This window comes from Phyllostomus hastatus, unplaced genomic scaffold (genome assembly GCF_019186645.2).
Source record: "Phyllostomus hastatus isolate PE091 unplaced genomic scaffold, TTU_PhHast_1.1 phas_contig_65, whole genome shotgun sequence".
Lineage (NCBI taxonomy): Eukaryota > Metazoa > Chordata > Mammalia > Chiroptera > Phyllostomidae > Phyllostomus > Phyllostomus hastatus.
In genome coordinates, this window is record NW_025333932.1 from 9,670,089 (window position 1) to 9,958,446 (window position 288,358).

At 39.4% G+C, this 288,358-nt stretch overlaps 2 protein-coding genes, 2 non-coding genes and 1 pseudogene across 7 annotated transcripts; 3 read left to right on the forward strand and 2 right to left on the reverse strand.

Moving 5' to 3' along the window:
* Window positions 1–790: 790 nt before the first annotated feature.
* PAG1 (phosphoprotein membrane anchor with glycosphingolipid microdomains 1) lies at window positions 791–139,273 on the reverse strand. Of its 4 annotated transcripts, none has more exons than XM_045849419.1 (9): window positions 138,845–139,273; window positions 102,562–102,610; window positions 60,666–60,760; window positions 30,892–31,104; window positions 29,274–29,325; window positions 26,854–26,950; window positions 23,746–24,341; window positions 14,601–14,660; window positions 791–9,231 (listed from the first exon to the last, which is right to left on the reverse strand). In XM_045849419.1, exons 4-9 carry the CDS (start codon window positions 31,014–31,016, stop codon window positions 8,875–8,877), a joined length of 1,287 nt encoding a protein of 428 aa, XP_045705375.1. In that variant the 5' UTR covers window positions 31,017–31,104; window positions 60,666–60,760; window positions 102,562–102,610; window positions 138,845–139,273; the 3' UTR covers window positions 791–8,874. The 4 variants fall into 4 exon arrangements, with proteins under 4 accessions (XP_045705375.1, XP_045705374.1, XP_045705373.1 ...); XM_045849418.1 differs by having other exon boundaries at window positions 102,474–102,610; XM_045849417.1 differs by lacking the exon at window positions 102,562–102,610.
* Window positions 69,093–69,199, forward strand: LOC123825871. Its single transcript, XR_006786968.1, has one exon. It is a non-coding gene; the product is annotated as a U6 spliceosomal RNA (small nuclear RNA).
* A 114,490-nt stretch (window positions 139,274–253,763) lies between the features above and the next one.
* On the forward strand, window positions 253,764–253,968 carry LOC123825867 (annotated as a pseudogene).
* Window positions 253,969–259,586: 5,618 nt separating this feature from the next.
* LOC123825870 lies at window positions 259,587–259,691 on the reverse strand. Its single transcript, XR_006786967.1, has one exon. It is a non-coding gene; the product is annotated as a U6 spliceosomal RNA (small nuclear RNA).
* Window positions 259,692–270,554: 10,863 nt separating this feature from the next.
* FABP5 (fatty acid binding protein 5) lies at window positions 270,555–274,746 on the forward strand. The gene is made up of 4 exons (XM_045849465.1): window positions 270,555–270,692; window positions 273,110–273,282; window positions 273,652–273,753; window positions 274,497–274,746. The coding sequence occupies exons 1-4, from the start codon at window positions 270,614–270,616 to the stop codon at window positions 274,548–274,550; spliced, it is 408 nt and encodes a 135-aa protein (XP_045705421.1). The 5' UTR covers window positions 270,555–270,613; the 3' UTR covers window positions 274,551–274,746.
* The last annotated feature ends 13,612 nt before the right edge of the window (window positions 274,747–288,358 follow it).

Here is a 288,358-nt window from a genome sequence, read left to right on the forward strand (position 1 = left end):
CATGTGTTCAATACCGCCTTGTCATAGCATTGTGAAGACTGCGCCAGCCCATGGGCTACACAACTTCAATTTCCCAGGTAGCACAGTGGAGAAAGCTGGTTCACCACCCAGGATTCAGAACAGACTCTACACAGCTTGAAGATGGGAACAGCTTTGGGAAAGGATGGGAAATTCTCCCCACATGGTGAGAAATAATGCAGGGGCTTGAAAGCAAGACAGCCTTTGCCTGGATGTCCCAAAACAACTCGTGTCCCTCACTTCCTGTGTGGACACAGGGGCACAGAGAAGCCCAGCAGCTTCCTCAAAGTCTTCATGGAGCTGGGACTCCAACTCAGCACCTTTTCTGCAGAGTTTGGGAGCCCAGCTACCACATCCTCTAGTGTGGTCATTGGGCACATCCTCCTTCTTTTCATGGTGGTGAGTCAGTGGTTAAAATCCCCAAACTGTGGTTATGCACTAAGGGCATATAAATTAGTCACTCTTTTTCAATACAATTTTTAAAAAAATTTTTATCCTCATCTGAGCACATGGTTAATGATTTTTAGAGAGAGGGAAGGGGAGGGAGAGAAAGGGAGAGAAACATCGTTGTGAGAGAGAACCATCAATTGGTTGCTCTTGTATGTACCCTGACTGGGGAGTGAAACTGCAACCTAAGCATGTACCCTGACTGGGAATCAAACCTGCAACATTTATGAGACGATGCTCCAACCAACTGAGCCAAGCTAGCCAGGGCTAAATGAGTCACTCTTGATCTTCCCAAATACCAAATGAATTTTAATAAGATTTTATATAAAACTGACCTTTATTGCAATTAAAAAAGAGCAAAGACAATTTGATAAGTGCCATTAATTACAATGTACCTGCTATTTACATGTAATTATACATAGCTTGAATAAGGTTCATTACATGTAAACGATAAGATATTAGAAGTTCGATTCCAGCCTTTGGGGAACATTCAGAATAAAAATACTACAGGCAGAAACACAGAAAAAAAAAAAACCATTTCAGTCTGTAGGTACCATACATGGATGAATGATCAAGACCTGGCCCCAGAAGAGAGTTGTAAATATAAATCAAATTGAAACTTACTCTTAACATGACTAACAGTATTGCTATTGTTTAAGCCCTAAACATAATAATTGGATCATTAAAAACAATACATCAATTTATATAGCACCTTCCCTCCAGAGTTCAAAGGATTGGTATTTCCCTATGTTATCTCATTTGTTTCCATAACATCCCTATGAGGTAGGCAATGGTTGGTATTATTATTTCCATTTTGTATATGGAGAAACTGAGGCACAGAGAAGTTAACTCATTTGTTCAATGTCACATAGTAAAGTTAATGCTGGAACAGTGACCATAGAGCTGTGAGCTCATCTCCAAAACCAATGCTTCTTTTTAAATTATCCCCTCTGAGAATTTAATTCAACACCTTAATCCACATTTCCAAGAAATAAAAAGTTTGCATTTTTTTCTCCCATAAAAGTTGTTGAACTACTACTATACACAAGAAACACATATTCTGGGGTAGATATTACACTGATGCTACACTGTTCTAGAGTTTGTGGAAGTTTTTTGTTGGGTTTGTTTTTCCATTATGAGGAATTTCTTTTCTTAGTTAAAATAAAGTCGGAAGTCTTTAGATGAATATCTGAAAGTATGCATTTAGTGACCTACAAATTATAGTTTTAGTAACCATATTATGCTAGCTATAAACCAGGTTGATTTCCTGAATTTATAAAGAAGAAAATATCTAAACAATAATTTAAATCTTTGAGATAGCCTTGCTCATTTATACCTACTTACACTTGCTCCTTAAGAGATTCAGAGTGGTGGACAAAGATTTCGGATAATATATTTTCCAGACACATAATCAGACAGGGGCAGGAAGCCTTGCCCACATCCCTTAGTTCAAATTTTACCTCTGGTCCAGCCCTGCCCCCCCGCCCCCCAGCCCCAGAATGAAGTATGTAGTTGGTACTCAGAAAAAAAAATTTTTTTTAAAGTGTCAAAATCTGAGGCATATGGGACCCTCTCAAATGCCTGTGAATGTGAACATAAAATTCAACTTTCCTGATATTTTCCCCTGGCTTCTACCTTTGCAACCATCACTGTGCAGCTGCTTCCTAGGACACCAGGAGGCAGTGTGGAGTAGCCCCCAGGAGTCAGCTTTCTAGTTACCCCTCCAGGAAATACAAGAGAAGCCTGTGTTCACATACAAATTGTTAAAAAGTATGAAAGCTTGTGGAATGGGTCACGAACACCACGCCAGATTCATTTATGGGTTTTACACTAAAAATACATCAAAACTTGTCAAGGGTATGTTTGAGTCCCTTACAGGCAGATCAGACCTTGGGGTCAGTCTCCCGGCTTAGGAGAGGTGGCTGCTGTCTATCACCAGAGCCTCTCCTACCTCAGTGGGGACCTAACCAAACATGTGAATCATATTAATACATATAATAAGGTTAAAAAATTTTCTAAGCTTAAGAAAGGAAAAGGAAAGAATTTGTTTTAAACTCATGGTTTCCAACTTGTAGAGTTAAAAAAACAAACAAACAAAAGGAAACAAAACCAGATGTTATGACCAGACAGTTCTGGAGTGCAGACCCCAGGGGCAAAGGCTCGTCTCTCTTTTCACCCTAATTGTCCTATTAAGGGTGACAAACTACTATACTGGGTGGACTTTTAAAAATTAAATGCATAAAAAGAATGAGCAGCTATCTGTTCTGTTAATTTGGAAAAAAATTACAGTCCAGAGTATCCATTCAAATAATAACTATGATGTTCAATTTACTTAGAGTGAACTTAAAAAAATCAAAACTAAACAAAACTATCAAGACTAATGCTGATGGATCCTTAGGTGTCCAGAGAGGGAGACCTGCAGCCTTTGTGCACCATTCACCTGGGCTCATCCATAAAGGGAGCTTGGTTTCTCACTCCAAACATCAGTTTGCTTAGAAACGTCCAGGTTTTTCAGTGTCTGGTAACTGCAGTTAGATGCTTGAACACTCTCATTTCCTCAGGACATGGGAAAGTAGCTCAAACTAGTAACAACTAACATAACTCACAAGAAGTATTTCATAGGACCGGGGGGGGGGGGTGCAATAGCTACCTGGCTAAAACAGATTGTTTTCTAAATGATTACTTCTGACAAAAAAGGGTTTTTTTCCCCTTTAAAATAAACAGTGTTCCACTTTACAGGAAACTATTGGTCCACTGCACAAAGATTGATCTTCAACTGGAGCTTTAGGAGACATAGGACTGTCTCAGTGCATTGTGGGGGAACAGCGAGCTTACCAGTTACACCATGGTCATGTGAGAATTTTTCTGCATTTGTGAGTTTGAGTACTCAACACAATTTTTAAACGCTGTTTTCCATGGCCCCTTAGTGAGAACCATTCTCATGAGAGATGTGGGCAAGACTGTACCTGGCTGAGCAAAGCTCATGACAAAGCACAACTAGCATCTGCTTTCCCGGGTTGGTCTGTGGTTTCACCTGGGTAGCCCACCACACAGGAGAAAGAGGTGGGTGGAGCTGTCTGCTCACCACCTGGAGCTGAGATGGCTCTATGCCAAGAGGCAGGGCTGTCAATGGTACTGGGGAAGATAGACAAGAGAAGGCATCCTGGAAACAGCAGACTAGGAAGGACTGGGGTAGGGAAGAGGACCAGAGGTTGTGCTGGGCAAAGTGACAAAAGGTATTCTGTGCAGGAGGAGCCCAGGCAAGACTGGAAGAAATAGTGCCTCCCTGCCCACAATCTTTTAACTGCTCCTTCAAAGGACTAGAGTCAGGGAGGAAAAAATTATAAGCTGTGGAAGGCAATATGTGAGATATTCTTGGACTAAAACTAAGGTTTAAAAATTCCCAGCACAACTTCTCACTTTTGTGAGTTAAAAATTTGACCATGGCAGAGACATTTTGACACATTGAGTCAAAATTCCCTCAGTGTCATGAATCGTTTTTGAGTAAGAGTATTTTGAAACTGTGGGACCGCCTGGCAGATAATAAGTTAGTTTTTTGGGGAACTATTTTTATGAGGAAAAAAATGCATGGACAATGAAATATAAATTCCTATATGTTTAGCTATATTTCAAACTTCCCCTGAACATGTGAGTCATATTATTACAGCACAAATATTTAAGAGGTAACAACATTAAAATATTTAAAACAATATTAAAAATATTTAACAAACAGAAGTCTGAGGAATAACAACTACCAGCCTTTATAATCCATTACACAAGGTGATTTGAGACACCCAGACTTCAGTACATTTTTAAAAATACTCATATGTGTGTGGTAAGCAATGAAAAATCTACTCTAATTGCATTAAAATAAATGGTTACCAAATTGAATGCTTAAAAAATTGCCTTTTTAACAAAACTTGCATTTCCCATTTCATCTGTCATGAAGATGAATCTGAACTACCATTTCTTAGTTAAATAAAAGAAAAACCTGGAAAAATAATAAAATACTTTATATAGAGACTGGACATAAACATGGACTTGAACAGTAGAAAAAAGCACTTATGAATGTTTGCTCTCTTCTGGATCACAGTTTCATTGAATTTACTTTGGTAATTCTGGATGCAGACTCTAATTTATCACGGTATCTGGACTGATCTCTCTAAGTCAAACACTTTCTAAGTGCGTACAACCTGGCTAATGCCACTGTCAAAAACAATGTATCAAAGAAAAGGTACAATACAGAGCAAGAAAATACTGCCACAGGACCAGGAATCTCCATTTCATTGCAAATGAAGCCATGTTTGCTATTACAGACACATGCTTCTATTTTCACTCAGTCACTTATTAACAGCAAATATTACACTTTAACTTCGCCCAATTACACAGCACAATGAGCCTGTCAAGATTTCCTTGAAATATCCGTCAGTACCTATGCGGCTTCCAGCAGCCAAAGTGAAGCTGGCTAGGCACCAGACATCAACACTTTCAGGGGAATGGCATCACCGGATCCCATGAAGTCACATTTACAAGGAACACTGAAAACTGTCATTGACTCATTCACAAAGTCCTCATGCAGTCTCGCACTGAAGCTCTGTGACTACAGCTTGGTTATCAGCTCAGAGCAGTTACTTTCTACATCAGACTCCAGCACTACTTATGGATTCTCTGGTTTCTGAAGAGGATGAAAGAAAATGGCCCCACATGAGAATAGGCTCTGCTTCTGCTACCTGGTGGGGTCATCCTGCTGTGGCCCCATCCAGCTCACGTGGCTCTTGTAGCTTCTGGCCAGGTCGCCTCTCCAACACCTGAGACACCTGTTCACATCTCCTCTTATGAGGCTGAATATACAGTGAGTCACACAGATAATAAAACTATTTAAAATACCACGGCTCTTCAGCTAGAATTATGGAAACAATTTAAAATTTGAATTAATCCATTAGGAACTAATGAGAGCAACTTAAGAAGGTTTTCTTATAAATACCAAATGAAAAGTATTGAAAAATTGTTGTTTCTTTTCTGCTTTTATTACAATAGTCTTCATACTAGTAAAATAAACATTCAAAATACTTAATAGAATAATAGGACATGTCCTAATTAATTAAGCACCAGAAGATATATGTGTATATATGTGTATACCTGTGTGTGTGTATATATATATATATAATTTGTTACTGGTTAAAGTGAGTAAATGCTCTAACTAGAAAAATGAAAATACATATAAGGAACAAAGCCAGTGACATGCTGAGGTTAAGTTTTATTTCTTGATGTTGCCTTCCTACTGTTAGTTAGCTCTCAATTTGAATTAACTCTTAGATTCTGAGGGCAAATAAATCAGTAATTGCCTTTTCCCCAAAAAGGAGAGCTTCAAAAGCTTTCCTAGAACTAATGATGTAATTGAGTGCAGGGTAGGAACAAAAATTACTCTACAAAAATTACTTATTTTCAAATTTAAAATTTCCACAAACATTTCACATAAAACAGGCTACACTTCCCTGTTGACTGAATTTGGGAAATAGTAAAAGCAGTAGAAAAAACTCTACTAAACTTTAAAAATTTTTGAACAAGGACAAAAATCCTACTTTTAGGCAAAAGAGTTTATAATTCTGATTTATATGAGGAAAAAAAAACTTGCCTAAAACTTATTTTTATCTTTTTGTATGATTTCACTAACCTAGGTTATTATAATGGAATGTATAATATGGATGTTAGATGTCAAAATTGACTTTTAAAGGTACAGATAGTTCTTTTTTTTTTTGGTAACTACCTTTCATACATTTAAACTATAGCATTTAACTCAAAATGAAACCCCTTTTGAAAGAAGTTGTAGGCTTTTGTCCAATTCAAACAATGCAGCACAAATTTTTGACAAATACAGCAAAAGTGATGGCATTTATGAAACACTGCATATAAGGTCAAAACAGTGATGACACATCAATAAACATCCTTCACTCAGGTGCCAGTGGTCTACAGAACAGAGCCATGTCCGGAAGCCACGTCTCCAATGCTCCGAGGCTCTGCTATCCCTCATTTTTCAGAATCTGTACTGGAGGACCTTATAGTTCCCTTTAAAGTAAACCTATAACACTTTGTATTCCAGCTTATTTTTAGCGCCAGATCTCGAATGAAGAGAGATACTTCAGTGCACATTTTCTGGCTGTACTGCACAGCCTGCATTTCAATGCTTCTGGGGGAAACTGATGATAATGGAATTTCAAGAGGATATGACTATTTATAAAGAGCTTCTCTCTTTAGATGGTTTTTATACTTTACAGATGATACTCACTTCCCTGGCAATAAATAAAACATAAAATACAGTAAACTTTCAAACGGTCAGGCACTCCCGAAGGACATGATGCTGCAGGCACAGTGCAAGGGGGGCCATAGGGCATGGCTCTCGCCATACACTAAAGGAACCCCATGACACAGGGATGGCTGGGTCAAACTCATTAATATTAGCAGTGAAAAGTACCAGGCAAAAACAGTGCTTATTTAGGAAGTAAATTCAGAGGCCAAGGGTCTCGTACCATCTGGGTAACTCCCTAATCAGGGAATTCTGCCATTATCTTCTAATCAGTGATGATGGTGCTTGTGCACACGGACTCTTGAAGCAAGTGACCAGGCTGAGTGAAAAATGACAACCAGTGTGCTTGAAGAGAGCTCGCTTCACAATTTCAGGAACATATTGCAGAGCAGTCACAAACCAAGCCGAGAGTGTGAGGGATGGAAAACACCTTACTAAGTGTCAGTGAGCAGCCGGTCCCTAGAGTTTTCAAATGCTTCCCCCTCCCAATCACATTCTTTGTCCTAACAAGTGATGACAGCAAGGTGGTACAATCTGAAAAGTCACAGATACCCCAGCAGTGTGGAATAATTGCTTGTCTCTCTGTTTACCCTTTAACAGTGTAGACAGCTCCCTCTCTGTAGCCCACATTGTGTAATGACCGGGTTCCTTTTAAAGTGAAAAGTGAGTAACTTTCCCAAAGTTGGCCTTATAAAATCTAAAGAGATGATTAAATCCAGACCAGGCTTATTTTCAATCTGAGTTACTACAAACACTGATTTTTGTAAAATGGAGGGAAAAATTATGTAGTCCAGTACTCGCAAATACTGGATTTGCAATTCATCATTTTCTTCAAAATGTAACCAAATCTTAAGAGTTATTTATACCTTCATGAGTAATGCACAGTCACCCTTAGTTAGATTTTGTTCTTCTTTCCATTTTACCACTTCAAATTTTTCAATATTTCCCATCACAAACCACTGAAAATGATCATTTATGATCATTCCACTGATTTCTCTGAGAGCTAGATGATTTTGATCAAGAGCTCCAAGAACGATTTGACATGTTTGAGTCTTTAAAAACCTTCAGTGTTTTAAACACTTGGTTAGAAAAATGATAATAATGATTTGTAACTTCCTAGCTTATGTGCTTTAAGGTATCTTTTCAAAATGAAAGTATAAATCATTGTACATAAAATCAAAATAGTTAATATACATTTTTCTGGCACTTTCTAGAAATTAGGCATTAAACATAAAACATCTTATAAATTTATATAACAAAAATAAATGTTTATATTTTAATCTCAGCTAGATTACCTTAGGGCAGCAGTTAATTTATGGAACTCATGCTGCTGGTGTGGCCTCACAGATCATGGGAAACACACATTCAAGTCCACAGCCAGTCAGAGGCGGCCATCATGGGCTGTCCAGGCGTGAGGTCTGTCCCAACATAGACATTAAGGCTCTCTGTCTTGGAGGAATGGGCCCTGGGCTAAAACAAGTACAGTAGTACCACAGTGTTCACTGCAAATACTTCAAAGATTCTGAAGTTTCAAATACTGGGAGGAAAATTGTTTTGACTAGAAAAATAAAATAAAGCATCTAAAAATGACTTCATATCCTTTGGGAGAAGCTGCTGATGTGGAGTGTCTGTATCAGAAGGCATGAAGACTCAAGACCCTTGAGGGGGCATCTGACAGTACCAGCAACCACAGTTTCTTACCATCTGAAAACACCTATACTGAAGGCAGAGGCCAAGCCCTGTGGGTGAATTTCCTTGGAATGAACCAGTAGAAATGGGGAGATTTCAAGGGGGGAAATAGCAGATAGCAACCAAAGAAGGAAGGAAGGAAACCTGGCTCTTCTGAACGGCAGTATTTAGGCAGGTGGAGTTGTGGTTCCTCTGCTGACAGCTGGAACCTGTCCCGAGGATGTGGGGACATGAGGACTGTGCTTGGGTGTGGCAGTGCCTGGCAGCCAGGTGTGCACCTTCCTATTCCCAAACTCTAGGCAGCTTCACTGTCCTTAGTCATCAAAGCAGCATGTAAAGTGGAAAGGACTGCTCTGTGTCTTCTTCTTGTCCCCTACCAGATGGTCCTAGGCTCTCAGGGGCTGTCTTCTGAGTTTCTAGAGCCTGGTGACATCTCTGCATTGCTGCAAGTCCCCAATGCTCTCGTAGTCATTCTCCTTTGGACAGGGGCCGTGGTGGCCACTTGTCTCCAGGATGGCTTTTTCATCCTCTCTGCTCAGAGTCTGGATTGCCTCGTAGTCGGGCTCAGGCTCCTCCCGGGGTCTCCCTGCCTGTGAAATCATGCTGATGCTGTTGGGAGTTTTCTCAAAGTCTTTAACAGTTGCATAGAGGTCATTACAGGAAGACAGGGGCCTCTGAACAGCTCCTGAGCTGGACTCTGGTGCTTTAAGGGACTGTCCTGATTTATTCCCAGGTTGCCCAGGTTTATTTACAGATGAATACATGGCTGAGATCTAGAAAACAAAGGCAAAATCAAATAAAAAAGCTTCAAGCTTGATCTCACCTTTCAGTGACAAGCTAGATAGCACTCCCAAGTGTGTGTCCCTTTAAGAATTTTGTCCAGATTGCCCTCCCTCCTCAGCTTTATTGAGATATGATTGACATACAACATAGGTAAATTTAAGGTGTACAACATGATGATTTGATATGCATCCATACTGTCAAATAATTACCATGTTACCATTTTTAGGGTGTTGGTGATACAGTTAAGCTATAGTCTCAATAATTTTGAGTATATACTATGCTACAGAATCATTAACTCTAGCCCCATGCTGGACATTAGATCCAAGAACTTGTCCATCTTATAGTAGGAAGTTTGTACCCTTTGACCAATGTCTCCCCGTTTTTCCCCTACCCCCAGCCCCTGGCCACCACCAGCTACGATATCAGCCTTTTATTAGATTCCATATATATTTGAGTACATAAATATCCATCTTTCCCTGTCTGCCTAATTTCACTTGGCAGAGCGCCCTCAAGGGCACAACTGGCTGGAATTTCTTCTTTTTAATGGTTAAATAATATTCCATTGTGTATGTATGAGATCTGTTTGGAAAAGGCCCAGCCATTGTTAATATAACAAGAATGGTTTGCACGACATCAATGTAACCTGACAGCCAAAGAGAGTGGACTGGAGTCCACATGCATGAACAATGACGACTTCATTGTACTAGTCAGTGGGGGAGGTAGATGACTTTGAGTGAGAATGTGTACTGTGTGGCTGTCACATTCAAAATGACTGAGCAAGCAGAGCAATGAATCTGCATCAAATTTTGTGATAAGCTTGAACATTCCTCTGCAGAAACTATTCAGATGATTCAGAAGGCTTTCAGGGACAATGCAATAAGTGCAGTGCAAATAAAAGTGTGGCACAAATCCTTCAAAGACAGTCTCTGTTGAAAGTGATCTACATTCTGAAAGGCCTGGAAAAAGCAGAATACCTGAGACGGCTGAACGTGTACAGGCTGCAATCAACAAAGATTGGGGACTGACAGTGTGAGAACTAGAAGCTGATCTGGGGATTCTAAAAACTACAAATCCTGTGTCCAAGATTTTGATGCAGGATCTTGGCCTGAAACGTGTTGTGGCAAAATTTGTTTTCTGGCTTCTGTTACCAGAGCAGAAGGAACATCGTGCTGAAGTTTCTATTGACTTGATTCAAACCACCACCAATGTACCAGATTTCTTCAAGGTCATAACTGGAGATGAATCATGGGTCTATGACTATGCTTATGATCAGGAAACTAAGGCCCAGTTGTCCCAATGGATGTCACCTGGTTCTCTACACCCAATGAAGGTGCAGCAAAGTTGCAGCAAGATCAAGACCATGATAACTGTGTTCTTTGATTGGGAAGGTGTTGTCTATCACAAGTACGCCCCTCCAGGCCAAACGAGGTGTACCACCTTAATGTTCTTTGTCAGCTGAGAGATATAATATTACAAAAACGGCTGTAGCAATGGGCAACTGGGGATTGGCAGCTTCATCACAACTCTCCTGTTCATGCATCATGTCTCATGCAGAATTTTCTGGTGAAACATCAGATCACTCAGGTGACTCAGCTCCCCTACAGCCCATTTGGTGCCCTGCAATATCTGGCTTTTTGCAAAACTAAAATCACCTTTGAAAGGGAAGAGATTTCAGCGTTGGTGAAATTCAGAAAATATGATGGGGTAGCTGATGGTGATTCCAACAAAGGATTTTGTTGAGTGTTTTGAACCGTGGAAGAAATACTGGGAGAACTGTGTGAGGTCCCAAGGTGCTTACTTTGAGGGGACTGAGGCATCACTGTCTTAAGTACAATGTTTCTTGTATCTTGTATCTTCTTTAATAAATATCTCTACTTGTCACCTTATATATATATCTTTTACACATACATAAAATAAAATTTTCTTTATCCACTCATCTGTTGACAGACACTGAGGTTGTTTCCACATCTTGGCTGTTGTGAATAATGCTGCAATGCATGTGGGGGTGCAGGTATCTCTTTGAGATAGTGATTTCATTCCCCTCAGACAAATTCCCAGAATTGGGTTCTTTATTGTTCGTACTAATCCTGGAGTACATTACTAGGGAGCAGTTATGCAGATTACCTTCAATTTTGTAAGTAGATTAGTCCTGTTAGCACAGTTCCATGAAAACTTGGTTCTTTCTGGGCTACTGAGGGTATGAGAGAGGGTAGGTGAGCAGCTCAAGGCCCCCGGGACCTGACCACACATTGCGTCTCATTTTATTTCTGTATCAGAAGGATATTTCACCCGAAAAGGGGCTCTACTGCTTTATAAAAAAGGCAGAAAACAGGTACTAGATGAGTGGTTTTCAAACTGTGGGCTTTGAACCAGGTGCAGCAGGACGTAGAACTTTAAGAGAAAGGCAAATTCTGATCCTGGAACCACTGAGTCAGAAACTCCAGGCCTAGGCAGAGCCCAGATTCTATTGCTCAGGTGACAACCACTGAATTGGACTTTGATCCACTTTCCTGCATTAAAGTAGTCAGAAGTGGAGTCCTGGATTCTGCTCAGCAGTACACACATTTTTGTAAGAGTTGGTCTATTATATTTGATTTCATTGCATACAGTCGGTTAAGTGAATACTTACTTACAACAAGGTGAAGTTTCTTTAGTGGGCAAATTCATTCTTATTTGCAACCAACCAACTCAGAAATGAAATTAGAGAAAATTATGGTAACGCTCTTACTTATGTGAGGAGCAGGCTCTTTTCCAAGCACAACTACTTGGTGTCACTAATAATACATCCCATATATTCTTTAAAATTGAGAGTGATTTAATTTTCATTGGTAATGCTAGAGTAGATATACTGATTAAGAGATTATCTGGGGAATTATTTTATTGTTAAAAATCATGGTTGTAAATAAGTAAACACAGCCTTCATTACCCGTACGTATCTTGGCCACAGTGAGTGATTTATCCAAACAACTGGGAAATAAATGAACATGCTTCCTGACAGATGCTCGGTTTTGCAAGTGTGGAGCAGGCTTTTCCTTCTTCCACACTGCCACATGCTGTGGATGGAGGTCCAGCTGGCCTCACCAGTTCCAGCTTCTCAAGGTCTGCCTGACATGTGCGAGTTGGTCGTTTGCATCAGGACGGCTTGCCACATGCTGTTGGCTCACTGTTGCCAGGCCATGATGATCCAAAGATTTAGTGACAGAAATAATCTTTGGGCAACTCTGGTCATGGTGATCTGCCCATTCTGATGACTACTCAATGAACATTTCACCTTGGAGGTTTTAATGGGAAAATGAGTCTCAGAATGAGGCCATAATTTCTTTGAATTTAGGAAGAATAAAAAAAAATTGTCTGCTTTTCATAATGAAGTGCAAACATATGGAACTTTTTCATCCGAAAAGTAGTCCAAGCCAAAATGCGGACAGATTACAAAGGTGTGAACTGTGGGTGACAGTGGTGAGGGGCTGGCACAGCTGATGTCCACTCTCACTCTCAGGGGCACGGAGGAGGGACCCGCCTTCCCCTGGACTGTAAAGGTGTAAGCTAGCTCCTCAACACTGGTTCTGTTGTTCTTTTCAAGTTCCTTCCCCATGGAAGAAATACTCTTCCTAAAAAAATTACAGGTTCTCCCATTAACTGGCAACTTAATATTACCTCTGGGCATGTACCTAATGTGCAGAGGGTGTCATTGTAAATTCTCTTATAAAAATTCCTCAAGTCTCCTAATATCCATTTTCAATATGTCTTCTATGACTAATGTTTCTATTTTGTATAAAGGTTTCTCTTCAAGCCCTTAGCTTTGAAATTTTTCTCTTTAAAATGTATTTAGCTTTGAAATTTTTCTATTCAAACTCTTTCATTTTTATTACTCAGTCTGTAAATTGTTATGTTCTCATGAATCACTCTTTTCCTAGTTCCCATTTCTCTGCTTTTGATAACCAACCCTTTCTTGTCATTCCCTTACAGTGGGGTGGCTTCTGACTCAGGTCTCAGTTTCAGTCTGACCTGTCTGACATCACACACAAAAAGAGATAAATGACTTTCACGTTTATTTTTCTTAAATCTTCTTCCTCAAATGAATACACATGAGTCATAGTTCTTTATTTCATGATAAAAATTCAACAGTAAAACTAGGTCCTATTTTCAAAAGCCATGAACAAATGTAAGATAAGAAGGAAGGTAATTTAAAATTTTACATGGTCTTGGTTTATTTTACATAGGATTTGTCTCCAGATCTCTTATATATTCTATTTTATTTTCTCCAAAAGAGTGGCTGTGGCACAGTGTGAAAAATGCTGGAGGGAGGCCAGGGAGCCACCCTGGGCCCCGGCAGGAGGGCGCTGTTGGATGGAGATGGGGCACACATAAAAACCACTGTTTGGAGGTGGAACTGAAGGGACGTGGCTGCTGGCTGCATCTGAGGATGGTGAGGAAGATGGGGTGTCAAGGATGACCACTATGGATGTGGCTTCTGAAACCAGGAGGCTAGATGGCAGGTCCTTGCCCTGGGGAGGAGTCCTGGAGAATGGGCAGCACCACCCATGACAAATGCTTCTGCTCCTTGAACTTTGCATGTGGAGATGCAGTGTCTGCATATTTCAGGCCTCCACTCAGTGCCCAATACAGGAGGTGATGCATCTGCATATGTACATCACTCTTGTACATGGACAAAATTTACTGTGCAAAGGAGTCCATATAGAAGCCACTTGCCACCAGATCAATGATAGCACCCAGCTCTATGTCGAAGCCTAGCTTGACATAGTAACATACACAATGGCTTTTACAATGTTCACACTCCATTGAAGTTTACCCAGTGATTTTTCAGCCCCGGTGGTTAGGAGAACCTGCAATCCTTCCTTGTTGGCTATACATCTGGCCTGGCCCAGCCTGGAACTGCATGTCCTGAAGTTCCCAGCTCTCTGCCTCCAACATTCTCTAATGACAAGGGCTGCCTTAGTCTCCGGGCCTGCATCAACGCCTCCCCTTCCTTATACCAATTTCCTATATTTTCCAACCCATGATGAATTTCCTTCTCACATGGACTTCCAGACTGCTGACTGAACTCCCATACCTAAATCCCTCTCTTCTCATTCCTCTTTCCTCCCCTTCCCTCTTGATTTTTCCTGCTTCCTTTTTCCCACTCAGTGTCCTTTACATAGCTGACCTGTCCATCCCATCTGCCAGTGACTCGATCTGAGCCATTACAAAGCCAATGTCTGAACCCTGAGTGACAGACATATGCTTCAGAGAGCATTTTAGATTTTTTTGGACAAAGGGTCATGTGACAGTGTGTTTATTCAAGGAGGGATGCTCTGTTCTTTAGTATAGGGGTTTTCCTGTGATTAAAGACAAGACTTACCTCTTCTTCTGTAAGAGTTGGGTCTTCTTCGCGGGACTTATATGACAGGGAACTAAATCTCTGTTAGAAGCACAGAAACCAAGGGAAGGTGGGGTACAGTCAATATCCAAATTTTCTTTCATGTATGTTTTGATATATCTATGTATTAAAATGTTTTGAAATGACTTTTAGGAAATAAATTATTTTCTACAATAAAATTATGTAAAGCACCAGAGGAATAAACACATAAAACTGTATTGTGTGTTGTTTTGGAATACCCAGTAGTAGTGAAGAAATATCTTCTGATTTTGTATTTGAATCTGTAGGTACAAATAAGTCCAATAGACTACTGTTTAAATTCTAATTGTCACTGATTGATCATCAATGAACAACTGATGATAAAGTAAATTGTGTTTTTTATGGAGTGCCTGAATTTTGTATTTCTACAGTTTGCATGAGTCACCAGGAAGATTCTTAAGTTACGTAGAAACTTCTCACAGCTAATGGAGAAATCCACTCATGTTTTGTGATCTGCTCCTAGCCCCAATGCTCAGTGATTCTGGCTCCTGGTTCACTGATTCTTTCTCTAACACACCTCCTGCCTACATTAAAGTCTTCCTGATTTCAACAAATATGAATCCTTTCAAACCTTGATCTTTAGTTCCTTGACCTCCCCACGCTGCCTTCCTCCACCTGTCCTCACTGCTCATCTCTGGGCCACAGCCCGGACCTTCTCATGCCCTAAACAACAGCCCATAGCCACTGCACCATCGCAACTCCTCGGCAGCCCCTTCAGACCAGCTCTCAGCCTTCAAGTGCACCCTTTCCAGAACCCAGTTCCAACAATCCTTCCCCGCTGTTGGCTCCGACCCCCTTTTTTTAATGTCTGCTTTTCCTTGTGTCTTTCCTTTCTGCTCTATGGAGTGTAGACCCCAGAGCCAGCATCATAACGCTACTATAAATACTCAGTTCCCTTCCTGGTCACTGGAGAACTCGACCCTTGTGGAAAAAAGTTTTAATGGCTTTAGGCAGCATAAACTTCCCATTTGTTTTATTATCTTTGGTAATATGAAGGACAGAAAATTAAACTGTTTTTGTATTTTACGATTATGTTCACTTTCATTGGTGCTCTCAACAACTGATTTCATAGATAAGACAAAAAGAGGAAATACTACAATGACTTACTTGCTGTAGCCCATATAATCTTAGCTAGGGTCCACCTTTTGACCATGAACTCCGGACAGTTTGAAAGGCTACCATGGATGGACTAACCCTTCCTTGGCCTTCCTACTAAAACCTGAGAAGCAACCTTGCTTTTTCCTTTGTAGAAAATAGAAATTAGAGAGACGGAAGATGGCGGCTTTACTCTAGGCAGAGTTTTTCTCGGCTTCTGTGAAGAGGGGGGAAACTCTCGGATCGGTGGAGAAACAGAGCAAGTGGGCTAGGTTACCGAATCACTTTTGAAAGCAGGACATCAAAAATTATTGCACTCACTGGAAAACCAGATGGTAAGGAGTCTGCTACAGGACAAAAGGGGCCCAGGGATCAGCATGGGGTCTAGGGGTGTGCAGACCCCAGGCCCGCCCGGTGCTCCGGGGTCTGCCCCAGGGCTCCTGGTAGAGGGAAGTCGCTGCTCCCTCCCCCGAATACAGGGGGTGAGCAACTCTAGGGGAGAACGTGTTGCCAGAAGGAACAGATTGGCCAGTTAGACTGGGAAAAAAATAGCCCAGGGAATATGAACACCTGCCCAGAGACCGGGGAGAAGTGAGGGCCTCTAGCCGACAGGACCGGGGGCAGCCTGGAAGAGCGCCCACACCCCTAGCCCGGTGGAAGTGCAGATCGGTGGAGAATATGAGCTGGACCACGCTCGGCTCGAGCCCCATAGGGAGGCTGGAATCTCGCGCTGCCATCCCGGGAGGGACGTGGCGCTTGGTGCGTTCCTACAGTAGTGGCTAAGAAATTTCCAGCCAGCCCGACCTGGGGAGCCAGGAAAGGCGCCAACACCCGGTCAGAGTGCAGTGGTCAGAGTGCAGTCCGGTGGGGAACACGGAGCTGGAAACGGCTTGCCTCGCGCACCGTTGGGAAGACTGACTCTCGTGCGCCAGTGTGTTTGGGAGCGCCCAGGGTACCTGACAGACTTGCTGAGATCTGTCTGGGAGAGAGAGAAGCATTTCAAAGGTCCCTCAGCCAGCTGAAGCCAGCAAGAGCAGAAAAACTGGTCTGGCCAGTTAGAAACCAACAAGAGGTGTTTTTTGGTTTTTTGTTTTTTGGTTTTGTTTGGTTTTGTTTGGTTTCTCTGGCTGTTGTTGGTTGATTGATTTTATCTTGTGTTTTATGTGACATTTTATTTTTCAATTCTTATTATTTTTATCTCGCAATCCCTTATGTTTCTCTTCCATTCATCCAAATATTATTCTTTCCACTCCAAATTTATCTCTCCTGCACTACATCTTCTGCTTTTCTTTCCTTTTTTTTAATCTTGCAAGTTACTGAAAATTTGTATTATCTTTTTCTCACTTTTCCGACATTTTTTATTTTAATAATATTTTGGTATTCTTTTTTCTTTCTGTATAATCTTCCTTGCTTGGCTGGTTATACTGTCATTTGATAGGTTCCCCCTGGTATCTCAGTCACAAGGTGTTGATAAGTTACTATCCTTCATCTGTGTTCCATTAATACACCTCTCAAGGTTCTATACTCTTTATTCTTGTTATCTAGACCTCATTGATTCTGCCACAAGACTGTCACTTTACTATTACTGCTAGTAAGACCTAGTCTATACAATTGTAAATGCTTCTCAATACCCCTACCTGATCTCAGTCCACTTTGCAATTTTCTGAACTATACTATTGTGGGGGTTGTCTCTGTTCTTTTACTCACTACTCCTATATACTAATCTTTAGTCCAACCCTACCTTAGAATCTGACCTCCCACAGCCTCACAGCTTTCTAGATCCAACTAACAATCCTCTCATCCCAAATAAGAGTCTTACCTTCTTTCCATCCTTTCTAAAACGTGGATAGTGGGGTGGAGGATCATGGTTAACACTATAAGGAGCCGAGGATAACCCATCTCTTCTCTACTGGCTGCTAAAGTAAATATCATAGTATACTGTCTTGCTCTTTTAAACCATTTTGCCTTACTCCTCCAACTGATCCCAAAAAAGAGTAGGGGGAAGCTGTGAACACCAGGGTACACGAAGGAGATTGCACCACTGAATCTCACAGGTATTCTACCACAGAAGTTCACATCATAATTACAGGGAATCAGAACAGATCAAATTAACAAACAATAAGAAAAAAGATGAAACCCACGAACAATGAGAAAACAAAGAAAAAACCCCCAATTGAAGGGAAAGGAGGAAGCCTCAGGAAAAATGCTAAATGAAATAGAGGCAACTAAACTATCAGATAGTGAGTTCCAAACAATGATTACCAGGAAGTCCAATGAACTCACAATGAGCTTTCAGAAATTAGAGGGAAACTACATCAATCTCACTGCAAACTATATAAACATGAAAAAGGAAATAGAAACTCTCAACAAAGGTCAAGAGGAAATGAAGAATACAATTTCTGAACTGAAGAAAACAGTAGAAGGAATGAAAAGCAGGATTGATGAAGCAGAAGATCAGATTAGTGAGCTGGAGGACAAAGTAGAAAACAGCATCCAGAAAGAGCAAGAAAAGGAAAAGAGGCTCAGAAAGAATGAAGAGGGATTAAGAGAAATGCAAGACCATATGAAACGTAATAATATCCGTATAATAGGGATACCAGAAGGAGAAGAAGAAGAGCAAGGGATCAAAAACCTAGTTGAACAAGTAATGAGGGACAACTTCCCTAATTTGATGAGAGAAAAAGTCACACAAATCCAGGAAACACAGAGAGTCCCAATCAAGAGGAACCCAAAGAGACCCACCCCAAGGCACATCATAATTAAAATGACAAAATTTCAAGACAAAGAGAGAATCTTAAAGGCAGCAAGGGAGAAAAAGGAAGTAACATACAAGGGAGCCCCAAGAAGGCTAACAGCTGACTTCTCAATGGAAACACTTCAAACCAGAAGAGAATGGCAAGATATACTCCAGGTAATGAGAACCAGAGGTCTGCAACCAAGGCTACTATATCCAGCAAGGCTCTCGATCAAGATAGAAGGCCAAATAAGGAGTTTCCCAGACAAAAAAAGTCTAAAAGAATACACCTTGACCAAACCAGCTCTGCAAGAGATTCTAAAAGGACTGCTTTAAGGAAGGGAGGGAAAAGAGAGAGAGAGAGAGAGAGGAACACACGTACATAAAAGACAATGAATAAGTACCTATCAATAATAACCTTAAACGTAAATGGATTAAATGCTCCAATCAAAAGACATAGAATAGCTGATTGGATAAGAAAAAACGACCCACATATCTGCTGTCTACAAGAGACGCACCTCAGGATAAAAGACCTACATAGGCTGAAAGTGAAGGGCTGGAAACAAATCTTCCAAGCAAATGAACAGGAAAAAAAAGCCAGGGTAGCAATACTCATATCAGACAAAATAGACTTCCAAAAAAGGGCCATAAAGAGAGACCCAGAAGGTCACTTCATAATACTCAAGGGAAGAATCCATCAAGAAGACATAAATATTGTAAATATATATGCACCCAACATAGGAGCACCGAAATACAGAAAGAAAATCTTAGAGGACTTCAAGAAAGATATGGACAGCAACATAATTATAGTGGGAGATTTTAACACCCCACTATCAAAAATGGACAGATCTTCCAAACAAAATATCAACAAAGATATTGTGGCATTGAACAATACCATTGATGAAATGGACTTTACTGATATATACCTAGCCCTCCATCCAAAGAGAAGCTAAATATACATTCTTTTCAAATGTACACGGAGCATTCTCAAAGATAGACCACATGATAGGACACAAAACAAGCCTCAAAAATTACAAGAAAATTGAAATCATAGCAAGCATTTTCTCAGAATCACAAGGGACTGAAGCTAGAAACCAACCCGAAGGAAAAAAACCAAAAACACTCAAAATCATGGAGTTTAAATAGCATGCTATTAAACAATGAATGGGTCAAGAATGATATTAGGGAAGAAATCAAAAGGTTTCTGGAAACAAATGAAAACGAACTCACAACAACCCAAAACTTATGGGACACAGCCAAGGCAGTCCTGAGAGGGAAGTTCATAGCGATACAGGCCCACCTAAAAAGGTTAGAAACATTCCAAACAAACAACCTAACCCTACATCTACAAGAACTCGAGGAACATCAACAAAAGCAGCCTAGAGCAAGCAGAAGGAAGGAAATAACCAAGATCAGAGCAGAATTAAATGACATAGAGACTAAAAGCACAATTCTAAGGATCAATGAATCCAAGAGCTGGTTCTTTGAAAAGATAAACAAAATCGACAAGCCTTTAAGCAGACTCATCAAGAAAAAAAGAGAGAAGACCCAAATAAACACAATCAGAAATGAAAGAGGAGAGAGTACAACAGATACCACAGAAATACAAAGGATTGTAAGAAATTACTACAAAGAGCTGTATGCCAAGAAATTTGAAAACCTAGGTGAAATGGACAACTTTCTAGAAAAATATAATCTTCCAAAATTCAATGAAAAAGAAGCAGAAAGCCTGAAGAGACCAATAACACAAAAGAAATTGAAGCAGTTATCAAAAAACTCCCAACACACAAAAGCCCTGGACCAGATGGTTTCACAGAATTCTACAAAGCATTTAAGGAAGAGCTAACCCCTAACCTTCACAGACTATTCCAAAAAATCCAAAAAGATGGGAGTCTCCCAAACTCTTTTTATGAGGACAACATCATCCTAATTCCAAAACCAAATAAAGACACAACAAAGAAAGAAAACTTCAGGCCAATATCACTGATGAACATTGACACTAAAATCCTCAACAAAATACTGGCAAACCGCATCCAACAATACATTAAAAAGATTATACACCATGACCAAGTGGGATTCATTCCAGGGATGCAAGGATGGTTCAATATTCGCAAGTCAGAAAATGTAATACATCACATAAACAAAAGCAAAGACAAAAACCACATGATCACATCAATTGATGCAGAAGAAGCATTTGATAAGGTACAGCACCCATTCATGATAAAAACACTCGACAAAGTGGGAATAGAGGGAGCATTCCTCAACATAATAAAGGCCATGTATGAGAGACCTTCAGCCAACATCATACTCAATGGACAAAAATTAAAATCTTTTCCACTAAGATCAGGAACAAGAGAAAGCTGTCCACTTTCACCACTTTTATTCAATATAGTACTGGAAGTTTTAGCCACAGCAATCAGACAAGAAAAAAGGAAATAAAAGGCATCCAAATCGGAAAGGAGGAAACAAAACTGTCACTGTTTGCAGATGACATGATAGTATACATAGAAAATCCTATAGACTCTACCCAAAAAACTGCATGACCTAATAAATGAATTTGGCAAAACAGTGGGATACAAAGTCAATATCCAGAAATCAAAGGCATTTCTGTACACCAACAATGAAACAGCAGAAGCAGAGATCAAGGAAAAAAAATCCCATTTGAAATAGCAAAAAGAAAAAATAAAATATCTAGGAATAAACCTAACCAAAGAGGTAAAAGACCTGTATTCAGAAAACTACACAACACTGAAGAAAGAAATCAAGGAAGACACAAACAAATGGAAACATATACCGTGTTCATGGATTGGAAGAATTAATATCATCAAAATGTCCATACTACCCAAAGCAATTTACCCATTCAATGCAATTCCTATTAAAGTACCAATGGCATATTTCACAGACATAGAACAAACACTTCAAAAATTTATATGGAATTATAAATGACCCCAAATAGCTGCTGCAATTTTTGAGAAAAGAAGAACAAAGTAGGAGGGATCACAATACCCGACACTAAACTATACTACAAGGCCACTGTAATCAAAACAGCCTGGTACTGGCATAAAAACAGGCACATAGACCAATGGAACAGAACAGAGAGCCCAGAAATAAGCCCAAGTCTCTATGGTCAATTAATACTTTGACAAAGGAGGCAGCAACATTAAATGGAATAAAAATAGCCTCTTCAACAAATGGTGTTGGGAGAACTGGACAGCCACGTGCAAAAAAAATGAAACTTGAGCACCAACTTACACCATATACAAAAAATAAATTCAAGGTGGATAAAAGACTTAAATATAAAAGGTGACACCATTAAAGCCCTAGAGGAGAACGTAGGTAGGAAAATCTCAGATATTTCACGAAGAAACTTTTTTACTGACTTGTCCCCTACAGCAAGGGACATAAAGGAAAGAATACACAAATGGGACCTCATCAAAATTAAAAGCTTCTGCACAGCCAAAGAAAACAGTATCAAAATTAAAAGAGAACCAACTGTATGGGAAAACATATTTGCCAATGATACCTCAGACAAGGGTTTAATCTCCAAAATATATAAAGAACTTACAAGACTGCACTCTAAGAAGACAAGGAATCCAATTAAAAAAGTGGGCAAAGGACTTGAACAGACACTTCTCCAAGGAGGACATACAGAAAATCCAAAGACACATGAAACGATGTTCAATATCGCTAGCTATCAGAGAGATGCAAATTAAAACCACAATGAGATACCACTTCACACCAGACAGAATGGCCATCATAAACAAACCAACAAAGAACAAGTGTTGGAGAGGTTGTGGAGAAAAGGGGTCCCTAGTGCAGTGTTGGTGGGACTGCAGACTGGTACAACCACTATGGAAAACAGTATGGAACTTCATCAGAAAACTAAAAATGGATCTGCCTTTTGACCCTGCAATTCCACTGCTGGGACTATATCCTAAGAACCCTGAAACACCAATACAAAAGAACCTATGCACCCCAATGTTCATAGCAGCACAATTTACAGCTAAGTGCTGGAAGCAATCTGGGTGCCATCAGTAAATGAATGGATCAAAAAACTGTGGTACATTTACACAATGGAATTCTATGCAGCAGAAAGAAGGAAGGAGCTCCTACCCTTTGCAACAGCTTGGATGGAGCTGGAAAGCATTATGCTAAGCGAAACAAGCCAGGTAGTGAAAGACAAATACCATATGATCTCACCTTTAACAGGAACCTAAATAACAAAACAAAGAAACAAGCAAAATATAACCAAAGACACTGAAATAGAGGACAGGCTGACGGTGACCGGAGGGGAGAGAAGAGGGAATTTAAGGGGACAGTGGGAACGGTTCACAGGAACAAACTTAAAGGACACATGGTCATAAACTACGGGGAGGGTGGTAATGGGAGGGAAGTGGGGAGGTTGGGAGGGTGGACTGGATTGGGAGTAAAAAGGAGAAAACTGTATTTGAACAATGATTAAAAAAAAGAAAGAAAGAAAATAGAAATTAGATATAATGGCCCCCAAAGGGCCCACGTCTCAATCCCTTGAGCTTGTATGTGATGTTAGGGGGCATGGGCGGAACTAAGGACACAGAACTCAGCCTAGAGAAGACTGAACCTAGTTAAACCCCAAGGAAAGAAGGACAGCTGGAGATGAGAATTTCAAACTATTGTGGCTCATACATCACATCATGGACACACAGAGAAGGCTTAAGGATCATTAACATATTTTAGAGCTTTGTTGACTATCTAAACTTGAGGTACAGGTTATTGTTTAGAAATCATTGCAAAATAAAATCTCTTACTTGATTTCTATAAAATATTATGCTTAATCAGACACAACCAGTGGCACCTATGAGTTCCTTTTCTTGTGTATGTTCCTTGCTTTGATATCTAGGATCTGGAATGGATAGGAGTCACCTCACCACTGGAGGTGACAGCAAACTGAAGAGACTAAATGAGTGGCTGAGTCTAGTCTCCTTAACTATTGGTTTTCAAAAGAAAGAAAACAACATGTGGCCCCAATTAGACATGATGTAGAAATTGGAAAATATTCAGGCAAGCTGCCCAGGGAGAAATATTTTATAAACACAAGAGTTTGGTCTTTTACTACCTGAAGGGGAAAAAGTCAAACACAGCTTACGCCAAAATAGCTTTTACCATTCATCAAATCTGAACCTGTTTGTATGTATTTCCCCAAACAATACACCTGAAAAAAACCCAGGTTTGCTAGATTTCTACCATGATAAAAGCACATGAAACAATGTCAGAACTCACCTTGTTGCTGTCACGAGTCCCTTCTGGGGCACTTTCCTCTCCTGCCTTTCTGTTGTCCTTCTCTTGAAGGTTCTCATTCTCATCCAGAAGTTTAACAGGGACTGGTGGTGGGGCCTCCTCTTCTGCATCATGGGAAGCTTCCAGAACATTGTCTGCATTCATGCTTTGCCGGCACTTTTTGTTCCTGTCCACAGAGGCATATTCAGCAAAGTCTGCTCTGCCTTCGGCTGGGAGCTCCTTCAAAGCACAGGTCACCTTGAACTGGCCACTGGGGCCTTTGCCTAGGGGTGCGGTTGCAACCACCTCCTTGATCTCCTTGACGGTTTCATACAGGCAGTCCTCTACCATGTTCTCCTGGGACGAGCTGTCCTTGAGCACTTCATACGGCCCTTCCGTCCCCACCCCTGGGTCTCCATCCATGCTCCTTGCACTAACCATTGTGCCCACTGCACTGTCTGGAGGAATTCTGGGCAGTTCCCGGCTCTGGTGACACTTGGGTTTCCCTGTGCTGTCCTGAGAATCCAACAGGTCAGAGGCCGAGGTCTGGACCTCCTCATAATGTTGCATGCAGGTCATGGTGCTGTCTTCTGAGACAACTAGAGCAGAAGTAAGGGGAGAAAGACAATTCCTGGAATAACTGTTTCAGGGACTCAGATCATGTATAATGTCAACGGGCTTATCTGTGTTTGACTCTTGGCTGCAAATTACGGATGTTCTGATTGTTAGCTGACATTCTTACTTCAATCACATCTTTCCAACACAGTATTTAATAAGTTGTCTTGGCTGCACATTTGGTTCCCAGTGACTTTCACTTTCTCTTGTTACTTCTGATGGGACCCTTGAAGCAGAGACCTTGTATGACCAGAGCTTGAGAGTGACATTCATGGGGCCACACAGTGAAAGGCTCGGCAGCCCGAAGACGGGAGTGTCTGGTGGCCACTCTCCCTGGCCCTATTGGCCTCCCTGTTTGGAGGGGATAATTGCTGGCCATCCCCTCTCAAAGGACATTGTGTTGGCAGACGTCATGAGAATGATGGGTCAAAAATATGCCCTCAATCAGTGTCACAAAGAGACCTTTAAAGGTCTCCCTACTCCTCATTTACACTCAAATTAGAAAACTCCAATGTGAAATCCTTTGCTGGCCACAAGAATGTTGCTTGTAGAGCCACTGTCACCCCTTTACAGAGGGTGCTCAGAGCTCACTGTGGCCTGGATTCCCAGAGGTCCACCGGTCAGCAGGGGCTGGCCCTCCTGGCACTAAGCTGGCAGATGATGTCACTCAGTGCTGTGTCTCCATTGCACAGTCTTGATACATAGGTATGAAATATGTGAGGGTATGTAGGTAGAGATGCATGTTTTAATATGTATTCATGCCTCTATACTCATGCATGTGTTCATCTTGCATGCTCTTTATCTAATATATTCCTTGCATGTGATATATACTCTTTATGTGTGTGTGCACTTATAACTTAACATTTTTAGCCCATTGTTTTTACTGGCTAGACTGGGACTCTCTAAGACCGCTAGGGCCCAGGGTGTATTTGGCACATGGTAGGCACTGTGACATTTTTGCCTGAAAAACTAAATGAGAGAATGAATGAATACAGTGCTAAAACAAAATTGCATCTGTCTTTGCTGTGGTTAGAGACAGTGCCTCACAGGGATATCTGGGAAAAAAACAATGATGGGCTCCAACCTTCTGAACGCACCACGCCCAGTGTTCTGAATACTAAGTGACCACAGCGGGAGGGGCACATTTGCCTTCTGGGTCTAGACATCTGTGTCACAGTGTCAACAGGCAACGGGCACCAGAGCAAAGACTCGGGTCAACACTGAGTGCCCAGTGTCTTTGTCAGTGAGTGGGCTGACAGTCTCCTAGCCCGGGTGAGTGCCTCTGTCAACCAGAATGTGCCGTACAAATACAGGAGTTCCTTCTGTCTGGGGAGCTGCCTGAGGGTGAGACAGCCAGCCGATAGGGTGGCTCTAAAGGCGTGCTCACGATGCAGACTGTTGGGTTCAAACACAGACCCTCAGTGCACTGACTGTGTGATCTCAGGCAGATGGCCAGCCTCTGTGTTGCAGGCAAAATAATGGCCCCCAAAGGGTCACATCCCAAACTCTGGAACCTGTATGTGACATTAGGGGGCATGGGAGGAACTATGGATGCAGAACTCTCAGCTGAGCTGACATGGCCAGAGCAGCCTGGTACCCAGGTGGGCTGGTGTCATTTCCAAGGGGGGCCAGTGACATTTCCAGGTGGGCTGGTATCATTATGAGGGTCCCTAAGTGAGACAGGGAGGCAGGACAGTGGGAGAGAATGTGGAGCACAGCACAGGCAAAGGCAGGGAAGAGGAATGCTGGGGCCTTGGAAGCTGGATCAGGCAAGGAGACAGACTTCCCCAGAGCCTGCAGGAGGAACACAGCCCTGCCAAAACTGATTAATAGTAAGTTCCTTTATTTATGTCATTCTAAGGGGCTAAGTTTGTGGTCATCTCTTGCAGTAGTCATGAGCCATTCACTGCAAACTGTGGACAGTAATTCTATTTATGCTTCGTACTCATCTTACAGGGAGTGGTAACAGCAACCTGACAGTATGGTTGTGAGGATAAATGAGTGAGCACATGTCTTGGAGCAGTGCCACACAGAAGCCAATCAATACACTGTAGCTTTTCAACCAAATGAAATGACTTTTGCTAGGAGTAGCACAAAAATTGAATTTGAAAACACTTCTTAGTCTTCGAACTACACTTTCTTCTTCTTCCTTTTAAATCCTTTCCCAAGGACATTTTTTCATTGCTTTAGAGAGAAACGAAGGAAGGGAGAGAGGAAAGGAGAAAAACATTGATGTGAGACAAACATTGATTGGTTGCCTCCTTTACATGCTCTGACTGGGGATCACGTGCCCTCGGATCAGGGATTGTATGCACCTAGACTGTGCAGACCAGGGATCAAACCTGCAAGCCAGCTATGTGCCCTAACTAGGAATGGAACTCACAACTCTTCGATTATGGGACGATGCTTCAACCAACGGAGCCATGCTGGTGGGGCTGAGCTACACTTTCTTAGGTGATGAGTTCTATGTGGAAAGTCAGTTTTTGCAGGACTTACTGTCCCCATTGGTGAGTGCCCCATTCTGCTCACTGCTGGCGGGAACATCTGTGGCCAGGCTGGTCACTGAACGGCTGGTCACCTCCTTGTCTGAAGGCTGCAAGACAGACAGACTGCAGGAGTCAGACAGCTCAGGAGAGGGGAGCACCTGCGCCTTCTTCTAAAAATTAAAACTGCAACAAAACTCTACATCTACTACATCAATTTTAATGAAATTAAATAAACTTCAGTTGCCCAGTTGTGCTTTGAACATTCTAAGTGCTCTGTAGCCACGTGTAGCTGGTTGCTCCCATGTCACACAGATCAGACACAGGACACATTCCATACTGGTGGGAAGTCCTGCTGGACGAGGCTGTCCTGGCATTGTCAGGGTACTGCGGGTCCTCCCACCTGAGTCATCAGGGAATCCATCCCTTCACTCCAGGCAAGGAGGGGACCAGAAGCTCTGTGCTGCTCACCACAATCGACACAAGCACAGCCTCATCCTTGTTTCCCAGGTGCCATGATATACTATGTCTAAAAGGTGAGCTACACCATGCAAAATGTGGAAAAGCATCCCCTGTTGTCACCTGATGGGAAGAGAATTAAATCTATCTGTTAATGATAGATAATGTCATTAACTGCTGAGACTATTTCACAACCAGCCAAGTCTCTGCTTCAAGGTTCACAAAACAAGCAGAGGCAAAAAAGCAGGTCTGCAAACCTTTCTTATTTTCATAAATTCAGAGAACTTGGAGGAAAGAACAGTCGTGGAGGTTGAAGGTTTTCTGCTGGGCTTGAAAGTGTAGGTACTACATGGACTAATATGCCAGGCCAAGCTATGGCTATGGATTCCTGGATCCCGCCTAGACACTGCTGATGGAAAGCACACCGGAAGCTTGGCTTGTCAGTCTCATATGTCTTGACTCTGGATTGAAAACCACACGACAGCGGAGAGCACATGGCTTATGCTGTCATGCTCCAAAAGCTCATGGGAGTCAGCTGTTCCATTCAGTGAAGGGTGCCTGTGAAACAGGTCACTGTGTTAGGTGGCCAGAAACTTGAGAAGCAGATGCTAATATCATAGAAGGGAGGTTATATCTGAGCAGGTGTCAGGTGAGAGGGAGGAAGCCTCCCAGGTAGGCCTCTAAGAGCCTAACAACCTATCTCAGCTGAATTATCATAACCTGGGCTCTATCCACCATCCCTAAGATTCTAGAAGAAGACACCCATGGGAACCAGACAACCAGGGACTGTGACAGGGGTGAGGGGTGGTGCTGAGAGCCTAGGATAGCAGCAGGTACACCAGAGAAGAAGGGGAGGGAACCTCAGGTACTCCCAGGAGGAGAGGGTCCTGGCAGCTTCCTTTCTGCTTGGGCACATACACCAGGCATAGTGAGTGAGCCTGGAGATGCCTCCCAGGTGAGCTTCGAGCCTGCCTGCTGCCTGCATGCTTCATCCCCCTGCCCAAACAGGCTGACTCTGCATGTATTGCCTGATCATGGAAAATCATGTTAGGGACAGGAAGCATAGCCTCTACTTCAGCACCATGTGGAGTTTAGGCGGGACCCTGATGAAGCCGATTGCCCTGTGAACACGAGGGCGGGCCCATTCCCAGCTTCTGGAATGATTCATCAGGTCAAGAGCATGCACCTGAGTGGAGAGCACAAGGCAGAACCAGTACACAAGGGACCCAGCCACTCAGGCTGCTTCTCATCCGGTAGACCTGACACCCTCAGGGCTGGTCGGGACCCATAAGACTGAGGGCTGCAAGCCACATCTAGAGTGTAGGGGCCCCCATGCTCTGGTTAGCTTGATGGCCAGCTGTTATAAGGTGAATTTTGTGCTTCCCAAATTCCTATGGTAAAGTCTGAAGCCCTGATATCTTAGGATGTGACCTTATTTGGAAACAAGATCATTGTCGATGAATCTTGTTAAGATGAGGTCATACTGTAATCCTTATAAAAAGGGGCAGCTTGGAGAGAGACAGCACATAGGGCAGGGAGGACACTATGTGAACATGGAGGCACCGAGGACAGCAAAGATGGCTGGCAAGCCAGCGGGACCTGGGAGAGAGGCTGGAAAAGATCTGCCCTTGAAACCAACCCCGCTGACTCCTTGATCTCAGATTTCTAGCCTCCAGACCTGTGAGACAATAAATTTGATATTTAAGCCACTTAGTTTGTGGTCCCTTATGACAACAGCCCTAGTGAATGAACACATGAGCTGGAGCTGGGAGGATGCAGAAAAGAGACATCCCTGCTGTAGGCTGGAGCTCTCACAGAATCTTCCTGGATGAGCGCAACTGCACCTGTGTCCGACACCCTCCCAGCAACCTGGATGCCTGCACCAGCCTCCAGCCTCTGTGAGAAGGCACCTGCAGGGAGGACCCAGCCCAGGCAGCCTGCGGACTCAGGTGCACACACGGCACACAGGCTCACCACGTTCATCAGGTTCTCGTGGTCTCCGTTGTACTGTCTCGGCTTCTTTTCTCTGAAATGGAAAATAAGACATCACTGTGATATCAAACACACCATCTAAAATCAAACACACATGCCTCTTCCTATCCTAATGTTTATCAATGTTGACATCTCTTTTAAGAACCAAGTTTAGCTGCCAAGGAAGCCAAAGCTGCTCAGGCACTCATCACTTGGCATCCTTGGCTGCCAGAAGGTCTGAAGGGTCGAGTCACAGCAGGGACCTGTCACTCCCTGCTCTCCCCTTCCTCCAGGGGTAGAAATTACAGGTTCTCAATAAGGGACAGAGGCAAAATCTGAAGTAAAAACTGATCAAATCTAGAATACTGGGAGAGTGATGCTTTTAAAAAAAATTCCAGACATCTCTTCACTTTTCTTAACTTGTAATTTTTGCAAAGTCACATACTGCAGTGGGACTCAGAAAATAATCAAACAAAATACAGATTTTGGCACATTGGGAAGGGTGCATAGTCTTGGGATGAGTCATATGCACTTCCAGTCTATGGAAAAGTCCATAGCATAAAAATAGAATTTATTTTTACTCAGGACACTCTAAGAGAGCCAACAGTTCTAGAGTTCGTTTCCCATAGAGATATAAGGCAACAGCGCCACCTAGTGGGAGACTCAATGACTACAGAGGCAGGTCTGGTGTCATTACCCCCGCCCCGCAGCAACCAGGCCCAGGGAGCCTTGGCTCTATTTCTTCCCGGGCACTCTGCCCAGCCCTGAGGTCTGGGTCCAACCTTGGCAGGCAGGAGGAGGCTCTTGGGTTCAGAGAGTCCAGCGTTAGCCCTCTTGACAGAAGCATTAGGGTAGGTAGCCACATCCAGACCATTAAATAACACTTGAGTCTCTTCTGAGGTTACTGGAAAGGGACTGGGGGTCTGCAGAGGCTCCCGGCTGCAGCCAACACGCCAGAAGCTGCACATACTGTGACAGTGTCTGAACACCTTGACAATCACTCCTCTTAGAAAGAACCCTTCTCTCTGAGCAACGATCTCTTTTCTGAGGGTACAGACATTTTATATGAGTGAGACATAAAGGAAAGTGTATGTGTGGGGGGAGAATTCTAAGAAAGGACAATATGATCATTTCATAAACAGCATATCTCTCTTATAGGAAAACTAATTTCTAATCTGTTTCTTTAGAAACTACAGCAGCCCTAGATTATTACAAATCTATAATAAATTAGTCCTTCCAAAGCCAGGTAACAGCAGACATGCAGGAATTCTTAAGTAGTAGTAAAAAGCATATCTTCAATCCACATCATACTTGGATTTCCAAAAGTCCACAGAAAAAGACAATGGAAACTTTGACCAGTGCTCAAGAGAGCAGCAGGGATGTCACTCTGGGAAGTTTCATCCATAGGGCTCTTCCTGTTGCTCTCTGGCAAAGTCAGATATAGGTTTTACCCAACAGAACAAGGCCAGGACCCTTGGCAACAGAGATGTCAGTTAATCTGAACACAGAAGTTTCTGTGACCATCTGTGCAGCAGGCTCCCCCCACAACAGGCCTTCCTATAGTGTGCTAGGGGCAGGACCATGTCACTTTGAAATTCCAGCAGACACACATGGCTCTCACCTGTTACAGCTGGAGCACAGGAAAATGAGGAAGGTGATGAGGAAGAAAGTGGTGGCAGCTGCCAAACTTCCCAAAAGGACAAGCTGCAAGTGTTCACTGCCTAGCAGGCTGCCAGAGGGTCCCATGGTAGAAGCAGGAGGTGCTGCTGGGCTGGTGAGTACGTCAGTCCCTCAGAGCTGGAGACACTGGGTTAGGGGTGCATCCGTGCTCTGCCTGCAGAGAGACCAGTCTGTTTGAAAGGATGTCACAGGTAACAATAAGCCAGCATCCCATTGGAAGGAAGGCTTTGCAGAGTCAGGGAGGTGAGTGCTCTGGATTCAACTGGACCTTTGATCCCTCACTGTCAAAGACTTTGTCTCCTCACCTACAAATATAAACCAGGAATGTTCAAGTGCTGCACAGTGTGTGAGGTGATGGGTGTCTGATCATTCTGGAATGTTTGGGGACAGATTCCTTATAGGACTCCAGGCACTCCACAGCAAACACATAAATGGGTACCTGGATTCCCTTTTTTCCCAGGCAGTATACAGCATATATTAAGTTTGCATCTTCCCCACCTGTCTCCCTAGCTCCCCAAACTCACTTTTCTTCCAGAAGGTTTCAGGTCAGTGCAATTAAAGAAAGAGAATGTCTTTACATTCACCTTGTTAACAGTAGTCTATGCTGAGTATTTAACTACTTTCAGGGCCAGCTTTCACAACACTTCTATGAACATTCAGTAAGTACATTTTCAGGTGAATGGATGAATGTCATTGCTAAGAAACATCACCATCAGTAAACAAGAAATTATGAACAACAAATGAAGTATAAGAGCTGTACCAAGTACATTTCAGCACCTGGCATGTGCCTGGGCCTCTGCTAAATACTTCCTTCATTTAATCACTGCCCTAGCCTGTGAAGAAGGCACTAACTGATAATCTGTTTTTTTTTTCTTTCAGACAAAAAAGTTGAATGGTAGAGACATTGAGTAAGTTCCCTTCTAGGTGTCTCAAGTGAAGATGTGTTTGGTCTCTGACTCCAAAGCCTCTAGTCTACACCCCTAGAGGGCACTCTGCTCCCTTCTTAGTACTTTGTCTCTTAACTGCACATGGACAGATTAGTTTTCCGAGCAATTTCAAGTAATAAATTTTGAGAAATGGAGTAGTATAGTCAAATTAATGATCTCTTGTCAGAGAGGTCTTATTTAAAGAACATTTGCTTTGATCAATTCTAACTTACAAGGAATAGCCTCTAACTTAATCTCAGGTTTCATGATTAAGGTAAGCAGATAAAAATTTTTGTCTTATAATAACAAGCCAAAATTAAAAAAACTTATCTTCTTGAAAAATACTGTCCATGTTTCTATTCTTGTTTGTTCACTAAAAGAGGTGTCACTATTTTGCCTTCATGGTGAGCCCAGCCAGCCAGCACTTGGTGGCTTCATGGTAAACAGGAGAGCACAGAGAAACAGAGGTATGAAGGCCATTTCTGCAAAGGTGTTTCAACTGGACCAATTTTCTCCAGGTGAAATATTTTCCATATATATTAATATTTAAGGAGGAGGAATAATGAATGGCAAAAAGCTGGAGACAAAGAAAAAAAAACGCTACATACACCTGCAATGTACACAGAGAATTCTAGAAGACAAGGTGGTCATTTTCCTTGGCCCTTGAATCAACAGGGACACTTCCCAATGCTCTCTAAATACTTCCCGTGTAGAAGCGAGCTTCCTTCATCCCTGGGCAGTTTGTCAACTCTCCTTGCACAGTCACGGGCGATCAGTGCCCGGCTAGGCTACTCCGGGTGGCTCCCACAGAATGAATGTCACCACCACTGCTCTCAGGACTTGTTGGAACAATGATTTATTCACTTTAAATGTAGATGACAAATTGGCACCACAGAAGTTATTAAAAAACATTCAAGCAAGCACATATCTTGGTGACCCATGAATACACATGGAATAAAGTTTTATGTATAGGTCCAAAGCACAACATATGTAATCTGTCGTGCAGGCATCTGCTTGCCTCCTCCTCCATCCCCTTGTTCACTCACACAGCAGAGCTAGTCAGTGTCTGTTAATGAAGTGCCAGCTTCTGAGAAAACAGCTTGCTTGTGAATTATTCCAAAGCCAGACTTGCATCCAGCAGCTACTGTGGGGTATGTAGCACCCTCTCCATTTTGGTACATTTCTCTTCTCTTCTCTTCTCTTCTCTCTCTCTCTCTCTCTCTCTCTCTCTCTCTCCACTTGGGAGGCTGACAGGATATAATAAAATATATGAGGTGCCTCCTGATAAAACCAATGTAAGGAAAGAGATGATGAAAGCTGATTAGTGTAAGCTTCTGAATATAGGATATAATTCAGAAAAAAATGTGTTCAAACTCCTCTCTCACTCCTCTTCAACTAGAATTAGCTGAAAAGCTACTAAAAGAAATACTTTTTTTCCAAAAGTTCCCATTGTGAACAAAAATCTCACAGTGAAAAGATTATCTGGCACATGTTTCTGAGTCAGATATATTGTAATCTCCAAGGCCGGGGGTGCTTCCACCTCCCAGAAGCCTCTGCTGGGGTTGGACAGTCCAGCAGGGGTGGGGATGGGGATGGGGCAAGGGCAACTGCCCTAGGAGGGGCCACACACACATGACTTTGAGCTCACAGCACACCTCCAGGGGGGTCAGTCCTATTTCAGAGGAAGTCTGTGCCCTGTTACTCTTCTCTCCTGCTCTTTGTTTCAGGACTTCTGTTTCCATACTTCTCCAGTTCGTTCCTTCTCTGGTCATAGCCTACTTAAATTTTGGTGGCTTACCTGCAATTGAGACAGATCTGCCCTCCCCCATGTGTGTGGCTGGACTTCCCTTCCCCCATATGAGTAGACAGACTGACCCCAAGGCGTGTGGCTAGATTGTCCCTCCTCAGCGTGTACAGATGTACAGACCCCATTTGCAGATGAACATATGTCACTTCCATGTTCTTTCCTGTTGGCGAGGATGAGCCTGGAGGCCTCCTGTGAACAGTCCAGGGCTTTCCTGGAAGTACAACGGCCGTTTCCTCAAGGCTGGGCCCTCGTACAGTGGGCTCACTGAGATTGGACAGTGCTCTGGGTCCTACTTTTGGTCTATTTTGAGCAGTGTGGAGATCCATGTCTTTCCCCATGGCTGGAAGGCTTCTCTCAGGATTAGCAGGAGAGGGGGAAAATAAGACAGGAGGCACAGTGTCTGTGAAGTAAATAACCCTGAAAAGAAGGGCCTACCACAACCAGGAGTGTTCACTGTGCTCTTTATCAACCAGGTGCTATAAGGAAAAGATGACCCAAGGCTGCTAAGTCCATGACACTCTTACTGCCCTGAGGACCACCATGTCTTCTGCTGATTCCTGTATCAGGTAAAGTATTTTCTGAGTCTCCAGAATGAATCCATACCAGCAGAGGCACATGAGCAGTTTGGGGACATCTTTCCTGATGTGCTCATGCTTATTTTTCTCAATCCTGTTCTTACCCGCCTCAATCAAATTGCATTCAATTCTGGAATATTATTTCTTCAAAGTATAACAAATATTTCAGTGTCAGACCACATGTGTAACTATGCAGTGGGTTATTCATCACAGGACAAAGAGGAGGCAGCACTGAACTTGCACTCACATTTCTACGGCACCGAAAGCCCACTAAGATGAACGAGCTGCAGAAGGTGGGAATTCTTTTTGTTTTAGAACAGACTCCATCATTGGCTGCATTGCTATACAACCATGACCAAGACTATAATTTAATATTAATGTGTGATATTGCTGTAAAGGAAGTAATACACCCCCTGCTCTGATTTTATATAATTTCAGACTACGGTGGGAACTTGTATTCTGCCCTGAGCAAGGTCAGTGCATAAGGTGGTAGGACTTTTGTTGGGGATCGTTTGAGGAACTGGTCTGGACAATTATTTTGGACTGAAATATCTGGGGTAAAATTATTTTGCTCCATAACCTCTTATTCTTTCATACCCATTCATTTCATGACTTTAATCAGTATGTGATTCAATGAGTAGAAAAACTGATGGCCTTTTACTTTAAAAGCGGGTGCAATTTAACCACAAGGTGGCAGTATAACACCATCCTCAGCCCTAATCCTCAGGCTCTTCAAGCAGACTTGTTTCTGCTGTGTGTTCTGCTTGTCATTTTAATGGCCTCCATCAACCGAAACTATCAGCCTCCAAAATCCATAGCGATGGGAGAGAAAACAGACACAGACAGAATTAACAAAAGGTTCAGACCATTTGTGTTTTAGTCAAATCCTCTTTAACAAGTAGGTGCTCTGACCATGGGAAATTCTGTAAATAACAGTTAGGTGGAGTGGGATGGTCAGGGAGATGAGCCCCAGAGCAGACACTTAGTTCCTTTGAGGCAGGTTGAGATCAGGGATGACTCATTCCCATTGCACAGCTGTCCTGGCAGACCTATAATTACACATGATAGAAACCACCTCTGCTATGACCTCACTGATGGGCCCAACTCCTCCTTCCTGGTCATTACAAGGTGTAGGAACCACACGATAAAATGACAGTCTGAGCCACAGAGTCACCAAGCACAGTTAACACAGTGAGGAGCTCAGTGCTCTTCAGGGCTCCCGTCCAGGGCTCTCATCCTGTGAGGCATGCTGGCATGGCACAGGCCAAGGCTACACTGGCCTCTCAACAGAACCCGCAAATCTCCCAAAGGGGTTGTAAGCTCAAGTATTTAAATTCAGGTAGATCTCTCTTCAGATCAAAGGCAAGCCTACTGAACTTGGTGACCAGGGCTGCTGTCAACACAGGAATCACTCAAGCAGATGTCTACTGTCTATCCTGCTAAGGCACAAAGATTTTCTGCCAAATAAGCTCCTTACAAGGATCTCCCCAATACCCTCCTTCGCTGAGTCAGGGGAAAGACATCCAAGAGCAGAGGGCAGAAAGGACTCCAGGGTAAGAGTTTCTTATTCACAATTTCTTCCACCATTTTGTGACATCAGTAGGGCGTTGTGTCTTGACAATTCTTTCTGCAGCAACTTCAGAGAAACACAGACCAAAGGCACCTGGAAAACTTTAATGTCACCAAGCTGACTGTTTTGGAGGTGGCTCCAGGAGGCAGAGGGAATGGGTTTCCACCAGAGAGCAAGACATAAATCCTTGAGGTCACTGTTCGTATAACCTAATTAACTCTCCATACAGACTGAACCTATTGATCTGCACAGGAAATGGGATGCTGGCCCTTTGGGGGGTGTGGAGGGCTCTGTATGGCTGCCACGTGTCTTCAAAACCACGTTGAACTTTCGCTACAGAAGCCACACAGTTTACTGCTGGTAAAGCCTGGCCACCATGTTGTTCCCACCTGAGAGAAGCCAACAGGGGAGCAGCTTTGATGGGTAAGGAATGACCTCCAATGTGGCTTCTGCTCCTATCCCGACCTGAAAACAATTCCCAAGTTTCATATTTTTAATGGTAAATCTCCAGAGAGAGGCGGGGAGAGAAGTGGGAGATACTGGCTGATTCTGAGGAACAAAGGTAGGGGCTTCCTTTTGCCTCAGCAGGTCTAACCAGGTGTTTCAGAGAGTGTGCGGTCTGGCTTCCGAGTCCCTTTCTACCTGCCCTGTGTGTCTGCCCATCTGATGTAAACACAAAGCTCTGCCAGGGCAGGAATGTGTCCACCCCACTTTCCACCAGAGCCTCAGCATCTACGTGAGGTGGGAGATTGGAGCCAGTCGGGAAAATTTGGTTGAATACTTGTTTCTGTGGAAAGAATGATGAGAAGATTCTGAAGCTGACCAATTTATAAGGTAAGGGAGAGGAAGAGAACACAAGATGATGAGCACGTCAAGCTAATGATTCAAAAATAAACCAAGCATGTCTAAAGGCTGAACCTTAACTCTGTGGCATGAACACAGTATCTGGTCTCTGTGTCCTGTCACCAAGCCGATGACCATCTCCTGGGAAGAGGCAACACTGGAAATGTTGGTTTTTCTGTACAGAATCCTCGCCAACTGCAGGCCTCCAGCACTGGTGATCTGTGTCCCCAAGCTTAGTGTTGCTCTGACCCCTTTCTGGCATGATATCTCATGATTTCACCATCCCCTAGGAGCTCTGACACATGCCCTTCCCCTCTCCCTCCCAGGGGGCTAGGCCTACATTTTTCAGATGAAAGAGGAACAATAATTATTCTTGGACTCCTCCCCACATTCTTGTCTGATGAAGTCCCCCTCTGCCCAGTATTCCTCTTCCCTCCAGCAATCACCTCCCTTAGTTCTTGTCCATGGGTCAGGACTATGGACATGGGTCAGAACCATGTTCTGACCCATGGACAGGAACTAAGGGAGGTGATTGCTTAGTTCTTTGGCTTCTCCATTTCCTATACTGTTCCTAACATCCCCATTTATTTTGTACTTACCAATTTGTACTTCTTAATCCCTGTACCTTTTCTCCCATTCTCCTTCCCCCTCGCCACTGATAACCCTCCAAATGATCTCCATATCTATGATTCTGTTCCTGTTCTGCTTGTTTGCTTAGGTTGTTTTTTTAGATTCAGTTGTTGATAGCTGTGAATTTGTTGCCATTTAATGCTTATAGTTATGATCTTTTTCTTAAGTAAGTTCCTTTAACATTTCATATAATAAGGGCTTGGTGATGATGAACTCTTTTAGTTTTACATTGTCTGGGAAGCACTTCATCTGACCTTCCATTCTAAATGATAGCTTTGCTGGATAGAGTAATCTAGATTGTAGGTCCTTGCTTTTCATTGCTTTGAAAACTTCTTGCCAGTCTCTTCTAGCCTGCAAAGTATTGTTTGAAAAATCGGCTGACAGTCTTATGGGAATTCCTTTGTAGGTAACACTCTGTTTTTCTCTTGCTGCTTTTAAGATTTGTTCTGTATCTTTAACCTTGGCATTTTAATTGTGATGTGTCTTGGTGTGGTCCTCTTTGGGTCCAAATTGTTTGGGACTCTATGCTTCCTGGACTTATTGTATGTCTATTTCCTTTGCCATGCTTAGGGAAGTTTTCTTTCATTATTTTTTCAAATAATTTTCCAATTTCTCACTCTTCCTCTTCTCCTTCTGGCACCCCTGTGATTTGGATGTTGGTACGTTTGGAGATTTCCAAGAGGCTCCTTATTCTATCCTCATTTTTTTCTAATTCTTTTTTTCTTCTTGCTGTTCTGGTTGAATGCTTTTTTCTTTCTTATGTTCCAAGTGGTTGATTTGATTCTCAGCTGCCTCCCTTCCACTGTTGGTTCCCTGTAGATTTTTCTTTATTTCACTTAATGTAACCTGCAGTTCTGCTTGGGTATTTCTTATGCTGTTGCAGTACAGCATAGTGAGTGCCTGGAGCATCCTAATAACCAGTGTTTTGAACTCTGCATCTGATAGGTTGCTTATCTCCACTTAGTTTAGTTCTTATCCTGGAATTTTTTTCTGTTCTTTCAATTGGGCCATAGTTTTTTGTCTCCTCAATTTGGCAGCCTCCCTGTGTTTGTTTCCATGTATTAGGTGGAGCTGCTTTGACTCCCTGTCTTAGTAGTGTGGACTGTTGTAGAAAAGGCACATGTAAATTGTGTGGAGTAGAGCCTTAGGTAATTGCCAAGGCTGGGCAACCTGTTTCACTGCTTTGTGCCTCTGTGTAGGGGAGGGCTCAGAGAAGGGACAATTCCACTGCCTGGCCTTTGGAGACTGCCTGGGAGGAAGCTGTCTCCTAGCATTCACCCTGTTGTCAGTCACTTACCTTTCTCCCTTTCTCCCTGTATGCCACTTGTGCCCTGCCAGCTATTGCCCTGGTGCTAAATTCCAGAGGGGGTGGGTATGTGTGAGTCCTAAGTCTGTTGTGGGCCCTTTAAGTGGAGTCTCTTGAGAATCCTATAGATATTTTCAATGTCCTAACCCCCACTGATTTTTACATCCAGAAGTTATGGGGACTTATCTTCCTGGTGCTGGAACCTTGGGCAGGGAGGTCTGGTCTGGGGCTGGGATTGCTCAGTCCCATGATATCCCTCCCGGTTTTTATCTACCGTATGTGAATGTGGGACCACCTGTTCTGCCGCTTCTCCGCACCATGTCACCTCTCTGCCCTTCCAACCCACCTGGATGAACACAGCTTTTTAAAATCTTTGGTTGTTGGACTTCTATATAGCTTGGTTTTCTGAAAAATCTGCATGATATTTGTTTTGGAATCTTGTAATTTTTGCTGTAGTTGTGTGAGGAGATGAAGTGTGTTTACTTACACCTTCATCTTGGCCAGAAGTCCTGTTTCATCGTATAATCACATCTTGAATGTGAGATTACCAAAGTTTGTTGCAACTCAGTTGCAAAATTCAGTTTGCTGGAGGTTAAAAATATTTAGAATTAAGTTCCTAATGAGGATATATACTTTGATAAAAGATGGAAAACCCTCTATTGTTGAATTCCAAGTGTGTGGATTCAGAACAAAACCCAAAAGCCGCAAGCATTTCACTTCCACCATTTGTTATTAGAACCCACATTTGGTCACAACTGTAGCCTGACTCTGTTCACCAGATGCAGCCATGATGCAGCTGCAGGTCCCTTGAACTGATATTCTCTCAAGCTGAGAACTGGCCTCAATGTGTCCAGTGGATTCCAAAGACAGCGTGTGTGCATTTGCAGGGTGGAAAGGACCACCTGTCATGCAGACACTGCTCAATAGTGAGGGTCAGCCAACCACTGAGAGAGGACTCATTGGATGCCAAGGACCTGGGAAGGCACCTGAGAGAGTCCCCTGAATGGGAGGAACTGCATTCACTTTACAGTTAGAGCAAAGCTTGAAAAAGCAGATATTTGGGGGTAAGGCAGAATGGGTAAAGGCAGTCACATGCATAGTGGTAGAAGAAAATAAGATGGCCAATTATAATGTTGTGCATGTGAAATTTATATAATGTTATTAACTAATGTCACCCCAATAAATTTAATAAAAAAACAAAGATTCATGGAAGAACTGGCATGTGCTTTAAAATCTTACTAAGGCAAACATGACTGGAACAGACAAATCATCTGGTGAGGAAATGGGGGAGATGGAGAGGACAAGAGGGCTGGGGTCAGTGTGCAGGGTGCGTGTGTCTGAGGCAGGAAGGGGACCAGACATGGGGGAGTTCACTGACAATGTTTTTCTGCATTTCCACTTTGCCTGTAGCTGTCCTTAATCCATGGGTAACTTATGAATTTAAGAATGATGCATAAATGTATATCTCTACTTTAATAAATTTATTTTCCTCTCCTCCTTTGCCGGACCTAGGGAAGATAAAACTCCATTGATGGAGGAGGTGGACAAGATGGGTGAATCAATGTAGCAATACTTGTGAGGAGTCTGTTTGCACAAGGTCTGCCATGACTAAATGTGGAACTCAAATTTCAGAACCAGTCACATTCTTTGGAAGAGGTCCATGCTCATTACAAAGGCTATGAATATTCTAGAAAGCCAAAGACTTTGGACTGGATGTAAAAGGCAACATGGAGTTAACTGTAGGATCTTGAGTAGAGACATGACAATAGGGTAAAGTAGTATTTCACTTCTAAGCAAGAGAATATTTTCTCAACTTCAATGCTGAGTTTTTTGACTGTGCCCCTACCAAACAACTAGTCTTGATTTCCATCAAAGTGTGTGGTATCCAAACCCCTCTATCCATCAGCCCATAGGTTTCCTTTCTTTTTTTCCAGGTCATGTGAGCGCATCTGCCACAGCACAGACACCTTCCAGCGTCCCTTCAAGTCCTGCTCACAACACCTGGGTGCACCTGGTACAATGCTGATACCCATGCCTTACCCTCAGAAGTTCTGGTATAATAGAGTTGGAACAGGCCCAAGAAATGTACCCTAAGTTGTTCTGAAGTAAATAGTTTACTGATAGCCTTGTGCTCAAAAGTTGTTGGGAGTCCAAGGGAAACCCTGGTGACGTATAACTTTCTCATTTTACCAAGCCCTGAGAAGTGCAGAATTAGTTAGAGTTGAAATAGCAATTTGGCCAGCAGATTCATTGGAGAAGGAACCAGGAAAGGGGGAGAGGAAACATTTGCATGTACTTGGTCTCTACACACCATCTGCATTCATTGGTTCATGCCATGAAATGAAAAATTGAATCCCTTATGGAGTCCTAGTGGGCAGAGGAGTGAGACTGCAGGAAGCCTCCCAGAGGTCTCCAGGAGGTCTCCATAGGGCACCTGTTCTCCTCACAATGCCACATGCTAATGTGATGATAAGACCTAATGCACTGAAACTAATGCCATTTTGAAAGTCTTCGAAGCTAATGAAAATCACATCTTCTCCCCCAAGACTTCCCATTTCCTCTGTTTGTAAATAAAGAACAAAATAGAAGTTATGTAACAGTTAAGGCTGTGTGTATGAAAGTCCTGGTATAATTCAGAGAATTTTAGTGTGTTTCGAATGTCACAGTGGCTTCCAAGTTGAAGGATCACATGTGGGATTCATATTATTTGCCATAGTATTAAGAGCATTTTTGGAGACACCTAGACTATGGTTCATAACACTGATATTTTAAAGACAGCCCTTCCCCCTGAGCTCAAAGAACTTTGTATGTTAGGTAGCAGTGTAGTTACTCTGCCCTGTTTCCATGCTCTTTGGAAAGCAGAGAACAAGAAAGTCTTCAGATTGCTCAGTGAAAGCTAATGTCAGGATATGGCTTTGATACCCCCGCCCCTCTCTTCTCCATGCTATTTTTCACCTCTTTTGGAAAATGCACATTGGGATGACGTATGGTGGAGTGGCAAGTTTCACAGATCAGGAGAGGTACCTCTTAGAGATGTGTTGTGCTAAGCTCAGGAAAAACATGACAACCTCACCTTCCTGCACATCCAAGTTACTCAACGTTCATTTTCGCTTATTAATAAAATAAACAGATATTTATGCAGTAACAGGTAAGACTATTAAGAATTTTAAAAACAGGATGAGGGAACTCAAAGAAATTTTACACCCAGAGTCAGGAATGGGTGCTCACTCTTCTCTGCCAATGAGGCTTCGAGGAGGTATGGCTCCAAGAGCAGTCTACGAAGTGACGTGGGTGTGCACTGCAGAGCTGCAATAGAGGTGCACTGTGGGAAATGTTACAGTGGGATTTGATCTTGAAAGGGACACTTTAATAGTTTCTAATCCTGCCAATACAAAAAAACTTCAAAAAATACACTTACAAAATGGAACAACAAGGTGTGTTTTCAGGACAAAAAAATTAATTTTATTGAAACACTTGTTTTAATGCACTGGGTTACCCTCTTTTGCTGTGCACAATGTGCTCCCATGTATAATGCACACCCACAACTTTGTGTGCATTATACATGGGATTATTATGCCCATGTATAATATGCATCCTTATTGTTCCCTCAAAAATTTGGGCAAAAAAGTGTGCATTATACACAGAAAAATGCAGTAAATCATCTAAGCCAAGTGGCTTCATTCCAGTTTTTTTTGGAAGCCATTATTTGTTGGGAACTGCCCTGCCTGGTTTCAGAAGCTGTAACCCCACCGAGGCTAAGGCTGAGGGAGTGACCTTGGACCGTAAGCCACCAAGGAGACAAAAGCTTATCTCCCTGGCAGGAGCACTGCTTCTGCCCCTTTTACTTCATCCATAACTGGCCCCCAATGCTTGGTTGGTTAGCTAATGACAGGTAAGATTCCCCAAGGGGGGACAACCTAAGACAGGCATGATCACGTGGGAGGCCACCAGGGAAGGACCTTAAGGGGCTACGGCACAAGGAGGTGATGGACCCTCACCCCTCAGCTTTGACAAAGCCTGAGTCCTCATTCTGTCTGTGAGAAATCTCCTAATTTCCTGGCTGCCTTACTTCCCTTGCTCCACCTAAGCCTGAAACAATGACAGAGGGTGGTGCAGCCCTGTGCTGGAAAGGGCGGGTTCCCCAGGTGCTCAGGCCTAAGAAAGAATATGTGAAATCCTGTGAAACCTGCTTTGTTTAGAATGCTCTCAATTAAATGAGAAGGGTCCAAGCAAGAAGTAAGTTTGTTCCTGAAACTTTTACAGCTCTTTAGCTATCTGACCCTGACTCAAAATAGTCCCTCAGAGTTCTTTACTTCCTAGCAATGATTAATGAGCTTTACCTGAATTCTTGTGTAAAGGAATGCAATAAAAGCCCATTGAGGAACAGGCTCCTGGCCCTTCTCCTTTGAGAGATTGGCCACCTTTCCTCCCCAAGCAGATCATGTCTTCGTAAACTTATTCTCATCCATTGTAGCTGGGGTGGGGGTGGGGGGCTGTGGGTGGAGCCCCCCCACAATTATTTATAATGGCTGTGATTTCTCAACATTAATTGTAAAAAATATATAATTATACCTTAAATTTAAAAAAATGACTCAGTCTTTCTTATGTTAATTTTCCTAGACCTTTCTCCAAACTCTTTGAAATCCTACTTCAGTATATCAGGAATAAGCAAATGTGAAGAACAACTGGATCATTAACAGTCACTGATGTACTGTTTTATCTGAGAACATGATTAAAAGAACATTCACTAAACTGACTTTTATTCCGTAGCCAGGACCCATTTAGGCACCAGGGTGGATTATTTCAGTATGGTCCCCAAATTGTTAATATTTCCCCGAAGACTGTGCCATAATAATACTATCACTTGATAACTTAAAAGGGTAGGTATAGGATGAAAAATCAAATTCCAATCTTTGTCGTTTTTTAGCAGAGCCGTGATCTGACACATTTCTTCCTAATTTATTACTGGGTGTGGCTTGTAGATGAACTGAGGGACACCCTCCCCCCACTGCCACCTGGAATGCTATTACCTTTGCATGTGGCTGACACTGTCCTGTCACCATGAGCAAGAGGCTATATTAAATGGCAGCTGAGCCCACTGACTAATCACTGCCGTACAAAGGTGACTTTTATGAAATATTAATGTAAGAAACTGTCATGATTTGTTTACCTTCATTTTTTGGTAAAACTATGAGTTACAGTGTTCTGCTGTGTAGTACATAAAGCTTTGTGTATCTGAGTGATAAATTCAGAGATTTTAGTGCTTGGAAGGAGGTTTTTTAATCCTGACAAGTTAGTTTGCTTTTTTAAAAAATAACAACTAAACTGTACATACAAATATCATATTTTCTTTTTTCTTCCCTGTTCACAGGCCAGCTGGAAGCTCAAAGCTGTAATTATCCTTCAATTAAGTGATCACTGTAGCCCACATCTTTCTTCCCTTTCTCTGCACCAACCCCAATTACAATTGTTTGATTTCACATGTTTTGAATAATCTTATATGTGTATTTACCATAACAATCTTAATGTTAGAATTAGATTTTAATTTCTAAATATGGCATATGTGGTACTCTACATTTAATTACATGGACTATTCCTTCATAGATTTAAAAGTTCTCAGTGTTAAGATTAGGCTTTAGAGCAAGATATATTTTTTAAAAAGCAAAGGATGAGAAAAAGAAAAAGGAAGGAAGATAAAAAAAGACTTCCCCTCTGAATTAATCTTTGAGACCTTATGTTCTTATCTCTAATGAAATCTTATCCAGATGATGTGAGATGTAAAGACTATAAAATGATTAAAGCCAAACCAACTTTATTCTAAAGGCTATTGAGAATTATTAAACTTCTTTGAATCAGACTATGGTTTTCGTCCCTGGCTGTATCTTACAATCACTTGGAAAACTTTTTACAATATATCAATGCCCAGGCCTAATCCCAGAAACTGGCTTGACTGGGCTGGGATAAAGGTCTGGACATTGATACTTGTAAATGCATTCCCATAGCATTTGAGAATCACTCAGCTAGATGAATCGTTCATATTTCTAAACTCTTAATTGGCCACTGCTACTTCTTATAGAACTGGAACATGGCATAGTCAGGATGTGACAACATAAAACAGACAGAGCTTCCCACAGGTTGATGCTGAGAACCACAGAAACCAAGCTTTCTGCACACACATATCCTTAGAACTCTGGTCAAAACAGGGCAGGTATGGCATCTACTTCAGAAGGTGGTGTTGGGGCTTGCAACAGAAAGACTCAAACTCAGAATCCAGGAACACTGAGTCATGTTCTTTGTCCACTATGTTATGTCCACATATTTTTTTTTCTGTATCTCTCAAAATGTTAAACTGAAAGTTGTATGGCTAACTATAATTGATTAGATAAGCTAAAATAGCATTACTTTAAAATATTTTCAAATATAAAGATTTCAACAAGAAATACAAAAAAAAAACCCAACAAAAAAAAAAAACCAACAACTCTCGGGCCCTGGCTGGTGTGGCTCAGTGGATTAAGTGCTGGCCTGTGAACCAAAGGGTTGCCAGTTAGATTCCCAGTCAGGGTACATGCCTGTGTTGCAGGCCAGGTCCCCAGTAAAGGGTACATTAGAGGCAACCACACACTGATATTTCTCTCCCTCTGTTTCTCCCTCCCTCCCCCTCTCTCTAAAAATAAATAAATACAATCTTAAAAAAAAGTCTCCTGTCTGTTATTGGTTCTCACATACTACTATTTTTAGGTTGCATGTCAAAGCTGATCTAAAATACATTCACTGTGATCTATAATACATACATTGCAAAATGATCCATAATTTTTAAGGTACAGAGTGCTATAAAAATCAATACATTATTATGACCATACTTTTCTCTATGCTTTAGGATACTTAAGCTTTTCTCTTGATCTCTGTTGCTTAAATGGACACAAAACAACAACAAACATTTATTGAAGGACTACAATGGGCCAGGTGGGCCCAACCCCTCCAGCCTCAGCTGATTCCTTTGTCTTGGCAATGACCTTTCAAACCCATGGGCATTTTCTAATTCTTGAACACACTGAGTTTGTCCTCACTCTGGATCTTTCACACAAGCTATTTATCTTTAGCTCATCACACAGCTGGTTCCACTTTCATCTTTTTCTGTCCTGTTCAAACATCATGTTCTCAGAGAAGCTTTTGCTGACCAACCATTCTAAAGTCCTCCTGTCCACCCCCAAGTCAGCCTCAATCACAGTACCCCCTCTTCCTTTCCTGTTATCCCTACACAAAAACATCTTATTTATTGGTCTTTGTGCTTGTGGTTGCACGGTGCTCTTCATATTATAGCCTCTGTGAGCACAGGCAGTCAGTCTCTGTCTATAGCACCTACAACAGTAGCAGGCACTCAGTCAATTTTAACAGAGTGAATGAGTTCATATCTTTGCAGTGTTCCTGAGAATAGTTCTGAATATAGTCTTGTATTCTTTAAGGTTGAAACTACAATGTTAATAAGTAATAAATGAGTGTGCATGTTGTGATTTTCACCTATAGTTCTCCATGCAAATGCATGCATTGGTATTTTAATTAAATTCACAGAGCCAGCTACTTTGCAAGAAAGCAATTTGCACCCCATACCTAGCTGACCTCTGGCTGGCTCTCTGCTTGTGCCAGAGAAAGCTTCTCCATTTGCAACTCTTGCAATCTTGGCTGTTCCTTTCAATTCCCAGCAGGAAGCAGCTACACATTACTGTTTGACATTGCACATCTAACCTTCTGTTGAGGTTTCTATAGATTACCTTATGAGGGGGTAACACCATGTTTATTTGGCATAGGGTCCTCACTCTACTATAGAAAAGGTTGGGGGTCTCTTGCACTTTTCATTCCCGTGCCTGTTTGGCTTGAAAGGGGAGTTACATAAAAAAAAACATCTACTTAATGTTGGTGGATGTATTAAAGCCTGGGAGCTTTGGTCAGTAATCTTACCCTAGCATTATTATCACATGATACTAACAGTACTGGCCAGCTGAACTGGCTTCCGGGCAAATCCTCCTGACAGCCGGAATTGACAGCTAGACACTACCTCTATTTTGAGGCACTTTCGTTTGGTCTAGACTAGCATTTCCAGGCATATTGATACCATACTCTGCCAGCTTCCCAGTGTGTGCCTATGTTTGCAGTGTCTTCAGAATTTCAGTGACTCATCCAGCGTAGAGAAGGGTATCTAATATCACCACCAAAATCCGCTACACTTGTGAAAAATGCGGAGTTCAGTGCCCTTGCCCAGAAGAGGCACCCTACAAATATCAGTTCTTTCTCTGCTTTTCTTGCTATTTTAACAAAAACTTATTTTATTAATAAATGCACTTAAAGAAGAGTCTTCCCCTTTTAAAAACTCAGTGTAGCTAGAGCATTCAGATGTACTGCTAATACCTGATTATTTCTCTTTGTTAGTGTATTAAAGCTATGTTAAATTCAAATGATAGATGGCCATGAATGTAAACATCAGAATCAGCTGCTTTAAATGCGGGTAGTCAGTGACAGTGTGAAGTTCTGATATATGGTGGATCTTGCTTTAACCAAATCCAATATAAATTGTTATTCATAAAAGAGTGATATTATGGAATAATATAGGTGTTTTATAAAATTATTTTAAAAGATGATCCATTCAAATTTCTTTATAATATATTCAATTTCAAATAGACTTACAGAAATCTACAGGAATCTATGTAGTGCATATAGTGGGCTATAAAAAGTCACAAAGCCAACTCAGAACCAACAATTATTTCTCAGCCATGACCATCCAAAGCTGTGCAAACTGCCAGGTTGGGCTGAAGGGAAAGTGTGCAGTGGTTGAGTCAGGAAGAGGGCCCCTGGGCCATTGGAGAATCTCAGTGCTGTGAAAAGAGGCACAGACACTGGGTTGTGTGACACAGGAGGATGCACTGATGGTGCAACCTTCTTGCCAAAAACTGTGAACCTGAACTGATTAAGCCTCTAGATGGAACCACCAGGCTTTATTTGTTTAAACCTCGATTTCTGACATGATCAAATAGCAATCGAGTATTTTGTTGGCCCATGTCAGTTAACTCATGTTCACAAGACTGGGAGGTCTGTAAGTGTCTATCTGTGCAAAAAAGAAAAAGCAGAACACATTTCCCATGTGAAACTTGTATAATTATCCATCCACATGTCAATGAAAATGTCACCACATCCTATAAAAGGAAGTGAAAATGACAAACCATTGTGGTAATTACACATTTGAGAGGACCCACCCAGAGAGAGCTCTGCCCTTTTCCTGGTTGTGAGATACTGTGAGTTTTGTTCTTTGAGGTTCAGTCTAAAGCCCTTTTCTTACTTTGCATCACATTTTGTGCTGTGTCTTACCTACATCGTGGGTTCAGTTTCCTCAGGGTTGCCTTGATTCCCATTTGTGTCTGCTGCCCAAGCCTCTGCTCTGAGGTCTCTGTCTGAAGTGTGGCTGCCACCTGACCCTCCTCCAGGATGGCCCCAGGCCCTCTCAACCTTCTGTGTGCACCAGACCAGAAAATCTATTTTCCCCTGCACAGAGTCCTCCTCCAGGGCCCTCCTCTCTGCAAATGGTGCCTCCCTCACTAACTGCACAAAGTCATATCCCAGCCCTCCCAGCTCTACCTAATCCGATGCATTGAGCCCTCTTGACCTCTTCAACTACTTTCAAATCCATCTCTTCATTTAGTCCTTATCTCTGCATCACAGAGCCAGACCCCTTATCCATATCACCAGCATCTCCTTTCCTGACAACCATGTTCACATGGCTGACTTTGCCCTTCTGTAAACCCCAGCCAGAGGGGGGTCTTCTCAAAAGGAAAATCTGATCACACTAAGCCCTCTGCTTAAAACCCTTACATGGTTTCCCACTGCTCAAAGTGTTAAGAAAGTGAAACCATATAAAGTAGCCCTCTACTTCCTGCTAGGTCTGCCTTTGGCTTCCCTCCCTTTCATCTCTCTGCTCTCACTGCTCCACCCACTCACCTCCTCCTTACCTGGAACCTCATCACCTAGCTCAGTTCCTTTCCACACTCAACGTCACTGCTCCTGACTATGTGTGTTTCTGTCTTCCACAAGACCTGATTTTTCTATGTCCATTTATTTGTGTGACAGATTTGTTAATGTCTGCCATACCTACGTGACTGTGTAGAAACCCTGTTATAAAATCACACCTGAGCTAATAGTCAGTGGACATTCTATTCTGCTATCAGAGGTACATAGCTCCTCCAGTCATGTTTGGATGACCTTGAGGATCTGGACACCCTGGCCTGGATTGTTTGTGCTTGTTTTTGTTTCCATAGTAAATTATGAAGCATGAGGTCTTGATTTAAAGGAGGGCATTCGTTGTTTCTACAAAAGTCCATTACTATAAATCATCATATAATTGTTTCGATTGTCTAGTGTAATGTCATTTATTTACGAATTTTCAAGTTCAAAGTTACACAAAACTAAAATAGCACAAAATATTAACTAATATGGCCATGGAAAAGCATATTATATCAGTCTGACTTAGCCCTTTTATGTCAGACAAAAGAAAAGGCAATTACCACAACATTATAACAACAGTGGATGTGCCGGGCTCAGAGTTTGATAGGTGTGGGGTAGATTCTGCTCCATGGTATATCACCCAGATCTGGGCTGACCTTCCAATACAAGTCCTCAGCCCATCTGCAAACCTCTGAGAGGTTTCTCCATCCTCCCTAACCCCACAGATTCAGACCAGGTACTATTGTTACCTTATTTTTGTGTAATATTTCTGAGCTTATCAAACATTTTCACAGATTTTACTTTTTGAGTAGCTCAAAAATCTTGTGAGAACTTTAAGGCAGGGTTATTTTTTATTTTTTTAAATATCATTACTGGTGCTTTACAAATGAGAAAAGAATAGTCCAGAGAGGTGAAGTGGCTGCCTGAGACTCAGCCTCACCTAGGAAACAGCAGAGCCCAGTCTTCTACTCTAAATCTTATATTCTTTCTTCATTAAATATCATATATGAAAAAAATGTGGCTCCATACAAAATGAAGGTCTCACCAACAAGCCAGGGCGGCAAAGACCACACAGCAGCCACCACAGGGGCCTGGCGAGGACAGTGAACACAGAGGCAGCCAGCTGGGCATTAACCACAGAACAGTAGTTTCTCTTTCTCAAAGAAACCCCATGCTTTTCAGTTTTCTTAAAAGATATGACCTGCTCATTCTTTTTTTTTTTTTAAACTCCACCTAAATTAAACCATGGCACAAAAACAATGAGAAATGGTGATCTACACACAATTTGATGGTTGGGGCAACAGAGCAGGTGGGGCCTTAGGCGGGTTACTATTCCACACCCGCCCAGCTGGGAATTGGTTGAAATTCTTTTTACAAAATATGGCATATTCAACAAGAAACAAAGTTCTAAAGTCTTAAAAGGTGCAAGAATAGGATTCATTAATCAGAGTCAGTTTGTGAGAACTTGTTTAAATATACTACAGTCATATGAGAAAGAAACTAGAATTTATGTTAACTAATCATCTAAAGTTTGGGGGTGAAAAAGGTTATGGTTACTAAATTTGTAGATGGCTTTCATTTGAATAGGTTTCTAACAGCATTCAAGTCCTGTGCTTAATATAAAATGTTTAACATACCATACATTCTTTACAAAACAATATTAAAAATTTTAGAATGTCCAGGGATCTTTGAGATCTGGCCCAACATAACTTGTGTTTAATTTTTATTTATTAGAAAAATCACTGCAGTAACATAAGATCTCTTGCATGGGTAAAATTCTTTTATCTTGGGTCCAGAAAGCTGTATAACTCTTCTAGTTTGGCAAACAAATGTCAAAAAATATGGAATTCCCCGCTAAAGACATTATGTATAAATAGAGTCATCCAATTTAGAAAAGCAAGCCCCAGATGGTCTATTAGTATCAACAAAACCCACTTTCCTTGCCAACATGAATTTCATAAAGCAGAAATCATTCTTGGGCATGCAGAGACAGACATATCAAGTCTGTGAATACTTATTACCACCATATGCTCAGTACTGGGTTAGGTATTTTATTATATGGCCTATAAAACATTACTTTACAAACAAACAGAGTGTTCAAAATGAACCATTTACTCTTTGTGGTAAAGGCACTGAAAGGCACTCTTTATGGTAAGAGTGATCTGTACATGTGTTTTAGAGTGAAATAGGGTAGTGATTATAGATGTGACCCATGGGCTTTGAAAACAGAAGCAAGGCTATCAGCTTATCTGTTTGTGTTGGGCTACCTTGAATATTTTAACTTCTGGTACCTTTTTCTTTCTGATAATCTAAATTTCTGGAATTAAATAGTTGTGTGGCTGTTAATAACAAAATGACTACAAATGTGATGGAACTGCTATGTAAACAAACATGTGTCTTTGTGTCATTATTGACCAAATAAGGAACTAAGGCTTGCAGAGTTGGTACCTGCCAACCCCACCCTTATCACTCAGAGAGGAAGAAAGCAACAAAAATGAGGAGGGGACCCACAGGTCTTAATCACTCCACCACCAGGACTTTCTGTGAACAGAACAGGGATTGCAGTACAAGGTAAAGTCAGTGCTTGAAAACTCTGTGAAAGGAGATGGCCCCAGTCTTTTGGAGACCTTGGTGCTTCCATTCAGGAGGCAGAGCCCAGTAATCATCTGAGGTCCCTTTTAGGAGCTTAAAAGTTCCACAGTCATAGAAAGCAGATACTTAATACACATTTGCCACATTTCTGTACTACACATTCTTAAATACCTTTGATGTTCTGTTCATTCCAAAGAAAAACACTGACCTGCAGCTCTACCCATCCATGCACTTACTGGCTGACTCCCGCATATATCCCCACCGGGGATCCAACCTGCAACCCAGATGCACTGAGATGATGCTCCAACAAACTGAGCTAGGGCTGGCCAGGGCATTGGTGCTTTTCTTGAGTTGACCCTTCATGTTAATTAAATGGGTCTTTCTCCTGCACAGCTGTGAAGATGGATGGCTGCTACTGCCAGGCTTCATCAGCCCCATCAGGTTATGGCACCTGGATTCCATGCCAAGCTCCATGTGAACTTGCAGGCAGTGAGCTCTCCTTGCTTGCATGGTTTTTCACAACAGGAAAAGAATGTACAGCATTTAACCCTTTGTAAACTCCATTTGGAGGATCGTCTGCTACTCTTTAAAAGTAGTAATTATAGAGTATGGCTGAAAATCTGATTTCTAACATATGTAGGAAAATTGTAAGCAATATGGTCAATAGCTTCCATTTATGGAACACCTACTACTTGTCAGGTATTTTCTAACTTGGACTCTCACCTAGAAAAATCAAGTTACATTTCACATATTCTTCATAAAATTGTTGTGAGTGATAGTATAGTAGGTATAAATGGTCACAATTCTTCCTCTCCCTGTACCTTCACTCCTTGAAACATGATTTTGTAGGTCCTTCCAGCAAAAAATACCTATTTCTCTACCTTTAATTCTTGGTTAGCCTTGTGACTCACTTTGTTCTGTGGACTACAGTGGAAGCAATAGTGTATCTACCCTGAACCTGGACCATAAACTTTGTATGCTTCTGCTCTCACTCTTGGGACCCAGACTAGCCTGCTGATTGAGAGACATGGGGCCCTGGTGTCCTCACTGACCCCCAATAGCCAGAGCCCCCTTGCTGATGGCTAGCTGACCACAGACATATACACGAAGCCACCTGAAACCAGAAAGTGCCAGGCTGAACCAGCCCACCTATAAACCCACGGAAGTTAAGTCGATGGCTGTTGTAAGGTGTTGAGTGGTGGGGTAGTTTGTTAGGTAGCGAAATCTAACTGACACAAAAGGCATTATTCCCATCGCTGACAGGAAAGAGAGGTGCAGAAAGATTAGTAGCCTGTCTAAGGTCATTCAGCTGTTAAGTGGTAACGTTGTCAGGTTACTACAGCTGCCTGTGAGCCCACGTTCCTCGTTCTGCACTGTAATGACTCTTGGATACAAATGAAAAGGCACATGTTGAGTGCTTCCACATGCTCTTTGTTGGGCTTGATATACTTCCTCCATTTAGGAAACTTACAATCTCCATTTTGTTTTTCACTAGGGCAACTGCACTTTAATAGCTTTGCTCATGCAACTGCTTTCTGTTAAAAATGTTAAAAATGCATTTTGTATTTATTTTTCACCTTTCAAAGCTTCCTTAGTGTCCCAAGACAGAATTAGAGTGATTTCTCACGTGTGGTTGATGGCAAAAATAACCACGATTACTCACTCCTTCCTTTACCCTTGCCCTTTGTAATGTGACTTTTCTGTATCATTTATCAAGAGGTAAAATCCATTTTCCTACCCTTTGAATCTAGACTGGATTTGTGACTTGCTGTGGCCAAGAAATGAGGCTGAAGAGATGGTGTAGCCATTCTGAGTGTTCTCAGGTGCCTTGTGTACTCCCATTCCTTCTCTAGGTCATCATAACTCCATCAGCTGAACCAGACAAGGCTAGCCCTGTGAAGGATCACATGGAGCACAGCTCCAGGTTGTCCCAGCTGAAGCCCTAGCTACGTCAGGGCCCAGCCAAGATCAGCAAAGCCAAACCACAGTTGAGCTTTGTTGTATGTGGAAGCCTAGTTGACATAAGAGGAAATGCTCAGCTGAGTCCAGCCTAACTTGCCATTTACAAAATCACAAGCCAGTAAGCTTGTTTATGAAGCAAAAGAAAATGAATACAGATCCTTTGTACTGTTTTGGCATTTTAGAACTATCTTTCGAATAGAGCATATATTTGCTAAATTTTATTGAATAAATGGTTAAATATTCAATTATAATGAGATAGAATTCCTTAACAAACAGAGTTCTGACTCTTTATTTTAAAGTGAATAAATTCTATCTTTCCTGGCTGTGAGACAGAGTGATGTGTAGCACAGGGCCTGAGACCTGCCAGGTGTGCTCCATAAATGTTAGCTCTCATTGATCCTGTACATGAAATAGAATGCCTCCCAAACCCCATAAACAAAAGCCAAAGCAAACACTGGAGTACTGAGGCCTGTGTGAGATCTTTCCTAATTTTTTTTCAAAATCAGAACAAATATCTCCTGGTATTTTTGAGATGGAGATTTAGGGCAAGGGACATGCTTTTTCTTTCTTCATATCAGTGAACTTTTTCTTTGAAAGTATATCCTATTTAATTGGCTCATAGATACCCATGTCACCCAATGTCAAAGAGTGGGAGAATTCTGCTATAGAAAGACCATCACAGATGCATTCCCTACTTGTCTTCAAATTTTGCTGCATATCAGAAGCACTGGGAAGTTTTAAAAAGTGCCTCCAGAGATGGGCTTAATTAGTTTTGGGTCCAACCTGCACATGGGGACTTTTAAAACCCCTTGGAGTAATTTTATTGAATAGTCAAACTTGAGAACCATCATTCAACCCTCTCCAGAGTGTTTTCACCAGTCAAGTGGTTATTATTGGGATTAATTGATCTTCTTTCCTTTTTTTTAAAGATTTTATTTATTTATTTTTAGAGAGAAGGGAAGGGAAGGAGAAAGAAAGGGAGAGAAAAATCAATGTGTGATTGCTTTTCACACACCTCCTACTGGGAACCTGGCCTGCAACTCAGGCATGTGCCCTGATTGGGAATTGAACCAGTGACCCTTTTGTTAGCAGGCCTGTGTTCAATCCACTGAGCCACACCACCCAGGGCTGTTGGGATTAACTTTCTAGGCAGACTTTCTTTTTAAAATATATACCTTTAATCAAAACAGCACTGAGATACTATAGCTAGGAAATATAAAAAATATAAACATAATATAGAAAATAATTTCTTATAATGGACAATGACTGGCTCAAACAGAATTAAAAAGTACACCTGAAACTAATAAAATATTGTATATTAATGGTAATTAAAAATAAAATAAATTTTTATTTTATCTTATTTTTACTTTAAAACTTAATCTTTATTGTATTTTTTTCCATTACCATTTAGTTACCTTATAACCCCCTCCCCCATGCAATCATCACATTGTTGTCCATGTCCACGAGTCCTTTTTCCTTCTTGCTCAATCCCTCCACCCCCTAACCTCTCCCTGCTAGCTGTCATCTGCTCTCCATCTATGAGTCTGTCACTGTTTTGCTTGTAAATAAAATTTTTTTAAAGAAATTAATAATTAACAGATGAATAACTTTCTGATGATCAACTCAGCAAGCATAATACAAACACCTAGTAGGTCTTAAGTGTCTTAAAGACCTTAGGCATAATTAGGTATTCAAAATTTTATTGCCTTAAATTAAATACCACATAACACTGTAAATTACATTAAATAATAAATTCAAATTAAATTGCATTTAAATGTATAATCTAAAAGCACACTAACCTAAAATCTTTGTTTGAAAATATACCTTATATAAATAATAACACTTTATCAGAAATTAAAGTATAACTTAATATTTTATTATGATTTTGAGTTCCATTTCAGTGTGGGTAATTAAAAAATTGTGGTCTTATCTTAATTTCATCCTCATTAAATTCCATAGCTGCAACCACAGATGGAAAACACATATTCAACGAGTCAGAATTTTCCAAACCACAGATTCCCCAAGAGAAAAATGTGGTTTGACCCTCTGCTTTCACAGAAATGGAAAGTGAAGCTCAGGCTGCTTTAACAAGTCAAGCAAAGTTCCCAACATCCAATGGCTGGGAACTGAGCCCAGGACTGCTGATCCCCAGCCTCCCTGCTCTGGAGATGGGCACAGGGTGAGGACAGCAATATGTGCTCCAGCTCCACACAAACACTGGCTGCTGCACCTGCCCCATAGTTTGCCAACCTCTGCTATGGATGGCTGTGTTCATAGAGCACACTGGCAACAGGAGAAATGATCACTTTCTACTTCAATTCTTATCACTAAACAGGCTGGAATCCATTCTAGCCATTTAATACATTAGTTATAAATAAAGTTTCTGTATTTTTTCTAGTCTGTTATTAACTTCTTACATTAAAACATGGTGCACTTGTTACAATAATAAACCAATATTGGTACATTATTATTAATTAAAGTCCATATTTAATTCAGATTTCCTTAATTTTTACCTAATGTCATTTTCTGTTTGATTCAGGATGCCATCTAGGATACCATATTGCATTTAGTTCTCTTTTCACTAGTTCAACACTGTGTGTGTGTGAGAGAGAGACAGAGAGAGAGAGAGAAAGAGAGAGAGAGAGAGAGAGAGAGAATATAAACACCTCTCTTCTTTTCAGTCAATTAAGGGCAAACTCCTACAAATTACTGTTCTCATATTCTCTAATGTAAAAGAAAAGGGTATATGTTAATGAAGCAATCTGGAGTTTTAATTATGAGAAAAACACTGTGGAGAAGAGGAAAGTTAGGTTTACAAAATATTGACATTTGGAGGAACCTAGCATCGTGGTCTCTGATTTGTGGGTTAATAAAATCTGACAAGCAAAGAGTGGGGCAGAGGCGTGCAAGAATTTAGGGTAGTCAAAGGTAGTACACATAGAAATACAGCAATGCAGAAGAAAAAAGTAATATTGTGCAATTTGTCATCATTTAAATTAGGGGATTCAGCATTTCAAAAATCTATACAAATGCAGTTAGAATGTCCTTGCCAATATTTTTACAAAACATTTTCCAAACAAGACTGATTCATCTTATTCTGAAATGAATTGTTATATCACAACAGAGAATGTTAAAGAGATTGTATCCCTTATAGATATGCCAAACGCTAGACTCTGCCTGCCACAGTACTATAAATAGGGAAATTAAAATGCTAAAAATGTCCTCCAAGTTGCCAAACATAGTTCTTCAGCATCTACTTCCTAGTCCAAATGATTCAGTCTTCCCAAGTCTGAGAATGAAAGCTACAATTCACAAAGCAATGCTGCTGTGCTCATCAACTGACTAAATGGAAAAGATATTCCATTTATGTATATTTCTTTGTTCTCAGATCATATCCATTGAAATGCTTCCTGATACTTTTATTAAAGTTTTATGAAATGTGGGCTGGATGGAATTGAAGGCTACCAAAGGTAGCCTATTGATTTTTCCTTGATATGTGATTGCCTGCTATGGCATTAGGTTCTCTTGGCTCTCCATTTCTTAAGATAGCACTACTCAAGGGACATTTTTGGTAGACATTTTTCCCTACCTGCTGAGGAAATTACATTCTATATGTAGCTTTGGAGAGTCACAAGAAAATTCTGAGAAACTTGCAATAAGCAAATGAATTTAATTTTGTTTAACCCATGTCTCCCAAACATATCTGACCATAAGTAAAACCTTTTTCCTCTTTTAGGGGCATGGTGGGGAGCTGCACCCATGAACACCCCTGAGCACACTGTGGGAAGTGCTGGGTTAAGACAAGTCCTCCAGAAGGCAGCTGTCTCCATCCCATGGCATGTGGGAGGGAAAAATGCTCAAACGTCCATCTCACTGATACCTCAGCCCCAAGAGTGGCCTCTGCCAATGTTGGCAAGTTGGGCAATACCATTGTCCTCAGGACATCATAGGTCAAAAGGTACAGGACCCACCCAGTGAAAAGGTGTTGAGGCCAGCAATCACCCTTGGCCTTCTTACAGTGCTACTGGGGTGACCCGATGCAGGCATGCTGCCCAGCACAGCTCACCCTACAGCCATGGAGTGCAGTGCCTGGGATCCTGTGTTCTCCACACAGCAATAATCTGTACCCACTCTGAGTTTTAGAAGGGCAGAAATGACAAAGTCTGCTTCTGTTGAGAAACTGACAATGTAACACAGCATGTGCGCCTGTGTGGGGATGGCAGGGTGTTTCTAGACCCCAGGGGACATGGCAGTCAGGCAAACTCTGGCATGATGCAAGAGATCCCTGTGGCTGGGCACACAAAGCCCTCACCCTAGACTTGGGCACAGAAGTTCCAGTGCCAATGCTGTCTGCCCTAACCACCTGGGGGACTTTGCACAACTTACCCTCTCAGAGCTTGTTTCCTCTTCAGAATAATAATAATAATAATAATAATAACAACAACAACAATAACAATAATAATGTAAACGATTTAATATTTGCAAAGTACTTAGGCCAGTGTTTGCCTCAAAGTAAGTACAATATAAGCTTCTGTTAAATGAAATTGTGTTATTAGTGTTTACTCCAGTTTCCCTCTATTGCTATATGTTTCCTTTCCTAATACACAGAAAAGATGATGTGACACCAGGGAGACAGACCCTCTCACTCCTTGCTTTCAGATGCCAGGCCTGATGGAGTTACAAGGATAGAAAGGCACTCTGCTTTAAGAGGCCCAGGGTGACTCAGCTGCCTGGAGCTCCCACTGCTTCCTGATGGGCTATGGTCACACACTTATGGGGATCCAGCTTGTCACTCACACATGCTAATGATTAGGTCTTGTGGACTGTGGTTACTATGGATTCCAGCAAAACAGGAACGAGAAGGTACGACAGGGGCAGGGCTGCCAGAGTCACAGATGGGCAGGCTGTCCCTCTGCAAACTGTCACCAGGGCCTCCAAAAAGTCCCTGGAGGGAGAGGCAAACACTGACCCCACCTCCAGTTACCCCTCTCCTAGCCCTTAACTTGGTTGTTAAAAATAATCAAATAAAAATTACTTTAAAGCCAGACAAAATAAATGTATTGAATAGATTGATCAATAAAGGGAAAGAGTTCTGTAATACCTTGGTAATTTTTCTTTTTTGGGGGGTTTGTGTTTACTTGAAAATATCATCATATACATATATTTTACACATTTTTAAAGGTTACACAAATGCATCTTTAAAAAGGTTGTCAAGTTCATTAAAAAAGACCTCAGAATGGAAAAATAATGCAGCAGATATATACATGGACATCACCGAGATGCACTAAAAGATCTGCTTTAGGCAGGTAAGACTAATCCTTCCACAGGTTACACAAAAAGCTGAGAGGGGTGTGCAATAATCTCTGACCTGCTGTACATTAACATCATCACAACTGTAATTTTATAAACATCATAATTTATGTGAGTAATTCTCATAAAAATATGTAGGGAGTTCTTATTAATATAGGCCAAGATTGAGAAAAATGATAAATCTCTGAGTATAAGGATGAGAGGCCCTTGAACTTGGCTGGGCATGGCCACAGCACACCTGCTCTGGGGCAGTCCTGGCCTCCAGCTCACATGCTCTGTCTGTGAAAACAGCAAGCTGCAGCCTGGCGACAGCTGCTTCTGCTCCACTAAGGAACATACATGCATGCACACATGCATAGGGAGTCCCCAGCCACTTGCGGCCATCAGGGACCATGGCACCTTGCAGTTCTTGTGCTGGGGAAGGCAGGCAGCAGGGTAAAGGCAGAACCCTAAGCAACAGAAACATGGGCTTCAGCCTTGGTTTCTACTTCTGCTGGTGCAGTTTCCAAAGCTGGTTTGCACAGGACTTTGAACCTTTGCTTGCACACTTGCTGCCTTTCAAGTGCTAAGCACCTTGGGCATGGCACCTCCCACACTGTCCCTAGCAGTGCAGGGCTCACCTGAAAGTACCTCTTGTCATGTGTCATTTTCTTCTGTTGCAGGCAGCCCACACTTGCCTCTGTGAATCACCAAATGACAGGTGTTGGGTATTTTTCATTTATACCAAAGAGAACATGATGTACAGGTAGTGATGGCAAAGCCCATCTGGTGAGTTTATAAAGTATTCCTACAAGTCATGATTCTAATTGTGTAACTGCAGGATTAAGATAGGCACACTGCTACCTTAAAGACTTTTTTCATGTTAAACATGCATAATACAATGTGAAGAAAATGATCATTTAAAGGAATACTATTTCCCCAAATTAGAACTTACATCTACAGTAATGAGAATCTGTTAAAATACGTCTTTGAAAAACCCTCTCAGCTGATGCAGAGCTGAGCATTTTGAGGCTCGTCACTGCTCTGCCCTTTCTTGTTGTGTGTGCATAGCACAGATCTGCCAGCCATTACAGCGAACAGTGATGTCTGCTCTGTCAGAGCAGAGTATGACCGTATCACAAACCCCTTCAAGTGTCCAGCCTCCACCCTCACCACCTTCTCAGAAAAGGAAGACCAAGCTGAGGAGGAAACCATCCCCCTCCCCCCAATCTGGAATCACATCACAGCAAGCTAGGGACCCAGTCATGGCGACCTGTGTTAACTGCTAAACAGAGAAAGTTGATCAATTTACTTTCTTTTAAATTGGAGCATATATTTTTGCATTTCTTTGTGTGTATATGTGCATGGATAGCTTTATCAGGGAGGAATGAGGCCTTTCATCAGATATAATTCAGGGCTGAGCAAAAACAGCTTTTAGCTACAGATTGAGCAGCCCCAGGGGAACTTCACAGAAATGACACAGCAATTTGTGTTAGAATATTGGCAGCTAATTCATGAATGCTGGAGCCAACTCTGAATTCATCTGCTTCTGTTCATCTTTTATTCCCGCTGAGCTCATGATTCATAAAGAAAGGGCTTGGAGCTACTCTTTTGAAATGTACAGTATGATGCTAACAGACTTCTCTTTGGTGTGTCTGCCTGTCTGTCTGACACACACACACACCCCTCCTTCTTCCCCTAAAAGAGGCATTAAAACATGATCATCCAAAACATAAACTTCAAGGAACAATTGTGACTAACAAATGAAAGGTATTTTCATTTAAGAACATTGATTTTTAAACAATCTTTCATATTTACAAGTCTTATTTGGTGTAAAACATTATAATTTGAGTTTTCCCCCTTGTGACATGACTACAGCATATATTTTACCCTAATCTCTAAAGGAACTCACCCAACTCTTTTCTCATAAAAGATGAAATACTATTTTTATGATCAAATTGCATGGGCTTTTGTTTCCATAAATATCTGGGACAGTTTCCCTTTTCCTTAGTTTCCCACACATTTGCAGTGCTGCTCAGCAAACACCCAATGGCATTCTCCTGGGAACAGTGCAGGATGCCCGACAAGCCTTGCTTTCTTCCCTCTCTCCATCTCTCTCCCACCACTCTGCTTGCTGTTGGACTGAACAACGGAGCCTTTGTGCATTTCCACTGCAACTGGCCAGCTCTAACGAAGTGTCCCCTTATTGGTACAAGGGTAATATTTACCTTGGAGAAAAGTTTGTCCAAGTAACTATTCACAATTCAGGCAATGTCGTCCCTCTGAAATGTGGTGTGGCAAGAGTTCTCTCTTCCTTCTTGGCCTACAACCAAAGAAAAAGAGAGTTAGAAAAAGAGGCAGATGGATAAAAACTATGCAAGATACTTTTCCAGTTTCCTGTAAAAACACTAGCAAACTTAGGCCAAAATGCTGAACTGTATTCCATCCTACAAAGTAAGAGAAAACTGAGAGTTGTGAATAAATCAAAAGTTTTTTCTAAAATAACAGCCAAATTACTTTCATCACATACATACTAATTACCTGTTTGTTCTATAGGTCTCCTACCTAGTTTTATGACAAAGAAATCTATGCTATTATAGTAATGCCAAAATTCAAACACCTGTTATCTGAATTTGAGGTAAAACTAGTGAGTTATTTGAAGAGAGTATGCTTTATGTGTTTGAGTAAGGTGAGCTGTGATTTCATTGTGAAATGCCTTATTAAAAGAAGAGTCTTGGGTGCAGCATGAGCTGTGTGACCTGAAGGACATGCAGATCTCTTAGTCCTGAGTTGCTACTTCATCCATTCCACTGAGGAAATGTGAAAGATGTGAGGAATGGGGGAGACTCAGGATGTCTTCCCTTCATCTCCCTCCTGACTTGTTGGTGACCCTTGGGCCCGTCCTGTCATCTCTGGCCCTGCTCTGCTTTTGGTGCCCAGCCTATCCTCCATCCTCTTTCCTCTTCAGTTCTTGTCCTGTCTTCTAATAAATATGTCTTGCATTGAACCTCTCTTTTAGGTAAACACCATGACAGGTACCATGTGAAAGGGGGAGGAAAAGGGGGGTGGAATGAATGAATGTGTTTGTATTCTAAGGAGAACATCCTGGCTGTTTACTGAGATTCAGAACTTTTTAATTATTTTAAGAGACTGAGGTACAACTCCTGATTTGCAATATAAAACACTGAGCAGAACACAAGCCTTCTAGTTGTGCATCTCTGATGCTCTTTTACTAAGACCACATATGGTCATCTTAGATTGAGTGCTGCATTCTTCCAGAGTCAGAAGGTTATTTGCATTATCTTGAGATACATCTGCTGTTTCTGTGACAGTTACCAAGTGAGAAATGCCTGCCTTTTCTTGGCCAATGCATTCACCTACATTATTTTCTTTTTGTTTTTAATAAATCTAAAAATAGCAGAACGAGACACAACTCTGGCTCTTTTCACTGTCAGTCATGCAAACTAAGAGTGCAGGGTCCTTACTGGGCAAAGAGCTTGACAGACACAAGCCCTCTTTCACTCTCATTAGATTTCAAATCAACCCTCTCCTGAACCCCTGCCATACAGAGATATTCAGAGGTGGATTCCAACTGCAAATCCCTTTACTTCCCCATGTCATCACAGTCAGTCCCAGAGATGCTCCTGAATTCCTTAGAAAAATAAGCAAGGTTTCATTATCTAAATCAAATTGCTGCAGTAGAAAAATAAAATAAACTTCCAAAAATGCTAAATCTTATTAGCATGCATTAGAAATAAGGTTTGCTATTACTAGATAGGAGTAAAGAGTCTGACTTAAGAATTGAACACATGACATGACAGTTAATAAACCTACAAGTGGTATATAATTTTGCATTTTTGAAATTACATATCATGAATTAAAAACATTCCAAAGGAACAAGATAATGAAGACACTGTGATTCTGGCATATGATAGACATATAAATCAATGGAATGGAATTTAGCCTCCAGATTAAGCCTATATACTTATGGCCAAATGATTTTTAACAAAGATGTCAAGACTATACAATGTGGGAAAATAGTTTTTTCAACAGAAGGGTTCTGGGACAAGGTTCTTCTGCTACATGCAGAAGAATGAATTTGGGTCCTTAACTTTATTTTAAAAAATATGTAAAAACTAAATAAATTGGACAACATTTATTCGTAAAGGTATATGCACCCCCATGTGCACTGCAGCATTATTCACAGTGTCCAAGACATGAAAACAAATGAAGTGTCCCTCAAAAAGTGATTGAATAAAGAAGATGTGGTACACATATATAATGGAATACTACTCAGCCATAAGAAAAAACGAAATACTGCCATATGTGACAACATGGTTAGATCTTGAGAAAATCATGCTAAGAAAAATAAGTCAATGGAAAAGTCAAGAATATATGATTTCACTCATATGTGGGATGTAAAACTGAAAGCAGCAAATGAACAAATAAGAAAAACAATCAAACAAAAACTCACAGACACAGACAACAGCATGGTGGTTACCAGAGGAAGGGGGTGGGAGGGTAGAGAAAGGTAAAGGGGGAGGGAAGAAGATTTGACTTTGGGTGGTGGGGACACAATGCAATAATACAGATAATGTATCATAGAAATGAACACTCAAAACCTATATAATTTTATTAACTAATGCCATCCCAATAAATTTAATTTTAAAAAGTTAGTACAAAGACCATATAAAATAGAGAACACATGCTACAGAGACCATATTAAATGTTACTGAAAATGGATCAAATAAATTTAAGAGTTGAAACTAAAAAACTCTTAGAAGAAAACATATGGGTAAATTTCATGAGTTCAGATTTGGAATTTCAAATATGACACCAAAAGCACAAGCAACAAAAGAAAAAATAGATGTTGGACTTCATCAAAATTGAAAAGATGTGTGTACTTTAAAGGACACTGTTAAGAAAGTGAAAAAGACAACCTAAATAATTGGGAAAAAATGTGAGCAAATCATGCCTGATAAAGGACTGTTATCTATAATATATAAAGAACCCTTAATAATGAGACAATCCAACCAAAAATAGGCAAAGGAACTGAATATACATTTCTCCAAATATACAATGGCTAATAAGCACATGAAAAGATGCTCAGCATCATTAGTTATCAAGGAAATGCAGATCAAAATCTCAATGAAATCTACTTCACACCCCCCTAGGAGGGCTATAATCAAAAAGTCTAAGACAGTACAAGTGTTGACAAGGAAGTGAAGAAATCAGAACATTCATACCCTGCTGATGTGAATGTGAAATAATATAGCCACTTTGAAAACAGCCTGGTTGTTCCTCAAACAGTTCAATATAGGAGTCACCATTGACCCAGTATTTCCAACTCTAGGTATATTCCAAGAGAAATAAAAACATATCCACACAAAAACTTGTACATGGATTTCATAGCAGCATTATTCCTAACAGCTCCAAAGTGGAAATAATACAAATGTCCATCAGCTGGTGAATGGATAAAAAAATGTGGTATATCTATGTAAAAGAATATCATTTGTCCACAAAACATAATGAGGCATTCACATACATCATAATAGGAACAAATCTTGAAAACACGCCAAGTGAAAGAAGGTAGTCACAACCCACCACACATACATATTATATGATTAAATTTACTTAAAATGTCCAAAATGGGCAAATATATACACAGAAAGTAGATTAGTGGTTGCCTAGGGCTGGGAAGATGAAAATGATAGCAAAGGGGTATGGGGTTTCTTTTTAAGGTAATGAACATGTTCTAAAATTGACTGTGGTGATGGTTGCATTACCTCTGTGAATATACTAAAAAACATTAAACTGTGCAATGTAAATGGGTGCATTGTGTGGTATGTGAATTATATCTCAATAAAACTGTTACCAGAAAAATATTCCATGGCATGTGAACATTTTAGTGTCAGTGATTTTGCAGATCACTCGTAAAGACAGATGGCAAATGCAAGTGTAATTTTAGCTGGAGTCACTGGGGTCGCTGCACAGACTCACGATCGCCTAGCTCCACTGCAAACTGTTATGTTTTGACAGAGACTACCTGGATATAATTCTGAAAGGACCAAGTGCTCCTTCAGGTCCCCTTTCATCCACAACTATCCATCTTTAAGTGTAAACAGAAGCTAATCACTACAAACCAGTATTGATCCAATTAAATAGAAATCCTATGCTTTCAATGTTGGTATCTTTCTCTACTGAACAGAATGTTTGGACTTTTGACACCAGCTATCCACTCAATGTGACTTCCCCCCACTGTATATAGTAAGCCAGTGGGATGCCAAGCTCAACACTGTTTTTTTTTTTTACATCTATTTTTCTGACTGTCAGTTTTCATGAGGACTGTTAGCAGGTTCTTAACATGGAAGATGACATTCATAAAGAGGTTCAGACAAGTGACCTTTGATAATTCCTGATGCATTTTGCCAGCTAGACTGACGGCTTGTTCTAGCTAAAGCCACTCAGAACTGAAATAGAGTTCAATTTCTCAGTCACTGGGGCTCCAAGGGATGGGATTTGCACCTAACAGATGGCTTGACCCAAGCTCCAGCTGGTGTTGTTGTGGAGAGGCCTCAGGAGAGAAGCACTGTTTCAAAGTTATGTTACAGTCCTTCCTGGGGAAGCAGGCATGATGTCCCTGCTCTCTGGGGAGATAAATACAAGGGCCTGGTAGCAAAGACTCCAAATTCATGTTTGACTTTTAAAAATCATATGTGGAGGCAAGATATCCACTCAATATAAGACTAGAATCATGAAGTTCAATGAACAATTCCCAAATTTCAAAGAAACTTAAAGGTGGACTATAAACCAACCCCACTTGATACTTGAACCCTCTCTACAATGTCTGTGACATCCAGTTTACAAGGGCAATGTCAAAAGGACTTGGTTCAAAATAAATTAACAGTACTGAGCACTGAATGAATCCCAGTGCCTAACACATGATAATCACTCAATATTTATTCACTGATGGAGTGAATGAATTAAAAAAAATCAGAGTAGACTCAAGGATATTGTTGTAATGAAGCTGTTCTCACTTGTAGTCCCTGAAGACAGAGAGAAATAGAATTATAGGTTGCTTATGATCAGTATATTACCACAACAATATATCACATATGCAAATACTGACCAAGTAAACATTTTCTTTTCTCCATGTTACAACAGAAACAAACCAGTAAACAAAACTGAGACCCTGAAGGGTTCCCAGAAGGAAATTCTGTTAAATTTGGGCTCGGGTAAGGAAGGTTCTTCTGCACCCTGGGGGATTGGTGGCTTCAACCTAGTTTGAGTCCTGGTTCTAACAACTTCTATAGCCACGTAGAACAAGTCTGAGAGTTTCCTTACATGGCAACCTTTCAAATACTTGAAGACATTTATCTTAAAAAGTCACCCTTCTCCTCTTCTTGAGCTTCTCTTTCTCCATTTCAAAGAATAAAGTCTTGACTTATCAGCTACCACAACTCAAATGAGTACAAATGATGTAAGGAGAACAGAGCTGAGCCATGGCCAGGCCCACTCACAGGAGCAGAGCAGGTGGAGAGTCCGCTCCAGCTACAAAGCCCAACTCAGGGACCAAGCAAACACCCACTAGACAAGGTAACCTCAGCCTGATGTAGGAAGTAGTTTTTATTTGAGTTCCGGTGATAGTGGTGGGGAATTTTCGAGGCCCATGTATCGAAGGGAGGCAAAGCTATCAGCCAGAAGCAATGGACTGGTGAGGTCAGAACAGTGGTCCATTACTAACTTGGAGGTTTGGTCAGAGCAACAGAATCTGGCCACTGGGCCAGACTCACTCCTGGCAAGACTAAGACAGATCAGGGGAGTAAAGTAGATACCCAGCTCCAGACACTTAGACACACAGGAAGAGAAAGAGCTGAAACATGGAAGGTCAAGGAGTATTGTGGGAACCTGGAAGTTATTCCTGGGATATTAGATTCTGTAACTCTATGGCAATAAAGGCCACCATTGGAATGCAATGATGGCCAACCCAGTGGTCAGTAAGATGTTACTATAAGGCACAGAGAGAATATTAGTGATCTGTCCCAATGGACTGGGGGAAGGTTTCAACAATTCAAGTACTTCCTGCTTTAGTTGAGAATGAATTCAGACTTGGAGAGGGAAGATGACGAGTGTGAGAGGAACACATGGGGAGGGGGCGGGGGGGGCAAGAAAGGTAGGAAGAGACATGCTTAGGGCAGCCACATCCACTTGGTGATTATTCTCTTTCAATGATTAAGTTCAAAGGCATTTCTCTGGATGAAGCAGCTCTTTTCTCAGTGGACAGCTGATAGGATGCTTTCTTTAGTCCACATACTGTGTTTATTTAGAAAGCCTGAGATCACAGATTTTTCCACCAACTACATTACACTGTTGTCATACATGAATCTTATACTTGACTAATGCAAATCTAAATTTCTTTCATATATGATGAAACTCAGCCACTTCTCCCCAGTTTTTTTTTTTGGGTTTTTTTTTTTTGTGATTTCATTGGTGGTCATGGTGCTTACATCATCCTTGTGCCATTTGTGTCTCTTGGAGTTGGGTCATTGTGTTAAATGTCAAGATGTTTTCAAACTCTGTTTTTCTCACGTTATTACACCAGCCACCTCTTCCAGTTTTGGGCAGTGGTGTATTTTCCCTAAGTGAGGTCTAATGTTGAATAGGGCAGGGTTAGGTTCAACTGTGAAAGTCTTCCTCCAGGAAGAGAGCAATTTATTAATCAGTTCCTTCTGGATATACTTACCAACCAGTTATTAATCCAGCTCATTATACAAATCCCCTCTTTGTCCAAATAATAAATGTTAGCAACTTAATACTAAAAATCTAACATATATAAACTAATACATGTGATTTCTTATTAATCTATATGAATTCTATGATTGGTTTACTAAATTGTCAGTACAATAGAGATCAACCTCAGAGACATTTCCTTCCATTAAAATTTCAATATTCAGTTCTTCAGAGTAATTATGCAAGAAAATGATATTAAATATACTCAGTAGTGCTGCAATTAAAGGGGCAGTAAGGCAATGTGTATGGGCTATGGCATACCTTGCAATATGGGGAAACATTACTCGACACCTCCTCACCCCTCCTCCTGGTGTTCTTATGTCACTCAGGCTGCAGTTCTCTCCCTATTAAACTCCCTCATAGGTAGTTTCTGGTGTTTTTTCTGGTTGGTTCTCCCAGCTGCTGTCCTTCACACATCCATCTTTCCCAGTATTCCCTCTGTTAACAGTTCTTCCTGTCACTGTGACTCCTGCTTCATTTCTCACACTCTGATAGCTGCAACTTCCAATGGGAAAAAAACAGTCCATTAAGAAAAGAGTGTCTCCTAGGTTTTTAAAATTTCCTTATTTTGAACAGAAAAATGGAAGGGGCAAGAAAGGATAGTCTTGAAGTGTCAAAGAGAGGCCACTATGAAGATAAAATGAAGGTGAAAAATTTAAACATCAAAAAAATTATGACACTGGGGAAATAATTCCCATGAAATTATTTTCAGTGGTACAGTTGAATGAACAGCATCCCCTTTCCAAGAAGAACATATTTCCTCAAGAGTGAAGAGTAAGCCCTGGCTGGCATAGCTCAGTGGATTGAGTGCAGGCTGCAAACCAAAGTATCGCAGGTTCAATTCCCAGCCAGGGCACATGCCTGGGTTGCAGGCCATGGTCCCCAGCAACTGCACATTGATGTTTCTCTCTCTCTCTTTCTCCCTCCCTTCCCTCTCTAAAAATAAATAAAGTCTTAAAAGAAAAAGAAGTAATTGTTTAAAAAAAAGAGTGAAGAGCAAGAAACACAGGAGCACCTTCCTCGCTGCGGAACTACATTTTTTTTGTCTGCCCTCAACAGGTGTTGCCATGGTAACCATCCTGTGGTTGAGAAGCAGTAGAAGTAAGAAAAGCTATACAAAAGACCACAGTGGGGAAAATAAGAAAGATGTGCAAAACTAACCCCAGACCTATGAGAATGAACAACCTCAGATCAGCTGGCTACTCATCAGGTGTTGATGTTTGAATAATATGCTGCAGGGGACAGGAATATGGTCCTTGAGGAGCCAGGCAACTCTCAGTGGGGTCTCAATTTATCTTAGGTGATAACTTATATCCCTACTCCCTTGTGTATAGTTTAGCTTTTTGATAATTTTGGGGAGAGAGTGGCCATTGTGTATTCTTATGTCTGGAAACTTCTAGAAAGTGAAGGTATATTACCGAATGACTTCATTACTTTACTTCTACCTCTGGCAGGTAGTAAATTTAGTCACAATTTCTCTGCTTTCTTCCTTCAGATACAGAAGCTAGGCTTTGCATCTTTGCATGCTATGAATTAGTGAAACAGTTCATTAATAGCTCTTTCTTCCTGTGAAAAAATACAGCCAAAATTTATAGCCCCAGTACTAGAAAGAACTTTGGAGCCTGGCTAGGATCAGAACCCCATGCTACGGTTCTCCCTCCATTGCTCATAGCTTACCATAGTATCCCATGTGTTTAGCATCCAAATATATTAGTATCATGAATGACAACATAATAATGATCATTTCTGAAATTAAATTCTGCACTCTTAAATTGTAAGCTACTTGTTGGTGCCCCCCTCACTAAAGAGCACACTCTATCCCCTTATTTATGCCACATTTCATTGTTGTTCAAAGGACCACTACAGTGCTTGCTTTAACAGCACATATACTAAAACTGTAATGATACAGAAAAGATTAGCATGGCCCCTGTGCAAGGATGATGCCCAAAATTGTGAAGTGTTCCATATTTTTAACTTCATCAGCATGAAAAAGGACATAGAAACTATGAATAAGAACCAGGTGGAAATGAAGAATGCAATATCTGAAATAAAGAACACACTAGAAGGAATTAAAAGCAGGCTAGATGAAGCAGATGATTGAGTCAGTGAGTTGGAGAACAAGTAGAAAAAAACACCCAGCCAGAACAACAAAATGAAAAAAGACTCAAAAAGAACAAAGATAGTTTAAGAGAGCTACAGGACAAATGAAATGTAACAATATTCACATCACAGGGATACCAGAAGTAAAAGAAAAAGAGCAAGGGACAGAAAACCTGTTTGAAAAAATAATGATAGAAAACTTTCCTAACTTGGTGAGGGGAAAAATCATGCAAGTTCAGGAAGCACAGAGAGTCCCAATTAAGATAAACACAAAGAGGCCCACTCCAAGACACATCACAATTAAAATGACAAAACTTAAAGACAAAAAGAGAATTATGAAGGCAGCAAAGGGAGAAACAGCTAGTAACATACAAGGGAGCTCTGATAAAGCTATCAGAGGATTTCTCAACAGAAACATTACAAGCCAGAAAGGACTGGCATGAAATATTCCAAGTAGTGAAAAACAAAGACCTGCAACCAAGACTACTCTATCCATCAAGACACTCTTTTAAAATGGAAGGCAAAATAAGGAGCTTTCTAGACACACACACACAAAAAAAGCTAAAAGAATACAGCTCCACCAAACCAGCAATAAAAGAGATGCTAAAGGGACTGCTTTAAGAATATAAATTTATGTATATAAATTTATGTATATATATATTTAAATATAGGCATATACAGGCATATATGTCAATATATACACAGAAATACACACATGCAAATACACATGCATATATGGAGAGAGAGAGGGGAACACAGGTAAAAAGGAAAAAATGGCAGTGAATAAGTATATATCAATAATAACCTTAAATGTAAATGGATTAAATGCTTCAATCAAAAGACATAAGGTAGCTGAATAGATTAGAAAACATGATCCACATATATGCTGTCTATAAGACACCCACCCGCCTCAGAATAAAGGATCTATACAGGCTAAAAGTGAAGGGATGGATAAAATACTCCAAGCAAATGGACATAAAAAATATCTAGGGTAGCAATACTTATATCAGACAAAATAGACTTCAAAACAATGGCCATAACAAGAGACAAAGAAAGTCACTACATAATACTTAAGAAAGAAGTCCAACAAGAGAATATAACCCAGGTAAACATATATGTGCCCAATACAGGGGCACCTAAATATATATGGAAAATCTTAGAGGACTTTAAGAAAGAGATCAATAGCAATACAGTCATCTTAGGGAATTTTAACACTCCACTAGCAACAATGGATAGATCTTCCAAACAAAGAATCAATAAGAATATTGTGGCACTGAATGATACTCTACATCAAATGGACTTAATTGTTATTTACAGAACACTTCACCACAAAGAAGCAAAACGTACATTGTTTTAAAATACACATGGATTATTTTCAATGATAGACCACATGGGAGGACCCAAAACAAGCCTTAACAAATTTAAGAAAATTGAAATCATATCAAGCATCTTGGACCACAATGGCTTGAAACTAAAAACCAACCCCAAGGAAAAAACTCAAAAGCATTCAAATAATTGGAGACTGAATAATGAATGGGTTAACAATGAGATTAAGAAAGAAATAAAAAAGTATCTGGAAACAAATGATAATGAGCCCACAATAACCCAAAACCTATGGGGCTCAGAGAAGGCTGTCCTGAGAGGGAAGTTAATAGCAATATAGGCCTACCTAAAGATAGACAAATCTCAAAACACAAACAAACAAACAAACAAAAAACAAATACCCTAACCTTCCATGTAAAAGAACTAGAGGAACAATAATAAACAAAGCCCAAAGTGAGCAGAAGGAAGGAAGTAATATCAGACCAGAATTAAATGACAATAGACATCCAAATTGAAAAGAGAAAAATAAAACTGATTATTTTCAGACAACATAGTGTATGTAGAAAACCCAATAGTCTCCACCAAAAAAATTACTTGACCTATTAACTGAATTCACTAAAGTACTGGGATACAAAGTCAATTCAGAAATTAATGGCATTTTTGTACACTAACAATGAGCTATCAGAAAGAGAAACTAAGAAAAAATACCATTTACTGTAGCAAAAAGAAAAATAAAGTACATAGGAATAAATTTAAACAAGGAAGTAAAAGACCTGCACTCAAAACTACAAAACACTTAAGAAAGAAATTTAGGAAGGTACAAATAAATGGAAGCATATACCATATTCATAGATTAGAAGAATTAACATCATTAAAATGTTCATACTACCCAAAGCAGTCTATAGATTCAGCACAATTTTTATCAAAATACCAATGACATATTTTACAGATATAGAACAAATATTTCAAAAATTTATATGGAACCAAAAGTATCTCTAAAAGCCTCAGCAATCCTGAGAAAGAAGAAGAAAGTTGGAGGGATCACAATAACTGATATCAAACTAAACTACAAGGACACTGTAATCAAAACAGTCTTGTACTGGCACAAGAACAGACACATAGATCAATGGAGCAGAATAGAGAGCCCAGAAATAAATCCATGTCTCTTTGGTCAAGTAATACTTGACAAACAGGGCATGAGTATTCACTGGAGTAAAAATAACCTCTTCAATTATAAATGGTGTTGGGAGAACTGGACAAATACATGCAAAAAAAGTGAAACTAGATAACCAACTCACATCATACACCAGAATAATAGATAAAAGACTTAAATATAAGTTGTGATACCATAAAAGTCCTAGTTGAAAACATAGGCAGTAAAATTTCAATATGTCATGTGGCAATATTTTTGCCAATATATCTCCTAGGACAAGGGACATAAAGAAAAAAACAAAAGGGACTACATCAAATTAAAAAGCTTCTGCATAAGTAAAGAAATCATCAGCAAAATGAAAAGGGAATCGACTTATGGGAGAACATATTTGCCACAGATACATTGGACAAAGGTTTAATTTTCAAAATATATAAAGATCTCAAATGACTCAACACCAGGAAAGCAAAAAATCCAATTTAAAAATGGGCAGAGGATCTGAACAGACACTTCTCCAAGGAGGACATACAGATAGATGCCCCATGGACATGAAAAGACACTCACTATCACTAGCCATCAGAGAGATGGAAATTACAGCCATGATGAGATATCACGTCATACCTGTCAGAATGGCTGTCATTAATAAATCAACAAACAAGTGCTGGTGAGGATATGAAGAAAAGGGAACCTTAGTGCACTGTTGTTGGGAATGCAGACTGATGTAGGCACTGTAGAAAGCAGTATGGAATTTCCTCAAAAAATTAAAAATGAACCTGCCATATGACCCAGCAATTCCACTGCTGGGAATATTCCCTAAAAATCCTAAAACACCAATTCCAAAGAACTTATGCACCCCTATGTTCAATGCAGCATTATTTACAATAGCCAAGTGTTGAAAACAGACTAAGTGCCCTTCAGTAGATTAGTGGATCAAAAAACTGGTACATTTATATAATGGAACACTAAGCTGCAGGGGGAAAAAAAAAAAAGGAGCTCCTACCTTTTGCTACAGCATGGACAGACCTGGGGACTACTATGCTAAGTGAAATAAGCCAGTCAGTGAAAGATAAACAACATATGATCTCACTTGTAACTGGAATCTAATGAACAAAATAAACTAATGAGCAAAACAGAACCAGAAACATGGAGACATGGAATAGACTGACAACTGTAAGAGGGGGCTTGTTTGGGGGTGTGCGGACAGTAGAAGGAAAGGGAAAGGATTAGTCAAAGAATATGTATGAATGACCAGTGGATATGGACAATGGAGTGGGGATTGACTGAGGGAGTTAAGGGTGGGCTGAGTGCAGGGGGTAAAAGGGGAGAAAATTGGGGCAACTGCAAAAGAATAAACAATAAAAGCAATAAAAAATACCATTCTACTCAATAAATAGTATAAATTGACATATTTTGCTAACTTCTGTGACGCTTCAAAGTTAGGATATCTGACAAAACGTTTTGAAGAATAAAGTCTGCAAGGTTTAGCCTGAGAGACAAGTCCATGATGTAACAGGGATATCCTGCTAGGGCCAAGCAGTCATCAGTGTTGTACAAATGACACCGGAGGAGTCAGCAGACATGGCTTTGAGACCTTAGTCCCCGTCCCTTGCCATTTCTGGGCCTCAGTGTCCCATTCTGTAAAGATCAGGAGTCACTGGCTCCTTCAAAGGGCTGATGTGAGGCTGAAATGAGATAATGTGTGACTGCATTTTGTTTACAAATAGTAAAATACTAGACAAATAAAAGCTGCTGTTGAAAATATTACTGTCATTTGTTTTACAAGCTTTCTTCTATGTTAATGTTACTGGATTCACATTTTTGATGATAAGTAGGCCACCAAACTTTCAAATAATGTCATTGGTAGAAAAGATTGTCCTTGTCAGCATTTGAAGTTGCTTATCTGATTTGGATATCATTGTCTTCTCTTAGTTCCTTTTCTTGACAGTTTGTTTTCAGATTGGCGGATTTGTATCACGGAAATGAGTGTGTATGTGCATGTGCACATGCGCAGAAGAGAAAGAGGGCTAAGGGAGGGAAGAGAGAAAGAAGGTCATAGAGAAAGAAAAAGGAGAGGAACAAAAGAGTTAACAAGTGGAAAAGCTTTTCTTTCCCATTCCACAGATATGTCCCTATTCTTGAGAGTGTTTCTTATTTTGTGTGCCATATGTAGATTATAGCAGTGTTATTGGTGGCTTTGTATACTCTTCAGCTGAAGCAGTTCTGGGCAGTTACTAATTCTGTAACCGACTCTCTCCTCATGGTGATCTGTTTCTCCATTTTCATGCCAAAGGGTTTGCCAATTGGAGTTGAAGATGCATAAATTCTTCTGTTTCTCAAACTAAAATCCACAGATTTCTTTACCAGTAAATATAAACTTTGTCTTTTTGTTGGCTTGTTTTATTAAAACATAGCTCCTTCTTTAAAATGCTGTCCTTTGGCTTGTGAGTGTTCTAAATTTATGCCTCCCCATTTCATCTCTGTCATTCTGACCCCCATTTCCCTTCCCTTCTACCCTACTGCTCATTACATTCACATGGTAGCCAGGCCTCATGGGTTCTACCTCCTTAAATGTTTGTTACAGTAAATTTCCAGTTTTGTTACAATGCATGCTTACTGAAAAAATTCACAAAATATAGAAAGATATGTTATAAAAAATAAGGGTTCTTTTTCCCCTTACTGCTCCAATTCCTTTCCTCCCCTGCAGGAATCACAGCTGGAGGTGAGTACAATGCTTTTCAGAGGTCTGGAAAGATACAGACACTGAGAGGTAATTTTTTTTTCTTTCTCCATTACATATATGGTGCCCTATAGTAGGCGATCTTCAATATTTTCATTGAATTCATTTATTGTATTTAGAGAACTTTCCATGTTAGTATACATAGAGACAGTTGGCTTATACATAAGCTGTTGGCTTATGAACATATCTGAACATCACTCAGTGAACAGGATTCCACTGAGTTCACCCAGATTGACACATGTGATTCACTTTTGAAAACTATCTCAGAACTAAATGTTTTTTTTAGAGGTAGTTTTCAATGTAACCACAAATAAGCTTTTATCATGAAAAGGGAGGAATAATTTCTCTCTGCAACCTATTCTCCCATTGGTCACACACTCCAAAAATTACAGATTCTTTGCTATTGTAATCTCATTAGTCACTGAGTTCAATGTATAGTTGGAAAGACTATAATTAAATGTAATTAGCCAAGATAAATGACAGAAGAAACCATGCAAATATATATATATGTATATATATGTGTGTGTGTGTGTGTGTGTGTATATATATATATATGTATATGTATACATCTCCAAGAGGTATATATATACACATACCTCTTGGAGCTCAATGTGCAAGGATGCAATAAAAAAATCATAAAAAAGAAAGAAAATCACCTATCTGATTCACATTCACAAAATAATACTCAAGGATGCCACTTCTGAAAGCACCTTGCAAGGACAGGGCTCCCTGGTTCCCAGGGCAGGGACTTCCCAGCCTCTGTAACCTGGTCTGCCAGCCCCAGCCCCTTTCCAACTCACACTCACCTTCTCTGCCTGTGGAATGTTCATCCCCTTCTCTCCTGATCACTTAGCAAGTCCCAGTGGTCCTTCTTTGTGAGACTCACTCTTTGCATTCTGTTCTTAGATTCTGCCCAGTTTATCTGACATCAAATATTACCTAACTTGCCTATACTGGGGTGAATCTTTTTTTTTCTGACACAGTTCAAACAGATAACAATTCTGGCTCCTCTAACCGCTTCATTTATTCCATTCAAGAAAGGTGCAGTGACTCCCTACATGGGCAATGTGGGGGTACATGAACTAGCATGCCTGGCGCACATCCTCCCCTTCTCCTTCCAGGATGTGATCTCTGCTCTGACCCTGCATTATTTGTGTTGACCCTTTGAGGCCATATAGACACCTGTCCCAGTCAGTGTCTCAAGTACTTAATTTCACCATTCCATATCAGAACAACAAATCATACCTGTCCTCCAACCTGACCCTTACTAGGAATAAGTGACATTTGAGCATTATCTGCCAATTCTTTTGTCTCTTAATTGTTTTCAGAACTTGGAAAGGTCAGGGGGTGTCATTATTGTGGTTTTCATCAAAGACTCCAGGATCATTCATATATGTAAGAGTCCATATACTGATTACATGGTCTTCCAAAGTGATATGAGACTGTGTCTCATCTCTCTGTTGGCCAAAATTTTGGGTCATGTCTCATAAGTCTTTGTTACCCAGGTTATGACCACAATGTCCAATGTAAAATAAAAATAAACTCAATAGTTTTAATCATGAATAAATCATCTAATTATATATAAAATTAAAACCAAAACAAAACTAACGACTATAACACTTGTGATTCCAGGCAACGGTTATGACTTTATCAATGAATTTTTGGTGTCACCTAGCAGCAGTGTTAGCATAAAGTTAACATAGGTAGGGTGAGTATAAAATTAATATATGCTATATATGTTGATCCTGCAGAGTAAATTTAGCTGCATACTGAGCAAAAAGAAGAAGAAAAGATAAGGCATATGCTGATTGATTTTCTTCATCAATGAGACCCACAGGATCTCATTTCAACAAAATCCTGTCATTACATTTGCAGCATATAAAAGGGTGAATGTTATGTGATATATACACAAATTTAACTTCCAATGCAGTGATGGCAATCCATCATAAGCCAAGTTTTTATCTACCTACATCATTTAAAAAATCCTTGCCCAAGGACATGTTTATTGATTTTTTAGAGAGAGGTAGAGACAAACAGACAGACGGTCACTAATCTGAGAAACATGGATCAGCTGCCTTCTGTAGGTGCTCCAATTGGAGATCAAACTCACAGTGTAGGTATGTGTGCTGACCATGAATTGAACCTCAAACCTTTTTTTAAGTATTTTTTATTGATTATACTATTAACACTTTTCCCAATTTTCCCCCCTTCATCTCCCCTTTACCCTGCTCCCCCAACCCTCCAGCATCCCCCGCTTTAGTTCATGTCCATGGGTTGTACATATAAGTTCTCTGAGTCCTCCGTTTCCTATACCATTTTTCATCTCTCTCTGTCTATTTTATGCCTACTAATTATGCTTCTTCTTCCCTGTGCCTTTCCCCCCTATTTCTTCATTCACTCTCCCCACTGACATCCCTCCATGTGATCTCCATTTCTCTGATCCTGTTCCTGTTCTAGTTGTTTGCTTAGGTTTTGTTTTTGTTGTTTCTCTCTCTCTTTTTTTTGATTTTAGGTTCATTTGTTGATAGTTGTGAGTTTGTTGTCATTTTACTGTTCATATTTTTATCTTCTTTTTCTTAGATAAGTCCCTTTAACGTTTCATATAATAAGGGCTTGGTGATCATGAATTCCTTTAATTTGACCTTATCTGGGAAGCACTTTATATGCCCTTCCATTATAAATGAAAGCTTTGCTGGATAGAGTAATCTTGGAGGTAGGTCCTTGCTTGTCATGACTTTAAATACTTCTTTCCAGCCCCTCCTTGCCTGTAAGATTTCTTTTGAGAAATCAGCTGCTGGTCTAATGGGAACTCCTTTGTAAGTAAGTGTCTCCTTTCCTCTTGCTGCTTTTAAGATTCTCTCTTTATCTTTAATCTTGGGTAACTTAATGATGATGTGCCGTGGTATGTTTCTCTTTGGGTCCAACTTCTTTGGGACTCTCTGGACTTCCTAGACTTCCTGGAAGTCTATTTCCTTCACCAGGTTGGGGAAGTTTTCCTTTATTATTTGTTCAAATAAATTTTCAATTTCTTGCTACTGTTCTTCTCCTGCTGGCACCCCTATAATTCGGATATTGGAATGTTTCAGGCAGTCCCAGAGGTTCATAAGTCTCTCTTCACTTTTTGAATTCTTGTTTCTTCATTATGTTCCAGTTGGATGTTTATTTCTTTCTTCTGTTCCAAATCATTGCTGTGAGTCCTGATTTCTTTCCTGTCACTGTTGGTTCCCTGAATATTTTCCTTTATTTCACTTTGGGTATCTCTCATTTGTTCTTCAATTTTTCGGCCAAACTCAATCAGTTCTACTACCATTTCGATTACCAGGGCTTTAAATTCTCTATCAGACAGTTTGGCTATCTCCTCATCACTCAGCTCTCTTTGTGAAGTTTTGATCTGTTCTTCCATTTGGGCCATATTTCTTTATCTCAACACACCTGTTAAGTAATAAGGGGGCAAGGCCTTAGGTATTCACCAGGGCAGAGTAACCCTCCTTGCTGCACTGTGGCACTGCCTGTAGGGGAGGGGCCAGAGAGGGAACAATGCAGCTCGTCTGCTCAGCTCTAGCTCACTTTTCAATGAACTCTCGGACAAGACTTGGGGTTTTTCCCACCACAGCAATCGCAGTAGTCCACAATCAACTCTGAGTCTCAGTTTCGCCTTCAGCCAGCCCTGCCCACACAGTCTACCACCTCGCCATGGGTTATTACCAGTCTGGTTGTTCTGGTTTGCTTTTTCTTTAATTCTTTGGTTGTTGGAGTTCCATGCAGTTTGATTTTCTGGCACTTCTGGTTGTTTATTGACTTTAGACTGGTTGTTATCTTCCTTTTGGTTGTGGGAGGAAGTGAAGGGTTTCTACTTATGCCTCCATCTTGGCTGCAACTCCTGGGCCCCAAATCTTTTGGTATATAGGACAATGCTCCAATCAACTGAGCCTCTGGCCAGGGATTATTTACCTATGTCTTAAACCTTCGAATTATATGCCACATTATCCTTTGCTCACATTTACATAAAAAAAGCTTTACATGTACATGAAAAGCTATCCCTGTGAAATGTGGCCAAAAAATAATTGATTTGGTTGTCTAAGTATGTATTTTTGAGTATCCCCCACCCTAGAAGAAAACAAAAATAAATTAAATACTCAAAGGATTACAATTATGTCAAAATAAACACTGTAATTCAAAAAAACTTTAGAGGTCAATTAATATGATAAATTATTAATTTTTCTTCCATTTTATTTTCAGCTATCTTTTTTTACTTAAATATGCACTTATCAACTGTTAACTGAATAATAATAATGACATATATACAGAGAGCAGTATGTATCTGCACAACAGCAATGTTACAATAGTAATGATTGCTTATAAGAGCTCTTTCCAGTTTTCAATGCATGTCACACATTTTTTCTTTGACACTCACAGTCTCCCACTAAAACGACAGAGCAAATAATGCCATACTTGCTTTAGACATGGAGAAACAGGGGCCCAGAGAGGTTTGGTGATATTCCTGAGGACTGGCTGGGATGGTACTCCAGTCCAGACTACGGATTACAAGCAGTGAATCATTCATTTGGTATTCAGTGAACAGTTATTGAGCACATGTAATGTAATATGTTTGCCTGGAGATAGAGGTATGCCCACCTTCCCAATCTCTCCCTCTCATTGTCCTATTTGACATATCGACAGTCATCAACATGTATGTGCCATATTCAAGGTACTGTTTTCATTTTATATATGGATCCAATAAAAAACAGGTTTACAAGTATTTTTTCTATAAAAGCAAAACTAAGGAAGACTGCCTTAAATTAGGACAGTTTAATCATTTACTTTAGACATTAAAACATGTTTCATGCTTCCTCTTCAATGCTCATATCAGAATGACAGTGTTTCGAGGTTGAGCAGATGGCGGCTTTACGGGAGGGAGCATAATCCCCTTCCTCTATGCAGCGGAGAGAAACTTGCGGATCTGCGGAGGAACAGAGCAAGGGACCTAGCAAGGGGATATCGCAACATTTATGAAAACAGGACATCAAAAATTATAGTGGACATTGAAAAACCAGATGGTAAGGAAACTGCTTCAGGATAATAAGGACCCAGGGATTAACCCTGGGACCAGGGAGGTTGCAGCACCCAGGCCCGGTGCTCCCAGGTCTGCCTCAGGGCACCCAGGAGAGTAGAGTCACTGCTCCCTCCCCAGACAACAAGGATTGAGCAGCACCAGGGGAGGCCTTGTTGCTTGAAGGCACAGAGAGGGGAGTAAGACTGGGAGACAGTCACACAGGGGCTGAGAACATCCACGCATAGCCCTGGGAAACGTGAGTGCCCTAGCCTGCGCGACCAAGGGCGGCCTGGCCGTGCACCCTCACCCCCAACCCAGTGAGAGTATGGTTCTGTGGAAGACCCAGACCCCACAACCCTGAACAAGGAAAGGGCACGGGTGTTTGAGGGTTTCTGGAGCCTGCAGTGGTGAACTCGGGGGACCCCGCACCCCTGTGCCCCCTTGGGATTTCTGACTCTCACACTGTGAACCTGGAAAAGACGCGGCGCCTTGCAGGTTCCTGGAGCCCGCAGTGGGGAAACTGGGGGAAGGGTGCAACCCCTCGTGATCCTCGGAGCTTACACTGTGAATCCAGAAAAGATGTGGGTGCTTCCCAAGAACACAGAGCCTGCCTTGGTGAAATTTGGGGGAACGGTGTGACCCCTTCCAATCCTCGGAGCTTACACCGTGAACCCGGAAAACACGCGGGTACTTGGCGGGGCTCCACAGCCCGGGAGACCGCAGCAGTGAGCTCCGGAGAGCATGCTTGGGAGCACTCATACCCACACCCAGGGTCCTGCGGGAAGGCATCATATCAGCTCTTGGGGAGAGCACACTGCAAGCCCTGGGGACAGTAGGTGAGAGAGTGACTGAGTTCTGACTGGGAAGAGTGAAAAGCATTCCAATCTCCCCTTGGCCTGCTGAAGCCAGCAAGACCAGAAAAACTGGTTAGGCCAGTTAGAAACCGACAAGAGGTTTTTTTGTTTGTTTGTTTTGTTTTGTTTTGGGGAGTTTTTTTGGTGGTTGTTGTTTGATTGTTTGATTTTATCTTGTTTTTTAAGTGACTTTTTATTTTTTAAGTCTCATTATTTTTAAATCAATTCCTTATGTTTCTCTTCTTTTCATCCTAGCATTGTTCCTTCCACTCCAAATTTATCTCTCCTGCATTCCATCTTCTGCTTTTTTTCCCTTTTTTTTCTGAGCCTGCAAGTTACTGCAAATTTGTATTATCTTTTTCTCACTTTTCTGACATTTTTTATTTTAATAGTATTTTGGTATTCTTTTTCTTCCTTTGTAATCTTCTTTGCTTGGCTGGTTATACTGTTGTTTGATAGGTCCCCCCAGTTATCTCATTCACAGTGTGTTGATAATTTACTGTCCTTCATTTGTGTTCCATTAATATACAACTCAAGGTTCTATACTCCTTATTCTTGTTCTGCAGAATTCATAGATTCTGCCACATGATTGTTGCTTTAATATTACTGTAAATAAGACCTAGTTCATACAATTGTAAATACTACTCAACACCCTTCCCAGATCTAAGCCCACTTCACAATTTCCTGAACTACATTATTGTGGGCGTTGTCTCTATTCTTTTACTCACTACTCCTATTTATGATTCTTTATTCACACCCTACCTCAGAATCTGACCTCCCACAACCTTTCTAGATGCAACCCACAGCTTTCTAGATCCAACTAACAATCCTTTCCTCCTCAATAAGAGTCTTATCCTCTTTCCATCCTTTCTAAAACATGGCTAGTGGGGTGGAAAATCATGGTTAACACTATATGTAGCCAAAGGATATCCCATCTCTTCCCTACTGGCTGCTACTATGAATATCATAGAATACTGTCTTGCTGTCTTAAACCATTTTGCCTTACTCCTCCAACTAATCACAAAAAAGAGTAGGGAAAAGCTGTGAACACCAGGGTACATGAAAAAGACTGCATCACTGAATCTCACAGGTATTCTACCACAGAAGTTCACACCATAATCACAGGGAAACAGAACAGATCAATTTAAGAAACAGAGGCTAACAAGAAGAGTCTCACAAACAATGAGAAGACAAAGAAACAATCCCCAAATGAAGGGAAAGGAGGAAGCCTCAGAAAGAATGCTAAGTGAAATACAGGCAATTCAACTATCAGATATTGAGTTCAAAACAATGATTATCAGGAAGCTCAATGAACTCACAATGACCTACCAGAAACTACATGCAAGCTACAATGATCTCACTGCAAACTATATCAACATGAAAAAGGAAATAGAAACTATCAACAAGGCCCAAGAGGAATAGAAGAATACAATTTATGAACTGAAGAACACAGTAGAAGGAATGAAAAGCAGGATCGATGAAGCAGAAGATTGGATCAGCGAGCTAGAGGACAAAGTAGAAGAAAACACCCAGAAAGAGCAAGAAAAGGAAAAGAGGCTCAGAAAGAATGAAGAGGGATTAAGAGAAATGCAAGACAATATGAAACATAATAATATCCATATAATAGGGATACCAGAAGGAGAAGAAGAACAAGGGATCAAAAACCTAGTTGAACAAGTAATGAAGGAGAACTTCCCTAATTTGATGAGAGAAAAACTCACACAAATCCAGGAAACACAGAGAGTCCCAATCAAGAGGAACCCAAAGAGGGTCACTTCAAGACACATCATAATTAAAATGGCAAAATTTCAAGACAAAGAGAGAATCTTAAAGGCAGCAAGGGAAAAACAGCAAGTAACATACAAGGGAGCCCCAATAAGGCTAACAGCTGACTTCTCAATGGAAACACTCCAAGCCAGAAGAGAATGGCAAGAAATATTCCAAGTAATGAGAACCAGAGGTCTGCAAGCAAGGTTACTTTACACAGCAAGGTTCTCAACCAAGATAGAAGGCCAAATAAGAAGCTTCCCAGAAAAAAAAAAAAGAAGTCTAAAAGAATATACCTCCATGAAACCAGCTCTGCAAGAGATGCTAAAAGGACTGCTTTAAGGAAAGGAAGGAAAAGAGAGAGAGAGAGGAACACACATACATAAATGGCAATGAATAAGTACCTATCTATAATAACCTTAAATGTAAATGGATTAAATGCTCCAATCAAAAGACAGAATAGCTGATTGGATAAGAAAACATGACCCACACATATGCTGCCTACAAGAGACCCACCTCAGGATAAAAGACCTGCACAGGCTGAAAGTGAAGGGCTGGAAACAAATTTTCCAAGTAAATGGACAGGGGAAAAAAAAGCCAGGGCAGCAATACTCATATCAGACAAAATAGACTTCCAAAAAAGGTCCATAAAGAGAGACCCAGAAGGTCACTTCATAATACTCAAGGGAAGAATCCACCAAGAAGACATAAACATTGTAAATATATATGCACCCAATATAGGGGGCACCCAAATACATAAAGAAAATCTTAGAGGACTTCAAGAAAGATATTGACAGCAACACAATTATAATAGGGAATTTTAACACCCCACTGTCTAAAATAGACAGATCTTCCAAACAAAATATCAACAAAGATATTGTGGCATTGAACAATACCCTAGATGAAATGGACTTTACTGATATATATAGAGCCCTCCATCCCAAAGAAGCTAAATACACATTCTTTTCAAATGCACATGGAACATTTTCAAAGACAGACCACATGACAGGACACAAAACAAGCCTCAAGAATTTCAAGAAAATTGAAATCATACCAAGCATTTTCTCGAATCACAAGGGACTGAAGCTAGTAACCAACCCCAAGGGAAAAAACCCAAAACACTCAAAATCATGGAGATTAAATAGCATGCTATTAAACAACGAATGGGTCAAGAATGAAATCAGGGAAGAAATCAAAAGGTTTCTGGAAACAAATGAAAATGAATTCACAACAACCCAAAACTTATGGGACACAGCCAAGGCAGTCTTGAGAGGGAAGTTCGTAGTGATACAGGCCAACCTAAAAAAGATAGAAATATTTCAAACAAACAACCTAACCCTACGTCTACAAGAACTTGAGGAACAACAACAAAGACAGCCCAGAGCAAGTAGAAGGAAGGAAATAACCAAGATCAGAGCAGAATTAAATGACATAGAGACTAAAACCACAATTTGAAGGATCAATGAATCCAAGAGCTGGTTCTTTGAAAAGATAAACAAAATCGACAAGCCTTTAAGCAGACTCATCAAGAAAAAAAAGAGAAAGACCCAAATAAACACAATCAGAAATGAAAGAGGAGAGATTACAACAGATACCACAGAAGTACAAAGGATTGTAAGAAATTACTATGAAGAACTGTATGCCAAGAAATTTGAAAACCTAGATGAAATGGACAAATTTCTAGAAAAATATAATCTTCCAAAACTCAATGAAGAAGCAGCAGAAAGCCAGAACAGGCCAATAACAGCAAATGAAATTGGAGCAATAATCAAAACACTCCTGACACACAAAAGCCCTGGACCAGATGGTTTCACAGGACAATTCTATAAAGCATTTAAGGAAGATCTAGTCCCTATCCTTTACAGACTATTCCAAAAAATGGAAAATGATGGAAGTCTCTCAAACTCCTTTTATGAAGCCAGCATCATCCTAACCCCAAAACCAGATAAAGACACAACAAAGAAAGAAAACATCAGGCTAATATCACTGATGAACATAGCTGTTAAAGTCCTCAACAAAATATTGGCAAACTGCATCCAACAATACATTAAAAAGATCATACACCCAGACCAAGTGGGATTCATCCTAAGGATTAAGGATGGTACAATATTCACAAATCAATAAACATAATACACCACATAAACAAAAGCAAAGACAAAAAACACACAACCATATCAACAGATGTGGAAAAAGCATTTGATAAGGTACCGTACCCATTTATGATAAAAACACTCAGCAAAGTGGGAATAGAGGGAGCATTTATCAGCTAATAAAGGCCATATAGGACAGACTCACAGCCAACATCATACTCAATGGGCAAAAACTACAATCTTTTCCACTAAGATCAGGAACAAGACAAGGTTGCCCACTTTCACCACTTCTACTCAATATAGTATTAGAAGTTTTAGCCACAGTGATCAGACAAGAAAAGGAAATAAAAGGCATCCAAAGAGGAAAGGAGGAAACAAAACTGTCATTGTTTGCAGATGACATGATAGTGTATATAGAAAATCCTATAGACTCAGTGAAAAAACTGCTTGACCTAGTAAATGAATTTGGCAAAACAGTGGGATACAAAGTCTGTATTCAGAAATCAAAGGCATTTTTGTACACCAACAATGAAACAGCAGAAGCAGAATTCAAGAAAAAAATCTCATTCGATATAGCAAAAAGAAAAATAAAATACCTAGGAATAAACCTAACCAAAGAGGTAAAAGACCTGTATTCAGAAAACTACATAACACTCAGGAAAGAAATCAAGGAAGACACAAACAAGTGGAAACATTTGTGCTCATGGATTGGAAGAATTAATATCATCAAAGTGTCCATACTACCCAAAGCAATTTACACATTCAATGCAATTCCCATTAAAGTACCAATGACATATTTCACATAGAACAAACACTTCGAAAATTTATATGGAACCATAAATGACCCCGAATAGCTGCTGCAATTTTGAGAAAGAAGAACAAAGCAGGAGGGATCACAATACCTGACACTAAACTATACTACAAGGCCACTGTAATCAAAACAGCCTGGTACTGGCATAAAAACAGGCACATAGACCAATGGAACAGAACAGAGAGCCCAGAAATAAGCCCAAGTCTCTATGGTCAATTAATATTTGACAAAGGAGGAAGCAACATAAAGTAGGGTAAAAATAGCCTCTTCAACAAATGGTGTTGAGAGAACTGGACAGCTACATGCAAAAAAATGAAACTCGAGCACCAACTTACACCTTATACAAAAATAAATTCAAGGAGGATAAAAGACTTAAATATAAAAGGTGACACCATTAAAGTCCTAGAGGAGAACGTAGGTAGGAAAATCTCAGATATTTCATGCAGAAACTTTTTTACTGACATGTCCCCTAGAGCAAGGGACATAAAGCAAAGAATAAACAAATGGGACTTCATCAAAATTAAAGGGTTCTGCACAGCTAAAGAAAACAGTATCAAAATAAAAAGAGAACCAACTGTGCAGGAAAACATATTTGCCAATGATACCTCAGGAAAGGGTTTAATCTCTAAAATATATAAAGAACTTACATGACTCCAGTCCAAGAAGACAAGCAACCCAATGAAAAAATGGGCAAAGGACTTGAGCAGACTCTTCTCCAAGGAGGACATACAGAGGATCCAAAGACACATGGAGCGATGCTGAATATCGCTAGCTATCAGAGAGATGCAAATTAAAGCCACAATGAGATACCACTTCACATCAGTGAGAATGGCCATCATAAACAAAGCAACAAACAACAAGTGTTGGAGAGGTTGTGCAGAAAAGGGGACCCTAGTGCACTGTTGGTGGGACTGCAGAGTGGTACAACCACCATGATAAACAGTATGGAACTTCCTCAGAAAACTAAAAATGGGTCTGCCTTTTGACCCAGCAATTCCACTGCTAGGACTATATCATAAGAACCCTAAAATACCAATACAAAAGAACCTTTGCACCCCGATGTTCATAGCAGCACAATTTACAATAGCTAAGTGCTGGAAGCAACCTAGATGCCCATCAGTAAATGAATGGATCAAAAAACTATGGTACATTTACACAATGGAATTCTATGCAGCAGAAAGAAAGAAGGAGCTCCTATCCTTTGCAACAGCGTGGATGGAGCTGGAAAACATTATGCTAAGCAAAATAAGCCAGGCAGTGAAAGACAAATACCATATGATCTCACCTTTAACAGGAACCTAAACAACAAAACAAAGAAACAAACAAAATATAGTCAAAGACACTGAAATAGAGGACAGGCTGACAGTGACCAGAGGGGAGAGAAGAGGGAATTCCAGGGGAGAATGGGAAGGGTTTACAGTAACAAACTTAAAGGACACATGGACAAAAACTAAGGGGAGGGTGGTAATAGGAGGGAAGTGGGGAGGGATGGGTGGGTGGGCTGGAATGGGAGTAAAAGGGAGAAAAATGTACTTGAACATTGATTAAAATAAAATTAAAAAATAAAAGAATGACAGTGTTTGGATTAAAATTGAAACTCCAAATTAAAAATAACCTTTGGCATTTTTCAATGAAGGCTTTAATCTTCTATCAAATAAATGAGAATTTAATCACCTAAATTAGTCTATCTCATTCATGCACAGAAATGTCAGAATTATCTAATAAAATAAGTTTAGATAAACATTTATAGCAACAGTGATGAGAACGTTGTTGGAGAAGAACATTTTGCCATTGAGTTTTGAGTTTCATGTATTTATAATCATAGGAATCTGAGGTCCCAGCACCACTCTGCAGTTCTCAGGTCACAATGTTAATATGAAATTTCTCCTTGGTAAGTGCAGTTGTCATAAAGCATCATAAAACCTGAAAGACAATCAGCTTATTTCTTAAAAGAAACATTGCAGGCAGGGAGGGGTTGGCAGGAAATATTCAAAGTAATGAAAATGAAGGACCTACAACCTGGATTATCCAGCAAAGCTTTCATTTAGAATGGAAGGGCAGACAAAATGCTTCCCAGACAAGGTAAAGTTAAAGGAGTTTGTCCTCACCAAGCCCTTATTATATGAAATGTTAAAGGGACTTATTTAAGAAATAGAAGATCACAACTATGAACATTAAAATGACAACAAGCAACTATTAACAAGTGAAACTAAGAAACAAAAACAAAAACAAACTAAGCAAACAACTAGAACAGGATCAGAATCATAGATATGGAGATCATTTGGAGGGTTATGAGCTGGGAGGTGGAAGGGGGAGCATGAGAGAAAAGGTACAGGGATTTAGAAGCATAATTGGGTACATACAGAATAGATGGGGAATGTTAAAAACAGTAAGGCAATGGAGAAGCGAAAGACCTTACATGCATAACCCATGAACATGAACTAATGGTGGTGGGGATCACAGGAGGGAAGGCAGGGACCAGGCAGAGTAGGACAAGTGGCAGGGGGGGGGGCGGGAATTGGGACAACTGTAATAGCACAATCAATAAAATATACCTTACAAAAACCTAGAAGAGAAAAAACCTAGGCCTGGTCCTGAAATGAAAAGGAATGGCACACACGTTATTACTTTTATCTAGCTTTGCCTACAGGTTGGTTCATGAATAGTTAATTCATTTGGATTTAAAGCAGATTACCTTCCAGGTAAAAAAAAAACCCAGAAAGATAGACTACCAAATGTGATGTAGAGAAACCCAATGAGAAGAGTAGTTGCTGGAGTCAATCACTGGTGAGTTGACACCCGAGTCCCAGCTTTATACTCTGGAACACAATGGAACATGTGCTCACTACCAATGAAAGCTTCCTCATTGTTCAGGCAAGTTGTTTCCAAATTTTCATTTTTTAAAGTATATTTTATTGACTATGCTATTACAGTTGTCCCATTTTTTTCCTCCCCTTTATCTCCCCCGTGCCCTGCACCTGCTACCATTCAGCATTCCTTCATCTCTTAGCACATGTCCATGGGTTGTACATACAAGTTCTTTGGCTTCTCTATTTCCTATACTATTCTTAACCTTGCCATGTCTGTTTTATACCTACCATTTATACTTCTTATTCCCTCTACCTTTCTCCCCATAAGCTCCCCACCCCCCCATGCTGAAAACCCTCCATGTGATCTCCATTTCTGTGATTCTGTTCCTGTTCTAGTTGTTTGCTTAGTTTTTGTTTCTGTTTTTTTAGGTTCAGTTGTTGAGAGTTGTGAGTTTGTTGTCATCTGAGTGTTCATATTTTTGATCCTCTATTTATTAGATAAGTCCCCTTAACATTTCATAAAATAAGGTCTTGGTAATGATGAACTCCTTTAACTTGACTTCGTCTGGAAAGCACTTTATCTGCCCTCCCATTCTAAATGATAGCTTTCCTGTATAGAGTAATCTTGGATGTAGGTCCTTGCCTTTCATGACTTCAAATTCTTCTTTCTAGCCCCTTCTTGCCTGTAAAGTTGCTTTTGAGAAATCAGCTGATAGTCTTATGTCTCCTTTCCTCTTGCTGCTTTGAAGATTCTCTCCTTACTTTAATTTTGGGTAACTTAATGATGATGTACTTTGGTGTGTTCCCTCATGGGTCAAATTTCTTGGGGCTCTCTGGGCTTCCTAGACTTCCTGGAAGTCTATTTCCTTCACCAGATTGGGGAAGTTTTCCTTTATTATTTGTCCAAATAAGTTTTCAATTTCTTGCTATTCCTCTTCTCCTTCTAGCAGCCCTATGATTCAGATGTTGGAAGACTTAAAGTTGTCTCAGAGATTCCAAAGCCTCTCCTCATTTTTTGAATTCTTGTTTCTTCATTCTGTTGTGGTTGAATGGTTATTTCTTGATTTTGTTCCAAATCATTGATTTGAGCCCCAGTTTCTTTCCCTTCACTGTTGGTTCCCCATATATTTTGCTTTATTTCATTTTGTTTAGCTTTCATTTCTTCCTTCATTTTGTGACCAAGCTCAATCAATTCTATGAGCATCCTGATTACCAGTGTTTTGAGCTCTGCATCTGATAGGTTGGCTATCTCCTTGTCACTTAGCTCTTTTTCTGGGGTTTTGATCTGTTGTTTCATTTGGGTCATATTTCTTTGTCCTGGTGCACTGTCTGGATGAATGTTTCTTTAACTCCTTGGCTGTCAAGAGTTCCACATAGATTGTTATTCTGGCAGTTCTGGTTGTTTATTGTTTTTAAATTGGTTGTTACCCTTCTTTTGGTTGTGTGATGAACTGAAGAGTTTCTACCTCTGCCTCCACAAATTTTCATTTTTTAAAAAACATGATGTTGCGATGACTATTGTCCATTTTTTCTAATGTCACCAAGTCATGATCTCATATGACAGAAACATGCATTTTGAAGAAGAGCTCTTTATTGATCAAAACTGAGATAACTTTTCCTATACGTGGCTGACAGAGTATCTCTGAGGGATAAGGACAACTTCAGAAAACTGAACAGAAATGTTGAATACCTAATAAGCATAATGCTTCAAATATGATGATGATGATGATGATGATATCAATGACTACTACCTCCACAATTTCATAAGCACCTACTACCTGCCAGGTCCTTCACAAATATTATTTTTCTTTACAACTTTTATAAATTAAGGATTATTGTTTCCATTCCACACATAAAGAGGGGTTGGGGACTCATCTGGGACTACATGGTTTCCATCAGAGCCATCTTTGTACCTCTTTGTTCTGCCTTCAAATGCCGAGTTCTTAGAATAAAGATCACTGACTGGGGCAATCGACCTGCAGAAATCTATTCACTGAAACTTGAAAGTAATTTTTATGTGAGACCTTGTAATGGGACTTCACATGCCATGCCCCCCAGCTTAGGTGGGAGGTCTGCTGGGGCGCTGCCACCAGCAGCAGATGGAACAATGAAATCAATGCTCAGAGCAGTAGCTAGCTCTGCTGCAAGACACTAGCTGACCAACAGGACACTGAGATGATATTTTAGCTCAATGTCCTTAATCACTTTCCCCCCTATAACTATTTCAGCTATTTTGAAATCTGATAGCAGGTAACATTTTTCTCTAAATCAGAAAGTAAAATCTCCCTTAATTTGACATTAACTGATGAGCTACGTCACTTCTTTACATGTCTGGTCAAAATCTAGCTTTGAAAGTCTACAGATAATTAAAATCTCAAAATATTTGGAGAAGCTTATTAATGTATTATATAATCATCAACCAAAGGAAAATATTAATCTTTAAGATCACCATTGAGTACTGAGAACTATTATTCTTGGGATTACTTTGTATGAACAAACCCAAATCCTTATGTTACACAAGGCTAATGTCTTTAACTCAGGAGATTAGAATTAATTTATGACCTCTGCTTTTGACTTTTTTTTTTACTTAAACACTATAAACATCTTTGTTGCTCTTGAAAACAAAGGCTGCTCCTGCATAACTTTTCAGATAGAGAAACTGAAATTAAAGTGCTAGGCAAATATTTACTGGATGAAACAAATGCCAAGAAAAAAAGTGCTCTAAGACACTGTCTTATTATCCTCACCAATCCTTTTGTATTTCGAAGTTTATTTACTTTTATCTTGTATGATCATCAAGATAAAATTATGATGTTATTATGACATAATTTTAAGTTCATAAGAGTGAATTCAGAGCTAGTAACATCATGAGCTTTAAAATAATATTCAAGTAATATTGATGAGGATAAACATATATTTGTTACCTGAATGTTTTTTGGATGAATCAGGTAATCCAAAGTTATTTTAACTACCCATTCCCCTGCCAATGAGACCCTGCAGAATAACAGAGATTTAATTTTAAAACATTAATAGTTTTACAGTGGCAACTCAATAAATCAAACAGTCATGTTGTCTTCAGTGTATTCAAAAGATGAAAGTACAAATCTGACAATAATCTGACTTCTTAGCATGCCTAAATTCCTACTTGTGAGGCAGAATCTAAAGATAAAAAATGGATCCATCTCTCCATGGCTTGATAGAGACCTACCAATACTTATTTCTCATTAAATATACTTCATGGGAACTTCCAAGAGACTATAAAAGTAACTTCTGGCCTAGTTGCAGGTGGAGCCTGAGAAAAGGAGAATGGTAAGCATTGGTTATTTAAAAGCCTAGACCGCTGTCTTCAAGGTGTTCATGTACTTTGGGTGGTCAATAGACCACCCTGATGACAGGTCAAGGCATGAGGAATATAAATAAGAATGGCACCTTTGGCACATGGTGGTGCCATTAACTAGAATGGAAACTCAGAAGAAGGAACTGAGTAGGGTTGGAAATGAACATAGGAAGAACTTAGTTTGGTAAATGTTGATTTTAAGGTAGATATGGGGCATGGAGGTAAAGACATCTGGTGGGTGGTTAAATTTAGGAATCAAGATGTGAGGAGAAAGGTTGAAAATAATGAGCAAGACTAGGGCATGCAAACATTTTCTGTAAGAACCCAGAGAGTAAATACTTTAGGCTCTGAAGGCCACATAATCCCTCACAACTATTCAGTTCCAGCATTGTAGCAAATGGCAGCCACACACAACAGCTTAAGAATGAGTGTGCCTGTATTCCAATAAAACTTTATTTATAAAAACAGGTGTCAGAACCCATTTACTTATAGGTTACAATTTGCCCACCCCTGAAGATGACAAACGAAGCCCTGGGAAAGCATAAGATCACTGGGAAGGGCATATGGAAGGCAAATCAGTAAGATAAGAAGTTTGAAAACATGGAATTCTGAATTTCTGTTCCATTCACTCAAGGACATATACTATATACAAGGCTTGCAGTCAGGAAGATGGCTAAGAACACTGGCTCTGGTTCTGTGTGTGAAACTGGGTAAGTAGGTTAACCTCTGAGCCTCAGTCACCTTGATTACAAAATTACAATGATAATCACAGCTAACACTAGGCACGGTGCTAAAGAACATATTCATATATGTACCTAGCCTCAGAATTGGTACTATTCTAGCCTCCTTTTATAACTGAGGGCAGTCAGACCTCAACCCCTTGCTCTTAATCACACCTGCACCCCAAAAGGTCATGATGAGGATTAGAGGAGGCAGTGAAGACTTTTATCACTGCACTTGGTATGCAGAAAGGAGCCCATCAATGGTGGGCATTATTATTATTACTACTCCGAATGAGGTTAGTAGACCAAGGACACAAAGATGACCAGGCTAAGGCCGGTCTTGTCCAAGATACTTACCTTCACTGAATATCTAACACCAGCTTTAAAAAGGCTGTCAAATTCAGCAAAAGATTCAAATATGCCGAGGGACTATGTTAATGCTGGAGATTAAAGACCAGTATTTACAGCAGAGTTAAGCATACCCCTACTTGGAAGGTATGAGTCAGGGTTTCTTTCCCTGGAGTGCTATAGATACATACCAAAGGTTCCTTGGTCAACTTTGGGAGGGTTTGTAAACTACTAGCAATTATATGCTGAGCTTTCTAGGCATGTGTCCTTCTGAGCAGTCCAGAACTCTTAAATTTCTGCAGGAGTCTGTTACCTACCAAAGCTATCGAATGACAAACAGGCCTCACTACAGTGCATTTATCTTCCTTTAAAAGCCTAAGTATATTTTTAACCTCCTATTTTTAAAAAGAATAAAGGCCTAGATCATTGGTCTAAATTAAGTGAGTAAATATTTGTGTTTCTGCCCAGAGTGTTGGCATTAGATCCAAACTCAAAATTTTGTCCTTTAGTAAGCAGCCACGTTCCTCTCCCACCATTTCCCTAGGGAAACTTATCCTTAACTTAGATGTTCTAAACAGATCAGTGTTTTCAGGGATCTAAAAGCTCAGCACTTCTGAAATGCTTAACTATTAATTAGTATATCTTATCTTTACTAGGTAAAGTTAACTCTATTTAACAGGTCAAAAAAACAGAGCAGTACAAGAATAGTTTTCTCATGGGTTGATTATTTTTTGTTTGTACCTACTACATACAAACAAACACAGGGAGGCTGCCTAAACTGGGAGACAAAGAAACATGGCCCAAATGAGAGAACAGATCAAAACCCCAGAAAAAGAACTAAACAAAAGGGAGATAAGCAATATATCAAATGCAGAGGTCAAAACACTGGTTATAAGGATGCTCAAGGAAATTAGTGAGGACCTCAACAGCCTAAAAAAGACCCAGTCAGACATGAAGGATTCACTCATTGAAATAAAGAAAAACTTACAAGGAAACAATAGCATGGATGAAGCCAAGAATCAAATCCATGATTTGGAACATAAGGAACCAAAAAACAACCAATCAGAACAACAAGAAGAAAAGAGAATCCAAAGAAACAAGGATAGTGTAAGCAGCCTCTGGGACAACTTCAAACATTCCAACATTCTCATCATAGGGGTGCCACAAAGAGAAGAGAAATAGCAAGAAACTGGAAATTTATTTGACAAAATAATGAAAGGAAACTTCCCTAAGTATGGCAAAGGGAACAGACATGCAAGCCCAAGAAGCACAGAGAGTCCCAAACACCAAACAAGATGGATACACAGAGGCCCACCCCAAGACACATCATAATTAAAATGCCAAAGGTTAAAGATAAATCTTAACAGCAGTAAGAGAAAAGCAGAAAGTTACCTATAAAGGAGCTCCCATTAACTGTCAGCTGATTTCTCAAAAAAAAAAAAAAAAACAACTTTGCAGGCTAGAAGGATTGGAAAGAAGTATTCAAAGTGATGAAAAGCAAGGACCTACAACCTAGATTACTTTATCCAGAAAAACTATCATTTCGAATGGGAGGGCAGATAAAGTGCTTCCTAGACAAAGTAAAACTAAAGGAGTTCATCATCACCAAACCATTATCATATGAAATGTTGAAGGGCTTATCTAAGAAGTAGAAGATCAAAACTATGAACATTAAAATGGCAATAAATACATAACTATCAACAATTGAATCTACAAAACAAACTAAGCAAACAAGTAGAACAGAAATAGAATCACAGATATGGAGAATATTGGGATGGTGGTCAGTGGGAAAGGGGGTCTGGGGGAATGGAGGAAAAGGTGAAAGGATTGAGAAGTACAAATTTGTAGTTACAGAACAGCAGGGGGATGTTAAGAACAAGTATAGGAAATGGAGTAGCCAAAGAATTTATACACATGACCCATGGACACAAACAAAGAACGGGGTATTGCCCAAGGGAGTGGGGGTTGCTGGGTAGAGGGAGGCAGAGAGGGAAAAATTGGGACAACTGTAATAACAATCAATAAAAAGTAAAAGGTAATTTATTTTAAAAGAAAATAAAAAATGCACATATACCAACAAATAATGAACACTTTTAGAATTATACATGACTTACACAGCCTAGCCACCCAGAGAGCTGCTATATATACTTAAACACACCACTCCAAAGTGAAGGAAGTACCCCAAAATGAGCACACTCATGTTAACTACCCCTTGGATAAAAAAGTCCCCACTCTGGGCTCTGTGCATGATGAGGCAAAGCCATAGAGTTCAGATCCAAGAGGCAGCACATCTTTCGAGAGCAAGCTGGTAGACCTGGTGTCACCACTGAAGCTTTGATTCTACCCAGCCTGATGTTCCAACTTTAACTACACTTCAGTAAAGGCCATCTGAAAAGTGGCATAGAAAACAGAGGGATCAAACTTGACCATATACTGAAATTTTCCTTTTTCTCTTGGAAGGACAGGGAATGCACTTTTTTCATGCTCATGAAGTTCCCCTGTGACCTCAGGACATTGATTTCTGGGTCTCACAAAAGCTTTTCCCATTGTGCCTGCACCTCAGACTTATGCTGCTTCAACTCCTGTCAAACATGATCTTAGCCTTATGAATAAATAAAAATATGCTCTAGGGAAGCATAGATTTAAGAGGAAAAATCAATACCCATTTAGCATGTGATAGACTTGGGCTTTAAGGCAATTTATCCCCAAAGTACAATGTAATACTAGGTGTAAACCCATACTTTTTCTTCCTAATAAAAACTAAGTGAACATCTGTGAAATTGGCAGGCAAATGCCTGTCCTTAGTTTATCAGCATTTCTTTCCTCCTTTAAAGTAGTTAGTTCATACTTTAAAAAAAGGGAAGAAAAAGGAAAAGAGAAAAAGAGGATGATTGACCATTGGTAACAAAATATTGATAACTTGTGAATACAGGTTGTGAGTATATGATAACTCACTGCATAATTTATTCTGCCATGTGTGAGAAATTTTTCATCACAAAAGTTTATAAGTATGTATGTTTTAGAAAACTCTATAAGGCTAATACCAATCAAAATATTGACAATGGTTTTATCTTGGTAATGATCTCATAAGGAAACATTCTGTTATGCTTGGGAGTTTAGTATTTTCCAACTTTCTGTATATTGCTCTTATAATCCAGAAATCACATATAATAAATGAGGAAAATGAGGGAAAGATAGCAAAAAAAAAAAAAAGATTAAGATTCATTAGACTGATTGCAATCTATTTGCTGACTACTGGCCTAAAGATGGCTAGGTAAGTCTTAACACTCATTTATTTTCAACTCTTGTTTGCTACTCTTGAACATTTTTTCAGGGCACAAGCAGGTTGCTATTAAAATTTACTGAAAAAAAGTAGCTAACAGCTTATGCTGAAATTAATAAAAGCTGACTAAAATCACTATAGCTCTGCATCACCTTACACCCTGAACCTATTGACACGTTAGGAGTCGGACAGGCTTGGGGTAACCTCTGATGATGAAGCCACTCCAGAAACCTATGGCTCTTGCTTTCTTGCTCAGAATTGGTTGGAATTAAAAGCAAATCCCATTATCTTCTTCTAGCTCCTCAAAGATGTGGTCCATCACTAACTGTGTCAATTGTGGCCTCTGAGGAAAAATAACCCATTTGTTGACTTGTATGGGGGCTAATGTATCACCAGCTCATTCCTGATGCTGTGTGTTCTTACTCATTCCTCATGTCTGTTCTTACTCATTGCTTGTCTTTCTTCAAAGTACAAAGAATAACCCTGGAAATTGGAAGCACACTTCCAAGATAGGCATACTGGGAGCCTTAAAATGGGTGGGGGTACTTTAAATTGTGAAGCCTCAAATGAAAACATCATAAAAATAACTACTATCATCACCAAAGTTGGTAAGGAACTGGCCAAACTTATTTCCAAGGTGGAATGATTTGCAATTACAAGTTCCCAAAGCCTGTGGCCACCATGCTAGTATTGACATTAGAAGAAAAGGGGAAGAGCCATCACTGGTTTTGGTGGCTGTGCTTTAGTGTATGGATTCTAAAACCAAAATAAAAAGCAAAACATTATTGTTGAGAAAAATGCTTATATATATCAGAAAAAAGCATAGCTTGAGATTACTTTTCACAAATACTATCCTGTTCCTCATTACAGTTTCAGAGATACAATCATTTAAGGCAATTAGAGCACCCACTGTGTGTTACTGGTATATAAGGCATGTATTCAATATTGTAGACACAAAAATAGTGAGATCCAAATCTTATCCTCCAGACTGGCATGTAGAGGAGGGTCAGACATCTAAGAAGACACTTAAATGCAGTGTGATGAGAGACACAACTAAAGAACTGTGGGAGCCCAGCCAGATGAAGGCGAGTCAGGGAGGGCTGCTCAGAGCAGATGGGAATAGGTAGGCCTTGAAGGATACACTGGAATTTATAAGAAAAAAGGGGTCAGTGCATTCTTGGAAGTGAAAACAGCACATGCAAAGGACGAGATACGTTAGAAAACCCCACAAAGTTTGGTGCTAGTGAAACACAGACTGCAAAGGTGGGATAGTAGGAAGGGCATGGGGGGGGGCAGGTCTTGAGCCCCACACCCAGGTGTGTGGACATGCTCTCAAGGTAACAGCGCCCACAGAATTCACTGAGTGGGAAATCCTGTTATAAGTTTGTACCTAGAGGGGGAGTGTTTATGGGAAAGAGCTAACTATATTTATAGTTTACTCCAGCACTGGGTTGGTATAGAGCAGACAAAGGCCAGAACAAAAGGAACATTGATGAGAGGCAAGAGAGGAAGATCACAAAGATAGTTAGAATCAACAATGTCGGTGATTGACCTCATCAAGCACCAGTCACTGCTCTTGCAACGCTCATATATTATCTTAAATCCAGTGTCTGCTGTGCACTGAATGTGAAGATGAAGTAATGTCAGGGTGGAGATTTCTGGCTTGAGTTATGAGGAAGGCATGATGCCTTTAATTGAAATATTGATTCCAGGAGAAGGAATCTGTTATAAGTAGAGGATGAGTGAAGGGTTGGGGAAGACACTTTCATTGTATACACATTAATTTTGAGAGCTGCTTGGGATACACAAATAAAGATAACCAAAGCATTGGGCTCAGGAGTTTGGCAGAGAGCAAACTGAAAATTCTGGGTTAAATTTCTTTAAAAAGGCAGAAAAATATCCTCAGTAAAATTTAAGCAATCAGCCAAATACAAAAGAGTAGTACAGATCACAGTGCTTTCCAGAATGTTTAGAGAACAGTGATTCCATTACAAACACACCTGAGACCTATTCTAAAATACATGGACTCTTCAGCCAACTTTTAATAACCCCAGTGGCAAAGTGCTCCACATTTCAGCACACACACAAAATGTGGAAGGCAAGCAGCTCTAATGGAAATGGAAGTGCATTGGAAACAAAACAAAACAAAACAATATTTAGTCCTTGAATCGAGATTTTTGTCAAATGTCAGGAGGTCAGAGGAAGGTGTTTCTGGAGTGTGGATAAGCAGAACTCTTTATGCACTGATTACTTAGCACAAGTTAACCAACAAAGGGCAGACTGTTTTTTAGGGTCTGCAGTTACATTTAGAAAGGCCTTAGAGGGAATAAAAAATGATCCTGCAATAGCTGCTGAGAGCAAGAACTTCTCAAGCTGAAGGAAAGATTTAATTAAAAGACAGTGGCCTATTTTACAAGATTCCTTCTGGGGAGAGATGGGGACTATTGAGGCTAGATGTACCCCTTCCTGTCCACTTGGGAGAAGAAGTGGGTAATGATGGATAAGGAACAGGGGCAATCAGGTCACAGTGCTTGAGGTCTATAAATCTTTTAGGGCATGTACAGCATTTCAAAGTCTAAGCTTCACTATAAAAATTGATAACTCTGAGGTAAACTAATTGCTAAAATCAAATGTAGAATATATTTGTATTAACTTGTTCATTTAAGTTGAATGATATTTTTCTGGATTTGATTCTGTTCAAAGATGGCCCCAGGTGATTAAGGAATTTTTATATAATTTATTGTTAGCACTAAATGAGATCACTAGCAACACTGACAACACTAGAAAGACACAACCTCGTATATTTGTAGTGGTGGAAGTGTGGTGAGCACTGTTTGAAACTGGAAATCCATAAGGCTATCTAGTTACCATCTCCATCTCAAAGACAAGGAAGGAGACAGAGAGGGTAGGCATTGTGCCAATTCCACGCAGGTATTACAAGGCAGGGAGAGTGCCCAACTCTGATCAAGGAAACACCGTGGTACGGGAGTCAGGCCTGTTGGTGTCCCGGCTTCTGTGAAAAATTCACACTGTGCTGTAGTCAACACTGGACTAACAGATAATGCCCTTGAGATTTTCACTTTCAAAGCTGTGTGTCTGCAGTCCTACAACTCAGAGTTCCTAAATAAATTACTGATGCTGGACAAAAGTAAGGCAGAAGTAAGCATTGGTAAGTAAGAATGTAGAATAAAACAGATAAATAAGCAGCTGGAAATTGCTGTTTCCCAGCTCTGAAGTGCACTCAATTGTTGAAAAAAGAGAATGGGCCTTGTGTTTTCTGGAAGGGAGACAGCAGGAAATAATTTCAAACCCGCAGTGGATTAAAACTGCCATTAGTAGGGGTGAAATGATTATCTCTTCATTTACTTATTAAAGTTCTGAGCAATGAAGAAAGCAACTAACAATTACTTAGTTAACTTTTAGTACTTTAATACTATAAAAGATATTTAAAAACCAAAGTTAGAACTTGCTCTTAAAATAGTCACAGACTATGTATTAGCCCCAATTTCATACACATAGGAAAGTGAAATGCTGGCATGAACCACATGTGCTCTCAATGGTTAATAATTACGCCTATGCTTTATTTTTAGTCATTGCATCTCCAAGACCCTGATGATAATTAAAGATTAGCATACCTAAACTCAGACCCTTTGAGTTGTGCAAGGTACATGGATTAAAACAAAATAAAAAAGGTTGCATGCCTTAAGAAGACAAGGGACTTGTCAGAACAAAGATGACACAAATCAAACTGCAGAGAACTGTGTGATAATTGTTATAATAGATCGGGTCACATGTCTTTATCTGGAAACATGCTATATTTTTGTTAGCATGATTTCCTATGATTAAGATAAAACTATATCATTTAGAGAGATCACTTCCTCAAAGAGGATGTGAGATTCAAGTTTGAGAAGCTTAATCTCAGATCTAAAAGTCTGTTCTTGTAGTCTGTGAAATCTAAAGAGGCATCTTTAAATATGCTAAGTGGAAGTAAAAAAAATTGGGGATGAATGTTTTCAGGAAAAAAATATACACTGGGGTAAACCATGCATTTTGTTTCCTTTTTTGGGTGAAGTTTAAAAGGGTAGGGAGGGGAGACCTACTTCTTAGGAAGAAAGAAAAAGTAAGGTAACGCTACATAGAAAGACCAAAGGGAAATAGTAAAGGTCAAGCAAGGCGGTGATCTCTTCTCCATATGCTACCACACTCTCCAGTGGCCAGCAAGCGCTCCCAGGCCTGCTCCACCTGTTTTGGCCCTTCCCTGAGTGATCAGAGTCTCCCGGCTGTGAGCTCCAAGAGAGACATGGAGCAGAAAGTAAGAGTTACAGGTTGGGGAGGAGGAATGGGGTAAATGTTGTGTTCACCAAGAGTCCACCTCCTATAAAGAAAGGCAATGGAAATCTTCTCTTTTCCTTTCGCTGGGATTCTCCCCCATGCTGTCCCCTCACCACCATCACTCTGGACTATGAAGCATCACAGCTTAACAATACTAAGGGCTATGAAAGGCCTCCACCATGCCCTGAAAACCCACCATTTACAAAGCGAGGACAATGCATTTCAAGCTCATCAGAAACAAGTGTTTGGAAACAGCACCTGTCCAAAAGTGAAGAAACAACTATTTTGAGATGCTGTTAAATCTGTCTCACAAACACTGATAACCCTCTGTACTACACATATGCTACACAAATTTAAAGATGATAAGGATCAGTTCAGGAGACCAAGTTACCAATATACACAGGACAGAGACATGAGCAATAATAAACATACATATGATAGGTAGTGAATACAGTACAGAAAAGAGCCTAGAGGACTCCATTCACACAGACTCTGGGGCTCTGGGTCCCAAGCCCCCAGCCGTGGTGCCCGAAAGCCTGCCTGCACTATCTGTTCTCACCTCTCTCATACTCACCATCCAGAGTTCTCTATGTCTCTGCTATATTGTTTGTTCCCTTTTTAAAAATGGGCTAAACAACTAATATAGAAATGAATATCTAATAAAGCATTTAATTTTGAACTGTGCTCGTTAAGAGGAAGTGGATCCTGATAGCTAATAGACGAGTCCTCCAACTTGCCCCAGTCTGGGTGGTCAGCCTATCACATCCTTCTCAATCTTCTCCTTTAACTTAAGAGTTGAATAAGGAATAAACTGTAAATACCAGTATAAAGTACAGAGCACTGCCATTTGGGGGCTGGATGATTCTTTATTTGAGGGGTTAGCATTCCTTAACCCTATAGCTGTGAAAACCAAAAATGTCTCCAGACTCTGACAAATGTTCCCTAATGGGTAAAACTGCTCCTCAATTGAGAATCACTGGTCTAAAACGAATGATGATTTGTTAAAACAATATTTACCTATATCTTAACTTTCATATTATGGACAAAGACAGCAATTTGGATGGGGGCTGTCAGGAAGGCAACGGGAGAAGGGAGGGAGAAAGGAACATGTATTGAGCACCTGTTGCATGCATGGCACTGGGTGATGTCAATCATCCTATTTAGCACTCAGACCCCCCCTCGGACCTGTTGAATCACAATCTACACTTTACCAGGAGATTCGCATGTACACTGTATTTGAGGAAGAACTGGCTTATGTTTGATCCAAGTTGGCTCAACCTCCATGTGACCAGAAGCCACAGCACCCTGTGAAAACATGCTGTTGAATAGCTTTGAGAGGGACTTCCCTGGGGCTCTGCCTCCCACCCTCCACTCAGAACAGATCATTTTGGCTTCTTGGTTTCCATCCAGTGGGCTCACACCCTGGTTCTGTCCCACCTGCAACCTCAAAATACAACTGCAGGCTGCAGACTCCACTTACCCAAGAACTCTGCCTTGCTCCTTCCCCCACACCTTGTTCACATTCTCACCCTGTCTGCAGGCAAATGGCAGCCCTGCTTCCTGAGACCCCTCTGCATAGACCACCCTCCACATATCCCAAGTGCCCCTGATCCAGCCTGCATAATCCCATGTGCTACACACATCTGTGACTAGGCACTAGTGCACAATAAAGAGTATTGACATTGCAGCTTTTTAAAAAGGTTTAGCTTCCTGCTATAATTACTTAGGGTTTTATATCTTCTTTAATAGGAGGAGACTGCCTTTATTTTTTATAGTTAATTTTATAAAACAAGGAAAACAACTGTTGTATATCACACTACAGAATGAAGGATGGGGTTGAGCCTAATTAATGCAGGTTTTGCTTCAATAGCCACCTTATTCCAAATAAACAGAGCATGGCATTTTCATTAACCCAGATGTAAACTCCTGTACAAATAGTGATACATGATATAATATAAAAATACCAAATTTAGAATCTCTTGCTCTCTTTCCAGACCCAAATGATTTCAGATGCTGTCACCTGTAATAGTTTTATTGTGATTACTAAAACTCACCAGTTATGAGTCCCAGTATTTGCAGACATTACAGATTCCATACAGATACACATGTCATGGAATGCTCATGAGAATTCTGTGGCATCTGGACTACTGGTTGCTGCTTCTACAGATAAGGAAACTGAAGCTTGGAAAGGTTAAGGTAACATAGCCAATGAGTGGTGAACACACACATTCCAGGGTGTGGCTGTGTGGCATCCCCTCTGCCTCTCTGCACCCCTAAGTACACACACAGTCATTACTGAATATCACATGTGCCTACTTAAATCAAGAGTGTACAAACCAATGGTCTATAATCCCATTATTGGCAAATATTTGATACAGATACCCTTGGTTGGATATGGTTGTTTTCTCAACCTGTGATAATTCTTTTAGCTGTTTCTCAGCTAGAAGAAATCAATGAACTGAGCCAATCTGGCATCACTCTGCTAAACGGTAATATGGTTTTAACAAACCCGCTCATCACCACAGGTACCTGAATGCATTCACTGGTGGGTAGGAAACCCAGACTCCAGGAACAGAATCTGTTCTGCTGTGAGAAGATGCTGGTGGTGACCGCTCACCTGGTCTCTCCCTCCACCAAGGCCGCAAACCCTCAGGTCAGTTTAGCAACTATACAGGAGAAAGAGAACCAAATTCAAAACTTCCTGTGTGAGTAAACACAAGATTTGAACACACCAGCTTCTTTCTCTGCATCACTTAACCACTCACAATTCAGAGATAACAATGGCCCATCCTCCTCTGCCTCCCAAGGACTTGATGGGCCCAGGGCCCTGGGTAGGAAGAGCTGAAGTTAATGAACCTGTGTCTTCACACTCAGCATCAAGCAACACAAAACCAAGGCAGGACACCAGCACATGCTAATCAGGATTAGGCATGTGGGGCTGATAATATTTCTTTTGAAGTTAGTGAAACCAAAATAAATAAAACAACAATAACAACAAAAGAAGCCTCAGAAACTGACCTTCTCATTCCCCAACTCCCATCTGTAAAATAGGAACAGAAACCTCTTGTTTTTCAGTAAAAATGACAGGGCAACCTTTGCAGTTTCTCAGATTTTAAAAGGAACAAAAGCCGTAAGAAAATAAATAGCCTAAGGCCCATGCTTACATAACCTTTCTATTTTAATATCTGAATGAATACTTATCACCCCATATTTATTACTGCTGCAAAATGTATTATTGTCTCTGCATGTTTCTATCTCTTAGATTAAGTATGATAAGGCAGACTCAAATCTAGTTCACTCTTTTTTTGTAAAACATGTGTAACTGTTATTCATAATTGGGCACTTACAGGGTTTTGATGATGATGACTGTGAAGAATGAGAAGAGTTAATACCATGGTGGGCACATTTCCTGAAACCTCCCCATCTTTCTGAAATGCCAGGCAATCATCATCTCACAGGTTGTAGAGCTAATGTGGGCCTGGGCTCAGAGGTTATGCAGAGCAAGCTAAAGACATGCTCTAGGCCCAGCAGCATCAGCATCTCCTAGAAGCTGCTGGAAGGCAAACCTTGAGCCCCACCCAAGACCCACTAAACCAGAATCTGCATTTAACAGGATGTCCGGGCAATTTGTAGGCACATCAGAGGCTGAGCAGCACAGACTAGAAAGCCATCTAGGTCAACGACTTCATTTGCAGGTGAAATCCAGAAAGGTTGAGTGACCCATGAACAGTTACAGATCCTGAACTGGGCCTCCTAGTTTCCCACCTACGTTCTACCTCCTTGTGCTCCTGCAGGAGTGTTCCTCCTTAGAGCACTCTTCTGTGGGTCTACAAATAAATAATCTACAGCTTGCCAAGAACACTGGTTGTTTTATCTGCCATAGAGGCATTATTCTTTCAGCACTCTGAATACACATATAAGATGCAGGAAACATCTAGAAAACCATCTCACAGCAGCGGTCCTGTGCACTGCCCTCTGCCAGAAGTGAGAGACTACACGTGGCATTGTGTGCACTGGACTCTACACTTCTTGGTGGAAACGTGTATCCCACATGTTTGCACATCTCAGGTCCAGTGATGCAGCTATGACTGCCATTCACCTGCCATCCCTACTGCTTCCTTTGCTGAATGCTCCTACATCCTGGCTCACACATGATTAAACTCTGAAGGCTATGTACTCCAAGAGGAAAAAACAGCACTATCTGAAAACCCTTAAACACTCTTCGAGCTGGCTCATCCTTGCATCTTTGAAGCCAGCTCCCTCCATACCATCCCTGTCCAGTCATATTATATACACTTCCTATAATAGGTTTGGTGCTTTAACTTTCTACATAGGGGAATTTTATTGTGGGTTTTCTCCTTAGAAAACCACAAAAAGTGGTTAGTAAAGAATATTTGAAAATATTCAAATTCCATCACTGTGCACCACTAGTATTTTCCAAATGGCTGGGAAGCACTGGAGTACACTTTGGTCAGAACTGTACAGGGCCCACACTTGTTCTGACTTATAGTTGAATGCCAACTGGAATCTTGCCAACATATGGTATCTTTTTTACAAAAATATTAGTATCTTCAGGTATGAAAATATGGGCTATATATTTTTCCACAACTATTTAGTTTTTTTCTGCATATTTAGAAATCAGAAAGGAATGTGTTGGCCATTTTTTTTAAAGAATAATGATAAAGAAGGCATGTTTTAAAGACACAAAAAATTAATTGAATCACAGATTCAAGGTTTGGAGTAAAAGTTTGACAGAATGTAAAAACTTTGCTGAAAGCAAATATTTAGACTGGTTGGAGACAAAACTGACCAATGTTGTGGGTGCACTTCTAAATAAACCTTGAGAGACACCACCAAATCAGACAAAGGTGCAGGCTTGATTTAGAAGCAGTCTCCCCTCCCTCAAGGCAATGCCCTTCAGAAGGGAGCATCATCCTATCCTCTGGGGTACAAAGCACCCCAGAAAAAATCAGAAAAGATGAAGGGAAAAAGTACAAGAGAAGATACTGCTGACCTGCATATGCCAAGAGACCTATTATGAATTGGCTGAAGTGCTGAGTTTGAGGAAATCCTTACTGAACCTTTCAGGTTGTGTTAAAATCAGCATATTAAGCCCTGAGAACATGGCCGAGTGCATAGTAAGTGGAATGTAAACTCTATCAGCACCTCCTTCACAATTCTAAATTCTCAAAAAATAGCAACTGAATGAACCCATTTAGTGGTTGTCCTATAGATAGGCCAAAAGCTTCCTGTCTGCCACAGCCCCAGGTGCTGCAGCCAGATACTTTTGTTCATTGTGGAGCACTGTTGTTCTTAAAGTAGACTTACAGCACAGGGGTGTAGTTTTCCTGTAGTTTACCTCCTACCAAATTGTTGACCCCTGAGAAGGCTTTGGGATCCTCAGCTCACTTTGCAATTTAAGGTGCCCACTTGAGCTTGTGACTCTTGCCCTGGATAATGCTACCCTAGTTGTTATCTCTGCTGGAACTACATCCCCTCCTTTCCCACCTGCCCAATTAGAATTCATTTCAAGGCTTGTGCAGTCTTTCTGACCTCATCAGTGAGAATCTACCATGTACTAAAATTTTAGAACAAGTTAGTTCTCTGGACTTCAGATTATTGTAGGGCAATGGCAGAATCTTCTAATCTTCCTCTTCATAATTTCAAGGATTTCCATCATATAGATATTGCTTCCGAACCTTTCTATTGGAGCCCTACTTACCACCATCTACACACATGCCTGCGCACACGCACACTCCCCAGCAGTGACCTGCAGTGTGTGTGGGGTCCTGCTGGGAGGCAGGAGGAGAAGAAGGGGGAAGGTACAAAAGACCAAGAGGGTGTTTGTAGGCCTGCTCATTTGGATATCCCTCCCACCCCCATACAACCTCTGAAGAAGCAGAGTAAGGGGTAAGGAGACCAGAAAAACTCCAGCATTTCTGAAATCCTCTTGCTCAGCTTCCACTCTGCAACCCAGTGGGCAAGTCAGATATATGTGACAAGGATCAAGAATGAGGAGGAGGAAAGAGATAGAAGAGAACTCCCCTCATATGCTTCTTGTGACTTCCTAACCCACTGTCTACAACATCCCCACATCAGAGATGACATCTCTAGTTCCTACAGGAATAGGAAAGAAAGAAGATATTGGAGAATAAGGGGCAGTCAGATCTCCTCCCACAGCTCTCCTGCCATCTCAAAAGTCTTTAGATGTCCTTCACTCCTGTGCTCACTTTTCATCCGAAACTTCTCCTTGGCAAGATGAAGGCCATTTCCCACAATGCACTCTGTGCCCGTCCCTTCCTGAATCCATGCAAAGGAGCCACTGCAGGGGCTGGAAGGGCAGCTCCTGTCCAACCACTGTGTAACCGTGCATGCCCACCACTACCTGGCCACACAGATTAGGTCCACATGAACGGAACTGGATCAGTGACAACCTTACAACTCAAAAATACTTCGTATAGGATCATTGTTATAAATGTACTCAGGAAACCTCTTCACATGTAGAAATAGGAAAAATATTGAATGCACCTCCTAGTTTCCTTCTTTCAATGCCAAAGTTTCTGAGTTCAAATAACTGTCGCCTGGTATTTCTTTCATTTTTTAATCTACATTTTCTTAAAGATTTTATTTATTTATTTTTTAAGGAGAGGGGAAGGGAGGGAGAAACAAAGGGAAACATCAATGTGTGGTTGCCTTTCACATGCCCCATACTGGGGACCTGGCCTGAAACCCAGGCATGTGCCCTGACTGGGAATCAAACCGATGACCCTTTGGTTCACAGGCTGGCACTCAATCCACTGACACACACCAGCTAGGGATGCCTGGTATTTCTGATATTCTTGTTACTTGAATTAAGGTGGCTTATACTTTCCATCTGTTTAATAAAATCAACTGCAAAAATTATTTGAATCCATTACTAAGGATACTTAAAAAACAAATGCCTTCAAAAATTTGAAGTCAACCCGCTTCATTGTAACATGAAGGTTTTTCTGCTGCAGTGGTTAGGAAAGTGGGGATGAGAATAAAGGTAAGATTATCTTAACACTTTATAAGTCATAAATAAATGTAGTTTGGAAATGAGCAGATATGTGGGTTTAGTGCAAAGACTAAACATCTGAGATGAAACATCTTAGATGGAAAAAAAATCTAAGGTTAGAGACAGGTTCCTCAAAGCAATGTCTGGAAATGCTCACATGTGGAGAAGGATCCCCAAGGCATCTGTGGCCTTGCCTGCCCTTCCTTATCCTTCCTCATTTTATTGAAGTTATTTACAGGGCTCCTAACTCATGACACTAAAAGACACTATTTCAGATGACCTTGTAGGTAAAGGATAAAAAGAGCAATTGACAAAGAAGGAAAATTGTACAGTGCAGAGATGTTGCTATTTAGGAAAGGAAACATTGAGTGTTTGGTGCAGGAGAGAACAAGCTTGTCTTCTGTCCTTGCCCCAAGCCTTCCTTCCCAGAACAGCAAACACCGACAGGGCTGGCAACAGTCTGGGCTCTCTCCTATGCATTTGTCATATGACAACAACCCAATGAGGGCAATACAATTTATTGCCTGCATTTTACAGATGAGGAAACTGAAGTACAAAGTTAGTTATTTGCTCAAAGTCACACAGCTGGTAGGGGCTAGGAGGCAGACACAGAGCAACAAACAGTATGGCCCAGAGCACAAACTCTTATCTTTTCGGCCTTTATTCTATTTTGCATCCTTCTGCTCACCTCTCTATTATCTTCCCTTTGTCCTGCAAACACTCGAGTTTCACCCAGAGCAGCATTATAAGGTGAAAAGAAGCTGATCTGGTCTGATGAAACCCTATCCAGGTCTCAGCCTTCTCGGACCTTCCCTTCAAATAAAGATAACATGGATTTGCAGCAAGATGTGTAGGGAGAGTCCACAAGTGGATCCCAAACAGGCTTTCCATTCCTGGAATCCAACTCTGCACCCCCTAACCCTCATCTTCTAATAGCGCTACTCACATGCCCAGCCTGGAAGGTTTATCATCTTCATGCAACACAATTTGAGCAAATAAGCAGGCTCCTGTTGTCTACTCCATGATCAAGAAAAAAGTAAACAAACTTGGGAGTTCAGTATCAGATATAATCAGTTACTTCTGAATGTCTACTCTGTAACGAAAATGAGCTAAGTACTACAAAGTCTATCAATATGAATAAGTTATTAATCCTTTCCTCATGGCAAATTCCCTTCTGTGAGATTCCTTTACTTCCATACTAGGTCAACTATTTCAGACTGAGTATCTGAGAATCAGGAGAGACACTCAGACACAGGCAAAATATTATCTCTTACAATGTATGTGATGCACCATGGATTTTCATGTGCCCATTGCTCACTTTCCCTCAATGGTAACTTCTTGAAACACACTAGTACAATATTATAACCAGGAAACCAAGAGTGATACAATGAAGACACAGAGCATTTCAGTCGCCACAAGGATTACTTATGTTGCTCTTCTGTAGTTAAACCCACTTCCCTCCTGCCCCTACCACATCCTTAACCCTTGTCAACTGCTAATCTGGTCTCTATTTCTACAATTTGTTATTTTTAATAACATTATATAGTATGTTATCATTTAGGATTGGTTTTATTCACTTAGTACAAACAATTCCCTGGAGATTCATGCAAATTGTTGCATGTACCAATAGCTGGTTTGTTTTACTGCTAAAAGCAATGGTGTAGACATCCCACAGTCTGTTTAGCCATTCATCCACTGAAGGACATCTGACTTGTTTCCATTTTTTTAAAGATTTTATTTATTTATTTTTAGACAGACGTGAAGGGAGGGAGAAAGAAAGGAAGAGAAACATCAATGTGTGGTTGCCTCTCATGCTCCCCCCACCGGACACCTGGCCTACAACCCAGGTATGTGCCCTGACTGGGAATCAAGCCAGCAACCCTTTGGTTCATAGGCTGGCACTCAATCCACTGAGCCACACCAGCCAGGGCTCCAGTTCTGACTGTTACAAATAAAGATTGAGTTACTATAAATATCCATGCACAGCTTTTTGTGAGAACATAAGCATTAATTTGTCTGGGATCAGTGCCCAGGAGTGCAATTACTGGGTCATATAGTTGTTGTATGTTCAATTTTTTAAGAAATTGCCAACTGTTCTCCAGAGTGGCTGTACCATTTTGCATTTCCTCCAGCAATATATTAGTAATCCAATTTTTCCACATCTTCACCAGCATTTGTTGTCATTATTTTTAAATTTTAGCCACTCTGATAAATGTGTATTGATATTTTAATTTCATTTTAACATGCATTTTCCAAATTGCTAGTGATGTTGTCATGTGTTTATTTGGCAACTGTATACCCTCTTTAGGGAAATGTCTATTTTTTTGGTACACTTCCTGACAGCATGCTTTGTTTCCTTTTATTGTTGAGTTTCACTAGTCCTTTGTGAGACACAAATGGTTTGCAAATATCTTTTCCCCACTTATTAGCTTGCCTGCCATTTCATCCTCCTAGCAGAGTCTTATACACAGCAAAAGTTTTAAATTTTGGTTATGTCCAATTTATCAGTTTTTTCTTTTATACATTGTACTTTTGGTGTCAAGTCTAAGAACTTTTTACCTACCTTCAGATCTCAAAGATTTGCTTCTATATTTTTCCCAAGAGTTTTATAGTTTTATGTTTTACATTGAAGTCTATGATCCATTTTGAGTTAATTTTTGTAAAAGATGTGAGACAGGTCAAAGTTCTTTTTTGTTGTTGTTTGTTTGTTTTTTACTTACGGATGTATAATGGTTCCAGCACTACTTACTGAAAAACCTAACCTTCTTGTACTGAACTGCCATCTGTATCTGTCAAAAGTCAGAACCCCTTTCTGTGGTTTACAAGGCACACAATCTATGGTATTCTGTTACAGCAGCCTAAAAGGATTAAGACTGTAACTTAAAATATGTCACATTCATTTCTTGTAGATCTAGAAGTCAGAAGACCCATGCCTATGTGGAGGCTCCTGGGGATAATTCATTTCCTTGCCTTTTCCAGCCTCCTGAGGCCCCTGCAAACCTTGGCCTGTGACTCTGCATCACAGACCTTCCCTCTCTGCTTCCATGTCATACCTCATTGTCTGGCCTTCCTGCCTCCCTCATAAGAACTCCTGTGATTACACTGAGCCCACCTAGATCACCCAGGGTATTCTATCTATCTCAAAATCTTTAAATGAATCACCTCTGCAAAGTTCCTTTTCCTATGTAAAACTGCATTTATAGGTTCTTGGAAATACACTGTGGATGTCTGTAGGGGCTACTATTCAGCCTGACATACTTATCATGTTGTATCTGTGCACTTACATCTTCTGCCAAATTTGGCAAGTTTGCAGCCATTAAGTTCTGCAAGTACTTTCTCAGCCCTGCCCTCTTCTTCCTCCTTTCCTGGGCCTCCTAAGACACAAGTGTTAGATCTTTAGGTATAGCCCACAGTTCCCTGAGGCTGTGTTTATGGTTTATTCTGTCTAGTTCAGATTAGCTCAGATTGAGGAATTTCTAATTTCTATTGTTCTTTCTCCCAGGACACTGATTCTTCCTCTGCCTCTTCCATCCTGGTTGCTCAGCCCATCCACTGAGATTTTTATCTTGGTTGTTGTCTTTTCCAGCCTAAGATACCCTCCAGGTTCTTCATTATACTCCTTATTTATTTGCTGAGACTTCCAATTTTTCAGTGCTTTCCAGTATGTTCAGAATTGCTCTGTGAAGCAGTTTATGATGGCTGCTTTTTACGTGCAATCTTCCTGGTTCTTGGTATGACTAGTGATTTTTTTTTTTGAAACCTGGATATTTAGGATACTATAAGACTCTAGGTCTTATTTATTTATTTATTTTTTTTTTTAAAGCATTGTTACAGGAAATGTTTATTTTTTATTTTTTTTATTTATTTTTAGGGAGGGAAGGGAAAGAGAAAGAGAGAGAAACATCAAAGGGAAAGAGAGAGAGAGAGAGAGAGAGAGAGAGAGAAACATCAATGTGCGGTTGCTGGGAGTTATGGCCTGCAACCCAGGAATGTACCCTGGCTGGGATTTGAACCTGGGACACTTTGGTTCCCAGCCCGCACTCAATCCACTGAGCTACGCCAGCCAGGGCCAACTCTAGGTCTTATTTAAACCTCCTATTTAAGCTGCCTTCCTCTGATACCACTGTGGCAAGGGGAGACGGAGGCTGTGCCATTATTCCCAGGTTCCCTACCACATCTCCACTGACACCTGAGAGAGGGCTTCCTCCTTCCGGCTGGGCAGGCAAGTGCTAGTTCTCCACTGACACCTCCCTCACTGGGAGGTGTGTGTTACTGCCTCCTAGGAGTCTACTGTGCCAAGGTCAGGAGCAGAAATGTAGACTTTTCATGTGGTTTCCTTACACAGAGGTGGTGAGGCAGGTTTTGTTACTACCCAGCAGAAGTCAGAGTCCTGGTTCTCCACTACTCAGCCTCCTGTGCTGGAGCGGGGTGCCTTGTCATGGCCTGGCAGCGGGCATGTCTTGGCTTCCCATTAGCCTTTGCTGGCCAGTGGGACCACAGTTTTTTCTATGATGTTTCGCTAGAGTACAGCAGTTATTGTTTACCTTTTCTGTCTTGCTAAGTGCTCCTTTCTGGGTCCTTTGTTGTTGTCTAGTTGTGTGTTTCTGTTGGTGTTTCTTGACAGCTGACCTCTTGCATTCCAAATTTGGAATATGTGAGGCAAAAGAACACCCAGGTCACTAATAGCATTGTACCACTCCTTGAGGTCTACACATGCTCTGCCTTTTCTGCACCATTTAGTCTTCTTATGTTTGGTTCATAGAATGGGTCCAGGTTTTTTGGCTGTACTTTGTGGAAAAAACAGGGTGTAGATGGAGATGTACTACATCTGCCCAGAGGCAGAAGTGGTCTTTCCTTTCATTTGGAGGTTAAAACTGGAAACCATATCAAGCAAAAAAAAAATACATTTACTATGTTGAAAAAGCTCCATAAAGTACTGGCAAAACTTTACATGAAACAAATTTCAAATACTTATCAAGTAACCTTAAGGAAAGTTTTAAAAATGTGCCATGGCATTTAACCCCAAAGAAAACCAATTTACAAAGAATGGGTTTTTAAAATTTTTTAAAATATTTTTTCTTTTTTTTTCTGTACAAAGAATGTTTTAAAATTCTCAAGAAATATGCAAATGATTTTATGTCAAGATAAAAGAAAGAAAAAAACAGACTTTTTCTGTATGGGTGATGTTTTGCAATAATTTATCTAAAATACTGAGGTTTTTAGTTTTTTTCCTACTTCTGTAATTATTTGAAGACATCTGAAACAAGTAGCTTCACGGGTTTCATGCATGATTATATTGATATAATCTGAAAGCTTTTCTCCCACATGTCCCCTTTCTAGGACTTAAGAGAACTGAATGAATGTGAAGGGGTAGCAGTTGTCCTTAGAGAGAAGACAAGGTCCCAGTACAACATCAGCTTTCCTTTGATCAACCCTTAATTCAGAGGAAATGAGCAGGGTGGCAAAAGCACAGCTAAAATACATTGAGATGAAGTCTATTTTCAACAGAAATCCTTTTTTTGCAGGGTTCAATATAAAAGGTTACTCTTAAAAAGTTTAGTTAAGAAAGTGCCAAAATCTAATAAGATACAGCAAGTAATAAGAAATATGTAAATGAGAATAACCTTCAAATTGATAAAGGCACTTTAAAATAATCTAAGGTAGCTCTGAGTTGGGACAGTTGGGCATTTACAGGGTTGATTCTGGGAAAGTCAGGATTCTGTATATACTCCATTTGCCAGTTGGAAGCTCATGGCAATTCCTCAGAGTAGACTCTAAATTCACCCTACTATTGCTTCCCAGGCATTTTCTGCTCATTGGGTGAACAGAAGGAAACTGCATGGTATAGTACTTTGTGAAATGTAAAATAAGGATCAACAAGCCATTCTGCAGATTTAGCAAAATTAAGCTCCATTAGCCAGCTTGACTCAAAGCCAAACCAGCAGAAAGCATCTTAACAGGAAGACTAACAGTGAAATGACAAGTAGTATAAAAAACTAACTCACAGAAGATTTTAATTAAAATCATTAAATCGCCTCATGTTCTGCGAGCAACCAAGTACATTGCTAGGACAATAACAGTGCATTCTGCATGCGGTATGCAAGGCCAAAACAGCCCGATGGTCTCTGTAAAGTCTGCTCAGGAAACAGCACATGACCCTACCTGTACCCACAGAAGAGAATTTACTAATGGACAGAAATGCAATGGTGTTGAGATTTATTTTTCCTTTATGAGTATACTTACAGAGCTGAGGTGGCAAAGCCATCTCCAGCTGCCTGAAACCTAGAACACCGAATAAATCTGGGGTCTGTTTAGTATAAGTCTTTCATATGCAAAACTGAATTGTTAATACAGCAGGTAAACTTAAGTACACGGTTAAATTTTGAAATTTTTGAGTGCTTAAAACTAAAGCATGAATTTTGTCCAATTATTTTTTTTTGTTTCATGATTTTTTTAATATAAAATTCTAATTTCTCTAGCAGGGAATTAGAATTTAATCTGGCTGGTTTCTCTGGGTTATCAAGTAACAGGATTTTGTCCTATTTAATAACAGTTGCATACTCTAAATCAGAATTTAGAGTTGAGAGTACTGTGAAAAGTCATCTAGTTCATTTTCCAACTTCAGGCAGGACTACGTACATTAAAGTAGTTCAGGCCCAGATGAATGGTTCCTATTCTCAATGAGAAGGAAGAAAAAAAATGTGTATGTTTGCATATGTGAGTATGTGTGTTTACTTATGCCTATTTCCAAGTGTCTATATTTTCTAGTATAAGAATAAATCATCAGCATCCTCCTTTAAAATGCTTGAATATTATTATTAACAATACTAGAGCAAGTGGCTAGTTATGTAATTATTAGATCCTACCTCACACCATACACAAACATCAATTTCAGGTATATCAAACATTTAAATATAAAAGGCAAAATCATAAAACTTTAGGACAAAACTAAGAATTCTGACAACCTTTGGGTCAGAAGGATTTTCTCAGGGTACAAAAAAATATAATGTCTATTCTTTTACATATATAAGGTACAAAATATATATTCTTTAAATTATATATTACTCTTTTATATTAAAAGACTCTAAATTGAACTACATTAAAGTTAAGATGTTCTTTGGGAATATAATAGAAATCATTGAATTGTATACTTTCAGTGGGAAAATGTTATGATATGTGATTATATCTCAAAAAAGCTATGTTTTTTTAAAGAGACATCCCATAAAAGTATGCAAAAACAGGTCACAAAACTAACAGTAAATATTTGAACCACATAATAACAATGGTATAGTATCTATAATATCAACAAGAAAATAGCAATGGTATAGTATTTAGTGCATATCAACTAGAAAAATGCAAACAGTCCAAACAACTTAACAGGCAAACGGTACACAGAGGCATTTCATGAGACAGGCAGCACCAATGGCTTACGAATGTAGGAAGAGGTGTTCCACTTCCGCATGATCAGGGACATGCAAATTAAGACCCATAAGAAGATACTGCTTTTTATCCACCAGACTAGCAAATTAACCAATATAATAATGTTAGGTTACAGTGTAGATGAGCCTCACTGGACACTCTAATGTACTGCTTGTTAAAGGAGAAACTGATAGAACCATGTTTAAAAAAAGTCTCATCTCCCATTGAAATGAGTGTGGCCATACCTGATGGTAAGCAATTCAACTCCTAGATACATATCTCACAGCAAGGGTCCACAGACTATGACCCACAAGCTAAGAACAGCAACTTGTAAATAGCAACTCAACACTTGTAAAGAATTATAAATAAAATAAAATAATAAAAGGAAGGAAGGAAGGAAGGAAGGAAGGAAGGAAGGAAGGAAGGAAGGAAAGAAGGAAGAGAGAGGGGGAGGGAAGAAGGGAAGGAAGAAAAGAAACAACATGCAATAAAGACCATAGGTGCCCTGCAAAGCATAAGATATTTACTGCCTGGTTGTTCACAAAGAAAGTTTGCTGACCTCTGTGTTAAGGAAACTCTTACATATTCTTAACACAGTGTTCCTAAAAGAATAGAATGGAAGACCCAAATATTCATCAGTAGGAGACTAGCTAAGTTAATTGTTGAATATCCATACAACAGAATTCTTTTCAGCAATGAAAATAAAGTACAGCCAGGTGCAACAGACTTTAATTTCAAAAAGAACTGAGTAAAAAAAAACAAGTCATAGGATAAACAGATGCATTTCAGTGCCCCTGTGCTCCTGACAAAATATATCGACAATTGGTGAAGAAACACTGATTTAAAGTCTAAAGTTTCTCAGTGACAAACATTTATTCTAATTTTAAGATACTATTATATTGCCTAAAAACCTCATTTTTAAAAAAATCAAAAATAACTCCTTAATATCTATTATGATAAGTGGGCTTCAGATTTGGGTGTGCTTCTTTGATTATGTACTAGTTACATACCAACTCCCTCCTAAAAGGATCTAAAGAAGCCTGAGTAATTTATAAGTTTTTTTAAAAAAGAAAAATGTAGCAAACAAAAGTGGAACACTGTTGTTATAGTAGTTCATTAGAATTGTAACTAGATACCAATGTCCCAAAGTCCACTCCTGTCCCAAAGAATAGATACTAGTGCTAAGAAAAACATCATAATCATTATTTATTACAGATTTGTGTCACTTCTCTTTTTGTTCTGTGAATGAGCCAGGAACCAAGGAAGTAGATAAGGCTTGGGGAGATAACCTAATACAATTACTTAAAGGCCTTTAAAGGCCTGAGGGTGGTCACGAAGTCTAGAAATCAGTGCCTATACATAATAAATAACATATTATTATTAATTTCCAATACACAATATGTTCTAGAACATGTATGTCTATGTTCTAGACTTACCAATCTACCAAATCATCACATGAATGCTTTCACTACAATCACAGATGCACTGTTCTTTAAACTAGTTAAACTTTTAGTTTTCTTTTCCTTTCAAGATTGTCACTGAAGTTCCTCTTTTGCTTACATACAGATTCAAGTACAGACGGGGGACATTTTGCTTTCACAATACATAGCCTTTGTCTTGTACATCATACCCCTAGAGGTGGCCCTGAGCATTCATGGTAGAAATGAAAGTGACCACCAACTGCAACCAATGAAACATCTACTTGGGAGAACCTATACATGGAAGTTAGCCTTTCTGGACAGTAGCAGTGGAAGCTGATGACTGCTGATGAAAATAACCTCAGGAAGGGGTGTTCTTCTAATGTTTTGAAATCACCAAGGCAACGATCTATGCTGTGGCAGTCATGGTGGGGTCTGCATACAAAAAGGCCACCCCATTCCGCATGACATTATAGCGGCAGGAGACAGAGCCCCTTCACCTATCCAGGAAGCTCATTCAAACTGCATTCAAGTCTGAGTCAGGCAATTCACACTGAGTGAGGGCACACGTCATAGGTGATGCCAGCCAATGGTTCCTACCTGTCCTCCCCTCAGCATGCTACAGGGACCAACAGAGGAGGCATGCCAGTGCAGAACAAAGGATACCCTACTCAGGGAGAATTTTTTCTTGCCCTTTTTTCATGCTCTTCCCACCTCCATATTCCCTTAGAGGGTGGTAGGGGGTGTTATAAACTGAATCCTGTTTGCCAAAATTCATATGTAGACATCCTAACCCCCAGTATTTCAGAATGGGACTGCATTTGGAGACAGGGCCTTTACATAGGTAATAAAGTTAAAATGTGGTCCTTACAGTAGGCTCTAATTCACTGTGACAGACGTCCTTATATGAGGAAAAGATTAGGACACACAGAGAGACACCAGGGGCATCTGATGTGGAAAGTAGCAGGAGAGCCACCTGTGCACCGAGGAGAGAGGCCTTAGAGGAAACCAGCCCTGCTGACACACTGGCCAGGGCCAAGGCCTTCCAGCCTTCAGAACGGTGGGAAAATCAGTATCTATTGTTAAAGCCACCCAGTCTGTGGTATTTTGTTATGGGAGCCTGGACAAACTAATACAGGGAGGCTCCCTACAAGTTAGGCCAATGTAAACTTTATTATGAAATTAATTCCCCAGATAAACCCATTCAATATCCTATAAAGCTGGAAGCTTCTTCACACTTTCAGATGAGGGCAGGCAGATGGTCGATTTAAGCAAATGTGTTTTCAAGCCAGCTTTTAAATAGGATTTCTAATTATCAGCATGCTTTTCACTCCTCAATCTTCTGTGACTTCATCAACATCATTTTCCCAACTCTTGGTTCAAGAGGCACTTAAAAAATAAATAATTCATGGTAACTAAAAGCATCCTAATTTTCTGTGAAGCCTAATGCCTGTGTTTCTAGGTCTATGGGTGATTGAAAAAAATGTCATTCTTTAACCTTCTTAAAGTCTTTATGGAAAAAAGTTAAACAAAGACCCAGGAAGACCTATAAAGATCAAATCTCCCTTTGTATATACGTTTTCCTTCTAGGAGTTAAATTCTACCTTCAAGGAACAAAATTAAACTTTCATTCAGGACAAGAAGTTATTGGGTTGGCCAAATAGTTCATTTAGTTTTTTTCCATACAATAGCTCTAGTAGTGCTTAGTTGTCTTCAACTTCATTCAAAAAAAAATTTGTTAGATTTTATTGTGACAGCTGTCACATCAGTGTGCATTAAAAAATTAGCAAAATTGGTGAATTTTTGTGCAGCCATTTTAATATTGAAGATGGAAGAAAATACAAGACATTTTTGGCATATTATGCTTTATCATTTCAAGAAAGGTAAAAATGTAACTGAGACACACACAAAAAGACTTGTGCAGTATATGGAGAAGGTGAGGTGACTGATCGAATGCGTCAAAGTGCTTTGCAAAGTTTCTTGGTACTACTGACATTTTGGCCAAGTAATTCTTTGCTGTGGGGCTGTCTTATGCATTGGAAGATGTTTAGCAGCACCCCTGTCCTCTACCCACTAGAAACCAATAGCAGAAGAGAGCCGACATACTCAAAATATCCACATCAATAAAGAAATAGCCTTAGCAATCTTGAGAAAGAAGAATAAAGTTAGAGGGATCACAATACCTGACAGCAAACTAAACTACAAGGCCACTATCATCAAAATAGTCTGGTGCTGGCATAAGAACAGACACATAGATCAATGGAACAGAACAGAGAGCCCAGAAATAAACCCATGTCTCTACAGTCAATTAAAATTTGACAAAGGAGTAAAAAAATAGCCTCTTCAACAAATGGTGTTGGGAGAACCAGACAAACAGATGCAAAAAATGAAACTAGACCACCGACTCACGCCATACACCAGAATAAACTCAAAATGGAAAGAAGACTTAAATATAAGCCGTGACACCATAAAAGTCCTAATGGAAGACATAGGCAATAAAGTTTCAGATAATCCACATAGCAATATTTTTGCCAATAAATCTCCAAGGGCAAGGGACATAAAGAAAAAAAAATAAACAAATGGGACTAAATCAAATTAAAAAGCTTATGGACTGCTGGCCAAGTTAGAGGCATAGGTAGATATACTGTGCCTCCTCATACAACCAAAAGAAGGACAACAACAAATTTTAAAACAAAAAACAACCAGAACTGACAGAAAATCAAACTGTATGGAAGTCCGACAACCAAAGAGTTAAAAAAGAAACATCCATCCAGACCATAGGAGGGACAGAGACAGGCAGCTGGGCAAAGAGGACTTGTGGCAAGGTGGTGGCTGGCAGACCAGGCAAGGTGGTCCCACATTTGTGTGCAGATAAACCGGGAGGAACAACTGGAAAGTGAGACAGACTGCACAACCCAGGGTTCCAGTGCAGGAAAATAAAGCCTCAAAACCTCTGACTTAAAAAACCTATATGGGTTGAGGCAGTAGGAGAAACTCCCAGCATCACAGGAGAATTCATTGGAGAGGCTTGTAGGGTCCTAGAATGTAACAAATGAACCCACCCAGGAATCAGCACCAGAAGGGCCCAATTTGCTTGTGGGTAGTGGGGGAAGTAACTGGAGGCCAGATGAGAGCCCAGTGCCACTGTTCTCTCTCAGAACCCTCCCCCATATACAGCACCAAATCAAAGTGACGTGGGTTGCCCTGCCCTGGTATACCTAAGGCTCCACCCTTTACTATGTAACAGGCGCAGAGGCAAAACAAAATGGCCCAAATGAAAGAACAGATCAAAGCTCCAGAAAAAAATACAACTAAGTGACAAAGAGATAGCCAACCTATCAGATGCACAGTTCAAAACACTAGTCATCAGGATGCTCACAGAATTGCTTGAGTATAGTCCCAAAATAGAGGAAAAAGTGAAGACTATGCAAAGGGAAATAAAGGAAAATGTACAGGGAACCAACAGTGATAGGAAGGAAATGAGGACCCAAATCAATGGTTTGGAGCAGAAGGAAGAAATAAATAGTCAACTAGAACAGAATGAAGAAACAAGAATTCAGAAAATTGAGGAGAGGCTTAGGAACCTCTGGGACAACTTTAAACATTCCAACATCGGAATCATAGGGCTGCCAGAAAGAGAAAAGGAAGAGCAAGAAATTGAAAACTTGTTTGAACAAATAATGAAGGAGAAATTCCCCAATCTGGCAAAGGAAATAGACTTCCAGGAAGTCCAGGAAGCTTGAAGAGTCCCAAACAATTTAGACCCAAGGAGGAACACACCAAGGCACATCATCATTACATTAGCCAAGATTAAAGAGAAGGAGTGAATCTTAAAAGCAGCAAGAGAAAAGGAGACAGTTACCTACAAAGGAGTACCCATAAGGCTATCAGCTGATTTCTCAAAAGAAATCCTGCAGGCAAGAAGGGGCTGGAAAGAAGAATTCAAAGTCATGAAAGGCAAGGACCTACATCCAAGGTTACTCTATCCAGCAAAGCTATCATTTAGAACGGAAGGACAGATAAAGTGCTTCCCAGATAAGGTCAAGTTCAAGGAGTTCATCATCACCAAGCCCTCATTATATGAAATGTTAAAGGGACTTATCCAAGAAAAAGAAGATAAAAAATATGAGCAGTAAAATGATAACAAACTCACAACTATCAACAACTGAACCTAAAAACAAAAACCAGCTAAGCAAACAACTAGAACAGGAACAGAATCACAGAAATGGAGATCACATGGAGGGTTAGCAGTGGGAAGGGGGAGGGGAGGGAATGAGGGAAAAGGTACAGGGAATAAGAAGCATAAGTGGTAGATAGAAAACAGACAGGGGGAGGTTAAGAATAGTACAGGAAATGTAGAAGCCAAAGAACTTATATACGACCCATGAACATGAACTAAAGGGGGGAAATATGGGTGGGAGGTGGTGTGTAGGGTGGAGGGGAATAAAGGCGGGGAAATGGGGCAAGTGTAATAGCATAATCAACAAAATATATTAAAAATAAAAAAATAAAAAGCTTCTGTAGGGCTAAAGAAACTCTCTTCAAAATGAAAAGGGAACTGACTTACAAGAGAATATATTTACCAATGATACATCAGACAAGGGTTTATCTCCAAAATGTATAATTCATATGACTCAAAACCAGGAAGACAAACATTCAATTAAAAAATAAGCAAAGGACCAGAACAGACATTTCTCCAGGGAGAACATTTGAGGGCCCAGAGACATATGGAAAGATGCTCAGCATCACTAGTCATCAGAAAGATGCAAATTAAAACCACAATGAGATATCACCTCACACCAGTCAGAATGGCCATCATTAAATCAACAAACAATAAGTGCTGGTGAGGATGTGGAGAAAGGGGAACCCTAATACACTGTTGGTGGGAATGGAGACCAGTGTATCCACTGTGGAAAGCAGTGTGGAATTTCCTCAAAAAATTAAAAATGGCACTGCCTTTTGACACAGCAATTCCACTACTGGGATTATACCCTAAGAATCCAGAAACACCATTTCAAAAGAACTTACATACCTCTATGTACATAGCAACACAATTTACAATAGTGAAGTACTGGAAGCAGCTTAAATGCCCATCAGTAAATGAGTGGATCAAAACACTATGATACATTTACACAATGGAATACTATGCAGCAGAAAGAAAAAAGGAAGTTTTACCTTTTGCTATAGCATGGATGGAACTGGAGACTATTATGCTAAGTGAAATAAGCCAGTTGGTGAAAGACAAATACCATATGGTCTCACTTATAAGAGGAATCTAATGAACAAAATAAACTAACAAGCAAAATAGGAGCAGAATCATGGAAACATGGAATAGACTCACAGCAGCCAGAGGGAAGGGGGAGTGGGGAGAACAGGGGAAAGAAGGAGAGGAGACTAGTAAAAGAACATGTATGAATGACCCATGGACATAGACAATGGTGTGGGGATTGGTTGTGTGAGCAGGGGGTGGGCTGGGAGGAAGAAGGCAAAGGGAGAAAAACTGGGACAATTGTAATAGAATAACAATTTAAAAAAAAACAAAAAAATAAAGTTATTGGTGAAAATGAAAAATGTCTTTTATTTTACGGAAAAAATCATAAGGACTTCATTTGTGCCTGGATTCAAGAGAAGGGTCATATTCACTCATGAGCCATGTGAACCTGCAGAGGTTTTCTGAATTTGTAGATATCTTCCCATCACATAGGCTAGCTATGTACAAAAAGGACAGACACTTGGCCAGTCATAACACGCACCAGCGGTGTGACCCTGGGCCAGATGCCAATCACACTGGCCTGTTTCCCATATGGAATCTGCAGAGAACACACTTGTCTCCCTGGGAGGCTGAGAATGAAATAGGATACTGAAGTAATAGCCCAGTCCTTTGACACTGTATTTCTCCAAAACTTGTCCATGGACTGGGCCTCAGACACCTGGACACTTAATGAAGCCTTGGGTCCCTCTCTGTATCACTAAACCAGGTTGGGGTCTGGAAATCAGCATTTTAATAAGCATCTTAACAAGTAAATAAAGGTGGGTGTCCTTGATAGGCTGCAAGGGACAGTCTGGGTCAGGGCAGAAGACAGAGCGAAGCTTGAGGTCAGCATGTTCATATGCAGTTGGTACACTGTCTCTCTGGTCTCAGAAGGCTCCCTAGTGCCAGGACCTGGGTCCAGCCCAAGGCCCCAGCATCCTTGTCCCTGGTTCCAGTTCACCTTTTGTTCTGGTCCAAAGCAATCATCTTAAAATACCAACCTGGCCATGCCACTCCCTATTCCCGAGTCCCATCCACAACTCTGTCCTCCTGGTGTCCTGGATGGCCTGAGTCTGCTCTGTCCGGCTGAACTCTCAGTTCTGGTGGCTCTGAGTGTTTCATTCATATGTCACCTTAAATGCCACCTCCTCAGAGGGACTCTCCTAACTGCCTCTCCAATGACGTAAATAGAACTTACTCCTTTGCCTAGAATCTAACACCTGCTGACATTTCCTTGTTTAGGAGGTTGTCTCCTACCACTGGAAAGTTGGGGTAGGAAGCTCTCTCCCCTGCCTGTCAGGTGTGTGGCACACAGGAGGAATTCTGTAACAGTGTGCTGATGGATGAACGCGTGGATAAATTATTGGCCTGCAACAACTTGGCAAGGTTCCCACACTGTGCATGAGGCTGACAGGTAGAGAAGTTGCATTTCTTATCTGGATGAGGACACCTGGGGCAGAAGTGCTTTGTGCAATATCTGTGCTCAGGGGAGAGTGTTACAGAAAGCTGGCATTCCTATATATTCACAGTAGTTTGTAAAGTGAAGCATTGTTTTTTAATTAATTATGTTTTGCACAACTAGATTTTCCATAAATTTCACATGGGACATCGTTAAAATAAATCAGCTATGCATTCTTGTTATAAATATCAAAATCACCTCACTTAAATGTTCTTACTGATAACAATAAAAGTATTGTCTTTGGAACAAAATATCCACTAACAATAAAGCACTAGGGTCTGGAGAGGACTGGAAACCCATTTGTGTTCTAACCTTAGTCCGGTTAGAAGCTGTGGAGCAATGGGCACACACGAGGTTCTTTTGTGTGGTTCTGGAAAATGGACATGTGTTCTGGCTTCAGAAAGTTGAGAGAAGAGGCTTGGTAAAGTGGCTATTTGAAGGCAATGTGTTCAATTCCTGGATTCCAGCATGTAAGGAAAGATGTCAGAGACCCAGAGGTGTATTAAGAATAAAAGGAAGCTATAGAGAGATGACAGTTCAGTTTCAGTAGTGGCCTCTCTGGTCCTACTCATTCAGAAAAATTACATTCTCCGTAATAGTTTCCCAGCAAAGACCCCACAACCCATCTTTGTCCCCAAGAAAAAACAGCATGAAGACTTCCGCACAGAAACTTTACTTGGTTCTCCTGCATGTGTCATCGTCAGTAACTGCCAAGTGAACTAAGCCCATGAGGGAGGAGGGCATGTGGTTTTGGTTTACAGAGAGTTACAAAAAGGAAAAATGGAAATAGTTGGTTGCAAGTGAAGAGGCTGAAGTGATGCAAGAGACATTAGGCCCCTGGTGGCCCGCCTCACGACATAAGCACATTTCATCCCAAATGCATTGTGGCCTGCTGGGGACATAGGGCTACCCTGACCACCTGGGATTTACTGATAAGAAGACAGTCCAAGGGGGAGACGGTGTCACACCAGCAGGTGGGTGTAGGTGCCACAGAAGTAAACAGAGGGATGAGGAAGTGTTGTTGTTGTTCAATCTCTTCCCCATCCTTCTTCTAACTTCCTGTGCCTCCTTCCCTAATGGCTTATTATCTACAACAACAGACAGATGGACAGGTGTCATGGCCTCTAAACTGGTGGCTCTACATCATCTGGAAGTTCTCAAAAGCCACCAAGGCTGAGGCCCCAAGGGCACATTAATCACAATGACAGGGGGTGGGCTCTGGGCATCACTATGTATTAAAGCCACCAGGCAAGGGTCTCACTGGCCAGGATAGAGAAGGGGATGTGAAGGCAGCCAGAAAGAAACAGGAAGAGATACAAAGAGGAGAGCGATGGGGTGTCCCCCCACCTTAACAGAGGGAAGCAGAAGGGCACAGAGAGGGTGGGGGGCTTCATAAACAAAAAAGAAAGTGCTGCAGTGGAGGAGGCCACAGTGGGCTGTCGGGTCTTTAACAACAGGAAATGTGGTAACAAGAAGAAATGTCTGCAAACTCAGGAAGACACTTGGCAAGAGAAGACAGGTGCAAAACCAAGACAGGGCAAGTTTTGTTCTTTCAAGTTGGGAGATAGCAGAGAAAATGATCCTTGAGAAGGGGACGCTGCCGGCTGCCACTGGAGTAGGAGGTGGCTGTCAACCAAGAAGCCCAAGGTGAAGGCTGTGGTAGGAAAGGTAGGTATGGACTTCCATGGCCAAAGGGCAATAAGTAAGTCAATGTCTTTAGATAGAAATTTTAGAAATGATTAAGAAGCTTCAAAGCCATCCCTAGAAGCACTCCTGAGTGCCTGTTAAAACATCAAGAGCCACCATCTCCTATACTTGGTTGACCTTTACCTCACAGGTTTTTTTAAAAAAAATAAAAAAATAAAAAAGATATATGAACACTTCATTCTAGTTTTGGTTGAGATATCTGTAAAGGTGGAAAAATATGAAAACATAGAAATATTCTGCTCCCATGTTTCTTTGCCCATGTCTGTAAGTTCCTTTAATAATTTTAAATAAGCAGAAACTGGAAATCAGATGAAGCACAAAAACGCTGTTTAAACAAGAATGACAAGGAGAAAAACCTACCAGTGTATTCACACTTGGGGGAAAAAAAGCCTTGAGCTCACAGGGTCTTTACGAACTTAACTGCATTGACAATGGTATGAGCCCTCCGAAGGCAAAATTCTTGGATGTCCCTACAAACGCACAATTTTTCTTTGACACTGGCACAATACCACTCTCTGCAATATCCTCCAATTTGTAGAAATTGTGTCCCCTTGCTTGTAAATGGGTCCACAATCTGTAGTATGTTCTGCCTAAGTAATATTGCCATAAGAGCATGAATACTCACACGCAACAAAAGCAAATTTCACACATTGGTTGAAGTATTCACTCCCTCTCTTAATAGATCTGTAGCTTAGAAGTCCATGGAAAACCAGTTAAAACCCACAGCCGCAGATACAATTTGCTAAGTACCTCTAATGGAATATGAAAATTAACAGAGATATGAAATTTATCATGAAGACTAACAAGGCTTGCTGAATGGACAAAATTATATAATGTGACCATGCAGATTTTTTAACAATTTGGAACAAGTCTGAAATGTCTTGCTTTGAGTGGTTGTCCCGCTTCTAAGTTGTAAGCCCAATGAAGAACTCCATGCCATTTTCTTCATATCTTTACCTTTCTTAAATTCTAAATAACTTCATCTCTAGAGAATTTACTTTCATGGATTTTCTGCTTTGGTTTTTCTCTCTCCCTATAGCTGTTTGGTCTCATTGCCCAAGGTTCTGTGATGGGTGTGGAGGTTCTGAAGCATGAGTCTGGGGCCATCTGGTAACAGCCACCTCCATTACCTTAGGGATTTTCTTCAATGACTTCATATTGACTTAACAAAACCATCTTCATCTTCTGGGGCCCTGGGCCTTGTGGGGGGCTGGGGTAGATGAACATGACTACAGTGCAGACCCACAGCAGGGAGGGGAAACCACAAACCGCAAGGGAATGCAGGTCTGGTGGCCATCACATTCATACCTGGCCTTCATCCACGGAAACTGAACTGCTAACTTGGCATTTTGTCAAGTCTGCTGGGAAGTCAATGATGTGAAAAAAAAAGACAAGTTCAACCACGGCTAAGTTGTATGAAGTGTGGGGGTGGGTGTGCAGAGGAGATGGGAGGGCTGGAGCTGGGAAGAGGATGGAACAACTATTGGGAATAAAATATCTTGGGAAAAATTAGGACAGGTTCAAAAATTTTTCCACAATTTTGAAAAGTAAAATTTTCTGAAAACAGTTTCTTTGTTCCTGTGCTACCAAATAAATTTGCCCCCAAAACTGACCTGAACTGACATGAGGTTTTTTGGTCTTTTTTTGTGCAACAAAATGTGAATATTCATCAACTTTTCTATAGAAATTACTGTTTCCCAAATCCCATGAGAGTATTACCTAATGTACAGTGAATGAACTATATTGCCTTCCTAAAAGCTGAATTCTGAAAGACATTTGTCCCCAAAGGGTTTGCTTTTGGCTAAGGGATTGTTGACCCATACACAGGTCCCCAGACAGGTGAGTTCTCTGGATTTAATCCTTCCATACTTTCCCTACATCATGCTAGTATTGACCTGACCTCAGCTTTTCAGGCATTTCTACAAATTTACCTTAGTAGACAGATTTACCAGGAATAAAACAAGACAAAGCTGAAGAATGGGCTTTTTAAAAATACCACATACATGTAATGCAGCCCCTATGCTGCAGAAAACACATGTGCTTTTCTTGTCTTTCCCACAGTTTCACTTTATTCATTGTGCAGTTCCGATGACTAAGTATGTCCAGCCTACACTGTAGCTCAGCTATGGCACAGGTAACATGAAAAATATAAATGTGATGCTGACCTTCAAAAATAAGATATCAAACTATATTTTAATTGTAAAAATCAATACTCCAAATTCATTGTTCAGAGATTTTCTAAAAGACAGATCTATAGAGCTAGAAAGTGAGACATAAAAGAGGAAAAGCCAGGAATGTTAGCAGTTGGCTGGGGCTGACAGTGGAAATCAGAGTGGCCACATGCAGCACAGCACTGGACTGTGATGACAGCTCCAAAATTCTGAAAGTTTATTACAAATCAGTGAATTATACACTTACAGCGGGAGACTTAAGGTATATGCTATACCTGAATGAAGATGTTTAGAAAAACAAATATTCTAAATTTCTAAAGTAACACTCTTTTGTCAATATCTCCTGGTATTTTTCTGATATTTCAATTTAGTACCAGTGGAAATGGGGAGGTGGGCAAGAAATCGGACCTATTAATGATTATGGGAAAGTGAGCAATTTCACCCACAAATGACTAATATTACATCTAGACAGAGAACATGATTTCTTCCAGATATTCCCTTATATGTAGGAAATAAAATCTGTTTCTATTTTAGAATACCATGCAGGCCCCTCTAATTACAGGGTTTATGGTATCAAACAGTAGTATTTTATTGACCAGTCATCTTGCAAAGAGAATGTAAACTCCTGGGCTCTGGGGCTATGTCACAGCCTTCCTGATAATACTTTCAGGACCTAGTAGGTATTCAATAAATGACTATCGAATGCAATGATTTTTTTTCTTTCGCCAGAACCATCTACTACATTTCCATTTGCTTAAACAATCTAAAGTAAATTTAACAAATATACCCCACCCTCTAGATCAGGGCCTCTCGACCTCAGCACTTTGGGGTCAGATTCCTCCTCTAGGAGCCAGTTTTGTGTACCATGGAATGGATAGCAGCACCCCTGGCCTCTACCTACCAGAGCCAGTAGTACTCCCATCCCTACTGTGACAACCAAAAATGTCCTCAGAGGGCCCAATGTCTGTGGGGGGGCAAAGTCACCCATGGTTGAGAACCACAGCTCTAAATAGAATATGACACAGACTGAACCAAACTGGTATGTTCACACTTCAACAACATCTTTCACATTATCACTTCCTTAAGCTGGTGAGAACATGGAGAAAGAAGAGCAAATGTTAGTGTATGTTAGCAAATGATGATTCTGTGACCACAGGCCTTGTCACATTATGGGGAGACCTGCAAAGGAGAAATGGTTTGTATTCTCCTTTGTAACTGTAAAGATGGAAAAGGCTTCTTCTCATCCAAGGCTGACAATTTTTAAGACATACAGAAAATACATAAGAGAAGGGACCACATGCCAAATGGCCTGTGGCTATCAAACAGCAGAGAAGAAACACTGGGCTTTTCATTGTAAATTGTATCTAGGAGAACAATTTTGAAAATGCTATTGAATATTTATTAAAAGAAAAGATCTATAATAATTTGTTTCTTGACCTGCTACTATTAGCAAATAACTCAACCAGTTGTAAGGTTAAAAACTGTGGAGGCAGCCCTGGCTGGCATAGCTCAGTGGATTGAGCGTGGGCTGTGAACCAAAGTGTCGCAGGTTCAACTCCCAGTCAGGGTACATACCTGGGTTGTAGGCCATGACCCCCAGCAACCGCACATTGATGTTTCTCTCTCTCCCTCTCTACCTCCTTCCCTTCCCTCTCTAAAAATAAATAAATAAAATTTAAAAAAAAATTAGCGTTAAAAAAAAAAGAACTGTGGAGGCAGAAACCATTAAATTAAGTGTAAGTTTAATACTGAGTGTTTTATTTTTCTCAACAGCCACAGTACTTAGCAATCTTGTTTTAAATCCCAGCCGAGAGCCTGAAAAGCTGTTACCCATATTGTATGCTTTTCACAAGACTCCAAATTTTTAGTTTCAATTCTACTTTGACAATATTGAACATTTCCCACTGATGCTAAAGTTCAAGAGGCACATTTTGGGCAGAGTGACTATTACATAATAAAGCAAAGATAAAATATTCTTGACACTATCCAGCTATGTCTAAATATTTACCAAGATTCATAACACTTTACTCCAAAACATTTTTAGTTTTTCTTAGGAAAGCAAAGGTATATACTACTAATCTCAACATCAACCATTTGGGCACATAAGAAAAACCTACAGCACACACACAGTGTCAGTTCCTAAGATGTGAAAAGGAAGTGTATCTTTTCAAATTTTGTTTGTAAAAATATTTACATTTTTCTTTATATGCCTATTGGTAAACAGAAGCAGGTTTAGGACTCTGAAATATTAAATTAAGCATGTAATTCCTAAATCCACTAAGAGCTAAAATGCAAAAGCTCTCTATTCAATCAAGCCCTCACTGCACACATAATTATAGTATTCAAATTAGATGACTAATTTAGACATGTTCCATCATGTCAAGTATACATAACATAAAAATGTCTGAATGAACTTCAATAGAAAGGAAAAAAGAAGTATAGGCAATTTAATTAGTCTTTTTAGAAAATGAGAACTCCTAGAACATAATATTAAAATACATACTCATGGAAAGATTAGTAGGGAATGTAGCTTAACTATTCATCTTGGTAGTGAATAATGTAAGTACAGTAATGTCAAATTGCCTCGACAGAATACTAACTCCAAGCCCTGATTATCATATTTACACTGGGATAAAATTGGGAAACATGAAGCATGAAATGACCAAATCAATTCTCATTTCACTTCAAGTTTCCTCACATATTACTATAAATATAAAATCACATATAAAATATCACATTACTTTTTATTGTTATTTAAATTTCCATATGCCTATATTGTGATTTCTTAACTATACTGAACAAGGCTATCACAATACACCATGTGTAATGATAATTACTAGAACTCTGATGGTCAGCAAACATTTTTTTTGTATTTTCTTTCTTTCTATTTTAATCACTGTTCAAGTACAGTTTTCTCCCTTTTACTCCCAATTACCCCCCCAACCCTCCTCACTTCCCTCCCATTACCACCCTCCCCCGAGTTTTTGTCCATATGTCCTTTAAATTTGTTCCTGTGAACCCTTCCCATTGTCCCCTGAAATTCCCTCTTCTCTCCCCTATGGTCACTGTCAGCCTGTCCTCTATTTCAGTGTCTTTGGTTATATTTTGCTTGTTTCTTTGTTTTGTTGTTTAGGTTCCTGTTAAAGGTGAGATCATATGGTATTTGTCTTTCGCTGTCTGACTTGTTTCACTTAGCATAATGTTTTCCAGCTCCATCCAAGCTGTTGCAAAGGGTAGGAGCTCCTTCTTTCTTTCTGCTGCATAGAATTCCATTGTGTAAATGTATAAAACTTAAAAAACTTTACAAGCGTATGGTTATTTTTTAAAATAAGCACTAAAAACAAAAGGTCAATCCACTTAATATCACAAAAACAAAAGGACATAAGCCCTTTTAGATTCTTTTTTTTCTACTAAAACTAAAATAGAAAATTGGCACCACAAAACTTGAAATTGAAATTTAAGGATAAGTGCTGGTACTAGCATTTCACTAGAAATTGCTTTCATCTGGAAATTGCCATTTAGCACAGCTCATAGATTTTTTTTTGTGAAATAAAATATAAAAATATAAATTTAAAATAAATAAAATATAGCATCATAAACTTTTCAGTCATAAAATTCCAGTCACATTTTATGATTTAACACTACTGTGTATGAATAGCAAATACTGCTTTAACAGTAGCAACATTACTCATTACTTAAATCATAATTATAGAATATCAGGAGCCAAAATACATGTTGTAAAACTAAAATAAACCCTTTAGATTTACCCTGCATCATTTTACACTGCTTAAGAAAAAGACAAATGCTTTAATTCATTGGCATTAAATGGGTAATATGATAGCTGCTTTGGCAAGATAAACCAAGCTACACCACTTAATGCATTTGGAGAATCCAAGCATACTATGAAAGGAGAGCCAACAGATTAAACTTAATTTGGCTGATTTTTGTTTCATATACATACACGTATACATGTACAGATAGAATGCTTTTCACATACAACAGCCATTGAAACAACTAAAAAATAAATTTCATTTGTAGTGCAAATGGCAAGTTTAGCTACAATAATTTTGCAGTTTAAAATACTGAAACCTGTCCTGGCTGATGTAGCTCAGTGGATTGAGCGCAGGCTGAGAACCAAAGGGTCTCTGGTTCGATTCCCAGTCAGGGCACATGCCTGGGTTGCAGGCTGGGTCCCTAGAGGTAGCCACATGAGAGACAACCACACATTGATGTTTCTCTCCCTCTTTCTCCCTCCCTCCCTCTCTCTCTAAAAATAAATAAATAATCTTAAAAAGGTAAAATAAAATGTTGAGATCTTTTATTTATAACTCAGATCCTTTTTTAAAGCTTTTAAGATAATGGAAAAAAAAGATTAATTTGTGAAAAAAAGATTTTTCCACAGTTTAACTTAATCACATACATTTGCATAAGTAACCTGTGGTCCATTAAATATAAATGTTGGTACATTGAGCAGACTAATAAAAAAGTCTCTTAAATATTCCACCTCCTAATTTTCTTGAGCAGTTATTCACAAAGACATGGGCAATGTGATGGAGTGACAGGAACCCAGAATTTGAAGTCGAAATACCTTGTTTGGGTCCTAGGACCTCTACCATTTACTAGCTGTGTTCTCTCTATGCAGCCATCTGAACCCTGTATCTCAGCCCTCATCTCTTTAATGGGAGTAATTTTGCCTTAGGTCAAAATTAAAGGACAAAATGGGCAAGGGCTGAAATGCATGGTATTAACTAAAACACATAGTGATCATTTCCACTATCCTCAAATGCTCCACTCTCTTTATAACATAATGAGGCCTCTTTTTATAAGACAAGTGAAAATTATAGGAAACTGCACTCAATATATCTCAAATAAACCAATGAGCCAAAAGGTTCCTTAATAACTATAAAAGGATTGGTTCAAAAGGTCGAAAAGCTCTTAAGATGCTATGGCCATGATAAAAGCTTAGGTTCTGTAAACTGTTTAATGTCATTTATCACTTTCCCTTTTGGGGTGCTCATTCACACATATGCTAAGATGTGCCTGCTTTGGAGAACCAAGCACTCTGGGCATGAAGGAAGTGATTCTTTCATTCTTCCAAGTTTCCCAGGTGCCCATTTTTCTCCACAAAGGAGAAACATGAATGAAAAAGGAAAACAGATGACAATTCTATCCTATAAGTGGCTTAAAATCTAGGATAATGCTTTAGTCATGATTTTATTGCTTATTCCTTTCCTTTACCCCCACTCCCACTCTCCTTTCACAAAGTAGGTCCTAATGTTTACTGTCAGGCACTGCAGCCACATCAGAAACAGCCACTGTCATCTGTGGGGACAAAGCAAATGAACAGTCAGACCTGTCCCTTTGCTCCCTGCCTATTCTTTCCATTGCACTCCTTTTGTCAGCAGCTTCCATCCCATCAAGCACCTTATTCTGCCTTACCTCTGGCTTATGCCAGTTTGTGTCCAAACACTTGTCAGAAACTTCTCTCATTTAATCTTACTGTCCCCCATATCTTTTTCATCCTGTGCATTCTCCCAGGCAGATCACAATCTCAACAACAACTTTCAAATGCAAGCCTGTATTTCCAGCTCAGTCTAAGTCTTGATTTCCAGAATCACTGGCTGGTGCCACTGCTTGAATCTCAGCCCTGGAGTCTCACACCTACAAATGCATTTATCATCTTCTCCTGCAACTGCTCCATTCTCTGTATTCACTGTCATGACCAATGGCCCCTGCGTCCATCTAATTACTCAAGCCAGAAACCTGGGAGTCACCCTAACATCACCATCCCTCTTCCTCCTATCCCCACTCCTATCAGTCTGAGTTTAGACATTAAACATGCATTAGGATTCAACAGCTTTTTCATAGGCTTCTCTTTTCTGCACCCCCACCCCCATCCATTCTCTACAAAACACAGAGTGACCATTCTAAGTGAATTGTCACTAAATAACCTAACTGCTCAAATTCATCTGGACCAAATGTGGCCCATAAGCCCATTCTTAAAGTGGCTGCAGCCTCGCTCTCCACCTTTGGCCTTGCCCACCACATGCCATGTGCCCAGTTACATGGATGGATGGCTGTTCCAGGGTCAGCTGCCCTCTCTGGTACCTTCATTCAACTGTACTCTGTTCCCTGTGCTCACAATGGTTTCTGTCATCCCACCGGCATCTTCAGCTGCCTGGTCCCCTCCGACTCAGACCCAGCCCCAAGTCGTTGGGAAAGTCCTTCCATGGAGTCAGGGACCCCTGCAGAGTTAGCATCTTTCGTGCCCTGATTCCAACTGCTGCTCTAGTCGTTTCCCCTGGTAAAACTGAGATTCTTGAGGGCAGTGATAGGAATCTTCTTACGTCTGAGGTTGCCTCATCCAACAACATGCCTGGTGTCAGATCAATATGTATGTACTTGATAAGGGCAGAGATGAGTACACATCACTCCCGCTAAATTTTACTCCAACACTGCCAAACTGCTAGTGACTGATTATGGGAACTGAAGGTTCACAGCCCTCCTCAGAAACTGTCAGGGAAAACAGAAAGGCCAATCGGGATGTAGTTGCCAAGTGCTGAATGCAGAGGTTGTGGTGTTCTGGGTATGAAGCTATGTTATAGACTGGATTTTTTGTTAATTAAAAAAATTGTCTTGTGTGGTTTTATTGCCTCTACTTACAATATGAGCTGCCTCAACATCACAGTGTCCTCATATACCATGTCTGCATGTTTGATCACAGAGGGCTGATGCAGGGATGAGTCCGGGTGGGGGTGAAGGGCAGGGGTGAGCAGAAGCAATGTGAACAGTAATGACTGCATCACAAATACAGTTAGACCAGTAGCCCTAGGACTCATCTGATCAGGTAAGTCTTAGGGGATAAATCTCTTAGAGAATAAATTCACGGAATGGCTTCATATGCAACCCTGGGGCTCCTGGAAGAGTAAAACAGATGATGGCCATGCTAACTGAGTCACACATTTTGGCACTTTTAGAACATCAGTTTAAGTTGATCACGTACAAGCAAATGATCACATGATCATTTTGGTACATGGGGACTATGTCCTATGAAATGAAAGAGGAAGATACAAGGCTGCTGATCAATTAAAAAACCACTTTTTTTACTTGCTTACTCCATAAGGTTTCAAGGGCTCTGTTTTCAGTAAAGGACCTCAGTTAGGCCTAACTTCCCTGTCCTCTTAATAAAGTCTACATTTAGAAAGTTGAATTTTTCATAAATTTTTAGTCACTCACAGGTTTAAAAATTGTATAGTCCTAAAAAAAATCAAAGAAGGGGAGTGGATGAGATAGCAACATAATATGATAAAATATTATAACAACAAAACAACAACTCAAACCCTAGGGACGTGAAGAACTTATTGGATAAATGTTTGGTCCTGAGGTAGAATTAAGAAAAAATTGGGAAGGGTTTACAGGAACAAAAAACTAGGGGCGGGTGGAAATGGGAGGGAGGAGGGGAGGGCTGGGTGGGTGGGCTGGGGTGGGAGTAAAAGATAGAAAATTGTACTGCAACAACAATTAAAATAAAATTTTTTTAAAAAGAAAAAATTGGGGAGGTAGGGTTCAGGACAACAGTTTTGAAAATATTGCAAGTTGGTTTTAAGTTCTATATTTGGACTGTAGTTAGAGAGTCTATATTGCACACAGAGTTGATGCAATATTCTCATTCCAAGACAACACTCTGGAACCTTACTGGTTAGACATATGTATTCATTTACTTTAAAAACCTTAGTCTCATTCTGAATGACACATGACACTACTGTAGTATGTTCATTACTGCTACTTTTTTTGATTTACATAACTTTTTTTTTAAAATCACCCAAGAAAAATCTCAGGTCTCTACACTTCTTTCTTTAAGGAGAATGATGCAAGTACATGACCCCAAACACAGATAAAGTTAACATGCCCCTCCAGTATGTCCCATTATTAGTTGAAGGCTTTGTGCTTCCTATTTCACGATGCTAACATGGCTGTCTTTTTTGAGCTCATTGCATGAACTAAGCTTAAGCTTTTCTCTACCAAGATATGTAGAAGATAGTCAATGGCAGCTGCTGGCAGTGGGCAAGAAGGAAGACATATGCCTTCCAATATCTCTTTAGCTCTATCCCAGAGTCACTGCAGGTACCCAGGGATAGTGTAGGATTATTTTGAGAAGTACAACACAGGACCTCTATGCAACATAGTTTAACTACCATGAAGACCCTAAAACTGGAGGCCGTAGATGCCCTGTAAGGAGCCCAGGCCTCCTCATATGGCCCTGACTCTGGGCACTGACTTTTCTGGTCCACTGTTTCCACTTTTGCAGAAGCGGATAATGAAGTAAAGTAACTACCATATAAAGTCACTCTGAGGATTAAAGTAAATACTAAATGTAGAATTCTTAGCATGGTAGCCAGCATGCAATAAGTCCTCTGTGTTAGTGATTCATTCCAATTCTTATTCAAGAGGCAGGGCCAGTAAGGACTAGAGATGTGGCAGATAAATCACATTCAGAGCTGTCTTCCCCCCACACCCACCCTGTGCTCTCGAACTCAGCAATGTCCTAGCCTTGAAGGACTGTCTCTGTCATACCACATATGAAGTGCATAACCAGAAATTTGTACAACCCTGCAACACATGGCTCAGAGATGTATGAGGCAAGATTTCCAGAAAAAATCAGCTCCTGACTCCTGACATCCAAAGTGAAAATTATTCAAAATCATAGGTGACTGAAGAGAGTAAATGATCCTCACTCACTTATGTCCATATTAAAAGTAGTTTGCATTTATTCTCCATGTTCATAGCAGGAGAAAGATGGATGTCAGAGGAAAGTGATTCAGAAATTTGGAGGTGGCCACAGATAAACAAATAAGTAGATGATACAGACAAGAAATAAAACAGAACTATATGTAAAGTCTGAAGAATTGTTAAAAGTATATTATGGATCCACCTGAAATCTCAAAAGGGATTAGGGAAGGTTTTACTATGGAATAACCTAAAACAGAGGAGCATTTGAAACCTATTGATTGAGTAAAAGGGGAATCTCTGTACTCTGAAAAAGAGGGCTAGATGTGAAGCAGGAGATAATTCAGAGATGAAGAAAGCCTCTGCCGATATCAGGTAAGCCCTTTCTCTGGTACACTGCATCTGTGGTGGTGTGTCCCCAAGCACACAGAGGTATCCTCCTGGAAGCTCTCTCCCAGAGAAATTTTATTTCATTTTATTTTTAAATTGGGCTATAATTGGCATATATCATTATATTAATTTCAGGTGTACAACGTACATTTGTATATATTGAGAAATATTCATCACAATAAGTCTAGTTAACATCCAAACAGTTACTGCTTTTTTTTTCTTGTGAGGAGAACTTCTCAGGACTATTCTCTTAGCAACTTGCAAATATACAACACAGTATTATTAACTACAGTCACTGTACAGAGAGTTTTCATTTTTGAAAAAGAAAGCCAACTTGGAACATCTGTCTTGAAGTACTCACAGTGCAGGATGCATTAGCTCACAGGTGTAATTAAATATTGAATCAGTCTGTGAGTGGTCTGTTGTGTATGTGCCTTATACAGCAATATGATTTTAATATCTAGAAAAAAGAGTCAACATTTTCTAAGGGCCAGAACACTATGTAGTATCTGGATGGTAACCTAAGAAAGTCACAAAAACCCTGGCATATCAATCATTCCCAGCCTCTGGCAGTCAGGTGAGATGTCCAACAGTCCATGGACCTGGTTTGGACAGTGCTGCTTGTAAAGGCCCCTCACACTGCTCCCCATGACACAGATGTGAAGGCTGAGGGTCACCATGCTTATTTAAGGTAAGGCACAAATTTCTCCCAGTTCTGAACAGACAGTACAATGTACAGCAAAGTGCCAGAGCTTTTTCTCTGTTTGTCCCTGGGAGTTCTCCGGCTGGGACTAAAGTCCCACTCAGGGATGACATGACTGCTTGGGAACCCAGCCTCCACTGTGAGTTGTAACCTCATACCAATTTTATTTTCTTGACTTGCTGAATAGACCAGTAAGGAAGTAAAAAGCCACGGAGAGAATTCAAACTGAAGGAGAGCACTCCTGTACCTGATGGGGCCTCACCCACCTGCAATGGTGGGTGAGTTATTAAATATTAATTATGATAATAGCAATAACACCCCATCACAGAGAATGATGTGAGTGCTGTTAGCACTTTAATATGTAACCTCAACATTCTCATCTGTAAATTGAAGGTAATATTGCACTTATTTCATTATGCTCTAATGAGGATGAGAAGAGGAGAGATGGAGACATCACTGGGCAAGTTGAGGCAGCAGGGTTTAATAGAACAGGGTTTGAAACAACAGACACGGGTTAAGATCCCAAATCTGATTTCTACTGTTTGATCTTGCTGGGTTTCAGTTTCCCCATCTCCAATGAGGAACTGCAGGAAGTAGGAAGTCAGACACTACCCAGTGTCTGCATCCCTGGAAGGTACCTAGGAAATGCGTGTACTCCATCCCCTATTGTACCTGTGCACTGATTCTGTTCACCTCCATCAGCAGTCATTCACTGTCATCCAGACTGTCCATTTCCTCCCCTAACAATGATCATTTTACCCAGTTTCATATGCCAGACACTGGTTCAATAGCTTCACACTATGAACTCATTTAATCCTCAGCACAATCCAATGAGGGAGAGGCTGCTGTCATTTCCATTTCACAGATGATGACACTGAGGCACAGAGTTTAGGTACTTACCTAGATTCAAACAGATGGTAACAGGGCCATCATTCCACCTCCTTAGTCTGTTTTCCTAACAACAATGTAGCAATGCTTGGGGCTGGCGGGGGGGTGGGGGGTGGGGGGGGTGTGGGGGGGTGGGGGTTGGCCTGCTTGAGATCCCAAGCCTGGATGTAATCTCTTTCAGAGATAAGCCATGGATACTCTCCGAACACAATGTGTTGACTAGACTAACTTTTCAACCTTTGAAATAATATTTTATGTATTCTAAGAATTCTTTAAAAAACTATAATATGTTTTTAAATGAGGTTCCTATAACTGGCTCATCTTGTTCTATATCCTGGAATACTATAAATAAATGTGCTTTTTCCCCTCCAAAAGATTACTTAAATAAGTCTTACATTAAAATGTACCCATGAGTTTTTATTTGAACAATTATTACAAATCCAAATTTTATATAGATAGATAGAATCTTAATGTTATATTTGGTTAAATGAATGACTTCTATATTAAGTAATCTGAATAGTCTCTTTATTTCTAATATTCACTGTCTTAGTCACCACAGTACTATACGGTATTTCAAAGAATCCTTTTACAAATTTAATTAACTTAAATATTAAACATCAATGATGATGATCAACTGGTCTGCTCAAAAGGAATCTCTAGGGGAGAGATGAAAAAGAAAGATTAAAAATTTCTATTCTTCAAAATAGGGAAGCTATCTATAAATCATGCTCTTTGTTTATTAAGACAATTAAACCCATCAGTGCACTTAACTTTCAGACTCAACAATTGTCTGGCATGACCAATTTCCATTTTTTCTAAAACAAAGGGGATATGTTCAAAGGGATCTTCTGCAAGCTCTCTGCACAATGCATGCTATTTTAAAACATGACTTGTGTGTCTAATTCCTGGAACTGCCTTGAAAAATATACTGGTTTTTTCTTCGCATGCTCCCTATTAGGAGAAGACACTCCAATCTGAAGAGTGCTCTCTGTTTCAGACCGCAGGCCGGGATATTATGTCAGCATTTTCATTAACTTCTGTTCAAATTGGACCTTAAACAAATAGTATGGGGAGTCACAGCTGCAGCCATTGCAGAGACAGAGTTATCCAGACCTTACATAAGAGGCGCAGGTCAGGGTGAAAACTCAAGTGTCATCCATATCTATTTCTTTGAGACTTGCCCACATTCTTCAAGTGTATGAAATCACATACACAGGTCGGATTTCTCTTGCTTTCGCCTTATTGTACAAAACGCTGGGTTGACATATAAATTGCCCCCCAACCCCGCCCCACCAAAGGACTGGGTAAGTTCAATCATGGAGACGTTGTCAACTTCTGCCTAAGGGAAGACTGAAGTGAGATGCGCGGGAAACCTGGAGGCTTAGCTCCTACCCCAAAGATCTATGGCCCCCAGGAATATTACAGGAGGCGCTCCTCCAATGAATTAGGACAGAGGTGATCAGACACTGCACCTTCTGCCCCCTTCCCTCGTACGCACAGTGGAGACGAGCGGAATGTGTCATAGGCAGCGGGCGCAGTGCCCTGGGAGCACCTGTCCTCGCACTGCACGTTTCCAGCTGGCACATCCGCCGAGGCTGGAGCCAGCCCGCTGGACCGCGGCCTCTCCCGCGTGCGTGTCCGCGTCTGGCACCTTGACCTCCCCAAGCTGGTGCCCAGCTAACAAGAGGTGCCACCCCAGCTTCCCAAGACACGAAGATGATAAAAACCAACCTCTCCTCCTCACGGCTGCCTCCAACTTCAGAAACTGCAGTCAACTAGCTGGGACGCAGCAGACAGGCGCCTTCTTGGGGGATCGCGCTAAGCTGCGCGAGGCCAGTGGCTCCTCTCTGCTCTAGCCTTCTCAGCTCTGCGGGGCCCTGGTGGCTGCAGATGCGGGAGCTGCTGCGGATGCACCGGCCCGGAGGGCGCGCTCCGAGTCCCTGGTGCGTGTCTCCGTCTCCCGCTCCGAGGGAATCGCAGTTGCGCAGGGAACGCGGCCAGACAGAAGCCGAGGAACTGCTGCCGCAGAGCCGCCAGCCCACTCTTAGGCTCGGTCACATCTTGAGCTCGCAGGCCCGCCGGGGAGGACGAAAGGAGGGAGGGAACTGCAGTCTGCACCGATCGGGGCGCAGCGGAGAATGACAGTGTCGTGGAGCAGAGGCTGGGAGGCGCGGGTGAGAGTGCGCAGGAGCCGGCCGCTACGGCGCGTCACCAGGGGGGCGGGGCGAGCCGGGAGGGGCGGGGCGGTTTGGAGAGGGGGAGGAGAAGGGGAGGGACAAGGGCTAGGCTCTGGTTGAGGGGCGCTGAAGCGCACCCAGTGTCGTCCCCTACTTGCTTGCTACTGGTACCGAAAGTTTCCCGACTTGAATTTGATTAGCTTAAAACTGTGGGGGTTGAAATTCGTTTGTCCCCGGAGCCTACTGTCCCTTAAACAGCACTGTTTAATTGGTCCTTAGGGCCTGGGCAAGCCCATAAAAGTCAATGTAACTCAAGTTATAGCTTAACCTTAAGAAGCTGGAATTTAGGAACTGGTGAAAAGGGTGATGGGATTAAAAAATACAAATTGGGTAGTAAATGAACATTTATAAAAGACCCATGGACAAAGCCAAAGGAGGGTGGGATTGGGGGTGGGATTGAGGGTGGGAGGTGGGGATGGGTAGAGGGGGGAGTGGTGGTGGGATGGAGACAACTGTAGTCGAACATTAATAAAAATTTGTTTTAAAAAAATAAATACAAATTGGTAGTTACAAAATAGTTGCAGGATGTAAAGTGCAGCACAGATAATGTAGTCAGTAATATTGTAGTAACTATGTATGGTGTCAGATTGGTACTAGATTTATTGTGGTGATCACTTAGTAAGTTATATAATGTCTAATCACTGGGTTGTACATCCGAAACTAATATAATACTTTATGTCAACTGTAATTGAAAATTTAAAATTATTTAAAGTCGAAAAAAGCTGGAATTCAGAGGACAATGGTTGTCTATCTTGGCTGGTCATTACAACTTCAGAAGCTTGAAAGAGCCCTTTGCCTTGGCCACACCCTTAGAATCTTTGGGTGGGGCCCAGGTGTCAGTAGAATGTAAAGCTTCCCAGGTAATACAACAGAACATTTGAAACCTTAATATGTGACAGAATCTTCTAAGGATTTTCTTAAATTGCAGGTTCTGGTCCAGTAGATCTGGGTGTAAGGGGGGAATCTTCATCTCTAACGTGCTCTCGGATGATGTCAGCACTGCAGCTCAGGATCACCCCATCCTTGCTTCTGAGGTGTGGTCTGGAATCTGGAACAGAACTCTGAAACACTGGTCTATTGAAGATCACCTGAGTAACTTTTTAAAAATGCAGAGCACATGCCCAGGCCCTACACACCGTGGTTGTGGTTCAGACTCTGGGCAAAGGTGGGGCTCTGGAATTCCATTCTAGGTGAGTTTGATATGGGTGTTTTTTGGACCAAACTTCAGGGTATGAGATCAGCCTCCTGGACTTGAGAATAGAGTTTTGCAGTGAGAAGAACCAAACCAGGTGTAGAACTAAGGGCATTTGACCAGGTCCATGTCCAATGGGTGCTTTATCTGGCTAGTCAAAATTTTCTACAATTACTATACATTACTTAGTAGAAAATATATAAATTATATTAAACATACATCTATTCATTACTCATATCATTAAAGGGAGCTTAAAGTTGGCTAGGGAAGAAGGCTGATTAGGAGGAGAGTGATAGAGCAAGGCTGTCAGCCTGTTGGACAATGTGCAATACAGAGAGAAGGGTATGTAAGAAGAAACAAAACTTGGACTCAACCTAGATCCTAGAAAGGCGCCTTGGAGAAGATGATCCAGGGACCAGGCTGGGCCTTCTCCTCTTAGCACAGGGTAAAAAACTCAGGTGTCTAGGATCTTTTGAATGTATGGCACATCACATACATTACTTCAGTGAAATCTCACAGTAGTCTTGTAAATTGGATTAAAAAGCTACTATGCCCATTTTACAGATTTTTACAGAAAAAGAATGCTGTGGACATTAGTCGACTTGCAAGGACAGTGGAACTTGAACAGGAGTACAGATCTGGATGTTGGGTGAGGCTTCTGTAAGTAAGGAAAACAGTGACTTAGATCTTACAAATAAAATGGTTTCTGTGTCTATTATTCACATCCTTAAAGGCTCTGCCTATATTTTGAGTGAGAAATGCTTTCATTTTTGTAGGGAGGAAATGCATTTTGTGTCTTCAACCCAGTTTCGCAACTCCATGAATTGATGGGCAAAATGTCATTCTAAGAGTGTCCCAGTCCTAGGACTTCCTACTGCAAGCTTCACAGAGAGGTTCAGAGAGCAGCAGTCACATTTTCTAGTGTCAAATGTAATTAATCACCATCCTCATTTGATCCTGGCCCAGAGAAACCAAGTGACTTAGGCAAAAATCCAGATAAAAATCTCCGGCCTCTGTCCTTTTCCTCTGCTTTCCTTTCCTCAAATGACATGCTGGAGACTGTTTCACTTTTCTGAACTTTTCTTTTTTTTAAATTTTTGTACTTTTTTAAAAACAATTTTATTTATTTATTTTAGACAGAGGAGAAGGGAGAGAGGAAAAGAAACATCAATGTGTGGTTGCCTCTCACACACCCCCTACTAGGCACCTGGCCTGCAACCCAGGCATGTGTGCTGACTGGGAATCGAACTAATGACCCTTTTGTTCACAGGTCAGCACTCAGTCCACTGAGCCACACCAGCCAGGGCACTTTTCTGAACTTTCCATAGCAAGGTTTGCCATTAGTAAATTAGAACCAAATATACTTCAAAGCTTCCCCTTGATGCAGAAGCAGAATGTGAGAAACAATTCTTGTGTGTGCAGTAAATACTATGGACTATATCCCCAATCTGAGTAAAGTTTTAGAAGAAAGTGTGTGATGTTTCTATTCAATCTCCTAATCAACAGGTTTGTCTGGGAATGTTGTACAACAAACTGTGCCCTACCCATGTTTACCGTTATGTCCAGGGTAACTTTCCCATTAGAGCTGCTCTTCCATGTGATTATGAAATAAAAAAATAAATGAATGAATGACTAAATTAAAAGAATCTCTGTAGATGAGGGAGCAGGTTGTGGAATTTCATTAGTTTTAATAAGAAAAAAATTAAAACAATAGTAATATATCTGTTGGGACTTTTGGAAGAAAAATTGAGCTTGTTTGCATAGGTGTTAGAAACTCCATTGAGACTATTTATCTGTACAGTATATGAACTCATTTGCATATTGACCTTAAGAGATCCAGTATTGAATTATACAAAAAGTGAATTAGTATATCCCACTGCCATTGTATTTCAAGCCACTATTATTTGCATTAAACACATGAAATGTGTATTATTGAATTGATAATGACTTTGTCAATATTGACTGGGTTTGATTTAGAATTTGTTTCTCATTAGCCATTATATTGTCTGGCAGGAATAGCAGCTACATTGTTTTTACCTCTGAGGTCTGTATTGCTTGTGGGTCAGCAAAACCTGCTCTTTGGCTGAGAATTTCTTTATTCAGTGCTTCTGAAGGTCCCAGAGTGAGAATGTCAGTTATACAGATGCTAGTGACTCCATTGAACCTATTCTCTGCTCGTTCAGGAAGCTGTACTTCGAAGAGATTTTAATTAAATTCTTTCTGCTGAATGTAGCAGGCTTATCACTGAATGGAGAAGTTTTAGCCTCCAAATTCTCCTTATTTATTAATTACATTTCTTCATCCATTTCACCCAAAAAGATTCTTTGACATGAAAATCCTCCGACTTTTGCTTTCCTTATAGTTATAACTCACATAAGATAACTGTGGGTGCCCAAGGAGATTGGCAAGGCCAAGACAGAAGTGGGAACATAGAATTTGATTTCACCAGGGAGAAAATAAGGTTGCCCTAAAAATTAGTACAAGTTGTGCTTGGTTTTGGGTGTGGCATGTTATAAAGTTCACCTTATTTGAACACTTGCAGCTGCCAGTAACTTCACTGGCAGCATCATAACCAAATCCATGGTGGGATGTGAGGTGGGGCTGGGAGGGAGGATAGGGAGATTGACCTTCTGTCTTTTTCTCCTGGGAAACTTTTGAACACTATTGGAAAGCCTAGTTCCTATTACCCTAGCATAGGACACCTACAAATTACCTGACTTTTAAATGTTTACTTCTAAATTGTTCTAAATAATTCATTTAGAACTTAGAGCAGTCAATATAATAAATGACCTGGATTTTCAAGCTAGCTCCAAAATATTTTTAGAAACCCACAAGTAAGTTAATACAGTGTTTACTGTAACTCCAAGCCTGCAAGGAAATAGGTGCTGAGGAGGATTCCAGCCTATTGGCAAGAGTAAGTTTGGGGTAGAAAAGATGGAATTTAAGGCCTAAAGAGGAAGACTGACCAAGGAGCAGAGGCTGGTGAAGACTGGGTATTAGTAACCTCTGAGAGAAGATTAGGAGAAATACGGACTTATGACCAAGATGAGAAACAGCAGTTAAAACTGTGCCTGTGGCTTAGCGCTTGCCTGTACTTAAAGTGTTAAGGGCCCTATGTCTGACCTAATCTATAGGAAAGAATCATCAGAGATTAATGCAGATTATAAACCCCTTATAAATAGAAAAATGCTTTTAAAAACTTCCACAGAAATGTACATTCATTGTTAATCTCTATGGATTATCTACCCCTTTCTTCCAGCCAAGTTGTCCACTAGCAGAAGGCAGCGCTGATGGAGAGGCCACGTGCATGGTGGGAACCACTAAGAATGGTGGCTTGGCTCCCAGCATCTCCGTCTGTTCAGGAATCACAGACTGGCATTTTAATTACCTAACATGGATTGATAGTAGCTTCAAGCACATAGTAAATTCCTAATAAATGCAAGCTGTTAGGATAGGGTTTTTTTCTTTCCTAGAGTTAAAATCTGCAGCTAGATGTCTCCCGATGTTCATTTGATCATTGTCGTGCAAGCAATGACTCAGTGTAGTTTTTAAGAGAGTGGTTTCCTTTCCCAACAGAAGAGTTAAGAATGACTTTAGGGGTCCTCTGGGAGTGGGGGATCATGTAGAAAAGGCTTTCAAAGGAGAGCAAGACAAAGCCTGCTAATGTTACTCTGTGGCTTCACACTGTACTGCAGAGGAAAGGCCGGGCTTACAATTTAACACTTCCAGATCTTTCTCCTGGGAGAAAGAAATTATGGTGGGAAGACAGACAGACAGTACTTATAAAAGTGAAAACAAAGAGTGCCTGAAGGAAATGTCTTTGCATTGCATACTGAAGAATGGATATGCCTATTCTCCTTTGTCATCATGACCTTACACATCCCTTACATTTGTACCCTGACATCATCACTCATGATGCAGTTGTGCAACTGCTGTGCATGCTCTTACTGTGGACAGAGATTACATAGGTTCAGTTTTGAATTCTTCTGCCTTTATCATTCCCAGGTAATGTGATTCTTACAAACTAAAATTTTAAGTAAACATCTAAGAAAACTGTGTGTTTCATTTGTCATAAATAATTTACCAGCTAACAAACCAAAATTCAGGATCAAGAGAGGAAGATGTATAAAGTTAATGAGAGTTTCACTTCTAAGAGAAACTGATTGCATAGTGTCAAAGTTAGAAAGATGTGAAAGGTTCTAGTCTCTAAAGCAGTCCTGCCATTTCTTGCCCATTGTACATACATCTTCTTCCTCCATTCCCACCTTCTCGGCACTTTTTCAGCAAATAGAGTTTTTTGCTCTCAGTCCTTCTCTTTCCCTAAAGGAGAAGTCATCTCTTGTTACAGAGAACAAAAGACAGGCAGAGGAGTCCTTCTCTTTCCCTAAAGGAGAAGTCATCTCTTGTTACAGAGAACAAGAGACAGGCAGAGGAAATTCAGAGTGCTGTGGCTTTCTCTGTGAACAAGCCCATTTAGAAATGGAGGAATAGGCATTTTTTTTTCATGTATTCTTCCTCAGTCTGCATAAGGTTCCTTACCTGGAAAGTGGGGATCATAGTAGTAACTATTATATCTCTGAAAGAGTCAGCCATTAAACTATTCCTACTTCCCCATGAAAAAGAAGCATTCAGTTTCTGGTGAACTCTCTTTCCTTCTCTACTCGCCCAAAAGAGAACACTTTCTAGAGAGGAACGATGACCAACCCTAGGGAGGGCTGGCAACAACATAAGTTTCTACCTACGTGGCAGTGGCCAAACCTACTGATCTGAACAGGCAGCAAAAACTCCTAGCATTTGAGATGTTACTTATGCAGTTGGTGGTCAGATGCTCCATGGATCTCAAACATAGTCTTTGGGAGAGGCATAAAAACACAATCCTGGGAAAGCAGGGGACCTTGGCAATTTCACAGCAACTCACATAAAAGAATTCCTGGAGGCAAAAGCCATCAAGTAAACCACCACTCCAAAATGTCTTGTAAAAACAGCAGTTGGTTTAAGAAATATTTAATCCAACATTCTACTAAAATGCATGTGGTATTTCCTGTTTCTGGAAAATCAGAGGCAAATTAAACTCTATTTGAAAGAAAGCAAGCAGAGCCAGATGGTGGCATTGGTAATGATCTCCAGAGCCTAGTGCTCCTGTGGCAGCAGTTGGGGCCATGCGGGCAGCTGTCTGAAGCCATGGCGGCCTAATTTCTCTTAGCTAGAAAAGAAACAAAGTGTAGAAGCTGTTTTGTTTATATATGCAAGAGGACAGCTGAACCCAAGGAAGATTATTTTGGTATATACAGCCAGTAACAGCAATTTAAAATATTGTCTATATTCCTTTGACATACTTTGTCCAGATCACATGTTCACAAACTTTTCAGTATCTAACCAACTCCAGTACCATTTTAAAGGTTTTTTGTTTTGTTTTTTAACAAAATATTTGATTACAACATTTTGAAACCAATGATAGGCAATGTGGAAGTAGTTTTCTTTGTCCATGTTAATTCAAATTTTTTTCTGAAAACACATGATTGGACTTTTTAATTAAAGGAGACTTAGGCAATTGAGAGTGATTATTACTTGCCTTATCTTTTACTATACCCCACTCAGAATCTCCTCCTTTGATCAAAATGGTTTGTTCTTCATTGCTTCATTATCCTTCTTACTTTCTTAATTTTGTATTTCACTGTCATTTTCTAACTCAAGTTCTCCTTTCTCATCTCTATCCTTCAAATACCAGCCATACTTTAATGCCTAAGTCATACCTCACCAGGTTCATGAAGTTGACCTTGATGGTCCTGGCTCCCCATTGGAATGGTATCTCCTCCTGTGGGCTTTTGTAATGCCTGCAGTCCATATCGCTCACATGGTACTGCTCCTAAACTGTCCCTAGTTCCTGGCACAGACCTTCAAACACCCTTGGGATTTCTTGAGTGATAGCAGTGTCTTATGATATTCATAAAAAATGAGTTTGGGCCACATCTGAGTTTATGCTAATTTGATATGGAAAGGAGCCAACCAACAGTGTGAATAGAAAGTTGGAGCTTTCAGCCCCACTCCCTGGCATCTAGAGCAGAGAAGGGGGTTAGAGATTGAGTTCAATCATGGGACCGATGATTTAATCAACTGTGCCTACTTAATGAAACCCCAATAACCCAGGACATCAAGGCGTGGGGAGCTTTCTGGTTGGTGAACATGTCAGTGTATGGGGCAGGTGGTACACCTGACTCCACAAGGATAGAAGCTCCTGCACTCAGCCCTCTTCCAGATCTCACATTATGGACATACTCATGTGGCTCCTTTGTGTCCTTTACATCAAACAGTAACTATAAGTATAGCACTTTCCTGAGTTGTGTGAGTCATTCTAGTGAATTAATGAATCTGAAAGATGGTCCTGAGAGCCTCTGAATTTGTAGCCAGGACAGACAGAAGTACATGAAGCCTGGGGATGCCACTTGCAGCTGGCATATGATGTCAGGGCAGTCTTTCATGACCTTGCCCTTTAACTTGTGGGATCTGATCCTAACTCCAGTTAGCATCAGAATTGAATTGAATTGTAGGTCACACAGTTGGTGTCAGCAAGTTGGAGAACACAACATCATAGGGAATTTAAAAATACATGTTTTTGTGTTGTTTCATTTATAGTGTTGTTAACATAAAATGGAAATGACATCACTGTCTCAAAATGAAGAAGAGAGCAATTATATTAGATGATTGTATGTTGGTTGATGGTCAGTGAAGTAATCAACAGATTTTAGTATGTGTATCCCATCTCTCCAGGTGGGCTGTGGACTTCGGGAGCCAACTCCACATTTCCTATATCTTTGTGTTTCAACCCATGCCTAGTGAATTGTCTTAAAAATCCTAAGTACTAATGACCTGCTTTATGGTCAATATGATAATGTACAAATAACTACTTATTTATGGTAGCACTCACTTTGCATTTCATGCCTATTTAACAGTCTTATACTCCTTTTTGTCTCCTTATTTCACACGTAGGAAAAGATAAGCCATAGATAAGCATCTTTCCTAGGGCCTCAGAGCAAGTTAGTACCGGACCTGAAATTAGTCCATCTCACCTAGGTTTCTAAACCTGTTACTTAACTTATGACATTCTGCTTAAGTATTAAGAGCTGCTGATCCTTTCCAGCTCTAATCATTATATGGATGTTGATAGACTGTGATGTTGCCACTGAAGTTCAGAATCAGGTTCTATTATGCATGATGTCTTTGTCATACATCTTAGAATTGTGCATTTACTGTATGTTTTTACTAGCAATTAAACCCAGTGTTCTCTTGACAGATTAGGTCAGTGAATCATTTGTACTGATAAGAAAAGTTAGGAATTTAACAACTTAAGATATATGCTCCTAAAAAGGATAAAAAATAGACCTCAAATATTGGCAAAAATAGAAACAAGAAACATTTAAAAAGACAAATCTCAAGAATATAAAAGTAACTGTGACTTATCTAGCAAGTTAAAATTTAATTATCCCTTTTGGGTTGTAGCTGGACTCGCTCTTTATGTCTTCTTCGTGCAATAAAACAAAATTTACATGGTAACTTTGCAGCCAGAGGAGTTTCTAATGACTATGAGGGACACCAGCCAGCAATCTATTTCAGATGGGAGAACAGAGAGAGAAACCTTGTTTCATTTTATCTGATTTAATGTTACTCTTCAGAAGTAATTACTTGCTTTTCTAACACACTGACTTTTACTTTATTACTAACAAAATACCTGAAAATGTCAGCAAGTGGAGTTAGGGAAGTCATTACTATAACATCATATTTGCCAACATGTAGTCATGCCCATTAAGAGCTTTAATTTTCCCTCAAACATGTGGTAGGAAACTTCCAACTTTATTTAGCCCCATGATGAGTATATAACAAACCCAATGAGAAACTTGCCTTGATAGGCTGATTCTCAACACATTTCCCCAGGAACTTTATCTACATGGCAAATGCTGACACAAATGATTGTTTCCTGGAGATTTAACTTTACATACAATGTGTGACATTTTCTCAGAGACAGAACAGGTGATTTCAGTGGCCATTTGGCAGTTAAGAGAAAGGTCCATGGTCCTTTCTTTCTAGAAGACTCCTGGATAAATAGAGGTGTGCTTCTGACCCTGGTTGTCTGTTTCATACAAGCTTTTGTATGCATCTGCATGTACTCTTGACTGGGAGACACCTGGGTGATATGACTTTTCAACAGAAGTCTCCAGAGTTGGCCTGACGTCAGTTATTTTAACATTATTTAATTCAAAGGAGGTTAGGTTGGTTCTCATTTGAGATCCAACTTACTATAAGTCCAAACTTTTAGAATTTCAGAGCAGTATCTGAGCTTTCTAGACTTTTCTGAATTAGGGGTCTGCTGCACGCCCAGTTCCTGATCCTGGCTAGAGAGTCTGTACCTGCTACAATAGGTACCCCAAAGCAGTTTTTCTTTTTTGTAGGACACAGCTGATCATGGGATTTAACCCCCTGCATGGTGCTTAGCAGCATGGGCCCGGGGAGAATGTCCCCAGATTTACATTCCTCTACTGCTAGGTACTAGAAATTGGACAAGTTGCTTATTCTTTTTTGTCTGTCTCATTTGTAGAATGTAGCAACAGCTTATCTTAGTTAATATTTAATAATAAGATGAATAAAGCTCATGGTTTTTAAACATTTAGCGTAGTTGTTAGAAAGTAGAAAGTGTTCAAATAACAACCAATATAAACAGCGTTTACTCATTGTGTTTTATGTAGGTGACTCCTCTAATTCTCACAAAGACAGTGTGAGATACTGCATTCCCATTTTACAGAAGAAACTGAGGCACATACAGGCCAAGTAACTTGTCTAAGATACATAGCTAGCTAATAAGCAGCAGATTACCTCTACATACTCTATGCCAGGCCATGTTGCCCCAGAGTCCACGTGTCTACTGCTACTTCTTCCATAAATTAATGTGAAGTTTCATTGTTGTTTTCTTTCCTGTAAGTCTTTCCAACTCTGTGACACAAACATGACCTTTGTTCCCTCAGGTCATGTATTCCAGAACAAGCAGCATCTGGCTCTTCCTGTTGCTAAAGCGCTAGAATCCATGACAAGCCACTTGTCACTCCAGGGCTCCCTAGGTGATAAGGAAATGGCAGCAGGAAAAGCTAAAAGGCCACATCCGAGGAGCTGTATTTCTGTTTGGATTCTGGCACTCCCGTCACTGTGTAAACTTGGAGATCTTCTTGGGGCCTTAATCTCCTAAATTATAAAATGACAGATTCAAACTGGAATATTTCTATGCATTTCCATATGTAGAATTTTATAAGTGTATTTACCTGAACTTAAATATTTACTATGTGTTCTTTGCTATGGATAGATAAAGAATTGAATATAGAGAAGCTATGGTTCCAGCCACAAGTAACTTTTATGTAGTATGACAGACACCTTTGTAAGTAGCTCAGATTGAGACAGCCTATGTGAGTTGGGAAGGCTTTTTGCGTTCAAATACAATTTTCCTTTTCTATCTATGTAGCACCTTGAACAAATTATCTACCTCAACTTTTATTTTCTCATTTATAAAATGAGGTTGATAATACTTTTTAAATAAGATTTGGATCGTTGCTGATAATCAAATGTTATTAAAAGTATTTAGCAAATGCTTTGAATAAATTTATTATTTTTAAAAAAAGAATACAGGGATGCCAGCAGGAAAAATGTGTCACATGGTGAAAATTTTAAAGTGTGTATGGAATCATGGACTAGTTTAATTTCCATCTGCTATTTTCAAAATCAACCAAGAGGTTATATTTCAAAATGTACTGTGCAGCGGTTAAGAATTTAACATTTAGACCCCAGACATAATTTTACAGTGAAGGTCTCTTCTAGTTCAATATTTCCAGAAATGTCCTCACCCATGCTTCAGCAGACTGTTTGTGCTCACATGGGTGTGCATCCTATGTGGAGGCAGCCAGTGGACACACAGGTTGTCTGCTGTCTCAAAACCCAAATCCCTGTAAAAGGCAGCAACATGTGCATAAGTAAAAAAACAAATGTGTTTTTCAGTAGTGAGCAGCCTGGGATGGGATGGGGTCTCATCTGTCTCATTCTTGACATTTCTTCCATGTGGAAGCAGTTCCACTCAGGGAGGGAGCATGCCTTACCTGACTGGTGAGGCTGGACAGCCTGCCCTGCTGTTCTCTGTTAGATGTGAGCTGACAGTAGGCAGTGAGGGCTCGTCCTCTGCTGTTTGTGTTGCAGAGACTGGTCTGCTCCTAAAGAGGGAGATGCCAGGGCCCTCTACCCCTTGTAGCAGAAAGAGGGAGCCCCTAATTCCAGAGTGGGGGAGCCTGCTCTATTGAGATGCCTACTTGCCCATGGATGTGTTAAATAACATCCTCTGATAACATCTTTTTCAGTAATGACTGTTCTGTGTAGCTTCCATCCATCTAACTTCTCTATGCCTTAATTTATTTGGAACTCAAGTGAGGAAGGGAAAGGAGTTAGTTATTGAGTATCCTTCACCTTCGACTTTGAAGAAGTGGTTGGCCTTACTGCAGGGGCCTCTTGTTTCCTGCTCAGAGATTGGTTCTGCTGACTCACCCACATTGCCTTCCTTCACCACCCCTCTGATGGTGCCATTTAGTTTTCAGGGTGACAGTGGACTAACACAGCTAATTCTCACATAGACTTTGAATACTCTAAAGCTCAGTCAGTGACTGGGAGGAGTTTAATTTAATAATCATTTCATCCTCTCCATGTGAAATAAACTATAAAGAGATGTCAATTAATACTCTCATAATGGCAAACATAATTGTAATATATTACTTTGATACTAAAAGTACTTATTATTACATTACTGTCAAGCATCTGCTAAGAATAAAAATACATATTAAGATAGAATACATGTCTAGGCAACATGAGAAGCATGCCATTTAATCAGTTTATAAATAAAGAAAAAAGGAAATGGGATCAGCTGCCCCAAGACAAAGAAATATGGCCCAAATGAAAGAACACAGCAAAATCTCAGAAAGAGACTAAGTGATGAAGAGATTGCCAACCTATCTGATGGAGAATTTAAAGCCCTGGTAATCAAAGTGCTCACAGAACTGATTGAACTTGGTTGAAAAATGAAAGAACAAGTGAAAGATACCCAAAATGAAATAAGGCAAAATATTCAGGGAACCAACAGTGACAAGAAGGAAACAAGGATTCAAAGCAATGATTTGGAACAAAAGGAAGAAATAAACATCCAACTGGATCAGAATGAAGAAACAAGAATCAAAAAAATGAAGAGAGGCTCAGGATTCTCTGGGACAACCTGAAACATTCCAATATCCCAATTATAGAGGTGCCAGAAGGAGGAGAACAGCAGCAAGAAATTGAAAACTTATTTGAACAAATAACAAAGGAAAACTTCCCCAATTTGGCAAAGGAAATAGACTTCTAGGAATCCCAGAGAGTCCCAAAGAAGTTGGACTCAAAGAGGAATACACCAAGACACATCATCATTAAGCTACCCAAGATTAAAGACAAAGGGAAAATCCTAAAAGCAGCAAGAGATGAGGAGACAGTTGCCTACAAAGGAGTTCCCATTAGACATCAGCTGATTTCTCAAGAGAGACCTTGCAGCCAAGAAGGGGCTGGAAAGAAGTATTTAAAGTCATGAAAGGCAAGGACCTACATCCAAGATTACTCTATCCAGCAAAGCTATCATTTAGAATGGAAGAACAGATAAAGTGCTTCTCAGATAAGGTCAAGTTCAAGGAGTTCATCATCACCAAGCCCTTATTATATGAAATGTTAAAGGGACTTATCAAAGAAAAAAAGACAAAAATATGAATAATAAAATGACAACAAGCTCATAATTATCAACAAATGAACCTAAAAGAAAAGAAAAACAATGAAAACAAAAACTAAGCAAACAACCAGAACAGGAACAGAACCAGAGAAGTGGACATCACACAGAGGGAGTTCAGTGGGGACCAGGAAGGGAGGAATGGAGGGAAAGCTACAAGGAAGAAGAAGCATAATCAGTAGGCATAAAATAGATAGGGAGAGATAAGAAATGATATAGGAAATAGAGGACTCAAAGAACATATATGTACAACCCATGGACATGAACTAAGGCTGAGGGGAAAGCTGGAGGGTTGTGGGGCAGGGTGGAAAGGGGATGAAGGGGGAAAAATTAGGAAAACTGTCATAACATAATCAATAAAAATACTTAAAAATAAAAAAATAAAAGATGAAGAAAGGTATAACAGGGCTAAATGGTAATGGGAAAAATACAATAAAAATTGTTTAAAAAAGAAAAAAGGAAATGGAAGGAGATTGAGTTCCCATGCACACTGTCCATGTTAGTCAAGCTGGATGCAGGCAGTGGGTTCCTGAACGTCTTAGTTATGCCCTGGCTCTGGTGTCCTACCTGAACCTCATATAGCACAGGTTACACATTGGCTGCTTAAATTCAGGGCCCCAACAGTAATGTCCCTGTTCAGTTCAATTTAGCATGCATTTATTTGACTTAAACATTATATATGCCATGCTCTGCTCTATTTAGGAAAAAGAGTAAGGAACCAGAAAATATGGTCCTACTCTCATGGAGAACAATGAAAGGGACCCAATTATATTTGATAGTTAGCAAAGAAATAGTTTCTAAAAATAAAAGCTTCATTATTTAAATACATATACATACACTCTTATAATAGATACATATGCTATATATGCATATATAATACATGTATATATGATATATAATACATAACTTGTATATAACATATACATGTGTGTACATGTGAATATACAATATATATACACACATATATACACTTTTATTTTTATTGTTTTGTTTCTTGTAACAAGAAAAAAATTTTTAAAATCCTGAATGCCCATCAATAGGAGATGGTAAATTTTTGTCCTTCCATTCTATGGAATATTATGCAGTTATTTGATAGAATGAGGTAGATCTATATGGGGAGAATTCAGAAAATGTAATAATACATTGTTATAAAAGTTAGTTATGTGTACCATTCTATTTTTGCAAAAACAACAATAATGACCATGGTATTTGTATATATGCTGTATTTGTTGGTTTAGCAAAGGAATGAGTAAGGAAGGACATACCAAATTTTAACAGTGGTTACATCAGTTGGGAAAATCTTCAAATTGTAATGCAGAAAAGTAGTATCTTTAATTAAAAGCATTGAAACAAAGGCTTTACTGGTGAAAAATACATAATGTTAAGGAGAAAAATCTAGACTTCATCTCAACTAAGCAAAATAAACAAGAATATTATGGAGATGAAAGTTTCAGGACATTAACATTATTTGCCTCAGGATAAAATAATGATCATTATAAGTAAATTTTTTTCTTTCCCTCTGGGCACTCTTATGTACTTTCTTTATTTTCTACAGAAACATGCATTAATGCAATAGTCAGGAAAAAATGAAACATAAAGAGGATGTTTGTGCCCTTTGACTTGTTAATTCCACTCTTAGGTTTCTTTTAAAAACAGAACATAGCAGAGGAATCCAAGTGAAATAATTTCCTTTAAAGTAATTATAATGTGAGACTATGCCCTCATTCCAGAAACAATAATTTGAAACAGCTTTTGGAACGTGTTTGGGATTTTCTTGTGCATTCAGAATCATTAGAATAGTGTACCCACTCCAATTACATAGAGTTTATCTTTGAGCTCATCTTGATGTGCTGGCCACATCTCAGTCATTCTGGGTGAGACCCACTCCACGTTAATCTGTGCTATCTTCATATAAATTCATAGAAAACATTACATCTCTCAGAATTTCACAAGACTTTCCCCTCTAGCTATTAACCACTTAAAAAGAGGCATACTCTAAAGCCAATCCAAAAATAATAAATAGAATACTTCTTATGTAGAAACTTATATTCTGGAAACTGAGGAGCTTAAAGCTTAAATAATTGTTTACATGGGGTGTGAGAGTAACACAGACAGTCCATTTGACAGGCATTATTGACTGCCCACAGTGGTTCATGGTCTCATCTTTGGGATGAGCAGTGGCAGACTTAAACAAATTACACCAGGTATGGGTGTTGGTTGCCCAGACCACTGTGAGGCACAAGGCAGGGCATCAGGGAGCAAGAATGGGGAGGGGGAACTGGAATGCTTAGTGCCTATCTGGAAAATCTGTGCTGTTAAAAACTGGACATGAGCAGGAAGTCCTGGTATCGAGTGCTATCACTTTCAAGTTTTCAAACTTAAACCGTCAGTTAACCTCTGAGCAGTGAATCTTTAATTTGATCTGTACTGAATTGAAAAAAATAATTAAAAATATGTAAACAATAAAAAATAAGTGCTTTACGAAGTTATTCTGAGGATTAGAGGAGATGATGCAAAAGTATATTTTAAAAAATGTGAAGTTCAACACATAGATTAGGTATGAAACAAAGCCATGTTTATATACTTTGGGACCCATAGTACAATGTCTTCTTGTTGGTCATCACCCATTAAATATTTATTAAATTTATTTGTGAGATAGGAACATATATTTATGATGAAATGATGTATTAGTTTTGGTAGCATTTTTCATTAGAAAAACCAAGGTTCCCTTGGCAATGTAAAATTAAAAGACAGTTGTCACACTTTGCATAGATGCAGAGTGCTTAACATCATGCAATCTTACAGTGGTAGAATACTGTGTGGTCATGTGGCTCAACTGTCTACTGGTGGCTGGTGTTTTCTCATCTGTTCTTCCCTGGAGCACCAGTTTGTTGATTCAGTGTGACTCATTGATTCAGTTATTCAGAACTGATTATGTTTTAGACACACAGTAAGAGCCACTGATACCATGGTGAAAACACACACACACTCGCTGACATTATGGATTTTACAGCACAGTGTAGGAGACAGATAATTGTCAGGCAATCACACAAACCATTGTAACCATGACAATTGCTTGGAAAGAGAGATATGCAATTCCACAGGAACTGATAGTTTCTATGCTTGATTTAGTCAGAAAGGCCAGGAAAGTCTTCTGGTAGTGACTAGAACATGAAGAAGAGAGAGGAGAACATTCTAGGCAGAGGGGGCAGCTTATGCAAAAGCCCTGCGGCAAAAGGGAGCTTGGCAGTATGAGTAAATGAAGGTAGGCCAAGGAGGCTGAATTATGGGTTAGAGACTGAGGCTGGAGAAGTTCATGGGAGCTGAAAACCAAGAAAGCTATATTCAGGAATCTGGAGTGTTTTCAGTGAGCAGTAAGATGCTAATTAATGAGTATATCTTGACCAGATCTGTATTTTAGAAAAAAAATAATATCATTCTGTTTGGAATAACAGGTTTGATATATTAGTTTTCTATTGTTGCTGAAACAAATTTCCATAAATTAAGCAGTTGAGACAACATCACATTTCCCATATATCAGAGGTCCGGGCACAGCATGACCAGCTGGGCTCTCTGTATGAATCTCATGAGCTAGAAATCATGGTATCACTGGTGCTGAAGTTCTCATGTCAGGCAGGGTTGTTGGTAGAATTCATTTCCTTCTCATCTTTGCACACGGCCTCTCCCATCTTCAATGCCTCCAGGTCAAATCCTTCTCATGCTTCTAATCTCTGCTGCCTTTCTCTTATTTTCTTTTCTTGTGCCTACAGCAGGCAAACAGCTCTGCTTCTAGGCATTATTCATGTATAACTGTGGCCTTCCCTAGAAAATCCAGGATAATTTCCCTATTTTAAAGTCAATAACCTTCCCCTATTTTATCATTAATAACCTTCATTGCATTTGCAAAGGTCCTTTTGCCATGTAATATAAGTTATTCTCAGGTGTGATATCAGGGCAAAGGTGATGGGGGATAAAATTCTGCCTACCAGGTGACATAGGAATGCCAGTTAGAGGGTTATTCTACCAGTTCAAGCAGGATAGGTTGGTCACCTGGACCAGTATGGGGTTGGAAGAGACATAGAAAATTGTGTGTGTTAGAATCTTGGGGAGTGATGGAGAGAGACATGTAAAGAGACACTCTGAGGTTTTTTGCTTGCATAGTCAAGCAAATGGGGAATGGGGACTTCACTGTCTCACAATGCAGCTTGTGCCATTTAGACAGTTCTCATCATGTCTTCTTTTTCCCTGAACCTCCAGTTTTTTTGCCCCATGTCCAGCCTCTATGCTGCATTTCAAACTGACTGTGCTTCTTCGTTCCTGTGTGGAGCCCGCCCACCCCACTCCTGCAGTGGTTCCTGTTTATTGGAAAAACATACCAGAGAAGATATGTTTCTTTAGAACTTTGTTTCTAATCATAAATATTATATTTGTAGGGATTATAGAGGTCCATACAATTCTGTTATCTAAATCCAAGAAAATAAGAGTCCCAACCTCAGAACTAACCAGCATTTATGAGTTTATTTTGATTTTTTTACATGTTACCATATATAGATTTTTCTGGTTCTTTTTAACAGTGGCACAATATTCTCTTTTTAAATGGGTGTCCCATGATTTATTTAATACCTTATTAGTGGTTATGTAGCTGTTTTCAGTTTTTGCTGTTATAAACAATGCTCTAATCCACATCAAGGTGCAGATGTCTTTAGTCACTTGTATATGTCTCTGGGACAACTTTCTACAAGTGGAATTGCTAGATCAAAAATCATACACATTTAAAATTTTAATTGTTGTTATAAAACTCTCCTTCAAAATCACTGTTGCAATATGTTTGTTTGACCTAACTGTACTGCCAGGTAGAGACAGGATATGACTTCAGTGAGAACCAAAGGAAGCCCTCTTATTGTAAAACCTGAGATGAGACCAAGGCTATGTCCTAGAACAGTCTGGACAGTGTTCAACTTAACAAAGATGAAACATGCGCCCCGTGCATCTGAACCACATTAGGTTCTGAGAGCACTATGACTAATTCAGAGAATAGGAGCTGAGCCACTTTCTCAAGGATCCCTTGGCCCAGTTGAAAACATAAGGCTGGTACAAAGCATTAAAGGAGTGGGGTGAGGTGGGGGAGGGTTATGTGATGAGTTTGGGCAAAGATTCTTATATGAGCTGAGTCATTTTGATGAACAGAATTTTGGATGGAGTTTTTGTGTCCGTTATTAAATAGCACCATGGGTTTGCAGAATGGTAAGTAGATTCCATCACTTGAGGTATAAGGTACAAGAAGTGATCTCAGTCTGTTCCAGAGAGGAATGCTTTTTATTGAGAGTAACAAGAAGGGGATAGCAATGGCTTGAACAAATAGGAATTCATTTTTTCTCACTAAATGTAGAAAGCTTGGGGAAAGAGTTCAGAGGCTACATGGTGACAGGGCCAATGTCTCTGTAGTTCTCTCACCCTTTGTCACATGTGAGAATGTGACATGTGGCAAAATGGCTGCCTCCATCTCCGATCCCACATTTGCCTTCAAGCTCCAGGAGGAAGGAAGGGGGCATCAGCACATCTGTCCCTGTCTCAGGAAAACAAAAGCTCTGCTTACTGCCAAGGAAGCTAAAAACATGCAGAGCAGAAGGTCTTAATTGGCTCGTGCAGTGGCAATGACCATTGCTGGGAAATGGGCAAACAGGTTCCCAAACAAAACCAAGGCACTCATAAGCAAGAAGATAGCTATCAGGAGATAATGAAAACTACCTCTGTGGGTTAGATTTTGAAGGACCTTTACACTCTGCTGGAATGTGGACTTGTTGGTCTGCCAGACGCAGCCAGACATTCAACTTTCCATGTGGCTTAGAAAGGCTGTTCAGAGTGACTCTTCTTTTCAGAAAAATCCTGAGTATCCAGACTTAGTGGAAAATTATTTCAAAGTGACAGTTGCTGATCATACAAACATCTCTTCTTATTTACTTTATAATAGGAAAAGACAAGATGGTGCTATCTCTTTCATCGGTTAAGCCTTCTTTGACTTCAAAAAGAATATTATAAACAAAAGTACTTCACAGGATGTGGAGATGAAAACAAGCCACTAAAGCAATTTGTATGCCACAGTTTAGGAAGAATCATAAGGGTTAAACAAAAAGACATTTTTAGTTTTAAAAAAGGTATATTTATACAAAAATGTATAATTACTATCAACTTTGAAACATTGAGTTAGGTTGTCACACAATCAGCTCAAATGTGCCATAATTTTTATGGTTCCATGTTGGGAACCGCCCTGACTGGTATCAGAAACTGAGACCCCCGCCTAGGCTAAGGCTAAGGGAACGCCCTTGAAACCGTGAGCCGGCAAGGAGACAAAAGCTTATCTCCCTGGCAGTAATGCTGTTTCTGCTGCCGAACCCCAAAAAGCTTGGTCGGTTAGCCAAAGACGGGTAAGATTCCCCACGGGGGAACAACCCAAGCCAGGCACGATCACTTTTGGGAGGCCCCCCCAAAAGAAGGACTTGGGGGGCTGCAGCAAAAGGGGGTGATGGACCCTCACTCCTCGGCTTTGACAAAGTCTGAGTTCTCAGCGTCCGGAAGAAAATCTCCTTATCTCTCGGTGGCCTTAGTTCCCGCGCTCCACCTAAGCCTGAAACAATGACGGGGAAGTACAGCTCGCTACTGGGAAGTGCGGATTTCCCGGGGTGATCAGGCCTAAGAAAGAACATGTAAATTACTGTGAAACCTTCTTTGTTCAAGAATGCTCTCAGTTGAATGAGGAGGGTCTTAGGAGGAAGCTAGTTTGTTCCTCAGCCTTACAGCTCTTTGACCCCCCAACTCAATAGACCGGCAGAGTTCTTTGTTACTTCCCCCTAATGAGTACTGTACTTTGCCTGAATTATTATGCAAAATGAGCCTAATAAAAGCAGGTATGGACGGTAAATCAGCGCGCTCCCCCACTAGGGGGGGTGGCCATTCTGTCCCTACTTCCCCACAGAAACTGGTTTGTCTCTGTGCATGTGTGTTTTTTCTCGCGTATTGTCGAGCCATCCACAGTGTGCCGTGGTCACTGCTAGCCGGTGACCCACGCGCAACAGTTCCACATAGTTTTTCTTTTTTTCTTTAATATATTTTATTGATTATGCTATTACAGTTGTTTCATTTTTCCCCCTTCACTGCCCTCTACCCTGCACACCCTTTCTCACCCACCTTCCCCCTCTTTAGTTCCTGTCCGTGTGTCATAAGTTCTTTAACTTCTACATTTCCGATACTATTCTTACCTCCCCCCTATCTATTTTCTACCTACCATCTAAGCTACTTATTCTGTGTACCTTTTCCCCTTCTCTCCTCCTCCCACTCCCCTATTGCTAACCCTCCATGTGATCTCCATTTCTGTGGGTCTGTTCCTATTCTAGTTGTTTGCTTAGTTTGTTTTTGTTTTTGTTTTAGGTGTGGTTGTTCATAATTGTGAGTTTGCTGTCATTTTACTATACATGTTTTTTATCTTCTTTTTCTTAGCTATGTCCCTTTAACATTTCATAAAATAAGGGCTTGGTGATGATGAACTTTCACTTGACCTTATCTGAGAAGCACTTTATCTGCCCTTCCAGTCTAAATGAAATCTTTGCATGATACAGCAGTCTTGGATTTAGGTCCTTGCCTTTCGTGACTTGGAATACTTCTTGCCAGCCCCTTCTTGACAGCAAGGTTTCTTTTGAGAAATCAGCTGACAGTCTGATGGGAACTTCTTTGTAGGTTACTGTCTCCTTGTCTCTTGCTGCTTCTAAGATTCTCTCCTCCATTTTAATCTTGGCTAATGTAATGATGATGTGCCTTGGTGTGTTCCTCCTAGGGTCCAACTTCTTTGGGACTCTCTGAGCTTCCTGGACTTCCTGGAAGTCTATTTCCTTTGCCAGTTGGGGAAGTTCTTCTTTATTATTTGTTCAAATAAATTTTCCGCTTGTTGCTCTTCCTCTTCTCCTTCTGGTACGCCTATAATTCGGGTGTTGGAATGTTAAAGATGTCGTGAAGGTCCCTGAGCCTCTCCTCATTTTTTAAAAAATTCTTGTTTCTTCCTTCTTTTCTGTTTGATTGTTTCTTTCTTCCTTCTGGTCCACTCCATTGTTCTGAGTCCCAATTTCCTTCCCATCACTATTGGTTCCCTGTACATTTTCCTTTATTTCACATAGTGTAGCCTTCATTTTTTCATCTAATTTGTGACCAAATTCAACCAATTCTGTGAGCATCCTAATTACCAGTGTTTTGAACATCGGATAGGTTGGCTATTTCTTTGCTGCTTAGTTATATTTGTTCTGAAGCTTTGATCTGTTCTTTCATTTGGGCCATTTTTTTTTTTCTCAGCGTGCCTGTTCCATAGTAAGGGGTGGAGACTTAGGTGTTCACCAGGGCAGGGCAACCCACAGTCGCTGCACTGTGATGCTGTATGTGAAGGAGGGGTCTTAGTTGGAATAATGACACTTGCTCCACTCTCTGCTCATTTTCAGCCGTTTCCTGCACTACCCCCAATCAAATTGGGCCCTTGTGGTGCAGATTGCCTGGTGGGTGGGCTTGTGTACATTCTAACACCCTGTGGGTCTCTCCAACTAACTCTCCTGTGAGGCTGGGAGTTTCTCCTGCTGCTGGCTCAACCCCCACCAGTGTTTTCAATCAGAGGTTTGAGGCTTTATTTGTCTGTGCTGGGGCTCTGTTGCAAGGTCTGTCTCTCTCCCCAGCTGTTCCTCCTGGTTTATCTGCATGTAAATATGGGACTGCCCACTCCACCAGTCACCGCCTTTCAGGGTCCACCAGCTGCAGCCTTGCCCACCCCAGTCCTCCAGACACAGCTTTGCTGCAAGTCCTCTCCACCTGGCTACCTGCCTGCACTCTCCTACTGGTCTGGATGAGTGTTTCTTCTTTAACTTCTTGATTGTTGGACTCCCATACAGTTCGATTTTCTGTCGGTTCTGGTTGTTTTTTGTTTTTAAATTGTTGTTGTCCTTTTGGTTGTGCAAGGAGGCACAATGTGTCTACCTATGCCTCCATCTTGGCCAGAGGTCAAGTTTTTCTTAAATATAAAATAATTTTTGTTCTCATCAAATCAGAATAGCTGAGAATTGCTAAACACTCCATGTTGTTTACCTGTAAATACGTATTGTTTCACTCTGATTGTTATGTTTATGTTTAGTAGAGAAGTAAATGGGAACATAGACAATTGGAATAGGGAATCTATTTTGAACCTGACACAGATCAGATATTAAAAATAACCTGTTAAAAACTTAAAGAGAATGTTTGGAAATTACTGAACTGGCCTTATATATTATAATCACTATTATATTGTTAAACATTAACAGTATTCTGGAGTAAGAGACTAGGATTATTTTCTTAAGCAATCTGTTGCTTGTTTTTTCCTAAATGCTATTATAAAGCTATGATATTTTTAAGCTATGATCTCTCACGTGAAAACATTAGTAAAAGGTTGCAAATCTAACTGCATTCTCTATGACCTTCTTCAGGGTTATGTCCCATAGCATATGAATAAATGGACTTTTAGTATTTTTCAATTAGAAAATTTTCATCATATGAAATATTATTTCTGTTGCTATTGATATCAATAAAAGAGCATAAATATTTCCAACTTTCACAACAAACACTTACTTGATTCAAAAGGGCAAATAGCTCGGGTAATGCTCAGCAGTGACAGAAACACCAATATATATGCATCTGCCAGAAATGAAAATACACTGATGAGTGATTTCAAATCCTAAGCCCAATCTCCTCTCCCACAAGGATATGCAGATGATGAAGCAAATCCTGTTCTTTTTTGTCATAAAAAATGTCTTCCCTTCCTTTTCCCTCTTCTGCCCACATGGTACATTTCAGTCTGTGCCAACCTGGATATTGTCCCTAAAATGGGTCTGGGCTGGTCATCGTCATCCTTCTTGTCCTCCAGGAAGCAGAAGCAAGTGTGCATGTGGTTGATTTGGGGCATTGTCTGTGGAGAATACAGGAGAGGGAGCAGGAGGAGGTGGGGGAGGCTTCACACTGCCCAGCAGACTGACACCTGGGAAGGTGAAAGAGAAGGAAGGGACAGTCTCATTCAGGCTGATGAGAAATACCCAGGACAAAATTTCCTACCAAGTAACTTCCCTGATGGACAGGGAGAATGGCCTGGAGGTCTTCACCAGTGGGGTGAACCCATAGGCGTTACTGCTGGAGATTCAATCATCTCTGCTCCATAAGAAATTCCTACCTGTGACCACCACACCAGTATGATCTTCCTTATTCTGGCCCAACTCTGGTCATTCCCCTATCTCAAAGTCTGCAGCAGCCCCTTGTTAGCTACAGAATAATGTTCAGCATGCATTGAAGGCTTCTGAAACCTTGACATGGGATCTATTTACACTGTCTGCTTTTTAGACCTCCTTCTGGTTCCTGCTATCCAGCCAGAGAACTTTACACCATCCCTCAAGTTCCAGTGCAGGTGTGCCTCTGAGCTTGTGTTCCAGCTGGTCTTGTACCACTATCCTCTCCTCTGCCTCTCAAAATGCTACTCATCTTTCCACTTCCACATAGACTCCTCTGAAGCATCTTTCTTGAGCCATCTATTCAGCATTTATAACCTTTCCTTCTGCTCAAACCTTACATGGTGTTTTGTTTTGTGTCTTTTCTTCAAAGATCTAGGGGAAAGGAGCTATATTTCTAGGACCTTTTTGGGTTCTTGTGCCTAGTCATCATAATTTGATAAAATTTGCTGAAAAGAAATAAACCCAAATGCAGGCAAGGACTTTTTTTTTTTCAGGAGTGGATTGGGGAACAAAAGTGAAGTTATCTAAGCAATCTCAAAGACATGTCTGTACATATGTCCACTGACTCCCCTGTGCCTGTCCTGAAGTCCTGAAGAGATTAAGGATCCCCTTTGCTGGAACTTGAAGCACATCATGTCTACAAAAGTTAAGAGCCAGGGGGCCGGGAGGCAGGTATAGCTTCCTATTTATACAGCAAATGAAATCTGTGTTTCCCTATGTAATTAATTCTTCCTTCTCTTTCTTCCTTTTTTCCAGGATTCTCCCACCTGGTTCCTAGGTGAGGACTAGTTGCCAAGGTTCCTCCTGCCTCTTGGTGTTGCCTTTAGGTCCTCATTACCCAGATTAGGACCTCATCACCTCATTGGTAGAGAGTGAACAGGCACAGTGAGCAAGGAAGTGGGCATTCCCTCAGAAGCAGAGGTCTCATCAGCAGAGGGTAATTGCCAAGAAATCACAGAGAAAATTATAGAGAGCAGAAACATGGCAGGAGTTGAAGAGACAGAGGAAAATATGAAGGACAAAACCAGAGGGAAGACTTTTGGCTTTGAAACAGTCAGTTGGATTTGACTGTTGGTGGCCCCACAGTAGAAAAAAAAATCCTAATTTGATTCAAGTTAACAAGTCTTTTTCTTGTGCTCATTTTTACAAAGGGCCATTCTCATTTCTATAGCTGAGAAAAAAAAGAATATAATTAATTTCTGGCTGCAAAGTATACATAATATACTTGAGAACACATGTAAAAGTACACATTAATGAGCTTAATTATAAGATGGTAAATAGAATATGCATTTGAGATTCTTTACCCCTTCCATTGAATTTTCCCATAACTCCTGGTGGCTTAACTTGCAAACTATATCCCAAACCTGTCAATTTCTCCCCTCTTCACTACACAACTTTAGTCCAAACCTCACTTGTTACCCTGGACCTGAAACTACCTCCTACCTGGTCTACCTCACTCTAATTTTGTACCCTCATGGTCCATGGTCCAAAAATACACAAATCATATCTTGTCTTCTCCCTAAAACCCTCTATGACTTCTGGAGGCACTCAGGGTAGAGTTGAAGCCCTTCTGTGATAGAGCGCCAGCCTACTTTTCAGTCCCTTCTCCACGAAGCATCCCCTGCTCACCACCCTTTGTCACACCACACTCCCTTCTGTCCCTGGAAACTGCCATGCATATCCCTCCTTAGGACATTCTGCCAGGGCCACTTTGCACCCTGTCTTTGCATGGCTGGCTCCTCCTCTTCCATCAGGTCTCAGCTGAGATGTTATCTCCTTACAGGAACCCTACCAGACCTACAATCAAAGCTGTCAATCCCCCTCACCCACTCTCTCATGTCACACCATTAGAGACCTCTACATCACTTAGTAGCATCTAAAATAACCTTTTACTGTGTGTGTTTATTGCCTGCTTTCCCCCAGAATATGAAAGCTCCCTGAGAGCAGAGATCATACTTGTCTTTTCCATTACTCTATTTCCAGTGCCCAGCCCAATGCCTCGTGTGTGATCAATTCTTGTTAAATAGTTGTTAAATGAATGAATGAATGAAATTCTGAGCTATTGGAAGACAAACAAAGAAGACTGTAACTCAGAGTAGTTGGGGAAAGTCCTCAGAGGAAGGAAGATTAGTTAGCTGTGAAGAATTGTGTGGGGAGCAGACTTACAGACAGGAAGTTGCCAAAGGCAGAAGCCTGACCTGGCTGGCGTGGAAGGTACAGAGGCAAAGCTGTGTCAGATACCATATCAGGCAAAGGAAAGTCATCACACCACCAAATAGTAATAAGTATTTTGCCTCAGGTACCAAAACATTGAAATTGCGCAAGGCACCCCAAAACTAGGATGTCTATTATCATCTTATTCCAATTTCAACAAATGTAGGACAAATTATAGTGCTTGAATTGTGCACATAATGAAAAAAAATTTAGTAAGCCCCATATAGTTCATATTTATACTAGTGATAGTAATTTTATTTTAGTTTTGGTTCCTCTGTCTCTCACAAAGTGGTTCGTTTTGATAGAGCAGCTTCCCGAGTAATTCCATCTAGGAATCATTTGCATTTATGTGACTTTTTATATTCTCTCAGGAAGGGCCCTCATAGAATATGCATTTCTTTTTCTTGAATGAAATAATATATATGAAAGTGCTTTGCAAACCATCAGGCATGTCCGAAATGGAGGATGGAATGATTATTACCTCTAAAGTTCTTAAGGGACATGAGCTATTGGAAGCACCAGCCCCACAGCCTGGGTTTTCTTCTTTTTTATTGCAATAAGATGCACTATTTTATTATACCAGAGATTATTTGCTGCTACAGTCAGGAAGCAAACTTGTTGTCTGTACATCGCCTAGGTCCTCACATTAAGAAGATGAACAAAACCTAAGTGTTTCTGAGAGGAACCTTAAATGAACTGTCAATCATATAGCATATTGTTTGCCCAGAAGAAAAAAGATAATTAAAATCCTGCTTATTTAAAAAGCAGTTATTCCTCACTTTCTCCACTTGACTCTTTTCTTCTTGGCATGGAAGGTTTCTATGCAGTATCAAGACCAAGAGCAATTTCTGGGAGCCCCTAAGACTGCAGTGGCCAATGGCAGAGATTGGGAGACTTCATTCAGTTCTGTGTGTTAATTAACAGTGAAATGCTGCCATTACAGATGTCAAGGAACGTACTCCAAATATGACAATGTTTTCCAAAATGGGATCCATCTCTTTCTGTGTTGTCCATAAATAGCTTAATCATGGTTCCTGAACATAATATTGTTATGGTTGCATTGATACCTTCTGTGCAATCAAATATTTTCAATGTCCATTTATAGACATCACAGGAAAAACAAATTCTAGGAGATAACCCAGGTTCCTGGTTCCATCTCAAGGAAAAAGTAAGATTCAGCTTACATTTAGGAGGCAAACAATGGATGGACAACAAGGAGTGGAGTGGTTGTGAGTTCTGGATAGAATTCCAGTGGAATGAGCTACACTGGATGAGCAGGGGTGGGGCATGGGGCTGCCCCACCTGAAGAGGGACCTAGATGAGAGTTTTTCAGTGAAGAAAGCCAAAACACATCTTTTTGCATGAAGAAGTCAATGGAATGTAGGAGCAAACTTCTAAGAGCACAAGGGAGTCAGAATGCTACCTGGTTTAAGAATGGACTGGGATTAAAATATATCCAATGGGACAGATAAACCTGGACTTTGAAGGCAACATAATAACAACTAATATATCATGTGCTTCCTTATGTAACAGTTATTATACTAAGAATTTTCATGAATTATTTTGCATTGTCTCATTAATCCTTGCAGCTTCACAAAATAAGAATTAAGCTTATTATTTTATAGCTGCAAGAACAAAGGTTTAGGAAATCTAAAGATGGTGAAGTGATGGATGCAGGATCCAAACATGCGTGTTTGACTCCAACACTCACTATATATGTATTTCTCAGGACCTAATATGGTTTGTGATATACTTGTGTATTGAATTTGAGAAACACAGAGAAGCACATGCAAAGAAGTTAAAATTAACTCTAATTTTACCATGTGAAAATAATGTAACATAACTACCATTCCTAAAGGGAACTGTTGTAACACTGTAGTTTCTCCAGTTCCTATATATGTGTAGTTATTAGTTTAGTGTACATATCTCTTTTCTTAATGTAGATCATCTTACAGTGTTCTGCAACTTTTTATATTAAAAATTTATTATAGCAAGTCCTTTAAAAAAGCAATATCTTTCCCATATTTCCCCCTGAGGAAAATAGTGCTACAAAATGTGTATGTATGTTTATGTACACATATATGCATATGGATATATGAAAATGCACATATATACACATATCCACACGGTATATTTGCATTTGAAATAGCTACTGCCAATAGGGAGTTGTGCCAATTTATATGTTTACTGGTGTATGATGTAAAATCTCCCTTTTACCCACAATGTTATGAAAACTAGTTATTGATTTTAAACAATTTTGTGATTCTGATACTGGGGAACTAGCTCATTTGTTTGCAATCTTTTGGTTATGAATGAGAAACATTTCTTGCATATTTAATGATCTTGACATAAATATGTTTCTTAAACATGCCAGCATAAATATATTTTTCTCTTAACCACTACAGTGCTTTCTGAGTACCTGTAGTTGATGCATGTGCCTAACACCTAATGTGGAAACTAGGGATAGGCAGTGTTGGAGAAAGAATGAATATGGAGGAGGTGGGGTTGGTGCCGTGGGGAGGGGACATTGGCTATTTTATAGAGCTGTTCCTGAAATATTTCATGACCAAGGCCCTTGAAAGGAAAAGATAATGTTGAAATGGTAACAAAACAATGTTCCAAAGCACCATGCTTAATCTCTGCTCATGTATACTCTCTAATTATGAAGTTTTTCCTCACTTCTGGATATCTGATTTCTACTTTTGAAAGTGGAAATAAAATTTTCCTTTTCTTTTAAAATGATATCTTGAACATTGAACAAAAATGACACGAAGACACTTTGAAAATATCATTACTCCATAGAATGATAATTACTTTTACTTTTTTGGTTTCATCTGTGATATCCTCTCAGATCTGATGTAACTCATTTCAAATTCACCCACATACCCTTTTTCTATCCCTCTTTTAAAAATACTTTTATAAATAGAATATCATCTTTTCCATACTCTTGGATTGCTGTTACTTGTTTTTCAGGCTTAAGGAATGATATTTTATTCTAAAGTCAAGATTGGAAATTATCTGAGTTGTCTTCTAGTTATGGACTGAGAGCAGGAGAGTTTTATAAAGAAATGTAAGGCTCTGGAATTTTGCTTTCCTTTTATTTAGAAAAATCTAAACTGTTATCCTTCAGGGCAGGACACAAAGCACATCCATCAAATCAAGATTTTCCCGATAAAAGTCGAAGTGGGCTCCCCTGACAATCTCACCTATTTCAGTTCTATTGGGCTACTATTCATATTCCTGGAGGTCCATCAGAGAATGGATATTATAAATGAACTTTTAAAAGTTCACTCAGCTGTATTAGAACCATTACCCATGATCCATTAAAAATAATGCCCCAAATCTTCATCTAACCAAATGCAATTTTATTAACTATCATACATTTTTAATAGCCAACTGGCTTTATTCATTATAATTCAAGATCATGCCCCCACTGCCATTATAAATCATTTCTTATGCTCTCCTGCTTTATAATACCAGCATAACCTTTTGCCGTGTCTTGCTGTCAAAATATTGCCATTTGAATTGATACAGTTTTATTCTACAGGTATGCAGCTCTCTGTAACCTACTGAACAGAAGAAATGATTTACTAACTCTGAGTTTATTCTCCAAACACCTGTCATAATTAAAACTCTAAGTTAATGCAAAATTCTTGATAATTATGTTCATTCTTATGAGCCCCTTTACATAGAGCAAACAAGATGTGGACTGTGTACAATGTCTGGTGCATGATGTATGAATAATGGAAGCTTTATTTGCTCAGCAGTCCAAAGGACTCCATTTGAGAGCCAGCTAAAACATGATTCACTGGACCCATCCACGGTTCCCATACCAGTGGCAGACTGGTATAAAAGACCCACATTTCCAGGACTCCAGAAATGGTGGTCCTTAAATTGCCTGCAATAGGATGCCATCCCACTTTCCATATAGATTGCACATGTGTGTTGATTTTACCCTGGCTGTTTTGTAAGACAGATCTTTTCCAGATGGAAAATAGTTGTTCAATTCAAAGCATCGCTGGCATCCACACCAATTGCTGTTAGGGAGATAATTTGAGATGCATAAAAACTTAAGGTGTCACAGAGATCTAACGAATGGTACCATCTTTTTTTCTTTTATCTGATACTTGAAACACAGTACAATGTATTTTGGCTGAGAAGTGCCTTCTTTCTGTTTTTACATACACACTTTCAGAAAAGGACACAGGAAAACTATGATAGCCCAACATAAACTGGTCTGAGATGAGACCAGAAATGAAGTTTCTAGCAGGAAACCACATGTGCTTTGAAATCCAGTCTGACATCAGCCAGACTGTCCTTCCTCTTCTCAACTCTATAACAATAGTCATTATGTTCTTTTATCAGAGAAATGAGCTCTCTGCCTTTATTCTTGTTCAGGGGGTAGGTACATGAGTTAGCTTTATAATGAAATAGACTGAAGTATGTGCTCTCCTAACCTGCTTTCCCCACATTCAATTCTTTGAAAAAAAGAAAACAACTGTTAATTTTATTTTTAATATCCCTCATATGGCTATAGAGTCAGATTTCATTATTTTCTTTATCTATAGTGCCCTTAGCCATATCCCAGAAGCAACCCAGGAACCAATTCTTGAAAAATAAAAAAGGACTTAAAGGTTTTTATTGCTTCTAAAATTGAAATACACTGAAAGCACTGAAACAAAGATGTTTGCTAGGAGCAAGTGTAGGAGAGAGAGGATTGCAGCCTGACTCGGGCTGTCTCAGTGAGGAGGGCAGGAAGTGCTTAGGCCTGGGCCAAGTGATTCATCTAGAGTACACAAGACTCAATGGGGGGTTTCATGAGGAGGCTGAACACTTGAGTTAGAGTGGACAGCAGAGGTGACAAACAGGTTGGTTTCACATAAGAGGAAAATCTAACAGTGTGTTATAGGAGATGAGGATGGATGGGGAGCTCTGTAAAGTCTGTTTGAGTCACTGAAGTGGATGGATGGGGAGCTTCCACACATAAAGTCACCCAGAATTTAGTCATTGTGTCGAGATGGGCAAGGTGGAGAGGAGGAGGAGAAACTGGAATGAGTAACCTGTAGCTGAGGTGATAAAAATAATGTTGGAAAGAAAACAGCTAGGAAACTTTTCAGAAGTTGGTAACCCACCAGTTGTGTTAAAACACAGCCAAAACAACTCCCTGTCTCTAATACAGACAAAAATCATCTAAACCTGGCTAGAGTATCATAGAGACAAAACTGCCAACACTGTATTTCACACATTTAAGCTATTTGTTTTTATACTACAGACACAAAATTTTTCAGAGATTGAATGTAATTACTGAAGCAAGGGGGAAAGAAATCTTGATTTGATTTGAAAATTGGTTTCAAATTAGTGGGGACACAAATGCATAGTAGCTGTATATGGCCAGAGATCCTAAATAAGGGGAGAGAAAGAAATCATACTAAAATAGTTATTTGAACCAGTGAAAGGATTTCATTGCATATGGTGGCTAATCAAAAATCTCTACCTTTGGCTTAGAAAATGTTTTTATGTTTTCATAAAAAGGAAGTTTATTTAAGTATAACGAATTAATAGAGTGCAAATCTGGCTACTTCACTTCCCATCATCAATTCTATTCTGGGAAGAGAGCACTCTGTGGAGTCTTCTGGAAAAATGATCTTTCTTGAGCTTTCCCAGGAAGATTATAGGAAGAAGCTTTGTGTTATATTTAATATAATGAAAAATAAGGAGTTAAGAGGTCAGCAAAGCTCTGGTCAAGTTTATTCACTGATTCACGTGACATATATAAATTACACTCCAGTCCAGAAGTATGAAATAAATATCCAGACCTCTTAGAGGTCAGTTACTATATCCAATTCATCTTTCTATCCCTCGCAACACAGCACCAGTTTGTGAGTTAAACAAGTCTGACAATGACAACAGTGACTGTGGCTGCAGTGTTTAAAAAAATCTCATGGACAAAGAATAATTTTAATATGTTCCTGAGCAGAGGGATAGTCTATCTAGAAATTTTAAAAAGGTGGGGAGTTATAGCTCTTCATAAATTTGGAAGTTAGATTTGCCTTCTAATCCAAATGTGGATTAGACCCTTCATCCATCAGAACAGACCCTTCATCCAAATGTGGACAGACTTAGACCCTTCATCCATCATCCACCCATCCAATAGCTCATTTAGAGCCCTCTCTGTTCTAAGCATTATGCGATATATTAAGCATGTTTTGCAAAATAAATTACTGGGTTAGCCAAAAACTCTGTATGGTTTTTTCCTTAAAATAACAGACACATATTTAATTTTCACCAATAACTTTATTGATTTGGATATTTTGAGTTTGTCAGCTCTCTCCAGCATGGTATAACATTGATTGTTCACAATTAATGTCTCAATTTGATTACTATCAACTTCAACTGGTCTACCCAACTGTATAGCATCATACAGTGAGAAATCTCCAGCACAAAACTTCACAAACCACTTTTGACATCAGTCACAGCACCTTCTCCATATACTGCACAAATCTTTTTTTGCAATACAGTGTGTTTTTACCTTTCTTGAAATAATAAAGCATAAGATGCCAAAAATGTTCTGTATGTTGTTCCATCTTCAATAATGATATGGCTATTACACAAAAATTTACCAATTTTGATAAGTTTTTTTAATGCATGCTGATATGATAACTCACAATAGAATCTAACAAAATTGTTTTGAATGAAGTTAGACAACTAAGCACTACTAGAGCCATCATACAGAAAACAAACAAACTTTTTTGCCAACCTAATATTTATAGTCTTTGCCCTAATGAAACTTAGAGCCTAGTGGGAGGAGATAAATGGAGAACAGGTAAATAAATAGCTGAGTGAGAAAGAAAAACAAACTATAGAAATCTAATTTTTTGCTTGTAATGAGAACTTTTAAGATCTATGTACATTCTTAGCAACCTTCAAATATGCAATACAGTATTGTCAACTATAGCCACCATGCTGCACATCACATCCTCAGGGCTTATTTATTTTATAACTGGAAGTGTGTACCTTTTGTTACAAAAATTTTATGACTGCGTACAGTCACGGGTGATAGCTAGACTTATTGTGGTGATCCTTTTACCACCTATCTAATCATTATGTTTGTCATCTGAAATTAATGTAATATTATATGAAAAAGAGAAAAAAAACCTAGGTTGTTCTGATAGAAAATAATGAGAGATTGGTTGATCAGGGTGATAGAAAAGTCCTTTCTGACAAATTGACACTGAATTTGGATGAGAAATCACCAGCATCCTAAGAGGAGATAATTTGGTGAGGAAAGGAGGGCGTTGTGCTGGTTGATGTTCAAGCAGAGGGAACTACATGCAAAAACCTTGAGATGGGAACCATCTTGGCTCTTTTGGGAACTGAAATGAAGATTTGTAACTCAATTTTTGAGACCTGGTTTTGGATACAAATGGGATATTTGAGTGGAGATCTCCTAGAATAAGGAGAAAATTTATAGCTTGAAAGGGAGTGAAATGCCACAGGTAGTACTCATTTGTTTCATAAATATGCAGAGTCATTCTGGGCATTGGGGAGATAAAATTAGGAAGCTTTCACTTTAGGCAGAGAGGACAAATGAGAAAGCAAGTAACTCAATAAACAATCTAAGTTCTGATTATGATAAGGTGCTATGAAGGTGTCACAGTATGATGAGGATGATAATGATGCTTTAAATAGAAAAATCAGAGAAGGCTGGGGGTAAGACAGCAGCCTCATAGTCTGGAGTGACAGCATTTTAACAGAGCATGTGCCAAGGTCCTGGTCTGAGCTTCTGTGCAGCTTTTTCAAGTGTTACAAAGTCTGTCATATATATCTGGGGATATCCTCAAGATCCCTGTGTCCCACAGCATGCAAGCACACCTCACCCATGTCCAGAGGCAGCCCATCATTTCTGGAAAGCCAAGGTCATTCCTGCATGCTGCATCTCCTCTCTACTCGACTTCTCCCCCCCTCCCTTTCTCTCACCCATATCTTTCTGCACCTTTCTACACTGCCTTCTCCTTCTTGAGGTGGGTGCTGTAAGTCGGGAGGAGCCTCAAACAGCTAAGAGTATGAACTCAGTATGGCCTTGGGGGCAGGGTGAGGAAATAGGTTGGGTGCCTATAATGTGAATATTGGCATGGTTCACTGACCAGTGGAGTTGACTTCAACCACCTGGCCCTGAATTCCTGGCGGCTCTGGGCCAAGTGCTTGCATCTTCCTAACACATGCACAGACACTTGGCTGAGAGAATGTGAGCTCGCAGTGTGGAAACAAATGAGTAGGTATCTAAGTACAAGATCAAAATAAAGTGGAGAGCTGTGATCTCAAAGACAAACTGAGACTTTACCAAGTTGCACTGAAGATGAACTGAGATGTTACCAAGTTTCTATATAATGAGAAACTAGGTATATAAAATATATAAATGTATTTTCTTTATAGAATTAAGTCACCCAAGAATCAGATTCAACAGACATTAATTGAGCACCTATTATATACCATGTACTCTGCAAATTTCATTCCTACAGTGCCCCTTGCCATAAAGCCAACTTTCCCCCACTTTACCTGCAAGAATGAGGGAAGGGCCTGACACACTGGAAAAAAAGCAGTAGGATCTTCTGATGACAGATTCTGAGTCACCTCATGAGATACCAACTGCCTGCTCAGTGTCAAGACAGCATGTTGGGGGAAGCCTGGGATCAGTCAGGAGCAGTGATGATTACAACAGATTAAGAGCATGAGTTACAATTTCAGTGTTACTTTTTTTTCCAGCTATGTGACTGTGGGCCAGTAACTTACCTTCTTTAGCCTCAGTCTCCTATCTCTAAAATGGGAATAGTGGTAAAGTCTACCTCTCAGTGCTGCTGAAGGATTAAAGAAGCTTCTTATATCAAGTATCCAGCATCACATCCAGCATATTTGTCACTCAGTAGATGTGAGCTACCTGTCATCTCAGAGGAAAGAACTTGAGATGCTTGGTCACATGCACCAGCTCATCCTATCCTCCCAGAGTGGAGGAGTGGCATACATGCAGCTAGCTGACAGAGGGCAGGGGGCACTGATATAACAGTGCCCCAAGACAGGTGCCCCTGGCTCCACATACATCTCCATGGAGAGGGAGTCCCCAGTGGCCCTCATCAAAGCACAGGGGTCCTACTGCTCAGCCTCTCACATCTGCAACCAGGGGCAGAAATATCAGGGGGACAAGAGTGCAGTGTGATGCTCTGATATCTCAAGGCATATTCACAACCCCAAGTCTCTCATCAGAGAACATTCAGGTTCCCAACATTGAAGAACCTCAGTTTGAATCAAAGTGCTGCCTTTTTAATGTAATCACTGCCCCTTGTGCCTTCTAGATGCCTGAGTAGGACAATTTACATAAATATTTGCATGCCAAATGTGAGTGTTCGAGTTGGGCTCTTACAAGAACAAATTTACTTCTTTTTAAAAAAATTTTTTAAAATTTTATTTTAATCATTGTTCAATTACAGTTTTCTCCTTTTTACTCCCAATCCAGCCCCCCTCCCACCCCTCCCCACTTCCCTCCCGTTACCACCCTCCCCTTAGTTTATGACCATGTGTCCTTTAAGTTTGTTCCCGTGAACCCTTCCCACTGTCTCCTGAAATTCCCTCTTCTCTCCCCTCCGGTCACCATCAGCCTGTCCTCTATTTCAGTGTCTTTGGTTATATGTTGCTTGTTTCTTTGTTTTGTTGTTTAGGATCCTGTTTAAGGTGAGATCAAATTTACTTCTAATTCCACTTAAATGTGTGTGTTGGGGGAGGGGGTTGTGTGTTTACCCTATCAAATATCCTGCCTAATAAATTATATTTAAAAAGTTAAAAATAAGTGAGTCACATGACTTTTGGAGTTAAGAAAAATAAATCAGAAGGAAGAAAAGGGAAGTGAATTGTCTTAAGTGTACCAGAAAGGCCTGATATATTCAGAAGCTTGTTTACTTTTCTTCAGATCAATATGCAGCACTTAGCACAGAGAACTATTGAATAGAAAAGCATAGGGATAGCAGCCGGGATTACAACACGTGACTGTGCAGCTGGGAGGTTCCCCTCCCCCTCTGTCAGATTGGTTGCTCTGTTAATATGTGAAGTTTAAAGGAACAGAATTAATGTACTCTGTTTTGTCTCTGATGTGTTGGTATTCCCTCAAAAATCCTTGACAGAATTAACAGCCAGTGAGTCACAGTGATTAGAGATGGAGGGGTGAGCTCTTGTGAGGCCCTTGCCACAAGTTCATCTCCTGCATGGAAGCAGGGACCTGGCACAATGATCCCTCCCCCATTCTTCTACAGGGCAACAATTTTCAGCTGTGAATAGGGCAGTAGTTTTTTTCTCTGAATAATGAATACGGGGAATGATTTTCCTCCGTTTTGATGAACAACAAAAATCAGATAAAATCTGGGAAGGTTGCTGGAGGAGGTGTTACAAATCCCCTAAAAATAACAAAATTTAACTTAAAGATTGTACAGCCTGATCATTTTACTGCTGTTTTTAAAAATGATGATGTAGTGTTTTCTATTAATATAGAGATCCTATGAAATAGACAAAGGTCCTCCGGAAAATGTTCTAGTTCACTCAGTAAAAATAGGGAAGTGTATGGTAGAAGGTGGCAGAAACAGGAAGTTGACATCGGGACATGAGAATGAAACTGTAGTGTTTTCAGGGAGTCCCAGCCTCTGCCCCTGTCCTCCTCCAGCTCCCCTTTGCTCTCTGATGCCTTCACCCTAGGGCAGGAATGTGGAGGAAGGGACATGAGAAAAGAATTTATGACCTTTCTTTTCACTGTTACTCGAGTAGTTGAGAATTCAGAGTCCTGCTGCTGTCTGTGGTTAAAATTCTTCCTAATCCAGACCTACTTCTGGTTTCTAATCCATAATCGGTTATCCCAATAGAACTGTCTTTACTTGCCGCTGAGAAACTTACTTAAACCCTGAAGAGACTTTCAGAGGGTGAAATAGCTACCATATAGCATTTTGCTATTGAAGCTTGTGACCACTGTGTATTTGATAGTGGTTTTGGGGCTCAGGAAGTGAAGGTTATATCCTAGGCCACTTCTGACCTGCCCCTCCAAAGGCATTAGGCTTTGCCATGCACAGCTTTCTGAGGTTGTCTGAGGATGCCAGCAATGAGGCATAAATAGCAAGGTGTCTTCAAAAGGGGGTGAGATGGTAGGACAGGAAGGTGAAAAGCAGATAAAATTGAAGAATAAAGATTATCTCCCTTGATTATTTCTTCTTCAGTCAGCAGAGGTTGATTAGCAATGAGGAAGGGAAATATTTAGTATGTCAGGTACAAAGCTGGTGTTGTAAATTATCAAACTCTCTAGAACAGAAGTCCTATGAAATACACCACCTACTCCTAGGTGGTTTCCCTTTGCCCTGCGAAATGGCTTACGATAAAGATGTTGAGCAATTACAGAAACCGATTACAGATTTCCCAATGCCCAGCACTGTCACAGAGCACCAAGCTTGTCTGCCCTGATTTACAGCTCCACAAATATACAGATAAATCTTTTCTCCCATCCCTTGTCTAAAATTTTCACTTTTCTAAAGAATGGAGAAGACTAATTTTTACTGTTATTAAATTAGTTAGAATAAAACCTAAGAATAGGTACCTTTGAACATTTGACAGAATGTACTTTGTCTCTCTCATTAGCAGAATAGCAACTGAGTTCCCCTCTTCATCCAGCTGTTCCTGAAACTTTAAAGGGAAAATAAGGCATCAAATGAAAAGCATTAATTGAATTGTCCTATAATAGGGCTGACTAAATTTAATCACAAATATGCTGGATCATGTTGTAGTAAATACATAATTCTATAAATTGTTTTCATTTGATTTTTAAATCATTATGTAAATTTTCACTGTAGAAACAGATTGTGTCTTGTTGGACTGTGTTTGGGGGTCTATCAGATGTGACTAGAAAGATTTTTTCCCAATCTTTTGCACTTAAGAGAACTCTTAATGGTAGGACCACCAGCCTACTACAGGCTGTTAGGTTCTGGGAAAAAAGTCCTGGGCACACATGCGTGTATATGGTTGTTCAGAATCATTTTGAAAAATAACTTTCCCCATAAGTTTCCTATTACAGTAACAGAGATCATTTACATATTAAAACATTTTCAGTGGATTATTAAAATGATGACAGGAACAATAGCAAAAAAAGATAAAAGATGAAAGATAATTAACAAAAGATAATTCCAATTCTGGTTCACCATAATCTCCATCTTAAAGAGTATTTGGGGAACTGTAGCACCAGTATCATTACATTGGTGAATCATTTGATCTTCTTTATTTAAAAAATCTAAAAGATAGTGAAGCTGGTAATAATAAAAAGAAATATTCCCAAGATGTTGCTTACTAGAGCAATATTGTGGACCCACATTTTTTAATAAAGAAATTCAAATGTGTATAAACAGACAACTCACTTTATAAAATAATTAATTCTGCAAACTTTTAGTGAAGAGAATTAGATTAGCCCACTATATTTCATTGAAATTGAATGTGACTAGGTCCTGGAGGGAAAAACTGATCTGTACAGAGACAGAATTGTTGCATACACATCATAATGTGTTCAAAGTATGAGAATCTCACAGATGGGACTTAGGGTAGCAGCACAGGCTGCTAGACCTGATGTAGCAGTGATGAGAGCCCCAGGGCACAGTGCAGGGGAAGACAAATAACAAAGTAATGGCTGAACAGGATGAGTTCTTCTTGAGTCCATCAAAGGCAATCATAAAAAATATCTTACATAAGGGGCTGATTATCTCATGTTAGGATTAGGATGAAATACTACTTTTATTAAGACATTTTAAAAATACCTATTTTTATAAATGTTTTCATATAGATCTAGCAAAGATATTCAACTTTTTTAAAAAACAGAGACACAATTAGAAATTCTGAAACCAATTCTTCAAAAGAATTTAATATTAAAATTATTCCGGCCCTGGCTGGTGTGGCTCTGTGGATTGATTATAAGCCTGACAAACAAAAAGTTGCTGGTTCAACTCCAGGTCAGGGCACATGCCTGGGTTGTAGGCCAGGTCCCCTATTTAGGGTGTACGAGGGGCAACCAGTCGGTGTTTCTCTCACACATCGATGTTTTTCTCCCTCTCTTTCTCAATTCCTCCCCTCTCTCTAAAAATAAGTAAATAAAATCTTTTAAAAACATGATTCTACCTGATGGAACACCTAAAAGCACAAATTTTTTCTTTCTCACAACCACAAGCTTTGAAGGAAAAAATATCCTAGACAATGAAAAAGAAATTTAAAGCCAAGAATATCATTGACAATTTGGTTTTTATAATTTCCTTCACAACAATCTTATTGATATAGCTCCTGGAGACTACTTTTTAAATGTGTGTGCTTTTTACATCAGCTTTAAAAATCATATTTAAACCCTTAGGCTGGGGGACTAAGTATGTAGAGATAAAATTATTTGCCATGTCATTTAGCTAAGGAACAAAGTAATTTTCATTTTTGGTCACAATCTAATTCTAAGTCTGTGAATTCTTTTCAAGGCCCAGGTATCAGATCCCAAGTAAGCCAGTGGAACCTACCTGTGTTCAAGAGTCCACACTGATTTTGAAAAATTTCTCAATCATTTTTTTCCTGTTCTGTGTTTCCCATGGTGAATTCTTTTAGGGCAGGCAGACTAATCTTACCGTTCTTTGACTGAAATGCTGAAAGAGGTAATGCACCTCAGTGGTCTTTGTGAAATCTACCCACAGCAGGAAGAGCTCTCCTTTCTTAAAAGAAATCTACTCAAAGAACGTAGATAGGCTTCCAATAATTAAAAAAAAATCAGGTTAAAAGATTTAATGAGGTTTTATCTCCATAATTATCACATTGTTTTGTTAAAACAAAGAAAAAAGGAGACTCCAATGAGCCTTCTGTGCTGTAATAACTCAGATTTGTAAAGTGTGTAACAGTTTACAAAGCTTTCTCACAGATCTTTCATTTTAATTTACATAGTGCTGCTTATTTTTCTGTCAGGCTTTAGAAGTCTGCCTTGATTGGTTATAACCTGGGGAGCAGGGCTGGCTGGCTATAAACACAACTGGGGCATCAGCAGTCAGGTGTCTGGGATGATGTATAACAGAGACCCAGAATGGAAGCTGGGAAGGATCTCAGAGCGAGAGATAACATCTATGTGAGACTCTACTGTCCTTAGTTTGATTTTTTTATTATGCAAAGTTATTTCCTGGGAGATGGTAGTCTTACTTAAGCTTAGTTTTTAAAAGCATTTCATACCCACCACTATTTCCTTTAAGCTCTCCAGATTGAATTTTTACAGAAAATCCTCTTTGCAGTCAACAACCATAGAAATGAAATAGAAACCATTGATCTACATCAGCAATTTTCAACTGGTGTGCCACAAGAATTTTTTAAAACATGGAATAACCTGACTCTTTTCCCTTAGATTGTCAAATAAAAATATGACAATAGCCATTTTATATAATAAAATATAGTGACAAATGAATGAATGAAAATTATACCTATTTTTGTCATATTGGCAAAAAATACGTTTTTTGGAGTTAGAGAATTATAGTAGTTTATGTGTGCCCTGAGATTAAAAAGATTGAAAATCACTGATCTAGATGGATTTGCTTTTGAAATATTAATAAGTAAAGGCAAAACCCTATGCTTCACTTGGTAAAAATAGCTAACATCTTGTTTGTAAAATTCAAATAAGCATTTCCTAATTACTTCTGTAGATTCTGGTTCACTTTGTAATTTCCAGACTGCCACCTGAATACATGTTTCAGGCTGTTTCAGGGTGTTCTGGGACATAGCTGAGCTAGTTTTGTAGGCCCTTCTTTGTATGAGAGCTTCTTCTCTTTTCTTCCTCTGGGACTCTGCCTCTAATCATTTTTACCTAAAGCTGTGTTTGAACATCAACATACAAAGGGAGAACTGAGGCAATTATATTAGTAATTTAAGCAGAAAAACAACAAAACAACACTTTGCCTGAGTCATTTGGAAATTTCTGGCAAATATCTTTTTCTGTTTCAATGATCTGGAAGTTTGCCTAACTTCTTTACTTGGAGGGTATAGATCCAGTCTATGTCACATGGCTCTGAGCATCTCAGGGTCTACACTTGAGATCACCTAATTTCCTGCTGCTTCAGACTGATTCTATTCTAGGAAGGTTACACCACCATAGGAAGGTTCAGTGGTTCCAAGGTGGGGCACTTATGACACTTAGACTGATATTTTAAGGCCTTAACTGATTTTGGGACCTGGTACACCAGGCATGATGAGCTAAACCAGCTGACATTTTCATTCACTGATTCTCTCACTTATCACTTCTAGAGTGCTTGCTCTGTGGTAGGTCCTGAGGGTAGGAAAATGACAATGTCTTGGCACTAGCACTTGAAGAGTTGGAAGACACATGAAAAAGTAGTTGCAATATAACAGTCAGTTTGAACAATGATTCCATTGTGGGTAAAAGGACTCATCCTCCAGAAGTTTCAGACCCAAAGAAACAGAGTGACAAAACAATTTCTCATGAATATACTTTTCATGCTTATCTTGTTTGATTTTTCTCCTACAATCACTTAAGGAAGAGATAAACCTGTCTCTCTGGGGATTCGTTTGTGCCTCTCAAAGATATTCATTGTCTGGGAGTTTTGGGCAAGACACTGTCAACAGATGAGGGCTGGGCAGCGGTTCGTCATGTATCTCTGCCAACTGCTCTCCCTGGCAGATGGCAACAGCTGCTTGGACTGAGTCTAAGACAGTCCAGGAGGAACCCATGCAAAATGTCCTCTTTATTACATTAACGACTTTTTCTGAGAGTGGTTTTCCATGGTATCAGAGCATAACAATGTTTGCTAATGCATTTGCTCTGATCATACAGAAATTTAAATACTCTCTGTAATGAATCACTAACAATTTCCTTAAATTCATCTCAATGTTTGCATGCTGGTATTCAGTGTATGCTAATAAATCTCAATATTCATGCCTTTAAGAAAGTGATTGCAGATTATGTTTTAAAATGTTGTTTTAGTAAATGAGCATTTTAAATTTGCATTTGGTAGAACATAGAAGTGTAAATGATACAAGATTAGTCTCAAGTACAGTGTTCTAATTCTCTATTCACTTTTTAAGCAGAGATCTTTGATTTTCCTCACACTCCACATTCACCTAGCTACAACAAAAATGACACATAGTCATGTTTAACTTAAGAGCATTAATTGGTGTTTGGTAATGGAAGAACATCAAAGTGGTTGATGTCAGCCTTTTCCATTTTGATTTATTCACATTGAGATGCAGCCTCTCATCTATTAGCTGAAACAGGTATTAGAAATAAGTACCTTATTATCATTATTTTTAATCAAAGAAGGGGAAATAAACCTTGAATTTGAGCCATAAAAATACACACGATAAAGTACAGAAGACTTCTACATTATTCTTAGTGTTAGTGTCATTATTATTAGGCATACATGGGGTGTCAGGGACTCTGCTCAGTGCTTGGTGTTCTCTGTCTCATTTAACTTCTTGCCAGAGCCCACAGGATCAGTACTGTTTTATCCTCACTTCATAGAAAAGAAACTGAGATATACAGAAGTTAAGCTATGGTCTCAGCTGAAGGTGATTATTTCCCTCCTGTGAACATTCAGCAGTGTTTGGAGATGTTCTTCATTGTCACAACTGACAGAAGGCAATGGCACCTAATGAGGAAGGGCTAACCATCCTGCCACGCACAAGGCAGCCCCAGAACAAAAGATTGTCTGGTCCCAAATCACTCCAGTGCTGCAGTTCAGAAAATTTGGGCAGCAGCTGCATGTGATGCCTGAGTCACAGTATCTTAGGAGACTGATTTCAGAGCAGCAGTAGGGGACAGCTGTGGGAACAGCAGTAGTGGGGATAGCAGTGGGATGCTGCAGTGAGGGATAGCTGTGGGGTACAGCTGTGAGGTGTAGCTGTGGGAGACAGTGGTGGGCACAGTGGGTGGGGGACAGTGGCTGCAATGGACAGTGGCTCACCACCACATAAGGCAGTGGCTTTTTGCTTTCATGCCTCACGGCTTGCTCTGAAACACCTGTGCAGGTGCAGCTTGGGTTGGTGTAGGCATTAACAGCTCAGGCAACCCTTCACCTGTGTGCAACTTCCCTTTTAACTGATAGGACAATTACAAGGGCATTATCCATAGTTCCTCTGTGCGTCCCAGGGGAACTGAGTCTCTATTGCTCAGTGATCCCCAAATGGTCCAACTGGCACTCACTGACCTAGTGCCATCTCCCACTTGTAAAGTGTTGCTCAGGGCTGTCAATCCCTTTGCAATGCCAGGCTACATCTGCTCCTGGGCTTCAGAGAAAGCTTTGTAGAAGAGAGACAGAAACCACCCACTGACCTTGAGCTAGGTGCTGGTAAGTACATGAAACTACAGTGAAGTCAGTAACACACACATGATGGATGTTTATAACTTCCCCATCTCACTCCATGCACACTCTCTTCTTCCTAGACATTCCTCCAAAATAAATTATCTATACCCAAGTCCTTATTTTAAGTTCTGCTTTTAAGGGAACTCAAAGTAAGGGTAGATAGTCTGGTCTGTTAAGCTGCAAATCCAAGTAAACAGAACCAAAAGCTACTGTGTTGCTCTATAAAGAGGATAGTCTGTCCATCGGCACCCTGTGGACCACAATTTCCTCTCCAGTTTAAATTCCAGGCACTGATTTAATATTACTTTATTAGGACCCATGTTCTCTCTCTACATTATGTTTTCCCAAACCCAATAACATCTCCACAAGCTGGGAACCCTGCTATCGTTCTGTGCAGAAGTCATATGGCTCGTGGGAGGAACCCATCTGACCTGATCTATTGCAGATTTATGCTGAGAACTTCAACTTGGCCTTTGCTACTGTTTGGAATGTCATGAATCTTTCAGTGACTTTCTCACATTCATCACATTACTTTTTAGCCCATAACATGCCTGTTAGCACTCTTGCTTCATGACCTCTTTGTATTACCTGGCTCTTCCTGAAATCTTTTCTTCTTTCATTTTCCCTGATATAATGCATTTACTGTTACTTGAATCCTTCTGACAGCTCTTAAAAAAATCCCCTAGCACCTCTTTTCCCTCCTTCCTTCAATCTGAGGACAAGCCTTACTATTGGTCCTTTTCTACAATATATTCACCCTCTGGATGAGCTCATGCATTTCTGTATGGATAACATCTAAATTTTTGTTTCAAGCTCTAATATTTCCCCCAGGTCCTACGGCCATTCCTTACTGTCCACTTGATTAACCTGTCAGCTAATGCCTTCCTAGGTAGCCTACGTGGCTCAGGAGAAGCTGAATCACTTCCCAAGTCCAGGGATGCACCAGAATGGTCTAGGGAGGATCTCGGTGCCTTTAGGGCAGATGTCATCTCACATAAATGCTCCTCTCTATCTCTCATTCTTCATATATAGCACTTAGTCTCATTTTATCCTTTTCCTATTGGAGCACAAGGAATGATACATGCAAAACTGATACTAACAGTGGTTAAAGACTGATTTTTGTTTTAAGGACTTAGCATAAAATAGATGGTATAAATAAATATTACCTTACTACTGATAATAGCAGGAAGCATAAATGTCTTGATTGAAATGAACACCTGCCTTTAGTTAAAAAGTGTCCATGTTGCCATCACTTTGCCCATTCTCTTAAACTCATATCTTAGTAGAATTTTTAAAATATTGTCAAATAAATAAAAAGTTTATTTTCTTAATCTTAATATAACATTGACTTTCTAATATTTATTCACATTTTTATAAAGTTTGTCCATGTGTAGCTTATTGATTTTAAAAATAATAATCTTAAATATGTAGTTGTATTTTGAATATATGTAGAATATATTTTATCCACTTAGGCTTATTTCATAAATACATTTCAATGTTTCTACCTAATTATCAGTTATCATTTGTATAATAGCCCATCAAATTTCCTGATGGTTTCTTCTTTTTGTATCGGACAATTTGTTTCTCGTCATTCATGAGTTCTCTGTGATGTTTCTGAAGCCTAGTCTTTCTACCATGGATTTTTTTATCCTCTATTAAATACTGTCCCCATCATCCTCAGATTATTATCTATTTGCTTGGTTTCTTATTATTGTGATTTGTGAATGCATGCTATCATCAATTTACCTATCTGCCTTGGCTCTGATCAATACTTGCTTGATTTTTGCAGTTTTTTCCCGATATGTACATTCTTGGCTCTCAATAGCTGGTGCTTCTGATCCCAGGTGCTCAAAGACTTAGGAGAGAATGAGACATGTGTGGGGGAGAATATCCTAGAATAATCAAAACTCTTAGAATATAAAAGCCACCTATTTCTTTTCTTGATAAAGTTCTATATTATATTAATAAGTCTGCTCCCAGGGTACCTGTGGATTACTTGATGATAATACAAATAACAGCTGAATATTATTTTCAATTTTGAAGAACAGCAGACAAATCAACAGCAATCATAACATTTCTTCATATCACTGAACTGGTATGGACGGTGCTTTCACAGATGATGTGAGCTGGCTGCAGATAGCATCAGGTATGAAATGCAACAGATTGCTGTCACTCTCAACTACAAGGAACATTAAATCTATCATTACAGACACAGGTCAGATTCCATGACAAAAGCTCAGAACTCAATCAAAATAAGATACTGTAGTAAGGTTTTGTATAAGGCTTTGAATTAAGGTAAGTAGTCTACTGAAATCAATGTTATATATTTCATAAAAAGGAAGAAAAAACTCTAACTTAACAAGAAAGATAAAATATTTAACAACAAACATGAGGTCCATATAAAGAACATTTTAAAACAGTGGCTTTTCAACATTGTTTTCATTTGCTCCTTAAATTGGTTGGGGTTGACTTCTGTTGCTTGCAGCTCAGAACTTTGCTTCATACATTTTTGCTTCACACCTTTCAGTGGATCATTTATAAACTAATGTTGAGTAAACATGTATTGAATGAATTATTGAACCTGGTTTCTTACTTCCACCAGCAAACAATCTGTGAAGGGAGAAGAGACTCATAAATGTGAAGAAGTTCCATGATACAGTCTTTGGGGGGGTTGATAAATTATACATGACTTTATCACATGCTCTCTGGGCTTTGGTTCATGTTGTGTGTTGGCTCTGTTAGAAAAGTGCTATAATGTGTATTTGGCCCTTAGAGTTAGCATTTAAGGGTTTTCAGAAACATATTAAATTATTTTAATTTTAAGAGAAAGATAGCAGCGTTCTTCCTTATTTATATTGATGAAGTGTTGTATAAGAAGTAGCCAATGTCTTTTTATATTTTAAAGTATAGCCATTTTATTCTGACCTAATCATGTTGACATGATCTGGTTAGAACTGTTTTATTAATGACCAAAATCAATTCATAATTCCAGAGAGAATTATGGAATGTCCAGAGGTTTCTAATGATATCATTCTATTTCAACTGATTGCTGCTGAGCTAGATCTTGAAATGAAAATACAAAGGTATATGTTATTCATTGCTAAATGCATGCACCAAGTAGCAAGTATAATGGAATTGTTATAGATGGTATCACTCTCTTTTAATTCCTGACAAATATTATCTTTCTATTCATTGCACCTTAAAGTACATATGCTGACAACATTTTGTGAACCAGAGAGACCAGGGAAATAATTATTAAATATGTGAGACTTGAGCGGGGTTGTGACTCATGATGAAGGTTTAGGTAATGTGCCTATGCAGAGAAATTAATGATTTCATTAATGAGTGACAGGTATATGAAAGAGGACCTGTATTTGTCATGTGGGAATAGTAGTAAAATTCCAGCTCAGCTGAGGAGTGTTAAAATAATGTAGTAACCAGAGAAGGGGTTGGGGAAACTAAAATTAAAGATAAAGACTTACCATTGACAATTTGTGAATGGAGAAGGAATGGATGTGGTATCTAGAAAGCTTATTTAACAGTCACATGAGTGATGAGTGGAAGTGAAGAGCTGTTGGATCAAGCATAGTAAGTAAGGTGGCGAATAGCGTTAGTCTATTCTCAGCTCACAAGGATCTGGTGGTGAGTCAGGTAATAGGAATGAAAAGAAGCAGGGAATTTTAAAGATATTATGAAGTGTGAATTCACAGAATTTAAAGATAGGACAGGGAATTAAAAGAAAGGTGAATTAAGAATTCATTTGATGGTTTATTGATGGAGAAGAGAATGGCCCCACTTATAGAGATGCAGCCAGAAGAGGAGAATAAATTTTATTTTTTTAAAGACGTTTTATTTATTTATTTATTTATTTATTTATTTATTTATTTATTTATTTATTTATTTTTAGAGAGACAGGAAAAAGAGAGGGAGTGAAACATCAAGTGGTTGCACCCCTACACACCCCTAACTAGGGACCTGCCCCACAATCTAGGCATGTGCCCTGGCTGGGAACTAAACCTGTGACCCTTTGGTTTACAGGCCAGGGCTCAACCCACTAAGCTACACCAGCCAGGACTGAGGACAATAAGTTTTAAAGGAGGCAAATCCAGCTGAGTTCAGGAATATAGACAAAGATTTAAAAACCATCCTCACAGAGAGCATAATTTGATAGTAAATGAATGAACCAGTGAGGATGGAAAGTAGATATCTGAGAAATAGACATGTATGAGCCATAGAAGGAGAAAGAAGAAAGCAAAAGTGGACTGAGAAAGAGGTATCTTAAAAAGTGGTGGAAAAGAGAAAATAGAACCTGAATTTCAGGGGCTAAGTGAGGATAGAATAATAATGTCAAATTCTATCGCAGCATTTTGCAAATGTTGGCAGATTATTGCATTTACGTCTGTACTAATTATCTATTGCTATATAAAAAATTGCTATGTATCCTAAAAGAAAAATACACATTTGCTGTGTCACACAATTTGCAATTTTCTGGTTTGGGGTCTCACAAGGTTGCAAACACAAAAGTGGCAGAGGTTCAGCTATCTGAAAGTTTGGAGGCACTGGAGGCTTTGCCCTTAAGATGGCTTGCTCACATGAGTAGAAAGTTGGCACTGGCTGTTGGCAGGAGGCCTCAGTTCTTCCCCACATGGGTCTTTCCATGAGCTACTTAAGCATCCCCACAGCATGGCCTCTTTCAGAGTAAGCGATCCAAGAGTGACAACACAAGAAAACCGCAACGTCTTTTATGACCTGGCCTCAGAAGTCCCACTCCCTCATTTTCACAATATCCTACTGCTCAGACACATTGGCCCTATTCAGTGTCAGAGGAGACAGACAAAATGTGAATACCAGGAGGTGAGGAGCACTGGGAGCATCTCAGGGGTGGGCTACCAAAACATGCCTCTTCCTGCTGCCAATCAAGAACTTACAGTTATTTAGTCCTTCCTATAAATTACTGAATTCTAAGAAATCAAACTGATGGAAAATTTTCTGAAATAATGAAAATAACCTATCTCTTATAATGAAATCTTTTCTTTTTTCTGATCCATTAGATTTTATTGTCAATACATGTTCTGAACTTGTAACTTAGACTGCAGTATTATGAAATAATTGGTGAAATCCACAGGTCAGTAATCATTTGCCAAAATTATCCTCCTTAATGAGACATTTAATGTAAAGCAGATGGATTAATGATGTTTTCTGGCTAATTTGTTGAGTATTAATGGTTGCTTGCCTTATTTTTTTAATAGTGTACATGTAATCTGCTTTAAAGCTGATTTGGTTTTTTAAAATCTATTGTAATTTTATATTTATTCTTTTATTATTTTAAAGACTCTTCCAGTATGATAAATATGCAAGGTCTCTATTAATTAACTGACTAATCAGTTAAATTAATATTTATAGAAATCAGATGGCATTTTCAAAATAGGCCATGGTACTCAAATTTGAATGTGTAGGAGTATTATCCAAGAAGTTTGTTTACAATGGCATATTTCAGGGCCCTACCTACAGAGACTAATTCATTAGGTCTAGAATAGGCTCTGGAATCAGAATTTTAAAAGATCATATAAAGGTGATTCTGAAATACATGGCTCATAGAAAGGTACAGACCTACATTCTCATGAAAAACTTTTATTAACTTAAAATCTTAACATCCAGAATTTTATGGGATAAAATAGAAAAAATGATAGGCTTCTGAGAAAAACAGTTCAAAGAATGTAATTCAGGTGAATACATAAGGAAGACTAGACCCTTCTGTGGTTACTAGCAAAAGGCTGAAGAAAGAAGAGGTTATATGCAAAGCAATCAGGTATGGAGATAACATTTTTTTCCTAGTGTAATTGTGAAGATTAAATTATTTAACATGAAATGGTTAAAACAGTAACAGTCATAGAGAAAAATATCACTAAAACGTTGTTGATGATGACAAAACTAAATTTTATTATTTAGACTGGACCAAAACATATATTGTTTTCTTCGAAACACTGATTAAAGAATCTGTGAGTAAGAACTAAATGTTGAAACTAGACCCTACTGTGCATTTATATATTTTTAAAAATTCTTATTCAAAGATATGCTTTTATGGATTTGAGAGAGAGAGAGAGAGAGAGAGAGAGAGAGAGAGAGAGAGAGAGAGAGAGAGAGAGAAAGAGGAGAGAGGAGAGAGAGAGAGAGGGAGAGAGAGAGAGAGAGAGAGAGAGAGAGAGAGAGAGAGAGAGAGAGAGAGAGAGATCAATTGGTTGCCTCCCTGTCTCTACTTAGGGTTTGAGGTACTGGGAGTTAGGACTTCAACAAAGGAGTTTTTGGGAGAAAACAGTTAAACCCATAACAGCCTCTTTCCAAAGCTCACTTTGCAAGGTCTTGTTTTATTTATAAGTTTGGGGATTATATTGTTGGTTTCTAATGAGTAGGCTTAGAATAGGATACACACACATACACACAGAGCAAAGACGGGCAAAGAATACTCTTCCCACAGATACCTTTTAAAAATTTTAAGTGGGTATGGTGGTGGACTTGGCATAGTGGGCAACGTAAAGCAGTGAAGAATATTGTCTTTGCCCTGGATTGGCTGCACTCTTAGGGGCCCACAAGACACAAATGTTGGGGAGATAAATGGGATAACAATGCACAAAGGTCTACCAGTTGAAGTTCAACTGAGTGTGGCTAAATAGGCTGGGTGTTGTGTGGGTGTAGCCCAGATGAGGAGCTCAAAAATGGTGCCTATTAATACCTTACCACTGTTCACCTATGTTATTCTAGGAAAACTTGATGTGGAATCAGTAAGAGTGGGAATAGCAGAGAGAGAAAGGTTAGACTAATAGAGCATGTTTGTCTAGAGTTGCTTCTCTTGTTTATAATCTTAAGCAATAAGGTTGATCAGCTTCACTTTTTCAGTAAATCACATCACAAAGTTTTATTCTTGCTATTGTTTTCTTTGGCTCTGATGGCTTATTTCTTTTAGCATTGTCACATTACTGCACATCATTTTGTAAGTTGCCTCAAGTATCTTTTGGGACAAGATGAGATTTAAATACAATACAGTGCTCTGAGGGACCTGTCCTGCTTTATTTGTTTGCCATAAGGAAAATGCTTTCCTAAGTCAAGTTTGCTTTCAAAAGCTTGGAATTATAAAAAAAATGGGTAAAACTAAATGTAATTTGGGCAGGATGGCTTTTTTTTTTACGAGAGAGTGGGATTGTGTCAATTTAGTCAATTGTAGGTTTAATAGGAGAAAAGGTCTCAGATCCTTAGCTATGTGTATTTCAAATAATAAACTGAGATACAGAAGTGAATAATGGTGATTTATGAAATTCCTTTAGATCTTGACATTTCATTACATTTATACAGAAATAGAATTTCTAGCGTATGTTTTCTAGTATTATGTTCCTCATCTTGCTCTGAAATAGTACATATACTGCAATGTACCATCTCATTTTTAGTTTTCTGACTTCCATCAGGAAAATTGTTGTAAACAAGGTTCTTGTTCTATTTTCAGTTGTGTTTCTTTACAAATCTTTCTCAAGGTAGGATGGCACAAATATGGAAACTAAGACTCAAAGCTTACATCTTACCAGTTATATCATTTTAACATACATATATTACACACAAATATGTAAAAACACACACATACACACAAACCATTTCTCTAATTGGTATATGCTGTTTTACAAGAAATAACAAAATTAAAATAAAGCCTTATTCTTCCCTTCAATTAAGAATTTTTATGTAAAATAATTATGATTTGAACCAATACAATTACTTAAGAACTGAAGAACAAAGCTCATTTGTAGCAAGGTATTAATATGGTTCTCTTCATTGCCTACCAGTTGTTTATTTATTTATTTATTTTTTGTTTAATATAGAAGTTTGTCATAAGTGGTACAGGCACAGAGTTTTAAGAAAGATGAAGTACTTGCTGTGTGTGGCAAAGTCTGTGGCTATGCATTATGATTTGGCTACAATCTCCTCATATGGTCATGACTCTGACCTCTAGTCTACCACTTCAGGGTAGAGATAGTATTGTCAGATAAGACCTGGGCTTATGTCTCTGCTTTGACACTGAGTTGGAGGACCACCTTTACCTTTCTAAGCCTCAGTTTCTCCATCTGTATAATGCAGACGATAATACCCATTTTATAAGATCTTCAGGAGGGTAAATTGAGATAATGTATGTGGTCAATGTTAGGCATCACTTCTTGTACTATTCACTTTCCAAGAATGGTTCAAAGGTTAATTGAATATAACTAGAGTGTTTAAAAATGAGAATAACAGAAAATTAGACTTAAAGGGAATAGTGGAGACTGGGTTGGCCAGTGCTGTCTCCAAGTAAACACCCTTGACTTTATAGCCTCTGCTTGAAGATTGTTGATAAAGGGGTGTTCACCATCTGCTGGGATAGTTGGCTCGACGATGAACTATTTTAACTGCTATGTCACTTTAAGCATAGAATATTGACACACTACCTCAAAACTAACATTGCAAAAGGACATAATCTTATTAAAATACAAGGCTTGGGGACTTTACATGTGCAATGACTATGCTTCACATGGCAAAGAAAATGCAGCCACGCTGTAATATCTAAATGAAATATGGCATTCCTGTGTGTGTGTCCATCTGTAGAAAACAGATGATTCTTTATTGTAAAAAATATGATTATGGCATTTGCATGCAAGAAATATTATACTGTCTAATTATAAGAATCATTTTAGTTGTAGCTGTTTTGGAGTACAAAGCTTTTTCTAAGCAGTAGAGGAATTTTCTAATCTTGACTCTATAAAATTGAGAAAAAATGAAATACAGTTAAAATATCACTTTAATAAATACCATGATAATGCCAATATCTATGTAATAAGAGGAGATGCAGATTCAGATACATGACCCATTATCACTGCACTCTTTTGACTTGCCATCGATACACAGTATTGACCAAAAAGTTAGTATAGTTGATGCTATGTTTACCAGGCTTCTGTGTTTAAGAGTTCATGTTGATAAATTCTGCTTTGACATTTATCATTTATTATTGTAACTGGACTTCAATGCAGTGGAATATTTCTTTAAACTTTGGCAGATATGAGGAAAGAATGGCAATTCTTGGTTTTGGAGAAGGTATAGAGATCAGGTAGAGTGACACAGTCACTGGGGAGAAAAGGGGAAAAGGGGAAGTCTCTGAGGTAGGTATCTTTAGCTCAAAACAAATATTCTCTATCTCAGTGACCTTCATTTTTCCCAGGGGCATTTTGAAATGTCTGGAGGTATTTTTCATTGACACAACTCAGGGACTGGTGCTATTGGTGTAGTGTTGGAAAGAAGCCAAACATGCTCCTAACAATTCTACAAAATGTTCCACCTCACAACAAAGAATTATCCATCCCAAATGTCACTAGTGCTGAGATTGAGAACCCTGTAATCTGAGAGTCTGAATTATTCCCTTATGTATATCTTATCAATAGACATCTATATAAGTTGTGGCATAATAAAGCAATTTTATATCCTATCAGCTTCATTTATATCCCATATTACATATTTTTAAAAATAGTTAAGACCTAAGAATCCCAAAACACAAATTTGAAAGAATATATGCACCCCTATGATCACTGCAGCATAATTTACAAGAGCAAAGATCTGGAAACAGCCCAAGTGCCCATCAATAGGTGAGTGGATTAAAAAAAACTATGGTAAATTTACACAGTGGAATACTCCTTGGCTATAGAAAAGAAAAAAAAAGAGAAATATTATCTTTTGCAGTAGCATGGATGGACCTGGAAATTATAATGCTAAGTGAAATAAGCCAGTAAGAGAAAGACAAATACCATATGATCTCACTAATATGTGAAATCTAATGAAGAAAATAAACTGACAAACAAAATAGAAATAGGCATAGATACATGGAATGGACTGACAGCTGTCAGAAGGGATAGGGGTTGGGAGACCACATGAAAAAAGGGATTAAGCAAAAAACCGTATATATATATATAAACATATATAACACATAGTCACAGACAACAGTGTGGTGACAGCCAGAGGCAAAGGGAGGTGGGCTTGGTGGAGATGGGCAAAGGGGAGGAAAATGGGGACTGAAAGAGACTGCTTGGGGATAGGTGCACAATTCAGTGTACAGATGATGTTGTACTGAGTTGTACACTTGAAACCTGTATGGCTTTGCAAATCAATGTCACCCCAATAAATTCAATAAAAATATTGTTCCTTTCTGAATATTACATGACAATAAGATTTTCATAGTGATAAATCTATTGTCCTAAACAAATAGTGACCTCAGAACTGTCTTTATGTATAGCAGAAAAAAAATGTACAGACAGCAAATCTGCACAATCTGTAAATACTTTAACCCACTTACTTTCCTGGGGATTCTATGGATTGCTCTGGGCAACAGCAGAAAAAGCTAATAATGTGGTTTACAAAAGTTATAATAATTGAAGTTATAAATATTGGAGCATAGTAAAGACAATTGAACTGAGTGAAAAATTAGAGACATGGGTAGGAGCTGGAACAAATCAGCTTAGCTGGGGGGAATTAAGGCTCATGAGTTAAAAACAGGAAAAGTAGCTCAGGAAACAGATCAGAAAGAAAACCATCCATCTTCAGATCCTACACTGTAGAGCACAGAATTCTCGTATTTGGTTAGCTATGACTGTGCAAGCATGAAATCTCAGTGCAATTCAAGAGTGCTTGTTTTTCATGGGTCAGCTGTTGGCGGGAGTTGTTGATCTGCATAAACTCAGCTGGATGGCTCTGCAAGCCTGGCTCTGGTTGGCTCCACTTGTCTTTATTGTGAGGAAAACAAGTAGGCAGAGCAATTGATTTTCATGGCAGAGGTCCAAGATGACAATTGCATGAGCATATCTGAAGTTCTTGCTGATAGCATAGCTGCCAATAGCCCATTGGTCAAAACAAGTCCTGTGGGCAAGCCCAAAGTCTAATGACAAGGAAGAGTAGTCCTATGAAGATAGGGAGATGGATGAATATTTTCATAAATACTAATGTAACCTACTTGTGCCCAGATTTCCTGAGTAAATATAACTTTTATGTATTCAACTGCAATATCATATGTTTCATTCTCAGAGAGAAAAAATGGTCCAGGTAATGAGTAATGTAGCAGGATTCCCAGGTGAATTTTATTCCCCTTCTTCCACCAATGTGAGAAGCTGAGCATATCCATTTTTTTTTTGCAGAATCTCATTTCTACCATCTGCTACATGTAGATAACTTATGCTATTTATTGACTTACAATAGTCTTAGTATTCTGACTTCCAAGAGACCACATAAAAACTTATTTGCTAGGAAATCCTTAGTAGAAGGTAGGAATGAAGGAGTCATCATTATTTAATAGTTTCACCTCAATAATTTTTCTCTAGTTCCTATGAGACTATTTAGAGTAGTTTCAGAATGGAGAAAAGATTTGTCCAGACAGGCATTTGAGACTTTTCTTCATCTCTCTGTCCAAAGGGCACTAACTACTTCAAATTTCTTTAGCATTTTAGTAAATCTATTAACCTTTCACCCTAGACTTAGAAAATGGGTTTTAATGCTTTAATTCTGCTCCCTGAGGAATCTATAACCACATCATACACTGCATTGCTTGAGACATTAATTGTAAGGTATTTTGAAACCAAATTCAGAATTACTATAATGGGCACATGATAAATATGTGCTGGAGAAAGCCTTAGAAGTTTGTCAGTCTTGGCTCTTGCTAATTTTGACATAGTTGGGTAAATTCCTACTGTTGGAAGTGATATATCCTAAGAAAGAAGCTGAACCAATAACTGGATTTTTAAAAATATGCACTTAAAATATGCTTGTTCCCTTTCTTATTTGAGATTGCCACCCTAATCCTTTACTTAACCTCTGATAAGTCTTTTAAGTACTCTTTGTATCTCCAGATGCTGTGAGGTGCACAGTTTAGAATTAAAAGGAATATCCCAGAAAAAAAGACTCAGTTTCTAAAAGGAAGGGCCAGTTGTGAAAGCCAGTCTTTGCTTTTCTATGCTTCCTTTCACTTCCTGAATCAATCCTGAAAATCAGGAAATACTTCATAGCTTTTCCAGGTTACTGTGAGGAAAGGAAAAAGAATTTGACTGTGTTTTCTTTACTTTCCACACAGGTGTGGTTATTGCAAAGAATGGACATCACAGGAGAGCAGTGCCTATCTTGTGCCTGACCTGCTATCTACCATGCTCCACCTGCACACTTCTGTCCACACACAGAGAGCTAGGACAGTGCCTGACTTGCATCTGACCTTCTGCCAGCTCTCCAGCATTTGGATATTAGGCCCCTTCCAAGGAATTTTATCACTGAGGAACCTATGTCTCATCTGAGATCTCCAGTCTCTTTCCTCTGCTACCTGACTTTATAGAGGTTCATCTTGTAACCAGGTTAATTTCCTCCCCCTTTCTTGTATTTGATAAATGATTTCTCTCCTGTCCAATTTCCAATATTATTGAGACACCAAAGGACCTTATCTGGTTAAGACATTAAATTTCAGATGAATAATAACTTTAAGAAAAGGAAAAATGTGGATGTAAATTCCAACATTATCCACAGTAGTTATTTTATGAAAACAACATTTATTAGAAGCCTTAAACAAATAATTGGCTAAGTAAGGATTTATTATATTGTGAGATAGAAATGAATGAGGGAATAGATAATGATTACTGATAATGTAGGGTCCATAATATGAAATCGTAGTGGTCTTCCATCAAAAGGTATTGTAGTACATGGTATTTCTTGTCTACTGGGTAATAACAGAAAAAAAGTTTGGCCAGAGAGCTATTATTTACATAAAACCTGAGTTACTAGTGTCCTATTTGAACTGGAGTAATAGTTTGTAATTTTCTAAATAATATTCACCTTTTTCCATATGTTGTTCATGACTCTCTTGCTTTTATAATTCTTTTAGATGTCTGTGGTTTTACTTCATTTCTTATTTATGATGCTATTTACTTCTCTTGACTTTCCATTTTGACTTGACTTGACTTACTGGGGCTTTATCTTTTCTATTCACTTCATTTTATAAATATTTTGAGCATCTACTTTAAGTGATTGATTCTAAATTTTGTTTGTTTTCTAATCTATTTGTTTTTGCCTCTCCCATTATTAATCCTGTTCACCACTTTCCTTGGAGTTGGCTTTTTATTGATTTATTTTGTTTTACATTACTTTGTTTGACTGTGAATTCTTTAACCACTTTATTATTTTTTTAAAGATTGTATTTATTTATTTTTAGAGAGAGGGGAAGGGAGGGAGAGATTATCTCTTATCTCTTGCATGCCACCTACTGGGGACTTGGCTCACAACCCAGGCACGTGCCCTGGTGGGGAATTGATCTGGCAACCCTTTGGTTTGAAGGGTGGCACTCAATCCACTGAGCCATACCAGCCAGGGTTCTTTTACCACTTTAATGAAGACATTCATTCAGAGATTTCCTCTTTTTAAAATAATAATATCACTTATCAGAATCCAGCTCCATCCTACATGTTTAGAGATGGAAATGGCATGTTGGTGACTTGTCCTTTACTGCATATTCCCCTGCACAGCCTTTAATGAGCGGTAACATGGGACCCTAAAGTCCCATGATTGGTCACATGGGACCCAGTCAGTCCTAATTGATTGGACTGGAGTGGACATGTGATACCATTGGATCAATCAGGTTTTTCTTTCCTTGGAGATCAGATTTGGGAACAAAAAATGACTCCAGTCTGGCTGCTGACTTCCAACTGGGTTACAAGAAAAAGTCAGAACCGGAGCTGCCATGTTTAACCCATGAACACCTGGAAAGGAAAGGAAAGTTACAGGTAAGCCTGTGCACAGAGGCAGGAAGAACTAGAAGACAGAGAAAGTGGTTACCTTGATTTTTCCAAGATTTCCTTTTTCTTCTACAGTGTGGCTTATCTTCTAGCCCTTAATTTCCATTTTATTTAAGCTGGCTAGAGTTAGTCTGTTTTCCTGCAACAAAATAACTTCTATCATAGAAATTCTTTCATTTTATTTTTAAAATGCTTTTATAGTATTTTTTACATTATTTCAAACTTAGTTGTTAGTTTTTTTAAATTTAAAAAAGCGAGTCTAGTTCATACATTAACCAGGGGGAAAACTAGGCAGTTTTCCCACATCTCTCTGCACCACAATTTACCTGGTCACAGGTAACAGCAACTTAAATTTCCAGTAAAGTTCTAGAATTTCTGGACTCCTTTTAATAACACTTATGATTATTTTTAAAAAAGGAAGAAAGCCATTCAAATACAAAGAGCATGTATTGGTTTCCTATTGGTGCTGCAACAAATTAATATGACCCTGGTGGCTGAAGACAAACAATTTATTATCTTACATTTCTGGAGATAACAAATCTGAAATGAGATTTATGGATTAAAATCAGGGTGTTGGCAAGGTTTTATTCCTTCTGGAGGTTCTAGGGAGACTTATTCTCTTGCCTCTTCAAGATTCCCAGGGCCACTGTATCTCTTGGATGTGGTGGCTCCTTCCTCCATCTTCAATGTACATGGCTCCGAGCTTTGCTTCCATCATCATGCACATCTCTTTTTAGCTTCTGACCCTTCTATCTTTCTCTTCTCAGGACCCTTTTGATTACATTGGACCCACCCAGATAAACAAGTATGATCTCCCCATCTCATAATACCTAACTTATTCATATCTGCAAAGTCTCTTTTAACATTTAAGGTAACGTATTCACAAGTTCTTAGGATTATGATGTGGACATATTCAGGTGGCCATCACTCAGTACAGCACAGGGCATCAGATTAGGGCTACTGATTGATTCATATGTCAGTTCTATACCTGACTGATATGAAGTAAGCCACTTAAATTCTCTGTGCTTTAGTTTCCACATCTGTAAAGTAAGGGACTTATATTAATAATTTTTAAAAAACTCCCTTCCTAGCCCCAAATTCTTTTTTTCTAAGTCACCACAAACAGCACACGAAATAACACTAAATTGCCAGCATCATTCTGGAGGTGGTAGTTTTTTTCAAGAGTATTTTACTAATTTTAGCTACCGGGTTTCTATTTTTTGATGAGTAAGAAATATTTTTAAACATATTTTATTTTTATTATTTTTTTAGAGAGAGGGAAAGGGAAGGAGTAAGAGAGGAAGAGAAACATTGATGTGAGAGAGAGAAACATGATCCCCTGCCTGGGAATTGAACCAGTGATCATTGCTTTGTAGGATAACACCCAACCAACTAAGCTATACCAGCCAGGGCAACTACTGGGTTTCTTAATTTCAGGCAAGCATTTAAATATTTCTTCTCATTTGACAAAAACAGTGTTCTGCTTCACTATATGTAATTATTATGTCCTTTCTTAATGACACTGTTCCTTGTTCTTATTCAATACTTCCCTTTCCTTCTAATGTGTCTTCTTACTAATTCCCACTCATACTACCCACCTCCCAATTCTCTTGCTTAAAAAAACTAATGTGTCACTTTTTTTTTATTTTCAGAGAGGGAAGGGAGGGAGATGGAGAGAGAGAGAGAAACATCAATGTGCGGTTGCTGGGGCGTCATGGCCTGCAACCCAGGCATGTACCCTGACTGGGAATTGAACCTGTGACACTTTGGTTTGCAGCCCACGCTCAATCCACTGAGCTATGCCAGCCAGGGCTAAGACTAACTAATGTGTCACTTTTAAGGAAGCTTAATTTAAATTAATATCCCATGGTTTTTCTATTAACTTTTCCATAAATATAGAAGTAAAATCTGAGTCTACTATATTATCACTACCATGACTTGTTCTCTCCTCCCTTGTGTTACCAAGAAAACATGAGCAATAAGACATTTTATTTTTATTTTTTAAGTAGTTAAAAAAGCATTGGATTAAAGCATGAATTGTAGTTAAAAATATAACATTAAGGAGACAACATATTAGGTTATTATTAGTAATTAAAAGATTTTCTCATAGTGAGTCAATTAGGTGAGCCAAACTCTGGTCCAGTACTAAGGGAACAGGGAGATAAAGCAAGCACACGTCAAGGGAGGCAGGCTGCAAAATGTTCAAATGAGCACAGTCTGGAATGGGATATCACGGTGGGAAATTCTAGGATTGAGCCTTAGAATCAGAAGAGGGTCTGACTATAATCTCTGAACAAACCTCCTTCATACCCCAATTTTGCTTAGAATTATTGGAAATATTTTGTCCTATTTCCTCTTCATGGTTTCCCAGGGAGTCTCTGAGGAAAGGCAAGCATAAAAACCTCAGATTTTCCTACTTTAAACTTTGAATGTAAACCAGATAATCTCTAAGGCTCTTTCCATCTCTGAAATTAACTATTATTTAAAACAAATTATTGAGTTTTGATATCATCTGGTGACATAGTAGGATCCTAAACTTCCCACACAGGGATACCCAGTCCACAGCTACATAATGAGCAACTCCCTGTGATGGGAATCCAGAAACCAGTTGAATGACTACTATATGTTGGATTATGAGAAAATACCTGCATTTTGAAACTCTTGAATGATCCTTGAGGGTATTTTGCTAAGTGAAATAAGCCAAACAGAAAAAGACAACTATGGCATCACATGTGGAAAGAAATGGAAGGAAGGAAGGAAGGAAGGAAGGAAGGAAGGAAGGAAGGAAGGAAGGAAGGAAGGAAGGGAGGGAGGGAGGGAGGGAGGGAGGGAGGGAGGGAGGGAGGGAGGGAGGGAGGAGAGAAGAAAAGAAAAGAGAAAAGAAAAGGAAAAATAAAAGACTCATAGAAACAGAATTTACAAAACTGGTTTCCAGGGCTGGGTGGAGGGCAGAAATAGGCACATATTAGTGAAATTATATAAACTTTCAGCTGTAAGATGAATAAGATCTGAGAATCTAATATAAAGCCTGGTGACCAAAGTTGATAACATCATATTGTATAATTTAAATTTGCTGAGAGAGTGGAACTTAAAGGTTACCATCCCCTCCACACACACACCAAAGATAAAAATATGACGGGATGATGTGTTAATTAACTTGATGGGGGGGAATCCTTTTACAGTATAGATGTATATCAATTTACCACACAGTACACTTTAAATATCTTCTATTTATGTCAGCTATTACTTAATAAAGCTAAAATAAAAAGTTATTAAGCTTGTAAGAGTAGTTTGAATATTTACATATTTGCTACTTTGGCTTCTAAGTGGTCTCTTAATTTAGCAGTTTCTCAGTTCTGTCGATCACAGTGGTGATTCCATGGAAGGACCAAATGTCTGAATCATTCACCCCCTTCACCCTTTCTTTAGATTAGAATCTTTTCTTCACTGACATACATTTATTTATTTATTTATTTATTTATTCATTCATTCATTCATTCATTCATTCATTCCTTATCCAAGGACATGCTTATTGATCTTAGAGAGAGGAAGGAAGGGAGGAAGAGAGAGGAAGAGAAACATTGATGTAAGAGAGAAACAGGGATCAGTTGCCTCCCTTATGTACCCTGACAGGGAACCAAACCCAAAGCCTAGTTATGTGCCCTGGCAGGTAATTGAACCTGTGAAGATGCTCCAACCAACTGAGCCACATCACCCAGGACCTCACCAATCTTTATGGAGAGTGATTTTCTTAAGCTTCTTGAAAATTTTACCATAATGACCATGTTAACCTAGAATGTGTCATCTGGACTGTGAACCAGGAAGAAACCTGGACCATATTTACTGTTGTTATTCAATATGGCATCCCCATTCAACCTGTGGGCAGAACCAGTGAGTGATGAGAATATTGGTCCTAGATACCAGAATTTATAGCTCAACAAAAGGAAAGTGTAATTAAGAAACTTAAGCTAAAAAATTAGCATAAAAGTCATACATGTTTCAGCCACTTTCTCTTCAGAAATATGTCTCTTATTGAGGAGAAGGCTCTCTGTAGCCATTGACAAATCCAAATGTCTGTGCCTTATTGCCCAACACCTCACACATGACCTTCTTTTGTGGGGGGAAACTCCAGTGATTCTCCAGCATGACTAAACTATTTCTACCACATCATCCAGATGCTACTTCACAACTGTAATGTCCACACAAATTTTCTAAGATATTTTCTAAAGAAAATCCTGAGAACTTGACAGAACTTATGTAGTCAATTCATTCTGAAATGTAGTAACAACTTGGCTCAATATTTTCTTTTGACAACTTTTAAAATTGATAGTTTTGACTGAGTCTAATTTTCAAGCCATGCAAACTACAGAAGCCTTCATAATGCCAATAATAGCATGCTGGGGTTAATTACTGACTCAGAAAGGAGAATGCCAACTACTGAATCATCCATAAAGCTCTTGCCGCACCTGGGGTTTCCTCTGGATGACTTCCATTCATGTGTTGACAAGATTTGACCTTGTATAGTTACTAAGATTTGTTGGGACTGTGGCCAAAGGTGCTTACATGCCAGTAGGACAGGCACTATATTCATTAACCAGGTTTTTCAGCTCCACATATGGCAAGAAGTGTACTTTGAGTTTTTCACATTAATGCTGACTGAAAGCTTCCAGACAGATTGGCTTTTACTATTGTAGTCCTATGTGGTGTCCTAGATCCTGTCCTAGTGGGAACCTTAATGTGGAGCCAAGTTGAAAGACCAAGGCCCAACAATGGGTCACCTAGAAAGACAAACACATTCATTTATTACAGTTAAAATTCAGGTCCACAACTGGACTAATACATTATACTTTCTGAATGGTTTGGGCAGCAATCCCAGCCAGGGGACCCCAGCTGTGCTCCTGGTTTGTCTGAGGAAAGGTATTCAACCTAGAGTCTCTCATTTCTCCTTGGAATGTAAGGTCATTAAGTAACTGACCTGGAAGTTATTGTGAACAATGATGACATTTACATATAGCTGATTAAGGAATATAAGTATTGTTGACTACTAAGAAATACATTAACATAATCTACAATATCAGACAAAAAAGAGGATAAACTTGATAGGTGCTGAAGAAGTATTTGAAAGGATTCAAAATTAGTTTCTGAACAAAGGTATTTGGTTATTTTAAAATAGAAGGATTCTTGCTTAACATGACACAGAATATTATCTCAAGTTCAGAGGAAAATTTTCCAACAGGCCAACTATTTGTACATGTAGAGAATGAAATAATTTGATACTTAATATTTGCAAAAACACCAACTGAAGTAGTCATATGTAGAAAACAGGCACGTTGAAGTTCTCAACAATATCTTTATAGTTTAATGCTGTTTCTGTTCTGAAGTACATATTAAATTGCAGGATTATAACTTTTCATACTTAAAGCTTCTACTTGTCTTTTTCTGGCTCTACTCAAGCAGTAGCCCACCTCATTCTTAATAGAGGTTGCTTAATGCCTAAACAACTAGCATTCCTATTGAAGTAAATAACAAAACAATGATGGCCATTATCATTTGTATTTTAATTGGTCTGCCAATGGGCTGAGGCAAGAAAAATAAATATGAGATACAATTGTGAAATTCAAGGATGTAAGATCATTTTATGCTAAGGACATGGCTGTTTACTTTGCAATGCAAGAAAGCAATAACAAAAAATTATTAGGTATAGTGAAAAAGTTTGTTAAAGTGATTCATTATAAGATAAATGTACCAGCCCTGGCTGGTGTGGCTCAGTGGATTGAGTGCCAGACTAGGAACCAAAGAGTTGCTGGTTTGACTCCTAGGCAGGGCACATGCCTGGGTTGCAGGCCAGGTCCCCAGTAGGGGGTGCAGGAGAGGCAACCACACTTGATGTTTCTCTCCCTCTCTTTCTCCCTCCCTTCCCCTCTCCCTAAAAATAAATAAATAAAGTATTTTTAAAAAGATAAATGTACCAAATTACTCATTTTTCTACTTAGCTGTAATAGTAAGTGTTTGCAAACAATGGGAAAAAATCTCAATTACAATAACAAACAAAACTATAAATCATCTGGGGATAAATCTAACCAAAAAAGGGCTTATATTAGTAAAGTTATATATTTCTTTCTGTAAAGACATAAGAAAATTGAATAAATGAAGGCATATGCCATAAACTTGAATAAGAAGACTCAAAATTTTATAGATTGTTAATTACAATGAATTATTGGTATAAAGTCTATGTTAATTCAATTAGAATATGGCTAATTCTTATATATATGGAAGAATTAAGTCTGAATGGATTAACTATTTAAAATAATAAAGCAATTAAAATTTGGGGAAGTCTTTCAAATAAGGTAGGAAATTTAGAAAAGTCATAAAAGAAGAATAAAATATTTTGACTACAAAAAATTTAAAAATATTTTATGGCAAATTATGTCTTAAAAATAAAAATAAAAGTTATAGAGAAAGAATATTTACAATGCACATTGTTGATAAAGGGTTAATACTTATAATATAGAAAGGGCATTTATAAGCAAAATAACCAAGTTATATAAATAAGCAAAACAAGTTATAAATGAGCAATCATGGAAAAGGAAATACAAGTGACTTGAACAATGTACATGTTCAAAGATGATCAATTCTAGCTGCAACTGGCGTGACTCAGTTGGTTAGGCATTGTCCTGCAAAACAAAATGTTGCCAGTTCAATACCTGGTCAGGACACAAGCCTAAGTTTCAGGTTTGACCCCCATTTGGGGTACATACAGAAGGCAGCCAATCAATGTTTCTCTTTCTCACTTTCTCCCTCCATTCTACTTTAAAATAAAAAATAAAAATGAAAAATAAATTTTTAAAAATGATGATTAATTGTAGCCATAAAGTACTAATTCTTATTCATGCCTAGAAGAATTTGGGCAAAATAGTATTACCATAGACTTCTGGTGGAAATGTGAACTGTAACACCCTTTTTTGGAGGAAGCAATCTGGTAATACTTATTTCCAGATATTAACCATCAACCTAGAAATTCTATTTCTGTAAACATACATAGAAACAAAGCTCTGATACCTAGAATATATGCTCAAAAAAGTATTTTTTCTGTAGGACTGTTTATACAAGAAAAAGGGCAGCAAGGCCAGTGATTGATCATCAATAGGAAATAATTGAATATAATGTGGAACATTCATGCATAGATTTTTATGAGAAAGAATAAGCTAAATCTATACCCATATAGCTAAATTTTCATTATTCAGTGAGAAATTAAGATGCAGAGAAATGCTTGCAGAATGACCCCACTTCTGTAGAACAAAAGTTGATTTTAACAAACCCTATATATTAGAGCGTAGGTATGTAGATATTTGCAATAATTGTGTGAGCATTGATAAAGAGGGGAAGGGTATTTATGGCTGCCAGTGGATCATGTTCAAGGTGTAAGGAGAGGAAGAAAAAGAAGATGAGAAGTAAAAGTCTACAGTATACTGTAAAAATAGATATGATTTAGGGAATATAAAATTCAATCTACATTATTGGTTCACACCATAAAAATTAAATGTATACATGAACTGGAAGATAATGTGAGTGGATTGAAACATTGATTTGCCCAGGCCTGTTATTTCAAATTACAGACATTTTGAATAAAGAAAAAAAAATTCAGTGAAAAATAACAGGAAGATGGAAATGACAATAAGAAAGGAAAAATTCTTACAGCTTGTTAATTAAAATATGCTTGTGCTGATAGCTTCTTCAGATTCAAGTTATCTTGGTTGACAGTGAAATAAAGACCAAAAGACAAAAAGGAAATGACCTCTGAAGTCTTCCTGGGGATCTAAAATGTTGCTTGTTGCTACTCAGGACAGAGAAGGGCTTTGGTCCACTGGGAACCCAGGATCTGAGTGTTCTCCATGCTCAGCTGCATCTCTGCTTCTTTTTAAGTTGCAGGAAAATAAACTGAGGTCTCATTCTCAGTGGGAGTGGATCACTCATATTTAGAGTGTGGCTGGGAGCCAGTGAAAATGATTCCTCAGGTACAAACAGACAGGAATCCACTGGGGAAGTCCAAGGACAGCTGCTGTACCTCAAGCCCTTTTGGAAAAGTGTTACTTCATTCTTGATTCCCATTCATATGCTAACACAGAAGTTCTTGCACCCAGAGGAAGTCCACCATGATACTGTTTCCCCTGAAAGGTCCCTTCTGTCTCCCTGCACCTGCATTCTTCACCCACATCACCTCAGAATGCCCCTTCATTCCACCACAGAAATAGCACTGTGTGCCTTGCAGTAGGTTGTAGTGCATAGTACCATGCCTGAGTACAGACATGTGTTACCAAATCAGCTAGGTCTTGAGCTTTAGAAGGGGATTGCTGGTCGTTGACAGCCATGTCATTCCAGTGCAGGGTGTTCAGCATTTGGGGAGAGGGAAGAGGGAGGTGACAGGTGCCTTTCTTCTGCTTAAATATGAACCTAACCCAAGATAAATAGGTGATTTGAAAGATAGGATAGTAACATGTCTTCAAATAACTATTGCTCCTCTGATTTATTTCAGCAAAGTCTTCTCAAAGTAAAGCAACATTTCTCAAATTTATCTTCTTTCTGAAATGTTCTAAATGCTTTTGTATATTTCATGCTTTATGATGTGCAGCTATTTCTTACAGCCAAATTTTATGCATTCCAAGCTTTATACTCTTTATAAATATTTGAATTCAAATAAAGTAGGTTTTGAAGTGTGTTTTTTCCAAGACCAAAAATATAACTATTAATCATTTCTGACTTATTAGTGTTCTCTAAATATCATAAACAAAGTTAATAGTATAAATCTTGGATCAGGTTGTTAATTTTTAAAATTGCCCTAGACTAAATTTGAGGAACTTTTAAAATTATCTGAAAATATTTGGAAAAATAGTTAATTTTATCTGAAAATTGCATCTACAATTGTATATCTCTATTCTATCTATTTGATATTTTTTCCACATCCTAACTGCCTCATTTATCATCTGTGCCTTATCACAAATGGTCACTTCAAGTATCACTTTTTTGTTTTACTGATTAGAAGTGCTTCTTCTGATTCTGAAGCCAACTATCCCCTCTAGGGAAAGGTAAGAGGATCACAGAATGAAAAAAATGTGTTTTTTCTCTTTTTTCCACTTTGGTTGGGAGATATGTACACTTAATTAGGTTCACAAATTTTGTTTCCCTCAGAAAGACCAAATCTAGAAGAGAACATTAAGAAAATAAGTCTGTGTGAAAAACTCCAAATTTTCCAAGATAATCGTAAACTTATTCTCACTAGCAGACAAGTGTGTGTGTTTGTGTGTGTGATGAAACAATTAAAAAGACTCTTTAGTAAAACAACTGAGGTGCTGATGATCAAGTCCTGCTCTTGTTCATTCAATTATTGATTTTAAAAACTGAATAAAAGAGTTTTCCTCCTACTATCTCTGGGCATTTGGAACTTGTTTTCAGAAGGAAATGTTGAGAGGCTGTGCTGAATGCTAAAGTTACAATGATCTCCTGAGTTCAACCCCATGATTTTTTAACCAAAAAACTATATTAGATAATTAATATAGTTTAGGAAACTTATAACAAATAAATTGAACCCACATGAATTCTAATATGGTAGTTCATTAGTAAATATATTTATGGATCAAACAGCTTCAAAACTCTGTATATTGGATACAAGCTATGAAATACTTCAGTGTGTGTCACATCATTGCATCCCTTGGCACCTTAAGGGGACTACTTGGCATCATAATTAATGTTTTGTTTCTGCTCCAAAGAGCTACTTTAGTTTAGAAACAATCTCAAACCCTCTCAACTTACTGACTCTTGGTTCCATACACTTATTTTTTCTTTCAAGGACAGCAATTCCTTTTTCTATTTCTCCAGCTTTTCCTCAAATTAAGGTCTTAGTGAGAGTGGAGGGCACCTCATTGACTAAATACATTCACCTTCTCCTCTTGTTTGAGTCACTTATGATCTTATATATGTTAACTGGGTACCCGCTCCTGGGTACAACTGTGTAGGGAATTCAATACAGTTTTATCTATTCAAATATAATTTGTTCATGAATTTTTCCCAAGAGTTAAAGACTAATACATTATATAAAAGTCATATATGTGAACATTATACAAGCAAGAAAATATGAAGGATATTAGAAAGGGACAGGTGAAATCTTAAGAGTCAGAGGAGGAACAACTCAGCAGAAGGACTGGAGACAGTACCCTGGAGGTGAACATCAACTCTCTCCTGCAGTAACACAAACTGCACATGTCCACAAATTCACACAGAGGTCACAATAGTGCATTCCTTTTAGTTGCTACACTAATGCTCTCCTCCACAAAATCAACAAAGCTATGCTTTCAGAACATTAACCCATTCCAGCCAGTGTAGACAGGCTTGCCTCTGTATGAATAGCTCCATCCCAGTGCTACTGGTCCCCTAATTGTTACTATCACTTGAGTCTTTTTAACTCTTCATTTCATTGGATCTCTCTCTCTCGAGACACTGTTGGCCATTTCTTTACTCCTGAATAGCACCCTCTCTTGAGTCTATTACCCCTCTGGGCACTATTCCTTGGGTTTCTTTGTTAGTGTTTCTTCCCCAACAACTTATTTAAAAGCTGATGCATTTCAAGTTTTTGTGATTCTCCTAGTTACTCCCTCTGTGTTCCTCCCTGAATGAGCTCATCAGTCCAATGGCGTCAGTTAGCATTTCCAACCCAAACTCACTCATCTGTTTTGGGCTCAAGTGCTACAGGGCATTGCTACTTCAATCAACATAAAGCACTGTTGTAGGTTGGGGACCCTGAGAAAGTGCACAGAGAATTTGTACAATACTGTGTTTGTCAGGAGTGCTGTTGGGAACAACATCTTCAGATGAGGAAAAGGGAAGCATTTTGAATGGAAGGAAAAGGTAAGCTGTAATATATTCAGAAAGCTTTAGGTAACTTCACAGGAGCTCTAAATCAGAATGGTTCTTCAGTACTGTCCCTAGTTGGGTGGAAGGGGCTGCACTGACCAGCCTGTAGTGCAGGCTGCCCTAGAAAGGGGACTGACTGGACTTGGGCAAGAATGCTGAAGAGGAATATGGGCAGCCAAGCACAGTGTTTAAGTCAGGAACCTAGTGTATCTATAAAACTGTATCCATTTTTTTTTTGCCGTAAATGTATTACTTCTCTTGCATTTTTATATTTGTTGGGTTACTGTCCTATCCAGGAGCCCATTTCAGATCCTAGGGGGTCAATGAGTCTCTTCACTTAGTCCTCACTTTTGACTGATCTAAAACCCAAATCTCCCCACCCTCCATCCTGACTTTTCTTTTCCTCCTGTCCCATCTTGTTGGTAGGGGCCTAATGCCCCTCTCAGTTAAACATCTATAATGATCTCTTAATTTTTTTTATCCTCACCAGAGTACATTTTTTTCATTGCTTTTTGAGAAAGAGGAAGAAAGAGAGAAACATTGATTGGTTGCCTCCAATCAATGTGCCTGGACCAGGGATTGAATCTGCAACCTAGGCATGTGCTCTGACCGAAATAGAACCCACAACCTTTTGGTTATGGGACTATGTTATAACAAACTGGACCACACCAGTGAGGGCTGCAGTGGTCTCTTAATTGCTACCACAAACTCATATCTTGCCTCCCTCCTCTCTATCCTCCACTTCACCTCCAAAGTGGTATTTCTACAATGTAAAACTAACCATGTCAATCTTCTGTGCAGTCATTGGCTCCCCACTGTCTATACCATGATTAAATTTTTTATCATGTTGCCCTGGCTGATGTGGCTCTGTTGGTTGGAGTGTTGACCTGTAGCCTAAAGATTGCAGGTTTGATTCCTAGTCAGGGCACATACCTGGGTTGCAGGTTCAATCCCTGGTCTGAGTGCATTTGGAAGGCAGCTGATCAATGTTCCTTTCTCGCATCAATGTTTCTATCTGTCCTTTCCTCTCTCTCTAATGAAATAAAGTTCTTCAATGAGATTAAAAAATTTCTTATTAAGGCATAAAATTTATTCAGTCTCCTATGAAGTCTGCAGTTCAGCCACTGAGAAATGCTTGTATGCCTCTGAGTATGTTGGCTGTTTCCTATCTCCCTGCCCTTGGTGGTGTTGCCCCTTTGCCTGGAGGATCCCTCCATCCCACTCCCTTGCCACTAGAGATGCCTATTCATCTTTCACATCTTTTTTGCTCATTCATCTCTTTTGAATTGTCCCATTCTTTATTTATGACCTTACATGCCCCAACATCCCACTCTTTATACCTGTAATTATTTCTTTTTAAATTTTATTTTTCCATTACCATTTATCTGCCCTATACCCTCTTCCAAGCCCCCTCCCCACAATCACCACACTGTTGTCCATATCTGTGAGTTATATCTGTAATTCTTAATTGCACTTTTTGTATGCATGACTACTTGTCCTGCTATTCGTATTCACCTGGAAGGCAGAAATTGTATCTGCTTTATTGCTGAGGAGCCTGGAAGAAAGCACATTAATTAATGATGAAGGGAAGATTAGTAAGTAGAGGGAGGGGCCAGTGGCTAACAGTTTGGATCTAAAAAACAAGAAACAAAACAGACAAGCTTGGTTTTATGACTTTTTTCACTGATGCTCAACAGCCTCATGATAGAAGGGGAAGAGATATTATGAAGGATTCGGACTGAAGTATGAAAAAATTGGGTCTAATGGAAAGGCAATGTACAGAAGAGATTAAGGCATCATTCTATGGAGAGCTTCACTGAAAGTGTGGCCCACAGGGAAGAGTCTGTATGGGAGAGAAATGAGCCTGCAATCTGCTGGGTGGGCTGTGCCAATGGAGCTGGAGGGCAAAACAGCAGCAACAGTAACAGTGAGGCAGTGGGAAGGGAAGGTGGAAAGGAAAATTATGGAGCTCAGAATTTTGGAGATGAAGCAGTTTTGGCTGACGAGATGGTAAAAGTTCCTGTCTTAAATTTAGGTAGCTTAAGGGGAGGACAATACAGAAGAATGGAAAATCTTTGAGGTTAGGGTTCTAAGTGGGTTATGTTAAAACGACCATATACCTTGGTTTCTTTGGGCCCATCTTGGATTATACCTGCTGTTCCAGGATAATTATTAACAGTATTTCTCTCACTCACAAAAGTGTCCTGGTTTGCATGATAAGTTATATAGTCACTCTAGTTGTTATTAACTTGCAAAAACAGCATGATAGTACCTCATGTGGCTGAGATAGCTTTCTGGACTTTGGGGGAAAGTTGGGCTTTCAAAATTACAATTAAAACATAGTAGAGTTAAAAAATAGTTATTACAATTTACCATGAGACAATAATAATAATAATAAAGGCATTTTTAAAAATTGTAACTGTCCTCAAGCCATTCAAGGTCGCAGGTTTACATGGGATTCAGGCAGACAGAAGAAAATTCAGAGCTGTCTGAATGCCTGCCATGCCTTTATTCTCCCTCTTCTCTTATACATTAAGTGCACACAAAGCTGGCTGGGTGCAAACACAGACTATCACATGTGGGCCCTTAAGCACAGTTATAGAACACCCTTACACACACTTATAGGGTGAGGGAGGCTGACTGACTCTATTTTCCCCACATTCCACCCCTTCAGGATTCCTCAATGTACAATTTACTCAAGGGTGTCTTCCACAAAGGTCTCTTGGCCAGGAGGGCAGAACCCTGCCATATACCACAATAGCAGTATAGACTATAGCAACAAGTGACTAGGAGGCAGGCACTGCCTCCCAACATAGAAAGGATCCACTGCCATTCAATAATTAAGGATGCCGAGGCCAGTTATACTGTTGCTCCGCCCCAGCATAGATTTTGGTCCAGGTCATGTTCCATAAGGAATATGCACTGTTCCACTGGTGCTGTAACCAAGTCCAATTTGCAATGGAAGTCAGAGAGATGCACCATAGGAGGCCAGTAGCCATGCTAAGGGGAATTTCAGTGTTAGTTTTTACCCTAGGGGCAAAAAGACAAAGCAGTTATTGGAACTAACAATGGCAAAACATGATCCTCAGGCAAGATACAAGCAAGTTATTGTTCAGTCAATAAGACAGTGGCTGGGAGAGGAGGCCTTCCTGGGCATGAATACTGTACCTTTTGCACCTTGACTGGGGATTCAGCATCTACTTGCAATTAGAGTGAAGAATTCATAATGGGTCACAGAGATATCACAAAGGAGCTGTTGAGAAGTTTCATGGTCTGCTGGCCCTGGGTATGTCACCTTTAAAATTGGGGGCCATGTCCCAATCACCCAGGGAACTATTTGCAAGTTTCTCTCCACCCCTTTTCCCCAAGGGGCAACAAGAACCATCCAACTCATGTGGGGGGCCTTTATCTCCCAAGGCCACATCCAAGTGACCATTTGTGCATGCTCCAGGCCCTTAAGTACAGGCAACAGAATGTTTCCTTGTTTCCCCATGCCTGGTTTTAGCAAGGCATTCCTACTCTATACTTATAGCTGAATGGGAGCTTCAGTCCAGTGGAGTAAGGCTTCCACTGGAGCTGGGCCCACCGCTGACTCCTCTCATTCAGAGTCCAGAGGACAGTCCATAGGCGTTTATTTTGTCCAGGCCCCCAATGTAGGGGTGGCAGCTATGGCTCACAGGTTCTGCTTTAATAAGTCATTATACCATTCAATCATCCCGGCAGCTTGGGGGTGATAGGCCACATGGAACTTCCAGTCAATGTGCAGGTCTCAGGCCCATTGTTACACCAAAGCCCCTGTAAAGCCCCTGTCCCTTGATCACTTTCATTGATCAAGTGTCGCCCATAGGCAGAGCATAAATGCTCCAGCACAACAATCCCTGCTTTTTGATTCGGGTGGTGTGTGAGGTATGCAGCCAAGAGTCTGGTGGCCATGTCCACACACATGATTGCATACTTATACCCCTCTGAACTAGGTAGGGGCCTGATCACTTTAACCAGCCACCAGGTTAGCAGTGCCCATCTCTGTACCACCTGCCCGGCAGTCCCCACAGGCCTCTGGGGATACTCTTGTGAGCAGACAACACAGGTCTCACAAGCTTCCTGTACCTCTGCTAAGGTGACAGGTAACCCCAAACTTTTGTAGTAGACCACAAGGTCTTCTGTCCTGCATGTATGAGGCAATGGTGTAGCCACTGGGTTACTTCTTTTCCTGATGGGTTGGCAGGCACCGTTTCCAGCCATTGCATCTTGGCTAGTGTATCAGCCTAATCATTCCCAGGGGAGGTAAGGGGTACATGTCCAGTCACATGATATACAATGATTTGTTTCTGGTGGCCTAATTCCCAAAGGTCTTGCCACAAGGCCTGCTCCCATAAGGGTCTATGCATTATGAGCCACACAGTTCACAGTTCTGTCCACTGGCTACTCTGACCAACTCCAATGTCAAACCAGATTGTGTCTGTTTCTGGTTGAATTGCTACAGCAGTAGGAATGGCAGGCTGACCTCTGCTGGACCCATATCCCCTGGGCAGCCAGTACTGCTTAATTGCCATCACCCATCATGGGGATGGCAACTGAATGGGGGTATGTTCAGCATGCCCTTGCAAAATGGCTTTTATCACTCGAATTCTCAGGCAGAACTCTCCAACAGCGGTTTGCAGCCAGAACCCCCAGAGCACATCAATGCCCAGGATAAACTCAGGAATAGGAGACACATAAACAATATATTCATGGCTGGGGGTGGGGGTAGGGGTGGGGCAATTGCCTAATACTCAGGGAAAGCCGCATAGCCTTCACCTTTACACTGTGCCCTTCCAACCATCAACAGAGGCCTCAGGCCTGGGAAACTTGTCAGGGTTTCCATACAGGAGAGTACATTCTGCCCCTGTGTCTACTAGAGCCAGAACCTGCTAGACATTTGTAGGGGGTCCATGGATAGTCAATTCCACATGTGGCTTCTGGTCCCCAACTGTCTCCCATAGGCGGATTCCTTGGCCCTCCCTATATTCAAACACCCAAAGGACATCTTCTCCTTCTCCTCAGGAGGTTGGCACAGCCAAATGGTTTTTCAGCTGGACAGGATGGGCCTCTCAGGTTGTGTCCCCAGTTTTTCCCTTCACCTCCTTCTTCTTCTGGGGCCACAGGAAACGTTGGTTAGCTTGCAACTGTTTCCACAGTTCTAATAAGTAGGCGTTTGGCTTCCCATCAATCTTATTTCAATCTACTCCAGCCCCCAAAAGATCTAACTACATCTGGACCCTAGTCACCCTCATGGGTACACTTTTTGACTGAGGGGCAGAGGGAACTCCAGACACTGTTGGAACTCCTTTCTGCTGCCTCCAACTTTCTGCCTCCCTCAGACTCACCACCATTGTGGTGATACCATTATATACAGCACATGACATATGGGGCCAAAATAGGCATTAGGGATCCAAAAGAAGCAGAGGAGGCAAGCTGCAGTAGGAGATCCCTCAACCCTGTCATAAAGCATTCATCATCAGGCCGTGAAAATTAAGATTAAGCATGGTCTGGTGGTTACCCACATCCCGTGGAACCTGCACTAAGTCCACATAGGGCTGCCATTTATTCACAGTCTCTGGTATATCTCCTGTATCTATTCCAGAAATTGCAGCCATGACCCACTCTAACAAAGAATTAGATCCTTGCCTCCTTCCATTGGGTCAGCTGTTTTACAGCCGCTGGTGCAGGGAGGGGTGAGTTGTGATGGAAGCCAGTTGTTCCATTTCATGATCCATGTACATAATACTATTTACCCCTAAATCCCAGCGGCAAAGGAGCCACGCTGTCAAGGGCTCCCTGGGCCACTGCCGAAACTGCTTTGCCAGATGGACTAGTTTGGCCTGCGTGTCTGAGGTGGGTACGTGGTGTTCTCAACCATCTGGCTGGGGCCCGCCAGATTCCCCTCGGGCACCACGGGCTGCTGTGACTTCATCTTCTGCATCACTACTGGGCAAGCCTCAGGGGGCTTAGCTCCTCTTCCTCCTCAGAATCATCTGCTATGATTGGGGAGGGGGCCACAGTGATTCCGCTCTCCTGAGGTCCACCTTCTCCTCCAGGGCGAGGACCCGAGCCTCCAGGGTTTCAGTTCCCTCTCGGAGCTCTTGAAAATTCACTGCATAGTGAAGCACAGCTCGAAAAGTTGTGTGAAACACACAGCCCACAGCCCCCCACAGCCACCTGGGCACTTGGCTTCCCCAGGGTCTTCCCTAGCACTCTCATAGCCTTCTCTACCATGTCCTATGCACCACTAACATTGGGCCAGTCCTTGGGGGAAGTCCAAGCTGCAAGGAGCCCTTCCACCAAATACCTCAGACCGGTGGCAGGCCACCCCTCTAGTCCCCGCTTTGGGGGTCCCGATAGCTCCTCCGTATCATACTGTGACAAATCCTGCCAACTGCATCAATTGTCCTGCAGCCATTCAAGGGTGGGCAGGTTTACATGGGACTGGGGCAGACGGAAGAAAATTCACAGAGCCCTTGGCATGTATGACATGCCTTTATTCCAGGGGTGGGACAATCCATGTGCACCACAAGCCTCGAGTCGCACCACGGAAAGTCCTGACTCCCTTATACACCAAGTGCACACAAAGCTGGCTGGGTGCTAGCATAAGGTGTCATTGGTTGTATAACAGATTTTGATTCTGCTCATGCGGGTGCTGAAGCACAGTTACACACACACTGCTGAGTCCCAGTTCCCTGGAGAGCTGGGTGAGGGAGCCTGACAGACTCCATTTTCCCTACAGTAACATATATCACAAACAGAATTTTTCAATTTTACATTTAGACACAAAAATTTTAGGTTTTCTATAGCATGGCTTCTACCTTTTTATGTTTTTAGTATACAGTGCATTAAAACAAATTAACAAAGCTTAACACATGGCTAAATAACATACTTAAGTAGGAGTCTGCCAAGTTAGAGGCATTTAATATATAATTGCTGCATTGAATAGAGTAAGAAACGCAAGAAGATAACTAGAGGTCGTAGCTCAGTTTTTTACCAGTTAACATGAAAACAACTAATTTTATTGTCCTCGCTAAGCCCATTTCCTCACTGGTAAAAAGGGATAATAATAGTCATGTTGTCACTCAAAGGGGTTGTGGCAAGGACCAAAGTAAATATTGGAAAACTCTTTTAAAACCTATACAAATGTGGGCCCTGGCTGGCGTAGCTCAGTGGATTGAGCGCGGGCTGCGAACCAAAGTGTCGCAGGTTCGATTCCCAGTCAGGGCACATGCCTGGGTTGCAGGCAATAACCCCCAGCAACTTCACATTGATGTTTCTCTCTCTGTCTCCCTCCCTTCCTTCTCTAAAAGTGAATAAATAAAAAATCTTAAAAAAAAAAACCTATACAAATGTAAGTATGCCAAGTGTCCTTTCTGAAAGTAAAGCAAAAATGAGAAAAGAAAAAAAGATTCCAGGTGAGTTAACATATTTTTAATAAATCTTAATATTTTTATATAAATATAAAAATAAATAAAATAAATATGTCACTGTTAACATATAAGTGGATGAATTGTTTACAATTTAAAAGCTCATTTTATAAAATAGAATGTAAGACAAATACTAGAAAACCAAAGTTATCTTGTTAGAAATCTGCCTTCTCATTTTACATGAAAAAACAGAGTAATTAGGAACAAGAGGCCTATGAGAAAATGAGGTAATTTCTAGAGGCAGACATATCCAATTCATTCTTTTATAAGGGGTTTACCTATTAAAAGCCCCCAACCTTGCCATCAGTAGGTCAACTGTTTTGTAGATGAACTCACTTCACCTATGTCAGAGGTTAGAGTGTCTCTGATGAGAACGTCTGTGGTCATCTGTCTTTCCACATCAAAGATTCAGGGAGATTCTTTAGTAAATTAGGAATGAAATTAGAGCCTGATATAAAGAAAATGCAAACCATGACCCTAGTCTCCCCACAATGAAGGTAGAGAATAATAAAAATTAATTGGAAAATCTTACTGGTGGTAAAACATGTAAGACTATGTGTTTTTTTTAGATTATGCTTAGGGTCCTTTTTTCTAAGCTTTCAAGTATGTCAAAAATATGTAAAATACTGCCCTGGTTGGTGTAACTCAGTGGATTGAGCGCGGGCTGAGAACCAAAGTATCACAGGTTCAATTTCCAGCCAGGGCACATGCCAGGGTTGCAGGCCACGGCCCCCAGCAACTGCACATTCATGTTTCTCTCTCTCTCTCTCTCTCGCTCCCTCCATCCACTCTCTAAAAATAAATAAATAAATATTTTTAAAAATATGTAAAATACCACATGTAAATTTATATGGGAAAATTATTTCTCATGCAAAACACAGATTTTTTTCAAAGAGTAAACTTAACTTTAATTATTAAACAGAGGCAAGTTCATTCTCACACACAGTTTGTAGTAAGTTCCTAGAGTAACAGGAAAAGAACATAGACACTTCTGAAAATGGATATACTTCTGTAAGTAAATGGATATACATCGAATTCCAACTATGGCCTAGCATCTGTGCTAGGCATATAATGTGGATTATGGCATTTAATTACACAGAAATAAATAAAGTAGAGTAATTCCCACCCTTACTCTTTGTAAAAGGGAGATAAGTTATACCAAGTTTAAATGAGAAGCCAGAGTGGGCATGTTCTAAAGATTCTCCCACCCCACCGGCTTCCAGAGCCAGTTATTTAATCAGACACTAATCTAGGTAGCACAGTGAAGGGACTTTGCAGTTGTAATTAGAGTCCCAAGTCAGTTGACCTTAAGACATGGAGATTATCCAGATGAGTCTGATCTAATCACATGAGTCTTTAAAAGGCATGTTCAGAAATCTAGAGAGAATTAAAGTGTGAGAAAGAGGCAGATTCGCTTTTGCAGCTTTGAAGATGGAGGGACCATGTGAGTGTGGGCAGCCCCTATGAGCAGATAGTAGATCCTGGCTGAGAGCCAGCAAGAAGACAGAGACCTCAATCAAACAACCACAGAAAATGAATTTTCTGTAGCCTCATCAGAGGAGACCCCAGCCTGGATGACACCTGAATTTTGACCTTGTGAAACCCTAAGGCAGATGACCCAGACTTGTGAACTACAGAACTGTGAGATAATAAATGGTTGTCTTTTAAGTTGCTAAGTTTTTGATATTTGTTACAGTGGCTATGTAAAGCTTATACAGAAACTGAGTCATAACAAAAATAAAACAGTAGATCTTAGATTTAATCCATTTAGCATAAAATATTGAAGTGAAAATATAGGTGAGCAAGAGCAGCAGGTTGATTTGAGTAAATTTTATTCATTTAATAATTCATTCAACTACCAAAAGTTTTTTGATTACCTTTTTTTTTTTGTTGGGTTTATCTCTCTTGGGTTTACAGAGATAAAAAAAAATCCTCTCCCTTATCTCAAAGAGCTCAAAATTTAATGATTGGGGTAGACAAGCAAAAGGATCAATGAAGTGCTGTGTGTCTCTTAAGTACTATAAAAAGATAGTCTCAAGGTTATGGTAAAACAGATGCTTATAGTCTGGTTTTTTACCATGTTGTTTGTGGTAGGCAGGATGACCCCCAAACATGTTCTTGCTGGGAATATATGTGTGGCAAGGAAAAATTAAAAATGCAGTCTATGGCTGTACCAACCTGAATGTGCCCAGTCTCATCTGAAAAATTAGGCATGCAGATGGAATTAAAGTCATTAATCAGCTGACCTTAAAATAGTGGGGTAATTTGGATTATCCAGGTAGGTCCAATGTTCCTTGGATCCTTGCAAATGGAAGAGTGTGGTAGAAGATGTCAGAGTGATTCAATGTGAAAAAGACTAGACAGGTCATTTGCCAGCTTTGAAGATGGAGGGAGAGACCATAAACCAAGGCACATGGAGGCCTCTAGAAGCTGGAAATTGCCACAAATTGTAGCTTTCTTGGAGTCTAGAGAAAGGCATTCAGCCCTGCTGACAATTTGCTTTTAGCCCATTTTGGACTTCTGACCTTCAGAATTATAAAATAAAAAACTTGCATTGCTACAAGGCAGCCAATTAATGGGAATATTTTATAAATGCAAAAAAAAAAGCCTAAATTTTTCTGAGGTAAATTAAAATAGGAATAGAGATGATTTAAAACATTGCTAGCCTGTAATAGGTGGGTTAATTTATGTAACCAAAAAGTTAATTAAATAAATAAATGTCTGTTGTTTAAGCCCCCCCCCCCAAAATGGAATGAAATAAAATAAGAAAAGCATAGAGAGGGAGAATGCATTAGGATTGTTTTGTTTTAGTTAATATTCAACAGTCTTTAAACACTGAGAGCATATGGAAAAAGAAAATGAGTGCAGAAATCATAAGAGAAGAAATTTGTCAATTAAATTTCATCAAATTAAAAATATTTGTTCTTGTAAAGAAACTATTAAGAAAATTTTTAAAAGCCTCAGACTTTAAGCAAATATGTACAAACATACATTTGATAAAGGACTTGAACCCACAATATGTAGAACTGTTACAAATCAGTAATAAGATGAACAATACACTGAAAATGGACAAAATTTTTCAAGAGATATTTCAGTAAAGAAGATATACAAACAACCAATAAAAACATGAAAATACGCTTAACTTCATTGGCACTGGAGAAATGCAAATTAAAGCCATAGTTAGATGTTACTATGTACCTAGAATGGCTAAAATTTAAGAAAATTATAATGATAAGTGAGAATGAAGATGTTGAGCAACTGTGATTCTCATTCTTTGCTGGTGCATAGGTACAAAATGGTATAATCACTTTGGACAATGGTTTCTCAGTTTCTTGTAAATTAAACATATACTTACCAGTTGACCAAGCAATTCTACTCCTAGGAATTTAACCAAGAAGAATAAATTCATATGTCTAAATGAAGATCTGGATTTCATTCATAATTGACTGAACTGGAGACAATCCATCAACTAGTGCCTGGGTAGACAAAGCGTGGGGCATTTTTATGGAATGCCACTCAGTAAGCAAAAGGGATGAACTGATACGTATCACAATATGAGTGAACCTCAAGAACATTGTACTGAGTGAAATAAACTATATTCAGATGACTACATATTATACAACACTCTAGAAGAGGGGAAACTGTAATGATGCAAAGCAAAAAGGTGGTTGCCAGGGCCTGGAGTAAAGGGGTGATTGCAGAAGGACATGAGGGGACTTTGGGGGATGAGAAAAATGTTACCTATCTTGACAGTGGTGGTGGCAATATCACTCTATATACATTTATAAAAATTCTTTGATCTATATAGTTAAAAAGAAAAAATTTATTGTGTGTAAAGTGTACCTCAGCAAAACTCCTGCTCCCTCAAAGTTCAGCTCCTTCCTCCCTCAAAAGAAAATAAGTATAAAGCACATGGTTTAAACGAAGGACTGACCAACCTCCCAAATGTAATCTTCCTTAAGAAAATATGGCTTCTTAAATATTACAAGGGCAGAAAACCCACATAGCTGCAAAGCTTTACAATTATTGCCCATGCGTTAAAATACAACTGTGGTGTATGTTTCTTGTCTGATCTACTTAATCAATGCAAAACTTTAAAAAAGGATATTTTAACTACATATAAGAATTTAGAGATTAAGATAACCTGAAAGCGAAACAGGAAACATTCTCATCATCTTCATCAAAAAATGCACTTGGATAAACAGTTTGATGCACAGTAAATAGATTATAGAGACTTACACAAGAGTTTGCTGAAATGAGTGTAATTTATCTCGCTCAACATTCAGGAGTAGACTTTTAAAGGGCTCTTTTGCTGAAAAGAGAAACATTTCCATGCTTGTAAAGTGTGTGGAGCTCCTCAGAGAACAATACTAAGTATAAGGTATTATTATTTCATGAGCTTTGGCCTGACCTTGGTTGGTATTAGTATTGGACCATTTATAACTTCTGGGATTGCCTCCACACAGTGAATCTTCTGTGCATGCATTCATAATTTGTTAAAAGCACACACTCATTTATTTTGGGAAATGCCATTTCAGAGATATGGGCTTTGAACTGGTGAGAAGGCAACGATTTTGCCCAAATCACTTGTGCTGTTTAAGGCACAGAGAAGGTCAGCACTCATGGGGCTCTTGGTGTGGTGCCTTCTGTCTCCCCACAGGTGCTCAGCAACTCTGCCTGGGTTTTTTACATGGAAGAGATTTTTAAGAATTTTATTTTGTGGCATAGTTCTTTAGAGGTTATACTTTGGCAAGGAACTATGAACTTTGCCTTTTGTCCCACAAAGAAGACTGAAGATTATGCTAACAGGAAAATCATTTGATTAGAAAAATATAATTTTACTTTATTCAAATTTTATAATCAAAGGTGAGAGGGAAGCCAATCCAGTTCTTTGTTACTAGCCTTCAATTGCAGGGTATTTCATTTGGAAATGCAGTGTGCTTTTTGCTGTTTTAATAAGCACTTCTGCCTCTTCCCTTGGGAACTTGTGTTTGTCAACAATAGCTATAAACTGCGAAGATGTGATGGGATGTTTCACCCCATTACCAACCATGACAGGATTCCTTCATCCTCCTTCCTCAATCCAATTTGTGGTCCACAAATATGACCTTTAAGATCTTTGTTGCTTTGCAAATACATTGCATGCCTCAAGGGCACAGAATTAAGTGGGTCACATACTTCACATTGTGTATTAGGACTTTGCTTTCAACATGCATTTCCTCTCTTCTACTGTGGGAAAATTCTCTTTTTCATAAGACATTCTTGGATAAGTATTAGACACCTTCCATTGGCACTTTCCACAGAAAAAAAATATCCTTGACATATGTGGGAACACTTAAGGTCATTTAGGATTCATCAGTCATGAGAACAATTCATCTTCCACTTTTAAGAGAAAGGGAAAAGGAGAGAGAAAGAGAGGGAGTGAAGCATCAATGTGTTGTTGGCCCTCATTCACCCCTATTGAGGACCTGGTCCACAACCCAGGCATGTGCCCTGACTGGGAATCAAACCAGAGACCTTGCAGTTTGCAGACCAGTGCTTAGTCCACTGGGTCACACCAGCCAGGGTGGTCTCCCATTTTTTTGAAGAGTAGAATCTACTCCTACTAATTGTAGTATTGCCTTAGGCTTGAGATAGAGATTTAAAGGAACTCTTAAGGGTAATGATTGGGGTTGTACTCTTTGCCAATTAAAGTATGTCTATAATTTTTGAATACTGCTATCCATGAAATGTCACATAAAACATTTAAAATGTATTTTGATAATTCTCGACATTAATAAATTGGTTTGACTGGCTGGCGTAGCTCAGTGGATTGAGCACAGGCTGCGAACCAAAGTGTCCCAGGTTTGATTCCCAGCCAGGGTACATTCCTGGGTTGCAGGCCATAACCCCCAGCAACCGCACATTGATGTTTCTCTCTCTCTATCTCCCTCCCTTCCCTCTCTAAAAAATAAATAAATAAAATATTTAAAAAATTGGTTTGCATGAATGCACAGGTACCTGCTAGAGTTTCTATTAATTCCTCTTGAAAATTGTATTTACTATGCATGCTGTAGGATTTCCCAATCAAATAAATAAATATGCATGCTGTAATAATTTATAATTTGCTTTTATAATTTCAAAAATTGAATTTTTAGCAACAAGACAAATTTCATTTTGATGGCTGCAATTATTGAATAGTAAAAGATTTTAAAATGTTTAGCACAAGTAGATTTTGCAGAAAATCAGGATTACCAGCTCTGCCCCTCCCCCTCACAATCACCATCTTTTGTTCTTTGCAAATTGGGTAAGTTCTCTCCACACATGAAATCAACTAGATTAATCCTAGAGGAATCATTTGTGTCCTAATTAATAGGCCTATTTAATTGAGTCAGATTACATGAGTAGTGACATGCTCCTCTTAGTGATGCTAATAAAGAGTTATCAACGTAAAGCAACTGAGGTTTCCCATGATGATCATGTTAAAAAATTAATAGATGAAATGGTGGCAAAGAAGACAGGACCTTGTAGAACAGTGATACTCAGATTAAATGTGCATGAAAATCAACTGGTGAAATTGTTGAGGCGGAGATTCTGATTCAGTTGCTTTTTGGTGGGGTCTGGGGTTTATCATTTCTAACCAGCTTTCAGGAGAAGGCAATGCTGCTAATGTGAGGGTCTGTGTTTTGAATACAAGTTTACAGCATCACTAAATCACTGTTTGGGCTTTGTGTCAGTGCTGTTGGTTGGCATATGGTTCCTTGGCACCTCTCAAGGCCAAGCAACCATCCTTGTTGAACCCAAGGAAATTGGAGCAATGCCCTGGGACACAAAATATACCTTTTGGGTTAAAATATGCCAGTGTACCTTCTCTTTTTTTTTATTCCGCTGCCAGAACTGTCCTGGACTGCAGCTGATTTACCCTGAAATGTATTGTTGGTTGGAGGATGGTGACAGTGGAAGGTGTGGTCCTAAACTTGCTGTGGACTCAGTCAGAAAGGGTGATTTATGTTGGGGTGAGAGGGTGTGGGGTGCTGTACCAGACTGTTCATGTTTGTGTGTGTCCTTGTGTGTGCCCATGGGTGGACTTCCACCCTAAATGACTAAATGAAATCATACCGTAGCAGGTTTCATTCTTCCCTTTCTTTCTCTAGAGCATGGGCTGAAGCTTTCATTTCCAATCTTACTGAATATAAACACCTCCTTTTTAATACAAATGAAATTAAAGAATTTTATTATCCTTTTGAAAATTCATAAACAAAACTTTTAAATTGAATTTGTCCTTAATTAATCCTAAGATTATCTACATAGAGGAAAAAATCCAACAAAAAAACCCAGCACACCTGTGAAAGACATATTATTGGTTCAACCTGTAGACTATAGTTTTTCTGGGCAGCTGTGGTTTTGGAGACCTACTAAGATAATCTGACTGATGAGCCTGGAACTTCATTTCACATTTAGGTCTCCTCTGTTCTGTTCACCAGATCATTGGTTTCCTGTGAAGAGCATGGAGACTGGAGATGGTAAAATTACATAAAATCCAGACCTGTAGGGCCCCAGAAAATTAACATTTGAAAATAGGGTATAAGGGATGGTTAACATTTCCTTAACATAATAAATGATGAGGAATAGATAAATGAATTCAAAGATTCCATTTCAAACATTCTTATGAGTGTTTCAAGATATTTTTCTATTTCTTTTTATTATCTTCACCTGAGTTTGTTTTCTTACAAATAAAAAATAGTATATATAAAAGGTAATTACCAAGATTCCACCAACATCAGAGGTTCTCTTCTAGGTACACGACTCTGCCTGTCTCACACCCACTGGTAACTAGCCATATGACTGAGAAATGTGTTCCATTTCTCAGATTGTCATAAAATACTCCCTGAAAGTCTGCCTGAGCTCTTTCCTTTCTTGTGACTGACTGGAAAGGACAAGAGACTGAGAGAGGGAGAAGCCACCAATGGAAAGAATTTTGGTCAGTGAATGACCAGGTAGAATGCGATCTGAAAAGGAAACTTAACATTGGGCTGTAAGCTCAGAGAAAAAACAAAATCTCTTGCTGGGAAGCATTATACACTTCAGATTTGTTTGTAATGCAGTAAGCCAACCCTAAATAACATGGGTGGAAAATAGGAAATTAAGTTCAGTTTGATGTCTACTTTCTCCACTGAGAACAGGGACTGTCTTCATCTTTGAATATTTGGTGGCTTGCCTTGTACTATTAGCTGCTCCATAAACATTTGCTGGAAAGAATTGAATTGGGTGCCACTCTCCAGATCCTGCTTCTTTTCCTGGAACAGTGATGCAGAGGAGGATAGTCCAAGGGTCCACATCCTGCTTAGACCTGTATCCAGAAATCACTGGTGCCAATTCTATTTTTAAAACTCTTTGCCTATAACTGTTGCAAAAGAACTTTGTCAATTAGGGGCCCGAATGAATTCACCTGTTAATATTTCTTTTTTTGAATGATCTTGTGTTGTAATCTAAAATGCACTTTTATTTAGCAGTAAGAAAATGCTAACACCACTTATTTGGGAATTATGTCTGTTTACTGTCTAGGAGTTAGGAGAAAAGGATTCCTTATGTATTATAAAACATATATCGGGTTCAATTTTTATCTACAAGGAATTTTTACTTACTGGGAGCCAAGAGGGAATTATCTTATATAATTATTTCCAAAATCTGCTGGTTATACTAAAAAAGTCATAGTAACCTGTGATTTCTTCTGTTTCTTGGGACCACTCTCTAGGCTGGGTGGGCTACATACCTAACTTTTTCTTTGAAAGCATTTATTTATTTATTTATTTTTAGAGAGAGGGGAAGGGAGGGAGAAAAAGAGGGAGAGAAACATCAGTGTGTTGTTGCTTCTCACAAGCCTCCTAACTGTGGACCTGACCTGGACCACAACTCAGGCACGTGCCCTGACTGGGAATTGAACCAGCAACCCTTTGATTCCCAGGCCAACGCTCAATCCACTGAGCCACACCAGCCAGAGCTTGAGAACATTTTTTTATATGTTAAATAATTTTCAAACAATATTTAAGTTCATAATTAATTGTGTAGACACCTAAGAAGACTGTACATAGATACTCAAATAGAAATAATTTCTGCTTTTTGTCAATCTGTTCTTTAGACAGACAGAAGCTACTAATGTGGACTTAAGAACAACAGAGTAAAACCACGCAGTGTCTGACATAGAACAGATACAGCAACACTTAAAAGGAAAGAAAAAAAACATACTCAGAGAATATTCCAAAGAAAAGAGACATCCTTCTTTAGCCCTGATATTGTTCTTCAAGGACTCTTAAGCCAGACAACCTTTTTGCTCTGGACACCTGTGTCCTTACCACCTCTTGTGTACATGAGATGCTGACAACAGGGAGGCCTTTACTGAACAGAGTATGTGGCAACTTTATTCTTCCAGTTAATCAGGACTAAAACTGTAGGGTTCCCTCATTTTTTCTTGTCCTTTCACACCCCATACCCAATCTCTGGAAATCTGGAAGTTTCTACCTTTAAAACGTATCTGTCACCTGAGACTCTTTCTACCTGTCTGTTGTAGGCCTGGGTCAAACCACTGTCAGCTCTGGTTTGCTTCCTGCAGAAGCTTCCTTCCTGGTGCCCCTACTTTTTAGCACACACTCCTCTACACTCTGGCTTTCTTTCCAGTGTAACCCTTTCAACTTATGTCACTCCTCAGTTAAATTTACTGCACTGGCTTCCAAATTTACAACACTCTACAGTGACCTGTTATAATACAGGATGTGGGTCCTGGCCCTCTGACCTCACCTTCTGGCACTTTCCTCATTGCCCACTCCAGCCACCCTGACTGTCCTACTGCTCTTCAAAATCACTGAGCACTGTGGCATCAGGGCTTTGTATCTGCTGCCTTAATGCTCTCCCCCATGTGTCTTCCATAATGAATGATGACTGCTATAATGAATAGATTCAAAATTTTATAAAGCCACAAACATAGTGGCCAATTTCTTCCTCATTTGAAATGTTGGGCAGGTGAGCAGCTCAGTGGGGAGTTTTTCTGTGTCGGCATTCTGGAACCCAGGCTAAAGGAGGTTCTGCCATGTTTAACATGAGGTTTCCAAGGTTGCTCTGGAGGGTGCACCTTCACAATGAACCAAAGGGGAAAAGGGTTCATGTGAAAGCTGTTTGTTGGAGAGGCTGAATCTGGTTGTCATTACCTCCACTCATGTTGCGTTGGGAAATGCGGTTCAGTGTGGGCCAGGGGAGTAGAAAGATTCCAATAAGCCGCTAACCTCCTCTGCCACACCCTAGTGACACAGATTTTTCTGTCACTTTCTTTAGGTCTCTTCTTAAATATCACCTTCTCAGTGTCACTTTCCAGTCATTATCCAGTACAACACTGCAGACCTGTCATCTGGTGATTAAGGATCTTAAGGTGAGATGATCCTGAATTACCTGGGTGGGTCCTAACTCCAATGAGGTGCCCTCATTGAAGGAGGGAAGGGAGCAGACACACAGGGACAGGCCACAGGAAGGAGGAGGCAGAGACTGGAGCCATGCCACCACAGCCAAGGATGTTCCCCTAGAGCTTTCAGAGGGAGCGTGGCCCTGATGACCCATTGATTTTGGACTTCAGGTCTCCAGAATTGTGATAAAATGTATTTTTGTTGGTGTAAACCACACAGGTTGTGCTAATTTGTTATGTCAGCCCTAGAAACTAACATGTCTCCGTAATGTGAACTCCTGGAGAATAGACACTATGTCCTGTTCCTTTCTGTAATTTTCTCTGAAGAGAGCAGTGTCTGGTGTGTAGCAAGTTCTCAACAAATATGTGCTGAATGACAGAGCCAGTAGAAATAGGAAACTATATCTCCAGCTTCCTCAGAAGATATAATTTTTTTCTTGACTAGCTTTAATAGTCATTATGCAATGGTCTGCTCAGAGAACCATTTTCTGGTTTATCATCTTTTGGAAACACTAGTGTGTGGAGATTAAGAGTTCAGGCTCTGAACTTTGACAGACTTGGGTGAAAGCTCTGCCCAAGGAATTGCTGGAAAATGTGATGTTGGACAAGTTAATTGATATTTCTAAGGCTCAACTTCTACATAAGATTATTGGGAAGATTAAATTATATACAATTATTGTATATTATATATAATTATTTAGTGATATATAATTAAATACTTATCATTATATTATTAATATAATATATCTCATTATCAATACATTATTATTAATATATTATCAATAGACTTTATTAATAATATTATATTGTATCATGTGTTATATAATTACATCATATTATAATGTATTGTATGATAATATACATTACATAATATGTTATACTACATAATATTTATAATATACAATATATCACAATGATATAATCACATAACACAATATACTAATAATGATATCATATTATATTATGCATCATACATTATATCATATTTGTGATATATAATAATTTAATATTATCATTCTATAATATAGAATGATAATATAATTATATAATATAATACACACTGTTATAATATATTATATCATATATTATATGATTGTTCATATTTTATATTATTATTAATATAATAATATATAATATATACTAGAAATATTCCTAGTGTAGTGCTTGACTGTGTAAGTTTATAGTAAATCACTATTTAATAATTATTATAATTAACTGGAAAAATTAAGAATGAAATTATACAGACTCAATTATCTATTAATTTTAAATTTCTTTGAAATGACATCCATTATAACATTTCTTCACTAAGAATTGCAATCAAGTAAGCCTTTCTAGGCAGAAAATTCCCTACTCCAGTTTAATATTTGCAGACTGAATTCTGTGGGTCACATATAAGCCATGATAATTTTATATTAAAATATGTGCCAATTGCTGGGAGTGCCAACTTGTGAAATAAAATCAGCCTCATCTGGGCTGCTGGCTCCACCCACTGTCTCAAAAAGATTGGACAAGCCCTTTGGCTTACGGCCTGGTAAAAGTGAGTCACCTCTGTACTATTTATGTTGTAATTTAGTGCAAATCTTCAAAAGTGTAATTATTCATTTGCATAAATTAGCATAAAGTTGGATCATGGACAAAAATTCATGAGCTACTCCATCAGCACTAAAAATAAAAAATAAAATAAATATAAAAGAAAATAAAACAAATAAAATAAAGTAGAATGGAATGAAATAAAATAAGCCTGACAAAAGATCTTAGAATCTGAGGAAGGAGCTGGATAATAAAATTGTGGAGTGGTGTCAAAGAAGGGGGCAAGGAAAGTGATGGCTTAGAAGGCAAAACAACCATTCTCCATCTGTATTGCTGTTTTGTTCATCAAATATACAAATATTCATTAGACTTTCATAAATTCATTCTCAATCTCAATCATTTTAACTGTAGTTTTCTTCTAAGGTCTTGTGTTTCTCAACCACGAGGTAACTAATCCTGGCTTTGAAGACAGCATGTATAGTACATATTGTATAATATCTCAGCTTCTTACCCTGACAGAGATCTTGCCTGCTGCACCTCACACACTTTCCTTTTTAAGCCCAGGGTCTGCACAGAAGCTATCTCTCTGTTTCTCAGGGTCCTTTGTCCTAGGAGGGCACTTTCCTGGATCTGCATATGGCTGGCTTCTTTAAAGAGGCTGCCCCCAATCCCTGTTTGCACAGCATGCTGGTTTTATTCTTTGCCCAACATTAATATTTTTCTTCATGTGCATGTGTGTGTGTGTTTTGCCATTTATAGATGGATGAACTGGTCATCTCATCCCATTAAAAAATAAGTTCCATGAAAACAAGACCTTGTCTGTTCTGTTCATGGCTGTATATCCAGTGCCTAGAACAGTTTTCAGGATAACATAGTAGACACTAAGAAATTCATATTAGATATATCAAGCCCACAGCTTCTTATACATTTGTTTTATTGTTAATTTCTCTTCTCAGTCCTAGACATTCCAAATTCTGATTTCCAATTCTGAACTCAGCCTGAGATATTCCAGATTCTAACATCTGGAACTACAGGATTGTAGTCCTCGTATGCATGTAATATTTAGACACCAAATGCTGATATGTGCAATGTTGGCCACTGAGGTAACAAGGAGTGTACTTGGAGAGCCCGTGGCTGGGAATCTGGTACCGTGAGTATTCCTTCTACCTTGACTTTCCCTTGCAGGGAAACACTGAAGAACAAAGCTCAGGGTAGCTTTATTCTGAGTGGTTCTGGCATTGGGGATTCCAGGTCAGAATTGCCAGTAAAATGTAGGGGAGCCAGAGGCTTCAGCTCCTGGGTTGGGATAGTGAAAGAGAGGCAGCATTTGACAGCTTTATCTTCTTGGGCTCAGATACACATCTGGGAACTTTATCACTCTCTGGCCAACAATAAGATGCAAACAACAGCAAATGTCCTCTGTCTCTCCAGGGATATGTCTCCTTTGTGTGGAAGAGGTCCTTTTGCTCTAGGACATTCCAGACATGAGGGTTTAGAATAAAGAGCTACCTACCCTTCTACATCCCTGTGTAAACTGTAGTCCAGATGCTTAAAAAGTTACATGTTTACCAGATGACCTAGGAATCTTACTCCTTGAATTTACCCAAGACAAATGAAAATGTGATCACACAGGCTTGTATTTGAATGTTCCCAACAGCTTTACTCAAACAGCTAAAAACTAAAAACAAACCCATAGATACAGACAACAGTATGAAAGGTACCAGACAGAAGCGGGTGGAAGGAGGAGGAAGAGGGTAAAGGGGGTCAAATATATGGTAATAGAAGGAGATTTGACTTTGGGTTGTGAACACACAATGCAATGTACACATGATGTATGGTAGAACTGTACAACTGACATACAAAGTTACTAACCAATGTCATTCTAATACATTTAATTAAAAAAGAAAATGTTCGGTATTGGTGAATAGGTAAACAAATTATAGTATGTTCATATAATGAAATGTACACAGCAATAAAAAAAACTCCACGATACATCCAATATCACAGATGAATCTTTAAAATACTTTATTGAGTGAGAGAGCCAGGAAAAAAAGACCAGATGTGATATGATTTCATTGACATAATATTCTATAAAAAGGAGCACTATAGTGACAGAAAGCAAGTATTTGTTGTTAGGAGTTGAGATGCTGGGATAAGGGTGGGAGGAAGGCAATGTTTACACAGGAATGTGCATTTTTTTGAAATTTTCACAATACTGCTGGTGAATTTACAATTATACACATTTGTCTATGCTCATCAAAGTGTAAACAATTTTATTTTATATTAATCATACCTCAATGAGGCTGACAAATATTTATTAAATATATATGTGTTCCTATAAATACTCTGGAATCTTATAGAAAGATGTAAGTATCCCTTCCTTTTGAAAGAAGAAGAGGGAAGAAGGAGGAGGAGGGTGAACTTTTTGTTACTACTGGAAAGCACAGCCTCTGGGGCATGTTGAGAAAATTACAATGGGTGACAGACTTTCTGTTTTACTCCACATGGCTCTGAATGGGGCTTCTCATTTCACATTTCAGAATTACAAATTCTTCTTTGTGTCCTTTAGTGACTGACTTGCTTTCTGAATAGGATTTTTTCCTTTTAAGTAGGACTGGGGGCAAGAGAGGGGAAGTGAGTTCCTGCAGGGTTATGCTCTTTCTATGACACAGGAAATGGGGTGTCAAGGATTTTTATGGTTTGGGTGGGTCAGTGGTGATCTGAACACAATGTGCTTTGGCCTGATGTATTCCTTACACATTTAGATAGTCCCCCTCATAAACCCTTTGTTTTCACAAACATCCCACTATCTGGTGACTTGGGTACAAGCCTGTGTTTCATCCAAAGGATTGTAGGAGCATCCTACACACTGATAAGTTGGGCAAGAAATCCTCTAATAGTGAATTTCATTAGGGTCGGTGATATTAATAGATGTAATGATTACAGGTCTTTCAACAGCTGGTTGTTTGACTTTTGGCTTCAGCCAGACTGAAGAACTACATAATAGATGAAAAATAGCAGAGTTAGGTTCTGCCTCTTAAGTTTATTTTTTGAACAATGTTTCTCTTCAATTATCTCTGTTATATGTTTGTATCTACTAGCCCTATGCTAAAATAGTTGTAAGTCTGACAGGTAAAGGAAAATGGAAAAGTCAACCCAGGGTAGACAAACAATGCCTGAGTTTGACTCTTAGCCCCTGAAAGAGAGGTGTGCCAGTTTACTGTTACTGTGGCAGACAAAGGTACGGCCATTTAAAACCAAGAAACGGTTTCCGCTACATGAACAGAGCTGGCAGTGGCTCCCTCTTCTGCGAAAGAAAAAATGAGAAGACACATATCCTCTTCAATTTTATTTTGTAGACCATACATTTTCAAATAATGTGAGAAATACTTTGAATATATTTGTGATTCTTGATTTTAAATATGAAAATTTTCCTAAGTCTTTACTACATAGGAAAGAGTATTATTTCTGTCCCAATCAGCTTAATTTGAAGGGAGAGAGCTATTTCTAACCATTGCTGCAATCGAGAACTGTCAAGACAGAATCACTCCCAGTCCACCTTCGTGCAAAGTGGGCTACTTTTGCCATCTAGTGACCATTCCACTGAACTACATGGTAAGGCCCTACCTGGTTTGGTCTGCTCAGCCTCTGCAGAGTTCATTTAAATGAGTCATGTGATTCAAGTCCTTTCGTTCTTCCCTATTATCTGTGTGACTTCAAGGAAATTATTTACTATTTCTGTGACTCAATTTATTTATCTTTTGGGGGGTAATAATGAACCTCTCATAGTTTTCATGAAAGTCTTGAGAGATAATATACTTGTATAGAAAATGCTTAGCAGAATGCCTGGCACAGGTCAATCCTGGAATAAAGAATTGTTGTTGCTGTTAAATTTATAACTATAATTATAAAATTTCAGAACTGTAAACCAAGAAATAGACCATCCCTGGTAGCTTGCTCAGTTGGTTGGGGCGCTGCCCATGCCCCAAAAGGTTGTGGGTTTGATTCCCAGTCAAGGCACATATGGGAGGCATCTGATTGTTGATGTTTCACTCTCACTGATGTTTCTCTTTCTCTCTTTTATTCCCTCTCTAAAGTCAATAAGTGGATATCCTCAGGGGAGGATTAAAAAATAGGCCAAAACATAGGAAATTGAATTACAGATCTTTGAGCATCCTGTGTACACTGACAACAAGAGCATTACTGCAATCACACTTTTCCTCACCTCACACTGACTATTCCCAAAACAACAAATGGTTCATTACTCTACATGCATTTTAATGCCTTTCTTCCTCTTCCTGGAATATGGTCCCTTACACTTGTACATTTCATAGTCCTTAACTACCAGTTCAGATGTTGCTTTCTGAACACACCCCTCCAGTGCTCTGAAGCAGAGCTCAGTCTCACGTGGCCCTTGGTGTCCGTATTGGTCACAGTGTTGGACACCGTTGGGAATCAGGTTGTGCAGTCATGTAACTGACCTGGCTGTGAGATATTATGTTGTCTCTGTGTCTTCTCTCTCCACCCGGATGCCTAAGGGGAGGACACGTGGTGTAGGTGCTCCACAGAAGATGGCTAAATTGAAATGAAGCTTAGCAAGTATCTTAGGGCAAATTCTAAAGAAGTACTCTCATGTACATTGGACTCAACTGGCATAGTGGTTTCAGTTGGCAGAGTTAGTCCACTAAAATACACTTTTGGGTCTAAAAAATTAAGTAATTTTTTATAATAATAATATATATCATTGAAGAACATTTGAAAATGACTAAAAAGTAAAAATGAAATCATGGCTCCACTATCCAAATATTATTAATATTTGATGTATTTTTTCTGTATTTTGTTTTCATATTGTTTTTATTATGTGATTGTGATTCTATTTGTAGTGATATACCCTGATTTTTAAACTTAATATATTATATTTTCCCATTATGCTATATGCACACTAAGAACATAATTCTAAAAAGCAAAATGTCAATAAATGCATCATTATAATTTAGACACTGATCTTGTTTTTAGTTGTTTTTTAGATTCCACACATAAGTGGAATCATACGGTATTTGTCTTTCTCTGTCTGACTTATTTCACTTATCATAGTATTCTGTAGGTCTATCCATGTGACAAGGATAGACAATATTATTCTTTTTTTGTGGCTGAGTAATAATTCCATTACATATATGTACTACCACTTCTGTATCCAGTCACATGTTGATGGGCACTTCAGTTGCTTCCATGTCTTGGCAATTATTAATAATGCTTCAGTGTTATTAATAATTGTTGACATCCAGTGTTGGGATGCATATGTCTTCTTAAATTAGTGATGTTGTTTTCTTTGAATAAATACCTAGAAGTGGGACTGCTGGGTCATAAAACAGTTCCATTTTTAGTTTTTTGAGGAAACTCCACACTGTTCTCCACAGTGGCTACACCAGTCTGCAATCCCACCAACAGTGAACTAGGGTTCCCTTTTCTCCACATCCTCGCCAGCACTTGTTGTTTGTTGACTTACTGATGGTAGCCATTCTGACAGGTGTGAGGTGATATCTCATCGTGGTTTTAATATGCATTTCTCTGATGATTAGTGATGTTGAGCACTTTTTCATATGTCTGTCAGCCATCTGTATGTCCTCTTTGGAGAAATGTTTACTTAGATATTTTTGTTATTGAGAGTTACAGGATCACATATTGTTTTGGGTCCTTACATCTCAAATATCCATAGTCTTGATAGTTTAGCAACCAGAGCTGTTTTCTTAAACTTCGGTCATGAGCAAACCTATCAAGAGTTTATTCCACATTATCCTCACATCTGTCCTTCTGTCATTTTATTTCACTCCAGAAATGCATACAGCAAAGAATCACAAAATAAAAATCATAACTTTCTCTTGCCTGACTGATTGAAATTCTTTTCCCATGGCAGGTTTGGGCAGGCATATTCACTAGCTGCCTTCTGGTCCTGTCAGCATCAGCCTCAGCCTCAGTGTGCTGTCCAGGCCATCTGCTCCTCCTCACAGCCAGCCATCTGGAACTAAGCCTCCATTTCCTGGGAAATGCCTTGCTTTTTTCTTCTGTGGGTTCTCTGCTGGCTGCACTTCCCAGGTCTATGAAATGCGATGGTGCAATAAACAGTTTGCTTCTCTTCCATCCCTGAAAGTAGAGTCAGTGACTTAAAATTTTATTAGAAGTGTCTTTAGATAGTACACCTTAATACTTAAGTAATGACCAAACCTTTACCTCAAGCCTTGTAACACTGTGACACATGATAAGTAATGCTGTAATCACAGTTTTTAAATCTTTCCCACTACTGTCCCTGTTCCTTATCAAGGGAATACTATTACATTTTTCTCTTCCTCTTTCCAGATACTTTAAACTAACATTATCTTCTACCCAGCTTATAGCAGTAGGGCCAGCCATGCTGAGATGATGAGTTCTTAACTGTTGCAGGTTATTAGCTGCATAGAGAATGATATGCAAACCAAAAGAGAGCTTAGCTCCTACTGTGATGATCTCAGTGAGATTTACACATAGGAATGCTTGTCTCTTAAAAGTAGGAGCTTAAATTAAACCTTCATCAGTTTTCAAAAATGACTTTAGAGGATTTTGTTTAAATAAATGAAATTGTAGGGTTGCTTATTTAATAATTTTTTAATGGAACAGAAAAAAATTTAATGAAATATAGAGATGTGATTTAGTTGATTTTCAGCAAAATCATGAAATGAGACAAGTGAGTTTTCAGCTGCCATGATGTTTTATCCTTCCTTCTGCTTTTTGTTCCCAAAATGGCCCCAAGACACTTATGAAGAATATTTTTTCTATCAGAAGAAGAAAAAATAGGTTAAAACACTAGATGTGCAATAAATTAATTAAAAATGCCAGGTCCCTGAAGATAAAGAATTACATACTTTACAAAAGGACCCCAGAGGACAAAACAAGCAATTAACCTTCATTCTCACCTTGGGATAATTTCTCTCTTCCATTCCTTTTCTTAGGCAGTAACTTTACTTCAGTAAAAAAACAAGTCCTTGGCAGAAGAGGCAACATACTTACATTTTTTTAGCCTTGTCTGTCCCAAAACACTGGCCATGTATCGCCACATAATATATTTATTTGGGTCCTACTTAATGAGTTCAGATAAAAAGCTCTATTAACTGTGTCTTTTTCTTTGGATGCCCAGTGTCAGACACAATACCTGGATCTACTAGGATCCACTGGTCTCAGACTATTCATAACCAATGTGGCTGGAGAGCACTTGTGGTTCTTACTAACATTGCAAGATGTCCTTCAGCAATAACCATCAGGAAACTGAAAAGATACAGGTTCATTATGTACAAGACCTGGAAATTATATAGGATACCTGGGGCCATACACCGAAGTCATGTGGGGAAGGAGACAGAAAAGAGAAAGACAGAGACAGACAACATAAGCCTGGGGTTCTTGTCTCATTGGGGTGGAAGGTAGGGCCTAGAGTTTCTGTGGCCTCGTTCTGTAATGGTAAGTTTAAGACATAAGAGTGTTACAGGGGGGCTTGGGACAATATACTATTATTGAAAGAAGCCCCCAGGTCCGTTATGTCCGCTGCCAGAGGAGAGATGTCTCTCAATGCCAGAGATTCATGAAAAGGAAAGGAAATGTTTATTTAATGCTATACAAACTTAAAGTAGTGACCTAATGTCTTTATCAAAAATCCTAAAATCCCTTTTAAAACCCCCACAAACAGACACAGTCCTTCCTTCCTTCCCCCTTTGCCCAGTCCAGAGTACCGTATCTCAGGAAAGGAAATAGAAGTCCATGGCTCAGGCAGTCCTCTGGTTATTCCCAGTTAGTACTCCATCTCAACTGGGAGACCTCTCTGGGTTCCTGGCACCCTCAGCTGTGTTGCTGGGATCTCTGCTAACACCAGGTGGTGGTTCCCCCTTCTAAAGCTGCGGGGGTCCCCACTCTGGAAAAGGCACGTGGTCCTCTCTCCCAGGGCCACAGGAACCCCCACTCAGCCAAAACTGCATGCTTTCCCCCTCAATGGCTGCCGTGTCTGGGTTTAAATCCCTGCACCAATCTTCCTCTGCAGCCCCATTTCCTATTCCTCCTACACTCGGGCACACTTGCCCTCAATCTGCTGTCTTTTCCAGCTTTTCTGGTCCCCATCATGGGTACGGGCAGGTGTGACCTCATGTCATGGAGCCAATCTTCTCTAAGCTCCCACGCAGGTGCTGTAACTTGGGGGACCTGTCCCCCAGTTATGCCTTGGCAGGGAGGTCCCTTTCCATCCCCCTGGCCTAGAGCATGGTCATAGCTATCTAACATATCTATGTAACCAGTCAAAGGTTATAGATATGTTAGATGACCATGCCAGAGGGTAGCTACAAGGCTGTTGCTATGCAAAAAAGCTCTCAAAGGCCCTGCTCCATTTGTCCCTTCCCCCAACCCACACCCTCGGGGGTGGGGTGAGGACATCCTAAAATCTCCTGGACACCTTGAGCTCTGGACCCCATTTCAAATGCCCATTTCGGGTCCCCCCTCTTGGCTGCACCCTGTAACAAGAGCAGGAATTTCAAGCACAGGAGGAGAAGAAAACCAAGTAACCCACACAGTCAGTTATTGAGATCAACCAAGATCTCTACAAATAAGGTGCCTCAGTGTGGGAAAACAGCTTGAGTCAGTATCTAGTCATGTGGCGGGCTACCTGGCTACTGGGTTTACTTGAGATAGCTGATTTTGAAGTGGGTACTTCTTTGGAGTAGATGCCCCAGATATTCAAGCTCAAGTCAAGCACTTGCATTACAAAAAGTTAAGAAAACAAATATCAGGTTTATAGAACAGTGTGTGATAAATGAATTGGTGTTGGATGATGTAAAATTCATTATTTATTGCAGTACAGAGAATGTTGCATGGACAGAAGGCATTTCTAGAGCTAATTGCTCCAAACAAAGTTAAATCTTACATTTGAACTAAAAGGAGTTTTCCTATAGCTTTGTGGTTCTCAACCTTTAATGTTTATACACACTTCAAAGTTCCCAAATTTTTGGTGGCCCATTTTAAGAGATTAATGAAACAAAATAAGCTAAGTAATTTAGCAACATACACAGCCTATAGCTAACATTTTGCAGCAAGGCATCAGGGCAGACTCCCTGGGATGGCAGGGGAAAGGAGGTGCTTGACCTCACCCTTCACCTACACAGTCTTCATGAGCATCTTCCTTGCTGCAAGCTACCCCTAGAAACAGACAGTTTAAATAAAAGCTGCATCTGGCTATGCTGTTTACATGTCTCCTATCTTCACCTTTCAAGAAGATAACCAACCTACATAGAAATTAAGTGGTCACCACGGGTCCATTGGGGGTTCATTAACACCTATTTCTTAATGCCTTAGCATTATGTTACTCTGCCTCACCCAAGCTCTTTTTTATGCTCAAGAGGCACTATCATTTCACATTCTCTTGAACACTCATCCTTTAGCATGGACCATTGTGCTTGCCTCTTACCTGCAACCACCTGCACTCTTGTACCACACCACACACGCGGTTCACCATTTGGACACAGCCATTGCTATGATCACATTCAGTTGTAGAAAATGTAGAAGGAAAGGTGGGGAACCTGAGAAAGACTCTCCTAGCCTGCAGGGCCATAGACTCTGGGAGAGCAGGTGTGAGGAGGATCCACCTGGCAGCTGATGCTTTCCTTAGAAGTGATGCCCCTCAACCTCCTTCTTTTGAATACTTCATACCTTGATTTTTCAGACCCAAGGGCAGATCCAGGTTCTCTGGGCTAGAAATTTACACAGTTGGGGGTGGGAATAATAAAATTGCAAGTACATAATTAACTATAAAAATGAATTTCAATTAGGCAAAAGTCACAACAAATGATATGTTTTAAAAACCTGACACATACATACCTCAAGCATCACAAAATTCACAAGATAATATAATTTTTAAGTTAATTAACTGTGATACAACTCTATAATAATACTTATCTACTGTTTTTGGATAGATACTCTGGTTATTTTTAATTGAGATATAATTGACATATAGCATTATATTAACTTCAGGTATATAACATACTGATTTGATATTTGTATATATCATAAAATGATCATCACAATAACTCTAGTTAACATCTGTCACCACACATAGTTACAACATTTTTTTCTTATGATGAGAACTTTTAAGATTTACTCTTTTAACAACTTCCAAATATGCAACACGGTGTTGTTAACTATAGTCACCATGCTGTCTGTACATCACATCCCCAGGACTTACTTTATAACTGGCAGTTTATACCTTTTGACCCCCCTGAACCACTTTGCCCACCCTACCCTTGCCTCTGGCAATCACCAATTTATTCTATGCACTTGATTTTTTGTTGTTGTTTTTTAAAAATTCCATGTTTAAGTAAGATAAAATAATATTTGTCTCTCTCTGTCTGACTCATTTCACTTAACATAAGGCCCTCAAAGTGTATCCATGTTGTTGCAAATGGCAAGATTTCATTTTTAATGGCTGAATAATATTCCATTGTGTACATATATCATACCTTCTTTACCTATTCATCCATTGATGGACATTTAGATTATTTCCCTATCTGGGCTATTGTACAAAGGATGCATATATCTTTTCAAGTTAATATTTTTGTTTTCTTTGGGTGAATATCCAGAAGTTGGAACTGTTGGATTATATGATATTTCTATTTTTAATTTTTTGAGCAAACTCCATACTGTTTTCCATAGTGGCTGCACCAACTTACTTTCCCACCAACAGTGCACAAAGGTTCCCTTTTCTCTGTATCCTCACAAACACTTGTTATTTCTTCTTTGATAACAGCTATTCTAACCAGTGTGAGTGGATACTTCATTATAGTTTTGATTTGCATTTCCCTGATAATTAGTGATGTTGAGCATCTTTTTGTGTACTTGTTGGAATAATCTCTTAGAGCATCTGCCTATTTTTTAATTTGATTGTTTGTTTTTTAGTGTGGGGTTGTATGAGTTCTTCATATATTTTGGATGTTAACCCTCAATCAGATATATGATTTGCAAATATTTTCTCCCATTCAGTAAGTTGCCTTTTTTATTTTGTTGATGGTTTGCTTTTCTGTCCAGATTTTTAGTTTGATGTAGTCCTACTTATTTATTTTCACTTTTGTTGACTTTGTTTTCAGAGTTAGATCTTTAAAAAAAATCATCACTGAGACTGATGTCAAGGAACTTACTGCCTGTGTTTTCTTCTAGGAGTTTTATGGTCTCAGGTCTTACATTCAAGTCTTTATTTTGAGTTAATTTTTGTATATGGTATAAGAGAGTGTTTTAGTTTCACTATTTTGCACATGGCTGTGCATTTTCCCCAACACCATTTATTGAAGAGACTGTCCTTCCTCATTGTATAGTCATGGCTCCATTTAGTAACTTCTTTCTATAATAAATGGTAAGGTTTCTAGGCATTTTCACTTTACTCAAATAGTGACCAACTTCAAATAATCTTGTGTTGACAACGTTCATTATCCAGTTTTCTATCAATGACCTCTTTGTAGTAGCACATGATAACTCTTATGTTATCTTAATCACTGTTGATACTTTGGTAAAATTAGCAAGAAATTTATATCTTCTTTCAGTGTCTTGATATAATTTACTCCTCTCCACTAATTTGATTATCAAATAACCAAAAAGCTTATTTATTACTTCTTTTCAAAATTTACCTCTTCATTTTAATTAATTTTGGTTCTTGGTATGATCTGAAAATTTTTAAAAATTATAAGCTTCCAAGTGTCATAATATTTCTCACCTTTGTTGCCTTTGTTTCAGATTTCATTAATTTTTATCTGAATTTTATCTGTATTTGTTCATAAATAAATATTAAGATAATAAATTGTTTTTCATATTCCTCTAATTCAGGAGTCTGTAATTTTTTATTGTTCTAGTGAAACATTTTCAAATTAAGTTAATGGCATATGTAAATGGCAAATGGCATATGTAAACTTTATGAACTTTTTGAGTAAATTTAGTGTGTTGAAGTTTTTTTATAAGTCTCCAAAAGTTGTACTTTGGATTCTAAAAGTATTATTGTTTCCATGCTCTAAGTCTGTAATAACTTTACAGTGAGCATATTATCCCCCATCCAGTGTTGTTAAAGAAACACACATATTGTTAAAAAGAAATCCAAGTCACAGATGTCTTTAACATGCTCCATCTACAAAGTGTATAAACAAAAACCCAAAACATACTGCCAAATTTGAAGTAGTCAACAGTGTCCAATATTGAGAAGGGAAGTATTTTAGGGATGAAAAGTTTTATTCAAATCTTACTTTTATATATAAAAAAAACAACTAGCCATTTAGAGAAAGAGAATCAAGCCCATTTCACAGCTATCTTTGAGTTTCCTCCTTTCCCCTGCTTGATACAGAAACCAGAGAAAGTAACTGCCCAATGCTTTTTTTTTCTTTAATCATAAAACTATTCTCTGGAGAGTTTAGCTAGACCAGTTGAGTTTGGATTTGAAACAAATTAGAGAAGCAATAAAGGAGAAGAATTTACTCTTCTCAGAGCTTCTAATTCTCTTCTGTAATGAGTTTCCTTCTTAAATGTGCCTGCAGTTTGTTCTCTTTCCTTATGGGACATAGAAGCAGCAACATCCTTTCCGAAGCCAACCTTCCTTTTAGGTCTTAGTTTGCACTGTTGGCAAAAAATACATACAATTCATACCAGCCTGACCCTTGTGTAAGAAACACTTGGAAGAATATGGAAGATGTTGTTGAAAAGGATACATCAGAGAATTTAATTTTTCTATGAGCAGTTTAAAAGCAAATCACAAATATCTAATAAAAAAAAGACTGCAAGAGAAAATGATGGCTGAAAATATTTCTCAAAGTTTGGTTTGCTGACCACCTGAATCAAAATTTATTCAAGTGCTTGTTAAAAATATAAGTAGTAGGTCCAACAGTAGAACTACTGAGACAGAAACCGTGAGAAGTAAAATTATGTTAAAAAACAATAAACACACATTCTAAGCCAAAAGTTAATGAGCAGTGATCAGTAGACCAAATCCTGCCCACTGCTTGTTTTTGTAAGTAAAATTTTATTGGCACAAAGCCACACTCAGTCTATGGTTGCTTTTGTGCTAAGATGCAAAGTGAAACAGTTGAGGTAGAGACTATAGGTTCCATAAAACTTAAAATGTTTCTTCTCTAGCCCTTTGCTGAAAAAGTCAAAGGGCTAGATGCTTCTCACCTTTGAATGTGCATACAAATAACTCAGGAATTATTTCAGAAAGAAGATTCTGATTTAGTATGCATGGTGGGCATGAGATTTTGGTATTTCCAATCTCCCATATGAAGCTCATGTTGTTGTCTGGTAGATCACACTTGGCAGCATGGTTCAAAGTGGTGGTTCTCAGTAGATTCTTGGCTCCAATGAAGACCTACTGGATCAAAATTGCTGCAGGTTGGAGCCAGAAATCCACTTTTATTGAACCCTCCAGGTGATTCCTGGTGCATGCTAAAGCTGGAGAACCACTTGCCCAGATAGTCTTTCTGCAGACTGAAACTTGATAACCATTATCTTCAAAGAGCCTGAAGTCATATGTTTATGTTAACTCCATTCATATTGAATCTCATAAACACAGGATATATTTCTTGATCATAATAGTCAACAGGGAAGGAGACATTCTATGAAATTGCCACCCAATACCATATGATTTATTTCTTCCTTATATATTCAGAATGCCAGACTCGAGTAGATAAAATTTCAAATGTATCTTCATTGGTTCATTCTAGTTTAATGAGTATTTTACTTTGCAGAGGTTCTTCTATATGTGTGGCTGCTCCAAATACAGTGGAAACTCGGTTCTTGAACTTAATATGTTCTGGAAGGGTGTTTGAGAAGTGATTTGTTTGAAAACTGAGTCATACAAGTGACTGATCATACAGGTATCAGCATGAGAGGGTTGTTGTGTCAAGAACTGAAGTTTTGTTTGACAATTGAGATACTTTTTCCATGAACAGCTTGGTAGAGAACTGAATTGTTTGAGATCAGAGATGTTTGAGAATTGAGGTTTGATCATAATTTCAAGTGTTATGCCATTTCTAGAGAGATCAACAGAGGGAGCTGGTGTTACAGTCCTTATCCTTCAATCTCTGGCGAATTTTCCCTCCTTGGCTGAATCAAAGAAAGGATGACCTCTTGACTCATCCTTGAGTAAAATGTTATTGTTTGCATGTATAGTCCCTACCATCCATGTCATATACAGTTATAATGCCAGAAGCAGCTGTATGATATATTTGAAATGAGTGTAACCTGTAAGCAATTTGATTCTATTATTTTCATCATTCACAGATCCCCTAGTATGTTCAAACAGTGATGAAGGCACATGAGATTACTAAAACACAGATCCTGTTCTCATTAAACATAAGTTTCTGGGGAGAAGGGGTGTTAACAGACACATGTAAATACATCTAATAATATGGAATGTAATCCCTTACAAAGATTGAGAGGACCTGAGACCAACAAATAGATACTTTGTTGCATTGCCTAGAACTGGCCTCTTGGGTACATGAATGACCTAGGTTGTCACAGGAAGGGCTGAACCATATGTCACTGAGCTGAATGATGTCACTTGGTATAGCTCAAAAAAAGGTACAGACTCTTAATCATAATTGTCCAGTTTGTCAGCAGGAGAGACATGTTTACAAACACAATGGAACATATTCTCAGGCTGAAGGACCATCACACAGATGGTAAGTGGACTATATTAGACCCTTGCCTTCATCCCAGGAAGATATGAATGGGTTTTGAGTAGTCTCGATTCAGAACTTGGTTTTACTTGTCTAGCTATACAACCCCATGTTAGTAATATCCTAAAGCATTGAAACAAAAGAGGCTGTATCAATGTGTCCTAGAAAGTGACATTTTTCCTGATTAAGGAAACCAATTTTATTGCACATTCTGTACAATATGGGCCAAGTACATAGAGTCTTTGATACTCAATAAAGGTTCATTGATGTATGAAGAGATCAGCGGAAAACTGAATGGCTGATTGGGTTGACAGAATAAAGAAATAGTTGAGGTCTGATAAGGGCACCATCAGTGAGAATAACAGAAAAAGACAAACCAGAGAAACATTGTATGGGTACACTCTCAGTGTGTGTTAATTATTTGGATATAGCAGTACAGAAGCCAGTGAATATAAAAATAATTGGGGACTGAAGGATGATAAGGTCTTAAGCATGAATTAAAAAATTAGAAAGGTCATTGAGCTGGGAGTGGGGGAGGGTTCTGAGATGAGGTTAACTTTAGACCACTTGAGTTGGAAGTTCTATGCCATCCAGAATGAGATGAACAAGAGGTTGTTGGTACTGCAAGTTTAAGGTTTGGAAGAAGGATTTGGAACAATAATGAAGAGTGGAGTTATCTTTATAGAGATCTTGGAATAGCTTGGATACCTGATCAAAAGAAAATATTCAATCATAAATGTATTGATCCATTCAATAGCACTTATCAAAGACCTAATGCATTCTAAGCTCTGGGCTGCAGACTGAGGAGAATAATAGCCAAGCTTTTTGGAGTACTTAATTTTAAATAGGCACTGCCTGGTGCAGGATTGGAGCAGCCAACTTACATGAAATTCAGATTTTAGTAGGGAGAGATAGAACATAAAGTTAAGAAGTAAAATATATATTGTTAGATGGTGATATGGAGAAAAGCAAGGGTGGAAAGCAGGATAGAGAAGGTTAGAGATAGTGGCTTTCAATTTTAAATAGAGTGGTCAGGGAAGTCGTCACTGACCACTGGTCATTTGTGCAAAGACCAGATGCAAACAAAGGAGAAAGGGTATGTGGAAGGCAAGTGCTCTGGGCAGAGCAGCAAGCAGCAGCAGCAACACTGAGTGCAAAGGCATGGACAGTCCTGGAACCCTGGAGGAATGGCAATAAGGCCACTGCATCTATCAGACAAGCAAAGGAGAGTGGAAGAAAAGGTCTGGGTGGCCATAGGGACCAACTCACGCTGAATGTGTGAGCTGCTGACATGACTTTGACTTTCACTGAGACTGAGAGGAGAACCCTTAGGAGGGGTTTTAGTGGGAAAGTGACATGACCTGAAATATTCCAGTAGTATCACTCCAGCTTCCACTGGAGAAGATAACTAACAAAGCAAGGAGAGAAGCACTTAGAAGGCTAATTCAAGGAAGCAATGACAGTGGTGGGGTCAGGTCCATTGGAGTGGATGTGGAGAGCAGTGGCTGCACTCTGGATCTATTTTGAAAGTAGTGCCAACAGGGCTTGTTGATTGATTAATTGTGGAATATGAGAGTAAAAGGGAATAAAAGATGACCTGACATTTTTGCTCTGAGCAATCGGAAGTCTGGTGTTATCACCAGCTGGGATGGAAAAGATGGAGATGGGAGGTGGTCTGTGGGACAGAGCAGGCATCATGAATTCTGTTTGCACCTCTTACCTGTGAGATGCCCATCAGACAGGCAGGTGATGCCATCAGGAGGCTACCTGATGCATGCATCTGGAGTTTGGAGCAGAATTCTGAGCATGAGATAAAACTGTGGGTGTTTGCAGCTGATGCAAATGAAATCACCAGGAGAATGGGTGTAGATAGAGGGAAAAATGCTCAAAGACTTTCATATTGGAATAGTTAATATTTAGAGGCAGAGGAAACCATAGGAACTAGTAAAAACAGGTTTTCAAAGAGTTTATACTAAATCAGGGCACATAATAATTTCATTACAGGGGGGTTCAAAGGGGAGAGAGGTCAAGTCCACCAACATAGTGAGGATCAGTAGAGATTTAATAGAGAAGGACCCATTGGAAGTAAGGCAAGGATGTTCCAAGAAGAGAAAGATGAGATTAACATGCCCAGCTCCTTTTGGTACCGGGTTAAGAGCAATAACTCTGGAGCCACACTTCTTAGATGTGAACCCTAGCTCTGCTGCTTACTACTAGTTGTGTGACATTGGCTGAATCCTTTACCCTCTCTGGGGATCAATTTCCTCCTCCATTAAATGAAGATAATAATACATACAACTTGGGTTGTTATGAGGACTAAACAATTTACTGTTATTTTTCAGACTATAAGATGCACTCCACCTGCCCACCCAAATTTGGGAGGAATATAGTTGTTAATGCTGCTGTTCAGCTCTGTTTATGTTTACATTGGTGAAATATTATGTTATTTATGTTATTAAATATTTTACATTTTTTGCTTCAAAATTTGTTTTCCTATTTTCCTCCTCTAAAACCTAGGTGTGTCTTATGGTCCAAAAATATGGTAATAATTGTCACATTTTTAGATTACATATGTGCTCTGTGGAAGTGTTAGTTAATTTGGAAATTGAAATGGTTAGAATACAGGGTGGGTGAGGGTAAGAAATGATGAGTCATAGGGTGGCAGAGGCCGCTGACCAGCTTGTAAGGTCTCTTCCTATCATAGGAAGGAATCTGGATTTTTTCTGTAAGCAATTGAACAGATTCATGTTTTTGAAATATTATTCTAGCATCAGAGAGAAGGTTACAAAGAGATAAGGTGAGGTTAGAGACAAAAAAGAGTTAACAGAAGGAACTGGGGTAAGAAGACAAAAAGCAGAGTGCATGAACATGAGAAGGTAAAGAAGGTAAAAGTAACAGAGATTGGTTACTGGAAAAGGGAAAGCTAGCAATGACTCCCGGATTTTCAGTTTGTTACTGGTTAGGCAAGAAGGAATATAGGAGGAAGAACATGTGTCTTTATGGAAAGATAATAACTGGGTTATGCAACTGCTGGGATTGAGTGCTTCTGATATTCAGGCTATGATCATGCACTGGAGGTGAGGCATGGAAGGCAAGCTAATTATGGCTGTGACCTCAGGAGAAGAATCCAGGCTGGGCACGCAGATTCAGAGTCAGTGTCATGGAGTGCTTGTGGAGTTATAAAATTAGAAGGAATGTTTCAGGAAGGGTGTGTAAAATGAGAAATCCAAAACAGAATTCTGAAGCATCAACCATTGACAAAAAAAAATGGCTTAGAAGAAGGCAAAAATGTTGAGAGGTAGAAGAAGCAAGAAAGGGTGGCTTCTTAGAAGTCAAGGAAACGATCCAGGAAGATAAGGACTACGGATGCAGCACTTCATAGAGAAAGGTCAAGGAGAACCAGAACAATGAGATTTCCTTAGATTTGACAATTAGGAGATGTTTGGCTCCTCACCATGCCAGTGAAGTAGAGAAAGCAGGGGTCTAACTCCAGTAGGTGAGGTTGACACAGGGCTGCTCATCCCCTACCCCCTTGGCATGCACGATTCTCACTGCAAGCCTTTGTGGTCAGAAGGAACCCAGCTTTTTCTTGGAGCTGGTTGGAAGTGCCAGAGAGTTAGTAACCCTGCAAGCAGCCCTCAGTGATGTAGGATGAGAGTTGATGGGTAAGGACTCTAGTATCCCCATCTTGAAGTGAGGAAACTCTAAGACAGCATCTGCATAGTTTCTCAAATTTCCCCAATGAGATTTAAATCTCAGCATCCTACAGTAGTAGTCGCTGCATTAACACATCCCATACTGGCACTCTCCCTGCCCTGACTCATGTCCCCATTCTCTTAGCTGGGATTCTTCCAAGTAAGCAACTCCCATCAAGTTCTTACGAGTCTGCTTTTGAATATGCCAACCTAAGACATTAGGCAATGAAAGTCATAAGAGATGAAGATAAAAAGTTAGACCATCTAAGCCTTATTCTGAGGGGAAAAAAAAGAGAGGACAGTAGCTAAAAGGTGACATAAGGTCAAGACATTATTTTCTTCATATCATAGGAGAAAAATCAAGCAATTTAAATATACTGAGGGGAGAGGGAAGATGGAGGCATGGTAGCAGGGAGCAGATTCCACTTTTCCCTACGCACGGGAGAAAAACCTAGCCGATCTATGGAGGAACAGAGCAAACAGCCAATGGTACCACAGCATATATGAAAATAGAGATCAAAAATTGTAGCAGACACTGACAAAACAGGCAGTAAAGAGAGTGCTTCTGGGCAATAAGGGCCCAGGGATCAGCTTGGGGAAGAGGGAGGCTGCAGCCCCAGGCTCGGCACTCACCAGGTCTCCCACAGGGTTCTCGGGAGAGAGCTGGCTCAACCACTCCCTCCCTAGCCAAACAAGGATTGAGCAGCACTGGGGGAGGCCTGGTTGCTTGAAGGCACAGAGAAGGGAGTGAGGACTGAGTGGCAAACACACAGGGACTGTGAGCACCCATGTATAGCCCTGGGAAGAGTGCACGCCCGAGCCTGTGCGAACAAGGGCGGCCTGGCCGTGCTCCCACAACCCAGGAAAACTGTGCTTTGTGGAAGACCCAGAGCCCACACCCATAAACCCGTAAACCCGGGGGGAGTGTGCACTCCTCAGGAGCCCTGGAGCCCACAACTGTGAACATGGGGGAAGCGTGCTTAGGAAGGCCTGGATCCCACACCCAGGGTTCTGCAGAGAGGCACCAGACTGGCTCTGGGGAGAGTGTGCGACTCAGTGCTGAACAGGAAGGGAGAAAAGTGAAACCAATCACCTCTCAGCCTGCTGCAGACAACAAGACCAGAAAAAATGATTTGGCCAGTTTGAAACCAACAAGAGATTTTTGTTTGTTTTTTTGTTTGATTTTGTTTTGTTTTTAAAATAATTTTTATTTTTTAATTTTTATTATTTTTATATCTCTCAATTCCTTTTGCTTCTTTTTCCTTCTTTCTAGTTTTATTCCTTCTTTCTTTCTTTCCAATTTTAGCTCTTCTTCCTTCCTTCTTCTGTTTTTATCTTTTTTTCCTTTTTCTTTTTAAATACCCAGAAGTGAGACCAAAAACCCCCCAAAAAACAGGAACTGTGAAAAGACCAGAGTTGGATCCAAAGACAGAGCATTCAAACAGCTAAGACAGAGAGGCAAATTTCACTTTGCTATTACAGAGAACTTGCAAGTTATTGCATATTTGTATTATTATTTTTTGTTATTCTTACATCTTTTATTTTAATAGTATTTTTGTATTTCTCTTCTTTCTGTATAGTCTTCTTTGCTTGGCTGGTTATATTGTATCATTTGACAGGTTCCCCCTGTTATCTCATTCATAGTGAATTGCTAATTTACTGTCCTTCACTTCATTTGTGTTCCATTAGTACACTACTCAAGGTTCTATACTCCCTATTCTTGTTATCTAGATCTCATAAATTCTATCATATGATTGTTGCTCTACTATTATTGTAAATAATAGCTATTCAATACAATTGTAAATACTATGCAACACACCGCCCCCCCCCCAGATCTTAGCCTACTTCATGGTTTACTGAAATCTATTATTGTAGTGGTTAACTCTATTCTCTCACACACTACACATATTTACTATCCTTTATCCCCACCTTACCTCAGAATCTGACCTCCCACAACCTCACTGTTTTCTAGATCCAACTCACAATCCTTCCCTCCCCAACAAGAGTCTTGTCTTCTTTCCATTATTTCTGAAAGTGGCTAGTTGGGAGGAATATCAGAGTTAACACTATACATAGACAAAGGATCTCCTATTTCTTTTCTACTGGCTGCTACTGTAAATATCATAGAATACTTTCTTGCTGTCTTAAACCATTTTGCCTTACCCCTCCAACTGATCACAAAAAAAGAGTAGGGGGAAGCTGTGAACACCAGGATACATGAAGGAGACTGCATCACTGAATCTCACAGGTATTCTACCACAGTAGTTCACACCATAAACCTAGGGAGCCAGAACAAATCAATTTAAGCAGAGGCTAACAAGAAGAATCTCACGAACAATGGGAAGACAAAGAAGCAATCCCCAAATGAAGGGAAAGAAGGAAGCCTTAGAACAAGTGCAAAGTGAAATAAAGGCAACTCAACTATCAGATATTGAGATCAAAGTAATGATTATCAGGAAGCTTCATAAGCTCACAATGAGCTATCAGAAACTACAGAGAAGCTACAATGATCTCACTGCAAACTATATCAACATGAAAAGGGAAATAGAAACTGGCAACAAGGACCAAGAGGAAATGAAGAATACAATTTATGAACTGAAGAACACAGTAGAAGGAATGAAAAGCAGGATTGATGAAGCAGAAGATCGGATAAACAAATTGGAGGACAAAGTAGAAAAAAAACACCCAGAAAGAGCAAGAAAAGGAAAAGAGGTTCAGAAATAATGAAGAGGGATTAAGAGACACTCAAGATAATATGAAATGTAATAATACCCATATAATAGGGATACCAGAAGGAGAAGAAGAAGAGTAAGGGATAGAAAACCTATTTGAAAGAGCAATGATGGAAAAATTCCCTAATTTGATGAGAGAAAAAGGCACACAAATCCAGGAAACGCAGAGAGTCCCAATCAAGAGGTACCCAAAAAGGCCCTCCTCAAGACACATCATAATTAAAATGGCAAAATTTCAAGACAAAGAGACAATCTTTAAGGCAGCAAGGGAGAAACAGAAAGTAACATACAAGGAAGCCCCAATAAGGCTAACAGCTGACTTCTCAATGGAAACGCTCCAAGCCAGAAGAGAATGGCAAGAAATATTCCTAGTAATGAGAACCAGAGGTCTGCAACCAAAGCTACTTTATCCAGCAAGGCTCTCAATCAAGATAGAAGGCCAAATAAGGAGTTTCCCAGACAAAAGAAGTCTGAAAGAATACACCTCCACCAAATAAGCTGTTCAAGAGATGCTAAAGGGCCTGCTTTAAGGAAAAGAAAAAAAGAGAGAGAGAGAGAAAGGAACACAGGTATGAAAATGGCAATGAATAAGTACCTATCTTATAACCTTATAACCTTATATGTAAATGGATATGTCAATAATAACCTTAAATGTAAATGGATTAAATGCTCTAAACAAAAGACATAGAATAGCTGAATGGATAAGAAAACATGACCCACACATATGCTGCCTACAAGACACCCACCTCAGCCAAAAGATATACACAGACTGAAAGTGAATGGCTGGAAACAAATTTTCCAAGCAAATGGACAGGGAAAAAAAGCCGGGGTAGCAATACTCATATCAGACAAAATAGACTTCCAAAAAAGGGCCATAAAGAGAGGCCCAGAAGGTCACTTCATAATACTCAAGGGAAGAATCCACCAAGGAGACATAAACATTATAAATATATATGCACCCAGCACAGGAACACCAAATACATGAAGAAAATCTTAGAGGACTTCAAGAAAGATATTGACAGCAACACCATTATAGTAGGGGATTTTAACACCCCACTGTCTAAAATAGACAGATCTTCCAAACAAAATATCAACAAAGATATTGTGGCATTGAACAATGCCCTAGATGAAATGGACTTAACTGATATATATAGAGCCCTCCAACCCAAAGAAGCTAAATACACATTCTTTTCAAATGCGTATGGAACATTTCCAAAGATAGACCGCATGACAGGACACAAAACAAGCCTCAACAAATTCAAGAAAATTGAAACCATACCAAGCATCTTCTTGGATCACAAGAGAATGAAACTAGAGACCAAACCCAAGGGAAAAAAATCAAAACACTCAAAATCATGGAGATTGAATAGCATGCTATTAAACAATGAATGGGTCAAGAATGAAATTAGCAACAAAATGAAAAAGTTTCTGGAAACAAATGAAAATGAACTCACAACAACCCAAAACTTATGGGACACAGCAGACTCAGTCCTGAGAGGGAAGTTCATAGCAATACAGGCCTATGTAAAAAAGATAGAAACATTTCAAACAAAAAAACTAACCCTACGCCTACAAGATCTTGAGGAACAACAACAAAGACAACCCAGATCAAGTAGAAGGAAGGAAATAACTAAAATCAGAGCAGAATTAAATGACATAGAAACTAAAACCACTATTCTAAGGATCAATGAATCCAAGAGCTGTTTTTTTAAAGATAAACAAAATTGACAAGCCTTTAAGCAGGCTCATCAAGAAAAAAAAAGAGAAGACCCAAATAAACACAATCAGAAATGAAAGAGGAAAGATTACAACTGATACCACAGAAATACAAAGGCTTTGTAAGACATTACTATGAAGAACTGAATGCCAAGAAATTTGAAAACCTAGGTGAAATGGTTGTCACTTAGGTGAAAATTTGTCACCTAGGTGGCAAATTTCTGAAAAAAAAAAAAAACATAATCTTCCAAAACTCAATGAAGAAGAAGCAGAAAGCCTGAACAGACCAATAACAGCAGATGAAATTGAAGCAGTAATCAAAACACTCCTGACACACAAAAGCCCTGGACTGAATGGTTTCACAGGAGAATTCTATAAAGCATTTACGGAAGAGCTAACCCTTATCCTTCACAGACTATTCCAAAAAATGCAAAATGATGGAAGTCTCTCAAACTCTTTTTATGAAACCAGCATCATCCTAACCCCAAAACCAGATAAAGACATAACAAAGAAAAAAAAACTTCAGGCCAATATCATTGATGAACATAGCTGCTAAAGTCCTTAACAAAATATTGACAAACCGCATTCAAAAATACATTAAAAAGATCATACACCCAGACCAAGTGGGATTAATCCCAAGGATGTTAGGATGGTATAATATTCACAAATCAATAAACATAATACACCACATAAACAAAAGCAAAGACACAAAACACACAATCATATCAATAGATGTGAAAAAAGCATTTGATAAGGTACTGTACCCATTTATGATGAAAACACTCAGCAAAGTGGGAATAGAGGGAGCATTCCTCAACATAATAAAGGCCATACAGGACAGACCCACAGCCAACATCATACTCAATGGGCAAAAACTACAATCTTTTCCACTAAGATCAAGAACAAGAATAGGCTGTCCACTTTCACCACTTCTATTCAATATAGTATTGGAAGTTTTAGCCACAGTGATCAGACAAGAAAAGGAAATAAAAGGCATCCAAAGCGGAAAGGAGGAAACAAAACTGTCACTGTTTGCAGATGACATGATAGTGTAGGTAGAAAATCCTATAGACTCAGTGAAAAAACTGCTTGACCTAATAAATGAATTTGGCAAAACAGCAGGATACAAAGTCTGTATTCAGAAATCAAAGGCATTTTTGTATACCAACAATGAAACAGCAGAAGCAGAAATGAAGGAAAAAACTCATTCGATATAGCAAAAAGAAAAATAAAAAGCCTAGGAATAAACCTAATCAAAGAGGTAAAAGACCTCTATTCAGAAAACTACAGAACATTGAAGAAAGAAATCAAAGAAGACACAAATAAATGGAAATATATACCATGTTCATGGATTGGAAGAATTAACATCATCAAAATGTCCATACTACCCAAAGCAATTTACAGATTCAATGCAATACTTGTTAAAGTACCAATGGCATATTTCAGACATAAAACAAACACTTCAAAAATTCATATGGAACCATCAACAACCCCAAATAGCTGCTTCAATTTTGAGAAAAAAGAACACAGTAGGAGGGATCACAATACCTGATACCAAACTGTATTACAAGACCACTGTAATCTAAACAGCCTGGTACTGGCATAAAAACAGGCACATGGACCAATGCAACAGAACAGAGATCCCAGAAATAAACCCAAGTCTCTACAGCCAATTAATATTTGACAAAAGAGGGAGCAACATAAAATGGAATAAAAATAGCCTCTTCAACAACTGGTGTTGAGAGAGCTGGACAGCTACATGCAAAAAAAAATGAAACTCGAGCACCAACTTACACCATACACAAAAATAAATTAAAGGTGGATAAAAGACTTAAATATAAACCATGATACCATTAAAGCCCTAGAGGAGAACATAGGCAGGAAAATCTCATATATTTCACGCAGCAACATTTTTACTGGTATGTCCCCTAGAGCAAGGGACATAAAGGAAAGAATAAACAAATGGGATCTCATTAAAATAAAAGGCTTCTGCACAGCTAAAGAAAATAGAATTAAAATAAAAAGAGAACCAACTGTATGGGAAAACATATTTGCCAATGATACCTCAGACAAGGGTTTAATCTCTAAAATATATAAAGAACTTACATGACTCCACTCTAAGAAGACAAGCAACTCAATTAAAAAATGGGCAAAGAACTTGAACAGACACTTCTCTGAGGAGGACATTCAGAGGATCCAGAGACACTTGAAAAGATGCTTAATATCACTAGCTATCAGAGAGATGCAAATTAAAACCACAATGAGATACCACTTCACACCAGTCAGAATGGCTATCATAAGCAAAGCAATAAACAACAAGTGTTCGAGAGGTTGTGGAGAAAAGGGGACCCTAGTGCACTGAGGATTGGTGGGATTGCAGACTGGTACAACCACTATGAAAAACAATATGGAATTTTCTCAGCAAACTAAAAATGGATCTGCCTTTTGACCCAGCAATTCCACTGCTGGGATTATATCCTAAGAATGCTGAAACACCAATCCAAAAGAACCTATGCACCCCAATGTTCATAGCAGAACACTTTACAATAGCCAAGTGCTAGAAGCAACCTAGGTGCCCATCAGTAAATGAATGGTTCAAAAAACTATGGTACATTTACACAATGGAATTCTATGCAGCAGAAAGAAAGAAGGAGCTCCTACTCTTTGCAACAGCATGGATGGAACTGGAAAGCATTACGCTAAGTGAAATAAGCCAGGCAGTAAAAGACAAATACCATATGATCTCACCTTTAACACGAACCTAAACAACAAAACAAACAAACAAGCAAAATATAACCAAAGACACTGAAATAGAGAACAGGCTGACAATGACCAGAGGGGAGAGGGGAGGGAATTTCAAGGGAAAGGGGGAAGGGTATACAGGAACAAATATAAAGGACACATGGACAAAAACTTGGGGGGTGGAAATGGGAGGGAGGTGGGGAGGGATCGGTGGGTGGGCTGGGATGGGAGTAAAGGACAGAAAAATGCACTTGAACAAAGATTAAAATAAAATTAATATAAAGATATTTACAATAAATTCCTAAAAAGAATAAAATAAATATACTAGGGGATAGAACCTATAAGGAAAGTGTTGAGGATGTTGACAAGTGATGGGCTAATGGATCAGTGTCTGTGTGGTAGTTGGAAGGCAGGTGATAGCACAGTTGGGGTTAATGGTGGAGGAAGAGGGCACTGCTCAAATGAGTATGAGAAAAAGAGAGATGGTGGTGGCAGTGACAGGGAAGAATACAGTCATGTGTGAATGTCCCAGTGCCAGAAAGCAGAAAGGAGTCATTTGCTAAGGGTGAAAGAAATTAGGGTAAAAGTACAAGTTACTGAGCAATAAAAAAGAAAGTGGAGACAAATAGAATGCCTTCATTTTGGTGATGGATGGAAGAGAAAATGTAGAGATAAGTCAACAAACAATTATTGCAGTCACAAGGACAGGAAAGAAGGAACTCTTACAGGAGAGAGTGATCATATTGCCCCAGGCTATAGGGAGGCTGAGGCAATAGGAAAGAGTTGTTGGATTTGGCAATTTCCTGAGTGGTCATCAGTGATTTTAGAGAGAGAAGTTTCTGTTGGGTGAATATAATAGAAGCTGTCTACCCAAAAGATAAAGAAGTAAGTGGATAGGGGAAAGACAGAGAACAGTAAGCAGATGAGCCATGGGGGCAGGTGATAGCTACAAGATACCTAATCACATCAGTTTAATGGAGAAAGAGCCCCACGATGTTTTCAGGAATACCAAGTTGTATTACCTGAAAGTGTATTACCAAGTGGTATTAGAAATGCACACTTTGAGATTTGCGCCTGAATTGAAAACCCATCAGCTATTTGGTTGTAGTATATGAAATTGACTGGATTTGACCATTTTTAACATACAAATGTGTAATTTTCATGTGACTCAATCCAATATTCAAAAATATCAGGGGTTAGACTTACTACTGACTAGAAGTCAGATTCCCAGGTCCTCTGTGTCAGTTATGAGTTAATCCTAAATGTACACAGAATTATCTGAGGCATAAACCAACAAAAATAGTGTGGTTCATGGGACACATGGGTGGAGGATAATGAAAATTGACAAATTATTAATTTCATTTTTAGTGTGTGCTCATAATGCATGCTCTATGTAAAGGATATTTTTCTACAATATAGTATTAGAAATAAGCAGCTTTCTTTTTTGTTACATTTTCAAGAATATCATGAAAATAAAAATATTTTAATCCCTCAGTCTTCACTTTAAGTATTTCTCAGTGAAACAGCTGTGGTAGAATGAAACTATGAGTGGTGATTTATCTGCTAGAGACATTGTTGAGTGAAAGCAACTGTAATGAATTTGATTATTTTGGACCTTACTCCTTACTTCCAAAGTTTTTCCTGAAACTTAATTGCCCCAAGGCTGATGGAGAAGGGCATGTAAAATGCAATTAACAGATGAAACATATTTGTTGTGATCTGACATTAAACAGAGATGATGGAGTGTGACATTAAAAAGTGGTATTAGAAATGCACACTTTGAGATTTGCTCAGTGGCAGTATAGTAGCCAATGAGGTTTATCTGAGGCGCAACTATTGCTAATAGAAATGCATACTTTGCATTTTATTTTAATTATATCAATTTCAGATTCTGGAGCACTGTAGTTTCATACACACTTAACTAAATTATGTCAGTTCCAATACTTTTAGGTCAAATAAATTTTTGGAGGAACTTTCAGAAACAGGTAAGACTATGCTTTGTTTTTCTGACAACTGAACCAGAATAGGCCCTTGAAGTGTCTTTTACCTGTAAAGCTCTGTGGTTGTGACAAGGAGTGATTTGAATGGAATTCAAAGCTCCTAAGGAAAATGATATCATTCCAAGTATACTTTGAGCTCACAGGAGGGAAAGTGGCCTGTATTAATTCCACCACTCTCCAGCCCCCATCAGTAGTTTCAGAATGATGTGCTTTTTTTCTGAAGATGTAAAAAAACAAATGAAAAAGAACAGAGAAACTAATAAAAATCTTTTTCAGAATTAAACTTTTTTAAAAAAAGTTTAAAGCTCTAATTATATTCATTGCATAGATAAGAAACTAAAGCTTTAAGATATGAATGCTTAGGCTGTGTGTACTACTGGATATTCAGTTGTTGTCCAAGTTCACCTATAACACATCAGGCACTTAATTCCTATTCTACATGTGTCTTCTCATGGATTATATGAATATGCAGGAATGCTATATTCTCTTTCCTTGTCCCTGTTTTTATTAATAGTAATGACCTTTTTGCCTGTCTAGTGCATAGCTTATCCTGTTCTCTGTTTTACTTTTTTCCTACAGGTATTCCATAATAAATGTTCAAGTCCAAGTCATTGAAGTGGTCTGAAGTCCTCATGTGAGGGGAGGGACATTAGTTATACTGCAGTACCAAATAAGGCTTGGGGACATATTGTTTAGTTAAGCTTCTGAAGAAAGTATCAGGGACCACAGAGAATACCAGATTCAGGCATCTTGAGATAAACTAGTTATTTGTTGCAGCCTATGACTATGTTTATGAAACATTTTAATATGGAGTAAAAACCTTGAGAACAAAATAAAAATCTCATATTGGTTTGGTTTATTTATTTTGTTAGTAAATCAGTTGGTAATGCTTTTTTAAAAATATATTTTATTAGTTATTCTATTATAATTGTCCCATTTTCCCCCTTTATTCCCCTTTGCCTTGCATCCCCCACCCCCCCACATTCACCCCCACCCCCTTAGGTCATGTTCATGGGTTGTACATATAAATTCTTTGGCTTCTACATTTCTTATACTATTCTTAACCTCCCCCTGTTTGTTTTCTACCTACCACTTATGCTTCTTATTCCTTGTACCTTTTTCCCCATTCCCACCCCTCCCCATCCCCTTCTCCCTTTCCACTGATAACCCTCTATGTGATCTCCATTTCTATGATTCTGTTCCTGTTCTAGTGTTTGCTTAGTTTGCTTTTGTTTTTGCTTAGGTTCAGTTGTTGATAGGTGTGAGTTTGTTGTCACTTTACTGCTCATATTTTTTATCTTCTTTTTCTTAGATAAATCCCTTTAACATTTCATATAAGGGCTTGCTTGGTGATGATGAACTCCTTTAACTTGACCTTATCTGAAAAGCACTTTATCTGCCCTTCCATTCTAAATGATAGTTTTGCTGAATAGAGTATTCTTGGATGTAGGTCCTTGCCTTTCATGACTTTGAATACTTTTTCCCAGCCCTTCTTGCCTGTAAGATTTCTTTTGAGGAATCAACTAATAGCCTTCTGGGAACTCCTTTGTAGGTAACTCTCCTTTTCTCTTGCTGCTTTTAAGATTCTTTCCTTCTCTTTAATCTTGGGTAATGTAATTATGATGTGCCTTGGTGTGTTTCTTTAGGTCCAACTTCTTTGAGACTCCCTGAGCTTCCTTGACTTCCTAGAAATTTATTTCCTTTACCAGATTAGGGAATTTCTCCTTCATTATTTATTCCAATAAGTTTTCAATTTCTTGCTCTTCCTGTTCTCCTTCTGGCAGCCCTATGATTCAAATGTTGAAACATTTAAAGTTGTCCTGGAGGCTCCTAACCCCTCCTCATTTTTTTTTTAAATTCTTGTTTCTTCATTCTGTTCTAGTTGAATGTTTCTTTCTTCCTTCTGCTCCAAACCATTGATTTGAGTCCTGGTTTCCCTCCCATCACTATTGGTTCCCTGTACATTTTCCTTTACTTCATTTTGGATAGCCTTCACTTTTTCCTCTATTTTGTGACCATATTCAACCATTTCTGTGAGCATCCTGATTACCAGTGTTTTGAACTCTGCCTCTGATAGGTTGGCTATCTCTTCGTCACTTAGTTGTTTTTTTCCTGGAGCTTTGATCTGTTCTTTCATTTGGGCCATAGTTTTCTATCTCTATGCACTTGTTGCATACTAAAGGGTGGAGCCTTAGTTATTCTCCAGGGCAGAGCAAGCCAGGTCACTGTGTTGTGGCACTATATGTAGGAGAGGGGTCAGAGAGGAAACAATGGTCCTTGCTGGGCTCTCAGATGGCTTTCAGTCACTTCCCCTGCTACCCACAAGCAAACTGGACCCTTCTGGTGCTCATCCCTAGGTATGTGGGTTTGTGTACATTCTAGGACTCTGTGAGTCTCTCTAACAAACTCTCCTGTGAGGCTGGGAGTTTCTCCTGCTGCCATAACCCCCACAGGTTTTTTTCAGTCAGAGGTTTTGAGGCTTTATTTCTTGCACTGGAACCCTGGGTTGCGCAGTCTGTCTTGCTTCCCAGTAGTTCCTCCTGGGTTATCTGCGCAAAAAGTTGGGACTGCCCAGTCTGCCAGCTGCCACCTTGCCTGGTCCACCAGCCACTGCCTTACCAGCCCAGGTTGTCCACCCACCACCTTGCTTTGCGTCCTCTCCACCCCACTGATAACCCTTCAGATATTTATTTCTTAGTTACATGTCACCCTCGCAGTCATTGGTGTAACCTTCTAAAGGGGAAGATCAACAGCTATCATGTGGTCCCCTCAAAATCCACCTCCTTCATTGCTGAACTCAACCAATGCTACTGGCATTCAGCTGATGTGTTAAAACTGACAAAGTTAAAACTTCTTTAAGTTAGAGATCCCCTAACTAATTAAAGTAATTTAAGAGTACTTTTATAAACTAGGGTTAGTAATAGGTGTAGAATTTTACTGAACCATTTATTATGTCTTTCCTGAAACAGTTCAGATATTTTACAATTCTTTCACTAACCTTTGTATTTTTTTTTAAATAAGCATTCCTAATTAAAGCTTAACCCTAGCTAGAGAAGAATGCAGAAATCCTATGTGTACTGCTTGGTGAATATCACAACATGAACCCTCCATGGAATTATCTTTCAGACAGAAAATTTTGCCAGCACTCAGAAGCCTTCTCATTCCCTTCCCAATGGTTCCTCCATCTCGCCTTCCCAAAAGATACTATTGTCTTGGCTTCTAACAGCATAGATTAGTTACACTTATTTTTGAATTTCTTATAAGTAGAATATCTAGGTTTCTAATCAGTGTGTGAATCCTTTGGCTCAACATTATGTTGGCAAAATTCATCCAAGTGATTATAAATAGCCATGGTTCTTTGACTTTCATTGCCAGATGCTATCCTGTAGTATGAATGTATCACACTGGAAGTTCAGTCTACTGTGGAACAGTGAGCAGTGCTATCTGTATTGAGAGATACTATAAATAACATGGCCATGAACATTTTTGTACCGGTCCCTTGGGGTAAATGTTCAACTTTTGTAGATAATTTCAAACAGATTTCCAAAGTGGTTGTACTAATTCACCGTCTTAGTAGCCAAGAATGAGGGTTCATACACAACATTTTAGTTCAAATATTTGATGATTGTTCATGAGGTTGGGAGCTCAGAGGAAGAAGCATCACCTCTATCCTCATAGAGCATAAGGATTTTATATATTCCACCCATGAGGACTTGGCTGTCTTCTTGAGCTCTTGTTATTGTGATTTACTCCCTAGATGCAAGTGTTAGCACTCTAACTGGAAGCATTTTCTGGAGTTTTCTGTGAACTGAAACAATTCAATAATGCATGGCAGGGTACCTGTGTGGCAATCTCACATGTAACTACATTAAAATAATCTTAGCATTGTTGATTCATTCATTTGAAAAGAGCATATTGAAGTAAGCCATTCAGAAGGCAAAGCTACTTTAAGCTTTGACACTATGCTGTGGTCACAGCAAAAACAAACACTAAAATCTTCCTAATATATCTAGTGCTTATCTTAGTATCTAAACATACCAGAGCTTCTGCAGTACACACCTTAGAAGGCTGCATTGATTGAACTGAAAATAGGTGTCTAGAACTTCTGACTATTTCTTTTAAGTAAGTCAAAGCCTTTTATAAAAGTGCCTTATAAATACTAGTTATCCTATCCCAGAAAATCTTGTAAATTCTACCTACATTATGCTTCTTTAAGAGACCTGTGAGAGATGATCATTTACCTTAGATAACCCTGGGTGTCAGGGACAATTCCAGATACAAGTTTGCAAAATGAAAGAGGTTGATTATTTTAAGTTTTCTTTGAAAGGCTCAGTGAGAGTGTGGAGATGGTGTGAACAAGAAAAGAGAATAACATTCCTGAATTTATCTGTAAGTAATATATATAATTTTTCTTCTTGCTGATGTTAAGGAGAAACTCATCCAGCAAGTTAAACTTGTAGCCTTCAAAGAGATCCTCCCTGCCTTGCCTCATACACCTCAAGGAGGAAAAGCAGGAAAGTGATGTCATCACTGAATAATTCATGGAAGATTAATAGAGGCTTAATCTCCATTGTATTGCCAGTACCCAAGGTTTCTTTGTCCACCACATCCATTCTCAACCTTGATTGTCTTTATTTTTTAACTACATGAATGGTCACTCATTTTTAATAGGACATCAATATTTTTAATTACCTTTCTTCAGCCCACAGAGTCATGTGAAAAATGGTGCTGTCATCTTAAAGTGTCTGATGATGGTTAAAAAAAAAAGAACCAGTGACATAAAAGTGAGGTTTTCATGTTTGAATCTAGTAAAGCTGTCTTCTTGCCACTTGCTTTTAATGGCATCAGTTGACTTAATTAATTTATGGATTGACATTTGGCATGGACCCTGGCAATTTTTTTCAAGAAATGGTAGGAATCCCTGGTACGTGGGGAGAGGAAAGCCCTCCTGCACATTGGCACAGATTTAAGTTAATCTGCATTTAACTAGAAGGTTTAAAGAATGGGACTTCTTGTTGTGCAAGTAGAAAGCAGTCTCCACCCTACCCTCATTTCTACACAGGTTGGAAAACCTCCATCTGGGAAGGATGGTGATATCTCAACCTTTTCTCTGCTTCCAGGAGGCTACCTCTGGAGGTTCCAGGGTAGGGGAGAGATGAAAAGACAGGGTAGAGCTGGTGGGGGGGGGCGATGGGCTGGGAAGGGGGTTAAGGGCAGAAAACTGTGCTTGAACAACAATTAAAGTAAAAAAATAATAATAAAAGAAAAGACAATGTAGAAAAAGTCTTATTTGACTGTAATGGTTTGACTTGAAACTTATTTACATTTGAATAATTAATGAAATATAATCGAAATTTATTTTGTACTTAGTGGATATTTAAAATTTTTGTTGTTGTTGTTGTTTGTCACGAGGTATTACTGTGGATTCTTTGAAGAACCCCACCTCCACTTACTAGAATTTCTCAGTTCCCTTACTGGGGGAAATTTTCCATCTCTCTGCTGGGCAGAAGGGGAGGGGCTACAATAATAAAAGTTATATTACAAAATTTGCCTAAGAGTTTGAGTCTGAAAACAGACAGTGTCACATCTTTTCACTTTCTTTCTTTTAAATATGGAATGCTTCACGAATTTGCGTTTCATCCTTGTGCAGGGGCCATGCTAATCTTCTCTGTATTGTTCCAATTTCACTATATGTCCTGCTGAAGCAAGTATATGTTTTCACTTTCACCCATTATATTTCGTCTTTAAATTAGAAGACAAATAATTAAATTGACACTATTAAGATTTTTTTGTTTGTTTTGTTATTTTTGTAAATACAGCTTTCTTTTTAGGTTATTAAAGAAATTCTCTGTGAAATTAATATAAGATATGTCTGGAAAAAGTCAAGCCATTGTTAATGTAATCAGAACAGTTTGTGCAACATTGATATAAACTGGCAGTCAAGGAGAGTGGACTGGAATGTGCATGCGTGAACAATGATGACTTCACTGTACTAGTCAGGGGGAGTGGTAGACATCATTGAGTGAGCATGTGTATTGTGTGGCCATCACATTAAAATGACTGAGCAAGTAGAGCAATAAAAAAATATGCATCAAATTTTGCATTAAGTTTGAACATTCCTACACAGAAACTATTTGGATGATTTGGAAGGTAACAGCTATAGAGAACTGGTGACTGACATCTTCACAATGACAATGTGCCTGCTCATGCATCACATCTCCTGAAGAGTTTTTGGTAAAATATCAAATCACCCAGGTGACTCAGGCCCCCTACAGCCCAGATATCATGTCCTGTTACTTCTGGCTTTTCTGAAAACTAAAACACCTTTGAAAGGGAAGAGATTTCATACCATCGACAAGATTCAGGAAAATATAATGGGGTAGCTGATGGCGATAAGGATAACTATGTGAGGTCCCAAGGTGCCTACTTTGAAGGAGACTGAAGCATCATTATCCTATGTACAATGTTTCTTATATCTTATATCTTCAATAAATATCTCTCTTTTTCATATTACATGGATGGCTATGTTCTAGACAGATCTCGTGTGAACATTCTTGAAATTTTGATTTACCCTGTTATTCTCATCTGCAAGATGAGAAAACACAAGTCTAAGTTTTAACAATTATTTTGTAGCAGAATGAAGTCAAGAACAAGGAAGAGTCTTCCACACCCTAGGACATTGTTCTGTCAACTATACCAGTGTGCCTTGAGAGTGGAGACTTAATAAAATGGTTGTTTTATAGGTGGTACTATTGATTGTTTTGTTTTGTTTTGTTTTGTTTTTTGAGATTGGCCTACCTTATCTTAAAACATTGAAGCATAGGGGTATGATAGAGATGATACTGCTCTAATTCCATTCTTAAATAATCTTTTTAAGATAATCTTTTTCAATTCAAGTGAAGACAAAGAGGAATTGAGGCCACAAAAATTATTACTTCTTTTTTAAAAGTTTCTCTAAGGAACCTAAAAGGCACTGTTGCAGTTTAAATGATGAGCAAATTTGTATTTGTACTTATATTATACATACTATTAGTATGATACAATCATCACAGTGGATGCCTAAAACTGCAGATAGTACCAAACCCTATATACACTATGTTTTTTCTTATACACACATACCTATGATAAAACTCAATTTATAAAATAGGCACAGTAAGAGATTAACAACAATACCTAATAAGAAAAATAAAACAATTATGACAGTATCAAAGTTATAAGAATGTGGTCTCTCTCAAAATGTGGTCTTACTGCTCTTGTGATATGATAATATCTTACTGTTCTCATCTTGTGAGATGATAAAAATACCTTAATAAGTCAACAACTTTCACCCTTTACAGTGGTGTATCTGAATTACCAGCATCACTACTCTTGTGCCTTAAGGTCATTAAGTAAAAGGCTGGTTGGTGACTTGAATGCAAGCACTTCGATACCTCGGCAGTCAATCTGACTAAAAGGAACAGTAGGAGGGTGTCTACAGCGTGGAAACTTGGAAAAGGGATGAGTCATATCTAGGCAGGATTGGGTAGAACTGAGCAGGAGAGCTAGAAATTTCACCACATTACTCAGAATGGGGCATAATTTAAAACCTATGAACTGCTTATTTCTGGAATTTTCCATTAATATTTTCCAACTGGGTTGACTGAAAGTAACCAACACTGTGGTTAAGGGGGACAGGCAGGTACTGTATATGGTTTTTCTGAGGAATAGGAGTTGAAGCCAAAAACAGTTGAATACTCAATTAGTGTTAAATTTCCCATAGCTACTTAAAACCCAAACACTAGTATTGCTATAATCATCACTTATTAACTATTATTTTTATAGGCCAAACATAAATTGATATAAATAATTTCATTTAGGCTACTTTCCTTATTTTTCACTTTAATATTTCTCCCTATAAAGTATCTTTTAAAAATATTTAAATATTTACTATTTGTGGTATTCTTGATGACTTTATAATTTGGGATTATGTTGCTGCTTACTCTGAAAAAATTTCATTCAGGTAACAACTGCAGTTGGGTTACATAAATATTCTAATTATGTTGAGTAGAATGGAAATGATTCTTGTTTAGAATGTTTTGTAGTAGCCATATTAAACAATGTATAATCATAATTATTTGGTTCTTCCTAGCTTCTAGCTTATTTTAAGTTGAAAATGTGATTGGAATTAATGTTCTTTTTCACTATTATTTTTGCTATAATTGATACACCATCTCATCTCCCTCTCCCTTTCTCTCAATACACACACATGTATGTACATGCACACCTATACACATGACATGTATATTTTATACAATTTTATTTATAGTTCTCTCTTTCTGTCATATTTTACATATATTTGAGTCTCTAAGCAATTTTATTTAGATAAACTATTATCATCTAATACTTATAGGCCCACCATGGGAGAATTAGTGAGCAGAAACATTCTATGTTATTCTGAAAGGTCAAACTATGACCAACAGCTAGAAATCACTGGGAGCAAAGTTCCATAATAGGTTAAGGCTTTCCTCCCCATTAGAGCTATTAAAACATGGAAAGGGTTTCTTGGAGAGGGCATGAGGCCTCTATCACTAGAAGGATTTTAGTGGAAACTGGATTTATTTGTATTGGACTTCAGTTGAAGTAGCAAACATCTATAATGCCCCAAACTCTACCATTTTAAGATTCTCTTTCAGCTCTGAATGCAAGACACAAATCTATATTGAGAAATGAAACTACATGACTTTAAAGGATTTACTAATAATATGTCTGTTCAAGTGACAGCTAGTGAAGCCATAATGAGTTCTGAGAAGGAATTACTGCCAAAATATGCAATTAAAAATTATGTGACTTGGGTGTGGGCACAAGGGATCAAGTTTTACTTCTGAATTAGCATTAGTAACTTGAACTAGTTTGGCTTCCTCAAAGCACCTTAGGGCTTTGGATTGAGAAAGTCCAGTCTTGAAAGAATGAGGCTTTGCCCTACAAAATGAGAGCCTGCTGCACCAGTTCAGTGAAGCTTAAAGCAAAAGAAAACCTTTGCAGTTTGCACAATGTTTAATGTCACCATTCAAATTTATTGGAAAGTGATAAATCAAAAGTTTGCTGAATTCTGAAGTGATTTTTACTTTATTTTCTTTCAATTAGGATTTATATTCCCACTTGCTTTCAAGTGAGGTATTAGGCAGTTATGATTTTCTATTCCACAATGGAGCCAGAATTCTGTAAATTATCTCAGGAATGAATAGTGCAACCAGAATGCAAAAGTACAACACAATGGAATATAATCAATTTGAAAAAAAGAAAAAGAAACACCTTTTTTAAGTATAGTAAGTGACAAAGTAAGTAATTTTCATACAGTAAGTGACATTCAAGGGGACGCTAGTAAATGACATTCTTACCTGTTTCTAGAAGCTGGTCCTATTACAGAATAGCATAAGAGAAGACAGTTTTGGGGTGTACTTCAGTTGAAGAGATTTGTTTTAAGACTGGTCTGGGTCTGTGGCTTCTGAGAGGATTCATAACCATACTTCTGTCTTTCTTGACTAACTGGAATTTTTATTACTTTGTATGAGGTACTAATAATCCATCTGCAGATGTGATATTTTATACCATGCAACAAAAATAATAAAACTTGTCAGAACAGAGCCACATTCTTTCCCTGGGGACCATGTAGGGTTTCTATGAAAGACAATGACATCAGAGTAAGCTTCACTTCTGTGTGTTTTCTCTCCAAAAGGGATGTTCATGATATGAACAAAGGACCATGGCAGGATTTCTGGTCCTTACCAGGTGGGGTGGAGAATAACTTTTTTTTTAAGATTTTATTTATTCATTTTTAGAGAGGGAAGGGAAGGAGAAAGAGAGAGAGAGAGAAACATCAATGTGCGGTTGCTGGGGGTCATGGCCTGCAGCTCAGGCATGTACCCTAACTGGGAATCGAACCTGCAACACTTTGGTTTGCAGTCTGCGCTCAATCCACTGAGCTATGCCAGCCGGGGCGAGAATAACTTTTTTGACTTGAGCACTGGCAGATGTGATTATGATGCAAGTTGTGTATCTCTACATCTTTTGGGACAGCCAGGTGTCAGTTTATTCCCAGGTACATGGCAACATACTAGTTCTAAAACACAGGGACATTTGGGTAGTGACATGGGTTTTTGCTTCATTATCTCTCACTCAGTATTTCTTAAAGCAGATCTTCTTAAATCTGAGCAGGATTTACCTCAGGTGGCTTTGAGGCATTTGGCACATTAATTTTAAAGATTAATTTGTATCCCTTTAGTACCCAGATCTGGTTCCTGCCAAAGAGATGACTTGTCCAATCAAACTAACAAAAATTTAAAGTTTCCAGATACAGTTGAAGGAAATAGGACTATATGCTCCCTGCCTACAAAAATATTTTTTATCTGTGGTATTTTTTAATTTACTTAACATTATAAAGATAAATGGTACTTGATATTTTCAGATATTTCATATTATCTGAATTTATCTGATATTTTCAAAGACATTTAAGACCTGGAAGCTTTCAGAATTCATTGAACTAAAACAGAAAAAAATGTTAATGTTTGTGAAATGAAAAGAAAAAAAGAGAAATGCAGTTCCTTAGCTGGTAAATGATCAGTTTACAAACACCTTGAAGACAAGGACTAGATCCATTCTACACAATTATTACTTGGTCTCAAAATGTAGGCTGACTTGAATCAAAGGAATCTGTTGTATGTGGGCAGCTCAGTTTGCTATCATTGTGTGTATACAAGCTGCACATGACATATTTGATTAATGCCATGTGGGTAGGGAAAGGCAAAGTCGTCCCAGCAATCCTTCCCTCCTATAAGACGTCATTCAGCTTAGATGTCACGAGAGTGCTGTCATAATTCCATACTTGAAATGTGGGCTTTGGAGCTACTGGATGGGTGAGAATTAAAGTCCACAACTCTTTATCCAACATCATTCAATTTGAGATACTCAGAGTAAAAGAAAGAATTGTTCATAATTACACCAGGGCAGCAAGCATAACTCAGACCTGTCTCTAGCAGACTGGGACCCATGATCACTGTATCTCCCACTATGCAAAAATCAGAATGCTCAGTTTCGCTAACCAATCAGGGCAAAAGATCATTAGCAACCCCACCTTTGTCCTGAGAGATTAACTGTGTATTTTTGAGGCTGCAAGACAGGTGACAAGATTTGAGATTCATGGCACAATTATTTTTATCACACCTTCTGAAATAGACCCAAACCAGGATCATGACTCCCCTCCATGGTAACACCCAGTTGGCCTTCCGGCTCCTTTATGAAATCATAGCATTTAGCCAACCTAGAAGCAGACTTGCTTCTTTGGAACCTCAAATTGTTTTTTTGTTATTAACAGGAAGTCATGCAATTGAGAAACTATTGCTGCGAAATGAGGAATTCAGTACTAGAGGCATGAAGGCATAGGGAAATGCATGGGAGGGTAAAACAAACTCTCACACCATGCTGTTCAATTTCTCCCTTTATGTTTGGTCCAATGCAGCAGTGAATAGTAAACTTGAAGGGAGCTATGGTATCTACAGTGGTTGAACAGAAAATAAAGATCCTGCCTCTTGGCTCCATTAGAAGAGCACACAGAGTTACTTCCATACTGTCTTTGGAGCTCTGCGCCCACCTCTGAGGGATTATACGGCAGCTCTTCCCATCACCAACCCAAGAGGACCAGAAATAGGACCAAGAAATTCTTTAGTTGGATTTAGGTGTAATTAAATTCTGATGACTCTTCTTAAAAGCTCAATAGGGCAAAAGGAAGTTGGGGGCCTGACCCATCAGGATAAAAACTCGCCACTGGATTTCTGTGGCTCAGTGGATTAAGTGCAGCCTGCAAACCAAAGGTTACATTTTGATTCCCAGTCAGGGCACAGGCCTGGGCTGAGGGCCCAGTCCCCAGTAGGGGATGCATGAGAGGCAACCACACACTGATTTTCTCTCCCTCACTTTCTTCCTCCCTTCCCCTCTCTCTAAAAACAAATAAATAAAATCTTTAAAAAACTTGAAAGTAAGCAACCCTGTAGTTTTTTAGATTTGATCATAAAAATCATTAACTGTTGTGGATAAACATTAATGAAGAAAAACGATCAAATGGTGTTAGAAATCTGGGGAAAAGAATAGTGAGTTATAGGTTATTGCATGGAAGGGGGGACTGAAAATGAGGATGTGCCATCTGTAAGAGAAGAATTTGATTTCTATCCAGTGGAAAGATCTTATTTGGAGGGGTATTTTTAAATTTGTTTTTATAATTTTTTAAGGGCAAATGTACCCTTTATGAATTTGTCATGCTCCATTTCAAGATGCCCCTTTAAGTATTGTGTTGTTGTGTTTTTAGATCTGAGACACTTTGAACACTGTCCACATGAGGCATGAACAGGTCAGCCCAAACTACATGTTTCTGCAATGTGTTGCCATGTGGCAATGACAAATTTAATAACAATATATAAATCTGGAGAGTAGAATGATATGTGTAAGGGAAATGGATTGATCTTACACTGAGATGAGGCATTATGCCCTCTGCCTATTACAAAACCAGTCATATTTTATTATTGTGACTTTTGCATTGTCTCATTTTCCCTGTAGCTATTCCCTAGTCCAGGTAATTTAGCAAGTGTGTATTTAGGGTAAATTATTTAGGTAACTGGAAAGTTTTAAGGTTTATTCATTTGCAGTTCTGTTGTGTAAGAATCAAATGGCTTTAAGGAAAAAAATCATAAAATAACTCCATTTCTGCAACTGCTTTCATGAGAAATAATCTTATTGCCCCAAATGACTCAAAGCAAGCTTCCATTGATGGATGGCGGCTTTTGCCAATTCCTTGTTGTAGATAAATACACTGAAGGATTCAGAAGGGAATATTCAGGGTGTGCCTTAAGTAAGCATTGTGGCTCCTGACCTTGTTTTCATCTGGGAATTTTTGTTGGTGCAGACAGCCTCAAGACATAGAGCTGGGTTCTACCTACTTATTAGGATTTTCTCTTGGAACTGATTCCAAGTGGGATTTTCTTTAGGAGGATACAATTTTAAGCTGGGATGCAAAACATGGCTATATCAGGACAAGCCAGAAATAGGGTAAAAAACCTGGTCATAAAACTTAAGGGAGATAGTAGGTTCAAATAACCTATTATCCACCCTTCTCATCCCATTTAAAGACACCTATCAGACTTCCCAGTGAGGAGAAAGAAAAATACCTACATAAGACTAATTAGAAAAAAGTTCACAAGTTGAGTAAGATAGTTTTTGGAGTACATTTGTCCAATTCCCTGTCTCTTCTGTATATGTTACTTAGGAATATAACCAGAAAATACTTATCATTGATGTGAAAGTCACAGGATGTGTCAAAGCCCTGTGCATACTTTATAGCCTAGCTCTCAAAGCAGTCCCCAGATTAGCAGGACTGGTGTCACCAGGGAGTTTTTTTAGAAACACTTGATCTTTCACCTTACTCTAGAACTACTGAATCAGAATCTGCATTTTAACAAGATCCCAGGTGACTTGTTTGCACACTAAAATTTGAGAAGTGATTGCTTTTCTTCCCTTTGCTTCCTCTCCCCGCCTTTTTGCACTAACCTCGCCACATATTGAGAGAAGACTCAATTGTTTGAACATGAGCTGTTTGGTGGCTTCTGTAATGATTTATTTAATGGGGTGTTCTCTGTTTCTCTACCAGCCACATGCTTGCTGTCCTAGGAAGTGATTATATCCTATAATCAACTTTATGGAAGAAACATTTACACAAACAGTATCTGAGAAGTTGCCTTTAAATAAAATCACACAATACACACCAAATCTACACGTGTGACTGTGCAATGTGAAGCTGATAAGCTCCTTACATTCATCAAAGAAAACCTAAGGGAAATGTTGCATTTCGCCACTAGGTGGAAGAAGAGTAATTCTAAGTATATTTTTTAGGGCCATGAACTATATGGCAGGAAAGGGACCTAAGAAATAATTTAATGTAATTCTTACAGCCTTAATTTCACAGATGAGAAAACTCAGGTTCAGATATATTAAGTAAAATTGCATGTCTTACAAATGGAAATCTTCTAAAGGTACCGGGGGAAGAGGTGCTAGTAATTCCAGTTTTTCAACCATTTTCATCCATAAGATAGAGTGTTATTGTTCTCCAGCATAAGGGAAGACATGATGTGACAACTATATTGCCTCCATGCTTCGACTAAAACTAATGACTTGCACAATTACTTGTGTAAGTAATACAAAGATACAAAGGTTGTTCCTGTTCCCTGTATTATAATTGAGTGAAAATTCCCGTCCCCCTTTTTCCAGTGAAGAAATGCTCAAGGATCCCAAGAAGTCATATAAGACTTAAGCAAATTTGTTTTTATAACATTTTTGGTTTTTACACCTTATATTGGGCTCAAGTTAAGTAACTTAGAACAAAACTTCAGTTAGCAGGTTAAGGTAGTACTTAACTGTTTTTCAGAGTTTGAAATCCATTACCATTTTTCTTAGGAAAGAAAGGGAACCTGGGCTTGCAAGACATTAGAAGTGATCTACTCCAATCTCTGTCTGTATATGTATTACAGATGAGAAGTAGAGGAGAACTAGGGATAGAGTACATTGCCCATGGTAGCAGAACACTCGCCAGGCCTTTCTTTGTTCTGCGGGAGAGACAGGAATGTTGGCCTATACTTTTGTTATTTTTTGTTGGTGTGTTTTGACCACAAAGAATTATTCCATTCATCACATCACAAAGTGTTTTTAAAAGTTAAGTTTCAGGTAATACCTCTGGTTTAAAAACTATTTCTCAAGCACCTAAATATTTAGTAATATAGTGACATTTTCTTTTTCATATTTCTGATTGATTATGAGCATCTAAAACTTAGTATTTCAGTACTGAGTCCTGGATATTACTACTTTATTCTGTACAAAAACAGGTAAAATATTGAATCAGCCCAGTAAGAATGCAAGTCCAACCACACAGGGGCTGCCTGTCTAGGAGGTGCAGTAGGCTGCCCTAAGTGTCTGGAAGCCATCACTTGCATCACTGAGCAAATGACCACTTAGCTGCCCTCAGAACATGAACATTTCCTAAACAGTAGAGCCTCAGTGCAGGTCCTTAGAGCTCAAGGACAGGGTCTGTGCCACTCAATATGAAAATGGCACCTAAAATTATGTATATGACACCAGCACACACTCTGGAATATAAAAGGCCCTGGATAAATATTTGATTAATATACTACACAGATAGAAACTGGTCCTGAGATATTCAAATAGCACAAAAGGAAAACTGGGGTGACCTAAAATGAAAGGGAGCCAGTGCAGGGGAAAAAATGTCATGAGGTGTGCTGGGAGATGACAAATCAGCTTCAGGTTTCAGTTTGTCAAGTTTGGTAGATGGTTCAGGAGCTGCAGCCTCTGCTTTTAGCTCCATGAGAGTACAGGAAGCCAGAGGCAGCCGGGTGACTTCACAAGGTCTGCAGTAGCAGGACCTAGACAGGGATTCTAGCTCACCTTCATACTTTCCCTGCCTTATTTCCTCTTTCAAAACATTGGGGTAAGATTTTTTAGCAAAACTTTGATGATTAGAGTTACTGGATATGAAGTGCTCAGGAAGCATGGCCTCTAGCACAAGCAGCACTCAATAAATGGCCCTGATCTCTGCCAAGGCAGCCGGCCTCTCTGCATGGCAACTTCCTCACCTGAACCCCACTCACCCCCACAGGGACCCAGGAGTACAGAGTAAGCTCCTGTGACAAGTAATCTTTGAAATGTATAACTGCTACACACAGTTGGGTATTATCATGATTAAAGATGAAGAGGAAATGCCCTGGTGTCTAAAGCCTCTGGATTTTTGAGAAGAAACTGTAAAGAGTTCATTCCTTTGGGAATATAAACTAATGAAACATCTTGCATGTAAACATTTAATAACAATGACATGCACTTAAGCTGAAACTTCCAACGGAGTTTTAGTTTGGAAACCAAACTTCTGGGGACACCTCAACCCACACCACATCTTCTGATAAAATCTTCTAACTCATTCAGGTATACACACACCTTGTGGTCCTAATTGGGCCGGGGGTGGCCTAAAGGGGTGGCCTGAACAAGTCTCTCAGGAGCGAATGGGATGTGAATTTGTTCAATGACTGGGAGCAGACTTGAGTAAGGCATATGCCGTACTTCTATCAATCCATCAGTCAGCCAAACTGCTGATCAGTTCATTCTAGCCTCCCGAACCCAAATAAGGCTCACAATTGCTTGGGGTATTTTAAACAGAAAATGGACGGTGGGTTGGTGGTGAAATGTGGGGTCAAGGAAAGGCTGGCAGGCTCCGGCTACCCCCAGGCTTTCAGGGAGTGAGGGGGCGCTGAAGCATGCAGGGGCCCGGGTCGAGGGCGCGCCGGGCGGGTCGGAGCCCGCAGGCGGCAAGGGAGGAGCCCCTGTCCTCCGCCGGCGGAATGAGTCTCCACCTTCCGACCCCGGATCGCGCGGGGGCGTGGCGGAGGCGTGGCAAAAGCCGGCGAGGCGCGCCTCCCGCCTCCCATTGGCCGCTTGGCGCTGCTCCGCCCCACACCACGGGTATAAAGTAGCCAGGCTCAACCACGCCACACCGCTGCTCTCCTGGTGCAGGATTCATCTTCGGTTTCCCGCACGCCTCCCGCGCTTACCATGGCCACCATTCAGCAACTGGTAGGAAGATGGCGCTTAGTGGAAAGCAAAGGCTTCGATGAGTACATGAAGGAACTAGGTGAGGCACCGGGCCTGGCAGTGCTCACAACGTGGCAGGCATGTGTGCGTGTGTGTGCCTATTTGTCCTCGGGTCCTCCCATTTCGGCGTGCTGAGCTCAGGGGCGGACATACTCGGCGGCCACCTACAGCCTTTCCCCTTCCCCTTTCCGCCATCAATCCCCACCACGCGGTTCCCACGCTGCTCTGCACCACGCGGCGAAGCAGCCGGAGAGCTGGGTGTGCGCGCTTCCCGCGGGTCTCTGGACTCCCAGTAGGACCCGCCGCGTGGTGCACCCAGCTGTCTGCTACTTTCCGTAGTAACTTACCCCTCTTCCCCATCCTCCCTCCTCCTGCCACTATCGTGTATCTCCTCTTGGTGGCCGCATCTCGCCTACTCTGCTCCATCTTTTGTTCCTAGATGGCAAATGAGTCCCCTCCCTCTTCTCCCCGGAACTTGGTGCCTGTGGAGGGTCCGAACGCCACTGCAGCCTAGCTTTCGTCCAGCTTTTGCGCCCCCCCCCCACCGTTAACGCCACCCGGGCCCTTTGATGGCGCAGCTACCCGGTAGCGTCTGGCATCCTCGACTCAAACCCAGTGGCTTGGCGCCACAAGCGCTGACCATGCCTGGCCTTGCGTGAGGTTGGCCACAGTGGGCGGGTACCTAACGTGCCAGGGGGTGGCCGCCTCGACCCTCGAATCTTCAGAGTGAGGGGTGAGTGGGCTCTTTTGGAGAAGCGCAGTCAGTCATAGCGAGGCAGGCCACCCTGCTGTCACTCCCTATCAGCGTACATTACAAGCATGGCCCTGAAGAAGACACGTGCCTTCTTCAAGGCTTCCTTATAGAGGAGAATGGGTCCCAGGGAGACGTTTAAAATTTACTGTCTCACTCAAAACAGTGCTTCATTCTCGTCCTTTCTAAGCCAGTAACAATGATTGCATGCTGGTTGAGACATTGGATGGATTGACAAAAAAAAACAATGGACTTTTGTCACAGGCCACTAGGAGTGTGATGGAGTGGCATACATAGCCTGGGCCCTGTCTGTGACGGGGCTTCCAGCCCTGAGACAACTATGGAACGGACGATGAGGGGGCTTTAGAAGCTACCATCCCACCACTTTAACGAGGATGCCCCTAGGGTACAGAAGTCACTATGAAGACCCTTGTCTTTGTAGTCCCTGTGGCATTTCAGAAACACTCCTCCAGACTTTCTACAGGACAGTGCCTGGTTCAGGCTGATTCTGTGGGGACTCTTGAGTGTACTTAGGATACTAGGAGTAAAAGAAGGCAGTGGTTTCCTTTTCTTTTCCTTCACTATGAACCTAGATCAAGATGGCTATGAAAAAAGCGATTTACTGCACTCATATCCAAGAAATACACCTTTTGTGTCTATTCACCTGTCTGAGGACCAAACATTCTCTTCCTATTGAAATTGAATGTGTTCATCACATGGCTTGTTTTCAAAGTTCTAGGGTTGCCAGGCTCAATTCATTAGAATGCAATCAAGGTATGGGAAGAGCTGAGCCCTTCATTTGTCCAAAATGAGAATAAATAGTAACTCAACTAACAGCACAAGGCACCAACCCTGTGCTGGCAGAAGAGCATGCTGGAGGGGACATGAGACATTTTTTTTTTCTTTTGTGGTCGTTGTCTTCAAGGTCGTCAAGCCAGTTTTTCTCCTAGGTTGTAGTCTCCTTGTCTGAGGCAGGGATTTGGCCCAGATCTAAGTTCCCTTGTAAATGTTAACACCCAGAGGAAATACACAGATTATAAATTAGATGTGATATCAATATAGTTATTGAATTCCATAGCTATGAAATGTTCTGTATTTTTGAAGGTAAGATTTTTTCCATTTGTTACCATTATGATTGTGCTGTTTTACCTCTTAAAACATTGTGCTATTTTGAGTATCTCAGGACTGGTTTCTACTTGTGTAGTATATCAATCAAGTATTTATCAAGGGCCTTTTCTGTGCCACACTATGTGCTGGAGTCATATACTATGGGAGGTAGAATTGAGTAAGTCACTTTTAGAAGTCCGAAGTTGCTTCCCTAGCTTTCTGAAGGCCAGCACAGCATGGTAGCCAAGAGCTGAAATTTGGAGGCAAAATGCCTGCATTGTTGGTCCCCAGATCATCACTCGCTATCTGAATGAGCTTGTGTAAGTTACTTCAGTGATTCACTTCGTCATTTATAAAACAGAGATAATGCACTCCCCCCCCCCGCCCCCGCCACCTCACAGGGTGGGGCAAGGCATCCATGATTTTGTGTATGTCAGGTGGTAGCACCTGGTGAGCACTGGCTCTATCTTTACCTTAAGTTCTTGGTAAGTGAGTAAGTGACAATACTCAGAGCACAGTAATTGCAATTGAATCGCTGCTTTTATTCTGTAAGCTATAACTTTGGTATTCCTATTATTTAACATGATTAACATTCACAGGTGTGGGAATGGCTCTGCGGAAAATGGGTGCCATGGCCAAACCAGACTGTATCATTACTTTTGATGGCAAAACCCTCACTGTGAAAAGTGAGAGCACTTTGAAAACGACACAGTTCTCATGTAACCTGGGAGAGAAGTTTGAAGAAACTACAGCTGATGGCAGAAAAACTCAGGTCAGGCATAATTTATATAATCACAGAAGCTTCTGGAATGATAGATTGTATTAATAACATTCTTACTGTTTATAGGCAGGAACTTAATGAAAAAAGTCTCGAGTTACTTTATGAATTGAGTTGACAAATTAGTGTGAAAGGATTGGCTTCATAACATAGTCTATTTTGTAAAAATAGTTTAAGGAACATGAGAGTTTAAGTGTCTTATGTGTGTCTAGGTTGAAAAGCTTCAACTCTATTATGAATAAAATTGGTGTGAAGTAGACCTAGAAAGGAAAAGTTGTAAAAATGTTGATTAAGGAGGTTATGAGTCATGGAAACTCTTATAATGTCCTTTGGAAAATTAAAAAATGTACTTTATTTTTGCAGACAATCTGCAATTTTGTAAATGGTGCATTGGTTCAACATCAGGAGTGGGATGGGAAGGAAAGCACAATCACAAGAAAACTGGAAGGCGGGAAAATGTTGGTGGTAAGTGCCCAGCTTCTGAAGTCCTTGTGGGCTAGTTGTTTGTGTTCATAGTGCCCATAACTGTATATATCACTGATCATGAAAAGGACAAGTAAATTGGGGTAGGAAAAAATGCAAAATAACACCATTACACTGATAACTAAAAAGGCCTTCTGAGGTGATGTGGCAGGGCATCGCTGGAGCTGGGTTTAGTCTGTACTCCACTGAGACCAGCATCATCTTGGGTATGCCACCAAACTGCCCTCTGGGGCATACATTTTCTCCATTTCTTTAAAATGAGGAATACTATTTGCAAAGACCAAATGAATTATTTCGATACTGCAAATCAATATGTTATTGTTCAGCAAAACATACAGAAATCTAGCCCTGGCTGGCGTAGCTCAGTGGATTGAGCGCGAGCTGGGAACCAAAGTGTCCCAGGTTCGATTCCCAGCTAGGGTACATTCCTGGGTTGCAGGCCATAACTCCCAGCAACCACACATTGATGTTTCTCTCTCTCTCTCTCTCTCTCTCCCTCTCTCCCTCCCCCCTCCCTTCCCTCCCTAAAAATAAATAAATAAAATCTTTAAAAAAAACCATACAGAAATCTTATGCAAAACAACAGGTTCTAGCTTTTCAAACCATGGAATCCTAACATGTATTTTCTTCGTCTGTAAAGTAGATGACAAGGTTTTGTAGGATTCTTATCCTAACTTCCACCATGCAAGACTAATGTAATTCTTTAATATTGTTCTTTCTATTAGGAATGCATCATGAACAGTGTCACCTGTACTCGGATCTATGAAAAAGTTGAGTAAAAATTCCATCATCCTTCTGTACAGGAGTTAGCTGTGAGGATAAACAAGCTCAGTTCAATGAGCAAACCTCCCCATGCTTTTTTCCCCCCATTACTGTTCTGTTATCTTCATTGCAAACATTTTACATGCAACTATTTCCAAGTGTTAGTTTAATTAGAACCAACCCTTTGGTTAGTAAATAAATGTGTTTATGCTATACCAGTGTTGTATGCTTTTTTTTTCAACTTTATAGGAAATCAATGATGAGTTTTAATAATGAATTGCATAAATTCTGGGTAGTCTTGAGGGTACTATTATGAGATTATATTTTAGCAATTTATATAGAGAGCTATTACTGTGGCAGATACACTACATTCTTAAGCTTGCCCTGTGCTGTTTGAACTTTGTGTTAACACAAGATTTTTAAATTTCTGGCAAAGATGGTTGTCATGGAAAAATAGCCACATATACTTTATAATTTAAATATTGAAATTAGGCCAATTAATAACCCTTTAATGGCCCCAAAGTGTTCAAGAGAAAAGGAAGCGTTACATGTCTCTCATTTTAAACCAACAACTAGAATTGATTAAGCTTAGTGAGCAAGGTGTGTTGAAAGGTGAGACAGGCCAAAGAGGCTAGGCCTCTTGTACCAAACAGCCATGTTGTGAAAGCAAAGAAGGCATCCTTGAAGGAAATGAAAAGTGCTACTCCAGTGAATACGTGAATGATAAGAAAGCTGATCTGGAAAAAGTTTTAGTGGTCTGGGTAGAAGATCAAACAAGCCACAGTGTTCCCTTAAACCGAAGCCTAATCATGAGCAAGGCCCTAACTCTTCAATTCTATGAAAGCTGAGAGAAGTGAGGGGGCCTCAGAAGAAGAATCTGAAGCTAGCAGAGGTCATTCACGCAGCTAAAGGAAAGAAGCCATCACTTTATTGTGGTGTGGAACTGAATCTACAATATTTTTTATGGGGCAGTCCTGCTCCAGACTTACTTTATCTGAAGTTCTATCTTGGTAATTATCATCTCCATGCTAGAGTTCCCCTTTTATCCTCTTTTCCCTCTTCTAATAATAGTGTACATTTTATGATTCTCCCTGCACCAAACACTAGGCCAAGTACTTTGAAAGTTTTGTGATTCTCAGAATGATCCAAGATGATGGGTACTCACTATTGTGTTCTTCCTGATTCAGTTGAGAATGACAAGGCTTAGAGTCCAGGAAATGGTCCCTAGCCACACAGCAAGCTCACATCAAAAAGCAGATTGGAGCACACATCTGACTTTAGTCCCGAGCTACCTGCCACCCACCACGTTCTCATTTCTATACTTTAGCTTGTGGACTGGGGCATTGCTTGGGGAGGGGTAGGTCCATGCTTCTCACATGGGGAATCTTTGACATAGTGGGTGAGAAGTTGTCTTCATTGTTGTGTACTGTAGCAAGCATGGTAGGATAAGCATCCTAAGAGCATTGTCACAAAATGCACATGGCACCCATAAGTCTACCCTGGGCACCCCATACATTTCCAGATGTCTTCTGAGTGGCATCATACCTAGTTGAGAATCAGAGTAGAACAAAGGGATCTAAACTTTATATTATCTGGTGTCAATTAAGTCCTTTCTGCTAAGCAATCCTTTAATGTCAATGGACTCCTATCCAAAGATATAGGGCCTTCATTGAATATTTTTGTTTTCTCTGAACTGGTGGTATGCTGGAATGTAACCTGGTTAGTTCTACAACACACAGGATCTCTGGGGAGACTCCCATTTACCCAAGATCTACCAGATCCCCAGTGTTCTTTTCTGTGCTTCAACAGTTGCTGCTGATAACCTGCTAGACAATTTCCTGAGGATGTCATGTCTAATTTCAAACTAGTTTAACCTTTCTAAAATAAAGTGTGACAATTTACATGCTTGGGTTTTGGAAGTGGACAGTCCCAATATCTAATTCTGGCTCTCTACCTTTTAGGAGCAGTGTGATTTAGGACAAATTACTTAACTTTTCTGAACTCTAGTTATATCCTTTGTAAAAAGATATAATATTGCTTATAGAGTTGTTATAAATATGAAATCAGATAGTGCACATAAAGCACTTAGCACAGGGCCTAGCACAAGGTAAAGGCCTAATGTTTCTCCAGTACTGCCTGGCAAAGCTTTCTGTGCTAACGGAAAAGCTCTGTGACATCTGCACTGTCCGATCTGGTGGCAGTAGCCACACAAAAGTTGCTATTGAGCACTTGAAATATGGCAAGAGCAACTGAGGAATTGAATTTTAAATTTTATATAACTTTAATTAATTAAAATATTTATTTAAATACCCACATTAGGGTTAGCGATGATTGATTTGGACAACACAGAACACTAATCTCTTGTTTTTTAAAATCAAATTTCTTATTTTTTTAATTCCAAACCTAGTCCTCTTGTATTATTCTCCATGTCAATCCATGGAAATGTTATATTTTTCCAGTTCCCAGGCTAAATGCTTTGGAGTCATCTGCAACTTTTATCTTTCTTTCCATACCATATCTAATCCATTAGTAAATGATTACTGCTTTATCTGCAGAATATATTTAGAAATCAACTACTTCTCATCTCTTCCATAGGTACCAACTGATTAAAAAACCACCATCATCCCTGACTTCCTTGTTTGCATTTTTATTCTCCCAGAGTTATCATCTTAAACATTAAAGGATGTCATTCCTGGGGAGGACCCTCCATTTGTTCCTCACTGCATTTAGAGTAGAAGCCAAAGTCTTTACAGACGTCCAATCTGATCTTGCCTGTCTCCCAACCTTCCAACATCTCCTGATTTCTTCTCTTACCACTCAAACATTTTCCCCCAACCACTGGTCATTGCTGACACAAGTGTGCTCCTGCCTCGGGGCCTTTGCGCATGTTTGCTGCCTCTGCCTGTAACAATCTTCCCAGGAAACTGCAGTCCAGGCTTTCTCAACTTTTTCACTTCCTTCCAGTCTCTTCTCACATATCACCTTGGCAGTGAGTCATGCCCAGACCACACTGCATCCTCCCCCATACTCTCTAGTCCTTTCTGCTATCCTTGCTTTTACCACCAATATTGACTGGCTATATATTTATTTGTTTGTTTGGTTGGTTGGTTATTGTTTGTCTCTCCCACTGGAGATAAGCTCCATGAAGAAGGGACTTGGCTTTTATAGCGTTCTCTCTCTAACACTCAATTAGGAATCACCTGGGACACAGAAAATGTTCAGTAAATATTTGTTGAATAAATAAATTCAGTAAAAAATTGATGGCTTCTCGGTGCCTGTTTAACACCTTTTAGTACCACTCAACACCTTTTATAATTTTGCTTCAGTTTATTTTTGAAACCATATTTCTTACCTTTGTACAGATAATTCAACTTTAGTCAGGTTCTTTACTCACTCCAGACATAGTATGCTTGATGACTATAGAACATGGATGTCTGAAATGGGAAGTAAGGATGCACCCCTGTTCCTGAGCTGGTATGTCAAACACTCTGCTCCACCAGGAAACTAACTGCCCAATTCCAGTCAACAAATTCAATTTATTTTCTTACTGTTGAGTATTCTGCCAACAGGCAAGTTCTGTCAGAATTGGACCTGTTGTCTGTGAAACATGGTGCAGATTAGAAACAATTTAATACAAGTGACATGGTTTAACATAAATCAAACTTTCACAAAAGAAAAATGTCCAGGCAACTTTATGTCTGTGAGCACTTTCTGGGCATTACCTCTTCTCTTCAAGCACAATGTGAGTGGCTGAAGGTGATGGTGATAGTGAAGCACAACTATGAGATCTTTGTAGACAATATGAGACTTTGCTATATGCTGTATAATAATGTTGCATTTATTGCTAATGTTGTGGTTTCTTGAGTCTTAATCCCTTCAACTGTTTTCTCAAATTTCTGATAGTCAAATCTGTGCTATGATCCTAAAAAGGTTGAGAGCCATCTTTTTAGCACTTTGATTTTAACACTGCCAGCTCAACTTAGGCTATTACTCAATTCTTGCTACTTATTAATCAATGATTCTTAATGTCCATGGTATTTGAAATTCACTTTTAAGTTTATGAGAGTAATTACAGCTCTTTTCTGGATGTCATGTACTCTCTGGCCCCTCCTTTCAGTGTTGTCCTCTTAGAAGTCACTGCCACTCGGTGGTCATGTGTGGTGTGGGTTAGTAAGAAGAACTAATAAAGTTGGTGAAATGGTTTAAAAAGCTGAGTGACATGTGTTTTGAAATTGTGAAAGGCAGGGTGGTGGGATATGTCACTGGACTCAGAGCAACTAGAAAATCACCAGAGTCTGATGACATTCTATGTGTCAGGCTATCACCAGATGTGAACATTTACTTAATATCAAGTCCATCTCCTCCTTCCATACCTCCTCCCTGTACACTGCACATTTTGAAAATATCTAAAAAGAGAATACAGTATTTTTAAGAGCCTTTTGAAAAAGTTCTGGTGACACATGGTATGGTAAACAAGGTAGAGTAGAGTCAGTCCTTTTTTCATGGAACTGACATTCTAGTGTGAGAATATGGAATATACATGATTAAAACAAGTTACCTAGAGTGACAAATGCAGCAACAACAATAAAAAAATCAAGTAGTGTGATGAGAAGCGAGCAGGTTTGAGGCTGCTTTATGTGGTGAAGGCCTCTCAGAGGAGTAATGTTTTAACTTAGACATGAATAATGAGCAGAACATAGGCAAGTGACATCTGGGAGTGGGCATTGTGTTCTAGGAAGAAAGACTAGCAACTATAAAAGTTCTGAGTAGAGACAGACAAGGGTGGCAGAATGACAGAAGCTTATAGAAAGTGATGTGTTTAAAAAAATTAATTGTGTAGCCCAGCTGGTGTGGCTCAGTTGGCTGGAGCGTCATCTCTTGCACTGAAAGGTTGCAGGTTAGATTGCCAGTCAGAGCACATGCCTATGTTGCAGGTTAGGTCTCCAGCATGAGTGCATGCGGAAGGCAACCAAATGATGTTTCTTTCACATTGATGTTTCTTTCTCTCTCTCCCCCTCTCTCCCTCTCTCCACAATATATATTTGGCCAAAATGTCTGCATAGTTTCTTTCCATAAAATTTTTAATTTTCACCAAAAGTTTTATTGATTTTGGAAATTTTGAGTATGTTGGCTGTTTCCTGTGTAGTAGAATGTTGATTTTTCTGTTAATGTCTCAATTTGATCACTATCAACTTCAACTGGTCTACTTGACCATGGAACATTGTCCAGTGAGAAACCTCCAGCACAAAACTTGATAAACCACTGTTGATATGCTTGATCAGTCACAGCACCTTCTCCATACACTGCACAAATCTTGTGTTTCAGTTGTGTTTTTTACCTCTCTTGAAATAATAAATCATACAATGCTACATATGTGTATTTTCCTCCATCTTAGTATTAAAATGGCTATACAAAAATCCACCAATTTGGTAAGTTTTTTTTTAAAAATCCAGTGATATGACAGCTGTTACAATACAATCTAACAAAATTGTTTTGAATGAAGTTATAGACAGCTAAGTGCTACTAGAGCCATCTTCCAGAAAAAAAACAAAAAACAAACAAACTTTTTGGCCAACATAATATATATATATATTATGTATATATTTTATATTTTATATATAATATAATATATATTATATATATTTTTAATTAACTGCATAAATTCTGAAGGTTTATGCAGTTAATAAATTGCCTGTACTAATGATTTATGAATCAGGCAGCATCTAATCCAGCAAGCAGGCAGATGGTCTGAGGAGTTAAACAAAATGGAAGACCTATCTAGAAAGGAAGGTTGGGCAAGGAAGTCATTAGTAAAAGAAAAACAATTCATTGGTGGAAAGTTAGAGTTCAGGGTAACAACAATACCTATTCATTGGCTTACTTGTGATGTTTTCCATTGGCTACACTTGTTGCTGGGCAAGAAGAAAATCTTCCTTCCTTCTGCTGGGGAAATAAAGTAAAAACACCATGCTGTTGGAAATACAAGGTACTTAATTTCTGTTTGGGGTAATTGAGTAGTAGGATGTGAGAGCTCCTTCTACAGCCCTTCTGGACTCCAATTTTGATTTGAAAAGTTGAAGTTTCTTTTATTGATTTTCATGGTTATAATGTAGGACAAGTCTAGTCTGGAGATTTGTGTAGGAAAAAAAGCATGTAGACCTGGCAGCTGCTCATGAGGGATCTGGGTTATACGAGCACCAAGCAAAACCATGAAGGGTCTCAAGTAGGAAATGACAGATGGCTTTTAAAAATATCAGTACAACATGAAGAACATATTCAATATTGTAATAACTATGTATGGTGCCAGGTGGGTACTAGTTTTTTGAGAGGATTATTGGGTAAGTTACATAAATGTCTAATCACTATGATGTACATGTGAAACTAATATAATATTGAAAGTCAACTGTAATTGAAAAAATTAAAATAAAAAAATACCCTAGTTTCACTTGCAGTAATAGAACACTTAATATTTGGAATAACTGTCTTATAAAAAACAACTGAAGACACTGGACAAAATAGTGTTTTAGTATTTCTTTAAAGTCACCAAGTGCTAATAAAATAGTGAAGAGATTTTTGGCCAGGACCTAAGACTACAGAGACTTAGCCCAGATCCTCTGCCCTGGAGCATTTGCCTGTGGATTCAGAAGTGGCTGAGCTGTACTTTTGGCAACAAAGCAAATGTTTGGCCTTTGTATGATGGTAGGGGGGCTGACTTCATCTTTTATTGTCTGAGAAAATGTAGTTATGAGGATATTCCTCAAAGTGCTGTTCACTGGTGGAGATTTGGAAAGCACATCACCTAGAAATGTGGGGTTGCTTAAATAATCAGAATGCATCCCCATAGGATTAAAAAAAAAGGCTATTAAGAGCTTGGGAAAAAACCTCACTATGCACTGTAAAGTAAAAAAAATTCTCAAATATAAAATATTGTTTACATGTCTCATTTGAGTCACAATATGTGCAGATGATAGAAAATTTAGAAAAATGTTCATAGCAGTTATCTGTTGGGATTGGGTGATGTTTTGTTTCTTATAACTTGCTTATCTATGTGCAATAACAAAAATGAACATTTTAATGCAAATAGTTTTACGTATATTTTTAATAATAAATAGTATATTTGAAAATACTATGTAAAAGTACAAAGAAGAAAATAAATAGCCATGGAAATCTCACTTCAATAGAAAATTAATATTAATATTTGTTATGATGCTTTCAAATAGTACTTTGTGTATATATATACATATATATATGCACATAGACCAAAAACCTTTTATACATAAGATCAACAACACAGTATTCTATTGACATATTTTGTATTTTTTTATTTTAATCATTGTTCAAGTACAGTTTTCTCCCTTTTACTCCCAATCCAACTCACCCACCCAACCCTCCCCACTTCCCTCCTGTTATATTTTGTGTTTTTTAACTCAAATAAGGAGAGCTTCACATTTTTAAAACTTAAACAACTTACTTATTTTATATTTCCTATTCATAAATGTTTAATTTTTTAAAAAATGTTTCAGAGTTATTAACAATGGTCCAATGAACACTCTTATACATTGAGGTAATAAAATCATTTAAAAATATTTTTTAAGTATTTATTCTTCAGTTAGGTCCTTAATGCACTCAGCCCTCCTTATAACATAGTCCACATATTGCCTGGCTGCACATGTAGTACATAGTAGCAGCTGATTAAGGGAACCTCTCATCTAAAAATTATTTTGCTCCCAAGAAGCAATTTAACTACCTTTTCAAAAAACATACTTTTTCCTTTTACAATTAAATATCTAAAAGGAAGGAAATGTTTGTCTAGAATCAACTCTGATGCACAAGTTACAGCACCAATGTTTTATTCATGATGGGACAATTTTCTCTTTCTCATATACTGGCTTCATGCAATATTGTGTTTATCTACTTGCTCACAATAACAAGTGTTTCCATCCTCATTCTTTTCCTTGTGGATGGTGCTATAGGGCCTCTAAACTGTGTGGATATGCCAGCAGGCTCTAGCACTTGGTTTAGGTTGTTTCTTGCTTGGCTGGTTTTGTTGGTTTATTGACCTTCTAACAAGACCATTACTAAATGACACACAGAGAAAAATTCCAATGTTATGTTTTAGTACAGTAGCAATAAAGATATTTTTTACAAAGAAGTTTGAAGAAGTTACATATAAGTGAACAAATACTTCTTTCATGATTCAGAATTGTTTTTACCAAGGTTTTCGGCAGATTATACAACCAAATACAGAAACTAAGCTTGCTGACTCAGTCAATTGCCCTAACTATTATACTCAGCTTCCTCTCTTTGCTACACAGGGCAGAAATACAGGAATTAAAAAAAAAAAGCCACTCTTTCTGAAGTAGTCAGACTTCTGGAAAATGGCCAGTCCTGGAGATAATCTCAAAAGCTTCTGATTCCATGTTGCAGTAATTAACATGTCAATAGATGGTTCTGATGAGAACTTAACTTCTTTATTCTGGAAGTAGACAGTAATTCTAGGGTCCCAGAAAATTGAAATCATTTAGCACATTTAAATTTTGGACAGCTGATGTTTTGGGCAGCTGATGGGGAAATGGTGCTATTTCAATTCCACATGTCAGGGGCACAGAGGTCAATATGAAAATAAGAAATAAGGCACCAGACCAGAATGAGGCAATACAATGTTAATGAAAGCAAAAAGTCCAAGAGCTAATTTGATAAAAATGTCATCAGAGTATTTGCCAAGCAGAGAATCACATTATCTCTATCATGGGTGTTATTTCATTCCACCTAGATTCTGTATACCTGCAGTAATTCTTTCTGGACCTAAGAGAAATATTTTCTTTATACCAATACCACATTTATAATTTGTACAACTTATCTATCTCATATGCAAGTCAGTTCTTCTTTAATGTAGTAGCTTTGATCAGTTACCAGATGAGATCTTTGCATCCCACCCTAACGTCAGCATGATTGAGATGGATTAGTTGATTGATTGATTGATTCATTCATTCATTTATTCATTCAATTCAAAAAATATATTTGAGCCCTTACAATGTGTCAGACACCATGCTAAGGGCTGGGCATACAAAATTCAATAAAAGTTAAAAGTCCTGACTTCATGGAGCTCAGAATCTGGAAGGAGAGATGGACAATAAGCAAAATCTAATGTAATAATTATAGGTTGATATACCAGCCATGAAGGACAAAACAGGGTGCTTGGTGGGGAAAAACAGCAGGGACCAACAATGGGGAGTTAGGAAAGGCCTTCTTGAGGAGAAGAAATTTAAGTTGAAACCTAAAGAAAGGAAAGGAACCAGGCAGGACAGGAACAGGGGAAAGCTTGCCCAGCAGGAGTAAGAAGCAAAAGTAGTAGAGTGGGAAAGGAACTTGGTGTGGAGCCAGGCAGAGGGGAAGGGGAAAGAGCTGTGCTGGGGTGTGGTCAGGGCATGGTCTGGGTCCTGCAAGACCTTTGAGTCCTGGGAAAGAGTGGGGATTTCATCCAGGTCTGTCAGGAAGTCACTGGGGAAGGGGGTTAAAACAAGGTAGAGTCATAGTAAAAGGTAGACATTCAAATCCCAATCCCTTGGACCACATATATTTTTGAATTCAGAATTTGCCTTGCACTTTAGGAAGTTAATCTGGTATATGTATATATGATATCCAAGTATTAATTCATATATTATATTACTTCCCTAGAGGCATCTGAATGCAGTACCCTATAATCAAACATTATAAAATACCTGCAGTTTAATGTGTCAAAATTCACACAAAGCAGGATAAATGAAGACTATACATAGACCTGCATCCATTGTTCTCAGGATTTGCTGCCTAATGAGTTCAGGTTCAATTAGGTTTTGCCACCAATTAAATTATGAAAAAAAATATCAGTCTTCAGAGCTTTTTGGATTTTGGATTCATGGATAAGAGATTATAGATCTGTAATTATCCCCTTTTCCTAAACTATAAGGACTAATATTCACGAATTAATTGACTCAACAAATTATTGTTTGAAGACTTCTCTATGTGCCAGGAAGTGCTCTGAATGTCTAGAAATGTATTAAACATGAAAATAGTCATATGTTTTAAAATAAGAAACCTACTTTTAAAAAATATTCCTGTATAAGTTTGAAATGTTAGTCATCTACCAATATAGTAAACTATGATTAACAATGACTCAACCACAACAGAAAAAACAGCACATCCCACTAAAGTAAACTAGCACAAAGTGTCTTGCTTTGTGGATAACATCAAAGTGTCTAGCACCAAGTTGGACAAGAAGGTAGTGAGATGCTGGAATGGACCATTGGCTGAAAGTCCTTCAATGTGATGCTGTGTGCTCCCATTTAGAAGTTCCTGATCCTCATCTTTGTTTTTGATAATTAAGGGAGTTGAGCTGCCCATGAGGAAATATTGTGTATCAAACCAAGAGTGTATTTTGGATTATTCTGTTTCAAATAATGGGCTTTAATACCATTCTTATAGGTAGTGCCACCTACAAGAGATAAGATAAGAACTTGGGATGGGCAATTTGAGTTAGTCTTAAAAAATAAGGTAGATACAAATATTATTTCCTTTTACAAATCAAGAAATAGAGGTTTAAGAGGGGACGGGGAGGGGACAATGAAGGGAATGGTTTTCAGGAACTACTATAAAGTACACATCGAGAAAACCAAGGGGGAGGGTGGAAGCAAGGGAGGGAGGTGGGTTTGGCTGGAGTGGGGGGATGGTGAGGGGAAAATGCAGACAACTCTAACTGAACAACAGTAAAATAACTTTAAATTTTTTAAAAAAAGAAATAGAGGTTTAAAAGCAATTGGAAGTAAAGAGCCAAGTGTACCTGGGAGTTGACCCCCTCTACTTCCTCTCCTGCTGTCCAGGGTGCTGACTGGCAGGTATGAGGGTGTGAAAAGCTCAGGTCCCTGCTTCAGGGTAGGCTACTCTGATATGTAGCTGACACCCCAGAGTTGCACTGTGGGTCAGTTCACCAGCCCTCAGTGGAACTCACTTGAGATCACACCCTTCCAGGGCTCCCTCCTCTTCCTGCTCCTGTCCCTGACTCCACCCTCCCCTACTCTGGCAGGTCTCTCTCCAGCACTTTCTTCAACAAATTATTTGCACAAAAATTCTTGCCTCAGTATCTGCTTCTGGAGAACTCAGAACTATCCTGCTGAGCCCTGCAGAATTCTTGACCCATGGACACCATAAGGCATAGTAAAATGCTGTTTGAACCATGAGTTGGGGTGATGTGGTATTCAGCACTAGGTAGTCAGGACTCCCTGCAATGCAGTGGTACATGTGCATAGTAGGGTATTTCCAGGCCTTCCCCAGAAGTGTCTATGGCTCAATTCATCCTAATTAGATACATATTCCAGACATGGGGTTTCCCTTCTTGCTGTAGAGCCTCTGCTAACACCACTGTATAAGGGCCCACAGTGTTTTATCTGCTCAAACATCACTGCCTTGCATCATATATTATGGCAAATGAGGTATGACAAAGTGTATATGACCATGGGATCTATTGGCATCACCACAAAGCACCTCACTCTGAAGATTCTAGCCTGATAGCACATGGAATAGCCTCTTGGAGGCAAAGGTGAGAGGAGTCACAGTTCTTCAGGAAGTGGTGTGAACATAGCATGAAGCCCTGACATACTGCTGGGTATCCCCAGGAGGAATCAGGTTCAGGAACAAGAGGCAAGAGCAGGCAAGACCCTGTTTTGCTAACAGGTGACAGTAGGGAAGACTTTGCAAGAAAAGACCTATGGCCTAATTTGCTCAGATATATGATGCTTTGGGGTTATACAGACTGATTGACAAGTACACTATCCAGTATGTAGTCAAACGGGGAAGTCTTTGCTGGCTCAGAAGCTGGTGGAAAAATGGGTGATGGTGTGCTGGGCATGAAATTAGTGTTATAGACATGTTTATTTGAGGCAGGCTCTTTGGATTGGAAATGCACCCTGCACTAAGTGGGTTTAACAATACAGTGAACTAATGTGGAGAGAAAGATGCTGTCTAAAAAACCACAAATAGCATTTTGAAAAGAATTCATATACTGTGGTACAATACATAAGTAATATACATGGCTTAGATTTCTTTTAAACTCCATAATTCTCAGCTAGTCACCTGTATTGAACTAGACCCTGGAATAAACCTCAACAAAGGCAGACTAAGGGAGTAATAATTTAGTTTAAAAGGGCAGATCCAGGTTCTTTAAGTCTCTACCTTATGTTTTCCCTCCTCTACTATTATCTTTTCTCTGCCTTTAAAAAACACGTTTACTACTTAAGGAAGGAGCAGCTTTGGAACTTAAGATGAACATGTAGATTTTTCAATCTAGCTCTGTGCTAAGTTTATTTTTTGAAAAAGGAACGTAGCAGATTGGGCTCCATAGTCTGCCTTTTTATCACTCTTATATTGAAATGTCCACTGGTTCAGAGTAGCAGGAATTCTCTGAATTGCTTTAGTTTACACATTAAATAGATATCACAAAACCTGCAACAATCTGTGCTCAGGTTCAAGACTCCTCTCAGCCACAGGATTTAGGTTAGCACTTCCTGAGAAGGGCTATTATAAATATACACACACCACCCACCAGCAAACAGTACTTGAACATGGTAATGAGCCTCTTGAATGAACAGGGAAGGGCTAGTGTGCAAACCTCCTCCCCTCACCCCACCCGCCCCAAAACAAAACAAAACAAAACAAAACAAAACAAAACAAAACAAAACAAAACAAAAAAAAGTTTCTTCTAAAAACAAAGAAAACATTAACTTATCCAGGCATTGCCTGCTACTGCAGGTCTGGTTACACTCCTGTTTCTTACATCTTACTCTTTCTAGGCTACCCCACACTTCATAATCTCCTCCCCAGGTAAATATAAAAGTGGTAAAAATAATAAGAGTTATTTTTATTCCTAAAGATCTGTATATCCCCTCACCTTCCTATCTTCATGAGTTCACTATGGACTTTCCCATTCTCATCATAGGGGAGGAAAACATTTTATTCAACCCTCTTAAAGTCCCTGGTTGGGTCTGAAAATGAAACTGACAAACAACAGAGTAACAGACAAAAAGCATACAAATGTTACTGAATTTTGAGATGTCTCTGGAAGCACTCACAACAGAATGAGGACTGAAAGAAGTGACCAGAGTAGGAAGTTTAAATATCTTTAAGAAAAAGAAACAATGAATTTGTGAAGCCCTGACAAGACAAAGGGGTTTGGACAAGAGGCTGTAAGTGGCAAACAAGTAACTAGGAAGATGAGGTGAGTTTAACAAGGCTTGCAGATCTAGTGCCTTCTCTGGGCTGATAAGAATGTTTCCAGTAAAAGGAGAATTTATTTTTTTGCCTTAGGTAGAAAATAGAAATCTTTTTTTCTGCATTTACTGCTTCTTAATTAGTTTCTGCTTAAATAATTTTCATGGCAAATAGGCACATTTGGGGGCGACATATTCTGGTGTCCTTCAGTGAATAGGTGTCCCAGAGAGACATGGACGGCCCATTTGGTAGAAGAATCCAGGAGAAATAAGTACAGATTCCTAGATATTTTTAGGGCTGGAAGAAACTTAAGGAGAAGTCAACCCCATGGCAGACATTTGAATCTCTTCTGAAGTGTGTAAAATTGATTTAAAAAACAACATCTTGCTTTGTGAACCCTTAAATCCACAAGCCTAGTTCCTTCCCAGCTTCGAAACACTAAATTACCAATTCCTAACTTTCAAGCCAATAATGTTTAAAAATGTCATAAATAATTATTGTGCATATCATACAAAACTAACATTATATATTACTGCCTAAATTAAGTCTGTGATTTATTTTTCTTCAAAACAGTAATTCTTTC

What these genes read in the sequence shown, in the direction of transcription:
- FABP5 (XM_045849465.1), top strand. Translation starts at nt 270,614, where the DNA reads ATGGCCACCATTCAGCAACTGGTAGGAAGATGGCGCTTAGTGGAAAGC. An exon ending in TGAGTACATGAAGGAACTAG is followed by an intron (nt 270,693 to 273,109) that starts GTGAGGCACCGG and finishes TAACATTCACAG; the next exon opens with GTGTGGGAATGGCTCTGCGG. An exon ending in AAGGCGGGAAAATGTTGGTG is followed by an intron (nt 273,754 to 274,496) that starts GTAAGTGCCCAG and finishes TCTTTCTATTAG; the next exon opens with GAATGCATCATGAACAGTGT.
- PAG1 (XM_045849417.1), bottom strand. Translation starts at nt 31,016, where the DNA reads ATGGGACCCTCTGGCAGCCTGCTAGGCAGTGAACACTTGCAGCTTGTC. An exon ending in GGACTCGTGACAGCAACAAG is followed by an intron (nt 14,661 to 23,745) that starts GTGAGTTCTGAC and finishes TGCTTCTAACAG; the next exon opens with AGATTTAGTTCCCTGTCATA. An exon ending in CAACTCTTACAGAAGAAGAG is followed by an intron (nt 9,232 to 14,600) that starts GTAAGTCTTGTC and finishes TTTGTTTTCTAG; the next exon opens with ATCTCAGCCATGTATTCATC.